The sequence below is a fragment of the Lissotriton helveticus genome, chromosome 1_1, assembly GCF_964261635.1.
Source record: "Lissotriton helveticus chromosome 1_1, aLisHel1.1, whole genome shotgun sequence".
Taxonomy (NCBI): Eukaryota; Metazoa; Chordata; class Amphibia; order Caudata; family Salamandridae; genus Lissotriton; species Lissotriton helveticus.
In genome coordinates this window covers 2,023,175,163-2,023,463,520 of record NC_136057.1, presented here as the reverse complement: position 1 = coordinate 2,023,463,520, position 288,358 = coordinate 2,023,175,163, and positions in this window count along the sequence as shown.

Genomic DNA, 288,358 nt, shown 5'->3' with positions numbered 1-288,358 from the left:
TTTTACAAGTAAGTTGGTGTTGTTTGTTTGGGGCATTGCAGTTGAGGCAACTCCAGTTTTAAAACGTTTTTCACAACTTTAATAAAATATATATTGTGGTGGGTAGCTAGCCACAGTATCCAGTAGGCCCAGGGTTAGTCATGGGTGCATGATACAACTGTTTATCTGATTTTCTTTTAACTTAATTCTCATTTATGTCATGGAATTTTAGCTCACTGTTATATGTTTTTTTTATTTTTGGGGTGCCTGTAAAGCCTCACTAGCCGGTAGGCCCAGGGGTAGTGAGTGGTGCATGGACCAAGTCTTTCTGTGGGGTGTCTTGAATTTAAACATCATTGAGGGCATGGATGGCATGAGATTGTGGTGATTTTTATGTGTTTTTCGATTTTTGGGGGTGTTGTTGGGGACTGGCCATGTGGGTGGGGGCCATTTTGAGTGCTGGTACAGGCAGGGCCTGGCCATGTGCTGGGGGGCAAGGGGCCATTTTGAAGGCAGGCAGTGTTCTCAGGCCTGCACCCATTTTGCCTAGCTTTCATCCATTATGCCCAGGGGTACTCAGTGGTGCATGGGCCTAGTCTTTTCTGTGGGTGTCTTGAATTTAAACATCATTGAGGGCATGGATGGCATGGGATTGTGGTGATTTTTATGTGTTTTTCGATTTTTGGGGGTGTTGTTGGGGACTGGCCATGTGGGTGGGGGCCATTTTGAGTGCAGGTACAGGCAGGGCCTGGCCATGTGCTGGGGGCAAGGGGCCATTTTGAAGGCAGGCAGTGTTCTCAGGCCTGCACCCATTTTGCGTAGCTTTCATCCATTATGCCCAGGGGTACTCAGTGGTGCATGGGCCTAGTCTTTTCTGTGGGGTGTCTTGAATTTAAACATCATTGAGGGCATGGATGGCATGGGATTGTGGTGATTTTTATGTGTTTTTGGACTTCTTAGGGTGTATAACTGATGTTCCTCTGTCTTCCATTGCTTTTAGGTGCACAAGAGAACCACCAGTGCCAGGACGAAGTCCTGCAGCGGTGTGTGCAGCACAACGTCACGCGACGTCACGTGTGGCCACAGACAAGACAACTCTGCAACTTGTGCAACTGCGGCCTGCTGTTCTGACATCTGAAGAAGATGGGCCCAAAGAAAGGTAGCCGTAGCGCCTCAGCGAAGAAAGTTGCCAGTGCCACTGCCAGTAGGAAGGAGCAGAAGAAGCAAGTGGCACCACTTACCAAGGAGACGGGTGTGCCCACCGACACCTTTTTTGGGAAAAAAAAAATACGCCTGCAGCAGCAGCGGTGTCTGCCGGGGACCAAGCTGGAAGCAGCACCTCCGCCTCATTGGGGTCAGTGCCACCACGCCAAGTTAGGTCCAAGACCATGAGTGCTGCTGCGGAAGCCACTTTGGTTGTTCAATCACCATCGACCAGTGATGTTGCCTCATCACAAGAAAGTACCATCCAATCAACGCCGGGTGTAACTCAGCTGGCGAGTGTTCAACAATCACAGCCGCAACGACAACCACAAGTGCAACTAGTACAAGCGCAAGTACATGGGCAAGGAGAGGCGCAAGTACATGGGCAAGGAGAGGCGCAAGTACATGGGCAAGGAGGGGCGCAAGTACATGGGCAAGGAGAGGCGCAAGTACATGGGCAAGGAGAGGCACAAGTACATGCACAAGGAGAGGCACAAGTAGAGGTGCATGGAGAGGTGCCACTAGAGGTTCATGGAGCGGCACAACTGCCTACAACGCTTGTTCCTCCAGAAGTAGGGGCACATCAGGAAATTGATATTCAAGTGGAAGAATCATCCGAGGAATCCACTCCTCCTGAGGATGATTTATTGCTTTCCGGATCCCCAGCAAGAAAAAGGTTAAGGAGGGCTGCTACTACTACAAGTTCTTCTTCAAGCCCCCTTCATTCTGATGACCTTGATCTTGATTGGAACCCACCAATGCAGTCTGACAGTGAGGCACGCCATGAGCCGACAAAGGTAGCTCAGCCTAAAAGGAAGGTTCCCGCAAGGCTTTGACTTATGGTTGCTGACGATGAACAAGAAGTGGTGCCTTCTGCTGCTGATGAAGAGTCTGACGATGACCCAGTCATCACAGACGTCACTCCAGCCACAGCGGGCATGCAGCAGAAAAACATTTTAACCCTAGCCCGAATGGCTTCTGAGTGGGATGTGGGGGGCGTGGCACTGGTACCACCACCAACGCAGTTATCTACAACACCAACACGACCTCCAGCTTCCATATTTTCTCGTCAGAAGGGCCGGCAGGGACCTCCATCCAGCTCGACCTCCATTACCTCAAGTAGTGGTGCTGTAAGTGAACATCAGAAGCAAATTCAGCCACGCCCATCCTCAACTTCATCTGGCATTGAAAGTCAAAGTAGCGCCTCCACCACCAGCAGACATCTCCAGTCCCCAGTTTGGTACTTCTTTACTGTTAGCAAAAAGGTGGAAAACATGGTCGTTTGTTCGATTTGTAAAACATGCGTTAGTCGGGGTAAGCTTGGTACCAACTATGGTACCGGAGGCCAGAGAGGTCATCTCAAGCAACACCACACTATCATTTGGGAAGCACACATGAGGAAGATCGAGGAAGCCAAAACAAAAACAAATCCAAATGTATCCCTTGAAATTGCATCTGATGATGATGACGAGAGGCTGATCGTGCAGGGGGGAAGTGAAGAAGCAACAGACATTTTTTATGGTACACCCAGTACCCCTGGCAACAGCACTGCAGTGGTAGCGCCCACACCCTCTACCCCTGCAACATGTATGAGGCACACTAAGAGTCTGGGACAGACACAAATCTAAAAAACGAAATCAATGAGCCTAACTGGTTTGAAGTCTGCATCATCATCATCATCATCACGTAAAACGGTCCAGCGCACCATTAGCAGCATGTTTTGGTCGGATGCGCCATTTGAACGCAACCACCCAACGGTGCGTCTGTATAACGCAAAGCTGGCTAAAATGCTAGCGCTGGACCTTCTCCCTTTCTCTTTCCTGGAAGGGGTGGGTTTTCGTGAATTGGTGGCAACAGTCTGCCCTAAATGGAAGGTTCCTAGCCGATCCTATTTTGCAAGGGTTGCTGTTCCAGCAGTACATAAAGATGTGCTGGAGGTGATTGGCGCAGCTATTCTGAAGAGTGCTGTTCACACTATCCACATGACAACAGACATGTGGACCAGTTGCCAAGCCCTTGATTACATGTGCCTCACTGCACACTGGATCTCTTTTGCAGGGGTCGAAAAACAGTTAAAACACAAAGATGTTGAAATCTCACACTGCACCTAACCTTTTGGAGGAGTTTAACAGGAAGGTCAATGAATGGCTGCATCCAAGAAACCGCACAGTTGGTTATGTTTCCATGGATAATGGCAGTAATATAGTTAAGGCCATGGACAACAGTGGCTATTTCAGAGTGCCGTGTTTGGCGCACAGTATTAACATCGTGGTGCAAGCCTTCTTGAAAACAGAAGAGCCAGTCGTCAAATTACTGACCATCTGCCGAAATATCTGCACACATTTCAACCATTCTTTTAAGGCCCAGAAGCAGCTGAGGAGCCTTCAATATGAACATAAACTGCCAGTCAAAGGACTAATCCAGGAGGTGGCAACACGTTGGAACTCAACCTTTTACATGCTTGAGCGTCTGTCTGAGCAGTGGGAGGTAATACATGAGTTTGTCTTTAAACTGGGTTCTACTCACAAAGACATGATGCTAGAGTTGGAGGAATGGAAGCTAATTGCAAGCCTGACAGACATGCTTCGTCCTTTTGAGCTCTTCACGCGTGAAGTCAGCAGGGAGGACTGTTCTTTGAGCAAAGCTATCCCATTGTTGCGCATGCTAGAGCACCAACTGAAGGAGGTGTCTTCAACGTTCCGAGATGATGGTGAATAGCGAGAAGCATATGGTTTGGTGGAGAAGTTATTATGGCGCCTACTTGACAATGAAAGGCTTAAAAAGATACACACAGACCAACATTACATTTGTGCCACTATTCTTGATCCACGATACAAAAAGGCACTGCCCACCAATACTTTCATTCCTTTTTCTGAGGCAGATGTTTCAAAGTACAAACATTGGCTAGCTGTGTCAGCCACTCGGTTCGAAAAAGACCGGCAGACCTTCAAGGAGGCAGCACAAGTACAACTGAATCAGCAGGCCATCCGGCGTCAAGTTCCACTTCTCAATCCGTGGCCGAAGGGAGTCCCTTTCCCTCACAGCCGTTAACGACACCAGCAACCATATCATCATCCTCACATGCACCAGGCCGCAAACAAATATTGTCGGAAGGGGATTGGCTAACTCAGCAAGGGTTAGCTCGGTCCACTGATGAAAAGGTCGCAAATGGTACGCAAAGTGGATCAACCCTGGAGATCCTTGCGTCGGTGGTGCAGGCCTATCTGGATGACCCAACAGAGGTCTGTCATAATGAGAACCCATTAGGATATTGGTATACGAAAAGCTCTGTATGGTGACTGATCACCAACCTGGCTCTAAATTATTTGTGTTTCCCACTCGCAAGCGTGTCTTCTGAACGTGTTTTCAGTGCTGCTGGTGTCGTTGTTACTTCAAAAAGGACCCTCCTTTTGCCCAAAAATGTGGAGAGGTTAACAATAATCAAGATGAATCAGCACTTCAAACCACCCGATTACAAAATATGCGAATGCACGCAGGAAGAAGAGGACACCGATTTCGGTGACGACGACGGAAGTTTTTCTCGGTCACCAGACCTACTCCCGTCTCAATTCATAGACTTGGAGGACGAGCTCTGCTTCCCTGACACCGAGGACTGAAAATTACTTCAATTTTTTCCGTACTTATTCACTTTTATTCCTGTGTGTCTTTCTTTGTTTTGCTACTTTTACCACAACAAAACTCTAATCACCTAATCACAATAAGTCCATCATCAGCACTGTCTTCATCTTATTTTCCTTATTGATTTGAAGGTGCCGCAGTCTGCATTCAGATGTTCACAAGTTCACAACTCAATCATGCTCCTCTATCCTCCTCCTCCAGACTCCCCCTATCCATTTCCCTCAAGGCAGATGGATGGATTATGGAGAAAAAACAAACTTTGTCTTCCTAGACGAGTCCCCTCAAGTGGAACTGAAATAACTGACTGACTACATGCTTGCTGATTGTTGACAGACCAACTTCTGAAATTTACAGGAGAGGCTGCCCTGTGGGCCCTCACTTTCCGAAGAAGATGTGGACATAAAGTAGAACAGGTAATGAATAATGAGAAGATGGCATGCAGTGGACAGCAATGGATGTCTGTCTCTGTTGAAGCCAATTGCTGTTTGTTTTTTGTGAAAAGAGCAATTTGCCATGTTTTGAATATACCAGTATTGCAGGTTTTTGGGGGTTTCTTTGGGGGTGTTCTAGATTTGCGGTGCTGGGTCGGGGGGTCTGGGAGCACTGCTGGCACAGTCTAATGTTGATTGCATTTGTTTTTCAGGAAATCCATGGTGGAAAAGAGGAGTTAGGGCCTAGCTGCACAGCGCATTTGGACTGAATTCCAGGTTGGCCCGAAATTTGCTAAGTCTCACTTTTTAAGGTTTTGATTTTTGGCTGTTTGGGGGTCTTCTACTTGTTTCCGCGTGGGTTGACGGGTCTGGGGGCATTGCTGGGAACGTCTAATACCGGATAAAAGTGTTTTGGAGAAAATCGGAGCTGAAATTTCTTTTCCTTTTTCAGGCATTTTGCTCACTTTCGTGTTTTTGGGGGCCTGTTTGGGGGGTTCCTGGTGTTTGGGGGTGGGATTTTGGGTCTTGGAGCAATGCTGGGTATGGATACTTTTGATTGCAAGAGGTTTGAAGCAAATCCATGGTGGCAAAGGGGAGTTAGGGCCTAGCTGCAGAGTGCACGCGGAGTGATTTTGGAAATGTGCCTGAAAATGTCTAAGTCCCCATTTTTGTATATTTGCTTTTTGCCTGTTTGGGGGTCTTCTGCTTGTTTCCGCCTGGGTTGACGGGTCTGGGGGCATCGCTGGGAAGGTCTAATACCGGATAAAAGTGTTTTGGAGAAAATCGGAGGTGAAAATGTGTTTGCGTTTTTGCTCACTTGCTTGTCTTTGGGGTGCTGTTTGGGGGGGTTCCTGGTGTTTGGGGGTGGGTTTTGGGGTCTGGGAGCACTGCTGGCACAGTCTAATTTTGATTGCATTTGATTTTCAGGAAATCCATGGTGGAAAACGGGAGTTATGGCCTAGCTGCACAGCGCGCTTAGAGTGATTTTGGAATGAGGCCTAAATATTTCTAAGTGTGAGCTTTTCCGGTTTTGCTTTTTGCCTGTTTGAGGGTGTTTTACTTTTTTGCGGGTGGGTTGGCAGGTCTTGGGGCATTGCTGGGAAGGTCTAATACCGGATAAAAGTGGTTTGGAGAAAATCCATGCTGAAAAGCGTTTTGGCACTTTTTTTTAACTTAGGGCTCGTTAGGGTTAGCAGCAGTATTGCATGTGTTTGAGAGTGTTCTAGATTTTTGCAACTGGGTTCTGGGGTCTTATCGCACTCGTGTGAATGTGTCATTTTGGTTGCAAGTGGTTTGAAGAAAATCCATGGTGGGAAAGGGGGGATTTGGCCTAGCTAAAGAAAGCGTTTGCCACTATTCTTAACTTAGGGCTCGTTGGGGTTAGCAGTATTGTATTGCATGTGTTTGGGCGGGGGTTCTAGATTTTTTCAACTGGGTGGGGTCTTGGAACACTTGTTGGAATGTCTAATTTTGATTGCAAGTGGTTTGAAGAAAATCCATGTTGGAAAAGGGGGGTTCTGGCCATACTTTCTGAGTGCGTTTTGGCACGATTTGAAATTAGGCCTCTGCGAGGTAGCAGCAGTATTCTGCACGTTTTTGGGAGGGTAATGTGGGGTGTTCTAGATTTTGGGGATTGTCATCTCTGAAAGTGACAGTATAATTTTTGCACTATACAGCGTGCCTTATATATTTTTTTCTTCGAGGTGTCTTTAACACTTACTGTTGTATTTTTTTCCATCATCAATTACAGGCAGGCTTTTACCCTGTGCCATCGATGTACCACTCAGGCTTACAATTAGCGATCCGCAAATCTGCATCAGGCAGGCAGTGGACAGTCAGTGTGTCTGGTCACCAAGATTGATCGACGGAGCATCCGATGGAATGAAGGAGTACCGCGAATAAGAGGAATGGCTGGATGCATGAACTTCACAAATTCAACGGGACACCTACAAAAAACAGTAACAGTATCAAAAATTCTCATTATCTTTTAAATGATATTCTTGTGAACTTGAACTTACTTCTACGAGTGTGACTCTGTGCGTTTGTTTGATCTCTGCTTCAAATTTATCCCTCCAGCTATTTGATACGTCTTTGCTATGTTTAACACTAATTTAATGTTCTAAGTGTTTATTCTCTGGGGGCAGAGAGGCAAGTGAAATTGCGTAATTTCGTAGTTAAGTTGCAGTAAGTAGTAGTACTACTTTTCAGTAAGCTAACCATCAATTTAGAAAACAACTTCTGGCATGCAGTAGTGTACTTCCTTTATGTCCCTTTAAAGGTTTATCAATATCTTCAAATTTTGAAGATTTGTTTCTCTTCATTTGTTGTTTGACTGTCCATGCTGTGTTTTTTTCCTCTCTACCAAACGTTCCCAAAAAACCCCATTCCCATCCAATTTTCAAACACTAACCCTCTTCCCCCGGGCTGTGTGGTATTTCATTGAGGTGTGACTGACAACAACAATAAATTCCACACACTTGCTGGGGAGGATAAGGTCAAAGCAACCAGAAGTTCATGTGCGCCATCGTGGATTGATAATAAGAACATCCTCCTCCTACACGACGTGAACAATCTAATGCTTAATGCTTACCTTATGTTGGCACTGCTTAGGCTACAATTTAGGGCACTGTTCTGTACCGTACTATCTATTGTACTGTTTCTAATGCTACGCTCAGGCCACTCAATGTTTAATTTCCTCTTTTTTTCATATGGTGATACTGCAAGTGTGTACCACTACTGCTACCAGCACAACAATGATATTGCATCCGTCGAGGATTCAGGTCAACAACCAACCATAATCACCATTTGCAATGCAGCCAGCCCTGGGGCTACCCCAATTCTCAAACATGAATCGCAGGTAAGATAAGCATTTTGGAGAGGTAGAATAATGGGCTAGGACTGGGAGGAGAGCAGAGATTGCCAGTACTACTAGTAAAGTACTAGTAGGGCTACTGAATTCACTAAATCGGTTACTGGCACTTTGGTACATTTCAGGACTAGATGTTTTATTCATGCTGGTAAGTTGGAAGAAACCAAACGTCCAGTAACCACCGCCCACCCCCACACAAAATAATATGAACGCGTATACTATGTATTGGTATTAAAAATAATTATTAAGAAATATATTGAGGTAGTCAAAAAATGAAATAAATTAACCCAACTCACCCCCCTACCTAACCCCAACCAATATCCAAAATTCCAAAAGTCCCCTTTCCCAAACACCCAATTCCCACCCCCCAACAGTCTTTAAAAAAGGGGCAAGGGACAGTCACTTCCTCCGGTGGCGTAATTTTGCAAGCTGTTGCTTCATGTCCCGCTGCTCTTTGTGAAGGTTCCAGAGCTGGCGCTGATGTTTTTCGGCCAACCGCTCCAGGTAGTCCACTCTTTTGCATAGTCAGCGCACACGAACGATTCAGGATCTGGGGGGGGGCGCTGATGTTGTTGTTGCTGTGCGGCGGCGGTGGGAGGCTGTCGGGCCACGGCTCAGTTTGGCTGGAGGCTTCTGGCTGGTGGACCCGGGGGGCAGTGGAGGAGGATATAGATGTTGATGTCTCCTTATGCTCCCGAGCCCACAACTGCCGATACTCGACACAAATAGCCTTCAGCTTACGGGCCCTGGCCCGGACAGCCATCTCCTTACGGGTGAGCTTTTGGGAGTAGCATCCATGAAGAAAGAAAGAAAAATACTGTAGCCAATACTCTTTAACATAAAGTCAAAATAATTCAACGGAAGGTTGAGACTCAGTAACACCAGCAAGTAGCAAACACAGTATAACATTTTGGCATGTATCTTTCCGCCGTCTTTGTAAGCCTGTGACACTGTGAGTTTCAGAAATTCCACTAGCAGCACTATAGGGTGACTCACTACTACATACATAGTCAGAGAGTACTAAAAAAAGGCCTTTTTTACTTTTTGTCTCTTGTTTTGCAAAATAAATTACTGGTACGTGAACTTGTGGTAGCCGCCATAATGGCAGCTCACTCAGCTTTCACCCAAGAGATACAGACACAGGCCATGATGATGCAGACCCGCAGTACTTTAAGCAGTACATGCAGGTGGGGATAGGAATGTCTTACTTTTCTATAGGGGTGGCACTGCCACTGGCCACACTTCATCCACTCAGCGTCTGATCTACTACATCATACACCTCTGCTATCGACGAGGAGGATAAAGAAGATAACACCCAGGCTTCCAAAGTACGTCTATGATTCTTCTTAATGTCTCAAATGTACCAAAATTTCTTTTTGTCAACAACCAACTAACACCCTTTTCATTATATTTTGGAAACCGCCGTCTTCTTTCTTATGTTGAATTGCATTCAACAAAACCATTCTTTATAGTCATAAATAAATATTAAGACTCGCTCGTCCTTCGTTTCACCCTTCTTTAACTTTTCGTTCTTCACATCCCTAAACTACATCTGATATGACTTGGCTTCACAATAAAAATTTGCCAGCTGAGTTGAAGAGAAATAGAGGGGGCCATTGGTTACCAGAGAAGTACCACCGCTAATGCTATTAAAAGTCAAGGTTGACTGTCTTCTCCGTGATAGCCCAAAAAGTAGTTCTAAATTAGTAAATGTTCTTGACAGTACAGTGTACTTATACTAGTGTACTGTGTACTACTGTACAGTACATCATACACTCCTTTACGAGCCTACTCAAAAACATTTCAATAAGTAATGAGTATAATAACTTACCACCATCCGCCGCCGCTGAGTCTTCCCCCCAGCTCCTCCTGTTGGCGCCGCCGCATCCAGAGTAGACCCCTCCGCACTGCTGGCCCCGGCACTGGTGGTCATTGTGCCGCATCAGATGTTGTGACGTCTAAGAAAAACATGTCATATTTTCAGATGCCATACACAACCCCCTATTTTGTCTCATAATGGAAGGAAATGTTACATAACACATTTTTTATTACTGGGATTGAAAAAAAGTAACGGTTTTGGGGAGGGTGTTAATCTTTTATATGCATATTCCATTAAATGCTACACTTCTTCTTATGACAACTGATGAATGCTTGCTTAACGTGCACCATTTTTCTCATTACAGAAAGAAGATTCCATTGCCCTTCTGCCAGACGATTCACCAACTACTACTGAGTCATCACCAGCAGTACTTTAAGTACTTTAAAGAAGGTGGGGGCTCACGCACAGTTATTCTAATAATTTCCATGTCTGTTAACTATTATTAAGTTTGAGTCATACTAATTTCATTCATGGGAATGTTGTTTAAACTTTAACTGCATCTTCATCCATCAGAATACTACGCTATTAAAAATAAAGAAATAATGTTTTCATTTCTTAATTGAAAATAAAACTTTTAAACTAACAAACACTGTGTGGTTTTTGTTCAAGAGTGAGTGAGCGGAAAGGTTTGAACTACTGCACTTGGCAGTCATGTTTCAGTGACTCAGATAGGCCGGGACTCGGAGGTAGTCTTCTTCTGTTCTTCTGGGTCGTAAAATCATTGGTCAGACATTCTAGATAGTCGGTCAGGGGAATGGGGGTTCAACTTCCGTTCGGACTGAGGTATGTCGAAAGTCGAACTGCACCTATCATCTACAATGTCCTAATTATCTTGTCCACACTTCTTTGTGTGCAGAATAGTCCCTGAAACACTAGCGGTATGGGATGTGCTCCTCTCAAATCAAAAAGGCAACTGCTACCTTTTACTTGGTGTAAACAATGACATTTTGTTGTTGGAAATTGTCAAAGCACTTACATTAAGAAGACTGGAATAGACAGCAAGGGCAACCCAGAGGACTGCACTCAGTGCCTAGAGCTATTGCTGTATCAGAGCTTTGTTTCACACCGTTTGCCGAATGGGCAAGCTTAGCTACCTACACAGACCGACTCATAATTGTAAATTGTAGTAGCACAGAGAGTGATGGTAGAGGCAGGATAAGAATGTAGAAAGTAGTCTATATTAGAAGAAGATCAAAGACTATTTTGTAAAACATAGAATTATTAGGAACCAGTTTGTAATGAAGAGGAGCTGTAAAAGTTAGGGAAGTATAATTATTAATATAACAATAGAACAACTTACTGGGGCCAGCAGAAGAGCCTGCAAGGGACTGAGCCTCTCCACCTTCTGCCACTGGAGTCTCTGTCGCTGCCACCGCCTTGCCCCTGGGAGGTCCTGGTGATCCTGAAATAATGAAACACAACATGGATGATTGTTTTTTGGGAAATATTTGATTTCTTTGTACTCAATCTAAAATTATGTCAGGGAAACAAATTAACATCAATTGCATCTGATCTGGTCAACTAGGAGGATAGTAGTACAGTATTGCAGGATTCGCAGACCATCTAATAGGAAAGTTATGTAATTCACTAACTACATCCACAACAAAAGGTTCTACTACGACTGCCATCACTCAGCAGCACAAGACGTCGCGTGACAGACACAGTCCGTCATCATGATCGCAGACCACTAACAAATGTCCTATAACAAGTAATAAATAATATACTCAATGTATCAATCCACCACTATCTCTTCAAAGTGGCAGCAGCAGGAGTACAAAGAAGGAATAGACTTGAGTCTACTGTCTCTAGCATTACGCAGTATTGCTCTCAAATGACTAAAAAGTTGCAAACAAGTAAGCATAGTAGCAACGCCAATAACCAGGCGAGCACCTGCAATGACAGAAGATATTTAAACATTAATTTACCTGCAATGTTATCGAATCAGCAGCATTCGTACTCTTCAGGAAAAAAATAGATTAGCAATATAACAGAGCAGAAGGAAAAAAAGTAGTTATTAAATAGCTAATTACCAAGGCCAGGGATCTCCACACCGAGCAGGTCGAGCATGTCATGCTCCCGGTCCAAGATGTCACTCCACCGGTGCGTCACTTGCTGGTAGGTGCGCCAGACCCCAGACTCCTTATACATGCGCCGGCACACCTTCTCCCACAGCTGGCGACGCTCCCAGAGGCCGTAACTGGAAGCAATCCGCCCACCTGCTGCCACGGTTTTAGGGAGGTGGACTTGCACAAACACCATCAAGGCGGCCACCTCCACCACGGAGAAGATCTCCCTGGCCTGGACTTCCTCCCACTCAAACGCCTGCAAGGGAGCTGGGTACGGGGTGCTGGGCCATTCCCCTTGCCCTTATCGCCTCTCTTAGCCATGGTCCTGGGCACAAGAAGAAGGAAAGAAGAATATGTGTGAAAAAAATAAGAGAGAGAGCGAAAGAAATAAAGTAGTTAATAAAGTAACAAAAAGTAAAAAAAAACACAAAATATAGATGTAGGATATTGAAGAGAGAGATAATAAGCAAAAAAAGACAAAAAAAGTTCAGAAAAACATAGGATTACAAAGATGTGAGATGGATAGAAAGGTAGCATGCCCAAAACCATAGCAGTGAATGAAAAACAAGATGGCCGTGCCCGTAGAGTACCGCGTGGGTAAGTTTGCGCGATATTTTCCCCGCGAGCACGCAAAAACGCCCATGAACACGTAATTGCGCGCCGCATACGACGCTAGCATGCAACAAGCGCCCGGAAACGGAAACAGGTCACGCAAACAAGATGGCCGCGCCCATACACGACCGCATGGGAAACCTCGGGGTCGGTGCGCTGCAAGCGGTCCGCGAATAAGCAAAAAAACGCGCAAACACGGAAAAAAAAGAAATCAGCAAATTCCCACAAATTTGCGGATTGCAAGTTCGATTTCGCATGAATTCGCGCCCCGCAAATCTCGCGAAATGGCAGAAAAACGAATTTTGGAAAACTGAAAGCACTTAGCAGGTGCAAAAGTTCAAGCTAATTTGTAACCATTCCCTGTAGTGCTTCCTGAGGGGCCCCTCCAGAGTTCAGTTGCCTACTTGCAACTATTCTCTGACCCTGCTCTGACCCTCAAAGCAGGGTCAGAGAATAGTTACAAGTATGGCACAATGCTCCTGTAAAAAAAAATAACTGCAACAGGAAGCACTTACAGCTAAGGAAGCAGGTGCCAGACTTGAAGCACAAATTCAGTGACACATTAACCAGCCCCAAATTAATTCATCTCAGTTGAGGCTGGGCAGGTGTGCTTTCCCCCCATAATCTACAGTGGTGAACAAGAGGGTGGTAGTAGTGAACCAGAGGGTGGCACTGGTGAACCAGAGGGTGATGTGATGAACCAGAGGGTGGCAGTGATGAACCAGAGGGGGACAGTGATGATCCAGAGTGTGGCAGGGGTGAACCAGAGGTGCTGTGATGAACCAGAGGGTGGCAGTGGTGAACCAGGGGGTGGCAAGGGTGAACCAGAGGGTGGCAGTGGTGAACCAGAGGGTGGCAGTGGTGAACCAGGGAGTGGCAGGGATGAACCAGAGGGTGGCAGTGGTGAACCAGAGGGTGGCAGGGGTGAACCAGAGGTGCTGTGATGAACCAGAGGGTGGCAGTTGTAAACCAGAGGGTGGCAGTGGTGAACCAGAGGGTGGCGGTGTGGAATCAGAGGGGTGGCAGGGGTGATCCAGAGGGTGGCAGTGGTGAACCAAAGGGTGGCAGGGGTGAACCAGAGGTGCTGTGATGAACCAGAGGGTGGCAGTCGTAAACCAGAGGGTGGCAGTGGTGAACCAGAGGGTGACAGTGCTGTACCAGAGGGTGGCAAGGTGAACCAGAGGGTGCTGTGATGAACCAGAGGGTGGCAGTGGTGAACCAGGGGGTGGCAGGGGTGAACCAGAGGGTGACAGTGGTGAACCAGAGGGTGGCATTGGTGAACCAGAGGGTGGCAGGGGTGAACCAGAGGTGCTGTGATGAACCAGAGGGTGGCAGTCATAAACCAGAGGGTGGCAGTGGTGAACCAGAGGGTGACAGTGCTGTACCAGAGGGTGGCAGGGTGAACCAGAGGGTGCTGTGATGAACTAGAGGGTGGCAGTGGTGAACCAGGGGTTGGCAGTGGTGAACCAGAGGTTGGCAGGGGTGAACCAGAGGGTGCTGTGATGAACCAGAGGGTGGCAGTGGTGAGTGCTGAACCAGAGGGTGGCAGCAGGGGTGAACCAGAGGGTGCTGTGATGAACCAGAGGGTGGCAGTGGTGAACCAGGAGGTGGCAGGGGTGAACCAGAGGGTGGCAGTGGTGAAACAGAGGGTGGCAGGGGTGAACCAGAGGTGCTGTGATGAACCAGAGGGTGGCATTCGTAAACCAGAGGGTGGCAGTGGTGAACCAGAGGGTGACAGTGCTGTACCAAAGGGTGGCAGGGTGAACCAGAGGGTGCTGTGATGAACCAGAGGGGGACAGTGATGATCCAGAGGGTGGCAGTGGTGAACCAGAGGGTGCTGTGATGAACCAGAGGGTGGCAGTGGTGAGTGCTGAACCAGAGGGTGGCAGCAGGGGTGAACCAGAGGGCACTGTGATGAACCAGAGGGTGGCAGTGGTGAGTGCTGAACCTGAGGGTGGCAGGGGTGAACCAGAGGGTGGCAGTGATGAACCAGAGGGTGGCAGTGGTGAACCAGAGGGTGGCAGTGATGAACCTGAGGGTGGCACTGGTGAACCAGAGGGTGCTGTGATGAACCAGAGGGTGGCAATAATGAACCAGAGGGTGGCAGTGATAATCCTGAGGGTGGCAGTGGCGAACCAGAGGGTGGCAGTAATGAACCACAGGGTGGCAGTGATGAACCAGAGGGTGGCAGTGGTGAACCAGAGGGTGCTGTGCCCATACACGACTGCATGGGTAACTTCAACCGTGCAAGCGGCTCGCGAACACGCAAAAAGCCCCGTGAACACGCAAAAAGCCCTGCGAACACGCAAAAAAACAAAATTTCGCATGAATTCGCAAATTATGCAGATTGCGAATTCGTATTTGCACGATTTTGCGGACCGCGATTTCGCTGATTTCGCCCATACTTATAAATAAATCAAGAATGAATTTAATGTTGTCTGTAGTGCTGATGCACTTCTGGTATCAAGTAGTGAACTCTGTTGATCGCAGTGTACATTTGAAGGCAGTTCTCAGTACAGTCTTTGAGGAATGTTTTTTGTCGCATCATTTAACAAAATTGTCTCTGCCTTACATAAATCAAGGATAACTTGAATGTTTTCCATAGTGGAGATGGAAAGCTGAATTCAAGTTGTGAACTTTGTTGTACGCAGTGTGGATTGAAGGCAGTAGTTGACACAGACATCTAGGAATGCTTTTTGTCACTTATTTAAACAAAATCTGAAGACATATAGTACATTTGTCTCTGCAAAATATGAGGTTGAGACTGAATTCAATGTTGTCTTTAGTGCTTCTGCACCACTGATATCAAGTTGTAAACTCTACTGACTGCACTGTAGATCAAAGGCATAGTCTTGTAGTCTCCTCATTTCCTCTCTAGCGAAGTTTCCTGGATGTCTTGTCTGAAGATGTCTCCTCATACTTGCTGTTCCACAAGACTATTTTTTTGTAGGGTCACCCCTGCACAGCACCGCCTTGCAGATTTTGAAAGTGACTTTGGTAGCATTAACCTTCTTCTGCCTCAGAGGAAATGTACAAATCTTCTAGAAAATTGATGTATACATCTCTGGAGGGGGACATTTTTCATTTCCATAGTGTTCTGAATCCGAAGATGCTTCATTAGTAGCCATTTCTCCAAGTTTGCCCGCACAATGTAGATCGAAGGCAATGATTTTTGTGACTTATGTTAAAAAAAATCTGAATACATACAGTAGAATTGTCTCTGTATTACATAAATCAAGGTTGAATTCCCTAGTGCCTGTAGTGTAGGTGGAAAGCTGAATTCAAGTTGGGAACCCTGCTGTCCGCAGAGTAGATTTAAGGCAGTTGTTGACACAGACATGGACGAATGCTTTTTGTCACTTATTTAAACAAAATCTGAAGAGATATGGTACAATTGTCTCTGCATTAAATAAATGAAGTCTGAATTTCCTACTGTTCATACTTTAACAAAATCTGAAGACATAGTACAAGTGTCTCTCCTTTAAATAAATCAAGACTGAATTCAATATTTTCTGTAGTGCTCATGCACAACTGGTATCAAGTTGTCAATTCTAGTGACCGCAGTGTAGATTGAAGGCACTACTCAGCACAGACACAGATGAAAAAGTTTGATCCAAAGTTGAATTCAAATTGTAAACCCTGCTGTCTGCAGTGTAAATCAAAGACAGTAGTCGATACAGATGTAAGTCTGCGGTGCTGTGTCGCTGAGTTCTCAATGGGCCTGTATCAAGGAGACACGTGGTCATGGCGGCAGCCACATGGCAGGGTGCGGACCTTTGCTGTGGGGCAGTCTCTTCTCTTTGCAGAAGTGAACCACGCCCAAGGCGTAGCCTAATTATTTATAGCCTTATGTTGACGTTGTGTACGTTGGACCAGCCCACTCCGGTTTCAAAAGGGGGGGTGAACACAGCTAAATGACAGAAATATTCACCAGTGTCTGAGATAATATGGTTGCGTCCACTATTCAATACACTATACATATCAACGGTATATCTACACACTGAAACGTTTTTGGTTTGTATGGTGAATCGTGTATAGTATTTCACCGGTAGTGGTAGCATTGTGTACATCATTGTTGATGTTCGAGTTCTTTCCCTTATACATACTTGGTTGCCACATCTCTGTACATTGAGCTAGTGTGCTGTTGAGGGGATATATTATTTTGCAAAGGTCCGTTGTCCTGTTTTGTGCTGCCTCTAAGGTAGTAGGGGGAAGGGATCCGTGGGGGTGGTTGTGGTGGTGGTGGCGCTGGGTATTGTGATTTTGTTGGGCGTTGGAAGTGTATAATTAGAACCTCTATCACATATTGCTCTTTAAATATGGGTGTGAGTTGGATGTAATTCACACAGTACATATTCGACGTTCTTACAGTAGTTGAATGTTGATGTTAATTCATTAGTGGTAAGTGGAACTACCTGCCTGCCTGATTTTTTAAGTAGCATTGCAGATTTGGTTTCTTGTTGAAAATATGGGAAAGTGGTCAACATTATGAGTAGGAATTGTCATTTAAAAACCTTTCAAATTCACTGAAAAAACATAGGTTTCAGGCTGGTTATAGTTAGGAATTATCATTTAAAAAACCTTTGATATTCACTGAAAAAAACATAGGTTTCAAGCAGGTTATAGTTAGGAATTATCATTTAAAAAACCTTAGAAATTCATTGAAAAAACCATAGGTTTCAGGGGTGTTATAGTTAGCTGGACATTTCACTCGTACAAAACCATTGAATTTCGTCCGTTATAGTTAGTTGTACTAACTGTAACTCTCGCGCCCGCAATCCTCTGGTGATGATGTCACATATTACAACATTCATGACATGGTCAGTGACATCACTGATGACATCACTGATGACATCTCAAATGACATAACTGATGACATCACTGATTACATCATCCAGTGAATGTGGTTTGGTTCCATATTTAAATATGTATTATATATATAGCAATCTGCATTGAAGAATGAGTGGATATATAAAAATCTGGATAGAGGATTTAATAGCTGTGTGATTGATTGTTTACTTGAGTAATTTATAGTGTCTCACTAAATAAATTGGATAGTGACTAAACTGTGTAAATATCCGTATTACTTGGTCAGGTGTTGTGTAAACTGCAGCACCTGTTGGTTACTAGCTATGTGATAGTCCATATTAGTTATTGATTAGTTAACTGATTATTTGCAATGGAGAGTGAATGTGTGTGTGCTTTGGTGGGGGATCTGTGACTGCCCAAAGATATGTGAATACTTAATTCAGTACGTATATGAAGTTAAGACTACGTATTATAATACTTGTTTGGGTGAGTGAATATCTTTTTGAGTGTGGTGATGATCAAAAATATTTCTCATTGGTACATGTCCAACAAAGTAGAAAAAAGTAAAAGACAGTGTATGTGACAGTTGTTGTATATAATTAAGTGTACATACAACTCGTTGATTGCATGAGTGACTGTATAAATAATTGTATACTTGTAATAGTGATTTCATAACACACTGAGTATGAGTTACTATTTATATGAATAAATGAAGTGATATTTGTATAAGTGTGTAGCTGAGTAAATATAAATAAGATACATTGTTTACAAAAGTGAGTAGGATGACTGCATAACTGAATAGGATGTATGCTAGTGTGAAATGTTAATATAAGTGTATAAGTATATTTGTTGTATTGATCATTGACAACATGTATGAGAGAATCTATAGATAAGTGAATAGATGTGTGTGTGGATCTAGGAATTACTGAGTGGGTTTTTAGATACTTATATTGCTGTGTCAATGGATTGAAATATGAAAATCTCTGTATTTTACAGTGAGTGATGAAAGGTGATAGTAGTGTATGATGAGGTGTATCTGATGTCACTGACCATGTCATGGATGTAATATGTGACATCAGCAGTACCCTTTACTTTAGTCTTTACTCACTGTGTATATATATATACGGTCGCCAGTAGGTAGTTATAGTTAGGACCTAGTTTCCATAGGAAATCTGCAACATTCTATTGGGAATAACTTTGGCGCCGGTGGATGAATCTTCGGGAATTTCTCAAAGAAGATAGCCCGCTCTGCTCCGCTCCTTCCCTGTAGTGATTCGTCAAGTTTGGGGCTGAGAAAAAAGGGGTGTCCCAAAACGTGTTTTCCCCATGTTATTTTCCATAGGACGATTAGATACGGCTACAGCCCGAACAGCTGAACGGAATTACAGGAAATTTGGCAAAATGTTAGAGTCTGATTCGCGGATCGCCCTTTTGTTTAAATGGTGTAAATCCCTCCAGTAGTTGTTGAGAAAATCTAATTTCAAAAAATGTATATATCTATAAGCGCGCACCGTGCGCACACCCGTGCGCGCACCATTGTGTGCGAGCAGAATTCTGATTTGCTGTTAGATGTCTGTCAACATTCGAATCGGTGGAAACCAGGAAGTGTTGGCCGCCATTGTGTGAGTGCGAGGCCAAAAAGACGGCAAAATAAAGGTGAAGAACATGAAAAGGGGGCAGTGTAGAGAGTCCCTGACCCCCAAGGCTTTCTCAGGGGGTCCCTGTAGGACCCCGAAGGCCCCAAAATGTTTTTTTTTTTAAATCGCGAGGTGCGCGCACTGTGCTCGCACCTCATGAGGCAAAACAGAGTGAAAATTAAAAGTGGAGAATGTGAAAAGGGGATAGGGTAGAGTCTCCCTGAACCTCTAGGCCTTCCCAGGGGTCCCTAAAGGACCACGAAGGGCAAAAAAACTTTTTTTTTTAAATCGCGAGGTGCACGCACGGTGCTCGCACCCTTTAGCTGCCATTTTGTGTATGAAGAGCAACAACAAAAATGCCAATACTGTCAAATCTTTCAAGAGGAGTAACTCAACACGAAGAGCTAAACTAAGTGCGATAAGAGACTGGTTTGTCAAGAGTAAATCTTCTTTATTGATCACACTTTTTGAGAACGATCTGTTGGTTATAATTCACCAAACATTTCACAATTTATCAAAAAGACGAACATTACAAAAACATTAAGCATAAAATTGACATTACAAAAATCAGTGCACAGTAGTGAAATAATGAAACAATTAGAAAACAACCATAGTTCATCAACAATCACATGCAAATCTCACTCTCTCTCACCAACCATACATACATACAGAAATATTTACAACTTTATAAAAATGAATTTTCATAAACACCAAGGACATATATTCGAGTGATTAGTATTTCAATCTATTATGGAGCGGCTATTTGATGAATAGCGTCCTTATGCTGTGCTTAGGCGGTCTACGCGTTTCGAACCCCTAATGGATGCGGGGGTTCTCATCAGGACCTCATAACTGTGGGGGGAAGAAATGAGATCGGGGTCACTATCATTGGAACATAACTTACACGGAAAGCTGCCACCTTTCAGAATGCCTCTTACCTATGGTATGCGTGTGCACCATTTAACCTTTGGGGAGCGGAGGGTGGAGCGCCGGACGATAGAACACTGTGGGACAAATTGACAACAAATTCAAGATCACAGATCTATTTAGAGTATTCTGGAGCAGACTCAAAAACTAGCCCAGTTGCAATGGAAGAAGGGAGAACTTACATGTGTTGAAACGTGATGTCAGGGATCAGTTTCTGCGGGGGAGAAACAACCCATTAGTGTGTGATCGTGATAGTATGTGTGCTCGTGCATTTTAGCGCGGGATCTGCAATCCCTACCTCAAATATATTGAATACTGGAGTAGGTATATAGATGACGTCTTTTTTGTATGGACAGGGCATGAAGACCAACTCAAAGCGTTCCACCTGTGGCTTAACCATCGGACACAAGAGATTCAATTTAGTTTGAACTTTTCAAAGCATAGGATGCCCTTCTTGGATGTGGAAGTATACCCAGCTAATGGAGGACTAGTCACCACCTTATTTAAGAAAGAGACAGATCGGAATAAATCCCTCCATTTCCAAAGTAATCATCCTAAAAGCATGAAAGACAACCTGCCTTATGGACAATATTTACGGATCCGCCGAAATTGCCATTTCAAAGAGGATTTCTTTGATAATGCAGCTAAACTGACAACTAATTTGCTGGAACGAGGGTACCCCAAAAAACTGCTGAAAAGATCACTAAAACGGGCATGGTGGACACCGCGGGAAAATCTACTAGAACGGAAAACAAAAAAAGAAACAGACAGGATTGTGTTTGTTTCCACTTACTGTCCCAACTCAAATCTATTGAAAAAAGTAGTGTCCAGTAACTGGCACCTAATTAAGAATATACATGCCACATTGAATGTTAAGCCACTATTTGCTTTCCGGAAAAATCGGACTGTAGGGAACCACCTAGTACGGGCGGATATGCCACAGAAAAAGACATTATCGTTGAGATCATATGTCGGCCTGCCTCCAGTGGTAGGACATAGGAAATGTGGAAACTGTGCGTGTTGTTCTTCCACAGTAGAGGGATCAATTTTCCAACATAAAAATGTATATTGGAGACACAACTCTTTCACCAACTGTAAATCACGGAATGTGATCAATGGGATCAAGTGCCCATGTGATCTCCTCTATATTGGGAAAACAAACCAGGAAGTACGAATGCGCATTACTCAGCATAAATCTCGCATAAGACTAAAGTCCTTGACAGCACCACTAGTCAACCATTGGCTCACTTCTGCCCATAAGGAAACTGATCTGAAATGGACTGTGCTCCTAAAAGTTGAAAATGATCCACGCGGCGGCGATCTTGATAAAAAACTGCTGCAACGTGAGGCAATGCTTATCCTAAAATTCAATGCAGCAACAGAAGGTCTGAATGAAATGTCCGAGTTATATCGGCTTATCTAGTAAATCTGTTCTGTATCTTGTTACAAGACTGTGACTTTTTTCTGTCATCCACAGCGCATTCCGAAATAACTATCAAGAACTACAGTTCCCAACAATATAGATAGTTGGAACTACAATTCCCAGAAACACTAGCACCAGGAAGTAGGCCGGCGTCCGAATAATACCAGTCTCGCCAGCGAGTCCCGCACTCGAGTCTCTTCAAAGCCGAGCCGACTAGATCTAGACTTTAACGGAGGACGAACACAATTGAGCGCAAGGTAAATAGACAACAAACCCATAGTAACTGGGTGCTAGCGTTAAACCGAGCAGATACATGCCCTGTCATCGGTGACAACTTGACTGCTTTACTTAGTGCACAGCATCTCTCATAGCCCGTCCTCTAAATTCCATCTCTCTCCCCCTACAGATTTTTCCGCGCTCCACCTGAAGTGCCATTAATTCAAACGCTCCCCCAAGTAAGTTTTGCTTTGCAGATCCCGCGCTAAAATGCACGAGCACACATACTATCACGATCACACACTAATGGGTTGTTTCTCCCCCGCAGAAACTGATCCCTGACATCACGTTTCAACACATGTAAGTTCTCCCTTCTTCCATTGCAACTGGGCTAGTTTTTGAGTCTGCTCCAGAATACTCTAAATAGATCTGTGATCTTGAATTTGTTGTCAATTTGTCCCACAGTGTTCTATCATCCGGCGCTCCACCCTCCGCTCCCCAAAGTTTAAATGGTGCACACGCATACCATAGGTAAGAGGCATTCTGAAAGGTGGCAGCTTTCCGTGTAAGTTATGTTCCAATGATAGTGACCCCGATCTCATTTCTTCCCCCCACAGTTATGAGGTCCTGATGAGAACCCCCGCATCCATTAGGGGTTCGAAACGCGTAGACCGCCTAAGCACACCATAAGGACGTTATTCATCAAATAGCAGCTCCATAATAGATTGAAATACTAATCACTCAAATATATGTCCTTGGTGTTTATGAAAATTCATTTTTATAAAGTTGTAAATATTTCTGTATGTATGTATGGTTGGTGAGAGAGAGTGAGATTTGCATGTGATTGTTGATGAACTATGGTTGTTTTCTAATTGTTTCATTATTTCACTACTCTGCACTGATTTTTGTAATGTCAATTTTATGCTTAATGTTTTTGTAATGTTCGTATTTTTGATAAATTGTGAAATGTTTGGTGAATTATAACCAACAGATCATTCTCAAAAAGTGTGATCAATAAAGAAGATTTACTCTTGACAAACCAGTCTCTTATCGCACTTAGTTTAGCTCTTCGTGTTGAGTTACTCCTCTTGAAAGAGTTGACAGTATTGGCATTTTTGTTGTTGCTCTACGTTTACGAGGCTTGGCCTTACTGTGGGAAGCCCACACCCAGTGTTGTTTTCTCACTGATTTTGTGTATGAGGCAGAAGAGAGTGAAAAACAAAAGTCGAGAACATGAAAAGGGGGCAGGGTAGAGTCTCCCTGACCCCCTAGGCCTTCTCAGGGGGTCCCTAAAGGACCCCGAAGGGCACAAAAAATTTTGTTTTTTTTTAATCGCGAGGTGTGCGCACGGTGCGCGCATGTCGACAAAAAAAAACCCAAAAAAGTACAGTTAAATAAAAAGTTTGAGTGTTTAGATGTTGGGTGGCTCTGCGTTCATTGAGTGTTTTTTGTACCTACAAGTAAGTACCAATGCAGAGTCTAAAGTTTAAAAGGAAGACTCTCTTCCCGTCATCTGTGAAATATACACCATCTCTCCTATAGATGCCTTGCATGTTGTAATGCAAGTTGTTGTGGTATATAGAACCCATACCATAGTCTCTGAGGAAAGCAGAAACAGACTTATTCACATGTTTCTATGCTTTCTCAATCTGCGGACAATATTGGTTGGACCAGTTCCATTTTTGCCTTTGGCATATATTAGAATATACCAAGGCAGTTTGTGGAAAAAGTGACATCAATTGCCCAAAGGTGTCCTTTAAAAGCATTTCCAGACCTACCCCAGTCAAAGTGCCTAGGTCATTTCCACCACAGTGCACAAATATGAGGTCAGGGTGTTGGAGATGCAAAAAGGATTTTACCAATAGCATCAATTGGTGACATCTTAATCCTCTCTGGCCAATCCACATAATATCCACATTTGGTAAATCAAGGTTGAGAAAGCATCTATTTCCTGCATACCTTTCACTCCAGAATATAAAACTGTGTCCTACAATCCACACTCTAAGCATCTTGAAGGCAGATCTGGTTGTACTCAGATGGGCTCTGGAAATGAAATGGCAGTTTGAAAACTTGGAGTTTAGAAAAAAACGTGGATGAGATTCAGTGCACTTGAAAAACAAAGAAATGATTGGTGGTTTCTGATAATTTAACATTGAAAACTAGGGGGCAAACTACTGTTTTGTAAAAGGAATAATACTATTGGTTTAGAAAAAGTAATTGAAAAGAACATTGCACAGGATAAGCTGGAAAATTGAGAAGTCAAACACACTTGCTGCTTTGGTTTGCAACATTGAGAGATTGGCTTTTCACCTTTTGAGTTCAGTTAGGTGTTCTATGGAGAGTTACCATGGTAACAGGCAGAGAGAGCAGTGGGGGAAGGTTGATAGTGTTGAAATGTACAACCAATTAAAATGTTAGTTTGGTTTTGAATTAGTGTGGGAAGTAATTTAATTGGTCATGTACAGAAATATGTGTGAAAAATGAGAGGGAATCAGGGCCATTTTGTGGTTGCAGTGTCTAAGGTAGATTTCAGAGATTCTGCTTAAGAAAATCTGGTGTGTGATTGACCCTGTTCTAAATCTTCAAAAGCATTTTTAAACGTGAGTTATTAATTTGTAAGGGGATATATGTTGTGCAGTGTAAGTTAATAATATAAATGTGTTCTAATGTGGAAGTTACTCACTTTCTCTCTCTTTCACTCTGTCTCACTGTCTTCCTTTCTCTCCACCACTGTTCTTTTTCCCTCCTCTCTTTTTCTATAAATCCTTCTGTTTCACTTACTCCTTTTTCCTTTTTCTTAATATGCTTTTTTTATCACTCTCCTTTCCTTACTCTCATATCTTTTTCTTCACTGTCATTATCCCTTTCCTTTACTCCTGTTTTCTAACTCCCTCTCTCCATGTGATTTACTTCCTTTTGTTTATTTTTTCCCTCTCATTGTCTCACTCTTTCTCCCTCATCCTTGCTCTCTTAATACAACACTACTAGCAAAACCCCCTCCTCCCCCCTTTCACTGTAGTAATCATTTGACTGAATTGAAGGATTTCTGTTATGTGTCTAAGTTCACAGTGTGAGTCTCATGTTTGGATGTAATTCTGGCAAAAAAGTAATGCTGTAAATTGGAAATGTATTTTGAAAATGACTCAAGTTTCTGCACTGTAATTTAGTCTCTTAAACGTTTTAGTGTGCCTTTTTCTATATTCTCCCCTGTCTCTCCTCACAGTCTACCTCTCTCTGCTTATACCGTCTTCTTTCTTCTGATATTGTGTCTCATGTTTGGATGTAATGCTGGCAAAAAAGTAATGCTGCAAATTGGAAATGTATTTTGAAAATGACTCAGGTTTCTGCACTGTATTGTAGTGCTGAAATAGATAGGCTGTGTTCTGTCTCTTAAACTTTTTCGTATGGTAAATGTGTTTTGGAAAAATGTTTGGTTTTAAACTTTTTGTCCAGGATCGCACTGATTGCCTGTGTAAAATAAAGAATTATATTTGCACCTTTTTCTATAATCTCCCCTGTCTGTTTTGATATTGTGTCTCATGTTTTGATTAAATGCTGGTATAGAGATAGTGCTGTAAATTGGAAATTTATTTTCTATCTGCACTATCACTCTCTCTCTCTGGGTGCATCTTCTGCCTGCACCCTCTCATGTACATCTGCAGAAGCTTATTATGATATGGTTGCTGGTGTGTATTACACAGAGCTACCATGTTAAATCTTTTCTTTCTCTGCCTGTAGTCTCACACCTTTTGCTTTTACCGTTTTATCTTTGTCTTCACTATCTCCCCCTTTGTGTGCTCAAACTAGCCTCTGCATGTAACTTTTCTATCACCAAAATAGAATTAATCATATCATAATAGGCCTTTGCAGATGCATATGAGAGGGTGCAGGCAGTGGGAGAGGGTTGGTGCAGACAGAAAATGAGATAATGCAGGCAGAGAGTAAACTGGTACAATCAGAGGATAGATGGTGCAGGGCTGAGGGCAGAGGGACAGATGGTGCAGTCAGTGAAAAGATGGTGCAGAGAGAGGGTGAAATAGTTCAAGCAGAGACACTGATAGTGCAAGCAGACACAGACATGGTGCGAGACTACAGGCAGAGAAGGAAAAGATTTAACATAGTAGCGCTGTGTAATACACACCAGCAGTCATATCATAATAGGACTCCGCAGATGCACATGAGAGGGTGCAGGCAGTAGGAGAGGGTTGGTGCAGACAGAAAATGAGATAATGGAGGCAGAGACTAAACTGGTACAATCAGAGGATAGATAGTGCAGGGCTGCAGGCAGAGGGACAGATGGTGCAGTCAGTGAAAAGAAGGTGCAGAGAGAGAGTGAAATGGTTGTAGCAGAGATATAGATAGTGCAAGCAGACTCAGACATGGTGCGAGACTACAGGCAGAGAAGGGAAAGATTTAACATGGTAGCGCTGTGTAATACACACCAGCAGTCATATCATAATAGGACTCCGCAGATGCACATGAGAGGGTGCAGGCAGTAGGAGAGGGTTGGTGCAGACAGAAAATGAGATAATGGAGGCAGAGACTAAACTGGTACAATCAGAGGATAGATAGTGCAGGGCTGCAGGCAGAGGGACAGATGGTGCAGTCAGTGAAAATATGGTGCAGAGAGAGGGTGAAATGGTTGAAGCAGAGACACAGATAGTGCAAGCAGACACAGACATGGTGCGAGACTACAGGCAGAGAAGGGAACGATTTAACATGGTAGCGCTGTGTAATACACACCAGCAGCCATATCTTAATAGGCCTCTGCAGATGCACATGAGAGGGTGCAGGCAGTGGGAGAGGGTTGGTGCAGACAGAAAATGAGATACTGCAGGCAGAGAGTAAACTGGTGCAATCAGAGGATAGATAGTGCAGGGCTGCAGGCAGATAGGCAGATGGTGCAGTCAGAGAAAAGATGGTGCAGAGAGAGGGTGAAATAGTTCAAGCAGAGACACAGATATTGTAAGCAGACACAGCCATGGTGCGAGACTACAGGCAGAGAAGGAAAAGATTTAACATGGTAGCGCTGGGTAATACACACCAGCAGCCATATCTTAATAGGCCTCTGCAGATGCACATGAGAGGGTGTAGGCAGTGGGAGAGGGTTGGTGCAGACATAAAATGAGACAATGCAGGCAGAGAGTAAACTGGTACAATTTAGGATAGATGGTGCAGGGTTGCAGGCAGAGGGACAGATGGTGCAGTTAGTGAAAAGATGGTGCAGAGAGAGGGTGAAATAGTTCAACCAGAGACACAGATAGTGCAAGCAGACACAGACATGGTGCGAGACTACAAGCAGAGAAGGAAAATATTTAACATGGTAGCGCTGTGTAATACACACCAGCAGCCATATCTTAATAGGCCTCTGCAGATGCACATGAGAGGGTGCAGGCAGTGGGAGAGGGTTGGTGCAGACAGAGAATGAGATAATGCAGGCAGAGACTAAACTGGTACAATCAGAGGATAGATGGTGCAGGGCCGTAGGCAGAGGGACAGATGGAGCAGTCATTGAAAAGATGGTGCAGAGAGATGGTGAAATGGTTGAAGCAGAGGCACAGATAGTGCAAGCAGACACAAACATGGTGCGAGACTACAGCCAGAGAAGGGAAAGATTTAACATGATAGCGCTCTGTAATACACACCAGCAGTCATATCTTAATAGGCCTCTGCAGATGCACAATTAGAGGATAGATGGTGCAGGGCTGCAGGCAGAGGGACAGATGGTGCAGTCAGAGAAAAGATGGTGCAGAGAGAGGGTGAAATAGTTCAAGCAGAGACACAGAGGTGATGCAGTTGTAGAAAGTCCTATGCAGTATGTGTTTCAGGCCTCTTAATTTTCAAATTGTGTTTATGCTGTGCAATTTAGATGTTTGGTGTGCTCTTGAAATGCAAAAGCAACTGTGTCTGTAGCAAGTAGTAATAATTTCAGTGAATTTCATCTGTACATTCTCAGTCCCACCCTGACTCACTACACTGCTTTAAGTTCACTTCATTGTCCTAAACCCTGAAACTCCATTCCTAGAAAAATATCCTAAACTCTTGCAACACAACTGCAGTGTTGTAAACCCTGAAAGAATATTCCCAGCAAGAGTCACTTTCATTGTAGTAATCATTTTACTGAATAGGAAGGGGTAGTGTTATGTGTCTAAGATGACAGTGTGAGTCCGTTTTCATTTCAGAAGAATGTGGCAGAAAAATGATATGATTAAGTGTTTATATTTTTTGCAAGGTGCAGCAAAATTATCATATTGCTCAAATGGACAGGATCAGGAGAACTTTGCTGCAAAATTTGACATCTCATATGAAGTAATAGAGGACTTAAATGGATCTTTTGGAGAGGATATTAATGAAGAAAATTCAGATTTCTTTCATAAAAGTTTGGATATTGAATTATTAGAAGCGGTGGAAGATATTGAATTTCAAGATGAAAATTTTGAAATTTAGGACAATGTTAATGAAATACCGGATGAAGTGATGTTGGAGGTTTTATTGGAGTATGAAATGTTTGATGAATAAATTTATAATTTATAATTAAAAATGATTCAAGTGAGTCTTGTAATAATTTGATTCGTTGATGTGTTTAAAAAATATGGGAATACATGTTCTGATAAAGTGAGTCAGGGTTTAGGATATGTAGTACTAGAAACTGCTATGCAGTACGTCTGTCAGGCCTCTTAATTTGCAAATAGTCTCCATGCTGTGTACTTATGATCCTGGCTGTGCTGTAGAAATACCATACCAACTCCTTCTGTAACATGTAGTAGTGTGAATTTCAAGGCCTATTTCTATCTTTTTTCATTTAGGATGCAAGTGAGTGTGTTTTTAAAAATTGTGTCAGAATCACTTGCTCGGTGTATGTGTTTTAAGACATGGAAATACTTGTACTCATGGAGTGAGTTAGACTTTAGGACATGCTGTGCTTTTTACTCGTAGCACTTGCTGGAGACCATACACTGCGTACACACAACTGTATTGCTCTAAAGTCAGAAATATCAATTCCACCATGACTCCCTACACTGTCTAAACACCACTGCACTGTTCTGAACCCTGAAACACCATTCTCAGCAAAATCCCCTATAATGTTGAAACAGCACTGCACTGCCATAAAGTCAGAAACAGCACTCACTGCATGATTTCCTACTCTGTTCAGACACTGTTGCTGTACCTTAAAATTACGTATGCAGTGAACCAGTGTTTACATCATATAGTTGTTCTAATTGCTATGTAGTATGTTAGTAGTGGTCTATAACATGTTTTTTTTCTTCACAATAGATTGTTATTATCTACAGAAAGATAAACAAACATGCCTACAAAGGATGCCAAAAGAATAAAATATAAACAGGCTTTCTTTTCCAAGAAATCACAATTACAAGATGTATTTAAACAACATTGTACAGAGAAAAAGAAGAATGCTCCTGGTAAGACAACAAAGGATTTTATAAGGAAATTAACCATAAGAAAAAAAAAGTGGACAATGTGGAAAAGATAAAAAAATTATCTGTAAGAACAAAGAAAAAGGAGTTAAAAAGAAAAATGTTGGAAAAGTGTTTGGCGATCAAATTCTCTATAGTAATAGACGTAAAAATCAGTTTGTTGAAATTTGCAAGAGAATGTTTTATAACAGAATTGTATTAAATTTATTGAAAAGTGGAAAGACTTCTAAAAGGAAAACAGCTTTTTATAGGCAAAACAAAATAGAATAGAAAGTATTGTTGATCAGGCGTTTGAAATAAAAAAAGAAATTGTTTATTTTAGTAATCAATAGACTTCGTACACTAGACAAGGCAATTAATCTTTTGGAAGCAAAAAGTAAGTGGAAAAGACTTATTAATAGAACTAATTTTTGTAATGTTTTTTCTGGAGAATGGAAGCATAGTTCAAGTTCTGAGCCATTTTTTAATGAAGAGACTTACTTTCAGACTAATGATTTGTTGCATGCAGTTGACACCAGTGGTCGAGCATATGAGGTGAAGGATGGTTGTCCCAAGAAATGCAGAAGAGGTGTTAGCTGATGAAGTTGTAGGAAGACGTCCTAAGGCTCCAGTGTACACTTGGAATTGTAGTAGTATTTGTAGTGTACGACAGGATTCAATAGATTTTTCCCGCAATTTCTTACGTAAGTATAGTAAGAAAAGTATTAAACAGAAGATTAAGATGTTGCAAGAATTAGACCCCTGCCGAGTGAGAGAAAAAACGAGTTTGCAAGGTCATTCTCTGGCTTGTCTTTCTAAAAAAGTATGCCAGAGTGTTTTTGACCATTTTAGGATGTTAGCAGTGCATCATACTGAAGTGAGGAAATTAGTGAGAAGGATGTTTTATGCAAAAAGTCCAGCACTTAAGCTAAAACAGTTAAACAGTGCTCTTTTACATGGATCTGTATTAGATGTAAAGAACATTTGTGAAGAAATTGAGGTTAGTTACTTTTGTGAAAAAGAGGACAGTGCAGAAACTGATACAGTAATAGAAGAAAAATGGTGGAAGAAAAAGTGCAAAATTTTAGTACAGAACATTTTTATCAAAAAATTACAAGGTTTAAGGTCATTTCAGGAGAAAGGCCCAAATTTTCTTGTGTTTGTTGTAGAAGAATTCATTATAAAAATCAGACCAGGTTAGTTGATCTATATTTAAAAAGTGAAAAGGAGAATAATAATGAGTGGAAGGAATTTGCAACTTATTTGTTGGCAGAGAATTGTTTTTATTTGGTTTCTGATCAACGTATTTGTAAATATTGTTATAACAAATTAAATGAAAACAAAATGCCAGCTAGAGCTGTACATAATAATCTTGAGTTGGTAAATATTCCTTCTGAACTGGTGGACTTAAATACTTATGAGTCTATTCTGATTCAATGTGTGCATCCATTTCAGGCTATTGTTCGTATGGAGCCTAAGACAGGGAAATTGCCTCCTTCTGATTTACAGAGAGGATTAAAGGGAAGAGTTGTATATTTGCCTCTAGATTTAAAGAAAAATATTGAAACAATTGGTGTTGAAAATGTGGAAGAGGAACCTCTAGTTATTCTAGTTAATGGCATTCCTACAAAGAGTAAGAAAATCTGGCAAGAATTAGTGGATGTTAGGAAAGTCAAAAAGGCAACGTTGTATTTGGTAAAAAACAATCAATACTACAAAAATGTAAATGTAGGAGAAGTGGGAACAACTGTAGAAGAAGACAGTGATTTGTCAGCTAGACAAATTGAAAAAGTGGATGTGTCCAGAAGTGAACAAATGTATGAACATTATAGTGTTCATCCACCTCATTCCAAAGTAATGGGGAATGCTATTGAGTTATTCCAAATGAAAGAAGCAAAAGGAAGTCCCATTAGTGTATGGGAAGAAAGCTTGGAAGCTCGTTGTTTTCCTCAGTTATTTCCAACAGGTCAAGGTGGATGATATGATGACCGACCTGTGCAGATACCAGCATCTGAATACCGGACATCAAGATTATATGCAGAAGATCCAAGGTTTCATCAATGTATTCCATATTTGTTTCATCTTCTGCTTGATAGTGACTTGTCTGGACTTTCTTATTCAGTGAACCACATTCTAAAAAGTGGAGTACATCTGCAGAATGTTTCAGCAAGGGACTTTATGAATAAAGTCCAACAGAAAGACTCTGTTTTGGAATCTCAGCTAATTAATCTCATGGCATGTCAGCGTGGTACTAACGAGTATTGGTACCGCCGTCATGGGGAATTGAAATGTATGCTAAGAAACTTAGGAACTCCTGCATGGTTCCTTACTCTAAGCTGTGCTGACTATGCTTGGGAAGATTTACTTCAATTTCTTTGAGAGGCAAATGCAAACATAGAAAATATAGAATAGAAGACACCTGGACAATTGTGCTCTTTTGATCCAGTTAATGTATGCAGGTATTTCAATCATAGATTTGAAGCTATGATGTCTTATATCACAAACAAAAAAAATCCTCCTCTTGGAGAGGTTCTGGATTTCTTTTGGAGAAAGGAGTATCAAGCAAGAGGTGCTCCTCACATACATATGCAAAAAAGGGGGTTGCCCGTAGGTCATCCAAGATTCACAAATCCTTCAATTTTCTAAATATTTTAACACAAAGCCTACAGATGCCCCAAATTTGGAACAGATTCGGATGACACAGTGATGGGTATTATTGAACAGTATTCTATATGTGCTGTTCCTAAAAACACAGAACAAAAGAATTTAAAACATCAAGTTTTGCGGTTTCAAACCCATCGTTGTGGAAAATACTGTCATCGAAAGTACAAATCAAAGGACAAGTTCTACACAAAATGTCATTTTGGATTTCCACGACCAGTAACATCAAAAGGAAGAGTGAATAATTTTATGTCATCTTTGCGACATACTGTGACACGAAAATCACCGAAAAATACCTATAACTTAAGAAGAAATGACGAGTCAAAGTACATAAATGACTATAACCCAGTCATTTTGTCCATGTGGAATGCAAACATGGATATTCAATATGTTGCAGACAACTCAATTGCTGTGGCTCGATATGTAACTTCTTACATTACGAAATCTGAAAAGACAGAACTAAAGGAAATGTGGGAAGAAATTTCTCATGAAAAGAGCCTAAGGAAGAAATTGTACAGCTACAGTTTGAAGATGTTGTCTCATCGAGAAATTGGAGCATATGAATGCTCAGATCGCTTATCATCTGCAAATCTATATGCCAAATCTAGAACAATCATTCGGGTGAGTTTAGGTCTTGCAAGAACACAAAACCGAGTTTTGAAATCTATACAAGAAATTGAGTATTTAGCAGAGAGAGAACCAAACAGTACAGATATGTTGAAGACAAATATGTTGGATACATGCTATCCAAATTGAAGTAATCATCTTGAGAACGTTTGTCTCTATGAAGTACTGCAAAGCTATACTTCTAAGAAGAACATTACAGAAGATATCAATAAAGGAGTATATGCTGTGATTGGATCTGAAGAATGTCTGGTGAAACAAAGAAAAGGACATTTAGTTAATCATCGAAAACTGAGTTGCAAAACTCCTGACAAAAGGGAATTTTACTATTTAGCTCTTTTGCAACTCTTTAAGCCATGGCATACAGAACAAGAACTACTTGGAGATTTTCTCAGTTATGAAGATTCATTCAATGCATCCAAAAATACTATAGAATGTCCTGTTTTTACTAATTATCTCCAAATGTTGAACGAGGAAATACAGCAAGAAGCTACAATTGCAGCAGAGATTGCTAGAGACAGTTCTCAAGACAGTCAAAGTTCTGCTTCGTTGAGTCAGGATCCACTAGGAGGACCAATTATCCAAAATGAAGCAGCCACTGCCATGGATGAGGTGGAAAGAGCAATGGAACAAGCTCGGGAGGATATAATAAACTTAGAAGAATTGGAAAAACAACTAAATGTTGAGCAAAAATAAATATACGATGAAGTGACAGAGCAGATTGAGCATGATTTATGTCATGAGAAAAAAGAGTGCTCATGTACATCATTTAAACCTGTCCGACTGTATGTGAGTGGAGAAGCAGGAACTGGAAAAAGTTTTCTAATTAAATCAATTACAACTTCTCTACGGAAAATAACTGAATTGTCACTCTCTTGTGTTGTTACCGCTCCAACTGGGTTGCCAAAAATATTTACAACAAGGGGTGGTGATGGACAGAGTCTCTGAATTAAGCAGAATACTCTCACCCAGTCAAGAGATCAGGGCTAGATCCAACACCGTTTTTTAGCTCATTGCACCATCCCAGTTTCAGAACCTGGCTGTATGCAAATTAGTCTGTCCCTGGCCCAGTGCATCATGGGAACAGGGCAGACCAGACTACAAAAGCCAATTCTTACACTGGGAAGGAAACAAGCTTCCGGGGACCGGTTTCTGGCATTTCAGCCGTCTTCGGCCCGGCTTGCTTGAATCCTGATGGTGCAATGAGCCCTGATCTTTGGACTGGGTAAGAGTGGTCTGCTTAATTCAGACACTCTGTTCATCACCACCCCCTTTTCTGAATCATTTTGTCCACCATAAGCGTGGAAGGGTATACTCAGACATGAGTCCCTTGCTCACTGCTCCATCAGGATTCAAGCAAGCCGGGCCGACGACGCCTGAAATGGCAGAAACCGGTCCCCGGAAGCTTGTCTGCTTTCTGGTGAAGAATTGGCTTGGTAGTTTGGTCTGCCCTGTTCCCATGATGCACTGGGCCAGGGGCAGACTAATTTGCATATAGCCAGGTTCTGAGCTGGGAAGGGGCAGTGAGCTAAATAACGGTGATGGATCAAGCCCTGATCTTTGGACTGGGTAAGAGTGGTCTGCTTAATTCAGACACTCTGTTCATCACCACCCCCTTTTCTGAATCATTTTGTCCACCATAAACGTGGAAGGGTATACTCAGACATGAGTCCCTTGCTCACTGCTCTATCAGGATTCAAGCAAGCCGGGCCGACGACGCCTGAAATGGCAGAAACCGGTCCCCGGAAGCTTGTCTCCTTTCTGGTGAAGAATTGGCTTGGTAGTTTGGTCTGCCCTGTTCCCATGATGCACTGGGCCAGGGACAGACTAATTTGCATATAGCCAGGTTCTGAGCTGGGATGGGGCAGTGAGCTAAATAACGGTGATGGATCAAGCCCTGATCTTTGGACTGGGTAAGAGTGGTCTGCTTAATTCAGACACTCTGTTCATCACCACCCCCTTTTCTGAACCAACTGGGTTGGCAGCACATAAGATTAAAGGGATTACTATACATTGTTTATTGATGCTGCCAGTAGAGCATGAAAATAAATTAGAATACCACAAGCTATCTGGAGAAGCTTGTTATGAAGTTTCCAGAGTCCTGAAAAAAATGAAACTTCTCATTATTGATAAGGTAAGCATGGTATCAAATGTAATGCTTGCCTTTGTGCATTTAAGAATGTAACAAATTCTTAAACCAGAGTATGATGTGTTATTTGGAGGCAAACACATCATTGTTTTTGGAGATCTACTACAGCTAAGTCCTGTGAAAGGACAACCAGTGTTTAAAACCATTGCACATGAAGATACCAGAAAGTGCCTGGGAAGCATTGGAAATGTTAATATATGGTTTTATTTCAAATATACAGAACTCACTAAAAATATGCGACAGGCAAAGGATGCTGATTATAAAAGTATTCTTGAAGATATAAGAATTGGAAAAGTGAGTGAACATGGCAAAGAAGCTTTACAGGCATGATTACTTTGAAATTTGTTTCCAAAGGAAAATGTTGGTGCTGACAATATATATAGAACAATTGCAGAAAATAAATCATTGATATGCTTAATGCCAACTCTGCAAGAATGTGCAATCTTCAATGAAAAAATGTTGAAGTTAGAAAATGAAGAAATTATAAAATTGGAAGCCCATTGATAGAATAGACCATGAAGGAGCTACTTTTATATTGTCAGAAAAGTTAAAGTCAAAATTGTATTCTCTAGACAAATCAATATCTAAAACGGCTGGTTTAGAAAAGAATCTATATGTATGTTTAAATTGTCGGATAATTTTATGATGTAATTTAGATGTGGAAAGAGGTTTAGTAAATGGAGCAATTTTGTGAATTACCCAAATAGAGATGATATTGAAATTATTAAAATCAAATTTGATGTTGTTGTATAGCTTTATTTCGAAATATTTCTCATTTCATAAAAGCATTTACAGTATAAAAACAGTTATAAAATATACATCAATTATGTATATGTGTATTAATACAAAAGGTGCAGATCGAGAACAAACAGTATAATGTGTACAATATTTGTGCAGATCAAACAGCTAAAATGCATTTATACAATGAACAATAACAAACCGTCCTTAAGAAAAAGCAAGGGGACACAACATCAAATGGCTAAAACCAGAGGAATCAGGATAGATAGCCTTACTGGAGGATCATTTTCCTCTCAGATCTTATCCTCCAAACCCATCCCAAGAATTTTGCCAATCCACAAGCAATAAAGGGGTGGGTGTCAGATCTTAGCATCTGTAAGGCCTCCGCATGTAACCGAGTACCCAGCTTCAGGCAAAGAGGTTTCAGCCATCTGCGGCGAGGGGCCGCGTATGCTGAACACTCAAACATTAAGTGGGCAACGGATTCGTCCCTGTTAGCACAGAAAGGGCAAGTTGCTATGGTTTGCCGGGGTGGTTTCCACTTCGCTGTCCATGTGCAAAGGGGCAAGACTCCAACCCTAAATTTAAAATACAGAGCCCTTTCCAAGGGGTTAGTGATCACATCCAAACAGGGTTCTCTAAAGAGGGAATCTTTAATGACCAAGAACTCAGCAGCAGATCTACACAGATTTGAGTGGCTCACTCTCTCATTTTCCACCCATAACCAAAATTATTTCTTAAGCTGTTGTTTGGGTGGTGAAGATCTATTGACCCAAGCGTTTCCCAAGCCCAGTTCGAAAAGGAGGCGCTTTACTTCCGTGAGCCAACCGATTTTGGACCACCCCGGGGTTGCGAGGAGTTCACAAAGTGCGTCTGCATAACTTGAAAGTTCGGGGACGTTCCAAATGCGGGCCCATAATAATAGAGGGCGTAACTTAGACTGCTCGGCTATGGAGCGTGTACCTGTGTCAAGTAAAAGGGGGAGAGTGGGAAAGCTATGAGGGAGCCTCATTAGATCTTTGAGGAATTTATTCTCGAGCTGGAACAGAGTATCAACTTTCTGCGTGCCCCACAGCTCTGCCCCATACAACGCCGCACTCACAGCTTTTGCCCTATAGATATCTAGTATCACCCCAATAGGTTTTAAGGGAGAGGCACGATGTTCTTTTAATAGCGCACCTGTGACCCTCCTATGCGTCAGAATAATTTTTTGATGATGCGCCTTCCAACTCATGGAGTCACAGAGTCGTATGCCTAAGTAATCGAATTCCCTTACCCTTTCTAGTGGGACTGAGTCAAGGGTTGGGGGGTGTACTGACTTCCTGGGGGGATTCAACACCAGGAACTTGGTTTTGCTGATGTTGATAGCCAAGCCCCTGGCGTCGCAGAAGCCCTGGAACCTTGATAGCAACGTTTGGAGGCCTAGCGGGGATTTCGAGATCAACAAGGTATCATCTGCGAACAGGAGAGTTGGTATCTTCCTGCCCGCCAGGGAAGGTGCATCTGCTGGTGATTTAAGGAGATGCTCCACCACTCCATTTAGATATAATGAAAACAGAGTGGGGGCTAGCACACACCCCTGGCGGACGCCCCTGTCCACAGAGATACGAGGAGTTTTTTGACCCTGCGTTCCCCATCTAACTTGAGCAAAATTGCTCTCATGGAACTTAATGATCAATGCGAGCAGGTATGAGGGCATGCCCAAGCCCTCAAGGACGGCCCACAATTGGTTACGTGGAACTAGGTCAAAGGCAGTCCGCAAATCTATAAAGGCGAGATACAGACTGCCTTTGCCCAGTTTGACCACTTTCCAATAAAGCATTAGGAATCGGAATGTCTGCTCAATCGTGCCGGTGCCTGTTCTGAAACCGGCCTGAAAGTCAGACAAGACCTGATTTTCCTCGGCCCACTGCAAAATCCTCCCCAAGACTACCTTCCCTGCTACCTTCTGGGTGGAATCAAGCAGACTTATAGGACGGTAGTTAGCAGGGTCGTCTCTGCAACCCTTTTTAAAAATAGGGACGACTTCCGCACCCCTCCAAGAATCTGGGAGTCCCCCACCCTTCACAGCCTCGTTCAAGAGTTGGGCAATGAGTAAACTCCACACCTCCAGGTTACTCCGGAGCAGGTCACCCGGGACGCCATCTGGGCCTGCCGCCTTGTTGGGCACAAGACACCTGATCGCTACTTCAACCTCCTTGGGTGTAAAGGAGGGGACTAGCTCTGTACTAGCTACAGGCATGCTATATCTGGGACCCTTGCTCAAGGCCATGGCCCCTAATGGGTTAGAATATAGTTTGGAAAAATGAGCCAACCAGGCCTCCCCTGTGATGTTACATGTCAGCAATGAGTCGACCGGCCTGTCCCTTCCTCTGAGCAAGGCCCAGAAGCCCCTTGAGTCCTTACTGGAGCAGGTGTCCATTAGGTCTCTCCAAAAGTTAGTTTCATGTAAATCCTTTGCCACTGCTATGGCTTTTTTATAATTTTTCGTAGCAAGTGAGGTCTGAGCGGCGTCTTTCCTTCCAACCGCTTGGATAAGTACACTTTTGGCTGCACGACAGGCGGGGGAGTACCATTGGTCTCTACCCCCAAGTACAGCTTTCCGAGTGGCCCTAGGCCTACCCTGAGGAATCAAAAACAGGTCGCTGAGTGAGGCGATGGTCTCCGTGAATGTCGTAAGAACGGCGGTATCGGGGTCCAGCGCACCCAAGAGACACTCAGCTTTTGTCATTATGGACCCAGCTTGGGCCATTCTCATTTCGTCCGCGGCAACCTTTGCCCATTTTAATCGCCTGCCGCAATTACTTGGAGCGACTTCGTGGGATGATTTCCAATTAGAACTGGGCGATGGTGAATGCCCTACTTCCCACGGGAGGGCAAGTGATAGGACCAAAGGGTTATGGTCACTATCCATTGTTTGCTGAACTTCCATGTCTTGAAAATACTGCCAAGAGTTATGGTTTAGCAGTATATAATCTATTCTCGAGGTGTAGCCAACCCTGTTAAAGGTGTGCGCACCCCTAGTATCTGATTTAGAACGGCCATTGGTGGCCCTTAGGTTATATTCTAAGCAGAGAGAATTGATATCAATGGCATTCTGGGTCCATTTTTTAATTGGGTCCAGGGCTAGCAAAGGGATGCCTCTTTTAGAATCATCTTCCCAAGTGTCCAAAATGTCTTCACTGGCCAGCGGTTCAAAACAGCAATTAAAATCCCCAGCCAGGACAATCAAGGAGTCAGTGTTGCAGCCACTGAGCTCCTCTTCAACTCCAGTTGAGGATAAAGGAGAAGAAGAATTTCCCCCACTCGGCCCCCTGAGATACAAATTAAGCACTTCAAGGTTCCTACCCCCCGGGCACTGTATGGTAAGTCTCATGAGGTCTGGAGATTGGGTGTTTATGTGTTTTATAGTAAGCCCCAGTGTGATACTGACCCAGATAAGAAGGCCACCAGAGGGGCGGCCTTTACTACCCTTAGGTTTAGATGCTGGTACTGAGTGCGTCGTAAAACCCACCCTGTGCATGGGCTCCAGGCACCAAGTTTCTTGGAGGAGGCAAATCTCATAGAGCTCCACAAAAGAAATCCAGTCAGGCTTATCGAAATTTCGTGCAAGCCCTGCCACATTCCAGCTTAAGATCTTAAGCTGGGAATTGCCTGCAGATCTATTGCAGGACGGGGGGGCAAGGGCTGATGGAATAGCATCGAAGCCGACGGGCCATGTAGACTGGCGAGGAGCTAAGGGTGGCGGCAATGCAACGTCTGACTCGCTCCCCATAACGAAGGTGCTGGTAATATAGTCAGGGTTGTGGTGGCCCTGTACAGGGGGAGCCTGGGTCCTGGTTTGGACTGGAAGGGCAGTACTAGTCACAGCCAGGGTAGACGACAAGGGACAGGTATCAGCTACCACCACGGTCCTGGGTTGGGCAGGAAGGGCAGTCCTAGACACGCCCAGGGTGGACAACAAGGGACAGGTATCAGCTACCTCCACAGTGGCCTTAGATCGGTAGAGCCACACTAGGAGACATTGGGAGTCAGTCAACATCCTCGAGACTCCCAAACCTATTTGAGGTTGAAATCCCGAACCAGCCTCTAGTTAAATTTTGCTCCCTGGAAGAGTGCCCCCAGCTAGGCTGTTGGGGCACCATGGACCAATTGCCCCCTTGTGGAAATGCAGCACGTGGGTGGATAAAAGAATGACAAAGGCCTCGGCACAATAGAGGAGCCCCCATCTTGGGTCGCCCAGGCACAGATGTGATTGGCCGTGAGAGGGTCATCAAACGTCACGACTATACAGTCGCCGGGGATGGATTTTCTTGTTGCTCCCACCTACGGAACTCTTCGTACCATACTAACTCTACTCCTCCTGCCATTGGGGATCGGCCTATACGTGTTAAGCCAGTGGGTGACCTTATTGTAAAGGGAATGCTGATATTCATGATGGCCATTCTCTGCCTGCGGCACACCCGTCAGAACCACCACATAATCGTTTGCTTCAGGAGGGAGATCAATATATCCCCCTCGAAAGTTGCTCTTAGTTTGAGGGCCCCCAAAAGAACGAGAGGAGGTTTTGTTTTGGAAGACCTGGGTAGAACGGAGACTAGAGCTATTAGGATTCTGTCTCCTCTGGCCAACAATATTAGAGCGGGTATGTGATTGTGGGGGAGGAACATTTGGAGTAATAGCCCTAGGCTGGGGTGCCGGATTAGAGGTAACGGCTCTCATAGTGCGTGGTTTGGGGATAGGCTGGGTGGGACAAGTCACAATAGGGATGAGTGTCGGGCCATGCGGCACTGAGGGAGAAGGGGTCGGAGCCTGGGGAGCAATGTTATTCTCTATCAAACCCTGGTGTTCGAGACCTTCAGCCCAAGAGTAGCCAGGGCTATGATGCTTTTCTCCATCTCTAAGAGATGGTTCTCGATTCGAGATAGTCTTAGGTCCAGGGGAGATAAGAGACTTTTCAGGGTATCCCAAACCACTCCTATAAATTCCCTATCCCTCCCTTCCTGGTCATTTGGGGCAAGGTTAGCTCTATCAGATAGTGGGAGACTATTAGAGTCAGCAGGAGCTATCCCCACATTATCGGTGCGCCATGAAGCCTGCGGGAGAGTATAGAACATTCCCTGACTACCGTCGGTTAGGGTGTTGCCGGCGTTAGAGACCCCCTGGATTTTCGTCTGTTTCTGTGGGGAGGTTGGGCTGGGGGAGCGTTTTCTTTTATGCGGATTGGCCGGAATACTCTCGAGTCCACCATAGGAAGTGGATGCAGCAGAAATGTCTGGAGAAAAAGAAGTGGAAATGGGGGGATGTTGGGGACTACCCTCGGGGATAGAAGAGTTTCCAGGCAAAGATGATAGACACGGGGGTGGCGAGGGGATAGGGGAAGCAGGAGTGTCGTGCACAACAGCCGTCGTAGATGCGCAGTGTGGATTGAGTGCGCGCTTTGGGGTGACGGCCGCTGCTATGTGCCCCAAGGAGGATTTCTTCGAATTAGCAAAATCGAGTGACAGCCTCCTTGCGGCTTCCAAATCGAGGGAGACTCTGGTTTGGAGTTTAGTAATTTCTTGGTCGATGGCGATATTTGTGCGTGTAATGAAATCGTCCATAGGGCCATTGTGGACTAACCCCCCCTTGGCCGCCCTGTTGCAAGTCACGCGAGTGCACATAGGGACTTCAACAAACTACCAGCCTAGACAGAAATAGTGACCAATGTCAGTAGGAAGAGGGGTAAGGCTGGGGCGAAAGAGCAGGGGCCCAGACCAGACCGCTCAGACCTCGAACGGCCTCAAACGGCCCGCTCTTAGCCCGGTCTTCGCCCCGAGCTGCGTCCCGCGCTGCGGGAAACCCGGACCAGGATATAGGCACCGTTTGTGGGCGGTGGGCGGGCCACGGGGAGAGCGGACCGGAAGGTCTTGCAGGTCACGCAGGGACTCCTGGGCAATGGAGTCCCTGCACACGCTCGCAGCCCCGCTGCGCCTCGCTCCCACGCCCTGCTCCTCACCACAGTCACGGAGCTGCCCCCAGCCAAATGGGGCGAGCAGTGGCCACAGGAACAACAGGCTGCAAGGATTCCAACAACAGCGCCTGGAACAGCGCTACAGCAGGCAAAGACGTCCCAAGGAGCTACTGGGTGAGAGGAGGTAAAGTACCCTCCTGAGGGCGGTGGGCGGGCCACGGGGAGAGCGGACCGGAAGGTCTTGCAGGTCACGCAGGGACTCCTGGGCAATGGAGTCCCTGCACACGCTCGCAGCCCCGCTGCGCCTCGCTCCCACGCCCTACTCCAAGCTCCTCACCACAGTCACGGAGCTGCCCCCAGCCAAATGGGGCGAAGCGGCACCCGCGGAGCGGGTGCGGCGAGCAGTGGCCACAGGAACAACAGGCTGCAAGGATTCCAACAACAGCGCCTGGAACAGGGCTACAGCAGGCAAAGACGTCCCAAGGAGCTACTGGGCGAGAGGAGGTAAAGTACCCTCCTGAGGGCGGTGAGCGGGCCACAGGGAGAGCGGACCGGAAGGTCTTGCAGGTCACGCAGGGACTCCTGGGCAATGGAGTCCCTGCACACGCTCGCAGCCCCGCTGCGCCTCGCTCCCACGCCCTACTCCAAGCTCCTCACCACAGTCACGGAGCTGCCCCCAGCCAAATGGGGCGAAGCGGCACCCGCGGAGCGGGTGCGGCGAGCAGTGGCCACAGGAACAACAGGCTGCAAGGATTCCAACAACAGCGCCTGGAACAGCGCTACAGCAGGCAAAGACGTCCCCAAATTTGATGAAATTGAAGAAGTACAACAATTGTGTTGTTGTTCAACTCGATTTTTGCTTGTAAAAGATGTATATGTCCGCCGAAAACAGTTTCCTGTTTGTTTGGCATATGCAGTGACTATTCATAAATCTCAAGGTTTAAGTGTAGATAGTGCTTTGGTGAATATTGGAAGTACTGTGTTCAAGGAGGGTATGGCATATGTTGCTTTATCTTGAGTCAGAACATTATCTGGAATATATTTGATTGATTTGGAAGAGACAAAGATTAGTGCAGATCTTAATTGTGTGAAAGAGTATAATAGGTTAAGAAGAGAATATGCTCCAAATTTACCTCAATATCCTTTATTTGAAAAGGTTGTGGTAGGTCGAAAAAGAAGATTTGAGAAAAAGTGTAGTGAGGTTGTAGAGAAAAGAAAAAACATAGATGATCCAGTAATTGCAAGCAAAAAGAAAAAGGATAGTATTGAAGAGGCTGTTGGATTTCAGTTTGAAAACAGTTCTGGTGTCAACTGCTATGCTAATGTAGTGGTTAATGTTGTTTTTTTTCTTCAAACTTTACAGCAACAGATTGTTGAAAATCAGGATCAAAGATTTTGTTGTTTGTTGAATTCTGTCTTTGAGAAATGTAGCAGTGATAAAACAAAAATAGAAAGTGTTTCTGATACTCAAAATGTTTGAGACATATGTTCTGGAGTAAATCAATTTTCGCAGAATATTCGGCAAGATTGTCAGGAATTTCTTATGTATATGCTTGTTGTATTGCAAGATGAAGGTATAGATATTGAAAATATATTTGGTGTTTCTTATAAATGGCAACATGACTGTGATAATTGTTCATTTTCAAGTAGTACTGAAATAGACACTGAAAGATTTATATATTTGACATTATCAGAAATCAGTGACTTTTAATAATCTAGTTAGAGAAGCAAATCAAAACATGGTCTGTACCCAATGTAACTCAGAAATGTTATCAACATTATTTATACAAAGATATGGACAGTATATAATTTTAATGCTTCAACGATGCAGACCTGATGGAACAAGATTGACAACTTTAATTAAAAAGTTTGTGGCTTCTCAAATATCAATTTCAGGAAGAACTTTTGTAACTGTAGCAATTATTTTCCATGATGGTTCTTCTACAAGATCAGGACATTATACAGCTTACTTAAAATGTGCAAAAGGCTGGATTCATTGTAATGACACTCAATCAACTTTTAAACAATGTTTGCCTTTTGACTTACCAAATTCTTACCTATTATTTTTACAACCCAAATTTTAGGGAAAACAATTGGCCTAGGAAGATTAGTGCTGTAAAAAAAGGTTAATGTGCTGTTGAGAATTACTTTGTAAGTGAGGGTTATCAAGATAAAAAAAAACTTGTACTTGTCATAGAGGTAGTGTAAGTGTATCACATAGTGAGTGATATGAGTATTACAGGAAATGTTGATCATGAGTGAGGCAGAGGTGTTTTAGATTTGTTGTACTTGTTGGAGATGTTGGTGATATTTTTTATTCCCTTGTAGAGGTTTCTTTTAACGGTATACAGCTCCTTGGTAAGATAAAGGATGAGTAGAGTGTGATCGGCATACCAGATGATGTTGAGGTTCTGATAGCATGCTATTTGTTTAAGGTTCTATGTTCATGATAAATAGCATCGAGTGGAGGTATAACCATTTGTTAGATGGTCCAAAAGATGTGGGTGCTTTTGTTTCAGAAGGTCGGGAAACGGACGCTTAAGAGAACTATTAAGTAACTTCCAAACTAAGAATTTCGCAGATACTATTTGGCCATGAGGAATAGTATCACAAACAAATGACTATTTTGGGTATATGTTATTAGTATATGTTTGGACATTACTTTATTTAGAGTGTATAAGAAAGAAGTAGCAATGTTTTGTAACTTTGTGATTGTTCCTCACATTCCGTACGTACATAAGAAATTCTTGTTTGAAAAAGATATTTAAGATATGTTTTTTTCTAATTGGTACATTGTTAATGAAAATGTTGAATGTTTTTTTTAAACACAATCTTTTTTGATTGTGTTTTTTTTTGCCCGCTGTCATATGATGAGTTGTATAGAACTCACTGTTTTTAGTGAAATTCAATATATTCTGTGAACAGCAAAATAAAACATATAACATATTGTACAAATTATTTAGTATTTTGTATGTGAAATATATATTATAACTCAATTGTTTATTCTCTTCTACAGATATTATATTTATAAGGTAAGTACTACAAACAAAAAATACATGTTCATCGCTTTCTTACTTCTCTTTCTTTCTATCCTTTCTTCACTCTCTCTCTCTTACTCCTTTACCTTTTGTCATCTTACTCCCCTTCATTCACCTTTACACTCCTTCTCTCACCATCAGTACTCTTCCTTCACCCTCACTCATCTTGTCCAACTCCCTCTTTCCCCTTTCTGTCCCTCACTTGTCTTTTCTATCTTCCTCCATCACTACCCTTGTCTTGCTGTATCAATCAGTCTCTTCTCACTGCCCCCTTACTCTCTTTCCTTCACATCATTCCTCAGTGACCTTCACTCACTTCAATTCTTTCACTTCGTCACTCCCTTTTGGTCACTCCCCTTTCTTCCATTCGTCTCTAAGTCTGTTCCTCGGTGTCAGTCAGTATAACTGATTACCTCCCTTACAGTCCGTCACTCTCCCTCTGTTTCTCTCTCTTTTACTATCTCCCTCTCTCTTCAACAGTCTTCCTTTTCTTTTCTCTCTCTTTCCATAAATCCTTCTCTCTCACTTACTTCGTTTTTCTTTCTCTTAATATGCTTCTTTTTCCCTCACCCTTATATCCCTTCACTCACTGTTACTACCCTTCATTCAATCTAAGTCCTCTTCCCCCACTTCATGTTCTCCTCGCTGTGCATCAGTCCTATTTCCTTTCTCTTGCTTCTATTCTCTCACTCACCCTCACTCTCTTTCACTTACTCCATCTGACAATATCCTTCCCTTATTCCCCATTCACTCAGTCTAACCACTTCACTCCCTGTTCATTATTCGTTCTCCCTCTCTTTCTCTCTTACTCTCTCCCTCTCTCTCTCTCCTTCACCCTTCCTTTCTTTCCCTTTCTGTTTCCTTCACTCCTACTTTCTTTTGTATTGGGAAATATATATTATAACTCAATTTTTTATTGTCTTCCACAGATAATATATATATATTTTTTAAAGTTTTAAAATCTTGTCATTATTTGTAAGGTAATTTTGACAAACAAAAATACCTTTTCATTACTCTATTATTTCTCTTTCTCTCATTCCCTTTCTTCACTCTCTCTCTTACTCACCTTCCTTTTCTTCATGTTACCCCCCTTCCCTCAGTCTCCTTACTCCCCTTCATTCACCTTTACACTCCTTCTCTCACCATCAGTACACTTCCTTCATCCTCACTCACCTTGTCCGACTCCCTCTTTCCCCTCTCTGTCCCTCACTTCTCTTTCCTATCTTCCTCCATCACTACCCTTGTGTTGCTGTATCGTGCAGTCTCTTCTAACTCTCCCCTTACTCTCTTTCTTTCACATCATCCCTCACTCTCTTTCACTCACTCCACTTGTCTCACTTCCCCTCACTCTTTTTCCCTCACTCCATCTGTCAGTCCCTTTCCCTTACTCCCTTTTCCGCATGCACTTTTGCTAACTCCCATTCCTTTAGTCCCACACTCCCCTTCACTCTATTTCTCTCTCCTTCTCTCCCGCTGTCTCACTCAGTCTAACCACCTCACTCCCTGTCAGTCACTTGCTCTCCCTCTCTTCCTCTCTCACTCTCTCTCTCTGTCTTTCCCTCACCCTTTCTGTCATTCTCTTTCTGATTCCTTCTCTCCTACTTTATCCCTCAGTCCCCTTTCCTCTCTCTTAATCTCCTTTCTTCTCTCATTCCCCTTTCGTCACTCTTATACTCATTCTCTCACTGTTAGTGCCTTCAACTAACCCTCAGTACTTTTCCCTCACTCCCCTTCCCTCACTCTCCTTCCTTTACTCCTCTTTTCTCACTCCCTCACTCAATCTCATTTACTCCCCTTCGTTTATTCCTTCCCTCACTTTTTTTTCTTCCATGTTTCACTCCCTGTCTCTTTTTCTCTCACTCATCCTAACTGCCTCACTCCTTCTCAGTTGCTTGCTCTCCCTTTCTCTCATTGTGTCTAACTGTCACTGTCCTTCATTCACCGTCACTCCCCTTCCCCAACTCCACTTCCTTCTGTCTGTAATTCTCACCCTTTCACTCCCCCTCGCTCTTCTTCTCCTTCTCTCACTCCCATTTTCTAACACCCTCCATCCCCTCACTCCACTTCTCTCTCCTTCACTCCACATCTCTCACTTTCTTTTACTCCCCTTTTCTCAAACTCATACCCTTCTCTCCCATTCCTTTAGTCTCTCACTTGTCTTCTGTATATTTTTCTCTCCCTCTCTCCCTGTGTCTCACTCAGTCTAACCGCTTCACTCCCTGTCAGTCACTGGTTCTACCTCTTTTTCTCTCTACTGTCTTCGTCTCTCTCGCTCTCACTCATTCTTCCTCTCTTTGCTTTTCTGTTTCCTTCACTCCTCCTTTATCTCTCAGTCCCTTTTCCACTCTGTAATTTAAATCTCTTTCTTTTTCTGTCATTTCACTTTCGTCACCCTCAAACCCTTTCTCTCACTGTTACTGCCTTTCACTATTCTTCACTCCCTCACTCCCCTTACATCACTCTCTTTCCTTCACTACATTTTTATGACTCCCTCACTCCATCTGACTTACTCTGTTTCGTTCACTCCTACTTTTCTCTCGCTTTTTTTCTGTATGTTTCTCTTCCTTTCTCCCTCTGTCTCATTTATTCTAACTGCCGTACTCCTTCTCAGTCCCTTGGTCTCCCTCTCTGTTACTCTTTCCCTCTCTCTTCTTTACTCTCCTTTCTTCTGTTTTTCTACCATTCCCCTACTCTCTCTCACTCACTTTCCTTCTCTCTTAGTTTTATTTTTTCTCCCTCATTCTCCTTCCCTCACCCTCATACCCCTTCTCTAACTGTCACTGCCCTTCACTCACCATCACTCCCCTTCCTCCAATACATTTCCTCCTGTCTGTATCTCACCCCTCTTGTCTTTTCCGATCTCTTTACCTCACTCTCCCTCACTCTCCTTCACTCATTTAAATCCTCAGTCCCCTTCCCTCACTACACTTTCCTAAGACCCTCCATTCCCTCACTCAATTTCTCTCTCCCTCACTCCCCAGTTCTCACTTTCACTTACCTCCCTTTTATCATCCTCATACCCCTTCCCTCACCATCACTCCACTTCTCTTACCTTCACTCACCTTACCCTGCTCAATTTCCCCCTCTCCGTCCCTTACTCCTCTTCCCTGTCTCCGCCCCCGCTCCACTTCTCTCACTCCCCCTACCTCACTCTCCTTTCCTTACTGCCCTTCCCTTTCTTTTTTACTCCCCTTAACTCACTCCCCTACCATTAGTCCCCTTCTTTCAGTCACTCTTTGACTCCCCTTTCCTCACTGACCATACTCCCCTTTCCTCACTCATTCCCTCAGCCCCTTCCTCCCCTTCACTAAGTCATTTCAGTAATTCATTTATACACTACACATTCATTCAAAAAATTAATGACACAGTGTGTAAAAAATACAGCTCTTTTTGGAGAAGTGTGTAAGTTCTGAAAATAACTATTTTTTTTGTTTTGTTGTTTTATATATTTTTTTTCTTGTTTGAAAGTTTTATATATTGTTTTTTCAAACAGGAACAAGAAACTGGAACGGCAAAACTGTTCAACAGGAACAAAGTAAAGGAAAAATAAAAAAGAATCATCTCCTCTGGGAGCATTGGTGGACTCGAATTCTACGTTCAATCAGATTGAGGGTCTGCTCCCCGTAGACGATTATTTCTTTGCACATGTTGCATCTCATGTGCACGGAACTCAGGAATGGCCTTATATCCAATTGTGAGGTGGATGGTGAGGCATATGGTGGTGCTGTCGATGTGCTGGCCACAGCAGGTGGAATCTGATTTTCTTGGTCATCTGATTCTGAAGAGAAATCTTGTCTTTGTGCCATATTTTCAAATCTCTGTGGAAAGCTGGAAAGATTCTTCTCCCAAGAGAGTGAAACAGATAGTGAGGGAAGTGGGTGGGGTTTTTGAAGATTCTAGAACAGACACTACTGTGAACCAATGAAAAGTGTTGTTTTGACGTGCGCGCTCGGGTGATGTCATTTGAGATGTCATCATTTATGTCATGAGTGATGTCACTGACCATGTCATGAGTAATGTAATATGTGACATCATCAGCAGTGGATTGCGGGCGCCCGACCTATAGTGAGTACAACTAACTATAACGGGGGAATTTCAATGGTTTAGTATGCTTAAAATGTCCAGCTAACTATAACTGGTGTGAAACCTATGGTTTTTTCAGTGAATTTCTAAGGTTTTTTAAATGTTAATTCCTAACTATAACGTGTGTGAAACCTATGGTTTTTTCAGTGAATATATATATATATATATATATATATATATATATATATATATATATATATATATATATATATATATATTACCTACTGGCGGTCGCCAGTAGGTATATATAGTTAGGATTTTTTCTCTATGGGTTTTTTTGAAAATTCTATGTCTAATAACTTTGGCGTTTGTGGACGGAATTGGCTGAAATTTTCCGGAAAATGGAACATTTTGTTTCTGAGCAGCCACTGAAAATTTGGGGGGGTTCGTCATGGGGGGGGCCGAGAAAAAAGGGGGGTCCTAAAACGCGTTTTTCCCATGTTAATTTCCATAGGGCGGTTGGCCTCACTTTTAGCCCGAACGGCTGAATGGATTTGCACAAAACTTGGCAAAATTGTAGGGACTGTTAGCCCGATGTGCCTTTGCTAGGTCTCAATATATGTGCTCCAGTGGATTTTGAGAAATTAACGTTCAAAAAAAGATATATATCTGTAACAGCTCTCCGGGTAGCGCTCCGGTTCGCGTACTTGACGCGTAACGGAACTTCGCGAAGCGAAGCTGATTGGCTCTCCGGTGTCTGTCAACATTCTAAACAGTCCGGAGCGGCCGCCATCTTGTCTCTCGGTAGGATCGAGAGACAAGAGGAGGCCAAAACAAAGGGGGAAATGACCATAAGGGGGCATAGTAGATCCTCCCTGACCCCCTAGGTTTGATGTGGAGGCTTTAAAAGGGCCCCGCGGGGCAAAAAAAAAAAATATATATCGTTTTTTTTCGTGGGGTGCGCCCGGTACGCGTAACGGAAAGCGGACTGGGGAGCATACTACAAGGAAACAAGAATGATTGACTTTTAACTTATTGTATGTTTCTAGACTTTTTTTTTTTCTGCTGAGTGACGTCTCGGCCTATCTCCACGGGATGCAGTCCCTACCATCTCGGCGTTTAAGCCCAGGGTGACCGGTAGTGTGGGAGAGATAACGTCTGTTAACGTTCGATTCGAAGGAAATCAGGAAGTGTTGAAAAACATTGTCTGCGCCATCTTGCCTTTTTTCAAATGCCACACTTTTGTCGTGCACGGCAGCCATTTTAGATGCCTTGACCAGACCCACTCTCTGCACGCTGTCGATCCTTAGCATGGCTCCCCACCCTCGCAAGCATCTCCCCCAGGCACTGGTCACCCCCGCTCTCTGTCTTATGCATGGGCAATAAACCTCCCCCCATCTGCGCTGCTCTTCCTTGAGAATCACACCCTGTGCCCGCCCGACACCTCCCTTTCGCCCTATTCACTACCGCACCCTCTGACACTCCTCTTCCTCTGTGTCCGATTGTCCAGGCCGGTCCCAGGCTATCACCTAGCCTTACAGATGTAGTTTATGGCCCCAGCTGTAAAGAATCACCCCTCTTCAAAGGAGTTACAGTAGATCAAGGCCCCCACCCGATGAGATCCGTCACACCACATGCGTTCCTACTATCTGAAAACCATCCTGTATTGTGATTGGGGAGGGGACCGAGCCTGAAGCGGAAGATTCCAGGGATGCCTCTTTGTACATCAAAGTTTTTACAATTATGTGTCACATTAAAAATATATAGCACTCCAACAAAGTAGTAGGATTAGAAAACTTTAATAACTTATAAATATTAAAAACAGTAAATACATTTAAACATTTTTTTGAAAAAAGAAGCAACAATGGTCAGTAGCTGTGTTTTGTGCGAATAGTCCCAAGGCAGCACAACGTGCTGAGTTCTGGACGGCACCCAGGTGATGTTACCTGGGTGCCGCACTGGTTTTTGGTATCCTACAATGCAGCTCCGAAAAACGGTGTGGGGCGTCCCGGGGGGTGCGGGGGGAGGCCTCGTCAGTAGCGGTCTGTTGTGCGAATAGTCCCAAGGCAACAGAACACGCTGAGATGTGGATGGCACCCAGGTGATGTCCAGTAAGTTGCCGCACTGGTTTTGGTATCCTACAATGCTGCTCCGAATAACGGCGTGGGGCGCCCCGGGGGGGGGGGGTGAGGCGGCGTGAACGGGCCTCCCCAGGTGGAGGCTCGTCTGCTGTAGTGGGGTGCCCCTTTACCGTTTCAGTTGCCATTCCGCCCGCTTTTGGTACACTGTGCCAAAATCCGCCATTCAGCTGAGTTGCGCCCACTCTTGCGGTGCAGCGATAGGCGGCTGCCACAGGACTCTCAAAATGGCGGCAGGCTCTTTCCTTTTTGGGCCTGGTCCACTGAAATGGCACTGGGACACCTTGGAACTCGGACGCTTGTCTGCTAGGTCTTGGACCCCATTCTCGAAAGCGTCCCCTCAGCCTTGAAGATTCTACAAAAGTCTTGGGGGCCCCCGACTCCTGCAGGCTTCCGGTGGGGAGCGGCTGCCATGATTGCTCGTGGAATGACCACGACGGAGCCACGAGATGGTGGTGCTTTGATGCTGACGCCAGCTTCAGTCTGAAACATCCAGAAACAAGGTGGGGCTTTCATCGTTTGGGAAAAAAAAATTTTTAATCCAATGAAAAGTGTTATTTTTAGGTCATATGATGAAGCCTTCCATCATTAGGAAACCAAAAGTAAAATGAACCAATGAAAAGTTTTATAAACAAGTCACATGACCTGTTATGCGGCATAGGGCTATAAAAAGCGTAGAAAATCTGTTGGCACGTGAGGCGGCGTCAGTAGCGGACCGATGTGCGAATAGGCCGAAGGCAGCACAACGCGCCAAGATCCGGATGGCACCGAGGTGGTGTCCAGCAAGTTGCTGCACTGGTGTGGCCATCCTACAATGCTGCGCCGAAAGTCGGCGTGGGGCGCCCCGTTGGCCTGTGAGTTCGCGTCAGTCAGTGGGGGCTGTTTGAGGATCTGACTGCATTGGAAAGCAATGTGATGCTGTGCGTCGCCCCCAAGATGGAGGTTCCTCGGCTGCAGTGGGGCGCCCCTTGGTGTTTCACTCGCTATGCAGCTGAGTTTCTTGCGCACTTGTGGCGAATAGGCCGAAGGCAGCACAACGCGCCGAGATCTGGATGGCACCGAGGTGGTGTCCAGCAAGTTGCCGCACTGGTGTGGCCATCCTACAATGCTGCGCCGAAAGTCGGCGTGGGGTGCCCCGTTGGCCTGTGAGGTGGCGTCAGTAGCGGACCGATGTGTGAATAGGCCGGAACCAGCACAAGGCGCCAAGATCCGGATGGCACCGAGGTGGTGTCATAGTTGAGAGTTCTCAGCAGCGCTTGTAACACTGTCTGAAGCTTATTTGCACCTGCTGCAGCTTCACTATTGCCCTGGTGTGGCCTAAGATCGCCCATGACATAGGCGGCCGCCTCCCGGGGTCCGGCGGAACTTTTTTCCTTTTCCTTTGTGCATCTTGTCCCACAATCCGTTTGACCTGAAGACACGACCAGGTCCCTGAATGTGTGCAGGGGGACGCTATTGATTGAATCAAAATGGCGGCTTAACACAAAGCTGACTCAAGCGTTGCTGCTGATGCTATACAGACAAAAACTGGTTTTCAGTTTGTACAATCTTCAGGATTTTTCCATCCAAGGCTGGTTGAGAGTTTGTAGAACAATGGCTTCAGATTTTCAACATACTACTCTTCAACATTCTTCCTAAATGTAACAATGTGAGACTCACTAGGAGAACGGTGTAGTGAGGGCCACAAACGGCTGTTTATCTTTCCTTTCAAAATGCTGCCAACAATATTTTCGGAATGGAAGACACCACAAGGCGCTGAGATTCGGTTGGCACCGAGGTGGTGTCCAGCAAGTTGCCGCACTGGTGTGGCCATCCTACAATGCTGCGCCGAAAGTCGGCGTGGGGTGCCCGAAGGGGGGGGGGAGGCGGCGCAAACGTGCCTCTCCCGCTTCTCCATGTGGAGGCACTTCATCTGCAGTGGGGCGCCGAGATCCGGATGGCACCGAGGTGGTGTCTAGCAAGTTGCCGCACTGGTGTGGCCATCCTACAATGCTGCGCCGAAAGACGGCGTGGGGTGCCCAAAGGGGGGGGGGTGGAGGCGGCGCAAACGAGCCTCTCCCGCCTCTCCAGGTTGAGGCACTTCATCTGCAGTGGAGCGCCGTCTAGCTGAGTTTCGCCCGCTCTTGCTGCTACAGCGACAGGCGGCTGCAACAGGACTCTCAAAATGGCGGCCTGTTCTTTGGATTTGGGCCTGATCCACTAAAATGGACCTGGGACACCTTAGAACTCGGACGCTTGATTTTTTTTTCCTTTCCTCTACATGCAAAAAAGGTAAATGCCCGGTACGTTACCTGCCACGATGTACTCTCCAGAAGAACCGAAAAAAAATATAGTTATGGTAATTATACCATGCATCGTCATATGGGGAGGTGGCACCGATTAATTATAGTGCTGCACAAAAGAGAGATTTGGAGGACAACCCCCGACCTGCCAGTACATTCACCAAAGAAGTGGCACTGACAGCATCAGAGGCAAGGGAAACGGTCCCAAATATTCAGAAGAACTTTGGAAAGATTAAAATGACATGTTTAGATTGTGGCAAATTAATTTCATGTGGACAGATGAGTGTTACTCTAATAAATACAGCATATGAACATCATCATAGTCGATGGTTGGTGGAGACATTTTGACTATATCCTGGACCTGCCCGTCCTCGCCCAAAATGGCGCCGGAATAAATGGGACTCGTAACTCCTTGTTGTGTACTGGTTGCACAACCTTGATATCACGAGATACGTATGCAGTTTTGAAGCACATGGCGGGCGGGGACGAGAATTGATTGAATATTTCGACATCCCTATTGATATTAAGTTCTGATGTGTTATTGATTACTGTACTATTGAAAGTTCGAATTAACGTCACCCATGGTACTTGCCCGCAAATGTATATCTAGATAATTTTATTGTAACTGGCCCTGTCGTATTTTAATTATAAAATGTACGTCCACCGATTCCGCAACTGTTAGACACCTTAGTTCTTGCAACCTAATGGCCCGCCCGTTACGTTCCTCTACAGTGTAAATGTCTCCTCATCATATACGATTACAGTTTGCTCCGTGGCCGGCCCACGTGGTTATAGGCCCGTATTTGTATACTGACATTTTCACAATAAAGGTTTTTAAAAGAAAACATGGTAGGAGTATTTACATTGGTAAAGTTTTTAATAATAGTCACTGTTTTCGAATCAGTAAAAGGAAAGTGAAATAAAGCAGTCCAATTACATGAAGGGTAAAAGGTATAATACGCAGGAACGCAGTAAAGATAAATGGTCAAGGGCTGTTGTGTTTTCTACTCCTGCAACATAAAGTGATCGATAAGAATCTGATATTCAGGCGTATCGGCGACTAAGACAGCAAGCCGAGCCTCTTTTGCTCAACGGCTCCGTCATGCGACGAAGAAACGCCCTTTTTCTCGAAAAAGGAATATATTTTACTTGCAGGACAGTTGTAAATTTTCCGGGAAAGTACATTAGCTTGGAAAATTATAACATATATGTTTAAGAAAAAATAATGTTCGAAAGTAATAAAAAGTGTAATTTTTAGGTCATATGACCAAGCATTTCATCATTAGAATAAGAAAAGTAAAATGAACCAATGAAAAGTTTTATTAACAAGTCACATGACCTGTTATGCTTACGTTACGCGCTGCGCGCCGCGCCCCGGATCGCTTCCGGGAAGCTGCGCTTCGCGCACCAGAGCACTTCCGGATGCGCTAACGCGGCGCGTCATATGACGCATTACGCGACAACGCAGGTCCAGAATATAGTCAAAATGTCTCCACCAACCAGCGGTCGGAACACAACCCCTTTCAGCAGGCTAAATAGTTCTGTTAAATGACAACAGAAGGGACAGGCAACAAGAACCATCAGTCAAAGAGGGGAGGGCAAGTTCTTCTCTACCGGGTCACGTTGGGGCGCTACCGGAACGGATCGAATTGGTAGTCTACAGTGTTTCTGGATGTTTCAGACTGAAGCTGGCATCAGCATGAGAGCACCACCATCTCGTAGCTCCGTCGTGGCCATTCCACGAGCAATCATGGCAGCCGCTCCCCACCAGAAGCCTGCGGGAGTCGGGGGCCCCCAAGACTTTTGTAGAATCTTCAATGCTGAGGGGACGCTTTCGAGAATGGAGCCCAAGCCCTAGCAGACAAGCGTCCGAGTTCCAAGGTGTCGCAGGGCCATTTTAGTGGACCACGCCCAAATCTGAAGAGCCGGCCTCCATTTTGAGAGTCCTGTGGCAGCCGCCTATCGCTGCACCGCAAGAGCGGGAGCAACTCAACTACATGGTGAGCGAGACGCTGTAGTCGCAAGAGCGGGCGGTAAACAGCTGAATAGCGGAAGAGGCACAGTGTAGCAAAAGCGGGCGGAATGGCAAGTGAAACGGTAAAGGGGCGCCCCACTACAGCGTGTCTTTAGGTCAAACGGATTGTGGGACAAGGTCAAGAATGGAAGAGTCACCAAAAGGCAAAAAGTTCCGCTTGACCCCGGGAGCCGGCCACCTATGTCGGGGGCGATCTCAGGCCACACCAGGGCAACACGACTTGGGGAGGGGGCCGGAGCCAAGCGCCCCTTCCGAGTCCGCGCCATCACACCGTCCCTCGGGGGCCTCCGTCAAGCGGTTCAGGGAGGCACCGCATCACATTGTTTTCAAATGCAGTCACGTCCTCAAACAGCCCCCACTTATATTGAGAATAGTGAAGCTGTAGCAGGTGCAAATAAGCTTCAGACAGTCTAACAAGCACTCCTCAAAACTTTGAACTATCAGAGTGCATGAGTTTCATGCTCGATCGATTGAGCTAGCCGGATCGGGCAACAAAAAGTATAAAATAGTTATGTAAATAGTTATTTAATTAAATGTTTTACCCTGTTACTTTGCTGGTGTGTTGTATATATTTGTAATATTTGCATAGAGTTTGTCGTTATTTTGGGCGGGGTGGGTGGCGAAGCTGAGCTGTCTTGCAGCCATCATGGTGTGGAGCTCAGTTCATCTCACTAGTTTCGTATTTCTCATGAGGGGTTGTTCCTAATGTTTCTATTTTAGCGAGGTCAAAAAGAGATCCCATTAGTGGCCTACTGATTTTGCTTGATTCCTTTTGTTTTTTTACACAATTTTTCACTATCTGCAAAGACTAAACAGAGTATTGCGACTCTGTGCTTGTTTGTAAATAGAGAATGAACCAAAGAGAACCAATTCTAAAACAGTAAATGCTTGGATAACAATCAATCAAATGGAGAGAGAAGCAGGCACGACGGATTACAACGGGGGCAAAGGCCTGCGTTAACTACCCTTCACTATCTGCAAAGAGAGAGTACTCCTAATAGAAATGAGGGGGAGGGGGGGCAGCATTCAAAGCAGATCAGTGTGCATAAACACAAAAATATTTTTACTTACCACGTACTTGACATTCGACAGCTTTTGATATTTGCTATTAAAAAACCATTGAAATTCACTGAAAAAACCATAGGTTAGAGACCATATATAGTTAGGAATTAGCATTTACAAAACCTTGAAAATTCACTGAAAAAACCATAGGTTATAGACCATATATAGTTAGGGATTAGCATTTACAAAACCTTATTTTACTCGCACAAAACCATTGAAATTCGCATATATAGTTAGTTGCGCTAACTATATATCGCGCACCCGCAATCCACTGCTGATGATGTCACATATTACATCATTCATGACATGGTCAGTGACATCACTGATGACATCACTGATGAAATCTCAAATGACATCACTGATGACATCTCATTTGACATCATTCTTGTGCTAATACGATGAACCTCTTCAGACTCTAATATAACCTTAGATACACTCAGTGTATACAGACACTCACACACTGTCACTCATCCATGGAGTTACTCACACACCTAGTCAGTCATGCAAAGAAACAATCTCACCTCCATTTCCTCAACTGTACAGTTATACACACCTTACTTATTCAAACATATACTAACACATATTTACTCTCTTATACAATCCCTGATACAAGTTCACAATGATCCATACAGCCACTCACACATTCAGTGGCTCTCATGCACAGTTATTTATATATGCCAACTCTCACATGTACTGTGTTTTACATATGTACTTACTATGACATGTAGCATTGAGATATCCATTCACTCATCAATACACTCATGCACACAGTCAACCGCCCATGTAGCTGTTTCCACATGCACTCTTGAACTCATACACCTAGTGAATCAACTGCTCACACATCTATGCACAGAGTCACACACCTCCCAGCCACCCCCACACAAACTCAATCTCCCATACAAATACTTGGGCAACCAATCAATAACACATATAGCCTCTCGTATAGCTAATGATCAACACATGCAGCAGTTTACATCACAACAGACATACTGATGCACACATTCAGACAGTTTAGTCACTAACCCATGCATTTAGTACAACACATTTATTCACTCACTCATACAGTCAGTCACGCACCTACTAAATCCTTCATCCAGACACTTATACATCCACTCATTCTTCAATATATCAAACATATTTAAACTTTACAGAAACACACAGTCACTGGATGATGTCATCAGTGATATCATCAGTGATGTCATCAGTGATGTCATTAGTGATGTCATTTGAGATGTCATCAGTGATGTCATCAGTGATGTCACTGACCATGTCATGAATGATGTAATATGTGACATCATCAGCAGTGGATTGCGGGTGCGCGATATATAGTTAGCGCAACTAACTATATATGCGAATTTCAATGGTTTTGTGCGAGTAAAATAAGGTTTTGTAAATGCTAATCCCTAACTATATATGGTCTATAACCTATGTTTTTTTCAGTGAATATATATATATATATGTATATTCACTGACAAAAACATAGGTTTCAGGGACATTAAAGTTAGTTGGACATTTCACTCATACAAAACGATAGAAATTCCCATGTTATAGGTTATAGTTAGTTCAGCTAACTATAACTTGCGCTCCCGCAATGCACTGCTGATGACGTCACATATTACATCATTCATGACACTCAAATGACATCACTGATGACATCATCCAGTGACTATGTGTTGCTTTAAAATGCAAATATGTTTTATATATATATATATATATTCACTGAAAAAAACATAGGTTTTACACCAGTTATAGTTAGGAATTAGCATTTAAAAAACCTATTAAATTCACTGAAAAAACCATGTCATGAGTGATGTAATATGTGACGTCATCAGCAGTGCATTGCACGCACAAGTTATAGTGAGTCCAACTAACTATAACGTGGGAATTTCAATGGTTTTATGCGCGTAAAACTTCCAGCTAACTATAACTGGTGTGAAAGCTATGGTTTTTTCAGTGAATTTCATAGGTTTTTTAAATGCTAATTCCTAACTATAACTGGTGTGAAACCTATGGTTTTTTCAGTGAATTTCAATGGTTTTTTAATAGCAAATCTCTATAGGTATAAAAAGTAAAAAATGTTATAATGAATTTTATATTTTATAATTATGTAATATATATATATATATATTTTTTTTGCCCTGGAGCGCTCCCGGGGCGCGTACCGGTGAACGCACGGGTAAGCACAATGTTGCGGCGCGCCCCCGGGGCGCGTAACGGTGAGCGTCCCGTTAGCGCTATTCTCGCGAACGAAAACAACATCGTGACGTTTCGCGTAAACGCGTGATGCATCATATGACGCACTGCGTAAGCGCACCCGGAAGCACGCGAGCGCATACGATCGCGCAACGTCCTGACGCGCTTATGCTACGCACCCCCGGGCGCGCCCCGGGGCGCGACTAGGGGCGCGCCCCGGGCGCGACTAGGGACGCGCCCTGGGGCGCGTAGCGTAAGCGCGTCGGGTCACCTGAAAATAAAACTTTTTATTGGTTCATTTTACTTTCGGTTTCCTAATGATGTAAGGCCAGGTAGACCTGCAGTTATTTCAGTAGAAAATGACTACATTAGCTGCAGCTGCTGGAGCTTCTGGACCACCACCACCACCGCCACCACCACCACAAGGACCACCACAACTTCACAGTGGTGGAGATGAAGAAGAGGAGGAAGATGAGGAGGAGGAGGAGAGGAGATTCGTCCGAGAGGACAATATTACATACAAACCTAAAGAGCACATCATCTGGCAGTTTTTTTCAATCCCCAAGGACAAGAAAAAAGTAAATGCGCCTAAGGCAACCTGCTTAATATGTCATCAGGAGCTGTCAAGGGGGAATCCCAACAAAAAATACTCCTTTGGCAACTACACGAAGATCAGGCATATGCGACGCAGGCATCCAAATAACTATGCAAGGGAAGAGCTCAGGGAACTGGCCAGAAACCCTGTCCAATCTTCTGCCAGCACCTCCCAAACTAATGTTCCCACCCCATCGGGACCGGAAGTTAGGGAGATATGCTCCACCCTACAACCAAAATTTTCCAATTTTAAAATGGTTTGTATTTTTTGTGGACAAACGATATGCTATGGAGAGCAAAGCATCACACTTATTAACCGTGCTTGGGATAACCACAAGTGCCCAAGAAAACATTAATTTTTTCCGCCTTTTTTTTGCTCCTGTTAAGCCCTTTAGAATTCCCTGTTTTTTGTTTCTCCCCTTAAAAAATACAAAAAAAATATAAAACTGTTCAGAAAAGTCAAACAAAGTAAAAAATGTTCAAAAAAACAATAAAAAAATATAAAACAACAAAAAGAATAAAACAACAGTTCTTTTTAGAACTACCTTTAATTTATAAAAATAAATCTATATTTTTGAAGAATCTCTCTCAATCTTTTTTTTCAAGGGTACGCGTACCGGTACGTGCACAGGGGCGCGCACCGGGGCGCACAACCCAAAAAAAAATAAAAAAAAATAAAGAAAGAGTGAGCATGAGGGAAGAACACAGAGACAGTAATGTTAATAGAAAAAGAGCTACAGGGAGCAACACAGAGGGATTGTTTATTACATAGTAAAAAACAGAGAAGATGTAATAGGGTGTAAGTCAGAAAAGGAAAATGAATAAGGGAGCGAAAGAAGGGAAGAGAGAAAAAGAAGACTAAAGTAGAGGTACTGGTAGAATGTGAGTGGGTGTTGAAAATAAAAGGAAGGACAGTAAAGAATGGGGAATGAGGGGTAGTGACGGAACCGGAATAAAGGAACAATGGTGAGGGAGGGTGAGAAAAGAGCAGTGAGTGTAAGTAAAGAGGAGTTAAAGAGGGTGGATAAAAGTGAATAAGGTTAAGACATGGGGAGTGACAGAGAGAAAAGAGAGATAGAGTAAAGGAAGGAGCGACTGAAAGAGTCTGAGTGAAACAGGAAAGAAAGGTAATTAAGGCAGTGTGGGTGACTTATAGGGAGTCAGTGGGTGTAGGTGGGGGTGTGGGTGTGTAAGGTGTGTGTGTGGGTGTGGGTGTGTGGGGTGTTTGGGTGTGGGTGGAGGTGTGGATGTGTGAGATATGTGTGGGGGGTGTGTGGGTGTGGGGGGTATGTGTGTGGAGTGTGCGTGTGTGTGGGATGTGTGAGTGTGTGTGTGTCAGGAGTGAAACAGGAAAGAAAGGTAATTAAGGCAGTGTGGGTGACTTATAGGGAGTCAGTGGGTGTAGGTGGGGGTGTGGGTGTGTAAGGTGTGTGTGTGGGTGTGTGGGGTGTTTGGGTGTGGGTGGAGGTGTGGATGTGTGAGATATGTGTGGGGGGTGTGTGGGTGTGGGGGGTATGTGTGTGGAGTGTGCGTGTGTGTGGGATGTGTGAGTGTGTGTGTGTCAGGAGTGTGTGTGTGTGTGTGTGTGTGTGTGAGGTGTGTGTGTGGTGTGTGTCTGGGGTGTATGTCAGAGATGTCAGAGATGTGTGTGTGTGTGTTGTGGGAGGAGGTGTGTGTGTAGGAGTGAAGTAAATGATTAAGGGAAAGAGAATGAGTGAGTGAGGGAGGTAACAGAGGGTAAAGGAAGTAAAGAATGAGGACTGAAAAAAATTGAATGTAGGAGGGGAAATAAGGAAAGGAGAGTAAACATGGAGAATATGAATAAGTGAGGGAAGCAGAGTAAAGACACAGGACTGAGGTACGTTGAGAAAATAGTAGTGAGGTTAAAGCAAAGGGTGATGACAAAGTACATTTTTTTAGTCACACTTACCATATAATAAATGTAACTTTAATTACATTTTTTTACTACATTTTGTATCTGTAAAGAGAGAAGAAAAAATTAGTTATAATTAGTAAAGTATGTATTTAAAATTAAAGATACAAATGAAGAGGTTAAAAATCACAACAGTGTATTTAGAAATAAAGTAAGGTAGAAGGACAAAAAGAGAGAAAAAGAAATAGAAGGAGAGCAAATTACTAAGAGTAAGCCATATAGACTCATTGACAGAAAGGAAGAGAAGAAGAGAAAAATGAACTGAAGGTAAGAAAGATACTAAAAGAATATGAGTTAGCAAAACTAAATCAGGAAACAGTAGTAAGTAAAAAGATAATGACTGATAGGGAAAGGAGTCTAATAAAGGATGCATTTAGAAGAATGAGGAATGGAAGATAACAGAGAGTAAGTGAAGAAGAGTCATAGAGTGAAGGGATGAAGGGAGAGAGGATAATATAGAAGGATTGAGAGAAAAGGAGTGAGGAAGTTACTAGACAGAGAGACTAAGGGAAGGACTGAGTGAAGTGGAGTACAATGAGTGAGGAAAGAAAAATGAGTAAGGGAGCAAAAGAAGGAAAGAGAGGAGAAGAGAGGAGAAGAGGACTAAAGCAGTGGTACTGAGAGAAAGTGATTCGGTGATGAAAGTAAAGAGAAGGACACTGAAACATAGGAAATGATGGGTAGTAATGAAACCGGACTAAAAGAAATAGGTTGATGAACGATGAGAGAGGAGCAGTGAAGTTGTTGTAAGAGAAATGATAGAAGGTAGATAAAGACAAGTGAACATAACACAAGGAGAGTGAGGGACTGAGGACATAGAGGTAGTGAACGGAAAATAGAGAGAAGAGGTCAAAAGAAAGGAGGAAACAAAGATAAGCGAGGGAGAGTGGATGATTTATAGTGATAGAGTGTGACAATACTGGTGAGTGAGTAAAGAGGAATTACTAAAAGAGCAAAGGAGGAAAACACAGAAAAGTAAAGTAAAGCAGACAGACTGAAAGCTGAATAGTTTTGCAAGGGAGAGAGGGGACGCAGACAGTTGAAATGAGAATGAGGGGTTGTGAAAGAAGTGGACTAAAAGAACGGGGTTGAAAGAGAGTGAAAGAAAGACATTATAAGTGAGTAAAAAGAGCTGGAAAAAGGAAAGTGAGTGTGAGACAATGGGAATATATTTTAACCACGTGCATGCTAATGACAAGGTGAACTCGTCATGAGGCACACTGGATCTGTGCTCATGACAAGGTCAACTCGTCATGTATAATGGGAAACATAAATCTCCAGCACAGGAGGGGAAAACCCCTTAGCAGCCAAGTGGTTGTATTACAGAATACAAACTATAGATTAAGTTGTGCAACATGTTAGATAGTTTATTTTTGCTGTTCTCAGAATATATTGAATTTCACTTAAAAAAGTGAGTTCAAACTACTCATCATATGACAGCGGGAAAAAAAACAACACAATCAAAAAGATTGTGTTTTAAAAAAAACATCTAAACTTCAAAATAACAAATGTACACTAATCTTTGATTCACTTACTTTTCCTTTAGGCCAAATAGTATATCATGAAGGTCCTTTTCGTTGGAAAGTACTCTGCTGTTCTCTAAAAATTCCATTTCTTTGACTTTCTAGAAGAAAACCTCGAAGAACATCTGAAATATTTTCATTATTTTCATATACTCCTTATGTTCAGTCATAACTCTTTGCTCATTCCTTTGCCATTCCTTAAGGCCAAATAGTGTCAGATGTATCAGTATATTTTCAAATTAATTAAAACAAACTCTAAAATTACCGTTTTTCCGACGTTCTGAAAGAAAGGCTCAAACAACATTTTCACAATATTTAAATTTTTGTAAATCCATCTCTGACTCACTCATGTTCATCATTTCCTATAATACTGATATCACTTACTATGAGATCCACTTACAGTACCTATATGACAACTCAATTTTTTATATTATCTTGATCACTTTTACTCAGAAAATAATTTTAGACAGCAAACTAACCTTTATTAACTGCTCCCGTCTACATAGGCCAATTACCTTTACTTAAATTTTGGTTCTAAAAACACTAGATTTGAATTTTTTAAGTCAAAAGGCAAACGTTGTTTGAAAGTCAAATGAGTGTCATTACAAAGGGTCCAACCTTTACAACTTTTTAATTAGCATGTGTAATGCCCTGATGTTGTTGAAGGACCGTCATGATAAATAATAGCTACAGTTGCAAAGGTTCTTCCTGAAATTGATAATTGAGAAGCCACAAAATTTTTAATAGCAGTTGTCAATTTACTTCCATCAGGTCTACATCGTTGGAACAATAAAATCACATATTTACCATAAGTTTGTAAAAATAATGTGGACAGCATTGCAGACTTACATTGGGTACACACCATATTGTGATCAGCTGCTTTAACTAGATTATTAAAAGGCACTGATTTGCAGTCTGGTAAACTCAAATATATAAATCTTTCAGTGTCTATTCTAGTACTACTTGATAAAGTACAGTTATCACAGTCATGCTGCCATTGAAAAGAAAGGCTAAAAAGATGTTTTATATCTACTCCTTCATCTTCCAATACATCAAACATATACATTAAAAATTCCTGACAATCCTGCTGAATATTCTGTGAAAATTGATTTTGACCAGAACATATGTCTAGAAGATTTCGAATTTCTGAAACACTTTCTATTTTTGCTCTATCACTGCTACATTTCTCAAACACAGAATTCAATAAAGAGCAGAATGTTTGATCCCGATTTTCAACAATCTGTTCTTGTAAAGTTTGAAGAAAAAAAACAACATTAACCACTACATTAGCATAGCAGTTGACACCAGAACTGTTTTCAAACTGAAATCCAACAACATCTTCAACAGAATCCTTTTTCTTTCTGCTTACAATTACAGTTTCATCTACTTTTTGTCTTTTTGCTACTACCTCACTGCAATTATTCTCATTTTTTCTTTTTCGGCCTACCACACGTTTTTCAAACAGAGGCTATTGAGGAAAATGTGGAGCATACTCTCTTCTTAACCTATTGTATTCTTTAACACAATCTAGATCAGCACAAATCTTTGTTTCATCACACTCAATCAAGTACAATCCTGATAAAGTTCTGACTCGTGATAATGCCACATATGCCATATCCTCTTTAAACACAGAACTTCCAATGTTCACCAAAGCACTATCTACACTTAAACCTTGAGATTTATGAATTGTCACTGCATATGCCAAACAAACAGGAAACTGTTTTCGGCGAATATATAAGTCTTTCACAAGCAAAAATCTAGCTGAACAACGACAAATTTGTTCTATTTCGTCAATGCCATCAAATTTAATTTTTAAAATTTCAAGTCCATCTCTATTTTTTGTAATTCACAAAACCAACAACATGACCCATTGCTCCATTTACCAGACCTCTTTCAACATTTAAATTCCTTCTCAAAATAATACGACAATTTAAACACACATTCAGAGTCTTTTCAAAACCAGCAGTCTTAGATATAGTCTTCTCTAATGGATCCAATTTTGATTTCAAATTTTCAGACAAAATAATTGTTGCTCCCATATGCTCTATTTTATCTATAGCTTCCAGTTTCACTATCTCTTCATTTTCTAACTTTAACATTTTGTTGTTGAACATGGAACATTCTTTCAGAGTTGGCATCAAACATATGCCAGATTTCTTCTCGTTAATTTTCTTAAAAATTTTCTCTGGAAGAATCTTTTCATTTGGGTACAAATTTGAAACTAATCGTCCATGTAAAGCTTCTTTCCCATGCTGACTTATTTTTCCAATTCTTACATCTTGTAGAATATTTTTATAATCTTCATCCTTTGCCTGCCGCATATTTTGCAGTAGTTCTGCATATTTGAAATGTAACCATATATTAACGTTTCCAATGCTTCCTAGGCACTTCCTGGTATCTTCATGCGTGACCATTTTAAACACTGGGTGTCCTTTCACTGGAGTCAACTGCAGTAGATCTCCAAAAACAATAATGTGTTTTCCTCCAAATAACACACCATACTCTGTTCTAAGAATTTCTTGCATTCTCAAATGTACAAAAGCAAGCATTAGATTTGAGACCATGCTTACTTCATCAATGATAAGAAGTTTCATTTTCTTCAGGACTCTGGAAACTGCGGAACACGCATCTCCAGATAGCTAGTTGTATTGCAATTTGTTATCATGCTCCACTGGCAGCATCAGTAAACGATGTGAAGTAATCCCTTTAATATTATGTGCTGCCAGCCCAGTTGGAGCGGTAACAACACAAGACAGCGGTGATTCAGTCCTTTTCTGCAGATAAGTTGCAATTGCTTTAATCAGAAAACTTTTTCCAGTTCCCGCTTCTCCACTCACGTACAGGTGGACAGGCTTACATGATGTACATGAGCACTCTTTCTTCTCATGACTGAATCCATGTTCAACCTGTTCTGTGACTTCGTCATATATCTGTTTCTGCTCAAGGTTTAATTGTTTCACCAAATCTTCTAAATTAATTACATCCTCTTGAGCTTGCTCCATAGCTCTTTCCACCTCATCCATGGCAGTTGCAGCTTCATTTTGGATAATTGGTCCTCCTAGTGGATCCTGACTCAATGAAGCAGAACTCTGACTGTCTTGAGAACTGTCTCTCGCAATCTCTGCAGCAATTGTTGCTTCTTGCTCTATTTCTTCATTCAACATTTGCAGATAATTTGCAAAAACAGGACATTCTATGGTATCCTTCGTTGCATTAAAAGAATCTTTGTAACAGAGAAAATCTCCAAGTAGTTCTTCTTCTGTACGCCATGGTTTAAAGAGTTGCAAAAGAGCCAAATAGTAAAATTCTCTTTTGTCTGGATTTTCACAACTCAATTTTCGGTGATTAATCAAATGACCTTTTCTCTGTTTCACTAGACATCCTTCACATCCAATGACAGCATATATTCCATTATTGATATCTTCTCTGATGTTCCTCTTATAAATATATCTTTGCAGAACTTCATAGAGACAAGTGTTCTCATGGTAAGGACTTCTATTTGGATAGTATGTATCCAACATGTTTGTCTTCAAATTATCTGTACTTTCTGGTTCTTTCTCCGCCAAATACTCTATTTCCTGTACAGATTTCAAAACTCGGTTTCGTGTTGCAGCAAGACCTAGACTCACCCAAATGATGGTTCTAGATTTTGCATATAGACTTGCTGATGACAATCGATCGGAACATTCATATGCTCCAATTTCTCGATGTGACAGCATCTTTAGACTCTTTTCATGTGAAATGTCTTCCCACATTTCCTTCAGTTCTGTCTTTTCTTTTTTTGTGATGTAAGACGTCACATATCGAGCCACAGCAATAGAGTTTACAGCAACGAACTGAATATCCATGTTAGCATTCCACATGGACAAAATCACTGGGTTGTAGTCGTTGATGTACTTGGACTCTTCGTTTCTTTTTAATTTGTATGTATTTTTGGGTGATTTCCTCGTAACAGTATGTCGCAGAGAAGACATCAAATTATTTACTCTTCCTTTAGAAATCACTGGTCGTGGAAATGCGAAACGACATTTTGTGTAGAACTTGTCCTTGTTTCTGAATTTTTGACGACAGTACTTTCCACAACGATGTGATTGAAAGCGTAAAACTTGTTGCCTTAAACTGTTTTCTTCTGTAGTTTTCGGAACAGCACATGTTGAATACTCTTCAATGAACCTCATCACTGTCTCATCCGAATCTGTTCCAAATTTGGGTGCATCTTTAATCCACAACAACATATGTATGTGACCTCTCGCTTGATACTCCTTTCTCCAAAAGAAATCCAAAACCTCTCCAAGGGGAGGATTTTTTTTGTTGGTAATAAAAGACATCATAGCTTCAAATCTATGATTGAAATATCTGCATGCATTCACTGGATCCAAAGAACACAGTTCTCCAGCAGTTTTGAATTCTATATTTTGTATATTTGCATTTGCCTCTCATAGAAATTGAAGTAAGTCGTCCCATGCATAGTCGGCACAGCTAAGAGTGAGGAACCATGTAGGAGTTCCTAAGTTTCTTAGCATACATTTCAATTCCCCATGACGACGGTACCAATACTCATTTGTACCACGCTGACATGCCATGAGATTGATTAGATGAGATTCCAAAATATTGTCTTGCAGATTGACTTTCTCCATGAAGTCCCTCGCCGAAACATTTTGCAGATGTGCTCCACTTTTCAGTATATGGTTCACTGCATAAGAAAGCCCAGACAAGTCACTTTCATACAGTAGATGAAACAAATATGGGATGCATTGACGAAACCTTGGATCTTCAGCATATAATCTTAAAGTCCGGTGTTCAGATGCTGGAATTTGAAGTGGTCGATCGTCATATCGTCCACCTCGACCTGTTGGAAATAGCTGTGGAAAACAACGAGCTTCCAAACTTTCTTCCCATACACTAATGGGACTTCCTTTTGCTGATTTCATTTGAAACAAGTCAATTGCATTCCCCATTACTTCTTTGGAATGCAAAGGATGAACAGTATAATGTTCATATATTTCTTCACTTCTAGACACATCAACTTTTTCAATTTGGCCAGCTGAACAATCACTGTCTTCATCTGCAGCTGTTTCCTCTGCTCCAACACATACATGTTTGTAGTACTCATTGTTTTTGACCAAATACAACGTTGCCTTTTTGACTTTCCTAACCTCCACTAAATCTTGCCAGATTTTCTTACTCTTTGTCGGAACCCCATTAACTAGAACAACCAGAGGTTCCTCTTCCACTTTCTCTACACCAATTGTATCAATATTTTTCTTGAAATCCAGAGGCAAATAAACAACTCTTCCCTTTAATCCTCTCTGTAAATCCAAAGGAGGCAATTTCCCTATCTTAGGCTCCATGCGAACAATTGCCTGAAAAGGATGGACACATTGAATCAGAATAGACTCATAGGTATTTAAATCCATCAATTCAGTAGGAATGTATACCAACTCCAGATTATTATGAACAGCTCTAGCAGGCATTCTGTTTTGATTTAATTTATCATAACAATACTTACAAATACGCTGATCAGAACTCAAATCAAAAGAATTCTCCACCCACAAATAAGTGGCAAAATCCTTCCACTCATAATTATTTATCTTTTCACTTTTTACGTATAAATCAACTAATCTAGTTTGATGCTTATAATGAGTTCGTCGACAACACACACAAGTAAAATTCGGCCTTTCACTTGATTTCACCTTAAACCTGGTAATTTCCTGGTCAAATTTCCTGTACTTGAAATCTGTACATTGTCTTCCACATTACCTTGAATTTCTATGTCAATTTCTACACTGTCCTCTTTTTCACCAAAATAACAAATCTCTATTTCTTCACAAATCTTCTTCACATCTAATTCAGTTCCATGCAAAAGAGCACTGTTTAATTGTTTAAGCTTAAGTGCTGGACTTTTTGCATAATACAACATGCTCACTAATTTCCTCATTTTGGTATGATGCACTGCTAACATCCTAAAATGATGAAAAACACTCTGACAGACTTTTCTAGAAAGACAAGCCAGTGACTGCCCTTGCAAACCTGTGTTTTCTCTCACTCTACAAGGATCTAAGTCTTGCAACATCTTCATTTTCTGTTTTAGAGTTTTCTTACTATATGTACGTAAGAAATTACAAAACAAATCGATTGATTCCTGTCGCACACTACAAATACTACTACACTTCCAAGGGTACACTGGACCCTTAGTACGTCTCCCTAAAACTTCATCAGCTAACACCTCTTCTGGTTCTCTAGGCACAAGTTTCTCTTTTTCAATCGGACAACCGTCTTTCACCTCATATGCTCGACCACTGGTGTCAACTGCATGCACTAAATCATTCTCCTGAAAGTAAATTTCCTCATTAAAAAATGGCTCACAACTTGAACTGTGCATCCATTCTCCAGAAAAAACTTTACAGAAATTTGTCAGATTAATTACTCTTTTCCATTTACTGTTTGATTTGAAAACATCAATTGTCTTGTTAAGTGTCCTAATTCTATTGATTATTAAAATGAATAATTTTTTCTTAACTTCAAAAGCCTGATCAACAATCTTCTCTACACTTTTCTTTTTCTTATAAAAAGCAGATCTCTGTTTACCTTTTTTAATATTTTTTAACAAATTTAAAACCACCCTATTGCGAAACATTTGTTTACGAATGTCCCTAAATTGATTTTGCCTTCTATTCCTATACATATTATTGTCTCCTGCTGCAGTAGTAACATTTTTTGGGAATCTCTCCTTCCTCTTCAAAATTGCTCTCTCCTTCTCTTTTTCTACATACTGTCCAACATTTTTTTGGATCTACATATGTTCCGTAAGAAAGACTTAGTTGTCTTACCAGGAGCTTTTTTCCTGTTTTTTGAAGTTTTTTGTTGAAGGAGACTGCTTTAATCCGTTGCTGTTTTTGATTTTTTCCGCTTACAATTTTTTCGTCTCCTTTCCCTTGAGGGCATTTTTTCTTATTTTTTAAATCTTGATTCAAATCTGTGGAAAACAAAAAAAATAAAAAATCATTATAGACCACTATTACCAAAGAACAAAACAATGACAATAAGCAAACAATATAAACACTATAATACATATGACCGTATCTCTGTTTTTTAAATATAATTCTTAAAAAATATTTCGGGCACATGAATTACTTTTACATTATTAACAAGGATTAGATAGTATCTGCATATTTAAAATAATATATTTGCACATTTCACAATCATATCACCTGTGTTTCCTCAGATAAGTAAGCAGATTGTACACAGATTGTACACATGAGGTAAGGACTGTCCTGGGGAACATAGGTGGTGAGGCCGGTGTCTAAGAGTCCACTGGACTGCACTTCATGAAGCCTATCACCTACTGCACTCTTACACACAGCCCTCACCTCCTTTCCACCTCTGGACAGACCTCTCTTCCACTACACTCGTCAACACAGGCATCACCTCCTATGCACCCATGGACAATCCTCACCTTATCTGCAACCCAGAATAGACCTCAACTCATCTGCACCATTAGACAGGCCTCAGTTCATTTACACCCCTGAACACACCTCATCTCATCTGCACCCTGTTACCATCAATTATACTCAATGTATTGAGGCCTGTCAAAGGGACACAGATTAGATAATTCTTGTCTAAATTTCAGAGGAGGTAAGTCCTTTCCATTGCACTCATGGACACAGGCCTCAACTCCTTTGCACCCCTGGACATGCCTCACCTCATCTGCATAATCCACTTCCTAATTTGAGGAAACACAGGTGATTAATTGTGAAAGGTTCAAATATTTTTATGTAATCATGCACACACTATTTATTCCTTCTCAAAAATGTAAAAGCCATTCATTTTCCCCAAAATCGTTTTTTGAATAACATTTTAGAAACAGAGCACAGGTCCTATGTACAAGCATTCAACTCACTACTGAAACCTCACTATTTCACAAAATAAAAATCCTCTATCTTGCAAATGTAGATACCAAGCATTATCAAAAAGCATGACACAAACCAACAGCAAAGAAGCTCAGAGCCTCATTTATAAGGCCCTGCGTCAGTTTTGCGCTGGTGATGCGTCACTTTTTGTGACGCATCGGCAGCATAAAACATGTGCCTTGTTGCGCCATATTTAAAAAATGACACATCTAGGTAGATGCGTCACTTTTTAAACCCCTGCGCCACATTATACCTGCGTCAGGGATAATGTATTCAGAGGTGGCGTTCCCCCGTAAAAACCTCGTAATAGTGACGCAGTGAAATCTATGAGATTTCACTGCGTCACTTTTAGGACGCTGTTATGTCAAAATCTTGCGCCTGCCTCACAGCAGGCGTAAGACTGACGCAAACCCTTTCACATGGGGCTTTCCCCATTTGAAAAGACGCATTGCCGGAGTTGCGTCACTTTTGTGACACACTCCAGCAATGCGTCACTTTTGCGCTTACAGATACGTCAGAAATACTCACTTATCTGTAACTCCTTGCGACATGATGCGTCATATATTAAATATGACGCATCATTGGTGTCGCAAGGAGTGCACAGTGAAAACTGACGCATCGCTGTTTTCATAAATAAGGCCCTCAGTGTGCTTCCTAATCTGAGGTAACACAAGTGACATGATTGTGAAAGGTTCAAATATTTTTATGTAATCATGCACACACTATTTATTCCTTCTCAAAAATGTAAAACCATTGATTTACCCCCAAATCGTTTTTTGAATAACATTTTAGAAACACAGCGCAGGTCCTATGTACAAGCATTCCATTTCAGTTCTCAAAACTCACTATTTTACAAAATACATTTCCTCTCTATTGCAAACAATCCTACCAGGCATTACCCAAAAAATAACACAAACCAACAGCAAAACCTCACTAATACACAAAATAAAAATCCTCTATCTTGCAAATGTAGATACCAAGCATTATCAAAAAGCATGACACAAACCAACAGCAAAGAAGCTCAGAGCCTCATTTATAAGGCCCTGCGTCAGTTTTGCGCTGGTGATGCATCACTTTTTGTGACGCATCGGCAACATAAAACATGTGCCTTGTTGCGCCATATTTAAAAAATGACACATCTAGGTAGATGCGTCACTTTTTAAACCCCTGCGCCACATTATACCTGCGTCAGGTCTAATGTATGCAGAGGTGGCGTTCCCCCGTAAAAAACCTCGTAATAGTGACGCAGTGAAATCTACGAGATTTCACTGCGTCACTTTTAGGACACTGTTATGTCAAAATCTTGCACCTGCCTCACAGCAGGCATAAGACTGACGCAAACCCTTTCACATGGGGCTTTCCCCATTTGAAAAGACGCATTGCTGGAGTTGCGTCACTTTTGTGACACACTCCAGCAATGCGTCACTTTTGCGCTTACAGATACATCAGAAATACTCACTTATCTGTAACTCCTTGCGACATGATGCGTCATATATTAAATATGACGCATCATTGGTGTCGCAAGGAGTGCACAGTGAAAACTGACGCATCGCTGTTTTCATAAATAAGGCCCTCAGTGTGCTTCCTAATCTGAGGTAACACAAGTGACATGATTGTGAAAGGTTCAAATATTTTTATGTAATCATGCACACACTATTTATTCCTTCTCAAAAATGTAAAACCATTGATTTACCCCCAAATCGTTTTTTGAATAACATTTTAGAAACACAGCGCAGGTCCTATGTACAAGCATTCCATTTCAGTTCTCAAAACTCACTATTTTACAAAATACATTTCCTCTCTATTGCAAACAATCCTACCAGGCATTACCCAAAAAATAACACAAACCAACAGCAAAACCTCACTAATACACAAAATAAAAATCCTCTATCTTGCAAATGTAGATACCAAGCATTATCAAAAAGCATGACACAAACCAACAGCAAAGAAGCTCAGAGCCTCATTTATAAGGCCCTGCGTCAGTTTTGCGCTGGTGATGCATCACTTTTTGTGACGCATCGGCAACATAAAACATGTGCCTTGTTGCGCCATATTTAAAAAATGACACATCTAGGTAGATGCGTCACTTTTTAAACCCCTGCGCCACATTATACCTGCGTCAGGTCTAATGTATGCAGAGGTGGCGTTCCCCCGTAAAAAACCTCGTAATAGTGACGCAGTGAAATCTACGAGATTTCACTGCGTCACTTTTAGGACACTGTTATGTCAAAATCTTGCACCTGCCTCACAGCAGGCATAAGACTGACGCAAACCCTTTCACATGGGGCTTTCCCCATTTGAAAAGACGCATTGCTGGAGTTGCGTCACTTTTGTGACACACTCCAGCAATGCGTCACTTTTGCGCTTACAGATACATCAGAAATACTCACTTATCTGTAACTCCTTGCGACATGATGCGTCATATATTAAATATGACGCATCATTGGTGTCGCAAGGAGTGCACAGTGAAAACTGACGCATCGCTGTTTTCATAAATAAGGCCCTCAGTGTGCTTCCTAATCTGAGGTAACACAGGTGACTTGATTGTGAAAGCTTCAAATATTTTTATGTAATCATGCACACACTATTTATTCCTTCTCAAAAATGTAAAACCATTGATTTACCCCCAAATCTTTTTTTTGGATAACATTTTAGAAACACAGCGCAGGTCCTATGTACAAGCATTCCATTTCAGTTCTGAAAACTCACTATTTTAAAAAATACATTTCCTCTCTATTGCAAACATTCCTACCAGGCATTACCAAAAAATTACACAAACCAACAGCAAAGAAGCTCATGCTGCTTCCTAATCTGAGGTAACACAAGTGACATGATTGTGAAAGGTTCAAATATTTTTATGTAATCATGCACACACTATTTATTCCTTCTCAAAAATGTAAAACCATTGATTTACCCCAAAATCGTTTTTTGAATAACATTTTAGAAACACAGCGCAGGTCCTATGTACAAGCATTCCATTTCAGTTCTGAAAACTCACTATTTTACCAAATACATTTCCTCTCTATTGCAAATATTGATACCATGCATTTTCAAAAAGCATCACACAAACCAAAAGCAAAGAAGCTCAATGTGCTTTTTAATCTGAACTCTCTATCTATATTGAATGAATCATAACTCACCTTTACAAATGCTTTGGGAGATTGAGAACAGTGTCAGATACACACACCAATATTTCTTTAGCAGAGCAAAAGGTATGTACTCCATGCACTGCAACCATGAATGGCACAGAAAACCTCTAATTCTACAAACATATTCCTCATGGTAACCAATCAAAACTCTTCCCTCTCTATTTTCAAATCAACACCCTTCCCCCCTCAGCCCTTTCCACCTGTTACCATAGCAACTCCCTCCTCACTGAGCTCTCAGGGTTAAAAGTTTATTCTACAATGTTCCAAATGAACTCAGCAAGGATGTTTGACCTATCAATAAACCAGCTTATCAGGTACAATCTTTCTTTTAATGACTTTTTCTTGACCATTCAAATTACTTCTTTCACAGAACACAACCATGCACCCTAACTTTCACTTTTCAACTATCTGAATCCACCAATCATTGCTTGTGATTCAAGAGCACTGAAACTCCACATTTTTTTTTGCAAACTCCTACTGTTCCAACTGCCATTTCATTCCTACACTTCATCTGACTACACCAGAACCTCCTCTCACCATGTACTCTGTCTGGATTATTGGACATAGCTACATTCACTGGGCTCAAAGGTATGCAGCTATCAGAAACTTTCACAACCTTGATTTACCAAATGTGCACATAAAATGGATTGGCTAAAGAGGATTGAGATGTCATCAATTGGTACAATTGGTGAAAACCTTTCACCATCTGCCACACCCTGACTGTATAATTTTGCACTGTGGTGGAAATGACCTAGGCACTTTGACTGGGGTAGGTCTGGAAATGGTTTTAAAGGACACCTTTGGGCAATTGATGACACTTCTTCCACAAACTGCCTTGGTATATTCCAATATATGTCAAAGACAGAAATGGAAGTGGTCCAACCAATTTTGTCCACAGATTGAGAAAGCAAGGAAACATGTGAATAAATCTGTTTCTGCTTACATGAGAGACTATGGAATCAATGGGTTCAATATACAACAACAACTTGCGTTACAACATGCAAGATATCTACATGGGAGATGGTGTGCACTTCTCAGATGAGGGGAATAGAATAGTCCTCCTGAATTTAAGATTGTGCATTTGAACCTACTTGTAGGTACCTAAATCACCCCAGAACCAAAAAGCTCTTTTCAGGGCTACCCTACATCTGATCACTCACAATGATTATTTTACTCTAACTTTTTTCACTAATTTTCACCAAGGTACGCTCCCCGGTGCGCGTACCGGGCGCTCCCCCCGCGAAAAAAATTTTTTTTTAAATTATTTTTTTGGTCTATATGGGCCTCCTAAGCTCCCCATAGAAAACATAGAGGGTCAGGGGGTGTCTACCGTGTCCCCTTTTACCCATTCCCAACGTTGTTTGTCCTCCATCTTGTGTCTCAAATCTACCGAAACACAAGATGGAGGACTCCCGTTGCGCTGCCGGTACGCGTACCGGGGCGCGCACCGGGAAGCGCTCCCCAAAAATGTTGAAAGTTAATTTACATAAAAACCACTGGAGAGACTTTCACCAAATATAGAATAGGTCCTACTACATACCAGTCCCTACCATTTTCCCAAATTTGGTAGAATTCCATTGAGCCATTTGCCCTGTAGCCCTGTCTAAATATCCTGAGGTAAATTACATGACAAAAACACATATGAACAGTTAGGATTTACAACCAATTAAAATGTTACTTTAATTTTCTACTTTTTTTTCCTCACATTTGATTGGTTATGTACATAAATATATATGAAAAATGAGAGGGAAACACGGCCATTTTGACTACACCTACCTGAGGTACATCTTGAAACAATTTTCTCCATTTATCTTCATCACCTTTCAATAAGGTAAGTTGTTAATTTGTAAGGGGCACTTTAAGTTAATTTGTAAAAACACTTTCTGATAGTTATTTACTGTCCCTCTGTTATAGTTATAGATTGAGATAGGCTCCTCTGTTATATTTATGGATTGACTTAGGCTTCTCTGTTATAATTATGAATTTACTTAGGCTTCTTCACAGGCACTTTTTTATATTTCTACTTCCTGCCTGATACCATACACTGCCCAAAGTTAACTTCACTGTTAAAAAATCTGAACTACCTGTCTGAACTTAAACCCAACAGTGCCCTAACTCTATTGATATAGTTATTTTGTATGCAATTTACAGCAAAAAAATGGAAGGGGAGCAAGAAAACATCAGTGTTTCTTTCGAGATTACATATGAGGAGATTCTTAATGAAGATTTTGTTGAAGACGATTTTATGGATCAGTCTTTGGATCAACAATTTATTGAATGTTTACAAGATATTGAAACATGCATTTTTGAGGAGATTCCAGATGATCTAATGCTGGAAGTTTCATTGAACTATGAAAATTCTAACCAATACATTTTTATTTAATAATTAAAAATTGTTTGAGACATTATTCATTTTTATATCTAATTCATGAAGTACTACCAAAATGATTATGTTTATAATATAGTATAAAGTGAAACTTACAGTATACTGTGCAATTTTAAAACATCATAAGGGAGCAGGGTAGACTACCCATGATCCCCTAGGTCTTCTCAGGGAGTACTTAAAGGATCTGTTTCTGCTTTCCTGACAGACTATGGTATGGATTCCATATACCACAATAACATCTATAACAACATGCAAGATATCTACAGAAAAAAATGAGTACATTGAATTTAAGACTCTGCATTGGTACCTACATGCTGGTACTTAATATCACCCACACAACACAACAACTCATTTCAGAGCTACCCTACCTCTAAGCACTTTAAATTATTATTTTACTGTTTCTCTGAGTTTTCCCCATGTGTGGGGGTGTGTGTGTGGGGTGTGTCTGTGAGGTGTGTGTGTGTGTGGGGGGGGGTGAGGTGTGTAGGTGTGTGTAGGTGTGTGGGGTGTGTGGGTGTGGGTGGGGGTGTGGGTGTGTAAGGTGTATGTGTGGGTGTGGGTGTGTGGGGTGTTTGAGTGTAGGAGGAGGTGTGGGTGTGTGAGGTGTGTGTGGGGGATGTGTGGGTGTGGGGGGTATGTGTGTAGGATGTGTGTGTATGTGTGTATGTGTGAGTGTGTCTGTGAGGTGTGTGTGTGTGTGGGGGGAAGGGGAGGTGTGTGTGTGGGATGTGTGGGGTGTGTCTGTGAGGTGTCTGTGTGTGTGTGTGTGGGGGGGGGTGAGGTGTGTGTGACTGTGGGTATGTGGGGTGTGTGGGTGTGCGTGTGGATGTGTAAGGTGTCGGTGTGGGGTGTTTGGGTGTGGGTGGAGGTGTGCGTGTGTGAGGTGTGTGTGAGGAGTGTGTGGGTGTGGGGTTGTGGGGTTGTGTGCGTGTGGGTGTGTGTGGGACGTACTTGTAGGTACCTAAATCAGCCACAGAACCCAAATGGCTCTTTTGAGCTACCATACCTCTAATCACTCAAAATGATTATTTTACTCTAACTTTTTTCACTAATTTTCACCAAAGTACGCTCCCCGGTACGCTCCCCGGTGCGCGTACCGGGCGCTCCCCCCGCGAAAATCGAAAAAACATTTTTTTTTTATTTGCCCCGCAGAGCCTTTTATGGCCCCCACATCAAACCTAGAGGGTCAGGGGGGGTCTACCCTGCCCCCTTTTGGTTATTTCCCCCTTTGTTTTTTGCCACCTCTTGTGTCTCGATCCTACCGAGACACAAGATAGCGGCCGTTCCGGACTGTTTGGAATGTTGACAGACACCCGAGAGCCAATCGGCTTTCCGTGCGCGAACTCGCGTTACTCGCGGTGCGCGCCCGGAGCGCTCCCCGGTGCGCGTACCGGGGCGCGGCTATAGATATATATATTTTTTTAAACCCAAATTACTCAAAATCCACCGGAGCACATATCTTCAGACATAGCAAAGGCACATCGGGCTACCAGTCCCTACAATTTTGCCAAGTTTGCTGAAAATGCATTCAGCCGTTCGAGCTAAAAGTGAGTCCAACCGCCCTATGGAAATTAACATGGGGAAAACACGTTTTGGGACCCCCCTTTTATCTCGGCCCCCGCTTAATGAATCCCCCCCAAACTTTCAGGGAAGGAATTTCAGGCAGATTCCTCAACCGGCGCCAAAGTTATTCCCAATAGAATGTTGCGATTTCCCTATGGAAAACAATCCTAACTATAACTACCTACTGGCGACCGCCAGTAGGTAATATATATATATAATTGCTCCTCCGTGCACCACAGAAAACCCGAGGCACTCGCAGGTGGGTGCTTCTGCGCGTGGGGGCCCGTGTCAATATCCAAGCTCCAAACTCCGTCAATTTCGTGTAACAAAGTAGAGCACTCGATGAATGTCAGGCAGAGATTTTATTCAGCCATCAGCAACCAGCAAAACAGACGCGTTTCGGACAAAGTCAGTGTTTACTATCGACGCTGCATGGAAGCTTTTTTAAAGTCAACGTCACCTGCTCAACAACAGTGATGACGGTACATAAGAATACCAATACACACTTTCTGAATAGCGGCCATCTTAGCACTGTTTTTCTTCGCTGAAAATAATATCAACATTGATTGTTTTATTTACACAATGGCATATTTTTGATCAAGAGCGCTATAGACAGTAAATTATTGTCGAAGATCTACATTCTTCAATTGTTTTCGCAACCAGAAATGATGCTGTGTATCGGCCTATGTACAGTGTACAGTTACGATGAAGCGATCAAGCCGTGTATCGGCTAATATCATCTATCCTGATTCAAATCAAAAAAGAGTATTGATTATACTAAGAAGACAGAAAAAACTTAATTTTCACATTAACATCATCCAATATTTGAGTTAATAATTATTAATTCATCAATACAGTTTCAGTAGATTCAAGCAAAGGATAACAAGAATAACTAAGCCCCTGATTTTTTCTTGATTAAGATTACAACATAAATGTAATCTTTTGGTCCAATTAATTTTAACAAGATTTTAACTTTTGCATTAACAATGTTTAATAAGTATTATTTGACCATTGTTTGTTCAAAAAGAAATTTATTGGACGTTTGTTTGCACATATTGCATTATGCACTTTATATATGACTGAGTCTGTTTTCCCTCTTTATGTGAAAGATGGGAGGATCTAAATTGTTTTATGGTATTTATGGGTGAAATTTTTCCTAAACACGTCATGTGATCAAGGCCGGGGAAACTCGTTTGAAACGCGTCATGTTGTGTGAAGGCTGGAATAAAATGCACTAAGAAAACTTCAAAAACCTTGTGGTGGTCCGTTCCTGGTATAGCAGTTTGCCGAAAAGGGAGTTTGCTTTCTTCCCAGGACTTGGTTCAAGCCTCAGAGGAAGGGCGTAGCCCGAAACGCGTCAGGCGCTGCTGACGCTGGATGCTCCTGTTTCTTGCCACAAAATTTAACGCGCTGTTGGGAGAGTGAGCCCCGCACCTTTGGGTAACTGTGAACTCTGTATTAATTACGGCCGACCCGGCCGGGGGGCGCACCGCTGTGGACTCAGACAGTTCCGTGGCCGATCTACGATCAGCGCTACAGATGCAACTGGCGTTTACCTACACGGGTGAGAACTGAACAGAAGCACCTGTGAATTAAAACGACATTTACTCAATATCTGCTAGCAGCCCACTGGGGTTTGATGTGAAGGACTACCAGTCCCAGAAAGCTTTGAGGTTATCATACTCACCTGAGTGCCAATATTTGAATAAATATGGGAGTATACCTGGAGTCCTTGTGTTGGCAGTTATTGAGCAAGCAGCAAGCCTCAGAGGAAGGGCGTAGCCCGAAACGCGTCAGGCGCTGCTGACGCTGGATGCTCCTGTTTCTTGCCACAAAATTGAACGCGCTGTTGGGAGAGTGAGCCCCGCACCTTTGGGTAACTGTGAACTCTGTATTAATTACGGCCGACCCGGCCGGGGGGCGCACCGCTGTGGACTCAGACAGTTCCGTGGCCGATCTACGATCAGCGCTACAGATGCAACTGGCGTTTACCTACACGGGTGAGAACTGAACAGAAGCACCTGTGAATTAAAACGACATTTACTCAATATCTGCTAGCAGCCCACTGGGGTTTGATGTGAAGGACTACCAGTCCCAGAAAGCTTTGAGGTTATCATACTCACCTGAGTGCCAATATTTGAATAAATATGGGAGTATACCTGGAGTCCTTGTGTTGGCAGTTATTGAGCAAGCAGCAAGCCTCAGAGGAAGGGCGTAGCCCGAAACGCGTCAGGCGCTGCTGACGCTGGATGCTCCTGTTTCTTGCCACAAAATTGAACGCGCTGTTGGGAGAGTGAGCCCCGCACCTTTGGGTAACTGTGAACTCTGTATTAATTACGGCCGACCCGGCCGGGGGGCGCACCGCTGTGGACTCAGACAGTTCCGTGGCCGATCTACGATCAGCGCTACAGATGCAACTGGCGTTTACCTACACGGGTGAGAACTGAACAGAAGCACCTGTGAATTAAAACGACATTTACTCAATATCTGCTAGCAGCCCACTGGGGTTTGATGTGAAGGACTACCAGTCCCAGAAAGCTTTGAGGTTATCATACTCACCTGAGTGCCAATATTTGAATAAATATGGGAGTATACCTGGAGTCCTTGTGTTGGCAGTTATTGAGCAAGCAGCAAGCCTCAGAGGAAGGGCGTAGCCCGAAACGCGTCAGGCGCTGCTGACGCTGGATGCTCCTGTTTCTTGCCACAAAATTGAACGCGCTGTTGGGAGAGTGAGCCCCGCACCTTTGGGTAACTGTGAACTCTGTATTAATTACGGCCGACCCGGCCGGGGGGCGCACCGCTGTGGACTCAGACAGTTCCGTGGCCGATCTACGATCAGCGCTACAGATGCAACTGGCGTTTACCTACACGGGTGAGAACTGAACAGAAGCACCTGTGAATTAAAACGACATTTACTCAATATCTGCTAGCAGCCCACTGGGGTTTGATGTGAAGGACTACCAGTCCCAGAAAGCTTTGAGGTTATCATACTCACCTGAGTGCCAATATTTGAATAAATATGGGAGTATACCTGGAGTCCTTGTGTTGGCAGTTATTGAGCAAGCAGCAAGCCTCAGAGGAAGGGCGTAGCCCGAAACGCGTCAGGCGCTGCTGACGCTGGATGCTCCTGTTTCTTGCCACAAAATTGAACGCGCTGTTGGGAGAGTGAGCCCCGCACCTTTGGGTAACTGTGAACTCTGTATTAATTACGGCCGACCCGGCCGGGGGGCGCACCGCTGTGGACTCAGACAGTTCCGTGGCCGATCTACGATCAGCGCTACAGATGCAACTGGCGTTTACCTACACGGGTGAGAACTGAACAGAAGCACCTGTGAATTAAAACGACATTTACTCAATATCTGCTAGCAGCCCACTGGGGTTTGATGTGAAGGACTACCAGTCCCAGAAAGCTTTGAGGTTATCATACTCACCTGAGTGCCAATATTTGAATAAATATGGGAGTATACCTGGAGTCCTTGTGTTGGCAGTTATTGAGCAAGCAGCAAGCCTCAGAGGAAGGGCGTAGCCCGAAACGCGTCAGGCGCTGCTGACGCTGGATGCTCCTGTTTCTTGCCACAAAATTGAACGCGCTGTTGGGAGAGTGAGCCCCGCACCTTTGGGTAACTGTGAACTCTGTATTAATTACGGCCGACCCGGCCGGGGGGCGCACCGCTGTGGACTCAGACAGTTCCGTGGCCGATCTACGATCAGCGCTACAGATGCAACTGGCGTTTACCTACACGGGTGAGAACTGAACAGAAGCACCTGTGAATTAAAACGACATTTACTCAATATCTGCTAGCAGCCCACTGGGGTTTGATGTGAAGGACTACCAGTCCCAGAAAGCTTTGAGGTTATCATACTCACCTGAGTGCCAATATTTGAATAAATATGGGAGTATACCTGGAGTCCTTGTGTTGGCAGTTATTGAGCAAGCAGCAAGCCTCAGAGGAAGGGCGTAGCCCGAAACGCGTCAGGCGCTGCTGACGCTGGATGCTCCTGTTTCTTGCCACAAAATTGAACGCGCTGTTGGGAGAGTGAGCCCCGCACCTTTGGGTAACTGTGAACTCTATATATATATATATATATATATATATATATATATATATATATATATATATATATATAATTGCTCCTCCGTGCACCACAGAAAACCCGAGGCACTTGCAGGTGGGTGCTTCTGCGTGTGGGTGCCCGTGTCAATATCCAAGCTCCAAACTCCGTCAATTTCGTGTAACAAAGTAGAGCACTCGATGAATGTCAGGCAGAGATTTTATTCAGCCATCAGCAACCAGCAAAACAGATGCGTTTCGGACAAAGTCCTTTGTTAGTGTTTACTATCGACGCTGCATGGAAGCTTTTTTAAAGTCACCGTCACCTGTTCAACAACAGTGATGACGGTACATAAGAATACCAATACACACTTTCTGAATGGCGGCCATCTTAGCACTGTTTTTCTTCGCTGAAAATAATATCAACATTGATTGTTTTATTTACACAATGGCATATTTTTGATCAACAGCGCTATAGACAGTAAATTATTGTCGAAGATCTACATTCTTCAATTGTTTTCGCAACCAGAAATGATGCTGTGTATCGGCCTATGTACAGTGTACAGTTACGATGAAGCGATCAAGCTGTGTATCGGCTAATATCATCTATCCTGATTCAAATCGAAAAAGAGTATTGATTATACTAAGAAGACAGAAAAAACTTAATTTTCACATTAACATCATCCAATATTTGAGTTAATAATTATTAATTCATCAATACAGTTTCAGTAGATTCAAGCAAAGGATAACAAGACTAACTAAGCAGGAAAGCAACAGAAATATAACATGTTCCTCTTAGGGAGATTATCTTCCTAAATGCACAGACATTTCTTCCCACTATTCAACCCTTGCGGGGCCTTGGTCTGCAAATCGATTTTATAGCGTGACTTAAGCCTGTGTAATCTTGCAATTCTATCCCCCCTCTTGGGTTTGAGGGTACATGGTCAATGCCAAAGTACTGGAGAAAGTTGCTCTGATGTTCCAAAGCAAAGTGTCTTGCTACAGGATAGTTTACATCCTTGTTTGTGATTGTCCGTTGATGTTCTAAGATTCGCATCTTCACACCATTTATAGTGCTCCCTATGTATTTTAGTCCACAGGGGCAAACCAGACAATACACTACAAAGGGGGTCAAGCATGTTATGAATTTATCGATTATTTTGGGTTTCTTCAGACGAGGGATTATATATGTCAGTATTCGTTTGCTGTGAACACAGGCTCTGCACTTCCCACAGGGATAAAAACCTTTCATGTGCCTAAGTGTTCCACTTCTCTGTGATGGAGTTGTTAAATGACTCTGGACCAATTTGTCCTTGAGTGATTTTAACTTTCAAAAAGTAATCAAAGGTCGTACAGGGACATCATTACCTATGACTGAGTCTGTCTGGAATATATGGCAGTTTTTTGTTAGCATTTTTCTTAGATAGTTAGCATCGTCTGAATAGGTCGTTATTAGACAAAACTGTTTTCCACATTTAGTTTTACCATCAATATTGTTTTTTTACTTTCAATAGATCTTTTTTTGGTATCTTTTGTACTTTGTCAAGAGTCTTATCAAGTAGCTCTTAATCATAACCTCTAGTTTTAAGTCTGGTTATGCACTCCTGAGCTGCGGTCTGGAAATCAATATCCCAGGAACAATTCCGTTTAAGACGGAGTAATTCCGCATACGCAATACTCCATATCAAATTAAGGGGATGACTGCTGCCGGCGTGCAAAATGCAGTTGCCGGCAGTGGGTTTTCTATTGAGCGCAGTTTCCAGTACCCCATCATTGATAAAAACTCTCAGGTCCAAATAATGTATTTCAGTTCTGCTGATCTCATACGTGAATTTTAAATTCAGATCATTATGATTGAGGTCTGCAATGTATTCCTCAGCCTGCATGAAAGAGCCCTTCCAAACTAGAAAGAGGTAGTCGATATATTGACGCCATACAACGACATATTCCGCCCATTTTGCCTTGCTCCCAGCGAGGGCCACCTGCTCCTCCCACTAGCCAGCGAAGCAGGTTCCCATCGCCGACCCTGAGATTTGTCTGTAAAACTCACTTTGGAACAGGAAGATATTGTGCAAGAGACAGAATTCCAAAAACTCAATCAACATCACACCATGCTCCATGAATGTTAAAGGTCTTTTGTTCAGGAAATATTTGATGGCATATAACCCTTGTGTATGTTTAATGCATGTATAAAGACTAGTAATGTCTAAGGTGATCAATACATACGTAGGATCCCATTGCATAGTGCTGACCTGAGTTATGAAGTACTTAGTGTCTTTTACGTATGAGGTTAGTTGTGTTACAAACTGCGCAAGAAAAGAATCAATATAGATAGACAGGTTCTCAGTCAATCCCCCTTTCGAGGAAACGATAGGTCTCCATGGTGGTTCATGGAGGTCCTTGTGTACCTTAGGCAATTGATAGAAGGTAGGTTTGACAGGTTCCTGATTTCTTAAAAATAAGAATTCATTAGTATTTAGCATAAGTTTATTTCACCACTTATTTAATAGATCAAGATACAATGAAAACCTGATCTGGTATTCCTCTTTATTTGATCTGGCATAGTATTTTTCATCCTTCAACTGTCGGAATAACTCACGTCAATATTCGTCTCTTGTAAGTAGCACAATGTTTCCCTCCTTGTCTGAGGGTTTGTATATTATTCCATCATTCTTGTTGAAATTTTGTGAGATGCTTCTTTGTTCTCTCGTGAGGTTCCTTTTCTGACTCCTCTTATGCTGCATGGTGATTCTGAATTTCATGAGATCTTGTATCACAGAGTCTGAGAATGCATCAATGGTATCATATGGCATCTGTGGGCAGAATTGTGATGGTGGTTTGAAATTAGTCAAGGGAGCTCCCGTTCAATATCCACTTTTCTAGTTCTTTTTGCCACATCATCACAAATCTCCCATTCTTCTTCAGAACGTATTTCCTCTAGCAATTCGAAGGTACTTAGATCTTGCACTGCTAGAATATCTGATTCTTTAGCTGATGCCTTTGATTTCAGTCTTCTCATTTCGGCAATGGATGGTTTAAGTTTAAAAAATGTGTGCAATTTTAATTTAAGGGCCAATTTGAACAGATCAATCCTGGTCTGAGTATATTCAAGTCTCTCATTTGGACAGAATGTAAGTCCAAGTTGCAAAGTCAATTCTTCGGCTGTAGTAGGTTCTTGTTTTGTCAGGTTGATAATCGTGAGATTCTGACTGGGATCTACCATCTGCTGCCCCTCTTGCTGTGGGTGGTCCAAGGCTTTATATATATATATAAATATACCGAGGTGTATTGATGAATGAATGAGTGCTTAAGAGTCAGGATGCATGATTAAGTATGTGTGTGACTGACTGTATAAGTGAGTGATTAATTGTGGCTTACTTAATTCATGTGTTAGCGATTGATACAGACATTCACACACTTTAGGTTGTCAGATGGTGTGTAAGTTGTTCCATGGTTTGGTTAGCAGCTAAATGAATGAATGAAAGAATATAACATTTTTAAAGCGCGGTCTTAGCCCAGGGGCATCAATCGTATATTCTCTCACTACCTCTCGCTATGAGAGCACTGGTAACCCTAGTCTACTTTCAGACATGTATCACAACTGGGTCCAGGACGCTGTCAACCGGTAGCCCCTACTAAAGCGGTGTTTCCCAATCGGGCCACTCCGTCTGCGCAATGGTTTACAGAGGACCTCAGACTCCAGAGGCAGCACTGTAGGAACCTTGAACGACACTGGCGCAAACACTATAATCTCTACGAGAAACAAACCTACAAAGCTGCGCTAGCTTCCTACAAGCGCTCCATCGTTATACATAAATGTTCCTACTTCCAATTACAAATTGAGTCTTCTAGCAACTCTGCAAAAAAGTTATTTCAAGTAGTTAACTCCCTCGCCAGCCCCCCGACCCGCTCCGACATTGAGCCAACCCAAGATCTTTGTAACTCCGTGGCCGATTTCTTCTCCTCCAAAGTTGTTAATATATACTCAGCCTTCGCCTCCCAACATTACCCGGAGGGCTTACATCCTGACCCTCTGACCATATCTCCGCGACTCATCTTGCCTAACTTTCTCAATGTTTCTACGGAACAGATTAGTCATCTTGTCTCTTCGATTAGGTCAGGCTCTCCTCTAGATCCTTGTCCTCCTACCATACTCAAACTCGTCACGGAGGTCATTACTCCACCCCTCACGGATATCTGTAATTCCATCTTCTCAGCAGGTACCTATCCTGACATTTGGAAAAAAGCAGTCATTAAACCGCTGTTAAAAAAACCCTCCTTGGACCCGTCAGGCCCTGCAAGCTATAGACCCATCGCTTGCCTCCCTTTCCCCTCCAAAATATTTGAATCTCTTATGAATCAGCAGCTTTCGGAAGTAATCGAGCATGAACAGCTTTTGGATGATACCCAATTTGGGTTTAGAAAGGGTCACGGCACAGAAACCGCCTTAATAAAGGCCTCTGATGAGATCAGGGCAATCCTGGATCAATGGGGGGGGGGGGGGGGGGGGCGGTGGCTCTTATTCTTTTAGATATATCCGCCGCCTTTGACACCTCGATCATTCCACTCTGATCGACCGTGTCTCAGCTCTGGGGATCAATCACTTGGCAAGGGATCGTATCGCATCTTTTCCGTCAAACCGCACGTATTCGGTGAAGCTGGGGGACTATTACTCGCCCATCTTCACTCTCCCATGTGGGGTGCCCCAGGGATCAGCGCTAAGTCCGACGCTATTTAATATATATGTGTCGGACTTGGTGAGGGTCATCAAGCAACATGGGTTGAGTCTAACCACCTATGCGGATGATATCCAATTGGTGGTGGCAGTGCATAAAGATGGGACAGATGTTGCTTTGAGATTCCAGGAGGGGATGCTTGCCATCGGGTCCTGGATGTTGAGCAATTGCTTAAAGTTAAACTCGGACAAGACCGAGGTTATGTCCTTTGTAAATCTCCTGCCGAGATGGTCCTCAGGCTGGTGGCCAAGTGAAATTGGCCCTCCACCGGCCCTAGTGGCCAAGGTCAGAAACCTCGGGGTCATGTTCGACGACAAGCTGATATTTAGACATCACGTGGATTCTGTGGTATCTGCCTCCTTTCATATGTTAAGGAAAATCAAGAAACTACTCCCTTATCTTCCCCCTTCTGCAGGAAAAACGCTAATTTCCACCCTCGTATTCTCTAAATTAGACTACGGCAACGCCCTTTTCCTTAATGCACAAGAACAGGTCCTTAACAAATTGCAATCAATTCAGAACGCGGCAGCTAGGGTTCTGCTTGGTATCCCCAAACGTCACCCAACATCAGCGGCCATACGTCAATTGCACTGGCTACGGGTCAGAAATAGGATCAAATTCAAGGCCCTTTGCATTGCCTATAAGGCAGTTCATAACGTAGAACCACGATTTCTGAGGAACGCATTCTACATCTATGCTCCTAGCAGACCATTGCGTTCATCCAGCTCCTGTCTCCTCTCAGTCCCCCGCACGAGAACTTCCACATGGGGAGACAGACGGTTCTTAGTGGCCGCCCCTAAGCTATGGAATTCACTCCCGTTGTCCATCAGATGCAGTCCCACTCTCACCAGCTTCCGAAAACTTCTTAAGACCTCGTTATTTGACCAATGATTCTTTCAGTGTGCTCTGTCCTGAGAAATACATGCGCCGAGGCACCTTCGGGTATTTGCGCGCAATACAAATCACAAAAAACATAAACATAAACATAAAGGCGCTGCGGACAGAGATCATGGTGTCAAAGGTTTATAAGCTGCAGAGCTAGAAGATTACAGCAGATGACCATAAGAACAGGAGAAAGGCCAGGTCTTCAAAGATTTAAGGAATGAAGAATGTATTTCCAAAGTTGAAAGTGGGAGAGGGAGCAGGTTCCACAGATTGGCTCCTATCACAGAGAATGCCCTCCCCCCACCTGATTTCCTAAACCTAGGAACTGTTACCTAATTCTTGTTAGCAGATATAAAATTGTTGCTAGGAACATACATATGGAACATTTTGTTAATGCCTTCAGAACCCCTATTGTGAATGGCCTGATGAACCAGACATAAGGCCTTAAACACAATTCTCCTTCCAAGCAGGAGCAAATGAAGGCTTCTAATGGTGACTGTGACCACGTGAAGTTTGAGAAGACCCTTTACCAGCCTGGCGGCTGTATTCTGCACCAATTGGAGCCGATGCAAAAGTCCCGTATTTAACCCTAGATAAAGGGCATTGCAGTAATCCAGCCTGGATACCACAAGGGAAACCACTGCCTGTTTCAGAGCTGAAAGGGAGAGAAAATGGAAAATCTTCCTAAGGGTCCGTATCATCCAAAAACAGGCCGAGACTGTTCTGTTTATATGTGATCTCAGGGACAGAGAGGAGTCTACAATAATGCCAAGATTTTTGGCACTGAGACAAGACACGGGCAGGACCCTAGAGAAGCAGGCCAGCAGGCCTCTGACCCTATGTCCAACTTGTCTCCAAAGATTAATACCTCCGTTTTATCCCATTGAGTCAAAGAAAGTTCTCAACCATCCATGCAGCCACCGCTTCATGCAGTTCTTGAAAGTTGCTGCTGAGGCTGAGACACTCTCTGTGATGAGGATCTATGGAATGAGGATCTATATGGGCTATTGATAGCTTGTCTGAGTATCTGTATGGGTGCCTGAGCATCTGCATGCGTGGGTGGGGGCTTAGACTCTGTGCATAAATGTGTGGGTGGATAATTCACTGCGTATATGTGTTCAAGACTGTATCTGTGAACAACTGTACGGCTTGGTGAGTTTGTGTATGGATGTCTTGGTGAGTGAATGGATGCTTCAGTGGTACATGTATGAGTAACTGCAAATGTCAAATACAATATATGTGAGTGTTGGACTGTATAAATGACTATATGTGAGAGTGAGTGATTGTGAGAGTGCCTGTATGGACCAGTGTGTGCTTGTATTAGTTATTGTATTAGAGTGAAAGTATGGGTTAGTATATGTTTGAATAAGTGAGGGGGTATGTGTATAACTGTACAGGTGAGTAAATAAGTGTGATTCATTATTTCCATTACTGACTAGGTGTGTGCATAACTGTATGAATGAGAGTCGGTGTCTGAGTGTCTGTACAGATGTGTGAGTGGATATGATAATGTTGTATTGATAGCTGACTGTATGTATGAGTGACTGTATGGGTGAATGAATTGATGTGTGTGTAGACATAGGAATTAGTCAGTGGATATGTACTAACTGGTATTGGTATGTTCAAGGTTTTGAAAATTATAGTCTGTATTTTACAGTGGGTGATCACGTCTTATATAAGAGTCTGATGAGGTGCATCAGATTGTCACGTGGATGATGTCATCAGTGATGTCATTTGAGATGCCATCAGTGAAGTCATAAGTGATGTCACTGACCATGTCATGAATGATGTAATATGTGATGTCATCAGCAGTGCATTGCGGGGTCACGAGTTATAGTTAGCTGAACTAACTATAACATGGCAATTTCTATCATTTTGTATGAGTGAAATGGCCAACTAACCATAATGTCCCTGAAACCTATGTTTTTTTCAGTGAATTTCTAAGGTTTTTTTAAATGCTGATTCCTAACTATAATGTCTATAAAACCTATGGTTTGTTCAGTGAATTTTGAAGGTTTTTTAAATGTTAATTTCATGTTTTAATATGTATAAAGCCTATAATTTTTGTAACTTTTTTACAATATTTTGCAACTCTATTATCCTTTTCTTCATTTTAAAAATTATGCAATATTTTATATCTTTTTGAGAGAAAACTAAAGTCCCGTACCGGTAGTCTACCAAGCTCCATCAGCACTCAAATCCTATCCACCATATTGAAATGATGCGCATTTCGTATACGACGGGTTTGTGGCACCGCGTCCCACGTAACAACATATACGTATGAGGTCACGCGAGCTGCTAGTTTGGTATGCGACGGGTATGCAGTACCAAACCATGCATTACGTCATGTACAAATGGGGTATAGTGTCGCCCTGGGTACGCCATTTCCTCATTTTTTTATGTTTCAAAAGTATATGTAAATAACTTTATAGTGTATATCAGACTAAGCAATAATCTAAAATATTTTAAACATGTATATATTTCTAACTGCAATAAACTTATATTATAGTAAATATATTGTCTCAAAATTGCATCGGGTGCAGTCGCCTTGCACGCTGAATGCGCGATTGTCATGTGACCTTAAAAAAAAGCATTTCATTACTTCATAACATTTCCCATTGTAGCAGTTGCAAAACGCCACCCATTTTAGTCATTCTCTCTACAGCATTTGATGAGACACACCTGTTCTACTTAGAGAGCTTTTTTGAAACTTTTTGCTATGTACACATATCGTACACTACACACAACATGCAACCACCATCTTCATCAATATTCATCGTCTGTAAAGTAGCCTTCCACCTTTGATAGCCATACACCGAAAAGTTACATAATCAAAGTTTTCCCCACTACCAGAGGTACCATGGTTGCATACGCTGTCCTCAGCACAATGTAATGTAGAACGGCCCAGGGGCAGTATCATGCATAGATAATGAACACACGGACACAGATAGATAGTGGAAGTGGGTACGGGCAGATGCGCTCAACACCTTTCATTAGCAGGGTCACATATCCAGTGACGTCTGTGGTGGATGAGTGTGGGGTGAGTAAAGCAGCTCTCAGGGAATGGTTGCTGCTACCATCAACTACAACAGTAATCATTGGATCACTCACATACATTCAATAATAAAAGAATAAATAGTTTGTGCTGCAGTAAGGTAGGGACAGTAGATCTGAAATAATGCAGAAAAATATTCTATCGTAAAAGAACCACAACTTGTGGTATACTGAGACACAAGGGCCCACAGCTACGTAAGGTGGACTTGAACTACACAGTTTGCCATACGAGAAGCAACAAAAAGCGTGTGTGGAGCCTGCGATGATGCCTATGTGTGGTGCGGACAGAGCACACTGCAGCATTGTCTTATAGGACTACCTCATCTACAATACCGACTCAATCTGAATTGAGAACACTGCTGTCTGTAGTGTTAATTGAAGGCAATACTCACACAGACATCCATGAATACTTTTTCTCACTGCCTCTTCACAAAATACAACAACATAAATTACAGAACACACTGCAATAAATAAATCAAAACTATTCGAATTCCGAAGCAAGATACATTTGGTCATTGTAGTAAACCTATAAGTCATCTAAAAAAATGTCTTCAAACAAGTATACTAAAAGGATAATGTGTTTATTTCAATAGACATTGTAGTTGCTTAACTACTGGATTCTGTAATTAAACAATCACCACTCGATTTGAATTGTGAGCGCTTCTGTCTGCAGTGTAGGCCAGAGAGAGCGGTCAACAAGGGTCCAAAGCTACGTAATGTGGACTTGACCTGCCCAGTTTGTTACAAGAGAAGCAAAAAAAGTGTGTGTAGAACCTGTAATGATACGTCTGCATGGTGCAGACAGAGCGCACTGGAGCAATATCTTTTCCTACAGGACTGCGTCATCTACAATAGCGACTCAATCTGAATTGTGAACACTACTGTCTGCAGTGTTAATTGAATGCAGTACTCACAGAAACAACCATGAATACTTTTTTTCACTTCCTCTACACAAAATACAATGACATAAATTACAGAAAACTCTGCAATAAATAAATCAAAACAAGTTGAATTCCGATTTCTGCTGTCCACAGTGTAGACTATTCAATGTTCCTTTGGACGTGCAAGATAAATTTGTTCATTGTAGTAAACCTATAAGTCATCTAAAAAAATATCTTCAAACAAGTATACTAAAAGGATATTGTGTATATTTCAATAAACATTCTAGTTACTGGACTACTGGATTCTGTAATTAAACAATCACCGCTCGATCTGAATTGTGAGCCCTGCTGAACGCAGTGTAGGCCAGAGGCACTATTCATTAACACCTCACAGCCACGTACCGTTGAATGCAAAAGCATGGAGTTGTTTGCTCCAGAACGGAGGGGGTACTCAGAATTAATCGCAGACTTGAACTTCTGACATCCTCAATCATAGAATCAAGACCCCATTTCACTGTTTTGACCTGCTGCACCACGGTGTACTCCACTGACTGGCGTCAGTCAACCAAGCACAATAATCAGGTGCAACAGTTAGCTATGCAAGCTCAGAGTCTGATGCACCTCAACAAAGGGAGTTCTATGAAAACCAAGCAACAAGTGATATGGGACATCTTCCATTGTGGAATCAAAACACCATTCCACTGGTAAGACCTAGTTGTTGGTTGCACCTGATTGGAGGTGGCACAAAGAAATAATCACAGACTTTAACTTCTGACATCCTCGATCATAGAATCAAGACCCTATTTCACTGTCTGGACCTGCTGTACCGTGGTGTACTCTACCAACTGGTGTCAAACAAGCACAATAATCATGTGCAACAGTTAGCTAAGCAAACACAGAGTCTGATGCACCTCAAAAGAGGGAGTTCTAAGAAAACCAAGCATCAGGTAATATCGGACATCGTCCATTGTGGAATCAAGACACCGTTCCACTGTTTGAACCTAGAGTAGGTTGCAACTGGTCGAAGGGAGTACCTTCATCTTCACTCTCAGATGCAGTTCTAACATAGTCCATTGTGGGATCAAGACACCATTTCACTGTTGGTACCTACACTTGGTTGCACCTGGTTGAAGAGAGTACCTTCATCTCCACTCTCAGATGCAGTTCTAACTTCGTCCCTTGTGCGATCAAGACACAGTTCCACTGTTGGGACCTACAGTTGGTTGCACCTGGTCAGAGGGGGTACACGGAAATGATCACAGACTTTAACTTCTGACATCCTCACTAATAAATCAAGACCCCGTTTCACTGTTCGGACCTGATATACTGCGGTGTAGTCCAGGGACTAGAGTCAATCAAGCCCAAAAATTATTGTGCAGCAGTTAGCTACAGAAGCAGAGTCTGATGCACCTCAATGGAAGGAGTTCTATGAAAAGGAAGCAGCAGGTAATTTCAGACATCGTTCATTGTGAGTTCAAGACACCGTTCCACTGTTGGGACCTAGAGTTGGTTGCACCTGGTTGAAGGGAGAACCTTCATCTCCACTCTCAGATGCAGTTCTAATATTGTCCATTGTGCGATCAAGACACCATTCCACTGTTGGTACCATTTGGACTACTGTGTTAGTAGTATACAGAGCACTCCACGGTGCTGGGCCTCAAGCTGGGCGCTGTGTGCCTGTGTCGTGGTAGCCAGCGTTGATCTCAGGAACCTTCCAACCTCGCAGACATCGGCCCAGGAGTTTCTGCTGGCACGTGGTGGGCCCTCTTTCACATAATGAGGTAGCGAAAGGTGAACTGTGGGGCATATGTGCGTCGCAACGGCCCTGACAGTTTCTGAGCACCAGCAGGCTGAGAGTATCATTCACGGAGCCACCTTCACTCACGGGATCAACCTCAAGGCAGTGTAAGCTGCGCAGACTTGGAAGACACGTTCGCCATTCCGTAAGAGAACCACACCCAGAGAAATGTGCCTTTTATTCATACCCCTACGCTAGCCTTGCATACGCCGAGCCTACTCACTACGCTAAAGATTTTGTGTAGAGGGGGCACGTACACGCTATGTTTTTGTAATATTCCCTACTGACTGTACTATCATGTTTGCATCCACTGTCTACTTCACTCAATAGACTATCAGTGTATGTTCACATGTACATGTCTGTGCTCTGCATACTCAAGCATTGTATAGTTTTATAATCAAGAATCACTTCCCACCTTTGCACATACTTTGCTCCCATGCCCCCACATTCTGCATTGTGTGGCAGAGGTGCCATGCCATGTTTGGTTTGTATACATGGCTAGCCACGAGCAGTGGTTTCTCCCATTTATATATCGCTGTCTTAAAGAGGTTATAGAACTTTTTCTCACAGGTGAAAGTGCGACCACAACGGCACTCATTCATTACTATCCAAGAATGTCCAACTGCACGATGCTTCTAAGCTTACAGCCCCCAATCTTGCGTGCTTTCTTAAAACCACGCCAACTTCCACAATCAGCCCAACATTCTAACAGCAGTTATCTGCTTCTCGATAACATGCATTCCTAATGAATATGAGCTGGCATACCGTCTGTCCTTACTGTTTCAAACTGAGTAACTTCCTGTGGCAATATCTATTCCCACCCACACAAAACAACTCCCAAACTTTAACTTGACCTTCAAAACCTACTTTGAAAACAGATTTCATTCAACTAACCAAACTGAAACAGCTTTTGTTCAGAACAGAAGTGTCCCTCACTTTTGCAAAAGAAATGTATTGACTGCAGATAACACTAACTTCAAGTAAAATACAGTCCTTTTTAAATAAACACCTCCCATGACACTTTGTGAATTTTCAACACATCTCACACTCAAGGTCTGGCACACTTTTTTAACACGATCTCCTCCGGCCTTCTCACACTCTTTCAAACTGTTTTTGGTATAATACCAGACTTAATTTATTCCATCATCTAAGGAATAACAGGAACAGTGCCCAAAATTCTCGCTCTCTTTGCGGCCAACGTACTACTAGTTTTACTTGGCTGTGTTCCCTGTGCTAACAACCATGTCCGACAGAATACGCCTCTACGCGAAGCTACATCAATACTGTCACAAAACAGAACAACTTTTTGGCTGCATGCCTCTATCTATTATCGGAGACAGCTGCAACATGACATTTATTTAAACATAAGCAATCTGCGTACAACAATCTTTTAATTGCAAAACTTGCCAATTAGACTGGCGTTTGGATCTATGCCTTGTGAACATCCCAACAATCGCTCCCGATATCCAGCAGGTAATGGAGTATCTTGAAAACCATTAACTTCATTGTTCAGGCAGTGGAGGAATAGCGGATGCAACGCATAAAGGTGTAGTGGCGGAATGGGATTTCTGCGCAGCCGCGAAAGATCTCCTGCAATGTGCGACCTTTGACAACATCGCCGATTGCCTCCCAATTCAAATTGCTGCTCCAACATTCGAGGAACATTTCTTTCCCTTCGAGGATATAAATTGGATCACTTCGCTTTTCTCACATGATGGCAGCAATGACCTCTTGGAATATTACGCATCTCAAGCCGCTGAGGAACTTCCGGACTGCAATCTCCAAGACTTGTAAGAAATCACGTTATTTTTGGATTGATTTTTTCCAACTTTTTTGACTTTTTCCTTTAAATTTTTTTAATGCACTTAAATTGAATTATTTTCATATAATCACTTTCTAAGTATGCACATGCATTTGAACTCTGTTTTCATGATTGCCCCTTATGTCTCCACGCTAACCAGGGATCGGTGATGTATGACCTATGCAAATACGCTAATTACTTGCTAAATCAGTCTAAACCCGGCATCCATTTTGAAACCATGTCTATTCTTTGTGCATACGTCTCTCTGCCTGCCCGTTATCCGCAAAGCCCTTTCACACAAATGTACTCTTCCTCAGCCTGTGCTCACAAGCTGGCAATCAAGATCAAAAAACACAACACTGTTTAGGAACTGGCTGGCACAGTGTGGTAATCATATCCCATCTTTATTTTCATTATACAATTTAGTCATTCATGTCTAATAGCTATTGTTCTTGTCACATGGAACTGTAACATGTAATGTGGAATTCACTGATGCAGGAGCTTCGGTTTGAATACAGCAGAAGCGGTTGGAGTTTGCCTCAGCTCGATGCCTTAGCTCTCTGCACAAGAATTTTTTTTTAAACAGCTGAAGAAAATAATGTATGGTTTGAAGGGTACCAAATGTGCTTCCCAGAAGCACAATGTTTGTATGCCTCCTCAAAGTTCTAATGTGGGTAGAACTATTACCAATACTGACACACACCAAATTGAATGTACTGTAAACAGATTCCTGACTGTTCTACTGTTGATAATTTTGTGTTACAAAAAAGCAGTACCAGGGTACCTAAAAAGTGTGATGATTACATTTTGCAAAGTCTTTTTTTGTTTGTTTTCGTAAAAGATACATGTGGTAATCGTATTCTACCTTTATTTTCCTTATAGAATTTAGAGTCATTCAAGTCTAATAGGTATTGTTTAAGTCACATGGTACTGTAACATGTAATGTGGAATTCACTGATACAGGAGCTTACGTTTGAATCCAGCCGAACAGCTTAAACTTTGCCTCAGCTGGATGCCTTAGCTATTGCACCAGTGGGTCCATATATGGCACTTAAATAAAGACCCTTTTTATGTAACTTTCAAATCATCACTTTATTACACACAGCCACTTTCTTAGACACACCTGATTTCACCATTTGTCTTCTGTGGCATTGCAATATTCTGCATTAGATTCTTCATGATTATTTATTTATTCCTGCTGGCTAAAACACTGCATTTAGGTCTTCAGACCGGTAGGAGTGAGTAGTTCGCTTTCCACTCCCTGTATAGCATAAACGCATACTAACACAACTTACACAGGTATGCTACAGTGGCCAGCATCCTACGGCACCCACAGCACATCACTTTACAACAATCAGCTCACGACTTAGACTCACAGTTTCATCCCTGAGTCTTCAAACCGGTACCAGTGAGCAGTTTGCTTCCCACTCCCGCTATAGTCTAAAAGCATACTACCACCACCTGCACAGCTATGCTACAGCGGCCAGTACGCTACAGCGCCCAGAGCACATCAGTTTACAGCACTCAGCTCACATTTTAGGCGCACAGTTTCATCCTGAGTTTACTGGTACCTCATCTCAGCACCATCTCACTCTAGGCAAAACAGTACTTTCACACCGGGAAGGGTAAATACCTCGCTTCGACCAGTATGCTACAGCGCCCACAGCACATCAGTTCACAGCACTCAGCTCATGGTTTAGGTGCACGCTTTCATCCCCGAGTTTACCGGCACCTCACCTCACCACCATCTCACTTTGGGCAAAACAACACTTTCAAACCGGTAAGGGTAAATACTTTGCTTCACACTCCCTCTATAGCACAACCTAAGCACCCTATAGAGTTCACAGCGCTCCTACCCTCCTCTTACCTACTCTTTTAACCCTTTTTCCCCCTCACTCACTTCAACAGAATCACAAAATGGCGGCCAACACTTCCTAGTTGCAACTGCTCGCACCTCTCGCAGCCAATAAGCAGCAAGCTCTTGCTCGTAACGCCTCAGACAATCAGATGATAGAATTCCCAAATATCGATATCTGTACATTTCGTTATTTCAAAAAAACTACTGAATGGATTTACACCAAATAAACAAAAGTGTGCTTTCTAAACCAAGACCCTTCACCCTGCCAAATTTGGGGTAATTCCATTCACCCATTCGACCTGTAGCCTTACCTAGTGTTTCATATGGAAATTAACATGGAGAAAACATGTTTTGGGACCCACTTTTTTCTCGGTCCCCCCTTGACAAATCACCCCCAAACTTTTAACATAGGAGCTGATATGAACAAAGAATTAGTTTAGAACATTTCATGAAGATTCATCAAACGACGCCAAAGTAATAAGCAAAACAATAATTGTTCTTCCTATGGAAACTTGGTCCTCGTTTATTCAGTGTTATATACTGACTATGTAGTTAGGTAAGAGAGAGTATACTTTTCTTGCTGGAAGCAGCTAATAAAAGATGAAGATAACATCAAGCACCCGATACTTGTACTCTTTCATGAATGTTCTTATCTTTGTTATGTGTTAACGTTCTTTAAAGGACTGCAGTTGGAAAGCGACAATAAAAGCCTTTGCATAATGGTAGCCTCCGGTCTTGTAATGAAATCAGAAAAACAGAAGGATCATTGGTGTTAGTTATAAACAGCATGTTTTTTGCTCACCTCCTACCTGTCCCTGAGACATAATTGAAGATAACAGTCACAATCAAAGCGTTAAAATTAAATGGTTTTATCTCTTCCATGGACTCTAGTCAAACATACAGAATATAATACACATATATAATTTTTTTCAGCCTAGCATGTGATCGTCTCTGGCTGACCTGGCTTCTCAAAGGGTAGTTTGTTTATCTGGTGCTGACCCAGAGGTAACAGCATTTTAGCAAATGGACAAAGTGGTTGCCCAGAAGGTACTATAGGTGTGATATGGAATAGATTTATGTCAATGCATGCAAGTTGTACTGTAAAACTACATGTAGATAACGAGTTAATGCTGCAGGTATTGATTATCATCGAAAGTGCAGTTTTTGTGAACAGGATTAAGCATTTATTTTGATAACCTTTGTCATAGGGAGGTATTTGATCAGTGAAGGATGAGCAATTATAAAGCCAGGACCAGAGTATAAGATTAACACAGACCTGGTCGGACTGTCTCTCTATAAATTATAGAGCACCGAAAAGCAGAGATAAGGCGTTTAAAACAAACTTTGTTTATTGTATTTAGAATACTGCTCTGAGAGTGTTGAAAGGACTAGGTCTTCACGTTTCCATAAGGGGTGGGTGGAATTGGTGGAGTTTAATTTTCCAGAATTACATCAACTATCACAAGATTTTGAGGAATTCTCAAGAGGAGGAGTGGGCATTTGGTGCTGTTTTCCTAGCACAAAATGCACAAAATGCACCCACGCATCCAAAAATGGATGTGGGTATGCATTTTGCGCTAAGAAATAGCAGAGCTACATACCAAATTCCTTCCAGTGCATACCCCATGGTACCCTTACGTATTCTGCAGTGATTACTGAAGAGAATGTAAGGGAGCCAACCGGTATGCATTGCTGCACAGTAGTTTCTAAACAGGTCCGGAAGAGGGAGCAGTTTCCTCTACCTTTAAAATGCACTGCTACCTCTTTCCACCCTGTTTAAAAATCACAGCAGTTCTTACTCCTTTGTGCCCTTACATACCCTGCTGCAGTACTCACTGCAGTGTGCGTAAGGGTGCCAAGGGGTATGCACTGCAGTACAGTCAGCGGTTTCTAAACAAACCCGGAAGAGAGAGCAGTCCCTCTATGTTTAAAATCACTGCAGACTAAACTTTCATCTGAAGATGTTTTTAAACAAAGAGGCAGTGACTGCTCCCTCTTTCAGCCCTGTTTACAAATAAACCACTGCAGATAAATTCTGCCAGTGGATAGGCAGAATTTAACAGTCATTATTTTACAAAAGTAGCGTGTAATTACCAAATACCTCTGAGTCTGCCAGTGGAATTAAAGATTTTGCCCGGGCGTCATTTACACGCACCTTCCATGGATGTCAATTCACCAAAATTCCAGGGTAGAGGAAATCACATCACACAAACTCTGATCCGAATTTCTTCACAGGGAAGGACATTATTTGAACTTTGTGCTGATGTCATCCTAGAAGTGATGTTTTTGAATTTAGCAATCATACATTAATTGCAGTTCCTTTTTTTCATAACACTTACATATTACGTAGGATGGCTTCAAGATAGGAAAGAGTCATATATATCGCCTTCTGAGTTACAGCCATCAGACGCAAAAGGTGTCCATGCAATTACAGCCGAAAATGACCTGCCATATCTATATACTGCTCGGGCATTCATCAACATTGCTCTCCTCTTCTTCATTTGGATAGAATGCCTTACAACCATCATACTGTGTTATTTTTGACTATTTATTTGCTAGAAAAAATGACTTCTCTACTTGTCAATGTCTGTCTCTTTTATTACTCTCCTCTCATTTCAAATCTCTGTCTCCCTTGTCAAACTCCTGTGTTGCATATTTCTCTGCACTGTTCTGCCTTCACATATCTCTTGTCCTGTTCAGTCTTTGTCCTCTCCCTTGCGTCATCTCTCATGTCAACTCTCTGCTTGGCCCTCTCTTTCTCTTTACTGACATATTTCTACCTATTCTTGTTTTTCCATGTTGTCGTCCCGCAACTGTTTTTATTTCTTTTTGCCATTTCACCTGTTTTGCCTTGTCTTTATCTCAGCTGTCGCTTTCCCAGTCCATTTTTCTCTTTCTCTTTTTTCAACTGTCTCACCAACAGATATCTGTTTTTTCACTATTGGGTCTCACAGAAATGAACCCACTACTCATTGGTTCTCCGAGAAACTTAAGCTTGAATGGCAAAAATGCCGTAGGCCAGAGCAAGAAGTGGTACTTGACATGCGGTCAGCAAGAGAAAATGAAGCATAGATCTTTAATTCAAAAGTATAAAAGTGCTATTTTTAAGGCAAAATTGGAAAGGTATTCCTCTAAAAATGAGACCACCTTTGACTTTTTCTGAGAATCTTTTTATTAATGTAAAATTGCTTTATTGCTCTATTAATCCAATTAATTCAGATATCTCACAATCCTTCTGCAACAGCTTGGAAGTTTTTTCTCAAACTAAGATTTTGAAGATTTTTTGAAGATGTTTTCTGAATTTTTCTGTCCCTCTGATCAGGTTCAGCCGGTCCCTGTGGCTTGCAATGATCCTCCGTCTACTACTGCTGCTCTTTCCTGTTTCTCCATTTTTTTGGCAGTTCACGTTAAAAAGTTTCTTCTGGGAATTAAGATCCCCTCCTATCAGATGCACTAACCTGAAATATCCAGAACCCAGCGAGAGTGATGTTTGTGCTTGTTTTACGATACACCTCACTGCGATGCAGAAGGCATTTCTGCCAGGTCCTGTCACAATGAAGTGAATAGGATAATGGGACAAATAATAAAGAAACAAGATCTGGTGCATTGGCTCACTGTACCTCCTCAACTGTGGCATCACCCTTGACGTAATATATAGGTAGTTCATACTTTATTAATGTTAGACACAGTCTTTAAAACATGCACTTTAAACCCAGATAACATTTTTTATGCATATACGACCATATTAATACCAGTTCATCATTATTCAAACTAAAATCTCCATAACCCTACCACCTAAACACATTGGGACACTAATAAAAACATATTTTTAAAGATTTTGCCAGTGCGCAAGCCACATCAAAGCATTCGATTTATGTTATACTTTGTAAAAAGAGATGTTAAAATCAAGCAACGAAGCCTTAAAAATTACAACAATCTATAAAAACATGAACATTGAAGTTTTGACATGCACATTCAATGCTACCCGGAATTTTATTAGTGCTAATTGTAACCAGGTATCTGGAAATGCAGATAAATACAGAAATGTAGTTATATTTTTACATGAGTCCACCAGATACTTCAAATCAGCCAACCTGGATTGTTTTCAACAAGCTTTTTTTTTAATTCTGCTTTAGAAAGTTGTGGGGCCCCAGCTATTTTTAATTCAAATTTTAGGGTTCCTGCAATGGCTTCTAATCTTTTCTTTACCTTTTTCACCCACTGTATTTCACTCTTTCCTATTTCAATGGCACAGAGGGCTGATATCTTCTATCCCAACATTGCAAAGTTGGTTTATAGGTTAGGAAGTTCAAGGCCTGCAAAGTTCCTTCTAATCTTATCGCCTTGGACATTCCACCTTTGGGAAGAGCCAACAATTTTTTTAAACATTTACTTTCGCACCTCTCCGAACATCCTCCATACTTATGGCTAGTAGCTCAGCCCTGTAGAGGCATTGCGTTGGGACTATTGCATTGAAAGCTGTTAAAAGGGGAGTTCAAGAGGGATCATCTTAAGTCTTTTTAAAGCAAACAAGTCCCCCTGGCATAGCTAGTTCCCTCGTCTCCACCAATTCCTTATGCAAGGTCCATCTCAGCTGACCCAGATCCTTATAGGAGGACAGAACCTCTGCCCTACTATTGCCTAACTGCCACTTATACGGTTTACTTTTTTTCCCAAACATGATTATTTTAGTTTTTTCCATGTTAACTTTCAATTTATTAGCCTCGCAATAATGATTAAATGTAATCAACTTTCGCTGCAGGACTACTGAGTTACGTCCAGAATTGCCAAATCATCTGCATAGAGTAGGTAGGCATGACACATGTCTAACCCCCATTTTCGGGAAAAACAAATGAGTCGCTGACATCTCTCCCAGGAGGTCAGCTAACAACAAGGAAAATAATGTGGGTGCTAATGTGGGAGCCAATACACAACCCTGCCTTAACCCATTTCCCAAGAGGATTCTCGCGGAGAGGGCCCCATCTAGATCAAGCTCCACTTGGGCCCAGTTCCCGGTATGCAATTCCTGCAGAATTGCTATTAAGCCACTTGGAATACCCTGAAGTGTTAATTTATCCCAAAGTATACTACAATCAACCAGGTCAAACGCTGAGATAAAATCAACAAAACAACAAAATAAATTCCCAGTTGTTTATTTTGCCTTCTGCCCCAAAGTCCATAAACTGAAACAATGGTCTATTGTTGAGTGCCCGGCTTTAAAGCCTCTGTGCTTCATGGGCATAATTCTACTTCCCTCTCTCCAGTTCTTTAAAACCCTTAATATTACTTTAGAGTACAGTTTTGCACCTACATGCAACATGCTTTTCAGCCAATAATTGCCTAGGTCGTTCATGGTTCCTTTTTTGTGCATAGGTTTAATTATAGAGCCCTTCCAACTCAGAGGGATTATCCCAGTCTTGGTTATGCGTTTAAAAGCTCTGGAGAATAATCCTGCCTACCACAATGGTTTTGACTTCATTACAATTGCTGGCAAGTTATCTCGTTCAGCTACCTTAGTTAAATTTATGGAAGTTATTAACTTGGCAATAGATTGGATTGAAAATGACTCCAAAACTTCCTCCCCCAGAATTGGCAAGCCTACTCACCACCGACTGCCTTGGCTTATAAATATTAGAGTATTAGTTAAATAAGCCATCTAATATGATTCTGACACCAAGCATTTTGCCAGTGGGGCAGCAATACAGCTGGACCAAACCTTCAGAACTTCCTCATGCCCTTTTTCTGAAATATCCTAATCATAAGATCCCAGTTCAACTGAAATAAAGCCTGCTTCTTTCTTATCACCAAAGCTTCATACTCTCTTTTCTTATTGCGGTAGATATCAATTGTCTTTACATGCCTGTCTGATCACCTTGCCCTTCTTATTTTCCTGAGCTCCTTCCTAGTACACACTCCTTATTGAACCACTGCTGGTTAGAAAATTGGCACAGCAAATCCTGTTTGGTTTTCTTATTGCATACCTTTCCTACTGGTATCAATGGCTTTGCTACCTCTGCAATGGTCTTTGCATACCATACTTCATTAAGCTCTCCTACGGCCCTATCCTAGACCATCTCATGAATTAATTGATACTCCATTAACTGTTCAATATACTTCTTGTTGTTAAACATTTAGGGAAATCTAGTGCCATTCGAATAGCTTGATCCCTAAATATTGGAGCTACCTCTAGGTCTAATTGTATCCCCCAATGATCACTTCTCTTTAGTCTTTGCACCTTAAATTCTATACAGAGATCATAAAACCATGCCTACATACACTTATAACCAATGGGGCACTGCTGTTTCTCATATAAAAACGTTTGGCCTGCTGGGTCATCCTCTTTAAAACGTCCATTTAGGCATGCAAACCCTAATTCTGCCAGAAAGCTCACCATATTCCTATCACACTTGGACTGATCACATTTTGGAAAATTTGCAATAGGGATACCATTACAATCTAGCATATCTAAGACCAAAGAATCAGCCTTCCTTGGATCTAAGCGTAGTGTAAAGTCCTCTAAATGGAGAATCGAATATTCCCCCTGGTGCTCTGTTAGTTCTACCAGATCCCACTGAAACACTTCCCATGACTCTTTCCAAAAGTCCTCCTGATTCATGTAAACATTCACAACTATCAGCTTTTTTGTTTCAGACAGCCCTCATACAGTTCCACGGAACAGGCTAAAACCCAATAGCTACTTGTTTCAATTATTCTTGCCACCTTACTACGTTTGGTACATACCAGTGTCATTAATCTGCGTTTCACCAACCCTGAGCCCGATTTGGTTCCATTTTTCATAAAACGCATGAAAGCGTTTTGGTGAAAATTCTCACCCACTAGCCATGTCTCTTGGAAGCAAATTATCTAATTCCCGTCCCATATGTGTGTGTGTGAAAGCTCTAGTTCTTGTTAGATTCTTTAAGATGTGTACATTCCAAGACACAATCCCGAAGCCGGCGGGTGCGTCGATTCTCTAATCTAACTGCCCCTCCCATGAAAAAGTAGTCTCCCCATCAACGCTTAGATACGCAAACAGTGTGTTGGGGGCGGCTTCCCTCTCCTGCTCTTACCTGCTGTCTTGGGGGCAGCAATCACCCCCCCTCTATACGACAGCCATTGCAGGGCGGCAATCTCTCTTCCCTCTTCAATGCGCTCACCGCTGGGCGGCAAATGCAAGGACCACCACAGGAGGCCATATAGCTAGCTGCACCACTGTGCGCAAACGTCCTGCGTACAGGGATCAGGTCTGTAAAACACTCCCTTTCCTGGGATGGAATAGTAACCTTTAGGGTTCTGAAATTCATCCCCACCAGCCAGCGTGGATTATTTTCTCTCCCAAACACCAAGTTTAGCTGTGCTTGGCTTAGGCTTGCATGATTTGACAACATGGGTAGCTTTCAGCGGGAAGTTTCCACCTCAGCTACCTGCACTATTATTAGTCCTAATTTATTGAGCTCGTTACTTGCTTCTAATACCAAATTAACAAACACTGGAGAGGTAAAGCAGACTTTCATATGCCTCTCTATCTGCTTGGACTGTATGAAGGCTATGTATTCGATGTCTCTTGATACAACCTTCTCCAGTACCTTGCAGTTTGAGAATAATGCCAGGTTACTTGACCTGTTTAGGGGCTTCCACTTGTTTACTTTTCCACATCCGGGTCACTTCCAGATACGCATATTTTACTTGCTATGATCAATGCATAATATATACTTGGTCTGGAGTTGCCACTGTTCTTATAATCCTTGGGACCTCAGGGTTCTCTGTTCTCCCAACTCAGTGCCTCATTTCCTTGGGATTTCTGTTGCGGTATCCACTCCTCGTTAGCCTAGTGCCCTCCTGTAAGTTGGCATGACCAGCTAGACCCTCACCTTTGCTCACTTTTAAAAACCCATTCTTTTCAGACCCTACCCCTCTTAAACCTTGATGCCTCGTTATAGTGGTAGGTGAAGGTGGTACAGCTAGCACACAAGCTTGATTCTGCCTGTGTTGTGGGCTAAAGACCTTACTTTTAAGCTCTGACTTAATGTATCAAAACACCAGCACATTGCCAACTCACTGCTCCTTCTCCTCACAACATTGGTCTTTTTGACATAGAAACCGATGTATGTTTGGGTACCTCTTGAACTAATGACCTCTTATTAGACGCTGGCTGAGCAATCACTGGTTTTACTAATGAGAGCATATAAGCATTAATTTCCTTCAGTTCCAACAAAATGTCCTTTAAAAATCCGGCCTCCATTCTCAATTTGTCACTTGTTGCTAGAGATGTTTCAAATAACCCATGTAATTGAACATCCAAAATCAGGGTTGGACCTTACAGCAAAGAGTCTAGATTTTCCCAGAGATCCCCAAAGTCCCTTGATTGCCACCACAGGAACAACCTTCAGTTGTCTTGGAGCCTCCTGGAAGTTGCCTCCTCAAGTGACATTCTGATGTAAAACCTTCTATGAGGCCCTCCTCTCCTGCCCCTGACTCCTCTCCAGAGAATGCAAAACTCAGCTCTTAAGGCCAAAACAAGCAGGGCGAAGAGGAGAGCCTCCGATGGATCACTCCTAAGGTCCCAAATAATTCCTGAGACTCTTCCTCACAAGTGCCTAATGCCTCCAGAGGGCTATCCCCAATGCAGCTGCTTGACTTAATACCAGGTGGGCATTGAGGATGTAGTGCACAGTATGATATAAACATACACAGAATTACCAACATATCATCACACCTATAGCAAGCACTCCTCTGTGCATTGCAAAACACTCCCTTCAGTATCTGTATTACCTTTTCACGTAACCAGATCAGTAGGTAGCTTAGGATTTTGGATCAGGAGGACAGCAGGCTGCTGCCTTCAGTTACATTACTGATTAACCTCCTGAAGTAATGGAGGCCTTCTCTAGTCCGAAAGCACTCTAAGTCACCTTCCACACATGCTCCACAATAATAAACTGTCCAGACCTGAACCAAGTAAAGCTTTGGGTAACTTCACCCTCCAACTAACCCTGACTGCTATATCTAAACATTGCAGAAAGCTGGGCATGAGATGTTGAGTGCACTGTCATATGTGCTAGCAGTTGTAGTCGTGTATTTACTGACTTGTTACCTTTACAGAGAGCTGCTGTGGCAAGATGCTGTGGGAGCACCTGCCCAATGCTGTAAACACAGTCTTTGTGCATCAAGTTCAGGAGCAAATCAATGCTCACTAAAGGGCATGCACACATTCCATAAGCAATTTAATGTTCTAAGTGCCAAGAGGTTTCTGCAGTCAATGAGCGGGAGAACAACCATGCACAGGTACTGGCACAAGATGCCCATGGTCTATCCTGTCACCGGGCCTTCGTTAAAGATGACTGCCGTCATCGCCCCAGCAAAAATTAGGAAGGCCGCTGAGTTAGTGACTCATTTCCTGGCTGTATACTCACCAGGCTCGTACTAATACATGTTCTGGGTGATTCATTTCCGGAACTCAGGAAATGACCTACCTATTTTGGGTGGGTCATTTTCTGATTGTATGATCATCAGGCCCAGAACATAATGTAATGGTGTCAAATACAGAAACGATATGGGGTGAGAGCACATACAATCAGATACACACATGGAAAGCACAAAAATACACCACTTGATGCACATGGGTTAAAATGGGGGTTTATGAAGAGCGAACCCTAAAAGACAGCATAGCACCTGTCCAGTGATGCACATCACAAAAAGCGTCATATATGGTGGTGTATTTTTCCATGAGACTTGCCTCCTAGAATTTTTGATTATTTCAAGATTTAGGGCCAGATGTAGGTAGGCTTTTACCGGTCAGTAACGGCCGAAATCGGCCGTTACCGACCGGTAAAAGCCTTTTCCTATGTAGGAGGCTATTTTACCGATTCGGTACATAACGAATCGGTATTTACCGAATCATCATTTACCGATTCGGTATTTACCGAATCGGTAAATGAGATGTAGGAAGCACTGTAAACAGTGCTTCCGGGCTTTAAGAATTCGTTATTTACCACCAACTATTAGTTGGTGGTAAATAAGGAATTCCTATGTAAATGCATAAATGTGCATTTACACCTGTGGCATGTATGTATGCCACACCCTTAGGGCATGTATGTATGCCACATGTGCACACCAGCACTAATTAGGGGTGCAACAGGGTGTCAAAGTGACACCCTGCCACCATTGACTTTTTCAGAATTTTACAGAATCGGTAATTATCGATTCAGTAATTGACATTCATTCCTATGGGCCTTCAGGCTCATAGGAATGAATGGCAAATACTGAATCGGTAAATACCGATTCGGTAAATACCGAATCTTACAGATTTGGTATTTTTTACCGAATTATTATCTACATTGCAATTACCGATTCGAAAATACCGAATCGGTAAAATTCGGTATTTTCGAATCGGTAATTTAAAATTACCTACATCTAGCCCTTAGTGTCTAATCATCTTACTCTTATGCTTCCCTCTATAATAGAGGTGAGTTCATTTGCAAGAACCTGGAAAGAAGTGACAGTTATTCTGTTCTTAAAGAAGCCCAATCTTTATCCTAAAGAATTAAAAAAGTAATGCCCCATAGCATTGCTGCTGAGCCTGAAGATATTGTAAAAAATGTTAGTCAGCAATTGATGTCCTTTATTGATATAAGCAAGTGCTTGGAAGCATCTTAGTCAGGTTTAAGAAGTGAGCACAGAACGGAACCAGCTTTGGTAGCTGTGTTAGACAGGGTGAGATCAGTGGTTGATGGTGAGGAGGCTGTGGCACTTACTATGCCAGATCTGTCAGCAGCCTTCAACACAGTCTCACACAACTATTGACATCTTGTATTTCTCAGTTGAAGATCAAAGGTTAAGCACTCGCCCTACTGGAATCCTTTCTGGTAGATAGGTCTCAGACTGTTAGAATTCCCCAGAGCTCTTCTTTAAGCCCTATGCTGATTAACTTGCATGTTTCTGGTCAAGGAACAGCCACAATTTCTTCCAGAGTGAATCACAAAACGTCACTAAATTAACCAGTCCTTAACTCTGGCTAGCTTGGCACAAAAATCAGTCAGTCTTAACTCAAAGGCAATGTGTAAAGTATTTATCTAGCAGAGGAATATTAATAAATATACAACACAAGAAGATACAGGAGACCTCGTTTACATCACATGCGATACATCGCATGCAATTACAATGTGGCGGTTACAACAACTGCGTTGTTACATCACAAACCAATACAACACAAGTTGTTGCAACAACTTGCTGTAGGGGGCAGAAGGTTTTGGATTTAAAATGCAACACTTTCCCTACTGTTGCACAGACTGGAGTTGGAATAGTAAATTATACTATTCCAACATCTAGCACCCCCAATAGCAAGTCGGTGTAATGACTGCGTTGTAATGGTATCCGATGTAACAACACACTTGTTGTAACGACTGCATTATAGTGCCATGCGATGTATTGCATGTGTTGTAACATAGCATATGCAAAAAATACACAATCAATATGGAAAAATATAGTACATTTTGACACATTGATACCAAAATGACAAAAACCCAATCAGTTGAATGGGAGTTATGAATTTTTAAAGTTGCTTTTAACAAAAGTTTGCATCTAAGATATCAAAAAGCTGAGAACGCTCTGGGTTGGTCTTTCTAATTTGATTCTGGTCAATATACCTTTTTTAGTAGCCTAAGAGGGAAAGGGGTTACAAACAATTTAAATCTTAAAGTACAGTGCAATCAAGAGGACCACACAATAAAGCTCTGCATTGTAACTTGAAGTTAACAGTTTGTTACAAATTCAAAGCCAGACTGAAATATTGTCGTGAGGGTTCAGGGGTGCCAGGGGACGTTGCTAAGTTAGCATGAGTTTGTGCTTTGCATCAACACCATCTTGCCGCTTATGCACACGTCACTACATGCTTTTATTCCCGTCAACACTTTTGCTATTGCTGCTTCGCATGGCAACAGTCTGCCTTTTACTATTTCTGCTGTGCTCTGAGTTCTCGTCTGCACATCGTGTTCAAGGCCAGAAAAACAACTTCACTGGTTTATCGGTTTTGGTCCGTCCAACACACATATAGACATAACAAGGAACACAGCTGCGCTACTGACTTTTCAGGTGCTTTTGATATGGCACAGGATGCAAGTTAGAGACACCTTGAGAAAACCTTTCCAGAGAAAGAGCTGTGCTTGTCCTGAGATGTAAATCCTATCATATAAGACTTGAGGTAGGAGATTCTGCCATCCAAGCCAAGAGGCCTTCCACTTATATAATAAACTTAGGGGTTGATTAGGATGGCGCTGCCATCCTGTTGTAGGAAGGGACCATTCGCCACAGGGGCGGAGGTCCCGTGTGCCGAATTAGGATGCACCCGCCACAGTGGGGGGTGCATCCCGCATTTTTAACATTGCAGCGGCAATGCTGAAAATGCATGTTGTGCGTTTCAAAGCACAACATGACAGGCGCGTGGTGCCTGCCATGTTGTACTTTGAAACTCAGGGGTGTACCATAGGTACCCCCATGTGCACCCCCCACCCCCCTTCACCCTGGGGGCCCGCAACGGCCCCCAAAGCAAAGACCGTATGCCTTTCCACAGCGGCAATGCCGCCATGGAAAGGCATATTACCGCCGGCATCGTAATATGGTTGGCGGTGTCTCGCAGACACCGCCACCATATGTAAGCACTTTTTCCGCCGGTCACCTTTGTGACCGGCGGTCTTGCCGTCCGCCGCGGACCCCCCGCCATCCTAATGTGGCGGGGGGTCTTTTCTGTGAGGTTGGCGGACAGATTGCCCCCGCCAGGCCGGCGGTGGCTACTGCCGGCCCGGCAGGGGCAATCCGTCTGCCATCCTAATCGACCCCTTAGTTTGTAGCAAGGGGAGGGTGGTAAAGCACTATAAGGCTTCATCCACTGTCATTATAATATGCTGTCCCCGTTCTTATTATATGGAATTGTAACTATTGCTGATTGTATTGTTTTTATGCATTTCTTTGCTAATCTTATGACGTGTACTGCATCATAGAGCATGTTAGTTGAAATAAACATTTTAAACTATACAGTGTCTATAGTTACTCGCATTGTGAACAGGTATGAGCGTCTAAGCGAAAGAGTGTCTTGTTCCCTCAAATTCTGAGAGGCCCTGAGTCGCTTGTTCTAGGATATCCAATCATTGGTAGTTCCGCTGTAGTACGGAGTGTGAATGGGAAACTATAGCTAGCCTGAAGGGGTTCTGGGCACTGAGGAGTGTTTTTGGTACACCACAATACACCGAAGGCCTGTGTTCCTGTGCATAGTTCTGTATATGTGCAGAATCGCTGCAACAATATATAGAGCCCAAAAGCATAGTATATAAGTATAAGATAACCAAAGGGAGACAAAAGTGTCTAACAAATTTGCTCCTCAACAGCAAAGAACATATAAGAATCTCAGAAGAAGCAATACAGAATAAAAGTAAAAGGATTTGATAACTAGACAAATCGTTATGATCCTTCTCACCATACAGGGATACAATTTGTAGCATCTACTAAACCCTACACTACCCTAAGGATAGGGGAAACCCTATTAAATCAAGGAAGCAAGAACGGTGTCAGCTTCGAGCCTCTGTAGTAGTTCGATAAGTAAAGAGTCATGTATAGGTTGCAGACACACAATCAGAGTCAAGAGAGGGTTGTGCCTCACCAAGTCTAAAAGGGAATCTGACTTGCCCAAGGTGGGTTCACTAATTAAAATGCACAAAGAACATTTGAGAAATATAACCTCATATGCATCACAGTACTTTTCCAGTTCCCAAGAAGGAACCTGGTGCCTTGAACACTGCTCCCATTTGCCAGTCTCCACTTTGGAAGCGCCCTTAGATTCCTCCCTTAATCTGAAAGTACTAACTGATAACACTCTCTTTGTTCTTTAAAATTATTCATCCTTGTCAATTCTTCCTTGTCTCACTATGTCTGAAATATAATGTGCTTTTCACTAACTAATGAATGCCTTTGGTCTGCACCTGCAGAGAAGAAACACATGTAAAAAACAACTTTCAAATTAGCATTAAATGTCTCAACTGTAAGCTTAAGGCCCACAATTACACTAACTGATCACGTTTCTTTAAATGCATTTCTACAACATGCATATAAATGATACTGTACTCTTATATGTGGCACAATAAACTATCTCATGTACTGTTCAACAGGAATGACAACTGGTCACAATTCATTAAAAACACGTATGATTCATTCTCAATTATCCCTGGTCAATGCACTGCATTTAATGCATTTAATGCATGTTAGCGCACCATCTTACAATCTAAACATTTAGAAGATTAGTATCAGAGATCAAGATGTCTCTGAAAAGGAAAAACATTAATATGCACACACATATATCAAAACACAAAATAGATGCACTTTCTATACCTTTAGTGCACCTTGCCTCTTTAGTATTATTGTGTCACACGAGTACATAAGGCCAAATGTAAATATATATGTGGCCTAACCAAATGTAAAAGGATAGAGCCAAAATGATGCTTCTCCAATGCCAATCATTGACATCTAGTCACGCCAGACCAGGTCAAAATCGAAAAATATGGCAGATAGAGATGTAGTGAGGTTCAGCATTAAAAAGTGGATTTGTGCCGGTCTATGCGTATCTTCAAACGTGGAAGAAATTCGGTGAAAAAGTGTCTGAGAAGGAAAATTTCAATGGGACAAGGCTGTAGGAGGTGTCCTAGGAGGGAGTTTCACCGCAGGACAGCTTTGGGTTAAAACCGAGGTGAAGATTTCTACATTCGGGGTTTGTCGCTGAAAGGAAAGTTGAACATCTCTAGTGGGATGAGGCAGAGGGCTATAGCCGAAGATAGTTCCACAAGGCCGATTACACCTTTGGTCAGAGATTGCTGAAAAGGATTTACTGTTGTGGAACAAAAGGGAGGTGGAGAAACCACAAAGTAATCTGACCGATAGTGCACCTCTTGTAGATAGGCAAGCAGGTTGGTTCCAGTATCCTCCTGGTTCTCATGGCCAAAGATTTCCCCACTTTTGGATTTTGGTTATCTAGGCACCTTTAGCACTACTTCCAAGGGTCCAGGACTAGAGGGGCACCACTTGGAGAGTCAAGACTCACTCAGGCTGGCTCCAGGTATGGGTTCAAAATGGAAGAAGCCTTTCGTGTCCCTTTGGCTCTGAAAAGGAAGCCAGCAAACTAGCCCTTGAGAGTCACTCTGGAGGTCCTGGGACAGTTGAAGATGCAGCCCTTGTATCCAGATACAAGGTAGCAGAGCAGCAGGCCAACAAGCTAGCAATCCAACAGTGTAGCAGTGCAGCTGAGTGGCAGTCCTTCCAGCAGCACAGCAGTCCTTCTTCCAGGCAGAGTATCCACAGGTCCAAAACTGTACGGAAGAGTTGATAACTGAAATCCCCTTTTTATACTTATAGTGCCAGGTTCCAGAAAGCGGGAGGAGCATCTAATCAGTGGCTTTGAAGTGCATGGAATTTCCTGCCTCTCCTGCCCTGGATCCAAGTTGGCTGCAATGTCAATGTGGGGTCGCTAGTCCCTTTATGTAAAAGCATAGCACAGGCTATTCTGTTGCAAGTGCGGCTATGATTAGATCCACCACCCCATCCTGCCAGAAGATGACCCATTCAGACACACCTAATCTCTCTATTGTGTTAACCTATTGTGTGAATGAGAGGAATTCACAAAGTCTAACTGTCAGTTACACCTATACATGTGACCCAAGGCAGGCTACAGGCACGAAAGAGCTAACTGCAGGGAAATGTAAACTTTCTAAAAGTCATTTTCAAAAATGCAATGAAAAATCAGACTTCACAGTTAAAGAGTGTTTATCATTTCAATTTCATAGACACCAAACGTGAGATAGTTACCTGCTCTCATTTGGAAATTAAAGCTTATTACATGTAATAAGTGGTCTCCAATGTCATCCTATGCGTTGGGAAGGCCTCACATTAGTCAAAATTAATTTAGGAGTTTTTCATTACCAGTACATGTCCAACCTTTTAATTACACAGCAGCCTGCACTATGGGCTGACTGGGGCCTAGAGTAGGGGTGACATATCTATTAAAAGGGGAGTTTAAGGCTTGGTATAGGGGATTAAATGTCAAGCCAGTATGATAGATTAGCACTGTATTCATGCTGCAATGGTAGGCTTGTTTCAAATGGCTACTTAAGTGGGTGGCACAATATGTGCTGCAGGACCACTAGTAGGATTTAATTTGGGGGTCCTGGGTATATTGTATACTCCTCTACAAGGAACTTGCAGGTAAATAAAATATCTCAGTGGGATTAACAATGTAACCATGTTTTAGGGGCATGAGTAGAAGCACTTTAGCACTGATTGAAAGTGCTCATGTGCAAGGGGTTCTAAGGCCAACAAAAATGAAGTCAGCAAAAACTGGAAGAAAAAGGCAAAAGGTTTGAGGTTGACCCTACAAAGAGGGCCACGTCCAACACCGACAGCACTCAGATTATTCTCCCTATTACCAATCCAATCCAAAGACTTTATTTGGATAGCACTGTATCTATAAAAGTAGAGCATATACAAGAATTTAAATCACAATCGAACAATTTGAATGGCATGATCACAAATTCATAATATAGCAGGCAAGAAACAGATAGGCTACATAGTAAAACAATTGCAGTGGCATAATCAAGAAATACATGGTATTAAGAACAAAGTGAAAAAGTGCTTCACGGGTTACCCATTGATTTATGAGCCCCTGTGGCTATTCGCAAAAAAGTGCCAGCACGCAGAATCAATTAATCATTTTCCGATTAAAGTATGCTACTAAGGGTGTCAGTTCAATGGATGGGTGACAATTAAAAAAAGAACAGAATTAACAGCCATTGTGCATATTTTTTGTAATACTAACAGAAGAGCAAAAAATGTAAGGCCGTTTGTCCGCTCTGTCCATCGCAAGGGCATGGCAGGGAATTACGTTTTGCATTATACCCAATAGGAAAAGAGAGCAAATATTTTACAGTCCCAGCTCTTAAACGAAAAATAAGTCCTCTCTCCCAATGCAACAGCGCCATTGAAATATAACTAGGCAAGCAATCTTCAATTCGCTCAATAGGTAGCAACTTAGCAATGGATTGTTTCTTTGATTCCCTCTCTAATCTTTCTGCGCTATAAAGTGCGTACAGTGGTGACCTGAGAACTTTTTTATCTACAGTGTCGGCTGTATTTGGGTTTAAAAACAATCCTTCAAAATTGACACTTTTCATGCTCTTACTAACCCCAGCAAGCCATGAGATATCCATTCCTTTCCCACAACTAATACAGTCATCTATTATCTCCCTAGTGAGAGACGCTGTGGGGTATTTCATTATGGCTGGCCAAAACAATGCTGGGCGTGCCCTCATAAAATCTTTAATATAGCTTAGCTTTAATTCACCATGGCATATATACTGAGGAGTGGAGATTGGTGCACCCAAAAGCTTTCCTCTAATTAAACACTGTAGCTTTTAGCTATGCCCCATACCTTAGCCCCATAGGTTGCTATTGGTATGCACTGTGATTCGAAAATCTTTAAGATTGCTAAAATTGCCCTGATCTTTTTGGGCGAGGAAGACTGAGGATGGAATTTTTGGCCTTTGAGAACTTATTATTACACAACACCATATGAGCAGACCTGGTGCCGTTTGCAGCAAAGACCATCACCAGGTATGGAAAAGTGACAGTGCATGTTAGTTTTTGGTCTCCTATGGAAGCCTAGGGGATATTTCCTTAGCCCACGTGACATTGTAAATGATTTCCTAAAGTTGGTACATAGGTCTTTTAGTGTAATCAGTGATTTATGGAAGTTATTAATATAAATGATAAAAAGGAGGTGGTGCAAGGATGTACTCTTGCCTTACCCCTGTATCAACATTAATATCATTGGACACCTCACACCCGCCACAAATCTTAACCAGCGCATTTTGGTCCGTATGTAGGTAGGCCAAGAAGTGACAAAGGGCCTCATCCTAGCCATGTGCTAGGAGGATGGACCATAAACGAGACCTATTAACGAAATTGAAGGCGGAGGTCAGGTCAATAAAAGCTAAATAAAGTGCCAAGTGCTGTGCTATGGTGTACTTCCCGATAATCAAATTAAGGTTTAAACACTGCTCATTTCTACCTACTTTGCTCCAGAAGCCTAGTTGGCATTGTTCTAAAATGTAATTATCCTCATCCCAAGTTAAAATTATATTATATAAAACTCTGCCTAAAATTTTGAAGGTGTTGTGTTTTAGGGAGTTCAGCCTGTAGCAGCTTGGTTGCGAGCGATCGCCCTTTTTAAAAATTGGACCAATGAAACTAGTGGACCATGTGTTTGGCAGTGGAGGGTTAGTTAAGTTATTGAAAATATTTAGCAGCAGTGGGGCCCAAAAGTCTGGTTTATATTTGATGAGGTCAATTGGTAACCCATCGGGCCTGGGGCTTTCCCATGTTGCACTTGTTATGTTGCAGCTTATGGGGGTTAGTGGCTGCCCCATTGTCCTTAAGTCTTTGGGAGTACTCCAAAATATATTCACATTTTTTGAGCTAGCAGCATTAACAAGCGCGTCCCAATGATCACTTAATAGTGTGTGGGCGGGATGGGCGGAAATAGAAACTAGGAGGCTTTAGTAGGTTATCAATTGTGGGATTTATTTCAGAACAGCACTATCCAGGGAATGTTACAGGTAGCATTCAAAGTTCTTGTCATCTTCTTTGGAGCCGATGGTATTCTGGTACGTCCTTCAACCCCCAGGATGCTCGGAAGAAAAGAGAACAAAGAGGACGGTAAGTGTTTTGGTCTCCTGGATAGGTTCTACTCTTTAGAAAGGGGAAACCACCACCACAACCGGTGTAGCAGAGCGGTGTAGGACATTAGGGTGACTAAGGGAATAGAATATAAATCGACAGTAGTGCTCGGGTTCCTATGATATAGTCAGGTGGTAGTGCTAGGGTTCCTATTCCAAAGGTCGTGCTCAGGGACCTAGTCAATACTTTTAAAGTCCTGCTCTGGTTACTATTCAATACTTTCAAGAACGTTTAGAGGATATTCAGGTGGGGAGAGTGTGACCGTTGACAGGCAAGAGGGGTCGTGCTTTCAGAGGGGATTTCACGGTGTGGCGCTTAGGGCAGTGACTCACTCCTCTCCTGGCCTCCCCGCTCCCACTCAGTCCTCCCGCCTCTCCAGACTAATCGGTTCTAACCCGTGTGCAAGGCCACTCACTGTCCGGGCCGTAACTCTCCTGAGTTACGGCGGCAGTTGCGCCCTCCTGGGGGAAGGATGGTATCCACCACTCCTCGGACCACTCCTCAGCTTTTCCGTTTTTGTCTGTGAAGGCCTCAGGTTCCGCGTCTCGCTCTGGTGCTTCTTCGGCTCCCGTCTCCTCGCGTCCTCGCGCTGCTCCTCCTTCCTCTTCTCTTCCGGTTCTCTCGACGACGCGTTTGACGTCCTGCTCTGCCTTTTTCTCTTCCGGGTTGTCTCTGGATTGGTCGCGTCCCTTGACCCGCCTCCGGCTTCCTGTAATAGCGACCCGGACCAAGAGTTACCCGGGTGTTTGGATGGTGACTGTCTCTCCCAGGTGATTCCCTCTGGGTAAGGCAGTAGGGGTCCCGGGTTTGCCTCACGTTTGCTTGGTCCCTTCCGACATCGTTCTTCCTTCCTTTTGGCAATGGCCAGCTTATACGTCTGCTTTGACAATTAAGCCAGTGGGTTACTCCTTGGGCTATGCAACAGGGCCTTGCGTAACTGCCTGTTGGCCTCTGAGCACGCATGGTCAAACCATCTGGGATCACGTTGCACTGTATTGATGGATTTGGACAGCAAGGATTTAATCCCTCCGCAAAGTTTAGTGAGGGAAATAATTACCTCCGGTGTGGATCTTGAGCCTCCAAACAAAAGTTAATGAGGCTCAGGTTTTCCTTGCCATGCCAATCTCATATTATCTGTAGACGGTGATAAATTCCTGGCACCGCATTCTATATTAGGAATTGGGCCAGAAGATAATCTTAGTATATTTCGATTGGATTGCGGTCCCCAAACTTGTATCAATAGTTTCTGCTTTCAGCAGACTGGCCTCTAAAACAGGGGAAATAAAAACATAATCAATTGTGGATAAACAGCCCCTCCCTCTAAATGTTGGCTCCGGGAGAACGTTATCTTTTATTATGGCAGCGATCTCCATGACATTAGTTAAGTTGTGATTATTCAAATGGCCCACTAGTTCTGTGCCCCTATGGCATTTTTGTTCACTACAATATGGCTGTTTGTTTAGCCACAGTTGCGGTAATTTGGCATTAAAATCACCACCTAGGCAAATTCTGATTGACTTAAAACAGTCTTTGGATTTTTGAATGGATGCAATGAAATTAAATAAATGTATAAAAATCCCATTTGGTTTGGAATGAAAGTCATTATTATAAAAATTAATTAAGAAAAAATGAACCCCTTCTATTAAACAATATGGCTTGAAAATTATTATTAGTGCAAATAGTTTTGATACTGCCGCCTGCCGCAATGTTAATCCAAATCGATAGTCCCGGGGGCGCGGCTACGGCGCGTTGCGAGATGTCTGCCTGCTAAGGGAGCTCCACAGGCCAGGCCGCAACATCCGGCAAATACCATCCTGAAAATACATCCTGTCGCGAGGAAAAAGTCTGCCCTACTTGCTAGACCCTGTCCGATGTAGTGGCCGCACTCTGTGAGCATGAAACAGGTGCTAAGCTTCTAAACTGAGGGGTGGCGAGGAGTGACGGAGTTGTTGAGAAACTGGCCGCCGTCTACTGAACTAAAATTACGGGGTGGACGCTTTCCGATAGCCGCGTGGATGCTTTGAACTTACCGGCTGTTTTTGGCGGCACACTGTGGGGCAGGGGCCGCATTGCGAAGCAGAGTGTGGAAGTCTGCGGATCGGAACGTGCTGTGCTTCGAGAGTGACGCCTGTCGTCGGCTGGAGGCTGGCGGAGCGGACTGCAAGGGATCCGCGAGTGATGCTGGGGCGTTGTTGAATTGGATTTCGGAGCTGTGAGTCTTCTCCTCACAGAAGTCAGTCGCCTGTAAGGTAGGAGCGGCAGGGCCCCTATTCGGCCGACGCTGGACTGAGCAGTGCTGACCGGCCCGGGCCTGCCCTGTCGCTGAGGAGCTTCGGGGTTTGTGGCTGGTGTCACACTAGTGAAGGCTCGAGCTGGAGCTGTGGGTCAAGCCTGCCCCCTACATGTAAGGTGCTCCCTCCCTGCATTGCGGCTGGGGGTTGGGCATGGGTTTCGGTGAGCTGCGGGCATCACTCAACTCCCCCTGCAGGACTCACAGGGATCTGTTCTGGTGGTGTGCGGGCTGCACGGTCCCGGTCTCCCCTCGCCTGGTGTGCGGGCTGGGGATTCTCTGCTGCAGCATGTAATATTTATTGCCCGGTGCCTTGAATCGCGAGTGGCCTTAAAGGGTGGTGCTGCTCAGCTGACTCTGCCCTCTCCTGTGTAACGTTGTTGGCTGACCACAGATGGGCCTGGACACTGCGTTGTGAATGCTGGGGAATGATAGATGTGACCGGGGTCGGACCGGAAGAGCCTGATTGCTGATCTTGCTGTTGAGCGCAAACCTAACTGAGCTGGCCCCATTTGTCACTGCTGCATTTTGTCTAGACTGTCACTATGCTGCCACTGTTGTCTGTCACTCCACTGTGAAGTACACTTTGAAATACAGCCTATTCAATGTCTGGCTGTTGGGGTGCGGGTTGGATGTGGCTGGTTGTGGGCTACCTGGCATATGGGAGACAACATCCCGGTCTCACTGCTCAGGGCACAATTATTGTGTTGCCCATCTATACCTTTGCCGCACTTTGATTAGGTGGACATTCCGCTATAACCAGGCACTGCCGCTCCACTGTGTCATATATTGCAAACTGTGGCCAGTTGCGGCGCTGGTACTCTGTGGCCATGGGGGAAACAGACCCCATACAACCCAAACTCCCATTTGAGAGCAAGAGACACACACGCACAGCATACACACCGATGGAGACAGGCGATGCTCAGGGGGCGTCGGAGACTGTTGATGACCCGGAGGAGGATTTGAGATCCATATTGCTCGAGGTCCGCACTGGCCTGAAAACCATTGAAAGCAAGGTAGATGCCCTTACAACCAACCTTGATGCAGTTAAAAGAAAGATGGATGCGCATGAAACTAGACTGGATGTCCTGGAAAACTGACTGTCGGATATGCTGCTGAAACGACGACACAGGTCCTGAACATGGAGAAGGTGCTGGAGGTCATAAAGTTGAAGAACGAAGATTTGGAGGCGCGATCATGCCAGAATAACATACGTAATCTTGGCCTTTCGGAATCGACGGCAATTTAAAAAATGGAGACCTACATTGACATCCTCCTCCGCGAGCTCTTCGGTCCATCGCTGTCTCTGGTTATGATTATGGAGAGGGCACACCGATCACTTGGTCCCCGCCCGGTCCCTCGGGCACCGCCAAGCCCGATAATAGCACACCTTCTCAACTATGCAGACAGAGATGCAATACTTCGGGAAGCGAGGGCAAAAAGTCCTGTCATCCATCAAGGCAACACCCTATATTTTTTTCTGGATTACACCCTGTCAGTGTAGGCTGCTCAAAGGGATTTTCAGCCAGTTAAAAAACTCTTGCGGTCGGCCTTCGTTCCCTATGCCATGCTGTATCCAGACAAATTGAAGATCACCCTGAAGATCAAGCTAATTTCTTCACAGAATCTAAGTCGGCACTGAAATTTGCAAAAATACATCTGCCCCGGGAAGCCTGATAAAACTGCTCCCACACACTTGACCTCGTTGTCATCCCACAGTGATGCAGACTGATTGCCTACTCGTATTGATTCTCATTAGGGATGTAATGATATCTGTTGGCTCTGGTTGCCATTGTTTGTCTTGCCATTAGTCTGGAATGTAAGGAGTGGTCTGGGGATACGACCATCGTGCAGGGTGGCGGTCTCAGCGCCCATAGTGGTGTTTCTTTGAGCAACATTAAAGGGATGCTCCATTGCTCATTATCTCTTCAGGGTTCCTCGAGAGGGATGGTCATACCGTCAATGCGGTCTGGCCACCCTGCCGACCGGCGGGAGTTCGTGGCTGTTCCTCGCCTCCGGAAGGTGAAGCCGTACTTGGTTGTACTTTTTGATATAGTTCGTGGTAATTATGGGACTGGGGAGTTTTTTTTATCTTGACCTGATTGGGAGGTTGGAGTGGGAGGGGGGTGGCAAAGGGGATGTTGTGGGTTTGAAAACAGCCATCACACCTGTAAGACCCTAACACAGAAAATTGTTTGGGAATATATTGACACCATGCTTGTATATTGCACTGTTTATTTGCAACACTATGGCATTCAGATGATTAATGTGTTTGTAGACTGTAATACCACAAGGTTCTGCAGGTGAGATCTACAAACTACTGACGTGGAACATCAGAGGGCTAAACTCCCCGAAGAAATCCCACCCAGCAGGTGAATCGTCAAGGTACCCAAATCGCATTTTTACCAGAAAGACACTTGACCAGGGCCTCAGCTGCACACTTTGCACGTAACTGGGCAGGGTTCAGGTTAGCATCCTGATATTCGTCTTATGCCAGGGGGGTCAGCATACTTATCAAGAAAGGCGTTCCATTTACACCTCACCTAACTTACACTGATGAGGAAGGCAGATGCGCGATGGTATAGGGCAAACTAGGGGAACACCTTAATTACTTTCATAACAATATATTGCCCCATAGTGGATGAACGGGAGGTATTTCACTGCATGTACAGTACACTCTGACAGTGGCCTGAGACAGCTATAGTGTCGGGGGACCTCAACAATACCTGGATCCCGCACTGGACAAGTCCAACCCACAGAGCAACCGCACCCCTAGAGTTGCTTGTAGTGTTATCAGGCTCTGTTGGAATTTGGACTGGTGGATATCTGGAGGATGTGCAATGCCACAAGAAGGGAGGGCACACCCGCCACACCTGCGTATAATAGCTGGTCCAGATTAGACTATTGGTTACTAAGTGAGAATGTAGCGGGATGGGGACGCAGATTATCAATCACCCATGGATGGTTTCGGACCACAATCCCGTGCAGCTCACTCTGCGCATCCCCACTCTAACCCATCACCCGTTCACATGGCGTTTCCGATCAGAGGCGCTCCTTCACCCAGTATACAATGACACTGTTCGCAAAGCAATAGAAAATTACTTCTTACAGAACAAGGGTACTATTGACAGCGGCGCCACAATGTAGGTAGCGTTCAAAGTAACTGTCCGGGGAGTTTGCATGAGCACTGCCACTGGCATATTGCGGGACGTGAGAGCGCAACTTACCAAGATAGAAACCACTCTAATAGACCTTGAGAGAGCCTATACTGTTAACCCCTCCCTCGATATGTTATCACGCATCCAAACTCTGATACATGAGTATGACACGCCTGCGGAAGCAGAAATATGATATGATAATCATAGACATACGGCCAGGCGATATGGGGAGTGCGAGAGACCGGGCCGCACATTGGCTGGAAAGATTAAAGCACGCGAAGATCATTAACATATTGATAAAATCGTTGATGCACACAGTGGGGAGCACTACACTCCTTAGCGTATACTGGAACAGTTTAGATAATATTACGCTGGTATGTATGTATCTCGCGGGACAGGACCGGACTCCGCATCTAACGAGTAACTGGAAAATATTGCTTGCGCGTGGTTGACTGATGGTCACAGAGAGTTCTTAAGTCAACTGATAGACATACTGGACATCAAGGCCTCGAAATGCGATCTACCGAACGCAAAGGTTCTGGGTCCAGATGGTATGCCAGCGGAGTTTTGCAAATCCTATGCGGATCTTCTGGCTACATATTACTGGAAATGTACGCCGAGGCCCATGAGGTTGGTGAGCTAACTCCATCCCTCCAGCAGGCTCTTATCATTACCCTCTTGAAGAAAGATAAGGCTCTGGAGGCTTGTGAATCTTATCCGCCGCTGTCTTTGATTAACATAGATGCAAAGATACTAGCTAAGATCCTTGCCTAGAGGCTTCAGCCATTAATGCCGGGCTTGGTCCTGCTAGACCAATCAGGTTTTTATTCCGGAACATTCCACGACTCACAATTTGCGAACCATTTTTGCTATGAATGAATATTTTGCATGTTCCTAACCCTAACCAGCGCGCTGAGGCGGTTACGTTTGACGCAGCCAAGGCGTTTGACTCTATAGAATGGAAATATATGTTTTGCATCCTACAATATATGGGCTTTCCACCAGTGTTTTTGGGGTGGATTAGGATTCTGTATGCGGAATTCGTGTTGGAGAATTAACATATGAGGTGTTTCCTATCGAGAGAGGTACCCGTCAGGGCTGTCCCTTGTCGCAACTGCTCTTTGCCATTGCCATCGAGCCATTGGCGTGCAGAATATGACAGAGACACAGAAAGACCACCCTAAATTTCAACCACTGTCCGTTTGGCATCTCACTTTATGCCGATGATAGGGTCTTGTTTTTGAGAGACCCTGAGCGTTAAATGGCACAGGTACTTCTGGAGTATACTAGAATCGTGCTGATCTCAGGCCTTACAATCAATTGGGATAAGTCATTCATTATTCCTAGGACTGCAGTCACATCAGCACTTCCTCTGGAGTACACGTTGATATGGAATGCAGATGCAGTTAAGTACCTGGGGTTCTGGGTCCACCAGGACCCTGAAACAGTGGTTAGTGGGAACTATGGGTGGGCTTGAACCGCACTGGATCATCAAAAAGTAACATGGATAATATTGCCATTGTCCCTTGCGGATCATATTGCTATCATTAAAACGGTGGTGCTTCCCCGCTTTCTGTATCTTTTCTCCAACATCCAAATACATTTGGCCTAAGGTTTTTCACTACGCTACGCACCTCTATACTCTGGCTGATATGGGGAGGTAAGCAGGCCTGGGTTGCCTCGGACATAATCACGCTTGATTATGCTAAAGGGGGCTTCAGTGTGCCAGATCCGTATATATACTATCTCAGTGTGCAGGCGCAATATGCGTACTACTGAATAACCACACACAACTTCATACCCCATGTGGCAGTTGAGGACGGGGATGCATCACCGGTTCCTCTCCGCAGTATCCTCACTCACAAGCAACACCCCAAGAACGGAAATAAATACAATAGACACTACGATAGCGGCTTGGCATACTATTGAGCGGCTGGCGAACAAATTACCACTTTACGCCCCTGCGATGCCAATAGACTTTCAGGCTGCGATCTCGGTGATGCAAGAAACCGGCCCTATGCTCTTGCTCAGTGAGGCGGAAGTGACTAAGTTTAAGTTTAAGTTCATTAGCATAGTTAATTAAAACCATTGTAAAAATAGCACTGCAAAAATTCATTATAACATGGTTAAAATTGTTTAAAAAAATTTAAATAGAAAATACAATGTAATAAAACACGATTGGATTACGGTATTTGGAACAGTCAATGGATCACAGGGTACTATAATCAATTTCAATCAATTTTTTTATTGTATAAAATTATTAAAAATTATTACAAAATGCATTTAGATCATCATAGGACATAAAACACGTGTTAAAATATTGGCAAATAGAACTGTTTGTCAAATGACAAAGTAAATGTCATATATTTCAGTTTGGTGGTGTGATTCCATGTTCAGCTTGCTGCAAGAGAGATTGAGCTTTCATCATATATTTGACCCCCCTTTAGGCCAACATAGGACTTGATCCATCTAGCCATCGAATTACAGCTTGCCTACAAGTCCGAATGTTCAATTTGTTAAAAATGTTTTTTAAAAGCCGTCTCCTCAAATCCTTAAGCGCCGGGCAAACACATAGTAAGTGCGTTAATGTTTCATTTTGGTATCCACATAAACGACAATGGGGGTCAGTGTGACAATTTTTCCAGGATGGTAACAAATCCTTTGAAAACTGTAGTCCTAGTCAATGTTTTATGTATATTTGTTTTAGGGAACTATTAAAGTGGCTTTCCAGGTAGGTCTGTGGTTTTATCACGGAATATGAATTTATCACAGTCCACCCGTGTCGTCTTTTTGCGGTATTTATTTTGTCTTCCAGGTAGGATTCCCATTTGACCGCGTTGTTTGCAATTTTGTCAAAAGTATGTCTATCTGGCCTCGTGTCCCAAGTTTCTTCAATTCCTATACAGTTCAGGGATTGAGACAGATAGCCTCCCCAACTGTTTGGAACGTGCTGTTTCTGCTGGGTGTCGATTTCTTTCCAGCACAGGTTGTCCAATGAATTGTCTTCCGACATGCGTATTTTATGGCAGAGTTTCACAAAGGTTCCCATACTGAAAAATTTCTGATTTAGAAGGCCAAATTCTAGACGAACCTGCGCCGGTGCCGACGATTTTGGGAGGTTTAAAACTGCCTTGTATACTTTTGTTTGTAGGCTGTTTAACAGCCCTGCTTCTTTGCCACACCAGGTGCCAGTGCGTATGACAAGGACGGTAGGGTTTGTGCTTTTATCACTTTCAGCAGGTGTGTATAATTTGGAGAACTTAGTTTTTTTTGTAATTGCCGGTATGCGTAGATCAGAGACTGTGCTTTAGCTTTTAGATCGATTTTATGTTCTTTATTCGTCGGCCCTCGCCCCAATTTCAAACCTAAGTACTTGTATGAGGTTTCCTCCTTTATTGGGGAACTATTTGCATACCATTTGAATGTTGGCTTTTTTGGATCCACAATGCGGACAACTTTAGTTTTGTCTTTATTCAGTTCCAAACATTCGTGTTCCAAATAAGTTGTCAAATTGTTGATCGATCTTTGCAGGCCTATTGGTGTTTGACTCAGAACAACAATGTCATCTGCATACTGCAGGAAAGGGATAGGGATTTTTGACATGTGGGGTGGGTGGCATTCCCCGACCTCCATGTGGCTAACAATATCTGCCATGTACAGGTTGAATAAACTTGGGGCCAGTACACAGCCTTGTTTTAAGCCCTGTTGTGTTCTTATTTCAGCCGTTACGCTGCTACCGTCTCCCAGTTTTACTCGAGCCCAGGTGTTGCTGTACAAGACTATAATAGCCTCCAATAGCTTCTTCGGAATACCCCATGATCTTAGTTTTTCCCATAGCCGGGTTCTGTTCACTTTGTCAAAGGCTGCTCGCAGGTCTATAAAGCAAGAATACAGTCTTGTCTTCCTTTTTTCAGCTTTTTCTTTCAAGAGCGCCAGGGTTATCAAGTTTGTTAGTGTACCCGTCCTTGGCCGGAAAACAGTTTGGAACATTTGTATTATGTTCGTATCTTCCATCCAGTCCTGAAGAAGTGATAGTAGGCATGATCCGTATAATTTTGCCTCGACATCCATTAGCGATATCAGCCTGTAGTTCCCCGGCTTGTTGTGATCACCTTGTTTGAAAATGGGTTGAATTATGCTCCCATTCCAGGATCTTGGCAGTTTGGTCTGATTGTAAATTGAATTAAAGAGTGGTGTTAAGTATTCTGCCCAGAATTCAGGTGAATATTTAAAGATAGAGTTTGGAAGCCCATTTCGACCCGCTGCACCCTCTTTTTTCAGGAGATTTATTATGGTTTTAAGCTGGTCTGTTGTTACTAGGGTGCTGGGCACGGCGTTCACTAGTTTTTCGGATTTGCTAGACAGTGTGTTTTCAGGTTTGTTCTCATTTCCACTACCCAAAGATTGCTTCAGCTTTTCTTCTGGTGGATTATCTTCTTTTCCTAGGATAGTTTCTGCATGTTCAGAGTTTCTAGTGCATACATTGCACTCCGGTTTACAGTGCCTTTTTTCACCATCCATCTGTCGATAAACATGTTTTCAACATGCTGGGTCCATGTACTTTCTCCGATACCTGCCTTCTGTCTTAGGGTGTTCCCCCTTGTCAGTTTGTTGATAATACCCCAAAATACAGGGTACTATAACTTTTGTTTGATTCGGAAATCTGGGCAGTGGCCATGCATGCTCGGATATCCTAGCGAGATTATCTCTGCTTGTTACAATTAAGTTCCCGCCGCTGCTCCTTTTCCACTTCCAATGGCTGTTTCACACAATTGGGCTTTGAGAGCAATAATTAGCATCATTTTTTTGTTCGGCCGTCCTCAGAAATTTTACCAGTCTGCAGTTTCATTGAATGTTTGGCGGGTTTAAACAGGCCAGCACTGCTTGCCTTCTGGTGCGGATACCTATCTGTTTAAATGGATCTTTTAGAAGTTGTGTCCGTGCTTGGTGCAGTTCTTCACATAGGCAAATCAAGTGCAGAATATCACCGTTCTTGTTGTTACACAGCCTGCAAGCATCTTGGCCTTTGATCCTCAACCATGGTGGTAGATGTTGGGTACATGGAAGGATCCTCAGTCTATACCTTAGGAAACTCATTTTTATCACCCTAGGGTAGGCCTGGTTTAATCATGGTTGTGGGGTGAGCGATTTATAAAAGCTGAGGGTCATCCAGGCGTGTGATCTTTCGAGAAGGCTGCCTTGTCCTCCAATAGGGAGGATAGTTTTATGTTTTTCCAGACCAATTTTTTTAAATTAAGTTGGCCGAGTTGCGCCTTCCATAGTCCAGACAATTTGGTGGATTCTAAGGCTAGTTTGAGGTAGTTTCTTGCTTGGGAAAACTCCCTATGTTGTACGTCTTGCCACAACAGATAGTTAAGCATGTCTGAATTGGCCTTACTTATCTTATGCCAACATATAATATGAGCACCATATCTAGCCAAGACTTGTTGTTGAAGGCCAAACTCCAGCCTTATTTGTGCTGCTGACGTGTAAGACGGAAGACAAAACATAGTTCTGTAGGCTTTAACCAACCTCCTAACCAGCTCATTAGCATCTCTTCCAAGCATTGCCGCGCTGCAATAAGTTATCGAGGGGAGATGTGTAGCCTGAACTACCTTCAATAGGGGAATCAATGTGGGTCCCATCAGTTTGTTTGCAAGATTTTTCATCGTTAAGGCAGTTAACAGACCTTTTATTTTTATTTCCTCTTTTTGGCGCCCGAAGGAACCTTCTTTGTCAAATACAACTCCTAGATACTTATACTCCCTGGCAAGGTCGATTTTAGTGCCGCCAAGGAACCAATGTTTCTGTATGCTCTTTTTGCTGTTGATTGACATTGTCTTTGTTTTGGACAAGTTTATTTTTAAGGTTTTTTCTTTTGCGTAGTTCTGCATTTCAATTAGTAGGTGTTGCAGGCCAACATAGGTATGGCTTAGCAGAACTACGTCATCTGCGTACATGAGATTGGTTAGAGTTTTCCCACCCAACCTGGGAGCATGGGAGTTGCAGGCATCCAGCCGATTAGGAAGGTCAGCCATAAATAAATTAAACAGGGTTGGGGCAAGCACACAGCCTTTCTTCAATCCTTTTGTAGTTGGTACTTTCGAGGAGAGATGAGTCCCTCCACCTAGTTTCACCTGTACCCAGGTGTCCGTATGTAGGAGCATCAGCATGTTTAAAATACACTGGGGAATACCCCATCGTGCCAATTTCTCCCATAGTCTGCCTCTCTCGATGTTATCAAAAGCAGCACTAAAATCAATATAACATAGGTATAATGGTAAGTTGGAAGTTTTTGCTGCATCCATTATTAGAGAAAGTGTGAGGATATTTGTAGCTGTGCTGGTCGCTTTACGGAAACCGGTCTAATTCAATGATATCATATGATTCGTCTCTGCCCAAAGTGTGAGCTCCTCTAAAATAATCCCTGCAAAATACTTTGCTTTGTTGTCAATTAGCGCAACTAGGCGGTAGTTATTGGGCTCGGCCTTGTCACCTTTTTTGTGGATTGGGACTATTGTTGAGCCCTTCCAGGCTTCTGGTATTCTAATTTGCAGTCTGATTTCCAAAAACAGAGGTTGTAGAATATCTGCCCATTCTTTGCGCTTCGCTCCAAACAGGGCTGGTGGTATGCCATTTGGTCCCGGGACTGACTACAATGCAAGACCTCTACACGGGTGGCTCTTTTCTGACTACTGTAGATTTACAATATTTTATCAATCCCACACTGCACTTTCGATTTGGGATCAGGTGTGTAGTCTCACTGGTAAACTCTTCCCCAATGGGAACCTCCGCATCATACACTTTAAAAACTTACACCAGACATATCACACGCCACTGTGTCTATACAAATTTGGTCTGAGAGACGATAGCAAGTGCAAACGTTGTGGGCAGAAAAAAGCTGACTTTATGCACCTCCCTTGGGAGTGCAGGAGGGTGGCTGGCTACTGGGAGCGAGTGGTGCAACACATAAAAGAAATGTCTGGTTCGAATGTCCAGTGTACGCCTTTAGTGTGTCTTCTGAGCTACGTCCCTCATGTAAATGGAGTTCTGGGGATACGTGTAGGTATTGTCCTGCTCATGGCTAAGAGGAGAATTTCCATAACATGGGGCAGTAGGCAAGCACCAAATGTCGAGAACTGGATCAGAGACATGATTTACTGTAAGGAGACACTGGAACTCTATGCTGAGGAAATGCAGCTTTCTTCTAAGCCCAGGGACATTTGGGAGCCTTTATGTATTCATTTGCAAAGACCATCCAGTGAAGACACACTGAGTGCAGCGGACTAAACTTGGGGTGTATAAGGACTGTAGAAATCTGAATTGTCATATTTTTTCAATGTGGTATTGTTTGATTCTGTGTCATATCGGGCTTTTTGAGGCAAAAAGAACAGTTTGTAATGAAGTCTTGGTGTTAAATATTTTGGAAATGCAAATGAAAAGATAACATTTTTGGGGGGATAATCCCCCAAATGGTCGACCATACTTAGGGAGTATTGCAAGAATGTTATGGCACTCAATCCCATCAATAAATAAATCTTGAGCTGCCCAAATTTCTTGGAACAGGAGAATAGCCTGATCTCTTGTAACTTTTAACCAATCGGATTGGTGCAACTTAGAATGCAGCCCACAGCATTCCAACTTAAAATGCAAAGTTCAGGATTGGCTAAAAAATGTGTTGGTGTATGTGGTCAGGTAAAGTCAATTACAAGGGGAAGATGTGCTAATCCTTCAACTGGGTTTGGGGGTTCCACAGAAGCCAATAATCAATCTTGCATGTCCTAACCAGACAGGGCCAAAACCCTAATGGAGGTGGAAGGCTGGGGGATCTCATTAAAGCAGGGACCGTGGTTTTACTTATAAAAGTAGCCTAAAGGTAATATGCATATACTAGTATTATAGACTGTTGTGGGCTCACATGATCATAGTAAATGTTTCACCAATGTTGATCTGTGAAAATTGATTACAATGCAGTCCCCTTCAATGTTCTTTGTGGATGAGCCTACCCACCCGACTCTACATACCATAATAATGTCATCCATGTCTGATGGGTGAAACCTCCTTCTCTTTGATAGCCAGTCCGTGCATTTGTTACGTAATTTGGCCCATGACTCATGCTGATCCCTCTCTAGGGTTGGTACACCTGCCAATCCCAGCACATAAGGGCAGGCGGCAGGTGGCAAACTCAAGACATCTTGATTTCTATATGTTCCAATCTGGGGGTACAGCTGGTAGGAGCTAAGGCATTAGTACTCAATTTACCAGGCAGTACATTCTGGTCTGCTCCATTAGATCTACTTTGTCTATTATTGCTTCCCCAGGTGGGACTGGGGTGTGAAGTGGTATCCACTTCAACAGTAGATGTGATGTGATTCCTATTAGAGAGCGGTTGTGGGCAGCCCCTGGTTTGTCCGCATGTGGTTCACAAAATACTTGCTGGGGCTGGGACTCTAGCACTAGGGGTATGGCTGTTATTAATTGGGATGCTCATTATTGCAGGAGGCCCTCCCTTCTCCTTCAAACTGCATCTACTGCAATTTGTGCATTCCCTGCTGGTTGACCAGATCCCCCTATAAGTAAAGCTAAATTGTCTAGGCGGTCCTGTAATAAAGCACATTTTGTATCTAACAAATTGGTAATTTGTTTGGTCACCATTGCAGCGGCAATATTAGCAATAGTGTCCCCAATGTTCTCAAGGTCCAATATCGCCTCGGTCTATGTGCCGAATAAGCAACTCGGTTTCATATTGGATGCTATTGTAGAGGGGTCAGAAATAGCAGAAATGCCAGTGCTTTTGGGGGACTGTATTTAAGCGGAGAAACAGGGAAATAGGTTTCCCGTTCTTCCTCTTTCGTTTGACAGCTGGGATTCCCACAGGTATAACAATGTTTATATCAGGCTGTGTCACAATTGCCTCAAGCCCGCTTATGTTCCCACTTGCAATTGGTGATTTGTAGATTCCAGTTCCCTTGGGCCGTGATGGGGCGAGTCTTGTGTATGTTCACACGCTACGGGAGTGCTGAGACGGTGTTAGCGGCACCGGGAGTGTGACGTCTCCTCCCACGTTGTGCTGGAAGAGGGGCATGCTGGGGGACCAAGTCCCACCCCAGCAATGTGCTAGGCTCCCTTGTGTTGCTGCCTGGTTGCTGCCTGGGCCCCCTGGGACCACTGGGTGTTTCAGTGTGCGCAATGAAATTTGCTTTATTCATTTATTTGTTTACATTACTCCGGTCGGCTGTGAGATGGAGTTTACTACCCCCACCCTGCCCCCTCCGCTGCCCTGCCACACCGCCCTGCGCCACTACCCCCACGGGCCGCTACTGCAAACTTCAAGTGGTCCAAAATGCACCTACTAGACTCATTTTGGATATCTCTAAATATCAGTCTGAATCTCAGGACCTGAAGAACTTACATTGGCTTCCTGTTAGGAAAATAATCATCTGAAAATTCCTATGCATTTAACAAAACGTACTGCATAATCTTGGACCTCGATTGCTTAGACCCAAGTTTCACTGTCACTCATCCAGAATAGGGTTGTGCTCAGCCAATAATGGGTTAGGGGTAGTGCCTAGAATTCACTGTGCTAGACGTGCCAGCAGATCATAGAAATCAAGGATAGTCCACTGTTGAGAAGAAATCTCAAGGCATGGCTCTTCTCTCTTTAAGGATTTTCCTAGGGCTTTCCTGATCATTATTTTTGTGCATCTTTAGTGCTGCAACACCTTAGCGTATTTGTGTGCTTCATAAATATATTTTCGTTTCATTTCACCTTTCTGTCTCTTTATCAACTCTGACATTTCTCGTCTGCTCTCACCTAAATGATTCACCTATATCTTTCTTTTTACTCTCACCTGTTTCCCACCTATCTCACTTTTTGATTTCTCACCACATCTTTATCTTTAATTTCTCCTCTCCACCTGCATTTCTCATCTCTCTCCATACCCTGTTCGCTTCTGTTTATAACCTCTGTCTCCCACCTCTTTATCCATCTCTGTCTCCTTTTTCCACTGTCTCTTGTCTGTGAGCCTCTTTAGATCCTCTCTCGCAAATGTCTCTACCTCTCAGAAGTCTATAATCTGTTTCCAACTGTCTACCCTCCCCAACTCTCACAGATCTCTCTTTGTAGTCTTTCTCTTTTTCATTGGTCTCTTTCTCTCTGCTGTCAACTTCTCTCCCTCTGAGCTCTCTCACCAGCCTGCTTCTTTTCCACCCCCTCTCACTGGGCTCCATCACCTCTCACCCATTTCACCCTCTACCTTGCTGTTCCCACCTATTTTCCTTTATTCTTCCAGCATGTTTCTCTGTCTCAACCCCTTTCTGTCACGCATATCTCTCACATCCTTTTTTCTGTCTCAGTATTTGCTTTCTCTCTCAGACACATGCGCACACGCCTTCTTTGTCTTTTTCCCTTCATCTATTGTTTTGAAGTGTCCTTTTTCTCTCTTATGTTCTTTCAGCTTTTACTGGTGCTCGCTCTCTGGCCTTTCCCTTCAAATACCCAGGGACAACCTGAGATATGGAGGCACCTTTTTGCAAGTGTGTCCTTTTTGTTTTTATGTTTTTTGTGCCTTCATGCACGGCTGGAAAGTAATCAGAGGAGCCATCAGGTCCCAAATGGTTTACTTGGCAACCTTTTATTTAAGTACATGTATTACAGTCACATTATTTTACAAAATGTAGAAATGTCCCCGTTCTCATCAGGCTACGGAAAGTGAACAAAGGTCAGAGAGCCCTATTGCATTTCTGTTCCTTGCACTGGCTTTGCTACCTTTGATGCCATGGGTTCCGAAGGGAGTGTCAGGGGTCGCAAGGGACAAGCCAGAGGCTGCAGCTGCTACCATTAATGAACCCCTAAATAATAGAAACATCATTTGCTTCCTGTGCAAACGAGAATGGTGTTCAGAGATACATGCTGGATGCACGGTACTTTTTCTGATCCATGCACCCATTTTGCATGTAGCAAACACCCGAAATGTAACCAGAGGTAGACCTTCCATCGTTCTCCAATATGAATTATCGAAATTCAAATGCAAAACAATCAAATGAGAGTTTTTAATTTAATGGAGTCACAGCTGTGGAACTCAAAACCTATGATGGTTTGAGCTAAAACTTTCCTTAAATTTCGTAAAAAGCTGAAAACTTCGCTTTTTACAGTCGTCTTTATTTACTATCTGCTTGCTGCCAATTTTTGTGATCTCAACCTAGAAATATGTATCTTTTACAGCGCCAAAAGACTGCTTATGAGCGAATGCTGCACTAAACATACCACAAGTCGCTAATAATAAAATGTTTCCATGTCATAAAAGCTTGTTCACATCCTGAGAAGCTGATCTGTTTTTTGCAAGGGATTGAAAATAAAGTGTGATAGCTAAATTAAGACATCGAATTTCTATCTATATTTATTTTCAGAACTGACAGTGAGCTCGCATAGTTTTTCAGTATCAACCTTAAATAGCACTTATGGTACATTGTAATATACCTTGTTTTGATGGATTATATTGATGACGAAATTGTGGACATAGTTGAAAAGAAATGGAACGTGCACAGACTTGTGAAAGAACAGTGGGCCATATTATCAAGAAAGGGCGATACATTATCGCTGCTTTTATAGGCAGGAAACTGCCGCTAAAGCGGCGATAATTGGCTTGATAATATTCCCTTGTGAATTCACATAGAAGCCCAGGTTAACACCAGAACCAGGGCTTCTATGGGAATTCACAAGGGCATATTATCAAGCTCATTATCGCCGCTTTAGCGGCAGTTTCCTGCCGATAAAAGCAGCGATAATGTATTGCCCTTTCTTGATAATATGGCCCGATATGAAGGGAAACTTGTAAGGAACCATGGGGCATATTAGCAAGACCCTCGTTAAAATTATCACAGTTTCAGCAACACGAAACTGCCGCTAAAACGACGACAATGGGATTGCTAATATGCGTTATAGAATTCCAATAGAAAGCCAGGGTAGATGTCCTTTACATTTAACCTGGGCTTCTATTGGAATTATATAACCCATATTAACAAGCCCATTATCGCCGTTTAAGCGACAGTTTCCTGCCGCTAAAACAGCGATAATTTTAACGAGGTTCTTGCTAATATGCCCCCATGTTTGTATATTGTAAGTCTTACAACACAATTTGCAAAATTGCATATTAAATTACTTCACACAATAAAAAACACCCTTACCGGCAAACATCTTCCTATAGACAGTACACATTATTATAATAAGCACAACAAATAAATACACTAAAATCATGTGAATCACTAATCCAAAACTAGGGATCCAAGGGCCATATGTATCATGCATTTAACGGGTCGCAAACAGCCCACATCGGAGAATTGGGCCGTTTGTGATCCGCAAAATGCATTTTGGTATTAGTGAATTCCAGTTTGCAATTTGGTGACATGTTACCAAATTGTAATTTGGAATTGCGAGCACGTAGCGATTCGGTATTAGGAAGGGGTCATGTTTAGAGCGTCCCTATTTAATTCTGAATCGCAGCGGTATGTAAGAATGTTTTGAGACCGAAATGCAGTTACAAAATATTCACATTTTGCCATCTACTTCAAGTACGTGGTAATCCATTCGCAAAGGGGAAAGGTCCCCAAGGGCCACCTTCACCTTTGAGAATCCTAGCGAAAACGTGTTTTTTAGAGCAGGCAGTGGTCCCATGGGACAATAGCCTGCTCTTAAAAAAATGAACAGAAAACTTTTCAATTTTGTTTTTTAAATGCAACCTGTTCCTTTAAAGGAAAATGGGCAGCATTTTAAAAACATTATTGCTTTTTTTAAAAGCAATCATGGACATTTTGGTCTGCTGACCCCAGCAGGCCACCATTATGTACTTTTAGCACTTCTTCAAGGGTCACAATTTGCTAACCTTTAAGAATCGCTAAATGAAACTTATGGAGTTTCATACACTACGAATAGCAATTACCAAATTGCAATTTATGATAAATTAAGGTTTTTGCATATGCAAGTTCACCTCGATTTTATAAAAACTGCTAAATCAAATTGCTCTAGTCCATGCAGCATAAACATAGGCGTTACAGAGTGTGCACATGCCAAGTCTATTCATACCAATTCAAAAACTATAAAAATAATTTAGTCATTAACAGCACTTAAAAATACAAGCGAATGCAGTGTTCATTTTGTTTAATAAACTTTATATTCCCAACATTTCTCAAAATGTATCTATAACCTTAAAAAGTTTCCTAAATAATGAGGGATTTCTGCTTTGATTATCTAACTGCTAGTAGCGAGAAGACTGTTTCCTGCCATCAAATATATGAATTATGTTTTGCCTTTTATTCCAACTTGGACGATAACATCTGTATTTGTATTCCCTATTGGTCCATGATGGTCTCCTTAGTTCTGATATTGGCATCAGCAATAGTTTAATTAGTAAAATTCTATTGCCAGCACACTTCTCCAAGGAAACCATAAAATACAATTGACGTTTCAAAGATGCATAGGGCTCGACTGATTATTTTTCAAATTGTACAAATAGCTCAAGACATGCTTAAATAGGTTTCAATAAATCTATTTTTAAGCTCAGTTTTAAACTGTGGATAAGTTGAGGGCTGTTCCAACAGGAATGCAGTGGATAATCAACATAAGTGTTTCCATTTGTTCATGCCCTCTTAACATTGAAGTTTTCTGTTCGGGAAATTCAGCCTACCTGATGTCACAGCTGGCATGCTGAATTATATTTTACTTAAATTAAATCTTCCTCTAACTGTACAATCGAAAGCTGAAACTCAAGATGAAGTCAGGCGTGCCAAATAGTATTGGATGGTCTACAAATAGTCCTGAAGCATTGCACTTAACCTTTTTTAAACTAACCCCTAAATTTAAAAGCGAGTTGCAAAAGCAATGGAGGGCACTATTTGGGCTTGACAGCCTTCAATAATGGTTTGAAAGACTTGACGTTTAATAAATTCAATAATACTCTCTGCTCTTGCCATTTTGTCAGGATTCACCCTAAATAATAGTACAATCCCACTTTTTCAATAGCAGCTCCTCCCATCTTTCAATTAAGGTGGCACTTCTTTTTGTTCCAAAAACCATTATATGGCACCATTTGGATTTTTATCACCAGGTTATTTGCACTATACTAATGGATTCAAATATATAAGGATCGCCGTAAACCTATAGTAGTTATTTTCTCATAAGAAAGCATTCTTCAACATCAATGTAACGTGTATCCCGAGATTTGGTAAAGAAATGTAGGGGTCTTGTTAAGGTGGCAACAATACGGCTACTATGGGCCTGATTACAAGTTTGGCGGTTCACGGGCGGACCACCACGCCGGTGGTTGGCTCCCACACTGCCAAGCCCAAAGTCGCACTGCCTGCCAGTTACGAGCTTCCTCAGGTCTGGCAGGCTGTTTTTGGAGGTCCCACGGTGGTGTCTCTGAAATTGGGCACCACAATGGGAACTCCAAAAACATTTCCTGCACTGCATGGCCTGTAAAGCCCATGCCGGTCAGGCACTGAGGTTTATGCACACAGAAGGGCACATGTTGTGTCCCTCTGCATGCATATGGGCAACAAGTGAGCCTTTTCATTGAAGCAAGACGTCAATGACACCACTGGCGGCCCTGAAACTGGTAGTATGCACGGCGGTGCGGCAACGGCACTACCAGCATATTATTGAGGCCCTGACCACCGCGCCACAGCAAGGGACCGGCAGTTCCTTGGTAGCTGTGGTGGTGCAATGGCAATCCGACTGCCTGGCAGTTGTCGACTGCCACACTCATAATTAGGCACTAACGGGCACATGCATCATCGGTACATTTTGCGATTCTTTATATGCAAAATTTAGGGAATCGCAAATAAGGAATCGCAAGATGGAATGCATCATTTGTTTCGTAATTTTTATGCGAATCGGTAAAAATTGCGATTTTTACCGATTCGCATAAAAATTGCGAATTCTTATTTGCGAATTCGCAAACAGCGAGATCGCACACATGCTGCATCTCAATACAATTACTGCCAGGAAGGTAGGGAAGCAATCAAATGCACCTGATTCAGCATTTGAACTGCAGGAGAGACTTCTGGCAGTTGGAGCTGTGCCTGTTGGTAGTGGAGGAGCCTGTGTTTACTTCTGCAGTAATGGATCCAGAAGATTTGTCTGAAGAGCAGCATGCAAGGAAAAGAAAAGTGAAATTTAGTGACCAGGAGTTAGAGATTTTAATAGAAGAGGTCACAGCGAGACAGGAGCAGTTGTTTGGCAAACAGTCCATTAAGGTGCCTGAAGGGGTGAAAAGGAAACTTTGGCTGGCAATACAAGCCAAAGTTAATGCAGTAGGCGTAGCACACAGAGACATCACCAACCTGCAAAAAAGATGGTATGATCTGCGCAGTCGCGCAAAAGAAAAAATTGCGACCCGCATTAAGACTGCCAGAAGGACTGGTGGAGGACCTCCCAAAGACAAGCCAACTACACCCCTTGAGGACCTTGTTGAAGGAACCCTTTCCACAGAAGCGGTGATTGGATTAATAGACATTGACACATCAGAGCTACCAGGAACTTCTCAAGGTAAAGATGCTTTTTGTGTTTTTAGGTGTAATGTTTGTCTCTGCTGGCCATTCCAAACTACATCATAAGTGATGATGGTTTGTTTCACCATCTGCTTCAATGTGTTACCTGTGGATGTGTGTGCAATACTATTTTTCATAATAGTTGCAATGCATCATGGTACTTGTAGTTTCTTTTTGACATATGCAGAAAACATTAGTTAATTGTGTTTTTTAAAAACCCCAAAAAATAAATTTAGTAATAGGCAAACAAAGTAGGCTTTAAACATGTACTGAATATACAAATGAAGTACTTTATTTAATGCAACATAAAGTACATTTCACACATAGTAACCACATTTGTGCACTCTTTTAACCATAGATGCAGACCTGGACACACATTTCATAGACTTTGCTGAGTCATTTACTGAGGATTTGCTTAATTCTGTTGAAAATCCTTCTGAAGCATCCTCACCAACAGTCCAGAGAAGAAATCCACGTCACAGAGTACGTCAACTTCCAGAGTCAGACAGCGATGTACCACAAAATGATAATGTGCAAGTCCAAAATACTCCACAAAACCCTGCTCCTCCACAAAGACAGCTTGGCAGACGTCATAGACTGCAGCAATTTTTTAGGCGCAGGACACGTCATGGGCAGCGCAGATCAAATAATGATGATGACACCAGTGCCAGTGTGGTAGAATTGAAACTTTTAAAAATTCAACGGCTGCAAGGAAAAGACATTAGGGATATTAAGAGAAAAATGAGTAACATGACTGTTGATTTTACTGCCATTAGTAGAAGTTTATCACAAATATCTGCAGTCATTGAAAATGCACATATGTTGTCCTCTCAAAAACTGGACCGAATAGTAGCTTCCATGGATTCCGTGTGTGCAACAATGCAGGCACAATATTTATTACAGTCAAAAAGGTCAAACCGGTCATCCATCTCTATGCAATCATGTAGTAGGGCAATGAATAGAATGTGCATGAGCACAGCACAGCTTATCAAGAATGCAGTTGCCATGCAGAAGGGCCTGACAAAGTGCTGTAATGATGTTTCCAGAGGAATGTCCTCACTCATGACTTTAACAAATAACATGCAGGTTGTGAGAAATAATGAAATGCCTGTGGAAGGGGAGGTAAATTATGGTGGGGCAGATATAGCAGAGCAAGGGAGTAGTAGTCAAGTTGTGGAACGCCGCAGCAATAGGAAAAGTGGCAAAGAAACCAGCATGACCAAGGGCACCGCCAATGTCACAAGTAAAGCCTTAGGGGTGAGAGGCAGAAGGAAATAGCATGTCTCCAAATGTGACATGATTGCGACGACGGCTGAAATGCCAGAAACCGGTCCCCGGAAGCTTGTTTCCTTCCCAGTGGACAGGAACAGACTAATTTGCATTTAGCCAGGTTCTGAACTGGGATGGTGCAGTGAGCTAAAAAACGGTGTTGGATCTAGCCCTGATCTCTTGACTGGGTGAGAGTATTCTGCTTAATTCAGAAACTCTGTCCATCACCACACCTTGTTGTTAAATATTTTGTCCACCCTAAGCGTGGAAGGGTATACTCAGATGTGAGTCCCTTGCTCATTGCACCATCAGGATTCAAGCAAGCCGGGCCGACGACGGCTGAAATGCCAGAAACCGGTCCCCGGAAGCTTGTTTCCTTCCCAGTGTAGGAATTGGCTTGGTAGTTTGGTTTGCCCTGTTCCCATCATGCACTGGGACAGGAACGGACTAATTTGCATATAGCCAGGTTCTGAACTGGGATGGTGCAGTGAGCTAAAAAACGGTGTTGGATCTAGCCCTGATCTCTTGACTGGGTGAGAGTATTCTGCTTAATTCAGAAACTCTGTCCATCACCACCCCTTGTTGTTAAATATTTTGTCCACCCTAAGCGTGGAAGGGTATACTCAGATGTGAGTCCCTTGCTCATTGCACCATCAGGATTCAAGCAAGCCGGGCCGACGACGGCTGAAATGCCAGAAACCGGTCCCCGGAAGCTTGTTTCCTTCCCAGTGTAGGAATTGGCTTGGTAGTTTGGTTTGCCCTGTTCCCATCATGCACTGGGACAGGAACAGACTAATTTGCATATAGCCAGGTTCTGAACTGGGATGGTGCAGTGAGCTAAAAAACGGTGTTGGATCTAGCCCTGATCTCTTGACTGGGTGAGAGTATTCTGCTTAATTCAGAAACTCTGTCCATCACCACCCCTTGTTGTTAAATATTTTGTCCACCCTAAGCGTGGAAGGGTATACTCAGATGTGAGTCCCTTGCTCATTGCACCATCAGGATTCAAGCAAGCCGGGCCGACGACGGATGAAATTCCAGAAACCGGTCCCCGGAAGCTTGTTTCCTTCCCAGTGTAGGAATTGGCTTGGTAGTTTGGTTTGCCCTGTTCCCATCATGCACTGGGACAGGAACAGACTAATTTGCATATAGCCAGGTTCTGAACTGGGATGGTGCAGTGAGCTAAAAAACGATGTTGGATCTAGCCCTGATCTCTTGACTGGGTGAGAGTATTCTGCTTAATTCAGAAACTCTGTCCATCACCACCCCTTGTTGTTAAATGATTCATTTGTCATCATAAGATTTAGGCTTATCAAAAGTTTACAATAACGCAATACATGTAACTTTACTTTATCCAAGAGCCATTATGATGTCTAAAATTTTTTTTCAATTCATTTCAAATTAACCTTAATAAACAGAACATGTCACCAACATATAAGAATTGCAAGTGTCATACCTGTGTTAAAAGTAATGTTGTGTGATCTCTGCCCTCCTTCTCCTTCCCTCTGCAGCGTCTGGTCCATGTATTCTGGCTTGGGGTTGTTGGGGTTTTTTGTCATTGTTTTGCAAGACGTCCTCACAATCCAATTCAAGTCCTTAGTTGCTACGTTGTGCAGCATGGCACATGTTGCAACAATCTTACAGCAAACTTCAGGGCGATATTGTAAGGCACCTCCTGTTTTATAGTATGCGAAATCTAGATTTCATAATTCCAAAAGTTCTTTCAATGACATTGCGTGTTGAAATATGGGCATGGTTGTACTGTTGCTCTTTGCGAGTAGTAGGAGTCAGATAGGGTGTGAGTATGAATGATCTGACACCATAAGCACTATCACCTACAGTACATGAAAAGGAGAAATACAAGCTATTACTGTTAATGGAAATTATTATTTCACTACTTAAATTTATTTCCATTAAAATCACTTACCAAGCAAATAACCATCACCAAATTCTCCAGCCAGCAGTCTACCATGAATAGCACTGTGTCTAAAAATGTAGGAATCATGGGCACTTCCTGGGAAGCTAGCAACTAGATCAGTGATAATAGTTTTGGAGTTACATATAGCTTAAATGTTGAGAGAATGGTAACATTTCCGATTGCGGAAAATGTATTCATTGTCAGAAGTAGGACAAATAGGAATATGTGTGCCATCTATGCAGCCTATGACATGTGGGAAATGTGCCAAGTTGTAGAAGTCTAACTTGGTTTGAAGCAAATCCTGCGCAGTTGTAGGGAAAGTAATGTAATGCCTTATCCTTTGCAACATAGCATCTAGAAAATTATTAAAAAACCTAGACAGTGAACTCTGGGAGATCCCACCAGCAATGGCTATGACACCCTGGAAAGACCCTGAGGCAAGAAGGTGGAGCGAACAAAGTACCTGAACATGAGTAGGAATGGCTTGGGTACTACGTGTCTGCTTCTGCAAAATTGGGTCCAAATCTGCAATCAACTCTAAAATAGAATCACCATTGAGCCTATACTTATCATATATCTCTGGCTCTGTCTGCCCTAATAAAGTTATGCCCAATCTAAAAATTCTTTCACTAATCATCCTTCTCCTCCTAGCAGCAGCTCTCAACCTCATCCTATGTGCAACTACAACGACTGCAGCCATAGTGAATATATGTAAAATGCATTGGTGTTCCCCTTAAATGCCTTTCAACTCACTTTCACCTGATTCACTGTTTAAAAAAAAAAATACCACCAGCTCAGACCTCTTCTAAAAATAAGAATGAGAATTTGTCTAGCCTTGGTGCTGGTAAGTTCCAATTCTATTAAGGACTAGGAGGCGAGGATTATGCCTTTCTTCCTTCGCTTTATTGCACAAACAGCAGCAAGAAAAACTACAAACATCTACGTTTCCTGTTTATTACCGTCATTCCCTGCAAAATACGCAGTGTCAGACACCGAGCAGCTACTAACAAGTGTAAAACGCATGTCAAAGAACATTACAAGTACTATCAATCATAGCCAGTAGCAAAAATTGTATAATCGCATTACTTACATTTCTTACGGGGAGTGTCCACTTCCCTGAAGTCATTGGGGGGGATAATCCTCGACTCCGAGTCCTTAATAGAATTGGAACTTACCAGCACCAAGGCTAGGCAAATTCTCATTCTATGGCAGGACCGGAGGCTTCGGATTATGCCAGTTCAAAGCTTGTCGACCACTAGCCGGGCAACCTCTAACAGTGGCTTAAAATAGAACCTCTTGAAAGTGGAGTCTGAGGACCAATCTGCCGCCCTCATCAGATCCTCCAACCGAGCTCCAAGGGCAAAAGCTTTAGATGTCATCACCCCTCTCGCTGAATGAGCACCAAACTGTTTGGTATCAATCCCCGCCTCCTGCATCACCCAACACACCCATCTGGCTATAGTTGGGGAAGAAACTGCCTTGTACGGTTTACGTAGGGCAATAAGCAATTGTCTCTCGCCCGGAGGATGAGTGTCTTCAGTCAAACCTTCATAGGCACGGAGGCACTGCACCACACACAGCTTAGGGGAATCCTGAAAGGCTGGGTACGAGATCACTCTCGAAAGGGACTTAGTCCGCCTACTCACCGTAAAGACACCCCGTCAGGGGAGAAAACTCTAGCAGTGATGTCCAATGCTCGCACATCCGAAACCCGCCTGCAAGAAACCAGGCACAACAGCATAGCTAATTTAGCCGTGAGTTCTTTGCGAGACAAAAAACGATTTGGCTGCCATGATAAAAAGAAATTCAGAACCCTGTTCACATACCAAAGGACGGAATACCGTGGCTCAGGCGGCAAAGAGAGGCGAATCCCTCTCAATAGCTGACACACCAAAGGATGCTCCCCAACCGGGGAACCATGCACCAGGTCGTGCCCGGCTGAGATAGCTGAACGGAAAGTGTTAACTGACCGGTAGGCAAGGCCATCCTCCGCTAACCCAGCCAAGAAGTTCAGAACCTGCACTACGTCTGCCCCCCCGGGATCAAGACCCCGTCGCACACACCAGCGACGCCATCTATGCCAAGCTGACCGGTATCTCCTGGTCGTGCTATCGGCCCATGACTTGGAGAGTAGGTCTTCTGCTTTTCCCGAAAGGCCTGGGAGCGTCCAGCGACGCCGGAGATCCGCCAAGCCATCAGACAAAGAGACCCCTCCTGGACTAACCGGTGGGGAAGCCCCTCCGGATTGAGCAGAATGTGAGGAGAGTGGGGGAGTAGGATTGGAGAATCCCAGGAAAGTTCCAGAAGAACTGGAAACCAAACTTGAGACCTCCACCATGGGGTGATCAGAACCACCTCCGCCAACTGACGGCGGACAAACGCCGATACTCGCGTTATCATTGAAAACGGGGGAAACGCATACCCCTGCTCGCCCGACCAGTCCTGGAGGAAAGCATCCGTCGCCTCCGCCAACGGGTCCGGTCTCCAACTGTAGAATCTCGGAAGCTGATAATCCAGGCGCGACACGAACAGGTCCACCGAGAAGGGGCCCCATCTAGCCGCTAACCAGGAGAACACCAGAGGGTCCAACTTCCATACACTGGCGTCCAGCAGGTGCCGGGAGTGCCAATCGGCCACATAGTTCTGGCGACCCGGCAGGTACTCCGCCATGACCGACACCTGCCGATCCAGGCAAAAGTGCCAAAAATCCTTGGCAAGGTCTGCTAGCATTTTGGACCTGGTTCCTCCCAGGTGGTTGATATAGTGGACCGCCGACACATTGTCCATCCGGAGGAGGACACAAGACTAAACCCTGTCCTTCATCCAACACTGGACCGCAAAGGAGCCTGCTAGCAACTCCAAACAGTTGATATGCAAGGACTGCTCGAGCACTGACCAGGCGCCCCCCGTGGAAAAATCTCCGCACCTGGCCCCCCAACCAGAGCGACTGGCGTCGGACTCGATAATGACATCCGGCTCGGAGCCGAAAATCGCCCGGCCATTCCAGGCCTCCATGTGCGTTAGCCACCACCGCATCTCGTCTCTCACCTCCTCCGACAGCAGGATCATCTGGGAGTAAGTCAGACCCTTCCGGAGGTGATACGCCTTCAGGCGCTGCATGGCATGATAATGAACGGGGCCTGGGAAGATGGCCTGAATCGAAGAGGACAGGAGACACACTAACCGCGCCAAATGGCGCAACGACGTGTGAGACTTCGCCAGCGTCTGACGCAACTCGTGCCGGATCTTCGCCATCTTCCGAGCAGGAAGGCTCAATGTGGCTGACACCGAGTCGGCGGTGAACCCTAAAAAGGTGGCACACTTAGTGGGGACCAGAAGAGACTTCTTCTCATTGATAACAAAACCCAGTTCCTGTAGTAGGTTGACTGCCACCTGAAGCTGGGACAAAAGCCGCTTTGGACACTGGTCCATGAAGAGCATGTTGTCCAGGTAAACGATCATCCGGATACCTCGAGCCCGCATAGCCTTCACGACCGGGTGGAACACCTTTGTGAAACACCACGGTGCCGAGGATAGCCCGAAAGGTAGCGTGGTGAACTGGTAGACCTGACCGTCCCATGCAAACTGAAGGAAACGACAGTGAAGGGGAAAAATGGATACCGCCAAGTAGGCGTCTTTCAAGTCGAGCCTTACCATCCAATCGTACGGGCGCAAAACATCCCTCAGGAGGTGGATCCCCTCCATCTTGAAATGGCGGTACACCAGCCATTTGTTGAATTGCCACAAGTTGATGACTGGACGACGTCCCCCATCGACCTTGTCGACCAAAAACAGATTGCTGAGAAAGCCCCCGGGGTGCTACTGTGTGGAACAAATCGCCCCTTTTTGGAGGAGGGCGGACACCTCGTCGCGCACTAGATCTGCGTCGCGCTGCGAAAAGGTAATAGGACGGGGACGTTGAAGCTGACACGGACGGCCATGAAACTCCAGCTGGAAGCCCTGGACCGTCTGCAGCACCCAAGCATCGTTGGTCAGGGAAGCCCATGCTGGGAGAAACTGCGCCAAGCGCTCCCCAACCCGCAAACTCGCTGAAGGCAGCACACTCACCTCTTCCAACACCTTGCTGTTGTCTTCTCTGGCCGCCACGGCCCCGGAACTGCTGACCCCGGGTGGGTAGAAGTTGTTGAAACGGGCACCGTCCTGGGCCTGGGCCCGCCCGCGGCCGGAGCCTTGTCCCCTATCAGAGGGGTTGCCACGGCCGAACGAACGGCCCCTGCCACGTCCGGCCCCCTCAAAAACCCGAGGGGCAAAAACTTTCTTGATATTGGACTGAGCCGTGTCCAAGGAAGTAAAGGTGGCCACGAACTTCCCAAGGTCCTTAATGAACGGGTCCCCGAACAGACCCCCCTGAGCCACAGCGCCGGCCTCCGAAGAGGTGAGGTCACCCAATTTAGGGTCAATTTTAATCAACAGTGACCTCCTCCTCTCTGTAGAGAGTGCACAATTCGCATTCCGAGGAAGACAATGGCCCGCTGGGCCCAGTTGGACAGGACCTCCGGGGACATCTGATCTCCCGTGACCTTGGCCTCCTCGGCCACGTCTAGGATTTTGGTCAGAGGACCTACCGCGTCTAACAGCTTGTCCTGGCAAGTGCGCCAGGACCTATCAATCCCCTTACGGGGATCCCTGACGAACTTTGCCAGGAACGTCGCCATTTTAGGGTCGATGTCAGGCGTCATAGCCACCTTACCCTCCAAGGTGGGTCGAGGGCACTCCGACCTAAGGCGGTTGCGTGCGTCCTTCTCTACGGGCTTGCGCAAACGACAGGCCACGTACCAGGCCACCTTGTCACCCGGGACCCAGTCTGAGGACTGGGGGTGGACGATATCGTCCGGGTCCAGCATGTCCGAAGCACCCTCAGAGGAAGCGGTCTGAGACGGGAGCCAAGATCTTGAGGAACAGGCTTCCTCGTTCGAATCCGAGGAATCCTCTTCGTCCATGGGAACGGGGGACATAGTACGCGGGGTCGGGGGAGGAACCTCCGCAGGTACGGGGGCAGGCTGGGACCCCTCAAGTGCCCTGAAGGCGTTCTTAACAGGAGGGAAAACTTCTGCGTCAACCCCTTCTGCACAGGGCTTTTTGGGTGGAGGGGGAGAGGGCGAGGACGCAGGATCCGGGGTTGGGGCCGGCGCGGGAATCAGAGCTGCCAACTTGGAGTAAGCCTCATCCAATCGTGCCATGAGGCGCTGCTCCAGGGGCACCATGGCCTGGTCAACCGCCCTATAAATGGAATCATCCATGGCTTGATAAAAGTCATCATCCCAAGGTGCATAGCTGAGGGGGTCACCCTCTGGATACTGCTCGTGATCCCCCTGCACTATGAGAGAAATGAGGCTCTGGCAAGAAGGGATTTGCAGCACAGCTAGTAAATACAGGCCCTAACAGGCACCAAATGTAAGCTGGGAGGGAGCCCAGGCAATGAGGGGGGCACTAAGGCACACAATTCACAGGTCAGAGCCCAGGGAACGCTGCAGCCCTCTAGATCACAGGGCGCCAACCCGGCAAAGCGTCCCCAGCACCAGCAGGCCGGTGCTAATTACGACCCCGCAGGGTGTCAAGAAACAAACAGGTACAACCCAAATGGGCGTTCAAATACGCGACAACCCTACAATTACGACCCCGCAGGGTGTCAAGCCGGGAGGCAGGGGCACCGCAACAGCCTGGAGGCAAACGCGCCGAAAACGCTTTTTAAAAACGTCCCTCTGGCGCGCTAGGCCCAGAAGAGACTCGCCCCCTAGCGGTGGAAAGCGCACACCGCACCCAACACTGGGACCAGGTCGCATGAGGAGCGCTGCAAAGCATCCCGCGATCCACAGACTCTGTAGGAATGAAAAAAAAGGTCAGCGCTTGTCAAAAACCCAAAACGCTACCCACACAGTCCCAAACACGACAGAGAAAAGCCAAAACCCACTTAAGTTGCTGCTGAGCAGCGAAGAAAGAGGAAGAGGAAGCAGCTGCAAGGCATGATGGGAGCTGCCGGAGTGCGGAGAGCGACGAAGGACTATCATTGTGACTTTTTCTTTCCCTGCTGCTCATGGGAAATGTAGTTGTTTGTAGTTTTTCTTGCTGCTGTTTGTGCAATAAAGCGAAGGAAGAAAGGCATAATCCGAAGCCTCCGGTCCAGCCATAGAATTGCAATTTGCGATTTCTACAAAAATCGCAAATTGCGATTTTTCATGCTTGCAATTTTTTATCTTGAAATTGCGATTCCTTATTTTTTGCGATTTAATTTAGAAATCGCAAACAATATTGCGATTCCTAAATTTGCGATTTGGACTTTAACATTGATGCATCCCAAAATTCAATTTTGCATTCGCAAACGGCCGATTTCTGCGAATCGCACCGTTTGCGAATGCAAAAACGAATGATGCATGTGCCCGTAAATATGCAAAATATAGATTAAGCTCAATGGTGATAGAAGCTGCCCTGAGTTTAGTTTAGTGAAACCCTTGTCAAATATACCCTATTTTCACCCAAAATAAAAATAATGTGTTGAATTGCCTTAACGAGTGTATAATAAATTACCCACATTGCTAGCTTTTTCTGAAGAGTATTTCAATTTGCTTTGCCAAAAACACTTGAATGGTTAATACAGACACAGGGGCTCCTCCTGGAAATAGAATTTGTATAAAGCAATATCAGAAACACTTACACTTCTTCGACCTGTGAATGTTCATATTCAATGTGAATAAAAATGTCATAAACACAATGTAACTATAGTAAACCTAAGCTCAGTACATCCCACAAACACAGCAAATAGTCAAGCCTTAAAACTACAGCAGCATTCTAATGTCATGGATAATACATGCTACCCTCTTGGCTTGCTCAACATCAAATTACTTACAAATCCTAAATACAGCTGTGTTTCATTTCTGTAAACCCCTTCTCATCCCACCTGTAAGTTGATTCACAAATGCTAGCATAAACACAGAGTTCCCAACATGAAACTGACATGTATGGTGTAATTTTTCTATATACAGAATTCAATGATCTACTACTGGTGATCTCAATTATGGACATAAAAAACAATCATACTCTGCCCAGGAACTCTGCCAATGTGTGATATCATTGAGGACATTTTAACCTGTCTGCTTTTTAGTATACATCTAATCTCTTTTTAGCTGCAAGGGGACTTCTTTTGTTTTTGCAATTTCCTGTGACATCTGTGCTCGGCGTGGTTTCGGCACCTCCCCAGTCCACTGCAGCCATTAGGAGGCTGATTGTTATGGAGGGAGTACTGCAGTGATCCAGATGGCGGAATTCCACTTACGGTTTGCCGCCTCCGGCCGCCATTTTCTTAGGGGAGGCAGTCTAGTCTTCCACCTCCTCTGCTTTGGGAACCGCTATGTAGCCTGCCACTGGCGCGGGAGAGCCCTTGAGGAGATAGCAGGTGCGAAGGAATTGCGTTTGGCTACTCTGCTTACGCGCTGCCTATTTGGCTGCTTTTTAACCTATCTGCTTTTTAATATAAATATTATCTCTTTTTAGCTTCAAGGGTACGTCTTTTGTTTTTGCACTTACCTGTGAAATCTGTGCTCGGCGTGGTCTCTGCACCTCCCCGGTCCACTGCAGCCGTTAAGAGGCTGATTGTTGTGGAGGGAGTACTGCAGTTATCCAGGAGGCGGAATTCCACTTCCGGACATTTTTTTAGGGGAGGCAGTCTAGTCTTCCACCTCCTCTGCTTTGGGAACCACTATTTAGGCTGCCAATGGTGCGGTAGAGCAGTGGACTAGCGCAGCGGGCGCGCCGGCGCAGTGCCAAAGGCTAGCCCGTCTGCACCCGTCCGCGCTTGGATGTCAACAGATGCCAGAAATGCTGGCGGTTTTGAGGTAGGTAGGCTTACTTATGCTAGATAAGCTTTGCTGCCTATCAGCCAGCTGCTACGTCATGCAGACAAGTTCTGGTGGATGATGTGGAAGGGCCTTTTTGGTGTTGCAATTGTGGCTTTGATTCCAATCCCGCAATGCCCCCCTGTCCTCCTGTGCTGCTACAGAGGCCCTCTGCAAAATTTTTATACCTTAATGTCCGTTCTCTGCCTAAACATTACATTGAGATTTATGACTTACTAGAAGATGAATCTCCGGATGTGTTTTTCCTGACCGAATCCTGGTTGACAGATGCTATGGTGGTGAACCAGGCTTAGCACTTCCACCAGGTTTCAGCATCTTGACGATTAACCGGGAGTCTAGAGGTGGGGGCATAGCAGTTGTTTTTAAGTCCCGCCAATGGTGTTTATTTGTTAAGGAGGATGTGGCTGTGTGTGAATGAGCTTGTTTCACTATCTCTTTTAATGCTCACACTACTATGACAGGATTACTAGTCTACTGACCCCCGGGGCCGGCTTTAGTAAATTCTGCCTTTATTGAGGCCACGTTTCCTTGGCACTGACTGCCACCAATTTTAGTATTATTGGTGATCTAAATCTACATTTTGAGCATTCTGCTGATCCTGAAATCAGCAGCTTTCTCGCTGACTTTGCGGCCTGCCAACTTAAACAGCTTGTGGAGGGCACTACCCATAGCACCGGACACTTACTTGATCCTTTTTTTTCGAACATTCCCTCTCTTTTGGTCAATACACATATCCTGGTGTGTTGGTCTGACCATTTCTTGGTCTCTATTTCTCTCCCGCTCCCTGAGTCTATGTCCAGAGTTGTTCCTAAGGCCTCCTTTAGGCGATGATGGCATAAACCTAAATTGGAAGACCTGAATGTCATTTTTTCATCTTGCCCCCCTATTCCTATTGATGATCCAGATCTGGTGTACAAATTACTCGGTGACTGGATCCCCCATGCCTTGGATACCCTTATCCCTGCTAAGTGGTCCAGGGGTCGTTGCTCTAACTCCAATCCTTGGTATAATGATTCTTTGGCCGCTATGCAAAGTACCTGCAAAAAACTAGAACGGGTTTGGAGAAGGGACTACAAACTGGGGGCTAAAAAGTCATATCAGGATGCTATTAAGGGTTATCAGAGGGCCATTCATGTGGCTCGTGCAGCTTACCTAAGCAATGAGATCAAATCTTGCAAGAAGTATTTTTAAATTACTTAAATATCTTAAAAACAGCAAAGATCCGTCTACTCCGGTGATCACGTCTGGGCAATGCGAGGACCTGCCCACCTTCTTTATTAAGAAGGTGGAAACCATTTATAAATCCTTTCCTACATCCTTTACAGTTTCTGCTGCCACTCCGGCTCCCTACCCCAGCCTCAATCTGAAAGCCATTCCTCCTATTTCCCAGGAGGAGTTCCTCACGCTGAGCCTGAAAGTTAAGTCTGGCTCCCCTATGGACCCCCTGAGACCTACCCAATTCAGGGACTCTTTGCCTGCGCTCCTTACACCCCTGTGTCAGGTAATTCTTCCTTTACCACTGCTGTTGTGCCTTTGGTATGGAAGCAAGCCCGGGTAGTCCCCTTGTTGAAGAAACCCTCACTGGACCCTACCAAACCAGAAAACATTTGCCCCATATCACTACTCCCTTGGGCAGCCAAAGTCGCTGAGGCTCACACCAGTAACGTCCTCTCAAGCTTTAACACTAGCATCTTGGACCGTTACCAGAATGGTGTCCGCCCTTTCCACAGCACTGAGACTGCGCTCTTGGCAGTGACCGAACATCTGCGGACCATTCTGAATGAAGGACAGACTGCGGCCCTGATACTGCTTGACCTAAGCGCCGCTTTTGATAGGTCTCTCACCGGATCCTCCTACATCGCTTAGAGGAGGCCAGGGGGGTGGGTTTGGCCCTGGATTGGTTTCGATCTTTTCTGTCTGACAGAAAATTCCAGCTCACTGCCCCGCTCTTTCTTTCCCGGGTCCATTCCATCAAGCAGGGGGTCCCTCATGGCTCATCCTTGAGCCCTGTACTTTTCAATCTGTATGTGTAACCCCTGGCTGCGGTGGCAAGAGGTAATGGTTTGACCATGGTTTGTATGTCGATGATACGCAGCAGGTGGTGGCCCTCTCTGCTGATCCCACGTGTGGCGCTACCAAATTTAGGAACGGTCTTTCAGCATTTGCACATTGGATGACCACCAACTGCCTTCTACTTAATGCTAATAAGTCTGAAGTGCTGTTAGTGGGGAGAGATAAGGGGATTTGGAGCACGCAATGGTGGCCAGTGACCCTGGGCAGTGCTCCCACCCCGAAGTCAGCAGTGAAAAATCTTGGGGTATGGCTCGATCCCACTCTTGGATTTCAGGAGTATACCAAGAGGGAGGCAGGCACCTCTTTTGGTCTTCTTCGGGCACTGAGGCCTATGCTGGGTTTCTTCGATCCATCCACTCGCCAAGTAATAGTCCAAGCGAATATCCTATCTAGGCTTGATTATTGTAATTCACTCATGCTAGGCGCCAATAAGGCAGAAGTGACTCGTCTTCAGTGAGTCCATAATGCAGCTGCCTGAGTTCTGTTGAGGATACCCAGAATGTGTTCTGCTATTGGGTGCAATATACCACCTGCATTGGCTGCCTATAGCCAAAAGGATCACATTCAAAATGCTATGCTTGGCCTTCAAAATATTAAAGCTTTCTTCTCCTGTGATCCTGTCCAATCTCCTGGCCCCATATGTTCCCACCCATCAGCTAGGCTCTGCAGGGCAACACCTGGCTTTTGTCCCTCATGTGAAGCGCCTTAGAGCGGGTGGCCGGTCTTTCCGGTATCTTGCAGCGAAACTCTGGAACTCCCTCCCTGTTCAGATCCGTCATATGGATTGTTTACTGTCCTTCCATAAGGCCACCAAAACTAACCCGTTCTCTTTGGCTGAACCACTGCTCCTCCTCTGACACTGCTATCAGCGCCGGGACGCCTCTTCTCTGAGGCAGCTGGGCGCTATATAAGAATATTTATCATTGCATAACATAACATAGAAAGGATACATGCTAATCTTTATAGTTTCTCTATATTATTCAATGATCCACACCTGTGGGCTTAAGTAACACACTGTTGCTTCTGCCAGGAGCTATGGACTAATTTATTCCACATAGTAAATATTTCTGAAGGGAACTACTGTTGAATTCTGTATCATTCGAACTTAGTTGTGTATTATTCAGACTTCAGTTTACGTAGAAAAGCCACTATACATATCATGGAAAGAGTACAGCAAGCACCTTCCTCTCAGCCAGTTGTGCTTACTTAGTCTCAGAGAGATACACAGAACAATCAATGGTGACATTTTCAATAAGCATTTATTGAACCAGCGTCATTCTAGTATATAACATGTTTGCTGCAACAACTATTAGTCAGAAACAGATGTATAAGATTACAAGCACCAACAGAGTAAATAAAAGGTAGAATTCTACCATGGTGATAAAACAGTGAATATATGCCGGCATACAGACATGACAGTAATCAAGTGTACTCCTACGATGTTGACTCTACATAAGTGTACCTAAGTATACCTAGCATGTATGTAGAAGCAAAGTCAAGAATCCCCTAGGAAAGAGTCAACCCGATTACCTGATGGGAAAGAATGAAGGACCCAGTCTTGGTCTTGATTTGGACACAACGAATGGAATGCCAGAGCACTGCTTGCTGGAGCTTCTGCGTGCAGGGACCTCAACTTCTTCTGTCAGCATGGAAGCGTCTCCTCTGTCTATCTAGTGTAGGTATAGTTCTTTTAGACCATAAAGATAGCCTTAGGGTTCCTAGCATATTTGATATGTTGTGTATATGATTTTGCAAATGAGCTTAAAGCAATACCTGCAATTAGGCAAAGAAGTTCTTTTGCACTAGGATGAAGATGACAATGACTTTTATACAGAGTATGTTACTCCTGTTATGTATGTCATGTGCAGGAGACCTTTCTCAGAATCCTCATGCAAATAATGAGGCTAGTTTCAAGGAAACCGATCGACATTTATTCAGCACATAACTGGGTAAAAGGTCAGTGTTAGAACCGTTATGCAGAGCAAGGTTGGACAAATGTAGGTGAAAGGTAATTTAGCTATTTACGTCTAGATTGGGGTACATGACAACAGGTGACACTCTCATACTAGTCTCTTTACATTGACAACAGGTGACACTCCCATACTAGTCTCTTTACATTGAGTGTATAGATCTGTATCAAACAGATTTTTTTTGTGTAACAACACTATCTCTAAACATTCTAGGTTTAATGGGACTGTATTTTCCTATAGGAATCACTCACATGGTTTCTGTAGCTTTTCTTTGAGAGTGTACAAAGTCTCTATATCTAGATAGACCAAGCACGTCTTTTCCACATTGAAACCAATATTTTCCACTTTTTTATTCACCTGTGTAATATCTCTGAAGGACAATGGGAGACTAGTGACTAGAGTTTTGGAGAAATGCATCCATATATTGAGACAACAACTCAGTATCTGAATACATGCTTGGAACAATAAAGGGGGATTGTTAACATTTTTGGGAGTTTTCAGTACTCCATGTAGGACTGATATCATTCAGTCCTGACAATGAAGAAAACATACTCTTGTTGACAAATACTATAACTAGTCAAGACTATGATGTATATTTTTCCAACTGCTCATTTGTTAAGGTCTTGGTACAGCTAACAGAGTCAGAATATTTTACTTATACTAATGAATACCCATAATCACAATGCCTACTCCTTTATAAAGATGAATAATAGATATTTTGCACTCTGACTGTAATTGAAAACGTCTGTCAAATCCTTCATTGCTGAGGTACCTTAGGGATGAATTTCAAGATCCATGCAAAGTCTGTAAAGTCAGTAATCACAACAATGCTTTTCAAGACTAAGTCTCTCCAAACAGGGGGCGAAGAGTACCGTTTTTTAAGTCCTTAGTTATTTTCATAAGTCTGTTCCAGTTAAGGCCCATTTGAAAAGATTAGATGTGTTTTTCAAACAAAATTACTAAAAGAATTTATACAACTCAAATCATTTAACTTCCTGCGTGGGGACACATTATAGCCATTTAACCAACAGGCTGATACAATCATAATTGATATGGGCAGAAAATAGATTGGATTTAAAAATATTATTACTCCTACACACAATCCCAAATATTGCTGTCTTCTGGTCCTTAGGAAATATTGATTGTTGGTCTGAAAATGACTTCTCCCCTGATTGGGGCCTCTGCCTAACAAAAAGGGGAATCATTGTTAAAATTCTCTCTGTAGTCAAAAAATGTTCCATCATGTTCACCAGTTTGTTCTGACAAACCTATCCCTTCAGAGTCAGAGGAATATGTATCAGAGAATGTGACTACTTTCCTTGATCTAAAATCCTTACTTGGATATGTTGTTTCTGCAGTTGCTGCAGGATGAGTCTGATGGCAGAAGTCCTCAGGAATGGATAAAATTACTCAGTAAAGAACAATTTTCGGGCTTTGTCTTAGCTTATCAGTTTTCTTCATGATTAAACAACCTTTAAATATGTCTATTTTCAGATTATGTCAGACAGCTTTTTTCCTGCATATTCTGTAGGAAATTGGAGGTTTTTAGATTTTCTTCTACCTCTCCTATTCCATATTTATGATAAATACTTTTCCCAGAATTTTCTCATTTCAGAGAACAAATCTGGAATATTCCAAACTCTCAACCCATACAGGCGTATGCTCATAAAGACCTGCTCATAAATGTACAAGTTTAAAATATGCATTTGTCTCAGTTCTTTCTTTCTTTAAATTCAGAAATTCTAACCACGCTTCATTATTGACATTTGAGACAAAAGCAATTTGTCTGATGTAGATGTGCTGCAAATTTACTAAATTTGTCATCAGAAAATCCAAATGTTTTCAACAAATCCATATCTAATAATCTCAACAAATAAGGGTAATTGAATCACCAACAAATCACAAATGACGCAAAGAAAAGGACACAGATGAGACAATACACAATAAATCAGTCAGTGTTTACTTCAAGTCTGTAAGGCAACCAATTCTATCCCAAGATTAATCTAAACAGTAGGCCGGTGGGCAAAAGGCCATTAATACGCAATGATAAAACCACAAGCTACAATGAGCTGAGCAAAGACAGACTATATAACACAAAACTAGTTTTTCATTGAAATCACAAGAATTCATATTTGTTTAATTTAATTTCTTTAAATAATTTCAAATCTTATGGCAATCAATCACATCAAAATTGCATTAAATCATATACACCCCTCATCGCCCATCCTTTCAGGGCACACCCATTAACCCACAAGCTAAAAGCTAACCCTGGCTAAAATATGTTTACAGTCCACTGTAGTCATAGAAAATGATTCCAAAGAAATATGTAGGCGCATGCTTTGGAAAACCATACCAACAATTAATGTGCCATCTTCACCAGGACTGAAACATGTATCCATCTATAGAATCAGTGCAAAGGCTTCAATTTTCACAGGGTATATATTTTTTACTGATGCAACTAGACAATATACAAATAAATTACCAGTGTAACAAAGTCTCATATTTAAATCCATTATTTTCAAACTAACATTCAAATATATCTCTATAACTGTTACTAAACAGTGTTTATTGTATATTATCCCTTTCATTAAATACACAATATAAATAGATCTATAGGGTGAATTAGTCATTAAGTGTGAGAAAGTGGATTATTAATTGGAATGGGTGGGAGTTCACCACAAGAAATAAGGGAATAAACTGGTTAAGGTAAAACATTGTTTCAATAATTTACACCAGGGCTTAACCCCCTGGTAGCTATGGCACATAGCAGACAGGCATAACTTAGAGAAAATGTAGTAGTATTTAGTAGTAACAAAACAATTAAAAAGTCAAAACACAAAATAATTAAATACTGCAAACAATTTCGAAAAAAGGAACAATCGTACTTAGTAAAATGACACTAAAATACAAAAATATCAAAAATATAAAAGGGGAACGAACCTGAGATTAGATTTTTTAAGGCAAAAAAACTCAAGGAGAAAGTAAATGGCAATCAGTATTAACTGTTGGCCGGACCTAGCCGCAATTAAATGCTGACTGCAATGAAAAGCTAAAATGCTATGAAATTTGTCACTGGTTAAAGATTTACCTTTTTACTTTGGGCCTGTTTTAGAGTGTGGAGGATGGGTTACTCTTTCACAAACATGACAGCTTTCCCATCTGCCTCATTATAGCATGTAAGTGGGTTAGAGACTAAGGCAAACAGGGTACATAGGTATCTGTCAGGTTTGTGACTGAGTACCCATCCGCCAATCTTTAAATGAGACCATTTGTCTCTGAAACAGAAGTCTAAGAAAATTAGTAGACCAAGGTTGCAGACTGTATCTGCTGAAGTTGACTCCAAGACAGATAGACGCTGGATGCATCCCACTGAAGTCATTGGTTTTCGTGGGAAAGGCTCAGAGCAAGAGATGTTCAAATTTCATGGCTGACAAATCTCCTTGCATCTGCTGGATACGTTTGGCCTTCAAATGGCTAGGATTTCCATCTTTTGGCCTAGATCCTGATTACAATGTTGTCAGTATATGAACAAAGGAAATGCATACATCACTTACCATATGATGTGAATTTTGAAGCATTAAAGATCAAAATCTGTGAGAGCCCACAAGATTTCAGACGCCACATGTAACCTCTGCCATTGTGACTGGGACGAGTATACACAAGGCCAATGCTTGGCTTCTGTTACAGATCAAAACAGTAGGACTTCCCACTTGCTGTACTGGATTTAATTACCTGGAGCATCCTTTTGATCACAGCACATCTGGTGACACCTTGTAGAAGGCGCCTTGGATCCTTGTTGGAGTCTAGGTTTTGATAATGAGGTACCTAAAAGAAAGAAAAGAGAAAATAATGGATTAGTAAACTTCATTCAGTTGGAAAGTTGGTGCACTAAACCTAGGGACATTAGAGAATATTGTTCTTGAGTTGCAAAACAAACATTCTTAGTGTGAACAGAAGTTTCAAAAGCAGTTCCACAATGAGGGTGAGAGTTGACAGTTTATTTGGTAAATAGGTTCCAGCATCGAGCGCCAGCATCCAGTTACTGTTACTTGTGCTGAGAGTTATTCTAGGGGGAATTGGGCGAGCATTCTTCACTCCTGTAGTGATCGGGATAGCACAGGTGAGCGGCTTAGTGTAAATGAAGCCTGCTTGAGCAATGGATGCCAATCACATTGATACTATAAGCCTGACACAGGCCTTGGCAGATGGTTCCTCGACAGTGTCTGCTTTGGCCAGAATGCAAGCCGCACTTTGGGAAGAGGTTCACACCCTAACATAAGAGAATAGTAATCTGAAGGATGAATTGGAATGACACAAACCACAAGCGAGCCCATGGACTGGGGAAGAAGGTGCAGTGGCACAACAGCCCCATTCCTTGTACAGTTGCCAAAGTTGAATGACTCTTTCACTGTATCTTCTCCACAACATTTCCAAGTGTCCACCTGTTGGACCTGGTACCATTGGTGTGAGTCTCCCTCCATTTTTTGCTGTTGTGTATCCTCTGTTTTTGATATGTTTGCCTGTATTGCAGAGCCTGTGTGTGGTCTAGTACTGCCATGTCGATTTGGTAAGTGCACCCACTTGCCAGTCTCTAAATGTTCCCTTTACTACATGTTTGCCACCCGTAAGGTAGGCCCAAGGGCAGGTTGCATTGTAAGTAAAAGGTAGGACTTGCCCTTGTGTGTATGGCATGTCCTGATAGTGAATTACAACCAATTTCGTTTTTCACTATTGCAAGGCTTCCTGTCCCCAAAGGCCAGAATGGGCACTTTGATTATAACATCTTATAATCCTAACTAATCCAGGGAACATGGTACAAAACAAATTTAGCATGCCTGAACAAAGAATGTTAAAATACATATTTTAGTGAAGGTGATTTTTACATTCTGATTTCGAAAATAACCCTTTTAGAAAGTAAGTATTTTCTTACCTAACAATCCAGCCAGCCTCTGCTAGGTTGTGTAGTGCATGTCTGGTTTGTGAGTGACAGGTGGGCTTGGGCTCCAGCAGTGTGATGAGTCAGGGCTGGGCTGAATAGGACCTTGGCTGAATAAAGAGGGGGGGGCGGAGATTTCCTTTCACTCCCATTTGCCCTCATAGAATAGAGAGTAGGTGGAAGAGATTTGTTGCAGGTACCTGTGCCAGGTCTGATTTCAACAATGCTCTCTCCACCTCCTGCCAGGAAGCTGCACAGACCTGGTTTTGGCTGGGCACAGGCACCCTCTGCCTTCAGAGGACAAAGGCGTTACTGGTATAAATATTGGGGCCTAGACCCCAAGACTTTAGATCACTTCTGGGAATCAAGACAACTGTATACCAAGGAGAGGAACTAAAGAAGCTGAATGATCTGACTGCCCCTGTTCCACTGTGCTATTGTGGTTGGCCTGCAGTGATTGCTTATTTGCCAAGGAACATTTATTGAACTTTCATCATCTTGACGAAGAATCTCCAAGGGCTTGAATTGTGCTTGCCTCCTTCTGAAGTCTCAGGGATACAAGACTTCACCACTAGCTTCCCCTGAATTTCCTTAGTTGGAATTCTGTCTGCAGACGCCTGAGTATTGTTGGGAGCTGAAAGAGCGATGCAATGAGAAGCGTGTCGCATTACCGGAGAAGCATGTCGCCACCGTATGGGTCGTTGTCGCATCACCGGAGAAGTGCGTTGCATGGCCTGTCGTGGCTCAGAAGTTCCCGAGTTCACCATCTTGTCGCATCGCACCAGATTGTCGCATCTCATCGAGGCGCCATCTTGTCACATCGCAACCGGAACGCCATAGGAGAACGACGCATCACCTCCTCTCCGGTAAGGAACAAATGCATCGCCTACTTTGCTCAAGCACTGAGGAACAGTTGCATCACCTTCCCCAAAGAAAGAAACCAATGTATTGTCCTCCCCGCAAACCTTTTGTTTATCTTTCAATACGCATCCAAAAGTACTTTGTGAGAAACGTGTCACATTTACCATCAACTTTGAACTAAGCTATTTTTACCATTTAAATGTATTTTTTATAATACTGTATTGTGGATTTTTCTCTTTTGGGTCTTGTGTTAAGTCTATATAAAGAATATTTATTTTTATAAAACCTGTGTGGTGTCCGTCTGTAGTGTTTTCACTCTATTATTGTATGTGTTCACAAATGCTTTACACACTGCCTCTGAGATAAGCCTTCCTGCTCATGCCAATCTACCACAGCGTTGAGCAGGGATTATTTTAGGAGTGTACCCTCCTTACCCTGACTAGAAGCAAGGGTCCCTATTTGGACAAAGGTGAAACCATTGCCAACTAGAGACCCTAGTTCAAACAGCACCCATTGAATGTTAACATCACCACACATGCACCATTAGCACTGCCAGAGAACTTGTTTGGGGATGCTCACAAATATAACGGTTTCATGAACCACCGGAAATTATTTTCCAAACCAGTGGCGTCTCTTAATGATGCAGCGAAGGTGGCCTTCATCATCTCATAATTTGCTTGAAATGCATCTGATTGGTTCATTCATCTAGTGGAAAATAGTGATCCAGTTTTATACAACCTATTTCAGTTTAAAGAAGCCATGCAGAAGTTGTTTGCTATGCATGTATTTGCCCAGGTTATTGATAATGAGTTTCTGAACTCATGACAAAGTACCAAAGACCTCACTTATGTTATTACATTTAACCAGTTAGTAGCAGAGACAAAATGGCCAGAGGAGAAGAGGACTTCTCTCCATTATGGAGGGTTAAGGGATGACCTAAAGGATGTGGTATCCCAAATTGTGGACCCCCAGAGGAAGGCTCTGACTTTGTCCTCTGGTGGTAAACTCTGATCATCGACTGGGAGAGAGAAAATGAGAATGCCCCATGGGGACCCTAAAATTCTGTAGAAAGTCAGTACATCTTGCAAAAGATTATCTAGTAAAGTCAAAGGCACAAAATTCATCACTGAAATGGTGGAACTTGAGCATACTGTGATAGAAAACTAAGGGGCTGTTCGCGGGAAGAGATCAACTTAAAAGAACGTTCACAGTACATGATCTCACAGTACTCAACAAATACCATAGATGTGGTTCCCAAACACTTGACCTTAAGCATGACTCTTTTTATAAGTGCTTAGAATGAGAACACTTCCCAGTATTACTTGACTTTGGTGCTACGAGCAACCTGTTGGATCTCACTTTGGCTGCAAAATGGTCATTTCCCCCCCAAAATTACTTGAACCCATAAACGTGGTCAGTCCTCTCATCAGGAAATATCATGTTTCAAACTGAGCCATTCCCCATTTTTTGTGCTAACAGGCACACTGAGAGCATTTTCTTTGATCTGATTGACCATCCAGTTTTTGGAGGAATACTTGGGGGTCCTTGGTTACAGTAGCATAGCTGCCAAATAAACTTTTTAGTTTTAGGAAAGGTTACTCTTGACTCAAGCTACAGTCATCAAAGCTGTTATCAAGAGGCTCCTTTACTCTGTAATGGACCCATGCTAGCATAAGATCTGCCCCACCCAATTGCCACTCAGATTTTGAGGAGGTATTTTCCGATTAGGAAGTGTTACATTTACCACCCATAGGCGTGCAACTGTCACCTAGAACTGATTCATGGGGCCACTCTGCATAGTAGTTGGATTTATGCCCTGTCAGAAACAGAGAGCCAACACCTCTGTCAATATTCAAATGACTTTCCAGTCAGTGGTTTCATTTGACAGTCTACTTCACCTGCATCCTCTCTACTATTCTTTGTTCCCCCCAAAAAATGGCGAATTTGCAGACTTGCAATAACTACAGAGTGCTGAACAGAGCAACCATAAAAAACAAGTACCTGCTTTCTCTACTCCCAGGACTTTTAGATCAAGTAAGTCAGATCAACTTTATATACAAAGTTAGGCCTTCATCGGCATACTTTCAATGGTGGCTACACATTCCTCTGAGCTTGCTCGAAAATTACAAGGGTCCATCTCCAGGCACCACCAAGTCTGAGTGTCACAATGATGCTGACTATTGAAGTGGCCATGCAAGGGAAAGGGTTTGAGGGAAGGGACTGCATGGAGAGATTCCTGTAAAATATGGACAAGAGTTTGAAAGTAGTTCATATATAACACTAAACAAGATCCATGGGTCTACGAGGTCCAGAGAGCCTCACACAAAACAGATGCCTACTATGGATTATCTCATAAACTAATGATTAGCAAGGAACTAAGATATTGTAAAAATCCAAGGGAAATCCTTAAAGGAGGATGGATTACCATCACTCACCAAGGTGGCATGGTTCATCACCTGGGATCTCCTCCTTGTCAGATACTAGTTCTAATTTTGAATGTGTGTATCAAGGGTTATATTACGCTGAGAGGAGGTCTTTTTCACAAGGACGATGTCATCAGTGATGTCATTTGAGATGTCATCAGTGATGTCATGAGTGATGTCACTGAGCATGTCATGAGTGATCTAGTATGTGACATCATCAGCAGTGCATTGCCGGCGAACTAAGTATAACGGAGGAATTTCAAGGGTTTTATATGAGAGAAATGTTTAGCTAACTATAACGTGTGAAACCTATGGTTTTTTCAATGAATTTGCAAGGTTTTTTAAAAGCTAATTCCTAACTATAACGTGTGTGGAACCTAATTTTTTTTTTGTGAATTTCAAAGGTTTTGTAAATGTTAATTTATAAATTTATCAATTATTATGTCTTTCTTTTTATACTAATTTCTTATATTTTTTATATAAATATTTATATTTATTTTATTTTTTAGATTATATTTCATATTCTTATTATAAAATAATAACAAAACTAAATTGCAAAGGAATTTTTGGATAAATAATTGCTTGACATTGATTGCAAGTATAACACAGCTCCACCAATGCTCTTGGGGCCCTATGCTCACAATGCTGTATCAATCCTTACACCTCCTTCAAGCATGTGCAAGGTATTGACGCAGCATTAGCTCAAAAGTGACTGAATGAAATGTTATACATTTCACTCAGTCACTTTTAGGAGGCGTTGCGGCACCCCCTTCTGCACAAGAAAGCCTCTTCTGGCACAGCACTTTACAATGTAATACACCCTCCAGATGCGTCACATTGTTAATAGCACACACCATGGCACATCTTTTGCACCACCGCTGTGTCAGAAAAGAGACGCAACGGCTGTGTAAAAGAGGCACAAGGGTATTGTAAATCCGCCCCTAACACATACACATTCACCCAGGCAGTTTCACCAGCAGTACAAATTAAAGCATAGACTTGTAACATATTTATGTACATATGTTACATTCAAGTGCTTCGGACATACTACAGTATACTATAGATAAATACCTTATAGATTTATGCTGTAGCACTTCCTTATAGTTCTGCACTTTCACATTCTCCATACACTAGTAAGATATTCATTCATTCATTTATGAACTACACATTCATTCTGACAAACGTTTACACACTAACATAGAAATATAGTTCATTTTTTGACCAAAGAAGGTAGTTCTAAAAAAACTGTTTTTTTGTGTGTTTTTTTTGTGTTTTCTTAACAAATTCCAAGTGGAACAAAAGAATGAAAAAAAAAAAACTAATGTCGAGGACAGCAATGATCCTGCATCCTGCGTTTCATCAGGTCTATAGACTGTTCCCCATAACACAAAAGTTTATCGCAATAAATGCATCGAATTTTAACTTTAGCAAAGTCAGAATCAATTTGTGGGTGTGGACTGCTTTCTGAAAATGCTGCTGCCGCAGTTGATGTGCTTGGTGTAGTAGCAGGTGGATTCTCGTGCAACCTCCGTCTTGCAGCTCGAGCAAAGTTCTTGGGGTGCAAGTTTTTCACGTGTCGCACCATATTTGCTGTGCCAAAGGAGTATTTTTTAGATGGATCACCCCATGAAGAGTTGTTTGGCAAATTTTACAGGTTACTTTTGGAGCATTAACCTTTTTTTGTCCTTCTGGAAAAGTAAAAAACTTCCAAATTAGAGCTTCTTTCCTCTTCTTTGGACGTTCTTCAGGAATGAAATCTCACTCTGAAGAACTGCTGGAAGATGACTCCATTGCTCTTATTATGGTGATCGTCCTTCTATTTGAGAAGATTCTCAGAAGAAATACTTCTTCTTAGAAACTCAAAGTCAAATAATTATAATGGGACGGAACTTTCAACAGTCGCAGTAGCAAAAGTTATGAACCAATCAAATCTCAACTTTTAAAGTTACATGCCTTTGCGTACGCTTATGATGCGCCTACGCAGCTATTTCGATACCAGAACACATGATGTTCTACCGCCATTTGTGTAATTGTTTTTAAAAGTAATAGATGCTTATTACAAGTATTAAAAAAAAAATTGTTATCCCACATGTCTGCCCTTAGTATGTACATTAAATACTTAAATAAATATTTTAAACCAAGTAGAACCATTGCCCCCTTTCACATACAGAACGCCGCACATGACGTCAAAGCATATTCATACCGTATGCGTGGGTACACGCTGAGTATGATAAGCAGTACAAACTATGGTGCGATCACCCTCTCAGTGACAAATCAGAGCTCAGGGCACGCTAAGGAGAATGATTAGAAGTGTTCACTCATTGCAGATCCGATTCTGGGCCTGCCTCTGCGTACATTATAACGCCGCCCCCATCTCTCTCTGTTGTTAATTGTTAGTGCACACACTCATACTTGCACATGCACGGTGCACGCCCGCCCACACTACCCACATGCTACCACCTAGCATGCTTGCTATCACTAAGCCTGAAAACCAATACATTACCCAATGGGATGTCCCCCAGGGCCGTCATTCTTGCAGACCGCAAAAACGCTACCAATAACGACCCTGAGCTTGGTTTGGTCAGCCCTCGTTGTTCCCATATAATGCGGGCACTGACGTGAGCACGCTCTCTTTTGCCTGCCTGTGCTGCGGTGACAGACAGACACTCGAAAACACCCCAGACTCAGCGAAACCGCAGCCTTTGAAGACACGACAAAAGATGACAGAAGCAAAGGTAAGAGAAGACGTCACAACATCAGCCTCCACTGTAAATTGTATATGCATAATGCTATTTTTTTCTCCTTCATATGGCTTTCCTACCCCTCAATGGTTTTAAATTGTGCTTACATAATTGAAATATTTCTTTATAAGTAACAAGGTCCTATATACCTCTAATTTAAAAAATTGTGCGTGCATACATTTCTGTGTCGTATTTCTGTACTACGCCACGTTCTTAGGCCTCTATTATTATTAATTGTGCGTCCATGATAGTATTTATTTTTTTGCGTCACGAGGCCTTCCCAGGTCTGTATTAAGTTATTGATCTTCCTTTGTTTGCTGAAGCTGCAACAGTCTACCTACGCAATATTAAGAACCCACATTAAAATTCACTTTTGATAGTAGTTAAGCAACTCATTTTACGATGACTAATCAAAATGTCCTTTTGTTTCCTTCAGCAAACATCCTTCAGAAGCAACCACGGGCTATCGAGCAACAGCAATGGAATTGTCTCCAACGGATTGAATATACTTTGACGTATAGAAGCAGAGTTCAAGTCGAGTGGTGAACTCCGGTGGCCGCACTGTGTAAGCACAGCAGCCTAGATCTACAAGGCCTTCATAGCAATACATTAGAAATAAGTCGGCATAACGGGCGTCAGTAACGCAGTAGTCACTTCCATATAGACACCACTTGAACACGGCACTATAACAAGTGAAATGTACCAGGTACACTACACTCGCAAAACTGTAGTGTGACCTTTATTTGTGAAAGCAGAGAGAGGGCCATATTATCAAGCCTTGGCAACAAAATTATCACCACTTTATCGGCAGCAAAATGCCGCTAAACTGGCGAAAATGAATTTGATAATATGCTCTATGGAATTCCAATCTAAATTTCTTGATTAGCTCATGTTAGATGTGAAGGACATCTAACATGAGCTTCGATTGGAATTCCATAGAGCATATTATCAAACCCATTATCGCCAATTTAGCGACACTTTCCTACCGATCAAGTGGCGATAATTTTGTTGCCCAGGCTGGATATTATGGCCCGGACTGCGTAGTGTACAGCAGCTTCTCTGTAAAATCTATAATTACCTAAGAGCAATGACAACAGATAGGATACAACAGTCTGACAAACAGATCCACAACCTTATTACGCTACTTTTGAGAACATGGGTAAAGTGATGCAAGGAGCTAGTAAATCTACATCTAACTTTTCAAGAAAAAATATCAACTCCAGACTCTGCGACTCAGTTTTAATGTTGTTTTCTCTCTCTTTGTCTCTCTCACTCTCTGTGACAACATTTATCTTTCTCTCTTAAACTTATAGAAACTGCTGTCAGCTTGGACGTGTAGAAGAATTGTTCAAAAGAAGTTGTGAACTCTACTTTCTTATGTGTTTGGCCGCAAGGTTTATACAACGGTAAGCACAGAGGCCTAGATCTACAAAGCCTTCATAGCAAGGCATTAGAAATAAGTTGGCATAACGGGCGTCAGTAACGCAGTAGGCAATTCCATATAGACACCACTTGAATGCAGCACTATAACAAGTGAAATGTACCAGGTACACTACTCTCGCAAAACTGTAGTGTAACCTTTATTTCTGAAAAGTGAGAGGGCCATATTATCAAGCCTTGGCAACAAAATTATCGCCACTTTATCAGCAGCAAAGTGCCGCTAAAGTGGCGATAATGGGTTGATAATATGCTCTATGGAATTCCAATCGAAGCTCATGTTAGATGTGAAGGACATCTATCATGAGCTTCGATTGGAATTCCATAGAGCATATTATCAAACCTATTATCGCCACTTTAGCGACACTTTCCTTCCAATAAAGTGGCGATAATTTTGTCGCCCAGGCTTGATAATATGGCCCAGAGTGCGTAGTGTACAGCAGCTTCTCTGTAAAATCTATAATTACCTCCGAGCAGTGACAATAGATAGGTTACAACAGTCTGACAAACAGATCCACAACCTTATTACGCCTCTTTTGAGTCACTTTTAACATGGGTAAAGTGATGCAAGGAGCTAGTAAATCTACGTCCAACTTTTCAAGAAAAAAATCTCAACTCCAGACTCTGCGACACAGTTTTAATGTTGTTTTCTCTCTCTCTCTCTCTCTCTCTCGCTCTCTGTGACATCATTTCTCTTTCTCTTTTAAACTTAGACACTGTTGTCTGCTAGGACGTGTATAAGAATTGTTGAAAACAAGTTGTGACACCAACTGCCTAAAATGTTTAGCCGCAAGGTTTATACAACGGTAAGCACAGAGGCCTAGATCTACAAAGACTTCATAGCAATGCATTAGAAATAAGTCGGCATAACGGGCGTCAGTAACGGAATAGGCACTTCCATATAGACACCGCTTGAACGCGGCACTCTAACAGAACTTGAATGTACAAGTCACACTGCACATGTAAAACCGTAGAGTTACCAAAACTTGTGCGGGCATATTATCAAGAATGGCGATAAACTTATCGCCGTTTCAGCGGCAGGAAACTGCCGCTAAAGCGGCTATAATTTGCTTGATAATATGCCCTTGTGAATTCCCATAGTAGCCCAGGTTAACAACAGAACCTGGGCTGCTATGGGAATTCACAAGAGCATATTATCAAGCCCATTATTGCCGCTTTACCTGCAGTTTCCTACCGCTAAAACGGCGATCATTTTATCGCCGTTCTTGATCATATGCCCGTAATGCTTCAGCTCATTTACTCACATCTACATAATTCTAAACTCTAATTTTCTTTTTTCTTTTGCAGATTACCAATCGGACACCTTTTGGAATCCATTTCACAATTTGTTTATAACATTGTTTGTTAAAGTTATTTTTCTAGCTCTAATATAGTTGTAATTGAGTTTTGTTTATATTTATTGTTTAATAAAAGTTAATAAAAAAACTACATACTTCTTTTTTTTGTGGGGGAGGGGTATGACGGTCCACAATAAAAATAATGTTGAACTACTATAGTAAGATATTCAAGACTAGGATTGGAAACTACTGAGTTCTAACTAACCGATATAATAAAAACAACAGTGAAAAACTACTAAAATGGCGGTGGACTGAGTACGTAATCAACGTTGGGCGCCTCGGCACTACCTTTCAAGTAAATATAGAAAAAATATGATTATTAATACTGTGCAAAAGTACAGCAGCGGATGACACACACGAACCGGGAAAAGAAAGCAACAGATTTACTACCTGAAATAAAGAAAGGTTTGCTTGTTGAACTTGAAGAAAAAGAAAAGATAAGCTTCGAAACGACGCTGCGCATGCGTAGAGAGTACAACTGCTACACAAAAAAAGGAAAGCCTTACATACTATCATAAAAATGAAGAAGCATATTATCAATAAAAGGCGATACATTATCGCCGCTTTTATCGACAGAAAACTGCAGATAAAGCGGTGATAATGTGCTTGATAATAGGCCCTTGTAACTTCCCATACAAGCCCAGGTTCTGGTGTTAACCTGGGCTGCTATGGTTATTCACAAAGGCATATTATCAAGCCCATTATCGCCGCTTTATCGCCAGTTTCCTGCCGATAAAAGAGATAATAATGAATCGCCTTTTGTTGATAATATGGCCCATTGCTCTTTTTTTACCAGTAAACTTAGGTGCATATTATCAAGAACCGGTGTTAAAATTATTGCCGTTTTATTGGCCGGAAACTGCCGATAAAACAGCAATAATGAGCTTGATAATACGGCCTTTGGTATTTACCATAGAAGCCCATGTTTACATCAGAACATAGGGTTCTATGGGAATTAACAAGGACGTATTATCAAGCCCACCCTCCCAACATTAATAAAAAACTCCAGACAATGCACGTACCCAGAGCTGGAAGGTCATTTTACAAATCACTACCCCAGAAAGGTGCCGTTCCCCGTGACGTGTACGGGGAGAGAGAGACAGAGCTCAAAGCATATATTTTTTTAAAAAACACCCGAGGGGTGCCGCTCACCGATACTGCGGGGAGTAGGACCATAACCCCCCGCATACTAAAAAATAAAACCAGAGGAGTGCCGTTCCCCAGTGCTCGGGGTACCTTACAAGCCCCCATTATGAAAACAAATTGCCCCCGTAATTTTGCCTCCCCCGCGAAACATAATGAATAAAACGAACTACTAGTTTTTTTTCCACCTTTACCACCGTGTACAGGTACTGCACGAGTACCCCGCCATTTTTTATTTTAAAAAAAATAAAAATTGAGCCTAAAGATCCATGTACCACCCCCTGACCAAGACTATAGGGTCAGAATGTTTGTACCCTGCCCCCTTTCCTTATTCCTCAACTTTGTTTTACTGTTTTCTAGTGACTCTGCTCTCCCGACAAACAAGATGGCTGCCAACACGTCCTGGTTTGGAGTATTGACAGCCAATCAGCATGCAGCTCTTGCTCATAATTGTACGTATTTCCATACGCGTACGCCGCAATTTTCCTTTAAAAAAATAAAAATAAAAAATAGAGCCTAAACATCCATGTACGCCCCCCTGAGCAAGCCTAAAGGGTCAGAATCTTTCTAGCCTACCCCCTTGCCTTATTCCGCAACTTTGTTTTACTGTTTTCTTGTGACTCGGTTCTAGCGAGGCACAAGATGGCCGCCACCACGTTTTGGGACCCCCATTTTTTCTCGGCCCCCACTTGACGAATCACCCCCCAAACTTTCAGGGAAGGGGCGGAACCAAGCAGGCCATTTTCTTGGAGAAATTCACGAAGATTCGTCCACCGGCGCCAAAGTTATTCCAAATAGAATGTTGTGGATTTCCTATGGAAACGAGGTCCTAACTATAACTACCTACTGGCGACCGACAGTAGGTAATGTATATATATATATAGATATATATATATATCTATATATATATTCACTGAAAAAACCATAGGTTATAGACCATATATAGTTAGGAATTTGCATTTACAAAACCTTGAAAATTCACTGAAAAAACCATAGGTTAGAGACCATATATAGTTAGCTGGACATTTTATTGACATAAAACCAATGAAATTCCATATATAGTTAGTTGCACTAACTATATATCGCGCACCCGCAATCCACTGCTGATGATGTCACATATTACATCATTCATGACATGGTCAGTGACATCACTGATGACATCACTGATGACATCTCAAATGACATCACTGATGACATCACTGATGACATCTCAAATGACATCACTGATGACATCATCTAGTGTCTGTGTGTTTTTGTAAAGTTTAAATATGTTTTACATATTGAAGAATGAGTGGATGTATGGAAGACTGAGTGTGTGTGTGGCTGGCTGGGAGGTGTGTGACTCTGTGCATATCAATGTGTACTTGTATCAGTGATTGTATAAGAGAGTAAGTATGTGTTAGTATATGTGTGAAAAAGTATGGTGTTCTGTGTTTAACTGTATAGATGAGGAAATCGAAGTGTGATTGATTCTTCACAGGACTGACTAGGTGTATGAGTGCATATGATAGAGTTGTAATAATGAGTGACTGTATGTATGAGTGATTGTATGGGTGAATGAGTGAATGTGTGTGTAGACGTAGGAATCAGTGAGTGCGTATGTAGTAACTGGTATTGGTGTGTCATGATGTCATCAGTGATGTCATTTGAGATGTCATCAGTGATGTCATTTGAGATGTCATCAGTGATGTCATCAGTGATGTCACTGAAGTATGGTGTTCTGTGTTTAACTGTATAGATGAGGAAATGGAAGTGTGATTGATTCTTTACAGGACTGACTAGGTGTGTGAGTAACTCCATGGATGAGTGGCAGTGTGTGAGTGTCTGCATAGGTGTATGAGTGCATATGATAGTGTTGTAATAATGAGTGACTGTATGTATGAGTGATTGTATGGGTGAATGAGTGAATGTGTGTGTAGACGTAGGAATCAGTGAGTGCGTATGTAGTAACTGGTATTGGTGTGTCATGATGTCATCAGTGATGTCATTTGAGATGTCATCAGTGATGTCATTTGAGATGTCATCAGTGATGTCATCAGTGATGTCACTGACCATGTCATGAATGATGTAATATGTGACATCATCAGCAGTGGATTGCGGGTGCGCGATATATAGTTAGTGCAACTAACTATATATGGAATTTCATTGGTTTTATGTCAATACAATGTCCAGCTAACTATATATGGTCTCTAACCTATGGTTTTTTCAGTGAATTTTCAAGGTTTTGTAAATGCAAATTCCTAACTATATATGGTCTATAACCTATGGTTTTTTCAGTGAATTTCATTGGTTTTTTAAAAGCTAATATCTATAGCTGTAAAATATATTCTTTATTACGTGACGTATCACGTAGCCACGTGAGACGCCTCATGACGCGTCGCATAACCATGACGTATCGGCTCAGCAGCGCAAACAAAACCCGTAACGTAAGCATGCCGGAGCACGCTTACAGATATATATATTTTTTTTAACCTTAATTATACAAAATCCACACGTGCACATATCTTGAGGCCTTGCAAAGGCACATCAAACAAACAATCCCTACAATTTTGGCAAGTTTGCTGGAAATCTATTCCCTTCATTTTTTTTTACTGTTTCTCTTGGTTTTCCCCTTGTTACGCTTACCGGGACGCTACCCGGTACATGAACCGGACGCTCCAAAAACACAAGATGGCAGACTCCCGTTACGCTGCCGGTTAGCTGCCCGGTTCACGTACCGGGAAGCGCCTCTACCGCGAAAAATCGCGGGGGACTTTAATATCCCCCTCATCAATCCTAGGGGGTCAGGAGGGGTTTACCTTGCCCCCTTTCCTTCATTTCCCCCTTCTTTTTTCACCACATCTTGTCTCTCGAACCTACCGAGAGACAAGATGGCGGCCGCTCCGCACTGTTTACAATGTTGACAGCTACGCTGCCGGTTAGCTGCCCGGTTAGCTGCCCGGTGAGCTGCCCGGTGAGCGTACCGGGACGCGCCTCTACGGCGTAAAATCGCCCAAAAAAATGTGTTTTTATTTTTTGCCCCGCGGGGCACTTTAATATCCCCCTCATCAATCCTAGGGGGTCAGGAGGGGTCTACCTTGCCCCCTTTCCTTCATTTCCCCCTTCGTTTTTCACCACATCTTGTCTCTCGATCCTACCGAGAGACAAGATGGCAGCCACTCCGGACTGTTTAGAATGTTGACAGACACCGGAGAGCCAATCAGCTTCGCTTCGCGAAGTTCCGTTACGCGTCAGGTACGCGAACCGGGGCGCTAACCGGAGCGCTGTCACAGATATATATATTTTTTTAAACGTTAATTTCTCAAAATCCACTGGAGCACATATATTGAGACATAGCAAAGGCACGTCGGGCAAATCATATCTACAATTTTGCCAAGTTTCATGTAAATCTATTCAGCCGTTCGAGCTAAAAGTGAGTCCAACCGCCCTATGGAAAAATGAATGTGAAAAACGCGTTTTGGGACCCCCCTTTTTTCTCGGCCCCCCCTTGACGAAACCCCCCCAAATTTTTAGGGGCTGCTCAGAAACAAAATGTGCCATTTTCCTGAAATTTTCAGCCAATTCCGTTCACAAACGCCAAAGTTATTAGACATAGAATTTTCAGAAATCCTAACTATATATACCCATTGGCTATCGCCAGTAGGTAATATACATATATAAACATATATAATCTGCATATCTGTATAAATATAAATGCATGCATACATATACATATATGCATACATATGCATGTTATTTACATGAAAGTTTTAAAAACACTAATAAAAGCAAAGCTAAAAAGCCATCTCATTAAAAACAGAATGGCTTTAACTTAAACGAGGGCGAGATCTATTGCATTTTCAATGCTTGTTTACTTTGGTTCTATCAAGAAGGCATTCAGATGTGTCACACATTTGCCATAAATTCTGAATGTTAGCACTCTAGTTGCTCATTAGATCACTGTAGTAAAGCTAGTGCTCACCAGGGAAGTCTGCTGCTAATCATGGTTTGCAGCCATTTTCCCGCATTTTTTATCCCGCAGACTTTCAGTCCGCATACCATTATCCCGCAAGCTCATTGACCTCGCATACCATTATCCCGCATTTTTTCAAAACGCATATGCATTTATCGCGCATGCCTTTACAAAGAATTACGTTTTAAAGGCATGTATGGTAAATGCATTTGCGTTGTGAAAACCACGATGACGAGAGAGGTAAGTGGGTTTGTGTTAATTTTTTCGTGGGTTAGTGATTGTGTAGTGTAGTGTTGTGTAGTGTAGTGTTGTGTTAGTGTAGTGTAGAGTTGTGGTGGTTGTTTAGTGTAGGGTCATGCTGGGGGTAGTGTTTTAGGGTTTAGGGTTGTGTTGTAGTGTTTGCGTAGTGTAGGGTCATGCTGGGGCTAGTGTTTTAGGGTTTAGGGTAGTGTTGTAGTGTTTGCGTAGTGTAGGGTCATGCTGGGGGTAGTGTTTTAGGGTGTAGGGTAGTGTTGTAGTGTTTGCGTAGTGTAGGGTCATGCTGGGGGTAGTGTTTTAGGGTTTTGGGTAGTGTTGTAGTGTTTGCGTAGTGTAGGGTCATGCTGGGGGTAGTGTTTTAGGGTTTAGGGTAGTGTTGTAGTGTTTGCGTAGTGTAGGGTCATGCTGGGGGGTAGTGTTTTAGGGTTTAGGGTAGTGTTGTAGTGTTTGGGTAGTGTAGGGTCATGCTGGGTGTAGTGTTTTAGGGTTTAGGGTAGTGTTGTAGTGTTTGCGTAGTGTAGGGTCATGCTGGGGGTAGTGTTTTAGGGTTTAGGGTAGTGTTGTAGTGTTTGCGTAGTGTAGGGTCATGCTGGGGTGTAGTGTTTTAGGGTTTAGGGTAGTGTTGTAGTGTTTGCGTAGTGTAGGGTCATGCTGGGGGTAGTGTTTTAGGGTTTAGGGCAGTGTTGTAGTGTTTGCCTAGTGTAGGGTCATGCTGGGGGTAGTGTTTTAGGGTTTAGGGTAGTGTTGTAGTGTTTGCGTAGTGTAGGGTCATGCTGGGGGTTGTGTTTTAGGGTTTAGGGTAGTGTTGTAGTGTTTGCGTAATGTAGGGTCATGCTGGGGGTAGTGTTTTAGGGTTTAGGGTAGTGTTGTAGTGTTTGCGTAGTGTAGGGTCATGCTGGGGGTAGTGTTTTAGGGTTTAGGGTAGTGTTGTAGTGTTTGCGTAGTGTAGGGTCATGCTGGGGTGTAGTGTTTTAGGGTTTTGGGTAGTGTTGTAGTGTTTGCGTAGTGTAGGGTCATGCTGGGGGTAGTGTTTTAGGGTTTAGGGTAGTGTTGTAGTGTTTGCGTAGTGTAGGGTCATGCTGGGGGTAGTGTTTTAGGGTTTAGGGTAGTGTTGTAGTGTTTGCGTAGTGTAGGGTCATGCTGGGGGTAGTGTTTTAGGGTTTAGGGTAGTGTTGTAGTGTTTGCGTAGTGTAGGGTCATGCTGGGGTGTAGTGTTTTAGGGTGTTGGGTAGTGTTGTAGTGTTTGCGTAGTGTAGGGTCATGCTGGGGGTAGTGTTTTAGGGTTTAGGGTAGTGTTGTAATGTTTGCGTAGTGTAGGGTCATGCTGGGGGTAGTGTTTTAGGGTTTAGGGTAGTGTTGTAGTGTTTGCGTAGTGTAGGGTCATGCTGGGGTGTAGTGTTTTAGGGTTTTGGGTAGTGTTGTAGTGTTTGCGTAGTGTAGGGTCATGCTGGGGGTAGTGTTTTAGGGTTTAGGGTAGTGTTGTAGTGTTTGCGTAGTGTAGGGTCATGCTGGGGGTAGTGTTTTAGGGTTTAGGGTAGTGTTGTAGTGTTTGTGTAGTGTAGGGTCATGCTGGGGGTAGTGTTTTAGGGTTTAGGGTAGTGTTGTAGTGTTTGTGTAGTGTAGGGTCATGCTGGGGTGTAGTGTTTTAGGGTTTTGCATAGTGTTGTAGTGTTTGCGTAGTGTAGGGTCATGCTGGGGGTAGTGTTTTAGGGTTTAGGGTAGTGTTGTAGTGTTTGCGTTGTGTAGGGTCATGCTGGGGTGTAGTGTTTTAGGGTTTAGGGTTGTGTTGTAGTGTTTGTGTAGTGTAGGGTCATGCTGGGGGTAGTGTTTTAGGGTTTAGGGTAGTGTTGTAGTGTTTGTGTAGTGTAGGGTCATGCTGGGGGTAGTGTTTTAGGGTTTAGGGTTGTGTTGTAGTGTTTGTGTTGTGTAGGGTCATGCTGGGGGTAGTGTTTTAGGGTTTAGGGTAGTGTTGTAGTGTTTGCGTAGTGTAGGGTCATGCTGGGGTGTAGTGTTTTAGGGTTTTGGGTAGTGTTGTAGTGTTTGCGTAGTGTAGGGTCATGCTGGGGGTAGTGTTTTAGGGTTTAGGGTAGTGTTGTAGTGTTTGTGTAGTGTAGGGTCATGCTGGGGGTAGTGTTTTAGGGTTTAGGGTAGTGTTGTACTGTTTGTGTAGTGTAGGGTCATGCTGGGGGTAGTGTTTTAGGGTTTAGGGTAGTTTAGTTGTTTAGTGTATGCTAAAGGTATATTCGTTCTAAAAGTTTTCGTTATTTTAATTTGCGGCCTAATAGTACATGCAGGATTTTTTTTGCGGACTGATGGTATGCGGGATTTCGTCATATATTCGCTAATCATACTTTCTATGGCAAAATGAACCCCCTCATTTTGTTCCTTTTTAAATTAAATGTTTTAAGAGTTACCACTTTATTCCAATCAAGATGGCTTCAGGTGTGCCATACCTTTGTAATAAGTAGGACTGTTAGCACTCTAGTTGTTCTTTAGAACACTCTGGGACATTCTGTCATTGGGCTATAGTTGGGCTACATCTGGCTGATATTTGGGCTACATTTGTTTTTTTTTGTCTCTGGTGGCCATCTTTGGGCTACATTGGGCTACATTGGGCTACATTGGGCTACATTGGGCTACATTTGGGCTCCAACATATATATAGCCCAATGTAGCCCAATATATATATATATATATTTTTTTTTTAAACCTTTATTGTACAAAGAGTGCTCACAAATACGGGCCTACAACCCAACGGGCTGGCCACCACATAGCAAAAGCCTAATTAACAATACAAACGTGTCCACAGGATATGACAAAAAGAACACAGGAGACATATCAAAAGCCTTAGAGCAATCAGCAGGGACAGGATACATGAAGGTTGATTTTCTTTTATGGGAACGGGGAGTACAGGATCATGACGGGCAGTGAGTTAAGCAACAAGGGAGGGGCCGTGGTGAGCCGCGATTCGGCGATCATAGAAATTACAGGATAAATCCAACACGAACCAAACATATCGATAAATAAAATCCCAACTGAGGTACCACAAGGAGAGGATATGGCGTTCGCCGGCCGGCGCCCACCCACCACAGCAACAACCCGACCCAACAAACATGAGTAAAAATGATCCCATCGTAGAAAGCAATACGGTACACACCCCAATAAAAGGAAGGAAATCCCCCACGAAAGAGGAAGGGGAAGGAAGAAAAAGGAAACAGGAAGGGACTCCTCCCCAACCACGCGCACCCCGGCGACAAAACAGGAAAACATAAACCGGCACACGGCATCCATTAAAGATCGATGACGGAATACGTAGTGAGCCATAATCACTATACTACCGGAAGGTCAATGCATCAGAAACACCCCAGGGGGACACATGACGAGAAGGAGTCCCGAAAAAGAGAATACACAAGAGCCATAGAACAAAAAAGGGAGGAAAAAAGGGGGGAAAAAGACCCCCCAAGGTGACAGACCCCCCCACCCACCCCTCAAGCCCACCCTGCACCCCTGCAGAAGGCTATGGCCTACCCCCCAGCAGCGTGCCTGTCACCCTAATTAGAACCCGAAATATAGAAGAGCAAAGGCAAGACGGAAACAGAAGACAAAAAAGAGGGAGTGGAAGGGAAAAGGGAGAAAACACACGGGAGAGGGCCTGGGAACAGAATTGTTTGCACCGACCCACCCGCCTGCGAAAAAAAGGGGAAGAGCCCTCGGGAAGTCAAAAAATATCAGGATACACTCCAGGAGCACCGTAAAATCACACATAATCATACCGTTACATGCCGATCATCCAACCAGTACAAGACTACCGCACACAGAGGCAAGTTTGTATCAGCCCTGTCCTTGTTTGTCCAAAGTCGTAGCCGTCCGATTCACTAAGAACCAGACCGCGAAGAACAGAAGGCAAAGAGCAGGGAGATCAGACGGCAGTCCAGATAAGACACGTGGAGTAAAACCTGGAAGATCCAGGAAAGTCATAGAACATCGCACACAATGCAGGCACAATTTCAGGGACAGTTCGAGAAAGGCCGACCCAGCTGGGTTGGCACAGGAGACACGGCCGGTCAGCCGAGGCAAAAAAAGGCAGGAAGAGTCACCGAGTCCAGTCCAGACGGGATCCGGCTCCCGGACCAGCGGCAGAGGAGACAGCACAGGACGATGAAGGGCAACGGAACTCCGCACCCCAACAGACGCGGCAGTCGCCGGGCCCATGTTTCCTAGGATAGGGCCAGTCGCACCCTGCAACAGTGAAGCCGCACCCATTTTCGGGGGCCCGAACGGCCCGAAGAGAGGATCCACCTCCAGGGTGACGACGGGTGCGGCCAACGAAGCTCGCCAGGAGTGTAGGGCATCCAGGATATCCTTAAGTGTAGGAAAACCTTTACAGTACCCGGCACCCGGGTCATGCGGCGGGCCTCCAGCGCTCGTCCAGGCCCGGCTGAGACATTCAGGGTCAGCCGCCATCTTGGAAGCCCGGCGGGGCCGCGGCGGCCGTCAACCTCCGTCCGGGCAGCAGCGAGGCAAATGAAGACCAGCCGACCGGCAGCAGGGCACTCCAGGGCAGGAAGGGGGGCCACCAGAAGATGGGGAATCGCCGGCTCCCCAGTGCCGCCGGCCCCGTTCCCCGGGTCCGGGCGGAGGAAATCAAAATGGCCGGACCGGAGAAGAAAGGGGGAGCAAGCCGGATGTACGGTTAGCCCCGTCAACAGGAGGCAGCGCCTCCACCCAAGGCCGCCGGCCCACCGGAGCCGGCCAGCAAGCCACAGCCGGCCTATACGCACAACGGCCTCTACGACCACGTCCACTGCGCCATCAAGGGCCGATCATCCTGCTCCGCCCCGTCCGGGCGCCGCCAAGAAGGTACAGGCCAGCCCGCTCCGGAGGCCCCGAAGCGAGCGGGAGCGCCGTACAGGATCCACGGCACCCGAAGACCACCGGAGCAAAAGGTGAGTGCCTGCAAGGGGTCTTAGCACTACAGCACAACAAAGAGGGCTTTCCGGGGCAGGATAACAGCAGGATAGACGATAAAAACAGGCAGGCGAGCGGAGCCGAGCTAAAACGCGGCCATCTCGGACGCGAGCTTGAAAATATATATTTTTCAAAGTTAATTTTCGTAAAAACCACTGGAGCCTATATCTTGAGACATAGCAAAGGCACATCGGGTTACCAGTCCCTACAATTTTGCCAAGTTTGGTGTAAATCCATTCAGCCGTTCGGGCTAAAAGTGAGGCCAACCGCCCTATGGAAAATTGCATGGGAAAAACACGTTTTGGGACCCCCTTTTTTCTCGGCCCCCCCTTGACGAAACCCCCCCAAATTTTCAGGGGCTGCTCAGAAACAAAATGTTCCATTTTCCTGAAAATTTCAGCCAATTCTGTCCTCAAACGCCAAAGTTATTCGACATAGAATTTTCAAAAATCCCATAGGAAAAAAATCCTAACTATATATACCTACTGGCTATCGCCAGTAGGTAATATATATATATTTATATAGATTGATGCTCGTGCTTGGCTTCCAGTTGCTTGAAATGCACTGGGACTCCAATGCGGGGTTCCAAGCTTGCCCCATTAAAACGGTATGAGAGACGCCAGCCAGCTGCCCTTTCACAGTCAGTACCACATTGCCCGACGCGTTTTGAAATCAATTCTTCTTCAGGGGCGTGTAGTTCAGTCAAGCACACTCCCGGGACCGTCTCCTTATTTATGCTAATTAGCGTGCCCTCGATGGGCCGCTCTATATGAGTCTACGCTGTGCATTCTGGGAGATGCAGTACCCAGGAATTTCCATATTCCGTGAATCTTTTCTGTTGGTCTGTTTAGAGCGCTGGATGAGCTCAGGACGACGGGCGTCCCCCTAAATCCTGCATTGATGCCCCACTATAGATACACACACATATATATAATATATATAATATATGTATATATGTGTGTATATATATATATATATTCACTGAAAAAACCATAGGTTTTACACACGTTATAGTTAGGAAGTAGCATTTACAAAACCTATGAAATTCACTGAAAAAACCATAGGTTTGACACCAGTTACAGTTAGCTGGAAATTTTACTGATATAAAACCAATGAAATTCCACGTTATAGTTAGTTGGACTCACTATAACTTGCGCGTGTAATGCACTGCTGATGACGTCACATATTACATCACTCATGACACAAAAAGTTCTTTTCAGAACTAACTCATTCTACCAAAAGAGCTCCAGGAGCATATTATAAAGGGGGTTTATCTCCGCTTTTTTGGCTTTTGTTCGTACGCGACCGTGTGCGCGCACCCACCTATATATTTCGTGAAAACTTTGCAATCTGAACTTATTAAATTTCTTCATAGACCCATCAAAGAACTTATACTACATCAAAGACACTAAACCTAGGCTTCTTTTTTATTATTATGAAAATTTACATTAAATGGAGCCGAATGTCTTTTTAAACTTTCGTGCGTGACCGAATGTACACACCTTGCTATTTTAAAAAAAAATATATAAACGGTTTTATACTTTAACAATTGTATGCTTGAATCGAGCTCAGAAGATATATTAAATCCGGATGTGTTTGGATTTACTCCTTTACACGTTTTGAAACTTAGCTGAATTAGACCGCTACTTCCAAATGGCGTACGTGACCAGATACTGTCACCGCCTACACGTTCCGAGACGCGCATGTGAAGTCATGTGACTCGAAAACAACACTTCCAATTGGTTCTTAGTAGTTTCTATTCTGCAATTTACACGGAGGACTCCACCCACTCCTCTCACTATCTTTTCTACTCTCAAAAGAGAACGACGTTCAACACCCTTCGGAAGACTTTGCTGAAATGGCTGCCGCCCTGCAGTCATCTTCCGAATCTGAAGGAAATGAGCGACTACCTTTAAAAAGAAAAAAGGAATCTTTTATTTGGCAATTTTTCACTTATCCTGAAGAACAAAAGAAAGTGAATGCGTCAAAAGTTACCTGCACGATATGCAATTCGGTTCTCTCAAGAGGAAATCCAAGAAAAAAATATTCCTTTTCCATACATACCATGGTGCGGCATGTCAAACAAGTGCACCCTGTGGAATTTCCACAGGCATCGACAAGAGCCCTGGCCACGCTATTACCATCAGAGGTGGTCCCTGAGATTCTTAGATGTCACTGCCTTCCACAAATGGCATAAGTCCTGGATGTTGAGTGCCATACTTGAGGGTTTGACCTAAAGACACGTCCTGCGGTGCCCTGGTCCAAAATCAAACAACATAACACTTGTTTTAAAAAAAAAAAAGTTCTTTTCAGAACTAACTCATTGTACCAAAAACAGCTCCAGGAGCATATTATAAAGGGAGTTTATCTCCGCTTTTTTGGTTTTCGTTCGTGCGCGACCGTGTGCGCGCACCCGCCTATATATTTCGGGAAAACTTTGCAATCTGAACTTATTAAATTTCTTCATAGACCCATCAAAGAACTTATACTACGTCAAAGACAATAAACCTAGGCTTCTTTTTTATTATTATGAAAATTTACATTAAATGGAGCCGAATGTCTTTTTAAACTTTCGTGCGTGACCGAATGTACACACCTTGCTATTTAAAAAAAAAAATATAAAAGGTTTTATACTTTAACAATTGTGTGCTTGAATCGATCTCAGAAGATATATTAAATCCGGATGTGTTTGGATTTACTCCTTTACACGTTTTGAAACTTAGCTGAATTAGACCGCTACTTCCAAATGGCGTACGTGACCAGATACTGTCACCGCCTACACGTCCCGAGACGCGCATGTGAAGTCATGTGACTCGAAAACAACACTTCCAATTGGTTCTGAGTAGTTTCGATTCTGCAATTTACACGGAGGACTCCACCCACTTCCCTCACATCTCTACCCTGTTATCTGCAATTGTGAACATCAAAAGGAGCTGCGCTACGCCCCTGTAACAGGCCTCACTCCCACTGCTGCAACGGCTTGGCAGTCCTCCAGATGCACAGGAACAGCCCCTCTGATCCATTGAAGTTCTCTGTCGTGAGAGGCCTCAATCCCACTGCTGCAACGGCTTGGCAGTCCTCCAGATGCACAGGAACAGCCCCTCCGATCCATTGAAGTTCTGTGTCGGTCTCAATACCACTTACGAAATGAAAATAGGCACTGACGAATATTTATGCTGTAGCAGGAGGTGTACTACATGCTTGCAGAATGCATTCTATTACCTATAAAAAAGTGAAACACCCACGCTACAATCATATAGAATACTTCCTCTAAAGAAGCCTGTGAATAACTTTCGAACATCAGGTTAACCTTTTTTTACTCTGTCATCATTGTTAAAGATAAGTATTTACAATACTATATTAAACAATGCCATGATTTTTCCTTTTTAATTTTAAAAATCTTGCAATCTTTCACAAACCCAATACTCATGGCTTCTTTTTCGTGACAAAAATCTTGCAATATTACATACCTACATAGAATAACAGAAAAAACATAAAACTACAAAGGCCAAACAGTCTACTAAACGCGGATTTGTAACCTATGGGGCAGATTCATGTTAACTACTTCATACCCAGATATGCACCAGTTAATGTGCACCACAGTATGCTAGTGCTCCGTTACCCATGGTGTGCCACATTTGAAATGTGGCGCACCATGGTACAAAAACACCATACATGCGTAACACATCTGTGCTCAAAAACTAATACATTGCTAGAGTTGCATCGCAACTGTGATGCAGCTCCAGCAAGGCTCACCAATGCACTATATTCACAATGATACGTCAATACCTACGCCTGCTTCAAGCACATGCACAGTTTTGAAACAGCATGGGCCTGAAAGTCACTGAGTGAAATATCATACATTACAGTCAGCCACTTTCAAGACGCATTCCTTCAGAGGAACACTTACCGGTTATTAGAGGTAGATCGTCCGACTCCACCGGAGGAGACCCCTAATAAAAAAGACATATATAAAATGCGGACTAGCCACTGTATCGTGCTAGCAAACTTTAACTTAAAAATCGTTAGAAAAACAAAAGGAATCAAGCAAAATTAGTAGGCCACTGATAAGATCTCTTTTTCACCTCCCTAAAATAGAAACATTAGGAACAACCCTTCATGAGAAATATGAAACTAGTGAGAGAAACCGAGCTCGACGCCATGATGACTGCAAGATAGCTCGGCTCCACCGCCCACCCCGCCCAAAATAACGACAAACCCTATACAAATATTATAAATAAATACAACACACCAGCAAAGTAACAGGGTAAAACGTTTTATTAAATAACTATTTACATGGCAGCCTGCTGCAACATCGATCCAAATGCATGACACTGTTCCTGTCAAGGTAGCATAGCTGGCGGCCTAGGGGTGGAGGACCGTTGTGCAAATACCCCGGGGAAGACTCTGCATATGCTTGGTCCCTGAGATTCTTCGATGTCACTGCCTTCCATAAATGTCATAAGTCCTGGGTGTTGGGTGCCATAGTTCAGGGTTTCACCTAAAGACACGTCCTGCGGTGCCCTGGTCCAACCATCACATATACCTGCGCCAGGAGACGGCGTGGGGTGCACTGGAAGGGAGAGGCGGCGCGAACGAGCCTCCCCCACCTCCCCAGGTGGAGGTTTCTCAGCTTCACCCCTAAAGACATGTCCTGCGGTGCCCTGGTCCAACCATCACATATACCTGCGCCAGGAGACGGCGTGGGGTGCACTGGAAGGGAGAGGCGGCGCGAACGAGCCTCCCCCACCTCCCCAGGTGGAGGTTTCTCCGCTGCACCCCAGCACTTCACACGACATAGGCGGCCGGCTCCCAGGGTCCGGCGGAACTTTTAGCCTTTTGGTGACTCTTCCATTCTGGACCTTGTCCCACAATCCGTTTGACCTGAAGACACGTCCTGCGGTGCCCTGGTCCAACCATCACATATACCTGCGCCAGGAGACGGCGTGGGGTGCACTGGAAGGGAGAGGCAGCGCGAACGAGCCTCCCCCACCTCCCCAGGTGGAGGTTTCTCAGCTACACCCCTAAAGACACGTCCTGCGGTGCCCTGGTCCAACCATCACATATACCTGCGCCAGGAGACGGCGTGGGGTGCACTGGAAGGGAGAGGCGGCGCGAACGAGCCTCCCCCACCTCCCCAGGTGGAGGTTTCTCAGCTGCACCCCAGCACTTCACTCGACATAGGCGGCCGGCTCCCAGGGTCCGGCGGAACTTTTAGCCTTTTGGTGACTCTTCCATTCTGGACCTTGTCCCACAATCCGTTTGACCTGAAGACACGTCCTGCGGTGCCCTGGTCCAACCATCACATATACCTGCGCCAGGAGACGGCGTGGGGTGCACTGGAAGGGAGAGGCGGCGCGAACGAGCCTCCCCCACCTCCCCAGGTGGAGGTTTCTCAGCTGCACCCCAGCGCTTCACTCGACAAGATGAGTTGCGCCCGCTCCTAGCTGAGAAACCTCCACCTCGCTCGGCCAGCTGAATTACACCTGCTCTTGCTATTACAGCGTCTCACCCGCCATCCGGCTGAATTGCACCCACTCTTCCGGTACAGCGACAGGCGGCTGCCACCGAGCTCAGGAAATGGCGGTCGGCTCCACAGACTTGGGCCTGGCCTGCAAGGATGGCTCTGGACAACCCTGGAACTCGGACGCTTGACTGCTACGGCATCGGCCCCAGTCCCAAAAGCGTCCCCTCAGCCTTGAAGATACTACAAGAGTCACCGGGGCCCCCGACTCCCGCAGACTTCCGGTGGGCAGCTTCTGCCATGATTGCTCGCAGAATGGCCACGACGTAGCCATGGGGTGCTCTCATGCTGACGCCAGCTTCAGTCTGAAACATCCAGAAACACTGTAGTATCGCGTTGTCGCGTAATGCGTCATATGACGCACCGCGTTAGAGCATCCGGTGTGCGAAGCGCAGCTTCCTGGAAGCGATCCGGGGCGCGGCGCGAAGCGCGTAACATAAGCATAACAGGTCATGTGACTTTTTAATAAAACTTTTCATTGGTTCATTTCACTTTTGGATTCCTAATGATGTAAGGCTAGGTTAATATGACTAATAGGTAACTGTTTACCATTGAGCGCACAGCTAAGTAAAAGGTGATTGTGCAAAGTAACAGCGGTGCTCCAAAATGATAGCTAATCGGTTACCACGACTAGATCAATAAGCTCAGAAGGGCTCAACAGAGATACTATAATCATCGAGCACTCAAAACAGTCCAATATTAGTGTTCCATTTATTGCTTTCTTGATTCTTGTCACAATTATATCTTCATTGAAACAGTCCTCGTATTATTTTCAACAGAACAGCAGCCAACGTACGTTTCGTCTGGTCTGATCAGACCTACGACTTCCTCAGGGCTGCAACCCAAACAAATTATAATAATAATAAGTAGACTAATTCATGTCTGAATATGACATATTTACATACATCTTAATAAAATTTAAATAACTATTATAGTTGTGTCTAGAAAGAATTATTAATATAGAATTGTTTACTCACCACCAAGTTTATAGGCTGAAAGCACCACGTGTGTCTAATTTTAAACAGATAAATGGAGGATTCTTAATTCTCTAGTTTAAAATGAAAAGTAAAAGAAAAGGAACATGAAATTGTAGTGACACTTCCAGTTTGGTGTCGTGGCTAGTCCGCGGAGCTACATACCTATGCCTTCCCTCATCGGTAGCATCAGTTAATCCACTTCTTCAGTATAGTGTAATCATTAATATTGATGTATCTGAAAATTCAGTACATACGTGTTCAGTCTCATATAATTCAGTATTTGTTACCATACTGTACTCAACTCATAAAGATCAGGGCTATCTTACCTTGTCCTATAGAGTAACGTCCACAATAATAAAACGGTATATTATGTGGCTCAGGTTTCCATGTGTCAGTATCGTTATATGTTATTACAGTTCTTATTCCTTATTCAGTAATAGTATCTGTAAAATAATTATTTACAGACCGTTATTATTTATTTCTGGTAGACATTAACAAAAATAATGCGTTTAGATTGTCTACAATTTTTTAATGGGAGCAATCCTACCTCTGAAAGTCTAGAGGTGATCCTCAAGTTCTCGCCGGAAATAAATCATTGCCAGTATCTCAAGTATCTGTAAACAAATAGATATATATGTAACGAGTTGTCTAATGTCAGCTCAGTAGAAGTAATAGCTAATAGTCTCGTTCTAAATTTACATGCATCTGTAAGCTACTAGTGCACTCACCGGTTACAGAATCACTCGGCACCTCAGATCGCGTCTCATCGTGTCAGCGTCCTACTCAGGCGCCATGTTGGTAAATCTCCTTTATAGTATAAAGGAAGTATTTCGAGCGCCATATTAGTAAAGTTTTAGCGCATCTTTTACTGCGCTTAGAACTGCAATGTTAACCTACTTATGACGATATTATATACTATATATATCATAATTCACTCGTGTTGCAAATATTGATCTCACTTTAAAGTGTTAGCGTAAATTTTTTCAAATAGATATTCGGCGAGAAAATAGTAATTCTTCCCTAAGTATATGCTGTATTAACCTGTTTATACAGTTATAAAGGAGTGTGTAATATATTGCCCTATTTATTCTGTATACGACGAAACTTCTAATTACTCCTCAAATTTAGTGGTGTTAACAGTCGCCATCTTGGAACGGTCTCGATTTCAGGTCACACAGTTATGGACTCGAGTTACAACGTATATGTAGTTGTCCGTTTTATAATGCATCTTTACTCTACAATAAATCCAAAATTATTCGATTCTAACTCCTACTTAAATTATCATTTATATTATTCGTCACCATCTTTAAGTAATCTCAGATTCATCTGTTAGTTATCCTGACTCGAGTTGAGTATATTGCAAACCCTATTCGTTCTTTTAATTTTCCGTAGCACTCACTATCAGCATAAAATCCTGGTCCTAATATTATTTCTGTCTACCAGTGAGTGGTGGCATCAGCATTTCACTCCGCAGTCCCACCATAACGCCCTCCTGGTAATAGTAGTAAGAGGAGACCAGAAATAAGCATTGGAGGAAAAGGTAAAAAGTTGCAAAGAAACAGTACTAATTTCCAACATGTACAGTGTAAATATATGACGGCTTGGATATGTGTTCAAAATATCAAATCACAGTACAAGATAAATTCAGAAGGAATAACATTGCATCCCAATACAGATATTAAGTCATTTCTCACTAATTCTGGATTTACAATCAGACCAATGTCTTGCACCAAATAGTATACCAATTATTTACAAATCAAAACAAATTTACAATAATGCTCTTCTTCACTTGGAGCCATACAATTAGTATAGTGCATTATTATTCAGTTCAGATTCATGATCGCTAAGGTACACACATCTAGACTACTGTAACATATCATATTGAGAACAAAATATTAAAACATATGCAGGCCAGTCTTAGTATACTGAATGTCTTGAGTTACCGTGCTATATCAGGCTAATGTGATTCACTTCCCCAAAAAATATTATTCATATTCATGATCCACATTTAACCCCATTTCTACAGCTTTAAGTTTAATAAGCCAAGTAACTTCCAACCTTCTGAGTCTCAGTATTCTATTGCCCCCTCTCGGGTCTGTATCTAGGTGGTCTATACCATGATAGGTAAATGTATGTTTCTTCCTATCTTGGTTTTGCCTGATTAAGTGTGCTGCGGTTGGGTACCTGGTGTCACCTTGTACAATGGCTCTAAAATGTTCTGCCATTCTATCCCTGAGTCTTCTCTTAGTGCTACCGATGTAGATCTTACCACAGCTACACACAATCGCATAAACCACAAAAGTTGTGTCACAATTAATGAAAGTCTCAATGGTGTACTCCCCTGTGTCATTGTAGTTGAATCTCAATACTTTTTTCTTAGCCCATCTACATGAAGAGCATCTGCCACATTTGTGGAAACCTTTGAATTTTGACAACCAGTCCTTGTTGACAGGTTTGGTCGGGTAGCTAGGGCTAAGTAAGTTGGAGAGAGTTAGACCTTTCCTAAAAGTAAGTGAGGGGTAATGAGTGACAAAAGGGGAAATGTCTTGATCTAGTTTAAGTAAGTTCCAATGTCTACTTAGAATAGAGTACAGTCTGTTACTTTCTGTACTGTAATTGGTAATCATTCTGATCTTAGTATCACTTTCTTTCTCCATCTTCTTAGGTTTGTCCTTAAGGGTATTTGTACGTCTTAGTTTCTTTGCTCTATTAAGAGCTGTGTCTATAGTTTTCTTATCATATCCTCTCTTTTCAAATCTCATGGATATATCTGATATATTCTCACGAAAGTCCTCATTTAGGGAACAGTTTCGCCTGGCTCTCACCATCTCTCCATACGGAATAGATTTAATCTGATTCATTGGGTGACAGCTTTTAGCATGCAATACTGAGTTACAGCTTGTCGGTTTCCTATACATTCTGCTGTTAAGTTTGCCTGCTTGCACAAATAGCTCAACATCTAAAAATGTAATTTTGTTATAATCATACTGCGTTGTAAACCGTAGATTATATGTGTTGTCATTTAAGTAGTCGAAAAAACCATGTAACTGTTCAACTGATCCTGTCCAAATAAGCAGACAGTCGTCGATGAAACGACCCCAGTAGTGGATATACTGAATCCATTCCTTGTTACTGGGTCCCCAAATTCGCTCCGCCTCGTACCAGCCCATGAAAAGGTTGGCAAATGACGGAGCAAATTTGGCTCCCATCGCTGTACCAAGTTCTTGGCGGTACCACACACCATCAAACAAAAACACATTATTTTTTAATACAAGATCTGTCATTTGTAACAACATTTGTGAATGGTCATAGAACTCAGCAGCTCGTTTGCTTAGAAAAAAATCCAGAGCCATTATTCCTAGAGTATGGTCTATGTTGGAATAAAGGGAAACTACATCAAGTGTAGCTAAAATCATCCCTTCTTCCCAAGTGATGTCATTCAATATATTGAGTATATATTTCGTATCCAAAACAAAGGATGGTAAGTTCTGTACAAAATCCCTAAGAAAGGTATCAATGTATTCGGACAGGTGTTCAGTTGGTCCACCTATGCCCGAGACTATCGGTCTACCTGGGGGCTTGTCTCGGCACTTATGGACCTTTGGCAAGGTATACAGACACGGTGATCTCGGAAATGTGATTTGTAAGTATAGATATTCATCATGGTTGATCAGAGATAGATCATACCATTCCCTCACTCTAGTGTTTACAGTTTCTACTAAAGTCTTCATTGGATTAGACTCTAATCTTGTATAATAGCGTTTATCATTTAATTGTGATAAGACTTCACTTTTATAATCTATGACGTTCTGTAATACCAGATTGCCTCCTTTGTCTGCTCTTCGGATTATTATATCCTTATTATTCAAAAGTTCATTAAGAGCTTTCCTTTCTCTTGGTGTTAAATTATCCTCTCTAGGGTGCAAGTAACTAGAACGTTTATGTTCAAGTTCACGATCAATGTCCTGACTGACAGCCTTAAAGAATACATCAATAACATTTCCTTGTGTTAACCTTGGAGTCCATTTGGAGCTAGTTTTAAGGCCACTGCTTTCTGTCATGTAACGTTCCACTTCTAAATCCTCCAAAATTCTAGCCAATGTAGCAGGGTCCTCATCAGTTTCTGTTAAAGATAGCAAAAGCTGCGTCTCTTCGAGTTCTTGTATGGTAAGATTACTCATATTTTTAATGGTAGGTATTTCTTTTTCAGGTGTATTACAAAAGAATTTTTTTAATTTAAGCCTCCTAGTGAATTTAAACAGATCTATCTTGGTCATCACCCAGTCTTGCCTCCTTGCTGGACAGAACCCTAGACCTTTTTTAAGAACACTAATCATATCAGGGGACAGTAGTTGATCGGATAAATTGATAATTTCAATGTCACTTACTTCTGTTGTATCATTTAGGGCTGTGGCTTCCATGACCTCAGGCTCCTCTTTATCCTTGTCCCTTGATTTGCCTCTTCCTCGCCTACCTCTTCTGGTCCTCTTGTATTTGTATTTTGATTCCTGCCTGTTTCCCGATTCCCCCTCCGTAGCCGGTGAACCTCCTCTAAAAAATTAGATTCAGGAGTGGGGGTAGTAGTTGTTGCAACTGGTACTTCTTCACTGTCATCACTAGAAAAATTACTAGAGGATGCTTCAGTTTCACTCAGTGGTGTGATGTTGCCAACCCGTTTCTTACTCAGTGTAGTTTTCATTAGATAGTCAAACCTCTTGGCATATGTATATATCCTCCCTGAACGGTAGTCTTGCTCATCCCTCTTGATTTTATGTGCTTTCCTCCTTTTTATGTCAAGCTGTATGTCATGCAGAATCTCATCCATTATAGTGTAGTTTTTAATGGTTGCCTCTGGTAGGTTTAATGCTTTGATCTCATCTTCTACCTTTTGTATTTCAATAAGAAGGCTAGGTCATGTGACCTAAAAGTAACACTTTTCATTGGTTTAGAACTAAACCACACCTCCTCAGGTGGTGGTTGAGCAAGAGGTGCCCCCCCTCCCCACCTTCATGTTGCCTCATTCGGCCAGCTCAATCGATCAAGCATGAGACTCTGTTGTGATCTAAAGAACAGCTGCCTGCGGTGCCTCACAGAACCGCTTAATGAAGGCCCCCGAGGGGCGGTGTGGTGGCGCGGACTGGGAGGGACTGCTTATCTCCTACCCCGTCCCCAAGTCTTGCTTGGCCAGCTGAGTTCCGATCACTCTTGCGGCCTACGACTTGGAGAGGCCGAGGCATTGACTAGGCGGGACCTCCGACCGCAACCACAGCGCCAACGATCGCTGCTGACGGAGGGGAGCCTTGCCGGTGAGAGCCAGTGATCTGAAGAACCGCTGCCTGCGGTGCCCCCTTGAGCCGCTAGACAGAGGCCCACAAGGGGCGGTGTGGTGTGGTGGCGCGGACTGACAAGGGTCGCTTGGCTCCTGCACCCTCCCCAAGTCTCGCTCGGCCAGCTGAGTTTCGCCCACTCTTGCGACCTACGACATGGAGAGGCCGGGGCGTTGACTAGGCGGAGCCTCCGGCCACAACCACAGCACCAACGATCGCTGCTGACGGAGGGGAGCCTTGCCGGTGAGAGCCACTGATCTAAAGAACCGCTGCCTGCGATGCCTCCCTGAACAGCTTAACGGAGGCCCCCGAGGGACGGTGTGGTAGCGCGGACTGGGATGGGGCGCTTGGCTCCTGCGCCCTCCCCAAGTCTCGCTCGGCCAGCTGAGTTTCGCCCACTCTTGCGGCCTACGACATGGAGAGGCCGGGGCGTTATGGATCAGTATGAGCAAATTGATCTCAGTCTTGTTGCCCTGGTGTGGCCTGAGATCGCCCCGACATAAGCGGCCGGCTCCCGGGGTCCGGCGGAACTTTTAGCCTTTGGGTGACTCTTGTCTTCTGGACCTTGTCCCACAATCCGTTTGACCTGAACACACGTCCTGCGGTGCCCTCGCAATGCGGCCTGGTCCCTGAATGTGTGCAGGGGGACGGTATTGATTGGATCAAGATGGCGGCTTCACACAAAGCTGACTCAAGTGTTGCTGCTGATGCTATGCAGACAAAAACTGGTTTTCAGTTTGTACATTCTTCAGGCTATTTCTTCATAAATGTAACAATATGAGACTCACTAGGAGAACGGCCGTTTATCTTTCCTTTCAAAATGCTGCCAACAATATTTTCTGAATGGAAGACACCATCTGAGATCGCCCCCGACATAGGCGGCCGGCCCCCGGGGTCCGGCGGGACTTTTAGCCTTTTGGTGACTCTTGTCTTCTGGACCTTGTCCCACAATCCGTTTGACCTGAAGACACGTCCTGCGGTGCCCTCGCAATGCGGCCTGGTCCCTGAATGTGTGCAGGGGGACGGTATTGATTGGATCAAGATGGCGGCTTCACACAAAGCTGACTCAAGTGTTGCTGCTGATGCTATGCAGACAGTGGTTTTCAGTTTGTACATTCTTCAGGCTTTTTCTTCATAAATGTAACAATATGAGACTCACTAGGAGAACGGCCGTTTATCTTTCCTTTCAAAATGCTGCCAACAATATTTTCTGAATGGAAGACACCATCTTGTAGCATAAAGGGCTGCGTCAAGAGTGGTATTGCCCAGAATCTCTTGTTTTCTAGTGCTCGTAATGACGAAGCCAGAACTGCCGAAAGGGATTCTGGTCCTGCCGCTACTTATTGGACACATTGAACTATACTCTGGTCCTGCCTGACCTCGACCAAAATGGCGCCAGTATGGGAGCGAATTGCAACTCCTTATGACGTTCTAGTTACTTAGCCTTGACGTTATGGGGGATGTATGCGGTCTTTATGCACATTGCGGGCGGGGAAGGGTACTGACTAGGAATATGTTATGTTATGTTATGTTATGTTAAGCATTTTGTAAAGCGCAACAGCTGCCCAAGCAACAGGGCGTCCCGGCGCTAGAACCAACATAACCAACTAGGAGGAAGAAGAAGACCTACAGGGGGGGGAAAAGATGAGTTTTGATAGCTTTGCGGAAAGCTAGGAGGTTGTCGATGCAGCGGATGTGGGGGGGGAGGGAATTCCATAACTTGGCTCCTAGCAGTCTGAAGGAACGACCTCCTATGCGACAGAACTTGGTATAGGGGACCTCGACTAAACCTTGCCCTTTAGAGCGAAGGTTGCGTTGGGGGTTGTAGGGTGTGAGCAGCGGGCGCAGGGGCTCTGGTCCTTCAAAATTCAGAATTTTAAAAGCAAAAATGAGGGCCTTGAATTGGATGCGAGCTTCCATAGGCAGCCAATGCAGTTTATGGATGGTAGCTTTTACGGAGCACTTTCTGGGTAGGCCAACTATTGCCCTGGCGGCGGAATTCTGAATCCGTTGGAATCTCTTAATTTCAGCTTTATTGGCTCCTAATAGCAGCACACTGGCATAGTCCAGCCTGGCTAGGATGGGCGATTGAACAATCAATTGCCTCGTTTTTGAGTCGAAGAAGCCTAAGATGGGATTAAGGCTTCTCAATAATCCAGTGCAAGTTGCGGCGACTTTCATAGTATGAGCCTGGAACTTGAGTGTCGAGTCCATCCATACTCCTAGATTTTTTACCAAAGTTTTAGGGAGGGGGGCCGGACCCAATGAGCTGGGCCACCAGAGGTCACTCCAGTTGTTGGTGTTTTTACCCATGAGCAGCACCTCAGTTTTTCCTCCATTAAGTTGGAGGCAATTCGCGGTCATCCAATTGGCCACTGCTGTCAGTCCATCCCTAAATCTAGTGGCATCGGGGGACGGGGCTTCGTTAAGGCTGATGACCAACTGAGTGTCATCAGCATACGATGTCATTGTGAGGTCCCATTTTTTGGCAACTTCCGCCAGAGGTTGCATATACAAGTTAAAAAGTGATGGGCTAAGGGCCGAGCCTTGTGGCACCCCTTGTCCTATGTCTTGGGGTTGGGAAATGAATGGGGGGGCAGATACCTGGAAGGATCTGTTCGAGAGAAACGACCGGAACCATTCTAGTGCCGAATCTGTGATTCCGATGTTTTCCAGGCGTAGAAGTAGGATATCATGGGATACCGTATCAAAGGCCGCGCTGAGGTCGAGCAATATCAGCGCGGCACTTTTACCGGCATCCATGATTTTCCGCAGGTGTTCTGTAGAGGTAAGAAGGGCTGACTCCGTACTGTGACCCGGTCTGAACCCGTGTTGGGAAGGGTCCAGGATGTTGTTTGCCGCCATGTGGTTATTAAGCACTTTGTTTGCATGGGCCTCCGCTAGTTTCGCTACCCATGGTAGCAATGATACCGGCCGGTAATTCTCCGGTTTGGAGGGGTCTAGGGTGGGTTTCTTTATAATCGGAGTAATCCAAGCCTGCTTCCAGCAGATGGGTACCGTGGCCGTGGCAAAAGAGAGATTAAGGAGTGAGGTTAAATAAGGGAGGAAAAATTCCAGTTCTCTCTGAAAGTATACTGGCCTCATAGGATCTGCGGGGGCGCCTGATTTTACTTTCCTGCATATTTTAGTTAGATCCTCGCAAAAGATAGCTGGTATGCAGGAGAGCCTAGAGCCGTCTAGAATTACCTTGGGAACATTAATGTCCTCTGGAAGGTTGTAGTTGAAGGAATTATGTTATGTTATGTTATGTGCCCACTCTTTTATAGCGCACGGCTACCCAAGCGGGTGTCCCGGCGCTTTAGCAAAGAGATCAGAGACCAGTCAATCCAGCCCGCAGCTCAGAAAGTCGTGATGATCATGCAGAAAAGAGCCACGTCTTTAGTTCTTTTCTAAACGTCAGGAGACTGTTGGCTTTCCGCAAAGAGATCGGAAGCCCATTCCAATGGAGGGCCGCTAGATAGCGGAAGGACCGACCACCCATCCGAGCGCGTTTAAAAGAAGGGACCACAATCGTGGCAGATGAAGCTGAACGCAACACCCTCTTTGGGACATAAAAGGCCAGTCTCTTCCTAATGTACAAAGGGCCTACAGAATGCAGGGCTTTAAATGCCAGAGTCAAAGTTTTAAAAATGACTCTTTTGGAAATCGGTAGCCAATGTAACTCTTTAAGTAAACCAGAGGCTCTAGCTCTGCGTGGAAGGCCAAAAATTGCCCTTGCAGCAGAATTTTGGACTATCTGCAATCTTGCCACCAAATACTTCGGCAGGCCCGCATAGAGTGCATTAGCATAGTCGAAACGTGATCCAACTAATGCCTGCACCACAATTTTCTTATATTGCAGTGACAGCAGCGGCAAAAATTTCCTAAGCATCCGCAGAATGCTAAAACATTTCCCTGATAATACATTGATCTGGGATCTAAATGACAGATCAACGTCACAGATCACACCCAGATTTTTGGCCTGCGTTGACACCGCGTCTGGAGGAAACATGTCTCGAGGCCACCAAGATTTCCAACATGGATCCGGAGCACAGCCAAAAAAGAGCAACTCAGACTTATAAATTTTCTTTACTTTTTCCGTGAAAAAGGTGGCTAGCTCTTCACATTGTTGAGTAGAAGTGATGTGAGAAGCGGGTTTGTCTCCATTCTGTAATTTTTTTACTATTTTAAAGATAGTTTTTGTAGGATTGGGGCTTATTTTGATCTCATTCGCGAAAAAGTCTGCGCGGGCTGTGCGTATGGCTTTATGATACGATTTGAGCTGGTCTAAATAAGCATTTTTGTCCTCCAAAGTGTAATCCTTCCTCCATTGACGTTCCGCCCTCTTACATGCTTTCCTCAGATTTTTCAGATTGTCATCGTACCAAGGGTTGGAGGGAGTGTTACGTCCTTTCGTCCACTTAGCCGGTATGATCGCGTCCAGTCCCTTGATGAGCCAGTCCTGGAAGGCTGCATACGACGTTTCAATGTCGTTACTGCCCTCCAAGTTAAGCTCACCAAGGCTGTCCGCAAGGTTGAGGTGTTGGAGTTTGTGCCAGGGCCGCTTCATGCATGAGGTGGAAGTCATTTTAACTGGACGGGAGACGTTAGGAATATGGACCGTGACTAGAGAGTGGTCTGTCCAGACCATGGGTTTGGGTTCATCAGCTCTGGCTTCTGAGATGTTAGTAAACACCGGGTCAAGTAGGTGACCAGCTATATGTGTAGGAGTTTGAACGAGTGGGGTCAGTTGCAGGGCTGCTAGGTCCGCTAAAAAGTTGCTGATGTTGATATCCGTGGTATTGTCTAGATGGAGATTAAGGTCCCCTAAAATGGTAAAATTCGCTGAACCAATAATTAGAGCATGAGATGTCTCAAGGAGTTCTTCCATAAATCTCGAGGAAGGCCCCGGGGGTCTATAGATAAACAGGCCCGAGAAAGAGTACTGCGGGCTCGTGGTTATTTTAAAACGTGCGCATTCACTGTCCGCTATGCTTTCTTTGTGAAAGGAGCAGGTAAAGGAAGATCTATAGATGGCAGCAATGCCACCTCCTCTCGAGTCCCTATTGATATTTGTCATGGAGTATCCATCCGGTAATGCTAAATTGGGGATGGTAGTTAGATCGTCTCTCAACCAGGTTTCACTCAGAAACAGAATATCAGGATTGTCGTCTATTAAAAGCGTTCTTACCTCCGCATGGTGTTTGACCAGGGATCTAACATTGAGCTGAGAGATGGTAAGTGAAGCTTGGCTTCTTCCGGTCGTTTTGTGGCTGATTGGACGTGGCTCAGGTGCAACCCACTTGCAGTTTTTACATTGAAGCGCAGTATGTCCGATGCGTCCTTCTACATTATAACATCTAGGGCCTGGGTTAAGTGCGCCGAGTAAGTTCCTATCGTACACGAACAATTTTTGAGCAGGGGGTCTGGCGAAAGGCGAGGTCTTGGCGAGGACGGGCGAAGACGGGCTTGCCTTAGGCGCGCCTGTGGCGCGCCAACGGCGCGCCCGCTGCGCCCGTCCGCTGCGCGTACGATGGATGCACATAATTTAAGCCAAAAAAAGTGGGAGGGGGGTGTGGCCTCGGAGTGGGCGTGGCCTCTTTCCTCGCCGGCAATGGCGATTGAAAATTAATGTGGTGCCTGGGCTCCGCTGACAGCGCTAAGATCCGCTGTGCGGTGCGCTCGAGTGCACACAGAGATTCTATCAACTGCCAGGGAGCAGCGTGAGTTTTAAAAAAGGTACAGAGTTATTCGTGACACAAGTGAAGTCATTTTTAAAAACAAGGATCAGGTGCTCCCGGCTTCCGCCTCAGGAGTATAGCAGGTTCCAATGTAAACACTCGTTGTTCAGTGTTTTATACTGGTTAGGTCGGGGGGCGTGGCCTCGGAGTGGGCGTGGCCTCTTTCCTCGCCGGCAATGGCGATTGAAAATGAATGTGGTGCCTGGGCTCCGCTGACAGCGCTAAGATCCGCTGTGCGGTGCGCTCGAGTGCACACAGAGATTCTATCAACTGCCAGGGAGCAGCGTGAGTTTTAAAAAAAGGTACAGAGTTATTCGTGACACAAGTGAAGTAATTTTTAAAAACAAGGATCAGGTGCTCCCGGCTTCCGCCTCAGGAGTATAGCAGGTTCCAATGTAAACACTCGTTGTTCAGTGTTTTATACTGGTTAGGTCGGGGGGCGTGGCCTCGGAGTGGGCGTGGCCTCTTTCCTCGCCGGCAATGGCGATTGAAAATGAATGTGGTGCCTGGGCTCCGCTGACAGCGCTAAGATCCGCTGTGCGGTGCGCTCGAGTGCACACAGAGATTCTATCAACTGCCAGGGAGCAGCGTGAGTTTTAAAAAAAGGTACAGAGTTATTCGTGACACAAGTGAAGTAATTTTTTAAAACAAGGATCAGGTGCTCCCGGCTTCCGCCTCAGGAGTATAGCAGGTTCCAATGTAAACACTCGTTGTTCAGTGTTTTATACTGGTTAGGTCGGGGGGCGTGGCCTCGGAGTGGGCGTGGCCTCTTTCCTCGCCGGCAATGGCGATTGAAAATGAATGTGGTGCCTGGGCTCCGCTGACAGCGCTAAGATCCGCTGTGCGGTGCGCTCGAGTGCACACAGAGATTCTATCAACTGCCAGGGAGCAGTGTGAGTTTTAAAAAAAGGTACAGAGTTATTCGTGACACAAGTGAAGTAATTTTTAAAAACAAGGATCAGGTGCTCCCGGCTTCCGCCTCAGGAGTATAGCAGGTTCCAATGTAAACACTCGTTGTTCAGTGTTTTATACTGGTTAGGTCGGGGGCGTGGCCTCGGAGTGGGCGTGGCCTCTTTCCTCGCCGGCAATGGCGATTGAAAATGAATGTGGTGCCTGGGCTCTGCTGACAGCGCTAAGATCCGCTGTGCGGTGCGCTCGAGTGCACACAGAGATTCTATCAACTGCCAGGGAGCAGCGTGAGTTTTAAAAAAAGGTACAGAGTTATTCGTGACACAAGTGAAGTAATTTTTAAAAACAAGGATCAGGTGCTCCCGGCTTCCGCCACAGGAGTATAGCAGGTTCCAATGTAAACACTCGTTGTTCAGTGTTTTATACTGGTTAGGTCGGGGGGCGTGGCCTCGGAGCAGGCGTGGCCTGCTCCGAATACGGACAACCCTATTGATGTCGATTTTTCATTATTGATTATTGTATTATTAAAGCTTTGAAATAATGTTACCCATGATACTCGCCCATGGTATGCGTATTGACGATTTTCTTGTAACTGATCCTGTTATACTTTCAATTAAAAAATCAACCTTCACTGATCCTGCAACCGTTTGTCACGTTTAGTTTTTTCAATTAAATGGCTCGCTTGTTACATACTCCTATACCCCTGGCTTTTGAAAGACACCATCTTGTAGAATAAAAGGCTACATCAAGGATGGTATTGCCCAGAATGTCTTGTTTTCTAGTGCTCGTAATAACGAAGCCAGAACTGCCTTGGTATATTCCAATATATGCCAAAGACAGAAATGGAATTAGTCCAATCAACATTGTGCACAAATTGAGAAAGCAAGGAGACATGTTAATAAATCTGTTTCTGCTTTCCTCAGAGATTATAGCATGGGTTCTATTTACCACAACAACTTGCGTTACCACATGCAAGACATCTATAGGACAGATGGTGTTCATTTCACGGATGAGGGAAACAGAATCTTCCTCTGCAACATCAGACTCTGCATCGGTACTTACTTATAAATGCAGAAAAAACTCAATTAACACAAGGGCTCTTTTCAGAGCCACCTTATATCAAAGCACTCAAACTTCTGATTTATCTCCATTTTCACACTTGTAAATAGGTGTGCGCGCCCGGGTGCGTGCACCCCGCAACTTTAAAAAAAAAAATATATATATATTTTCGCGTTTAAGGGCCTTACTGCACACCCTGAGAGAACCTATGCAGCAAAACAATCTCTACCTTCTCCCCTTTCCATGTTTCAACCCTTTGAAATGACAATATATTTACTCGCAGTGACAAAATGGCGGTCAACACTTCCTGATTTCCTTCGAATCGAACGTTAACAGACGTCACGCAGCAAAAAAAAAATTCCGCTCGCGCACAGCCGCTTGAGTACGCGCACCCGTCCGCGCTTACAGATATATAATTGACTTTAACTTTAATTTTCTCATCAACTACTGAACGGATTTACACCATTCCAAAAAAAGCGTAATCTGCGAGCCGGACTCTACAGTTTTGCCAAATTTCTTATAAATCCATTCAGCCGTTCGACCTGTAGCCGTGTCTAAACGTCCTATGGAAAATAACATGGAGAAAACACGTTTTGGGACCCCCCTTTTATCTCAGCCCCCACTTCACCAATCCCCCCCAAACTTTCAGGGAAGGAGCGCAGCGGACCGAGCCATCTTCTTTGAGAAATTCGCAAAGATTCATCCACCAGGGCCAAAGTTAATCCAAATAGAATGTTGAGGATTTCCTATGGAAACTAGGTCCTAACTATAACTACCTACTGGCGACCGCCAGTAGGAAAAAAATATATATATATATATATATATATATATATATATATATATATATATATATATATATATATATATATATATATGTACATATAATGGCATTTGCAACACGCCAGCATTCCTCAGCGCGACAAGAACAGGTAAGGACCAGGGGCTCAGTTGAAGTTTCTCAGTGCTTTATTAATTCAATAGATGGCATCAAGTCAGTCCTGGCCAGTGTCCCAGCATGAGGCGTTTCAACAGACAAGGTCTGTCTTGATCACATGACACGCCACAAACCTCGTGATCCTTAAATAGTGCAACTATAGATGTAATGGGCCAATACATTGCACCTAAGTTACATTTTGAATTGCAATGACATGATCATAGACAATGAAAACATACTGTTCATGTTAGTACAATGATGTTTCACAGATAAGCTTCACACAATCGGAGTTGGAATTTAAATACATAAATAGGTAAATAAATATTGTAGATAAAAGCAATAAATATTAACTCCCACATATATTTTAAGAACACAAAAGGACATCATAATAAATATTGAAAGTTAAAAAAGATTATACTATAGTGTCAAATGACACTTGATAAATCCTCATGTTCGAATATGTGCAAACAAAGCAAAATATCTGTCTGTAAACATATGTGCAAAAAGTATATTCAAAGATCCAAAATAGATCAAACTCGTGTGAAAAATGTGCCCAGAATAAAAAAGTGCTAAGGCGCTATCTTATAAAAAAGTGCAAAATGTGCAATACAAATATCTGTTCTGGTCACAGACAAATATAGGGATTAGTAGCAGTGGTAAATGTCTCCCAGAGCCCCAGGAGCCTAACCTTATTACATTAACAATGAGTGATTCAATAGCAGCAGTAACCCAATCATGAGTAGAGAAAACCATCATTAAAAAATAGAGAATGAAAATCAATTCAAGTTAAGTTAAGTAGTATCGGGCCAGTGCCCACATACTAAAATCAGTCACCACATGTGAGTCATAATGATGGAACTGGACAATAAGGAGATTGGGGAAAAATCTTTAAACGTTTAAAAAAACTAAAGGGAATCAGCGATAAGCAAAAAATCACAGATGTTATATATTTGCAGAGAAATATGTACATGTATACAACAGTCAAGGGGAAGACAAATGGACTGTTATTATAGAAAGTTGTGTAGGTCCTCCCCATATTGAGCCCATTCGGCATTTTTGTATCGAGCTCTAGGATGTACCTACTTTCCAATTGTTTGAGTTGGCGCTCGTGGTTTCCTCCTCTAATGCTTTTAGGAACTGCCCCTATTACTAAATAGTCCAGGTCTTTTAAATTGTTGTTGTGGGTTCATTTAAGATTCCTGGCAACAGGATAACTTGGATCCGAATTGACTACGACCCTGAGGTGTTGGAGTATGCGGTTATAAACTTGCAATATAGTGTTGCCAACATATCTTTAATAGCAAGTGCAGCATAATACATAAACTGCATAATCAGTGCAACATGTGTAAAATCCATCAATTCTAGTTGTAATGTCGCAAAAGCGAGTCAAATATTCAGTAGTACTGGTTCCAAATTTACAGGCCCTGCATGTATTGCATTTCACAAAGCCATTCTTGTGTGTCAGCCAAGATCTTGAAATCTTAACTTCAGGACTGGTTCTTACCAGACTGTCTCACATGGCCAATGACTTTCTAAAAGTTAATACAGGTGCATTGGGTAATAACTGAGAAAGTGTTAAATCCGTCCGTATAATGGGCCAATTTTTCTGCATTTTTCATCTAATCTGTTTATGTTGTTTAGAATAAGTCATAATAAGCCTTACAGATTGTGTTTGTGTGTTGGTTGAATTACTAGTTTCAGTGGATGTCTCAGTGCATGGACTTATATTATCTGAATTACTTTCGTAAACCGAGGCATTGGCTTTATCACGTGCCTGAATGAGGTCTTTTTTATTATAGCCTCTACTCTGAATTCTTGCCAATGCCTCATCTTGACAAACTGCAAGATCGGAGTCATTGCTGCAAATGCGGCGAATCCACAGAAATTCCCCATAGAGGATACTGCGGATCAAATGTCTAGGATGGGAACTGGTTGCATGAAGAACCGAGTTCCCAGCCATTTCCTTGCGATGTAATTTTGTGTGCAATGTTCCCTAATCAACGTACACTGTGACATCTAAAAATTCAACCTGTCTCGCACTTATGGTGGCAGTAAATTTTAAATTCAAATTATTAGTATTGATGATGTTGACAAAGTTCAAAGCAGATGCATTGGAACCTTTCCATATAAAACAAACAACATCAATATAACGCCACCAATGGCAAACATATTTATCAAACAAACTTCTGTGCTCGCCCATGAGGACGTGATTCTCCCACCAGCCTACATGCAAACATGCATAGCTGGGGGAAAACACGCCCCCATGGCTACACCATGAAGCTGCTGATTTTTTGTTGAATAAAAAAAGTTATTAGTAATGCAAATCTTAATCATGCCTAACAACATTTTGTTGTGTTCTATTTTTTCAATGCCACGTTGGCCCACACAATATGAAACAGCATTCATTCCGTCATCGTGATTTATGCTAGTGTATAAGGACGTGATATCCATAACTACAAGCAATTAGTCACTATTCCATTGAACAGTTTTCAATGATTTGAGATAATCCCCAGTATCCTTTAAAAACGATGGTAAATTACACATGTGTTCCTGTAAGAAGTAATCAAGAAATTTAGATATGGATTCCAACAAACTGTTCTGAGCAGAAATTGTTGGTCTGCAAGGAATGGGAACAGTCTGTTTGTGGACCTTGGGAAAAAAGTACATGGTTGGTGTGATAGGGAGATCTTTTTTCAAATACAGAAACTCATGTTTGCTAATGAGGGCTTGTCTTTCCCATTCGAACAGTTCCTTATGTATCATGTCTTTGGTTTTGTTCAAGTCTGTAAATGAATCCTCCTTGTAACATACAGAGTCATTCAGATGCACCATCGCCTCAGTCATAAATAGATCTTGTGGCCAGATGACAATGTTTCGACCTTTATCTGCCTTATTTATGATCAGATCTATGTACTTTTTCAATTTTTGCATGAGATTGTAGTATTGTAGCTCTGTATGTTTCATTTTGTAACGTTTGTTTCTGATAGACTTGTTAAGTTATTTCAAGTCTTCTATCACCATATCACTGAAATTGTCTTTGTCTTTCAGCCACTGAGCTTACCATCTTGAAACTACCTGAGGAAGGCGGAAGCTGAAACGTTGTAGTGGAAATATATTTTTGTTCTTTGGTGAATCTATCTGTTTGAGTCACTTCTTTCTTGGATATATATATATATATATATACATATATATATATATATATATATTACCTACTGGCGGTCGCCAGTAGGTATATATAGTTAGGATTTTTTCTCTATGGGTTTTTTGAAAATTCTATGTCTAATAACTTTGGCGTTTGTGGACGGAATTGGCTGAAATTTTCAGGAAAATGGCACATTTTGTTTCTGAGCAGCCCTTGAAAATTTGGGGGGGGTTCGTCCAGTGGGGGCCGAGAAAAAAGGGGGGTCCCAAAACGTGTTTTTAACATTGAGTTTTCCATAGGGCGGTTGGCCTCACTTTTAGCCCGAACGGCTGAATGGATTTGCACGAAACTTGGCAAAATTGTAGGGACTGGTAGCCCGATGTGCCTTTTGTAGGTCTCAATATATGTGCTCCAGTGGATTTTGAGAAATTAACGTTTAAAAAAAGATATATATCTGTAACAGCGGACCGGGCAGCGTCCCAGGACGCGTACTTTTCGCGCAACGGAGCTTTGTGAAGCGAAGCTGATTGGTTCTCCGGCGTCTGTCAACATTCCAAACAGTCCGTAGCGGCCGCCATCTTGTCTCTCGGTAGGATCGAGAGACAAGAGGAGGCGAAAGCGAAGGGGCAAATGACCATAAGGGGGAATAGTAGATCCTCGCTGACCCCCTAGGTTTGATGTGGAGGTTTTAAAAGGGCCCCGCGGGGCAAAAAAAAATAATAATAATAATAATCGAACGGCTGAATGGATTTGCACGAAACTTGGTAAAATATTAGGGACTGGTAGCCCGATGTGCCTTTGCTAGGTCTCAATATATGTGCTCCAGTGGATTTTGAGAAATTAACGTTCAAAAAAAGATATATATCTGTAACAGCGCTCCGCTTCGCGTACTTTTCGCGTTACGGAGCTTTGCGAAGCTGATTGGTTCTCCGGCGTCTGTCAACATTCCAAACAGTCCGTAGCGGCCGCCATCTTGTCTCTCGGTAGGATTGAGAGACAAGAGGAGGCCAAAGCGAAGGGGGAAATGACCATAAGGGGGCATAGTAGATCCTTCCTGACCTCTTAGGTTTGATGTACCATTTTGCCAAGTTTGGTGTAATTCCGTTCAGCCATTCAGGCTGTAGACGTATGTAAATGTCCTATGGAAAATTGCATGGGGAAAACACATTTGAAAGTGTTGAAATTTAGAACCAATTAAAATGTTACTTTGGTTTTGTATTTGTGTGTGATGAAAGTTAATTGGTTATGTATATATGTCAAATGAGAGGAAACCACAGCCATTTTGCGATACTACTGTCTGAGGTACATTTGTGAGGAATTTTTGGTGGTGAATTTCTGGTGTTTGATTTACACAGTACTAACACTTCTGCTACTTTTAAAAAGGTGAGTTGTTAATTTGTAAGGGGAACTATGTTGTACACTTGAAGATAATTTGAAAAATGTTTTCTGTTATTTATTTGCAGTCCTTCTGTTATACTAAATACTTGATGAAGTTAGTTTTATATTATGTATTACTAAAAACGATAAATGAAAGTGATTATTTTTTTCTGCAATTTACAGCAAGCAATTTCAAAATAAAATGGCTCACAATGAAGAGACCGTGGCAATTTCTTTTGAATTGTCCACTACATTGATTGAAATTGAGAGCACCAATAATGAAATATTGTCACAAGGAGGACATGACTTGTATGATTCCATTAGATTGATTGAAATGGACAGCACCAAGAATGAAATATTGTCACAAGGAGATGACTTGAATGATTCCACTACATTGATTGAAATTGAGAGCACCAATAATGAAATATTGTCACAAGGAGGAGATGGCTTGTATGATTCCATTAGATTGATTGAAATGGACAGCACCAATAATGAAATATTGTCACAAGGAGGAGATGACTTGAATGATTCCACTACATTGATTGAAATTGAGAGCACCAATAATGAAATATTGTCACGAGGAGATGACTTGAATGATTCCACTACATTGATTGAAATGGACAGCACCAATAATGAAATATTGTCAGAAGGAGGAGATGACTTGAATGATTTTTTTGATCAATCTCTTGATGGCGAATTTATCGAGTGTTTGGAGACCATAGAGTTACAAGAATCATCATTGCAGACTTTTAATGAGGAGATTCCAGATGAGATGATTGAAGAGGAAATTACTGATGAGGACATGTTACTAGTTGTTTCAAATTTAGAAAATTCTGAAGAATAAATTTATATTTAGAAATCAAAAATTGTTTGAGACATTATTTATTTTTATTTTTAATTTATGAGGTTGTAGCGAAGTGATTGTAGTATAAAATGAGACTTATAGTATAGAGTGCAACATTTTTATGTTACATGGTAAGTTTACTCATATTTACTTCCCTTCTGCCACTATATTATCTCCAATGTGTATTTGACATGTCTTCTTCATCTCCGGCCTCCTTTCTCTCACTGTGTGTCTCCGATGCATCTTATCGCTGGTATTTTGTGTAATTACAGAAGAGAGTAAAATAAAATAGTTCGGAACGTGAAAAGGGGGCAAAGTAGAGTACTCCTCACCCCCTAGGCCTTTTTAGGCGGTCCCAAAAGGATCAGTTTCTGCTTTCCTGAGAGATTATGGTATGAGTTCCATATACCACAATAACTTGCATTACAACATGCAAGATATCTATCTCCTATTACCAACTTTTGGAGATATTCGCGCTAAGCGCGAATATCTCCAAAAAGTAACACCTGCCCTGAGCAGTTCTTAGCCATGTTATCCAATGGGAGGTGGATAACATGGCTAAGAGTATTAGCTCGGTAATGCATGAATATCGCTGAGTTTTTAGCGATATTCATGCATTGCGGCCGTTTATTATCGCATTTGCGATAAACCTTGATAATAGTAAGGTTTATCTTCGATAATTTCTGACGATGCTTAGTGGTAAAAAATTGGTTGGTAAGCATCGTTAGCGATAAATATCGCTTAACTTTGGTAATATGCCCCAACGTCTGTTAACGTTCGATTCGAAGGAAATGAGGAAGTGTTGAAAAACATTGTCTGCGCCATCTTGCCTTTTTTGAAATGCCACACTTTTGTCGTGCACGGCAGCCATTTTAGATGTCTTGACCAGACCCACTCTCTGCACGCTGTCGATTCGTAGCATGGCTCCTCACCCTCGCAAGCATCTTCCCCAGGCACTGGTCACCCCCGCTCTCTGTCTTATGCATGGGCAATAAACCTCCCCCCATCTGCGCTGCTCTTCCCTGAGAATCACACTGTGCCCGCCCGACACCTCCCTTTCGCCCTATTCACTACCGCACCCTGTGACACTCCTCTTCCTCTGTGTCCGATTGTCCAGGCTATCAGCTAGCCCTGCAGATGTAGTTTATGGCCCCAGCTGTAAAGAATCACCCCTCTTCAAAGGAGTTATAGTAGATCAAGGCCCACACCCGATGAGATCCGTCACACCACACGTGTTCCTACTATCTGAAAACTATCCTGTATTGTGATTGGGGAGGGGACCGAGCCTGAAGCGGAAGATTCCAGGAATGACTCTTTGTACATCAAAGTTTTTACAATTATGTGTCACATAAAAAATATATAGCACTCCAACAAAGTAGTAGGAATATAAAACTTTAATAACATATAAATATATACAACAAAACAAAAACAGTAAAAACATTTAAACAACGAAGAGACCGTGGCAATTTCTTTTGAATTATCCAATAGATTTATTGAAATTGACAGCACCAATAATGAAATATTCTTGTCAGTAGCGGTCTGTTGTGCGAATAGTTCCAAGGCAGCAGAACGCGCTGAAATCTGGATGTCACGAAGGTGATGTCTAGCAAGTTGCCGCCCAGCAAATAACGGCGTGGGGCGCCGCGGGGGTGAGTGAGTCCAGTAGGCACCACAGCTATTCTTACCGGCATTGCAGAATTACTGCTGGGGACAATGCCTGTGCTGGAGCAGGGTCACAGCAGAAACAAAAAGGATTCTGTTGAAGATGTTGTTGGTTTTCAATTTGAAAACAGTTCTGGTGTCAACTGCTATGCTAATGTAGTGGTTAATGTTTTGTTTTCTCTAGAAAATGTAAAAGAGGGGGAGGCAGTCCAAAGTTCCGTTAAAAGGGCAAAGGAAAGGATCGGTGGTTTGAACTATCAGTCAAAAAGGGGAGGGGGTGCAACAATTTTTCCTACCGGGTCACACTGTGCTTTCACCGGAAGTGAGGTCTGCAGGATTCTAGTAATTCAAAGTGAGGCTGGCGCCGACGTCCCGCGGATACAGTTTCGTCACTCCACGGGTGATCATGGCAGTCATTCCCCATCGGGGGTCGGAGACTCCCGCGGCTCCTCTAGAATCTTCAAGGTCGTGGAGGACTACGGTGGTGGAGTCAACCAGTGACCGGGCCATTTCTTTATGCTGGGCCCGCTCTTGCCAGGTCGACCGCCATTTTGAGAGTTCGGTAGCTACTGGCGATCGCGGGGTCAAATGAGCGGACGGGCTCCACCCTGCCGGGCGAGACGTTGCAGCATGGCCACAGTGGAAGAACTCTTTTCCGGGCGCCTGGACCGCTGAGGGTGCAGCTGGGAAGCCTCCACTGGGGAGGCGGGAGAGGCCTGTTCGCACCGTCTCTCCCTCCCAGTGCACCCCACGGCGTCTCGCTTGAGATTTGTTATGGCCGGACCAGGCGATGAGGACGAGGGGGGGGGGTCGGAGGCATGTGCAAGACATCCCCCCCCAGGGTTGTTGCAGCAATTATACAAGAAAGAAGAAGTGTCCCGTCCGTCTTCGGGCCGGGCTTCCGGTAGATGTCGGCCGGACGCCCCTGGCTCTGGCCCCATGAACGGGTTTCTTGGTTTATCGGCTGCAGCCGGATTCCGTCGGTCTCGGCCCCCCGACCGTTGGTGGCCGGACCGGAAGAGCATGTGGCGGGACTACCTGCAACTCTCAAGGGCCACCGCGGCCGGACTGGGAGAGAGAGGGGAGGGTCGAGGAGACATTCCCCCCCCCTGCAACTGTTCAGCGTTGTAAAGGCAATTCCCTGGCCGGGTCCCGTTGGTCTCGGCCTCTCCTCCGGCTACACCCTACGTTAGGATCTCCGAGGCGTGGCAGCAGGACCTGCCTTATATGGGCTGCTCCCAGCTGGGCGTAGCCGGAACCCTGCCCCACCTTGGAAGTTTCCAGAGTGGGGGCGGATGTTCTACTGACTTGCATTTTCCCTAGTCTATCGATTTTTTTGGCGTGGCAGGCGGTGGGACAGCGAGGGGTGATTTGGTTTCTCTTACTGTTTTTCTGGTCTCTCACCACTGGCATATTTTAACGTTTTCTTGTTTCTAGGACATTAATAGGTTTTATCATTACGTTATGTTATCGTTTCTTTGTTCGTTGTTTAATAAAAGTTCATGTTCATCAGTGGCCTACTGATTTTCGTTTTCCTATTCTTTTCTTTCCAGGTTGTTTCATGCTAAAGTTTCTGTTAACAGGATACAGTGATCACTTCGTTATTATTGCATATGTCCTTTTCACTAGGGGTGCTCTCTGGTCGGGCCAGATGACGTATGTCTAGTAAATGGTCCGGGTGAAACAGGTGCATCAATCAGTGGGGAGTAGATAGGCATGACAGATTACAACGGGGGAGAAAGGTCCGCATTACGTACCCTTTCACTACTTGCAAAGATTTTCCTACGTTTATTTGCAAACAGGGAATACCTCCAAAAAGAACTAATTCCCAAACAGTCAATGTTCGGACAATCAATCAATCAATGAGGAATGAAATAGGTACGACGTGTTAAAGGCTTGCGTTACCTACCCTTCACTATCTGCAAAGGGAGAGAGAATATTCCTATTCTTCCTCGTTTGCAGGTAGAGAAGATCCTTAAGAGAATTAACATCGAACAATTCAATGCTCGATTGAAACAATCAACAAGGGGTACTGTGAACACAAATGAACGCCGCTTATGTACATACGCATTGCTATTTTCAACAGGTTGTTCCTAATGTTTCTATTTTAGCGAGGTCAAAAAGAGATCCCATTAGTGGCCTACTGATTTTGCTCGATTCCTTTTGTTTTTTTACACGATTTTTCGCTATCTGCAAAGACTAAACAGAGTATTGCGACTCTGTGCTTGTTTGTAAATAGAGAATGAACCAAAGAGAACAATCAATCAAATGGAGAGAGAAGCAGGCACGACGGATTACAAAGGGGGCAAAGGGCTGCGTTAACTACCCTTCACTATCTGCAAAGAGAGAGTACTCCTAATAGAAATGAGGGGTGGGGGGCAGCATTCAAAGCAGATCAGTGTGCATAAACACGAAAATGTTTTTACTTACCACGTACTTGACATTCGACAGCTTATGATATTTGCTATTAAAAAACCATTGAAATTCACTGAAAAAACCATAGGTTATAGACCATATATAGTTAGGAATTAGCATTTACAAAACCTTGAAAATTCACTGAAAAAACCATAGGTTATAGACCATATATAGTTAGGAATTAGCATTTAAAAAACCTTATTTTACTCACACAAAACCATTGAAATTCCATATATAGTTAGTTGCACTAACTATATATGGCGCACCCGCAATCCACTGCTGATCATGTCACATATTACATCATTCATGACATGGTCAGTGACATCACTGATGACATCACTGATGACATCTCAAATGACATCACTGATGACATCACTGATGACATCTCATTTGACATCATTCTTGTGCTAATACGATAAACCTCTTCAGACTCTAATATAACCTTAGATACACTCAGTGTATACAGACACTCACACACTGCCACTCATCCATGGAGTTACTCACACACCCAGTCAGTCATGCAAAGAAACAATCTCACCTCCATTTCTTCAACTATACAGTTAAACACACCTTACTTATTGAAACATATACTAACACATATTTACTCTCTTATACAATCCCTGATACAAGTTCACAATGATCGATACAACCACTCACTCATTCAGTGGCTCTCATGCACAGTTATTTATATATGCCAACTCTCACATGTACTGTGTTTTACATATGTACTTACTATGACATGTAGCATTGAGATATCCATTCACTCATCAATACACTCATGCACACAGTCAACTGCCCATGTAGCTGTTTCCACATGCACTCTTGAACTCATACACCTAGTGAATAAACTGCTCACACATCTATGCATAGAGTCTCACACCTTCCAGCCACCCCCACACAAACTCAATCTCCCATAGAAATACTTGGGCAACCAATTAATAACACATATAGCCTCTCGTATAGCTAATGATCAACACATGCAGCAGTTTACAGAACAACAGACATAATGATGCACAAATTAAGACAGTTTAGTCACTAACCCATGCATTCAGTGAGACACATTTAATCACTCACTCATACAGTCAGTCATGCACCTACTAAATCCTTCATCCAGACACTTATACATCCACTCAAGACATATTTTAACTTTACAGAAAAATACAGTCACTGGATGTTGTCATCAGTGATGTCATCAGTGATGTCATTTGAGATGTCATCAGTGATGTCATCAGTGATGTCACTGACCATGTCATGAATGATGTAATATGTGACATGATCAGCAGTGGATTGCGGGTGCGCCATATATAGTTAGTGCAACTAACTATATATGGAATTTCAATGGTTTTGTGTGAGTAAAATAAGGTTTTTTAAATGCTAATTCCTAACTATATATGGTCTATAACCTATGGTTTTTTCAGTGAATTTTCAAGGTTTTGTAAATGCTAATTCCTAACTATATATGGTCTATAACCTATGGTTTTTTCAGTGAATATATATATATATATATATATATATATATATATATATATATATATATATATATATATATATTCACTGAAAAAACCATAGGTTTCACACCGGTTATAGTTAGGAATTAGCATTTAAAAAACCTATGAAATTCACAAAAAAAAACATAGGTTTCACACCAGTTATAGTTTGCTGGAAATTTTACTCGCATAAAACCATTGAAATTCCCACGTTATAGTTAGTTGGACTCACTATAACTTGCGCGTGCAATGCACTGCTGATGACGTCACATATTACATCACTCTTGACATGGTCAGTGACATCACTCATGACATCACTGATGACACCATCCAGTGAATGTGTCTTTCCGAAAAACGAAATATGTGTTATATATGTATATGTAAAAGTTGATGGAAGAATAAATGTTTAAATAAGTGTTTATATGGATGTTTTTTTTTTTTTAAATTGATTGGTTAACTGGTTTATTAAGTGTATCTTAGTGAAAACATATATTAGAGAGTAATGTTTAAATATGTAAATATATGTATTATTGTTTCACTTTGTGTATAAGTGGTTTCATGGGTTGGTGAGTAGCTACATGTGTATGTATATGGGTTATTAGATGTTTTTCTTAGTGTCAGTATGAGTGTTTGTATGGTTTGGTGGGGGTATTACTTAGCACATACATGCATGAATGACTGACTCTCTCTTTGTATGTGTTTTGAAGACAGCATATGTGCAGGACTGTATGGGTAGATGAGTGTGTATATGTGTGTGTTAGTGAGTGAATGACTGTCTCACTAGTGTCTTTATCAGTAACTACATATGTTTTAATCTAGTATATGTGAATATTGGTGTATATAAGTGAGTATATGTGAGAGTGAGGGATTGTAAGAGTTCCTGTTTAAATGAGTATGTGTTTCTATAAGTGATTGTTTAAGAGAGTAAGTATGTGTAAGTTTCCTTAGAAGTAAAGATGTTCAATAGTTTATTTACATGTGTGAGTATGTGTGAGAGTATCTTTTGGATGACTGTCGGTGTGTAAGAGGATGTATAGGTGTATCACTACATATGATGAGTGAGTATATGTATGAGTGACTATATAGAACTGTTGGTGAATGAGTGGATGTGTATATAGATGATGGAATTATTGAATTGGTTGTTGTAACTGGTATGGGTATCTACATTTTTTTGAAAATTTTAGTTTCTATTTTTGAATATGTGTTTCAAGGGTTACATTACAGTGAAAGGAGGTCTGTCACTCTGTCACAAGGATGGTGTCATCAGTGATGTCATGAGTGATGTCACTGACCATGTCATGAGTGATGTAATATGTGACGTCATCAGCAGTGCATTGCACGCGCAAGTTATAGTGAGTCCAACTAACTATAACATGGGAATTTCAATGTTTTTATGCGAGTAAAATTTCCAGCATACTATAACTGGTGTGAAACCTATGGTTTTTTCAGTGAATTTCATAGGTTTTTTAAATGCTAATTCCTAACTATAACTGGTGTGAAACCTATGGTTTTTTGAGTGAATTTCATAGTTTTTTAATAGCTAATTTCTATTTTATAATGAATCCTATATTGTATATTTATGTAATACTATTTTTTATATATTTTTTATTTAAATTTTTTTGCCCTGGAGCGCTCCCGGTGCGCGTACCGGTGCGCTCAGCGGTAAGCACAGTCTCGCGGCGCGCCCTGGTATGCGTACCGGTGAGCATCCCGTTAGCGCTATTGCCACGAACAAAAACATCATTGTGACGTATCGCGTAGCCGCGAGATGCGTCTTATGACGCACAGCGTAAGCGCACCCGGAAGCGCCCGAGCGCTTACGATTGCGCAACGTAAGTGCCGCCGGGCATGCCCCGGGGCGCACACCCGGGCGCGCACCGGGGCGCGCAGCGTAAGCGCGTTGGGTCATGTGACCTGAACATAACACTTTTCATTGGTTGCTAATGAAATCCCCACCCATTTCCTTCACTTCTTCTTTCACTTTTGTGACTGCAAGACCTGCCTTGTTGCTGTCGGATCTTTGTGGAAATAAAATCTTGGATTATCATGGCTGCCAGACCATTCTGCAGTGAAGATGACTCCAATGAATTTCTTGATGAAGAGGCTCCTCAGCCGAAAGTAAAACAACACTTTATTTGGAAGTTTTTTTCTAATCCTGATGACAAGAAGAAAGCAAATGCTCCAAAAGTGGAGTGCAGGATTTGTCACACTGTCCTGTCACGGGGTGACCCCACTAAGAAATATTCATTTGGTAACTCCACAATGATTCGCCATGTGGAGAGGAGGCACCCCCAGAATTTTGCCCGGGAAAATGTCAGGGCTCTGGCACGAGAGGCTCCCAGGGATGGGGCCTCTACTTCAACCGGAGGACAAACTGCATCAGGGAGGGAGCAATCACAAGAGCAGATTCCCAACATCCAGCCTGCTTTTAATAAAGGCGTTATTAAATGCAGATATTGCGATAAGTTACTTTGCTATGGGGAACAAAGTGTTCTGCTCATGGTTCGAGCATTGGATAACCATCGCTGCCGTTTCCAGCCCTAATTTTGTTTTGTTTTTTTGCTCCTGTTGAGCAGTTTCCCATTCCCTGTTTTTGTTTTTGTTGTAAAAAAAGAAAAAAAGAAGACAAAAAAAGTTCTTTTCAGAACTACCTCCAATTCTCATCAAAGAGCTGTGGTCTTAAAACATATATTTATTTAATCATGCAGACCCATGGTACGCTCCCCGGTATGCTCTCTGGTGCGCGTACAGGGCGCTCCCCCCGCGAAAATTGAAAACATTTTTTTTTGTTCCCCCGCGGGGCCCTTTTATAGCCCCCACATCAAACCTAGGGGGTCAGGGGGGTCTACCCTGCCCCCTTATGGTCATTTCCCCCTTTGTTTTTGCCACCTCTTGTGTCTCGATCCTACCGAGACACAAGATGGCGGCCGCTCCGGATTGTTTGGAATGTTGACAGACACCCGAGAGCCAATCAGCTTTCCGCTCGCGTAGCGCGCCGGGTGCGCGCCCCGGTGCGTGTACCGGGGCGCGCATATAGATATATATATTTTTTTTAACCTAAATTACTCAAAATCCTCTGGAGCACATATCTTGAGACCTAGCAAAGGCACATCGGGCTACCAGTCCCTACATTTTTGCCAAGTTTGGTGGGAATCAATTTAGCCGTTCGGGCTAAAAGTGAGTCCAACCGCCCTATGGAAATTAACATGGGGAAAACACGTTTTGGGACCCCCCTTTTATCTCGGCCCCCGCTTGACGAATCCCCCCCAAACTTTCAGGGAAGGAGCAGAGCGGAGCAGAGTGTCGGAAAGACACACATTCACTGGATGGTGTCATCAGTGATGTCATGAGTGATGTCACTGACCATGTCATGAGTGATGTAATATGTGACGTCATCAGCAGTGCATTGCATGCGCAAGTTATAGTGAGTCCAACTAACTATAACATGGGAATTTCAATGGTTTTATGCGAGTAAAATTTCCAGCATACTATAACTGGTGTGAAACCTATGGTTTTTTCAGTGAATTTCATAGGTTTTTTAAATGCTAATTCCTAACTATAACTGGTGTGAAACCTATGTTTTTTTCAGTGAATTTCATAGGTTTTTTAATAGCTAATTTCTATTTTATAATGAATCCTATATTGTATATTTATGTAATACTATTTTTTATACATTTTTTATTTAAATTGTTTTGCCCTGGAGCGCTCCCGGTGCGCGTACCGGTGCGCTCACCGGTTAGCGCAATCTCGCGGCGCGCCCTGGTATGAAAACCGGTGAGCATCCCGTTAGCGCTATTGCCGCAAACAAAAACATCATCGTGACGTATCGCGTAGCCGCGAGATGCGTCTTATGACGCACAGCGTAAGCGCACCCGGAAGCGCCCGAGCGCTTACGATCGCGCAACGTAAGCGCTGCCGGGCACGCCCCGGGGCGCAAACCCGGGCGCGCACCGGGGCACGCAGCGTAAGCGCGACGGGTCATGTGACCTGAACATAACACTTTTCATTGGTTGCTAACATTTTTTTTTTACAAAGAATGAAATCCCTACCCATTTCCTTCACTTCTTCTTTTACTTTTGTGACTGCAAGACCTGCCTTTTTGCTGTTGGATCTTTGTGGGAATAAAATCTTGGATTATCATGGCTGCCAGACCATCCAGCACTGAAGATGACTCCAATGAATTTCTTGATGAAGAGGCTCCTCAGCCGAAAGTAAAAGAACACTTTATTTGGAAGTTTTTTTCTAATCCTGATGACAAGAAGAAAGTAAATGCTCCAAAAGTGGAGTGCAGGATTTGTCACACTATCCTGTCACGGGGTGACCCCACTAAGAAATATTCATTTGGTAACTCCACAATGATTCACCATGTGGAGAGGAGGCACCCCCAGAATTTTGCCCGGGAAAGTGTCAGGGCTCTGGCACGAGAGGCTCCCAGTGATGGGGCCTCTACTTCAACCGGAGGACAAACTGCATCAGGGAGGGAGCAATCACAAGAGCAGATTCCCAACATCCAGCCTGCTTTTAATAAAGGCGTTATTAAATGCAGATATTGTGATAAGTTACTTTGCTATTGGGAACAAAGTGTTCTGCTCATGGTTCGAGCATTGGATAACCATCGCTGCCGTTTCCAGCCCTAATTTTGTTTTGTTTTTTTGCTCCTGTTGAGCAGTTTCCCATTCCCTGTTTTTGTTTTTGTTGTAAAAAAAGAAAAAAAGAAGAAACAAAAAGTTATTTTCAGAACTACCTCCAATTCTCATCAAAGAGCTGTGTTCTTAAAAAATATATTTATTTAATCATGCAGACCCATGGTACGCTCCCCGGTATGCTCCCCGGTGTGCGTACCAGGCGCTCCACCCGCGAAAATCGTTTTTTTTATTTTTTTTACCCCACGGAGCCCTTTTATAGCCCCCACATCAAACCTAGGTGGTGAGGGGGGGTCTACCCTGCCCCCTTATGGTCACTTCCCCCTTTGTTTTTGCCACCTCTTGTGTCTCGATCCTACCGAGACACAAGATGGCGGCCGCTCCGGACTGTTTGGAATTTTGACAGACACCCGAGAGCCAATCAGCTTTCCGCTCGCGTACTCGCGTAGCACGCTGGGTGCGCGCCCCGGTGCGCGTACCGGGGCGCGCATATATAGATATTTTTTGGAACCTAAATTACTCAAAATCCTCTGGAGCACATATCTTGAGACATAGCAAAGGCACATCGGGCTACCAGTCCCTACAATTTTGCCAAGTTTGGTGGGAATCCATTCAGCCGTTCGGGCTAAAAGTGAGTCCAACCGCCCTATGGAAATTAACGTGGGGAAAACACGTTTTGGGACCCCCCTTTTATCTCGGCCCCCGCTTGACGAATCCCCCCCAAACTTTCAGAGAAGGAGCAGAGAGGAGCGGGCCATCTTCTTTAAAAAATTCGCGAAGATTCGTCCACCGGCGCCAAAGTTATTCCCAATAGAATGTTGCGGATTTCCTATGGAAAACAATCCTAACTATAACTACCTACTGGCGACCGCCAGTAGGTAATATATATTAATTACCTACTGGTGGTCGCCAGTCGGTAGTTATAGTTAGAACCTAGTTTCCATAGGAACATTTTTTTTTATTTGCTAATAACTATGGCATCATTTGACAAATCTTTGTGAAATTCTCAAAAAACAAAGTCTATCCAGGTCAGCTCCCATCCTGAAAGCTTGGGGGGGATTCGTCCAGAGAAGGCTGAGAAAAAAGGGGGACCCACAACGCATTTTCCCCAAGTTAATTTCCATAGGAAATTTTGAGACAGGCTGCAAATGACTCCAGATTTGGAAAATGGTAGTGATTGGTTCAGAAAGCAACCATTTTTTCAAAGGGTGTATATCCGTTCAGTAGTTGCTGAGAAATGAAAAAAATAATAGTAAAAAAATCTATTTCCGATAGGAAACTTTAGGCAAGGCTACAGCCGAAACGGATGAACGGAACTAACCCAAATTTGGCAAAAAGTTAGTCCTTTGTTTAGAAAGTGACCTTTTTTTTAAAATGGTGTAAATCCATTAAGTAGTTGCTGAGACATTCAAAAATAAAAGTTTCGATGTCTATGGCCATGGTAGAGTCGCGACCCCTCCTGACCACGAGCTTTATTCTAATTGGCTGCCAACACTCTACACCAGGAAGTGTTGGCAGCCATCTAGCGACTCGGTAGAACCGAATCAGAAGAAAACAGTAAAAAAAGGTGAAACAAAGAAAAGGGGGCAAGATAGAAACAATCTGACCCCCTAAGCCTGCTCAGGGAGTCCCACAAAGACCCTCAGGGCCCAAAAAAGCATTTTTTTTAAATCGCCGAATTCGCACTGGATGCGCAAATCCAGCCTAAATAAATAAAGAGCGGGCTCCCGCGCTACATTTAAATGACGCCCCGGGTGCATTGCTAAGAAATATATGCGGGCCTCCGCAGCCCTGGGGACCACCACCGCCACCCCCTGAGGCTTGCTTCAAATGATGTGCCGAGGGCACTCGGCCCTCCTGCAGCCCCTGGGTCGGCCACCCCACAGGGCTTCTTTTTTAATGTGTGGGGGCCTCGAAGGCCCCCCTAAGCCCCGGGGACCGCCACCCCCTGGGGCTTTTATAAATCATTTGCCGGGGAAATACCACCCCCCCACTGCTCTGGGGAACGCCACCCCTAGGGCTTCTCTTTTAATGTGTGAGGGGGCCTCCAAGGCCCCTCAAGCCCTGGGGACCGCCACCCCGGGACTTTTATTAATTATTAACCGGGGCACATCATGGCCCCCACCCCCGGGGACTGCCATCTCCCTGGGGCACATTATGTAGAGATATGGGGGTCCGTAATGGACCCCTGGGCTCGGGGATCACCACCTCCCTGGGGGATTGAAATGATGAGGGGGGGGCATGCAGCCCCTCTCCTGGAGCCCTGAAGGCCCTGGGGACCACCACCCCCCAGGGCTGGCTCCTGCAGTGTCCCAGGGTGCCCACCCCTGGACACTGCTGTTTGCAATGGCAGGGTGGGAGCCTTGTGACTCCTGCCCTGTCATTGCAAACTCTGCTTTGCTTCATTGAAGCAAGAGCAGGGAAACCTGCTCTCACTTCAATGAAGCAATGCACAATCGCTTTTTCATAAGTGGAGCTGCATGTCAGCAGCTCCCTGTGTGGAAAAGCAATGCCGGCTTCCACATGAGGCGGGGAGCCAGCGGGACTGTGGGGGAATAGGGTCCCCCGCCAACGGATAGGGCCGGCCCCGGGGGATGAGGTCCCTAGGGCCAGAAGTAGAAGGGAGGAGGGCACGCGGCCCCCTCACCTAAAAAATAATTTCAAAAATAAATTAAAAAAGGAAAGGTTGGCCCGGGGATGGGGTCGCTGGGGCCATAAATGGCCTAAGGAGGGGGCCATGTGGCCCCCCCTCCAAATATATAAAAAATAAATGAATACTGGCCATGCACCTAGGGATGGTGTCCCGGGGCCGAAAATGGCCTCGTGAGTGGGGCCACGCGGCCCCCCACCTTCCTGGTGCGAAAAGACCATGACTAAGAGAGCACCAATGTACTCTTATGAGGTGGCCTGCCCAACTTCCTGTATCTCTACAAGGTGTTTGGCAAAGTCCAAGGCTGACTGGATGCTGCTTAACTTTCCTTTGCCAGTACATTCAGGCAGCTTCAAGATTCTTTCCCCAGCACAGCATGGCATTTGGAGAGTCCTACGGCAACCAATGTAGGTGTTATTGGAAGAATAGCAATCAAGCGGGTGAGGGCAGTGCTCCATTTATAGTACTGAGCCCAACCCAATATAGCTGCCACTCAGACCCTGCTGGGACATTTAGTCTCCATGATGCTCTAGTGCCAGTTATGGTACAGCAAAGCTCAAAACCTGTAAAAGAAGGAATAATCAAGCAAAAAGGGAATTTCCAAAACAATGGTAGCAATGTGTGCTAGGCCCAGGAGTGAATACCATCTTAGGTACAGTTAGTAATGCTGGGATAATGCAGAATAACAGAGCAGCCATGGGGTTGCTCCTGGCATACAGTCTATTGATTTTTCCACAAGAGCTCCCACATATGTTACTTGCTGACAAAGCATCCAGTTCCAGAGGGCCACCAGCTGTGGCCTTGACATGTACTCCCCATCAAAGTTCATGATGGCGATGACTGGAAGACTGCACTTGAAACCAACTTCGGTCTGTTCAAATACACCGTCATATCCTAAGGAATCTGCAATGCCCCAGCTGTGTTTCAATTCTTCAGACAAAAAAGTCCTTCAGAACCTTCTTGATGTCATGATAATCATCTATAACAACAATATTCTCATCTATTCTCAAGACCCCAGTGAACATATACTCCGTTTGAAATTTTCCCTACAATGGCTATGGGAACACAAATTGTACACAAAGTTGGAAAAGGTACTAGGGTACTTTTTGTTTTCGGAAGGCATCACAATGGATACAAAAAGGTTCAACAATATAAGACTGGCCATCCCCAACCTATGTCAAAGAGGTATAGGCACTTGATTTCACGTCTCAGAAATAGTTGCACCCATAATCAAGATATTGAGAAAAAACACACCTTTCAATTGGCCTGAGGAAGCACAAAAAGCCTTCAACTCACTAAAAGAAAAAATGTTGTCTTTCCCTGTACTATGACACCCATATATCTCAACCATTCTTTGTTGTCTTAGGAAGAATCCAGGTCATCTACGTCTCATCGCCTTCTTGTCAAAAAAACTCATCAAAGCAAAAGTATACAATCACAGACAGGGAACTGATGGCCATAAAGGTAGCCTTCCTACAATGGAGACAGTATCTTTTGGGGGCCAGGCATACCATTATAATCTACACTGGCCTCAAGAACTTGCAGTTCTTTCACTCTGCTATGATGTTAATACCAAAACAAATGTGTTGGCTGTTGTCCTTTGGCAAATTTTATTCCGTGACGACTTACAGACCAGGCACGAAACAATTGAAATCTGACACCATTTCCTGAATAGAGAATCTTTGTCTTTCCAAAGCAAATAAGACACTTCCACAAATATTTCCTGGAAAGCAAACTTTTAGCCACATGCTCATTGAAAGTGTTCCAACAAAAGCTAGAAACCATTTAAAAGGAATGTAACTAACAAAAACGTTTAGCAGATAAAGCTAACAAAAACTATTTGTTTGCACCTAAGGGCTGATTCTGGAGTTTGTGAACTGAGGACATGGTAGTACTCTGGTAAGGCACCCAGGAGGAGACAAAGCCATACCTGATAGTAAATGTTGGTTTTGTTGGCCAACCCTGCCCAAGTAAGACCCATGTACTGTCCTTTTCCACTTGTATCAGTAGTAAAACCAAAGGACAAGCCTGCATAGGATTATTACATCCTCTGCTTATCCCTCTAAATCCATGGCATACCAATAGCACAAACCTTGTCACCGACCTACCCAATCCAATGGTTTCACATGTATCTGGATGATGATGGACTTACTAAGCAAAATGGCACATTCCATACCTATTAAAAAGATCCTATCTTTTAAAGACTTAGCAGAACTTTTTCTACAACATTTTTGGGGCTCCATGGTGTACCTACCACAATAATTTCAGATCAAAACACACAATTGGTATAATAGATCTGGCAATATCTGTGTGCTTCTTTGGACATGAAACTCAGTTTGCCCTCTGCCTACCATCCACAAACAGATGGGCAAACAGAGCATGTCAGCCAGTCAATGGTATGGATTGTGCACTGTCTTTTGGCCTCATTGACTTGCGAATGGTATAAAGCTATTCCCTTGGCTGAACTTGTATATAACAATAGTGCACATGCGGGGACTAGCTATTTACCGTTCTTCTATCTCCTGGGATACCATCCTAGAACTGTGCCTCTAGAAATTATTTGCCTATACCTTCTACTCCCCCAGTCCAAGAACATCATTTACAACTGACACAGACTTTAAAGGACCTGAAAAAAACCTTCTCAGTACCAAGAATGCAAGAAACATCAAGTGGATAAACATTGGAATTTACAGCCAAACTCAAAGGTGGGGATTTTTGAATTGGCTATCCACAAAAATCCTAAAGTTGGAAAGTTTCAATCAAGATATACCAGCTCTTCCCAATTTCTCGAGTGATTAACACATCAACTGTGAAACTCTCTCTACCTGAGGATTACAAAATACACCCAGTATTCCATATACCCATCCTAAAACCAGATGTGAGTAGCCTCCACCTTCTATTAAGGTCCTGAATCAATGGGAATTCAAGGTACAATAAATCTTGGATGCCAAACCTATATGGTCCCTATATATCCCTTTTGTGCGCATAAATAATGTGTCAGTTCAGGGAGCGCAGCGGACGGGCGCAGCGGGCGCGCCGTCAGCGCGCCGAAGGCGCGCCAAAGGCGCGCCAAAGGCAAGCCCGTCTGGGCCCGTCCGGGCCCAGACGGACCCAGGCCTAGGGACTCTGCCAAACAGCCCTCATGACCGTGTGGTGTACTCTGGAGAGGCGCTCCGCGCGCTCCAACCTCACAAAGATCTCGCTTGCTACTACACACACATTGAGGGCACCCCCTTTTCCAACTGTGCGCACTGCAATCCGACCCCCCGGAGCTCCACTAAATCCGAACTGAAACTTGGACTCCTAAATTGCCGCTCCCTTCCCAAACATGCCCTTGAAACCAACCTGCTAATACAAGATCTGGATCTTGATCTACTTTTTTTAACGGAGACATGGCTATCAGATAGCTCCGATTCAGACATCGTATCGGCCCTCCCCACTGGGTACCTCTGCCAAGCCTTACATAGACCAAAAGGGAGGGGAGGGGGGTAGCCATAATCTTCAGAGACAAATATACCTGTAGAACTTCCAATGCCCACATTGAGGACTGCGAGAGTTGTCAGTTCTCCATCCAAACCTCCCCAGCTCACTCTCTGTCAGGGCTCTTAATCTATCACCCCCCAGGTCCCCCCGGCAATTTCATCAACGCCGTCGTTGAGTCAGTGTCACAACTAGCATCTGCCACCTCCAACTTTCTCATGTTAGGTGACCTAAACCTCCACTTCATGGATCCTACGGACCGGATAGCCTCTGACCTTCGGCTAGACCTAATGTCACTCGATATCCGATTGGTCAACAACGAGCCTACCCATGAGAAGGGACACCTACTGGATCCCATTCTGACAAATGTAGCAACTATCACCACTAAACCACCCGTGCCCCTTCCATGGACGGACCATTTTCTGGTCCCTATCGCCTGGGTAATCTCTACCATGAACCCCCCAACCACTAAAATTCAGGTAACCGACAGACGGTGGCATAAACTTACACCTGGGGAATGGGCCGCCGTCCTTGCAGAATCCACCCCCAAGCTCTCCACCGACCTTATTACGGCCGATAAGCAGTTTGAGGAGTGGATTACCTGTTCCTTAGATACACTTCTCCCTAAAACGGCGACCTTCAAACATCCCAAAAGAATAACATCGGCTCCATGGTACACTCCAGAACTTAAAGCTCTGCGCCAAGAGTGTAAGAGAACAGAACGCTCTTGGAGAAAAAACAAATCAAAGAGTGACAAAGATAGCTACTCGACCTCCCTTCTAACCTACAAAACCGCTATTCGAAAAACTAAAAGCGCGTTTTTCAAGGAAAGAATAGAGAAAGCGGGATGCTCTAGTAAGGAATCCTATGCCATCCTCAAAGAGCTTTTGAAAACCCCAGAACAGGGACCAAGACACCCCACAGATCCCAAAGCCGATCAGGAAAAATGCCAACAACTGGCTAACTTCTTCCATGATAAAATCAAAACAATTCTCGATTCAATCCCCCTTACGAATCTGTGTGATGAAAACGATCCCCCATACCCCTCAATACCTACCTGTCTCTCCTCTTGGGGACAAGTCACAACTGAGGAGGTAGGAAACACGTTGAATGCCATAAAGAGTGGATCTCCTAGGGACCCCGCCCCTTTCCGGATTCTCAAGGAAGTAGCTCCCACGATCACCCCCCCCTGACACATCTGATCAATGCCTCACTCCAACAGGGAGTTGTACCCCCGAGCTGGAAGAAGGCCGTCGTAAAAGCCTTACTCAAGAAACCTTCCCTCGACCCCGAAAATTTGGCCAACTACAGGCCTATTTCCCTACTCCCGGGAGTAAGCAAGATCGCTGAAAAGTTGGTTAACAGGAAACTCTCCCAGTTTCTGGAGAGTAACAACAAATTAAAGAGCTCACAGACGGGCTTTCGTCCAGGGCAGGGCACTGACATCGCCCTCCTGGCCGCGGTTGACGAAGCCAGAACACTGCTTGACGAGGGAGGATCAGTGGCAGTGATCCTCCTCGACCTCAGCGCGGCATTCGATACCGTCAACCACCAACTTCTCATCAAAAGACTCAAGAGAGTAGGTGTGGAAGGCTCAGCCCTTTCCTGGATCTCATCCTTCCTAGATCAACGGACCTATCAGATCTGGGAAAAGAACGCCCGCTCCTCCGAAATTCCCCTCCAATGTGGTGTGCCTCAGGGCTCCTCCCTGAGCCCCACTCTATTCAATATCTATATGTCCACATTGGAGGAGGTTATCACCCCATTCGGAGTTAGCGTCGTCAGCTACGCCGACGACACACAACTAGTGGTGTCTCTATCTCACCCCAGACAACAATCAGCAGACCTATTTAACTGCCTTTCACAGGTCCATCTCTGGATGAACAACTCAGCCCTAAAATTAAATGGGACAAAAACCGAAGTTTTGCTCCTCGGTCCAAAAGGGCTTACACTCTCCCCGAACATCTGGCCAGCCTGTATGGGCCCCCCCCTGACCCAAAAGTAGAGGTAAAAAGTCTAGGGGTATGGCTCGACTCGGACCTCTCATTCACTGTGCAGGCAAACAAAGTAGCCGGGACTTGTTTCGGGCTCCTGAAATCACTGAGGAAAGTCCTGCCCCTCTTGCCCTTCAACTCTCAAAATTTGCTTATCCAAGGCTTGATACTCTCAAGGCTTGACTATAGTAATGTGATCTACCTAGGCGCCCCTGAAGCGACCCTCACCAAGCTTCAAAGAATCCAGAATACTGCGGCCCGGATTATCACAAACACCCATGCCAGAACCTCCGCCAAACCTGCCCTCAAACTCCTCCACTGGCTTCCCATAAGGGAGCGGGTCAAATTCAAGGCCTTGTGCCTAGCCCACAAACTACTTCAAAAGCAAGGCCCCCCCGCTCTCAGTAAACTTATCACACCCTATAGACCCACGAGATCTCTCCGATCGGACACAGAAAATCTCATCACCACCCCCAGATTTAAGAAAACCCGCTCAGGCGGAAGACGTTTCTCAGTCCAAACTGCACGACTTTGGAACTCGCTCCCCCGCGACCTGAGACTAGAAACACGGTACCTTCACTTCAGGAAGAGGCTCAAAACTCATCTTTTTCCCCAATGATTTACGCCCACTCGAAACATTGATCCCCGGTCCCCCCCTTTCCCTCTTCAACCGTCCTCGAACCGGCTCAAACTAAAGAGATAGGGTGCCTAGCGCTGGGATACCCTAGGGTGACTATGCGCTCTACAAAATAAAATAATAATAATAATAATAATATGGGGTGTATAATATTATGTGATCATCTGGAAAGGGTGCAGTCTGGAGGAACAATCCTCCCCAAATTTGATTTGAACTTTCCAGTTGAACACCTGAATGAACCACACCCCCTTCTTTGGCCTCTGGGCGAGGCAACTGTTACATCCTCCTGTACCCTTTGTGTGTTAAGTCTTCACTCACCTGAAATCCAGGAGGTTCAACTTGAGAAATGAGATGACAATTCTCTATGCCCCTAGAAACCTATACCAGCCTAAACTGTTAGCGAATCACAGTTTGGCAAGAATAGATCCAAGGGAAGGGGGACAATGGGACAAAATAAAAAAAGAAGCAAAACAAACACTCCACTGCTTGCAGTCCAAGTCGTTCCAACTCTCTCTGCTTAAGATACTTTCCTACTACTTCTGTAAGGATGTCCTCTTGTAGTAGCTAGACATCTATGTTCCGAAAACCATAAATAAATAACACAATATTAATTTGTTTTACTATACTCTTTTCTTTGTCTAATTATGTGGTTTGCATAACACCAAAGAAATACCTTTTATGTTAACCACGTCTTTGTTTTTTCAAACATTAGACTTCTCGCTCGCTTTTTCTGACTGAAGTTAACAACTATTTTTTCTTAAACTGCATGCTGTAGAAAGAAAAATGTAGTTATTCAAAACTATATCACATCACCAAGAAATTCTCATAACTCTCTCTTAATTGTTCAGTTCACTTACTAAATACTGTCTTAATAGAGTCCTATAACAATGGCTCCAATAAACAAGCTTAAAATTTTTAAGTATGTCTTTTCTGTAAAAGGTTCTTTCTTTTGAAAGTCTGTTGTCTTTTCTTACATTCTGTGTTTGCGGAAAAAGTTCCTGTTCTTTGGAAACATTATCTCCTGTGCTCAGTTAGGGATTTACAAAAATAAATAATCTTCTTTGCTCTTTTCAGTAATTCCGAAAATAAATAATATTTTCTTCAACCTTAAACAGTTTCCTAATATCTGTTTTTATATGTGCGCTTTTTTTTCTTGCCAATTGGAGAGATCTTACTTGGTTAATCTTGTTGTTCCTTCTTTTATAGCAGGTCAGGAGATCTGTAGCAGGTCGGAAGATTTACAGCGCCGGTACTGGGAGCAGGAAGAATGCAGCGTCGAAGAGTTGTCAAGGTAACAGAGGATGTGTCCTTAAACTGAAGCGAAGGCCAAAGACGAGCTTCTCTCTGAAGGTGCGCCATCGGGAACTCGGAGCCCCGCAGAGAGCTTCGCTGGAGATCAGGTAAGGAAGCTGCATAACGAGTGCAAGCGCGTCTCGTTGTGCGTATGTGCTCCGGACCACCTCCCAGGCCTTCAAAATGGACCTCAAAGTTCTCCTCCTCCAAAGACACCTCCAAATCTAATTCACACCCTCTATCATCTGAAGGAAGACCTCCCAGTATTGAAAATTCTATTGTCCATGACTATGGAAGTGCCTTCCCAGTGTGTTGTGGCAGTTTGAGTGTTTACCATTTATTGCAGTATTAGCCTTATACCTGTGTTTGGTACCCTTTTGTAACTTGCACACGTCACTTTTCTCTTGTAACACACTGTATGCTACCTCTCACATTTTGTTTGCTTTAGATACTTGCACAAGTGCCACCATTGCCTAAGTAACGTTTGTTCTTGTACTGGAGTGTCTGCCATTTATTGCAGCATTATACCTCTACTTGTACTTTGTACGCTTTTGTAACCTGCACACATATCACTTTTTCCTCCTGTAATGTACCGATTGCTACCTCATGTATTTTGGTTGCTCACTATTGTCACTTTTGATTCATGTAACTTAACGTTTGCTTTTGTAATTTGTTCACTTGTAATTTTGTCCTCCTGTATCATTACTGCTCCTATTGTGAAGCGCTCTGACACCTTCGGGTAAAGTCAGCGCTATATAAAATTGCATAAATAAATGTGTCTTTTATAGGCTTGCAAATGGGTGGGGTTACTCCGGTAGGGTGGGGGAGAAAACACGTGCCACAAATGAATCTGCACTAATGTCGGTAACGTGCTGGCTATGTAAATGAGTTTCTGTAGACAAACACATGCAAACTGCCCAATGTGCTCTTTACTCTTTGCACTATATACAATCTGATTATGAATCAGCTTAATATATAAAAAGAAATTAAAAGGAAACAAAGCATATTTCTTTTTTGCCTATAAACAATATTTCTTATGCAATAAAAAGGACAGAAAGCCTCACAGTGAAAGCATAAACTAAACCACTAATACACAGTGTGGGGCTGGGCTATATCCATGGTACATATCCTAACATTGTGCCCTTCGTCATGTCAGTCTACTGAATCATGATTTCAGAGGTTGAAGTACCCCTTATAGGCCCATACTGGTGGTCATTTGGAAAGGGCTCCATTTCAGTCCACAGAAGAACATAATCACAAATGATTCTCCATGAAGATATCATGATTCTTGTTCGTCCCAGCACCATCAGCCTATTCAACATGAGCTTCAAACAACTGATTGAAATCCTGCGTGCTTTGGCGAGAACTCGCAAGACCTCAGATGAGTCAAATGACCTGTGGCCATTTTGACTGGGATGGATAAATAAACCACACCAGCCACAAGGCTGATGCTTGGCTTCAGTTGCAGCTCAAAGCTGGAAGACTTGCCGTTTGCTATGCTGGATTAACTTACTTAGAAGATCATGTTGACCGCAGCACATTTTCTGACAACTTGTAGATCACGCCTTGCATCCTCCTCAGTATCTAGGACTCTCGATCCTGATTTTACGGTACCGCAAGGGAAGAAAAAAGAGAAAAGAATGGATTAGTACAGTCAATTTAGAAAAAAGTTTAGTGCAATAAACATAGAGCAATTAAAAGACATTTTGTTTGGGTTGTGAAACAAACAGTTGTCATGAGAACAGAACTTTCGAAGGTGGTTCCACAGTGTGGGTTCCAGTAGATCATCTGTTTGGTTGGAGGGATGTTGAGTGAAACAACCAATTTCAGTATTTATGCTTGATCCAGCAATACTACAGTGAGAGCACGCTGATGTAGTAGATTTTATTACATATAATATCGGTTAAAATGTATTGTTGGCAGAATAAGTGTTTTACCTGCAGTGATCTCAGCTATGTTTACATTACCCCCCAAAAACAAAGAAACAGAGCACAACCCAAGAATGTAAGATCGTGCCCAAAGGGACATGCTGTGATGTATCCTCTAACAGCTTCAACCACTGAGAAGACCAAGACACCAAACCTGCCTCCCTAACCCGATTTCCCTTCACCCTTTCCACCATTGGATAGCTGTCAGCATTCAGTTACTGTGACTCTTGCTGAAAGTTATTCTGGGGGATTAGGTGAGTGGCACAGTGTAACACCCAACTGCCATGCCTGAGCTGATATCTCTCAGATACCTCACAACTAGGTTTTCCTGTTAAAATAGCTAATCCTTTGGTCCTACTCTGGAAGCAGTTTTTACATCTCATTAAGGGAAAGCATTTGCAAATACATCAAAAATATAAACATATTATAAACAACTATATATTTGTAATCCATATTACTGACTTCTTTATTTAAAGACATTTATATTACCTTAAAATCTATAATATAGAAAATATTCTTCCTGACAATATTTCCATGTTACAATATGTTTGCCTGAGTATTTGTGCGAGTCGATATTTCCAAACTCAATATTTTGTCTCAACACTCTTATTGTTCTAAAAATGTTATACATAGCAAAACTTGAAGCCTTCATATGGATTCTATGGATGAATATGTATTTTATTCCTGAAAAGGTGGCGGAATAATTGGTGATGTGGTCCACCGAAACACGTTGACTTGCTTTTTAGTATTATTGATTATACCCACCACCTCTTTAAGACTGACAATACATTTGCTGATGGATTTTGTCAAGGGTGGCTTTTACTTTGTGATACAATTGTTTGATGTATGAGAAATTATGTGGTTTGAGGTAACGGTTTGCATAGTACTAACTATATTACCAATACAGTGGATCATATTAAGATTTTTGAGAACTAAAAGAAATTAAATGTAACAAACTGAGAAAATTTGTGATGCTAATACAAAAAACTAATTGTCATAAAAAGTATTTTGTGTCATAAAGTACATATACATCCAAAGAATCATTGTTATGGGTTAATGGGGTTGTCAGTTCAATGTTATAAACAAGTTTTACTCCAAAATCTCTATGTTTGAACTTTCAACAGATATTACCATTGCTGTGAATACATTTCCAGAGAAACATTTTTTGGGCTTTACCTTTTATACATCACAACTTTAAAAACTCAACATTGTGGTGTAAGATCACTCTCTGGCTGTCAAAGGGCACACATTCATGAAAGAAGGAACATTCACAAACATATACCATATTGAAATATTGCTTCAATTAAGATAAGTGTCAAATGTAGAAGCATAGCTGAGAGAACTCTACCAAATGATGACCTTAAGTCAGAATTGTGAAGTTTCATTAGAAAATCAAGTCTTAGTTTGACTTTATTTAAAAATGATTGCATCCATATTTGGCATAATCCAAAATATATCACATGCCAACAGTATTATTACTTTACTACTAGCAAACTGGCATGCAAGTCTCCACTATATACTATTGCAGGTTTAAAATGGATAGAAAACAATTACCGTACAAACTTTATTAAGGTTTGCCAAGCTTCTCTTTCAGTTCTTTTTGATGCTGGTATATCCATTATTTCAGAATAATTTATGTATTCCTAATAAACACTTTGATAGTATTAGTTCCACCATCTGTATGTAAAAAAACGCTGTGGCTTGGGCTACCACAATGAAGACTGATTGATTTCGATTTTTGACTGATCTGATCCAAGTGAACTGACCAAACAAACTGCAAACCTTGCTGAAATGTATGAAACTTCTAAGGGCCCAGGCTCCAGTAGAAGAATATTGTTCTTACTTTTGAATAAGCTGTTGCAGGTTTAGGGCTAATTTTTGAAGATAATATATAGTCATGTCTGAAAAATTCTGAAGTAATTAATGTTTTGCTGAATTGCAGCAGACAAGAAGTAGAATTTGTTTTTGCTTGAAATCTGACTCTGAAGAAAATATGGTGTCTAATTCAACAAACAAATGTAGAGTGATAGAAACGGTAAACGCAGTAGTGTTCTTCATGATTGGCCTATTAGTGAGTGTAAGAAGTCATGGTTATTGATTGAGGGGGGATACCCCATTAATGCAACAACCACAATCCTTGTCAGGGTGATTCATATAAGTGACTGATTTTAGAGGCACTGGCTTATGTATTAATGGACCACACAAACAGTAATATTGTGACATCGGCCCAATACACCCTTGGGCAATTGTGGGCTTTAAAAATACAAATCAAATCAAAATACAACAGAAGAAGAGTAAAATATAATGAATAAATTGAAACCATAATGCCAAAAATCAAGCCTGTAGAACGGGAGATAAAAAAATCTCAAAGTCTGAGGTTAAAGTATCTCCAAGAAGTGCAAAGTGCCAACTGGGATTATGTCATCATGCCAATCGGGACAAAGTCTCAAGTTGAAGCCCACTGCAATGAAACGCGGTTGAGTACAAACCCAGTTCGGCCCACTGGGCAATGTACCTGGACATACTTGTACTGAGTTGCAAGATCCGGTATCACTCTGTGTCGAGTTGCATCACACTGCGTTGGTTGTGATGAGATCACCATTCAGGAAATTCAAGGTGCTGAGATGCCAGGGCCTGTGTCTAGATGCTGTGCACTCTGTTGGCTCTGAGGAAGACACATTTGGGCCAGGTGGAATATACTCCAATACCAGTTTAGGATCCAGGACCTGGAGAGTATCTCTTGGGGATCAGGGCAAATGCAGGGCAGCTCTCCGGAGTTTATTATGTCCCTGTAGCCTAGAAGAGGAGGCCAGTTGGCTAGCCCTTGGAGTTATTCTGGTTTTCCTAGGTTCAAGGAGAAAGTCTAGTCTTCCTCCCCCAGGCAACAGTGCAGCTCTTCCACCAGTAGGGCAGGAAAGTAGTACTTCTTTTGAGTCTTCCACAGGTCCAGAAGTGATCTGAAGAGTGGGTCCGAGGGTCAAAGATTTATACCTCATGCCAGATTTGAAGTAGGAGAAGCTTCCAGGCTTCCCCTCAATTTTGGTTCTGGAGTTTCTTTCTTGACTCTCCTAGTCCCACGAAATCTGAAGTAACAAAAGGCTAGTGTGAACTTGTTAGTATGTGAGTTCAAGAAGCTCCTTTGAAGTGCAAGTTAAGTATATGATAACTCCTCCCATTCCATCAGGTTTTGATGGACCTTTCTGTCAACATCCTGCTTCCCCATGTCATACTGCCTGAGAGGAATACACAAAGGCCACCTGCCAAATACACCTAGTCACGTGACCCAGAATACAGGCTGCAGGCACCAAATGATTAGTGAACAAAAATGCTAACTTTTGAAGGTAGCAATTTCAGAATTGTGGCCTAGAAACTGACTTTACCATTAAAGATAGACTTAAATTGCAATTCATGAGAAACCAAACATGATATTTCTATCTCTTTCTAAACAAAAGTTATCACTTATTAAATACAATAAAGTAACCCAATCTAATCACATGGAAGAGGTAGCTCTTGCAGTAGTAAAAACGGAATTTAGCAGTTTTCCACTACCTGGACAAATAAAAACCTCAATTTACATGTTGAACCTTTTACATACTATTTACTCTCCACTGGGGGCTGTTTAAGCCTATCCTAGGGGAGATATTCGTGTATTAAAATGGAAGGTTTGGCATGCCAAAGCTTTATTTTGCTAGGTCAAAATGGCAGGTCAAAGATGTTCTACATGCTGCAGTGGCAGGCCCGAGACACGTTTAAAAGGTTACTGTAGTGGGTGGCACAGTGATTGCTGCAGGCCCACTATTAGCATTTGGATTACAGGCCCTTGGTACAAGCACTACCACTTTACTAGGGACTTACAAGTAAATTCAATGTGCCAATGGTTTAAGCCAATTGTTCCATGTTTTATAGAGCTTGCATAAAGATAGCAGTGGTAAAATCAGTCCTGAAGCTAACAAAAACAAATTCAGCAAAACTAGAGAGTGAAAGCAAATTGTTTGGGGGTGACTATGCAGAGCTTCCTACTTCCTATTTCCCACTATACTTCCTACTCCTCTATAAGATTTGTTTTTTGGCTTGACTCTATGACTTTTTTTCTTAAACGCTGGTATGCTGAAAGTTGGGAGCCATCAATAGAAGTGGGACAGGATGCCATAGATTGTGATATATTCTAATTTGAATATTTTGGGCCGTAATTGAGGCTTATCATATTGGCAAGTAGATTTGAAGTTTACATGTGAAATTTGTCAGTGGTGTACAACTTTGAAAATGGTCTTTGTTCGAGAATTAATTATATTTTCACTGGGTAATTGATAAATGTAGGAAGCCTACCAAGAGTATGATTCTGTAATCTGATTTGCTAATCTACATGTCATCAATAATGTATTTTATGATGTGATATGGATGCCATGTGCGTGATCAGTTAAGTTTCAGTTATGCCTGGAAGGGGAGTAGTCTGTCAATGCACATCCAGAGGCACAGCATAAATGACATATAGCTAACATATTCAATTTCACAAAAACTGTACTGACAACATTTTAACTTCTACCTTTGTCAGGAAGTGTGAATGCAAGAGTGAGTGAGTGTAATGTTGAAAGAATGAGAAAAGGAGTAAGAACATTGAATCGGAGACTACGTGAGGATGTATTCAAGCAAAAGTTGGATTGCTGTAATAAATGCGGTTAGTATTTTCTAAGGTCTTCTAAGTTGTTGCTGTTCTACATATTTTCCTTTTTGAACATTGCTAATATGACATAGATTTAGCAAGTCGTGACAAGATCAATGATGCTAATGATATTGCCACCAGTAACATTACATGCAATGATATAGTTTTTAGGTCGAGCCTGAGTCAGCACGCATGAGCTGCTCTGCAAGATTTGCTGTTGCGAAGTATGGAAGAAAAGCCTCCCCACTCTCTGCCCATATTTTTCATTGGCTTGTGTCTTTGTCATTCGTAAATGCTGGCTTCTAATTCAGTAACTGTCTTGTTAGTCCCTCCTTGGTACGGCCTTGTCTTCATTTGTAACCTCCCATGGCTACTGGCCCTTTTAATTCGATTGTTACATGGTACGTCTTTTTAAGTTTGTAAGCACTACTTTCTTTGATTAGTTTTTACTACAGCAGGCACAATATCTAGGCACGGTACAGAACTCCATCCATTGCCAGCTTGCTACTCTCGGAATCTGCACTCAAACAGTCTAGGCACTGTGTAGAACTCCATCCATTGCCAGCTTGCGGCTCTCCAGATCTGCTCTTAGAGAGTCTAGGTGCTGTACAGAATCCCATCCGTTACCAGATCTTTGCTCCCAGGATTTGCGCTCGGCGTCTAGGTGCTGTGCATATATCCACTCTTTGTTCAGTGCCATGCATTGCCACATTGCTTTTTGTGCTTTAAAAGTGTTACTGTCACAAAGATGTGAATTTCATTGCTGAATTTAAGCTGAGATTATGACTAGTCTTGATGTGTTCTTTACTATGACTTCTGTGGCAGAACAACAAAGCAGCACAAGCTGCTTTTGAGACAACGTCTGATGGATTCATTCGGTAAATCGCCCATTGGTGAACGCTGCACATTTTCTTTAGTAGATGTCAAGGTTTTTTTATAGGATCCGTAGGTGTTATAGGGTGAGTTCACTTTTAAACACCCGCATCTGCTTCTTAATAAAACGTCTAAACTGGAGACGATATTCCCTGTCCTTGAGGATAGGGAATATCATCTTTAGGGTCTAATTGCCCACCTACCACGACCACCTTGAAAGGTATTGAGCCAAAAGTGCACATGCATGTACAGTGTGCAAAAGGCTGAGCTTGGAGGTTATTGGTGTTGAAGGTTCAATGGAACAGAGGCAATGTTCTGGCAGGTGGGGAGAAAACATAGCACTAGTCACCATTGGCAGGTTAGGTAATTGTGTGTTTTTCCATGCTTTTGAAAGCACCTGTACAAGTCCGCAGGATGAAGGACCCAGTCATTTATTGCCCACCCTTTACAAACACAAATTCTCTCTTCCTGCCATAATCAATGCTGGATAGAAACCACTGGAAGAAGGATAAAGCAGCGTCCCGGGTAGGGTCCAGGTGAGAGTCGGTGTGGCTATGACTGAGGAGTGGGCTTGTGACTGAGGGAACAAAGTAAGAGGCTGCCAGGGTACAGAGTAGAGCAGCCTCCTGGGCGGGGCCCAGGTGGGAGGAGTGGGCATGGCTATGACTCAGGAGTGGGATTGTGACTGAGGGAATAAAGTTAGGGAACAGTTGCATATTGGGAGGGAGGCTAATGGGAAGAGTCCCCTGTCTACCTCAGTATTTCGTACAGTTACCATGCCAATACAAATACACCATGAGGAGCCCATTTTAGGTTTAAATAATTTTTATTGGTGCAGCAAAAAGAACCAAAACATACAGTGCGTAGATGAAATGGAATTGCAAAGGGCGGGGGCCCTCGTACGGCGCAGAGGCCCTCCTGGCGACAGGAGAGCCTGTCCTGTACCTGCCCAAAATACCTCCGTCTCCTACGGCTTACTACACCTCATGGAGAGAACGCATGCACGAATCCCACATAGGAGGAGCCCACTTTAAACTTCAACTTACATCATACCATAGGCTAGTATGGCTATCTAAATGAGCCTACAAAAGCACCCCTGGTGCAATGAAGTGTACCAGAATTTGACAATAGATGGCAGTTTGACCAGTAGAGGACATCTGTATCATACAGACATGGCAAGAGCATAACCTCTAGTATGCAACAGACACGAGATTACAATAATTATGCTGATGGTTTGTAGGATAGCGCACATACAAGGAGACAATGGATGGAGCACTGAAACTTTTCAGATGCTCACCCCAATCCCCCATCTGTGTTGACTTCATCATTGTACTTTAGCTCACTTTGCCACCCCATTTCAAACCCAGCCATAAGTGAAATAAAGAACGATGATGGATTCAACCCAGATCGGTCACTGGGGGTGAGTGTCTGAAAAGTTTCAGCACTCTGTCAATCATCTCCTTGTGTTTGGGTAAAGATAGCACACCAAGATTTTTTATTAGAAAATACCCCCTAATGATAATTAATGTACGTTGAGGGTTGTTCTGTTTCTATAAGAGATGACAATACATGAGATATGGTAGGACCTTCTGGCAAGAGAGAGTCCAGGCAATATATTTATATATAAAAAATGACATACATTTTGATATTTTGTTACTAGAAAAGGTATGTGTCTTGGATTTTCATTTTTAGAGTGCGACTGAAGGGCAACGTTCTCACTCTGTCCCTTGGTTTGTAGAACTATTATTGAAACTCGGGTAAGGAGAGTAACTTTTTCTTTATGTTTATTATAAATATGAGTGTATAATTTTTTTCACTGTGTGTGGGGTGTCATGTGGTCAAAGAGTCACAATGTGAATTATGTTGATATCTTTGAAGGGGTATTCCTGAAGAATCAAAGATAAATCATTAATAATAGGATATGTTTTATCTTTGTAGGTATGCCTCTGAGTATGTCTGCTATGGGCATGTATTACCACATGTTTTATCCCTACCATAGAATTACTTACTAGGAAGGATGGTAATTTAAGGTATCTGTATACGGAAGAAGGCCATTGACCGGGTAGGGCAGTTGAAATTGGCTGAAACATGTTGATATAAACAGAGGATATAAATAAATAGGGTAAGAGAGACATTACCGCTCTAATAAACTAGATTATTTCCAATTTCGTTTTTTGTTCTGTTTGTTTCTGTTTTGTGTTTTTACTGAAGTCAGATAGCCCTGAAGACGTGTTAGACTCCTTGACAAAACATGTTAGCTGTTCCTTGACATTCTTCATACTGAATTGAATTCAACTGAATAAAAAAATTAACTTTTCTGATTTTGTACAATTAAATTGTTTTACCAAAGTGTGTGCAATACATAAAAGATGATTGATTTAATTATTTTAACTAAATAATTTTGGAAACATAAAATGATTGTTACATTTCTATAAAAAGGCAATGATATTGTGATTGTAAGATAAATTACCCACACATATCCTATCTTTTCTATCTATCCAGTCCTATCTTTTTATATGTGGAGTCTCTGCGGTCGTAAAGATACTACTAGTAAAATAATATTGTGAATAGCAAACAATCGTATACTTACACAACATTGTAAGTTTACTTCATGAATCAGGCCCAGAGATTGCAGTTTGCTACCACTGGAGCGGTCTGCTGTTTGCTGTTAACCACTGCCATCTTGATTACAGTATGACATTTTTTGTCAAATTAGTTGGTATTTTATGTAGTCCGCTCAAAGTCATTTCATGGTAACATGTGCAATGGGCCATTTAATAACCTTCATGAACCCTTTCTTGCTAAGATGCTGTTTATACAAAGACAGTGGGATCATTGCTCTAGTCCCCTCACTTACCTCTTGATACCTGGGTGAGAAATCAAAGAGTTCATCAAAAGGTATGGCACAAGAGAAAAAGAAGTTCAAAAGCTGATCAAGATTGATAAGGAACCTCCCTTCATCCTTTTACGTTGGCCATATTAGACCTCCTTTACTGTTTTTCCATCTCCTAAACCCTTTTCTTCATATGGGTTTAATGATATTCTGTACTTTCAAGAAGTCAGAGTTGGTGGTGCCTAAAGGTGGCACTATTCAAGCATTATTCCATCCTGCGGACAATGGAGGACTTGGCATGGGATTGGCCAACTCTTGCACAAGCCACCTGTGTGACTATTCTACATATATGGTCACATTAAAGTGGGCCTATACTACATAATGTAAACAGACTTCTCTATGCCCTCCTTACCCTCATTTTTATCCTGCATTTAGGCCTTCATGTCATTACATGCCTCCGTCCTTATGATGATTCCTGAGTCAGGGCAGAGAACTTCAAATATAAAAAGATAGGCATCTCCTATCTTATTATGTGTGGATATCTAAAAAGATAAATAATGGTCAATAGGATTCCAAAATAAATGATAAGAGTTAAATTTGTGAGTAATATCAATCAAAAATAAATGGCACCTCTTCTAGTAAAAAATAATCCATGACCAAAGTTCCCTCTAATTCTTTTCCTCTGTGTGCGGTATTGTAAGGTCTTTGTGTGCTGCAACCAAGGCTATGTACACCAGTAACTACACTGCGTGTGTGGGTGCAGCGCCAAATATCACTCCAAACTTTTGCTTAAAAAAGTCAAAAGACAGTGCATTTCCTCACATAGAGATCCACGTGAACGGTGTTAAGGCATGTTTGAAACCGTCCCACATAGCAATTTGAAACCTTGGTAGCTATGTTGCTGCATTTCTTTTCTTGATAGAGCTGGGCTGGGGGTGATTGTGTGCATTTGTTCAAGTTTTCATGTTAATTGCAGCTCATGATGAGCACTGGGATTAACTTGAAAACTTTAACAAATGCAGGAAAAATACAATTATAATAAAGTTGCTATTATAATTTTACTTTTTGCAATTTCAGGGCTTGGTTAGTTTAGGGCTGCATTAGGCTTTCAACTAACGCATTTTAATGCTAGTTTCCACATCACCGTATTAAAATGCATTAGTCACGTGTTCTAGCACCCCTCTGACAACACTGCAATTGAGGCACACTGCTAATGATGCAGCACAAGCAAGCTAACATTTACTAACATATATGAGCATGCAACTGTGCCTTTTCAAATTTGAAATGCTATGCATCAGAAATAGAACATTCAAGAACAGCGCTAAGCAGGCAGGCCAGAATGTAACAGATCAAATATCCGTGCCCCAATCTGCCTTCCTGCGAGTCTACTCTGAGGGTACCAGCCATCACATGGGTGATCCATGGAGCGGGTCTTGTCTGCTGTTTTCCCACAACCACACTACCCTTTTGGTGACCATAAGCACACACATGCTTCGAAGATTGGACACAACGCTGGGTGGTAGCTTGTTTTTTCCTTCCTGCACACTCCAGCAGAGAAGTCACATTACCTGAGCCTCTTGCGCAGCATGGTATAGTTTACAGCCTGCTGGGCCCATTCCCGTCTAAGCCCCCGTATCAGCCTGGACAGAGATTGTTGACAAAACAGTCAACTTCTGAGCCCCTGTCGTGCCCTCTGAACATGTGTGCTTTCATGAACCGAAGGCACAGTATTTGTCTTGTCACTTGATCCCGGGACTTGATTGACATCAGAGCGGCACACAAGTGTTTAAGTGCGAGCTGCAGAGGTAGGAGGCGCTTTTAAAAACCAGCTTATAATCCATATTTTCAGACATTCTGTTTGTATGATCTGGGTTTAAATCAATAATAGCGTATATACTTCAAAACACTTTGTTTTGGAAATAATCTGCTATGCCACGCTTTTCGAATCATTGTCTTTTAACTAGTCTCACCTTCAATGAACCTTGCTTTACCTCTCAAAAAGACAAACTGTTCTTTTGGAAAATGGACTTTGGGAGATTCAGATCATTACCCAACACTTACCTCAGCTACCACCTTCTCCACAAGGATGGGTGCACTGCAGTTTTACTCCTTTGTCACGCAGTAGCTGCTGCTAAGGGCACATCATTACAGGGGTCAAGAATTAGGTTGTCAGGGAAAGGGAATGGGATTGGTAATTCCAAGTGTACGTGATTCAGGACCCCAAGAGTAAAAAGTAGAGCTTTCATTAAAATACTCTGCTAGCTGCACAGAGAAGGGAATTAAACATCTTTCAGCAATAGAATGAAAATGCAGCTCAGCAGGGGTTTTCTCCCCTCACTGCCAAACAACTATGTCCATCCTATTCCCTTTCTTTTCCGACTCAAAGCACAAACTTTTTTTGTAGTGTCTCTGTCCATTCATGTTTATTCACCTCATGCACTCTAGCTCAGCCATTCCAGTAGCAAGATGATCATTAACCCTTGAAGTAGTCTTCTTGATTCCTAAAAGCACCACACATGCAGTGGTCAAAGTGGGCAGGATTGTCAGGGCACATCTGCCCCTACTTCTTCAATTTGATAGATTCCTTTCCCCAGCTTTTTTATTTTAAACATGGATGGCAGAAATAACCAAGGCCCACAGGATTAGTGGGCCTTGGCTATTTCTGGCTCGGCGTTTGTGGCAGTTCGGGAAGGGCGGGTAGAGAAGGAAACGGACTCTGTCACTTCCTTCTTGCCCAGAGAAGACAAGGACAGTGTCCACTTCTGCTGTGCCACTGAGAAAAGCACTCACTGATTTCTGAATAATTAATGTGAAAGCGTTAAAGTAACCATGTTTTCCTACTTACATTTCACATGCTTTACTTAAACTTGCATTTCCTATGAATGTTTGTTTTGTGCATGAGTTTGTTACTTTTTTTCTTAGGCAGCATATTCCTCTTGTCTAATGCGTAAATGAATTGTGTCACATCCAGGAGTTTATAATGGGGCACAAGTGAGTTGTAGCCGAAGGCAGCACAAAGGTCTCTCAATGGGGCAGTATGGTGTTCAGTGGGGGAGATGATGTGGCACTGTGGTCAAAGCTGCCACATTTGGAACTGGGAAACCAGTTTCAGCCTTCATGACCAGTCCACTCGACCACTCCCCTAAGGGAGCACATTCCCTTGCTAGAACTTAGAAGCCCTGGTGTTTTAGCATGTGGACCCTAACGGTGGCAAATGTGGGTTAACCTTAAAGGCCTATCAACCACAATCCATACTGAAGTTCACTGCCAGTCTTGCGGGCAGGCCTATGAAGCAGCACATCCTAGCGCGACTGTCACAGAGGTCACAGGACCCTTGAGCAAGGTGGCTCTAGGACAGTGCGATCGCACAGGGCGCTGACTTCGGGTGGGGTGACATGCTTGCAAGTATATTATGTTTCTAAAAGCACTAGCTGCCTTCTTCCTGGCCTCCAGCAATTTTAGGCAACAATAAAAATGTCATGATAACTCCGATGAATAATGTCGTAGAGAGAGATGGAGTTTTGTCAAGTGGAAGTTTTGACTCATGGAAAGGCGTGAAATTGTGGGGTGTACCGTGGGCTTGTGTAGTGGAATTATGTGGCTAATAATTATGTGGTATTGAGTGTATTGAAATTATGTGGAGTGGGATTGTGTGTTGTTGAGAGGCATGTAGTGGAGTTTAATTATGTGGTGTGCTGCAGATTTTTGTGACATGATGTGGAATTTTGTGTATGTGCTGTGTTGTGTAATTGTGTTGTTGAGTTGAATTATGTGATTTGATGTTTTTGTCCATTGGTAAATGTATTGTTTTGCCAGTGATTAATACTTTTTTGGTTGTAATTTGTGTTTGGCGAGCAGTTGTTCCATATACACTTTGTGTGCCAATAACCAAAGTAAATGAACATTAAAATGCAGGATAGAGTTGGCGCAGGGAGATCTATAGGTTTGACTTCAATCAATCAAATGCTCTTTACCTCTTAGTATGTTGCCCACACAGGAGGCAATCAGAATACGTCCATCAGTCATTTATTTCTTATAGCTCGTTTGCTGTGCCACCGGATGCCAACAGCATCCATTGATAATGTGTGACATGACCCTTGTTATTGTCATTGCCTTACCACATACTAGTAGTAACCAAATAAATAGCTTTAGGTACAAAGTCCCGAAAATTCAAAGGCATGTAGATTGTAATGCCATAAGCATTAAAGTCTCAAGTTGATCTCTACTACAGCAGAAAAAAATGTCATTGGCCCTTTCCCAGGGTATCAATTTTAATCACTTGATATAACCAGGGACCCAGTACTGAGACACGTGAAATTGAGGCCTCGGTGGATGCTGGAGTTCACTTTAACATTTTTGCAAATATTTCTTGTGGAAAATGTGTTGCCATATGAAAATTGATCATGTTAGAGATACAGTGCAGATGCATAACAGCTGCTTGAAGATGCAGAGTGTGCTACTTTGGCAGCATTTTTTAATTTTTGAGAAATTAAATTAAATGGTTGTAGTAGACGCCTATACTGGTTATGACCAAGAATATGGCAAATGTCTTTGGGATTCCAATTGCAGATTAAGTTTTCAAACTGTTAAAGTATGTGTTTTCTTTTTTTATCTGAGAGGGACAATGAACGTAGTTAAATTGTGTAAAGCTGCTAACGGATTGTGTATGGGACATAATTTGGAATATATGTCTTCTACAAAGCTTTATTTTAGTTAGACATCACTCCTGATGAACACATCCCTTTTGAACATGATTAGATAGCTCGAGAGTGAGCGGCTGCATCAGACCTCATTAATAGTCACCGGTCCCAGTCCAACTTTTATAAATGTTAATCTGAGATGCACAGAATAAACGAATAATAACAACTTTTATTTTAAAGCAAAAGGCATCTTTCGATTTGTGGTCTGTGCAACAGACGCCAAGTAGAAGGCTTAGTGGGTTGAGCACCCACTGACCAAATGGGTGTAGAACCTGATGCTAACAGGTTCAACCCCAAGCAGGGCCTGCTCAGTCTTTCATCTTTGTGAGGTATGAAAAAAAGCACCAATGTCATCATTAATTGAGGAAGAACCCTAATTATACTCAGAGCAGTAGACAAATTAGTTTGTGATGTGTATTTTATAAACGGTTAATTAGAAATATCTCTATTAATTTTGAAAATTCTACCCTCTCTCCCTCCCCAGATGGGCAGTTTATTTTTAGGGTGATATTTGGTGTATGCTTTTTCCCGTTGGTCTTTCAAGATATATGTAAGAGAAAGAGAAAAGGGGGAGAAGAAAAGTGCAGTGTGGTGAGGGCTTCATCTGCGCCTGTGTGACAAGTTGCAACTTAGCCCTCAGAGTGGGGGCTTACTTGCATCATTTTCTGCTCTTCTACGTCATTTCAAATGTTCTCTGCAAATCTGGAAATCTGCCAACATGTGTAATATATACTACTTTGCACTGACAGAGCTAACTTTGTCTGAACAGGACAGCACAAAAACACAGGAATAAATCTGTGCGACCAGCTGGGGCTGCGACAACAGCTTACAAAACAAGATAAATGCACACGCTAAAGGCACCTACAAATGCTGCGTTTGTAGGCTTGCTGCATTTCTTCTCTTAATAGAGCGCAGCTGTGGGATGATTGTGCGCCTTTGTTAATGTTTTCATGCTAATGGCAGCACCCTTCATGAGCTGCAATTAACATGAAAACTTTAAAAAAGGCACACAATCACCCGGCAACCCTGCTCTATAAAGAGAAGAAATGCAGCAAGTCTAGAAACACAGTGTGGACTTTTTGGTGATTCTAAAAGCACACGCTGTGTTTGGTGCTGCATTTCTTTCATTTTCTAGCGTGTTGCTGAGGCAGATAGTGTGCTTTTGTTTAAAGTATTCGTCTTAATTGCAGCTCCTGAGGGGCTCTGCAATTAACACAAATACTTAAACAAAAGCAAACAATGAGCCCCACAGTCGCAATCTAGAAAACAAAAGAAATTTAGCAAGGGCTTCTTCCTTCAGAGGGAGCACTTGCTAAATTCCTCTTCCTCTGCAAGTTTGAAATGTTGCAGCGGCTGCGCCAATGCTCTTGGGGATGTGTTTGCGCGCCACACAGACAGCACTGCACGCTTGGGTGCACTGATGTGCGCGCGCACTCAGGCGCGCAGCTTCGAGGGAACACTGTCCATGACCACCAAACATGAACAGATAATAATGAAACATCTTTCCAACATTCTGTAATGAATTTTACAGCAGCTGATAACAGAAAGTTAAAAAGCTTACATTCTAAGTCAGACAATTCATTGGTAAGAGCAACAGATTTACAAATCAACAATTTAAATGAGAGATCCTCTTGGATATTAAGAATTTTTTCTATAACATACCAAACTTCATTCCAAAATTTAAAAACAGATGTACAATCAAAAAGCATATGTGTTAATGAACCAACATGTGAGTTACAATGCCAACAATTTGAATTTGGAAGAAGTTTAGCATGAAATAATCTTAAGGGAGACCATAAGCATTTTGATAGAATATAAGAATGTGTTTGATAAAGTGATACAGGTAACCAACCTGAGATATTATTCAGCCAAATTGTTTTCGATGTATCATATGAGAAAGAGGTTGAAACTTCATTATTCCAAAATGTTGAAATTGTATCAATATTGTGACCTTGAAATGCATTCATTTTCTTATACATTCATTAAACAGCATGAGACGAAGAGGATACAGTTTAAATTTAAATTATTAAATCTGACTTAGTATTTGAGGTAATATTATGAGGAAAGGAATCTAATATAGAGTTACACAAACGTTCATATTTGAGAAAATCAGAAAATGGTAAATGACATATTTTTCTGTAAAACATCAAATGGTATAAAAGTATTGTTATTGTAGACATCTTTGAGGTAAAACATACTTGCCTTAATACATGATTGCTATAATCTAACAGTTAGGGAAAGTTTTAGGCATTGATTATACCATAATGACATATCTACAGTGTTAGACATGGGTGATTTAAAAAAGAGTTGAAATTGTTTATTCTTAGTTTTATGGATTTTAAAATAATCGATTTATGGAAAAATATTGATTTATTAGACATGGATAACAAGGTAGACAATGGAAACAGAGTTATCAGCCTCTTTCTATAAAAATCCATGTAGGAGGATTAATCAGGTGAGAATGATTAAACCAAAGGGAGCTTTGTTTTAAAATGAATGCTTTATGATAATTAAAAAAGTCTGGTAAACCAAATCCTCCATTACATTTAGCCATTTTGAGTTTTTTATAACCAAAACGAGGTACTTTATTGTTCCAAGGAAACTTAAAAAGTTGATAAACAACTTTATAAAACTTCATAGGACATTCACTAGGGATCATGGCTAGAGAATAACGTTTTTTTGGTGCTATAATCATTTTTGTTGAGTCCATTTTTCCCCACCATGAAAGAGAAAGCAAGGACCATTTAGATATTTTATCCTTAATGTAATTTAAAATAGATTCACAATTTAATGATATTGTTGTTTTTATGGATGAGGAGAACAAAATGCCATGGTACTTGAATTTATCTCTTTGCCAAATTATTTCCTTAATAGGTAACATATCTGGGGCACAATGAATATTTAAAGGAAAAAATTCAGTTTTATTGGTGTTTAACTTTTAACCAGAAATTTCGGAATATGATGAAATAATCTTTAATAAAGGAGGGAGTAAAGATTCAGGGTTGCTAATAAATAAAAGTATATCATGTGCATATGCTAATGGTTTAATAATAACCTCATTAATATTGATACCAGCAATATCATTACATTTCCTAATGGAAACAAGCAGATGTTCAATAACAAGAAGGAATATTAATGCGGAAAGTGGATAACCTTGTCTGGTACCTCTAAAAAGAAAACATTGATTTGAGATTTGACCATTTATAAATAAGCAAGCAATAGAAGTAGAGTAAACAGCAGATATCAGATTGATAATAAATCACCAAAATTAAATGCAGTTAAAGTACAAAATATTAATTGCCAGTGAACTTTGTCAAAACCTTTTTCAGCATCCAATCCAACAACTCCAGATGGTAGGGATAAAGTGGATCGCTGTTCTATAGCAAGTAGTAGAGCTCTAGTGTTATTGACAGAGTATCTATTTTTCATGAATCCAGACTGATCAGGATGGATAAGAGAATCTAAAATATGTGTTAGTCTAGTTCTAAGTATTTTGGCATACATTTTACAACCCTGATTTATTAAGGGCGATAATTTGATACAAGTGGAGGGTCTTTATTAGGTTTAGGTAACACAACAATCAGAGCCTCAGTAAAATAACCTGAAGTTTATCCTGTAGAACTAAAAAATGTAAAGACTTTCAACAAATGAGAAATAAGTTACAAATGAAATTCCTTAAAAAATTCAGCTGGAATGTCTGTCCCTTCGGATAGAATGGTAGATAACTTTGTAACATCTTGCAAGTATAACTTCCCATTGGCATGAGATAGAAAAATGTAGCTTAGTTTGCCTGGACTAAGAATATAAAAATGCATCTTTTAGTAAAGATGATTTTTATGGTCTATGTTTAAAAATACCACTTTTAGAAAGGAGGTATTTTTCTTGCATAGCCATCCTGTGTGCCTCTGCTGGGTTGTGGATTGCCTGTCTAGCTTTGGAGTGACATGGGCTAGGGATGTACATTCACTGTAGAAAGCCACTGAAGGGTTGAGGTGTGCCCTGCCTTTCCAGGATGAGTCAGGCTTGGGCTCAAGAGACCTGAGCTGCATTCAGAGTAGTGGGAGGAGATTTCCTTGCACCTGAATGAGCCTGGTCTGCCTTACACATTGCTGTCTCCACCTCCAGCTGGGAAGCTGGGTCTGAGAGGACATAACTGGTTTGGTCTGTGTACAGAGCCTCTTTGATTGTGAGAAAAAAGAAAAATTGGTATAATTTTTGGGCCCAACCTCCAGAACTTTAGAACTCTTTTGGACCATGAAGACTGCAAAGAAGAAGAACTGGAGAAGCTGTGAGGAGGGACTACCATTTCGCTGAGTGATTTGCTGTGTTGGCCTCCAGTGGCTGGTTCTGTCTTGGGCAGTGAAAGGATTGGACTGAATTTTCTGTAAATCTTTCTGTGAGTTTCACCAAAGGTTTGAGGTAGAGCTTGGCCCCTGTTCAAGAAGTCTCAGGAACAACAAAGACTGCAAGTTCATCTGCTACCAGCACAGGGAACTGATTGTGTTGTGCTACAACAGAAGAAAAAGCAACCCAATGCTGTCTCCGTGTCTTGAAGGCACATTAAAGGGCACAGCGGATCTTCGTGCCACAACCCTGGTCTCACCGACAATGCCGCTCGATGCCGCCACCAAGAAGCTGCTTGCATAGCGACCTGTTGGCACCACACTTCACACCGCCTAGCTTCACTCTGACCCACTGGTATCTATGATGATGAAGCTCCATGCTGACATCAACTCCGTTGCTTGCACCGTGCTTTGATGGCACCATTCGTAAGTTACAAGACGCACCATCCTCATCCCACACTGCACTGCAGCCTAGGCCTATTCACGCTGGCACCATCAACTCCAGCTCCTCAGCCAATGACAGCGCTTCAGGACGATGACGCTGCTGCTTGCAAGTTGACCTGCCAGCACTGCATCACTTCACACTGTAGCCCTGGTCCCACCGACGCCGCTGGATGACCGTCACAGAGCCACTGCACTCCACGCCCGGACACATGCCGACTCCGGCGCTCCCAACTGTAACCACGAGGAGTTTGTTTTGCAATGCGTGTGACTTCAAGGGCCAAATGACTCCCGCACTGATATCTGGAACTGATGTCGGCTTTTCAGCTTAACAAGAGGTCACCGTCGCCCAGTATTTCTAAAGGTACTGTTTTGCGGGTCTTCCCAACAGCATAGTTTGCCTATGATGGCACGGTCAGCCAGAACTGTTTGAATTTGCTATCAACTTCTAGGAATGGTATTTTAAGCCTATTTTTGAGTATTGAGATTCACGAGAACTATGTTGTGGATTTTTATCATTTTTGGTTGTTTGCAAAGATAAAATATTGGGTATTTTTCTAAAACTGATGTGGTGTCCTTTTGTAGTATCTTCACTGTATTACTGTTGGTTATGTGAAAGCCTAACTGCCCGTGCCACACTACCAAGGGGGTAATTAGGGGTTATATCAGTAGTGCATCCCCCTTATCCTGACTAGAAAGAACGGAGCCTACTTGGACTTGGACAAGGGTGCAACCCATTGCCAACTAGAGACCCCCATTTCTAGCACATTGTATAAAGGTGTTTTGTATATAGTGTATGACAGCTGTTATTTTTTTCACATGAACATTTTTCCTTTTTTAAATTGCTTGTACATATATATATATATTACACCACAAGTTCAGAATTACCAAGGAGGGACGACGCCATGTGGTGATCCGCTTTGTCGTTTGCTCTACGCGTTTCGCTTGTACCAGCGGGCGAATAAAGTTTTCAATATGATCCACCATTTTTAAATCTTGTGCAAGTGACACAAGTCATGTGAAACTACACAATACATGAAAATGATAGACAGACTTGCAGTTTTACATCTGTCTATAACTTTGGCGTCATTTGACTAATCTTCGTGAAATTTTCAAAACTAGTGGGGTGCTACAGTCAGCTCCTGTCTTGAAAGTTTTGGGGTGTTTCGTGAAGTGGGGCCAAGAAAAAAGGGGGTCCCAAATGTGTTTTCCCCATGTTTATTTCCATGGGAAACTTTAGACAAAGCTACAGCCCGAACTGCTGAACAGAATTACACCAAATGTGGCAAAAAGGAAGGTCTTGCTCCAAAAAGAAACCTTTTTTAAATGGTGGTAGTTCCTGAGAAATTAAAAAAAGAATGGGTTCAATAACTGTCCTCCATTGGAAACTTTAAACAAAGCTACAGCTCGAACTGCTGAACGGAATTACAATAAATTTGGCAAAAAGGTAGCCCTTGGTTCAGAAAGGGACATTTTTTAAATAGTGTAAATCCATTCAGTAGTTCCTGAGAAATTAGAAAAAGAAAGTTTAAATATCTGGGGCAGCAGTGGGTTCGCGAACCCTCCTGACCACAAGCTTCACTCTGATTGGCTGCCAACACTCCAAGCCAGGAAGTGTTGGCAGCTGGCATTGCACCGGAGGATACACCCCCTCCATGCAGCACTCAGCAAATGTGCCCCCTGGTGCGTTGTAAGTTGGGGAATTAATTCAACTTGAATATTGAGGCTCCCTGGGGCCCAACTAGCCCACCAGGTACCTCCAGTATCTGCCACAGAGCTGCATTGCAGGGAGGTGTTCCGAGTACATGCCCCTTTTTACACCTCTCTGCAACAAGGGGCGTGGCCTTGAACCACCTCTCTGAAAAGCAGCTCTGTGCCGCTCACTGGAGGTACCTGGTGAGCTAGTTGGCCCCCAGGGTACTTTAAGATTCAAGGGGACTAAATCCCAACGTACATCGTGCTAGGGGGCACGTTTGCACAGTGGTGCAGGAAGGGGATTGGGCTTGATATAAGAAGTTAGCAATTCTTCTGTGTGGGACTTACTGGTGGTAATACAAGGGATAGTTGGCCCCCTAAGGTTTTTTAAATGCTAATTTCTAACTATAACGTGCCTGAAACCTATGTTTTTTTTCTGTGAATAAATAATGATATATCTATATATATATATATATTCACTGAAAAAACCATAGTTATAGACCATATATAGTTAGGAATTAGCATTTACAAAACCTTGAAAATTCACTGAAAAAACCATAGGTTATAGACCATATATAGTTAGGAATTAGCATTTACAAAACCTTATTTTACTCACACAAAACCATTGAAATTCCATATATAGTTAGTTGCACTAACTATATATCGCGCACCCGCAATCCACTGCTGATGATGTCACATATTACATCATTCATGACATGGTCAGTGACATCACTGATGACATCACTGATGACATCTCAAATGACATCACTGATGACATCACTGATGACAACATCCAGTGACTGTATGTTTCTGTAAAGTTAAAATATGTCTTACATATTGAAGAATGAGTGGAAGTATAAGTGTCTGGACGAAGGATTTAGTAGGTGCATGACTGAATGTATGAGTGAGTGATTAAATGTGTCTCACTGAGTGCATGGGTTAGTGACTAAACTGTCTTAATTTGTGCATCATAATGTCTGTTGTTCTGTAAACTGCTGCATGTGTTGATCAGTAGCTATATGATTAACTATATGGGTTATTGATTGATTGTCCAAGTATTTGTATGGGAGACTGAGTGTGTGTGTGGCTGGCTGGGAGGTGTGTGACTCTGTGCAGATCAATGTGTACTTGTATCAATGATTGTATAAGAGAGTAAGTATGTGTTAGTATATGTTTGAAAATGTAAGGTGCTCTATGTTTAACTGTATAGATTAGAAAATGGAAGTGTGATTGATTCTTTACAGGACTGACTAGGTGTGTGAGTAACTCCATGGATGAGTGGCAGAGTGTGAGTGTCTGTATAGGTGTATGAGTGCATATGATAGTGTTGTAAAGATGAGTGATTGTATGTATGAATGATTGTATGGGTGAATGAGTGAATGTGTGTAGACGTAAGAATCAGTGAGTGCGTATGTAGTAACTAGTATTGGTGTGTCAATGGTTTAAAAAATTATATTCTGTATTTAACACTGGGTGTAACGGAGGTTATATTAAAGTGTGAGGAGATGCATTGTATTGTCACATTAATGATATCATCATTGATGTGACCATTGATGTCAAATGAGATATCATCAGTGATGTCATCAGTGATGTCATTTGAGATGTCATCAGTGATGTCATCAGTGATGTCACTGACCATGTCATGAATGATGTAATATGTGACATCATCAGCAGTGGATTGCGGGTGCGCGATATATAGTTAGTGCAACTAACTATATATGGAATTTCAATGGTTTTGTGTGAGTAAAATAAGGTTTTGTAAATGCTAATTCCTAACTATATATGGTCTATAACCTATGGTTTTTTGAGTGAATTTTCAAGGTTTTGTAAATGCTAATTCCTAACTATATATGGTCTATAACCTATGGTTTTTTCAGTTAATTTCAATGTTTTTTTAATAGCAAATATCAAAAGCTTTAAAATGTATTCTTCTTTAAATCGAAAAATATATTTTATATGTTTTTAATACAATTTTTTTATGTATTTTTTTTTAATAATTTTTTTTGATTCGCTCCCGGTCCGCGAACCGGGCAGCTTCCCGTTAGCTCAATTTGGTGCCGCGACCCGGTCCGCGAACCGGTAAACGTTCCGTTTGCGCAACTGCCGCGTTAGAAAACAACATCGTGACGTGTCGCGTAAGCGCGACGTATCGCGTTGTCGTGTAATGCGTCATATGACGCGCCGCGTTAGCGCACCCAGAAGTGCTCCGGTGCGCGAAGCGAGGCGCGAAGCGCAGCTTCCCGGAAGCGATCCGGGACGCGGCGCGGATCGCGTAACGTAAGCGTAACAGGTCATGTGACCTGTAAATAACACTTTTCATTGGTTCATTTCACTTTCAGTTTCCTATTGATGTAAGGCTAGGTCATGTGACCTAAAAATAACACTTTTCATTGGTTTAGAACAATTTTTTTTCCCAAATGATGAAAACCCATCCTTGTTTCCTCACTCTGACTTTCATCTTTGTGAGAGGAAGACCTTTTTTCATCACTTAGCGATGGCAAGTGTTGTAGCTTCAGCTGGTGCACCCCCACCACCACCACCACCTTTTAGGAAGAGAGGACCACCTCCTCAGGTTATGGTTGAGCAAGAGGAGGAAGAAGAGGAACAAGAGGAAGAGGAAGAAGAGGGACATTTTTTGCCAGAAGAGCCTAGGAGGTCCCGAGTGAAAGAGAATTTTATTTGGCAATATCCCCGAGGCCCAAAAAAAGTGAATACCCGGTACGTAACTTGCCTTATATGTAAAGATAATCTGTCCAGAGGGACAGATAAAAAATATAGTTATGGCAATTATATGATGCATCGCCATATGGAGAGGTGGCACCCTAACAACTACAGTGCTGCACAAGTACGTGACCTGCTCGATAACCCCCGTCCTGTGGCCAGTACATCACATCAACAGGCACTGACGGGACCAGAGGCGAGGGAGACGGTCCCAAATATTCAGCTGAAGTTTGGGGAAGTGAAATTTGTATGCATTTATTGCGAAAAATTGATTTGCTACAGAGAGAGTAGCGTAAATTTAATAAATGCTGCAATTGACAATCACAACTGTCCAAAACGCCCCAGACAATAAATTATCTTTTTTTTTTTTGCTCCTGTTGAGCCCTTTATAATGAATCATTTTTGTTCCCCCCCAAAAAAAACAAAAAAAATATAAAATCGTTCAAAAAATACAAAAAAAGTAAAAAAAAATTCAGAAAAATAATAAAAAAAATATAAAACAACAAACACAATAAAAAAAAGTTCTTTTCAGAACTACCTCCCCTTTATAAAAAAATTGCTAGAATGTTTAGCACTCTGGCAACCTCTATTTCTTTTGGTTAGCTTCCCGGTTCGCTCGCCGGTACGCGAACCGGAAGCGAACCAAAAAAAATTATTAAAAAAAAGAAGAGTAAGTATAAGGGAAGGAAACAGAGAGTAATGTTAAAAGAAAGACAGCTATAGGGAGTAAACCAGAGATACTGTTTAATAGATCTATTTACTGAAGAAAAGATGGAAGAGGGTATAATTGTGAAAAACAAAATAGATAAGGAAGTGAAAGAAAAAAAGGAGAGTAGAAGAATAATAAACAAGAGTTTCTAAGAGAATGTGAGTGCATGTTCAAAATAAGATTAAAACATGTGGAATAACAGAGAGAAAAAACAGAAAGCAGAAAAGAAGAAGTAACAGAAAAGGAATGATTGAAACAGCAAAGAAATGTAAATAACATAGGGGCATATTATCAACATAGGCGATAAAATTATCGCTGCTTTTATCGGCAGAAATCTGCCGCTAAAGCCGCTTTTGCGGCAGAAAACTGCCGCTAAAGCTGCTTTTGCAGCAGTTTTCTGCCGATAAAAGCAGCGATAATTTTATTGCCTGTGTTGATAATATGCCCCTTAGTGTGCTTGAGCTACAGGGAGAAAGCATAATGAACAAGTAGTGAAAGAGTGATCAGTCAGAGACAGTGAGAGTAATAGAGACGGAGTGAGTGAAGAAGAGTGAGGAACTATGAGAACAGAGGGACTGAGAAAAGGAGTGGAGGGAGTAGAGTAAGTAAGTAATAGAGAAAGGAATGAGGGAAGTAGCAAAGGCAGGAAACTGAGGGTTAAAGAAATAAAGCAGTGGAACTAATAGAAGTTAAATGTGATAGAAATGTAATGAAAAGAGTAAAAAACATTTACCTTATAATTGTCGTTAACTTAGTCACTCGTTATTTTTATACTTTCAATCTGTGAAAGAAAGAACAAAAATTTGAAAAATATTAAAACATGTATTTAAAAATTAGAAAAGACAAGGGAAAAGATTGAAGGACAAACAGTTTTTCAACAACTTTGACACTTACAGACGCCTCTGCTTCTCCATGCCCCCTACACAGTCCTAAATATATACATTTTAAACTAACAGTATCTTGTTGCAGATGAAGTGAGGCCTATCTTGCAACATGGTGCATCTTTTGCATCACTGCTGCATCACATAAGTGACGCAACAGCGGCACAAAAGAGGCGCATGGCCATCATAAATCTGCCCCTAACATTTTAAATGATTAATTGAGGATGCCGATAAGGTGTGGCCTATCCAGGGGTTTGTTTGAGGTGAGGCCTACTCAGGGTTACAGATGAAATTTAGGCTTGTTGAAGAGTACAGAGGAGATAATACATGTCCATGCCTACCAATGAAGTGAGTCATGTCCACTGCACTCTTTAACAAAGGCCAGACCTCCTCTGTCTCCCTGGACAGGCCTAAACCTGATCTGCACAATGTGATTCGTAATGTTAGGAAACACAGGTGATGTAATTGAAAAAAGTGCAATTTCTTTTGCTCATTTCACAATCACATCACTTGTGTTTCCTTTGCTTAGGTATCTCATTGTGCAGATGTAGTCCAGCATATGAAAGAGTACGCAGAAGTGCAGCACTGCATGCAACAACTTTGACACTTACTGAAGCCTCAGCTTCTGCATGCCCCCTACACAGTCCTAATTATATACATTTTAAACTGACAGTATCTTGTTGGAGATGAAGTGACGCCTATCTTGCAACATGGTGCATCTTTTACACTGCTGCTGCGTCACAAAAGTGACGGAACAGCGGCGCAAAAGAGGCGCACGGCCATCATAAATCTGCCCTTAACATTTTAAATGATTGTATCTAGATGCTGATAAGGTGTGGCCTATCCTTAGATTTGTTTCAGATGAGTCCTACTCAGGGTTGCAGATGAAATTTAGGCTTGTTGAAGAGTACAGAGAAGATAATACATGTGCAGGCCTACCAACGAAGTGAGTCATGTCCACTGCACTCTTGAACAAATGTCAGACCTCCTCTGTCTCCTAGAACAGGCCTAAACCTCATCTACACAATGTGATGCGTAATGTTAGGAAACACAGGTAATGTAATTGAAAAACGTGCAATTGTTTTTGCTCATTCCACAATCACATCACCTGTGTTTCCTTTGCTTAGGTATCTCATTGTGCAGATGTAGTCTATCATATGAAAGACTACGCAGAATGTGAGCACTGTATGCAACAACTTTGACACTTACAGAAGCCTCAGCTTCTCCATGGCTCCGACACAGTTCTAAATGTATATCATAAATGCAAAAAGTACAGAATTAATTATACATGTTAAATGGTTTATTTTTGCTGTTCTCAGAATTTATCAAATTTCACTAAAAACAGTGACTTGAAGGTATTCATCATATAACAGCGGGGAAAAAAAAACACAATCAAAATGATTGTGTTTAAAAAACCCATATAACATAACCAATCAGAAATCAGAACTCCTGAAAAGTAACTTACTTTCCATGACGTCGAAGGATATCCTATGAACAGCTTACACTCTGTTGTGCTGTTATTATTTTCAGCCCGCCACTTTCTGAAAGAAAAGCTCCATCGTTTTGACAAATATGTTACATACAATAAATGACTTCTCGCTCTCTACCGCACTTTTCCACAAGGCCAAATCGTGTAAGAGCCATTTATAACTCTTGTAATTCTTCTAAGCAAATCCCGTCATTTTGTATTTCCGCAACTTTCAGAAAGAAAACGTTCAAGATCACTTTCACAATCCTGTACTAGTAATATCTCACCCTTCTTGCTCACTCATGTTCCACATTTCCTATGACACTGATACTGCTTACTATGAGGCACATTACACTACCTCTATGACTACTACAATTATTTAATTCTCTTGATCACAGTGGATGTTGTCAAAGGACCATCATGTCATATAATAGCTGCAGTTAGAAATGTTCTTCCTAAAATCAACAACTGTGTAGCCACAACATTTGTAATTAAAGTTGAAAACTTATTTTCATCAGGTTTATATAGTTGGAATTTTTAAATGACATTATAACCAAAAGTTTGTTCAAAATATGTCGACAGCATTGCAGACTTACATTACCTCTACTCCATGTTTTGATTGGCTGCTTGAATTAGCTTATTAAAAGAAACAGTTTTTCTGAACTCATTCAAAGTGCAGTTATTTTTCCATGACATCAAGTGTTATGGTAAGAACACCGTTTGCTTTGGGAAATACTCTGTTGTCCTTTAACTAATCCGTGCCCACCACTTTCTGTAAGAAAACCTTTTTTTTTTCAGTAACTACTTAAAACTCAAAAATACATTTTGACTCTGTACTACACTTATCCTCAAGGCCAAATAGTGTAGGAGCCATTAGAACCTCTTGAAATTCCTCAGAGAAAATCCCGAGATTCTTTCCCTAAAATTTTGGTTGTAAAAACACCAGGTAAGAATTTTTAAGGTCAAAAGGCAATTTTTTTTTTAAAGTTAAAACAGAATCATTGCAGAATGACCAGCCGTTTCTAGACTTCAAATAAGCTGTGTAATGTCCTGATGTTGTTGAAGGACCGTCATGATATATAATTGCTGCAGTTACAAAAGTCCTTCCTGATATTGACAACTGCGAAGCCACAACATTTTTAATTAAAGTTGTCAATTTTGTTCCATCAGGCCTACATCGTTGGAACATTAAAATGACATACTGGCCATGTGTTCGTATAAATAATGTGGACAACATTTCAGACTTACATTGGCTACACTCCATGTTGTGATCAGCTGCTTTTACTAGTTTATTAAAGGACACTGATTTACTGTCTGGCAAAGTTAAATATATAAATCTTTCTGAGTCTACACTACTAGTACTTGATACCCTACAGTTCTCGCAGTCATGCTGCCATTGATAAGAAAGCCCAAACAGGTGATCTACATCTACACCTTCATCTTGCAATACATCAAGCATATACATTAAAAACTCCTGACAATCTTGCTGAATATTTTGAGAGAATTGCGTTTGACCTGAACACTTGTCTAACAGATTTCGAATTTCAGACACACTTTCTATTTTTGTTCTATCAGTGCTACATTTCTCTAACACAAAATTCAGCAAGCAGCAAAAACTTTGATCCGAATTGATCACAATCTGTTGTTTTAAAGTTTCTAGAGAAAAGACAACATTAACCACTACATTAGCATAGCAGTTGACACCAGAACTATTTTCAAATTGAAAACCAACAACATCTTCAACAGAATCCTTTTTCTTTCCGCTTATAATTTCAGGTTCATCGACTTTTCGTCTTTTTGCTACAACCTCCCTACTATTGGTCACATTTCTTCGTTTACGGTCTACCACACGTTTCTCAAACATAGGATATTGAGGCAAATGTGGCGCATACTCTCTTCTTAACCTATTGTATTCCTTAACACAATCTAGATCCGCACAAATGTTTGTGACATCACACTCAATCAAGTACAATCCCGATAAAGTTCTGACTCGTGACAATGCCACATATGCCATACCCTCCTTGAACACAGAACTGCCAATATTCACCAATGCACTGTCTACACTTAAACCTTGCGATTTATGGATTGTCACCGCATATGCCAAGCAAACATGAAACTGCTTACGGCGAACATATAAGTCTTTTACAAGCAAAAACCTAGCAGAGCAACAACCAATTAGCTGTACTTCCTCAATGCCATCAAATTTAATTTTTAAAAATTCAATTCCATCTCTATTTCTGTATTTGACAAAATCAACAACATTACCCATTGATCCATTTACCAGACCTCTTTCAACATGTAAATTCCTTCTTAAAATTATACGGCAATTTAAGCACACATTCAGCGTCTTTTCAAAACCTGCAGTTTTAGATATAGTCTTCTCTAATGAATCCAATTTTGATTTCAAATTCTCAGACAAAATAATTGTTGATCCCATATGCTCTACTCTGTCAATAGCTTCCAGTTTCACAATCTCTTGGTTTTCTAAATGCAACATTTTGTTGTTGAAGATGGCACATTCTGCAAGAGTTGGCATCAAACATATTCCAGATTTCTTCTCAGTAATTTTCTGAAAAATATTCTCAGGCACAACGTCTTGTTCTGGATACAAATTTGACAGTAATCGTGCATGTAAAGCTTCTTTCCCATGCTCGGACACTTTTCCGATTCTAACATCTTGTAGAATATTCTTGTAATCTTCATCCTTCGCCTGACGCATATTTTCAAGCAGTTCAGCATAATTGAAGTTTAACCATATATTGACGTTGCCAATGCTCCCTAGGCACTTCCTGGTATCTTCATGCGTGAGCATTTTGAACACAGGTTGTCCTTTCACTGGTGTCAGCTGCAGAAGATCACCGAAAACAATGATGTGTTTGCCACCAAATAACACATCATACTCTGTTTTGAGAACCTCTTGCATTCTCAAATGCACAAAGGCAAGCATGACATTGGAAACCATGCTTACTTCGTCAATGATAAGAAGTTTCATTTTCCTCAAGACTCTTGAAACTTCACAACAAGCATCTCCAGATAACTTGTGGTATTGTAATTTGTTATCATGCTCCACTGGCAGCATCAGTAGACGATGCAAAGTAATACCTTTAATGTTATGTGCTGCCAGTCCAGTTGGAGCGGTGACAACACAAGACAGCGATGACTCAGTCCTTTTCTGCAAATAACATGAAATTGCTTTAATGAGGAAACTTTTTCCAGTTCCCGCTTCTCCACTCACGTACAGTCGGACAGGCTTCAACGACGTACATGAGCACTCTTTCTTCTCATGACTTAATCCATGATCAATTTGGTTGGTAACTTCGTCATATATTTTCCTCTGCTCAACGTTGAGTTGTCTTTCCAAGTCTTCTAAGTTAACCGCATCCTCCTGAGCATGTGCCATGGCTCTTTCCACTTCAATCATGGCAGTGGCAGCTTCATTTTCGATAACTGGTCCTCCTAGTGGATCCTGACTCAATGAAACAGAACTCTGACTGTCCTGAGAACTGTCTCTAGCAATCTCGGCTGCAATTGTTACTTCCTGCTCGATTTCCGCATTCAACATTTCTAGATATTTGGGAAAAACAGGACATTCTATTGTCTCCTTGGCGGCATTGAAAGAGTCTTCGTAACAGAGGAAATCTCCAAGCAGTTCCTCTTCTGCACGCCAAGGCTTGAAAAGTTGCAAAAGTGCTAAATAGAAAAACTCTTTTTTTTCAGGAGATTCGCCACTCAATTTTCGATAGTTTACCAAGTGGCATTTTCTTTGCTTGACCAGACATCCCTCACTTCCAATTACAGCATACACTCCTTTATCAATATCTTCTTTGATGTTCCTCTTGAATATGTAATTTTGTAGAACCTCATACAGACAAACATTCTCGAGGTGACTGCTTCTATTTGGATAATATATATCCAACATGTTGGTCTTCAAAATATCGGTACTGTTTGGCTCCTTTTCCGCCAAATACTCAATTTCCCGCACAGGTTTCAGAACTCGATTACGCGTTGCAGCAAGACCAAGACTCGCCCAAACGATACTCCTGGATTTGGCATAGAGACTTGCTGAAGACAACCGGTCAGAACATTCGTAAGCTCCGATTTCTCGATGTGACAACATCTTCAGACTGAAACTGTACAACTTCTTACTGAGGCTCTTTTCATGGGAAATGTCTTCCCACATATCCTTCAATTCTGTCTTTTCTTTTTTGGTGATGTAAGATGTCATATACCGAGCCACAGCCATACAGTTATCAGCCACAAACTGTATATCCATGTTAGCATTCCACATGGACAAAATCACTGGGTTGTAGTCGTTGATGTACTTGGACTCTTCGTTCCTTTTTTAAATTGTATGTATTTTTAGGTGATTTCTTCATCACATTATGTCGCAGCGAAGACATCAAACTGTTCACTCTTCCTTTAGAAATCACCGGTCGTGGAAAGGCGAAACGACATTTGGTGTAGAACTTGTCCTTGTTTCTGAATTTACGACGACAGTACTTTCCACAACGATGGCTTTGGAAGCGTAAAATTTGTTCTCTTAGGCTTCTGTCTTCCTTTGCGTTTGGAACAGCACATGTAGAATACTGTTCTATGAAACTCATCACTAAGTCTTCTGGATCTGTTCCAAATTTAGGTGCATCCTTGATCCACAGCAGCATATGTATATGAGGAGCACCTCTTGCTTGGTACTCCTTTCTCCAGAAGAAATCCAACACCTCTCCAAGAGGTGGATTTTTCTTGTTCATGATGAAAGACATCATAGCTTCAAATCTATGATTGAAGTACCTGCATACATTCACTGGATCCAAAGAGCACAGTTCTCCGGGTGTATTGAATTCGATATTTTCAATGTTTCCATTTGCCTCTCGTAGAAATTCAAGTAAGTCTTCCCAGCCATACTCGGCACAGCTGAGAGTGAGGAACCATGTGGGAGTTCTTAAGTTCCTCAGCATACATTTTAAATCACCATGACGACGGTACCAGTACTCATTAGTACCACGCTGACACGCCATGAGATTAATCAGGTGAGAATCCAAAATACTGTCTTGCACATTGACTTTATCCATAAAGTCACTTGCCGAGATGTTTTGCATCTGTATACCACTTTTCAAGATGTGGTTCACTGCATATGACAGTCCAGACAGATCGCTTTCAAACAGGAGATGAAACAAATAGGGAATGCATTGTCGAAACCTAGGATCTTCTGCATACAATCGTAAAGTCCGGTATTCAGAAGCAGGAATTTGATGAGGTCGCTCATCATATCTTCCTCCTTGACCTGTTGGAAATAGCTGTGGGAAACACCGAGCTTCCAAACTTTCCTCCCAAACACTAATGGGACTCCCTTTGGCTTGTTTCATTTGAAACAACTCAATAGCATTCCCCATGACTTCCTTGGAATGCAAAGGATGAACACTATAATGTTCATATATTTCTTCACTTTTAGAGGGTTCTACTTTCTCAATTTGACCAGCACACAAATCGCTATCTTCTTCTTCACTTACTTACTCTTTTACAACATATACATTCTTATAGTACTTATTGGTTTTTTTCAAATACAATGTTGCCTTTTTGACTTTCCTAACATCCACTAAATCTTGCCATATTTTCTTACTCTTTGTCGGAACCACATTAACTAAGATAACCAGAGGTTCCTCTTCCACTTTTTCTACTCCAATTGTATTAATGTTTTTCTTCAAATCTAGAGGCAAATAAACAACTCTTCCCTTTAATCCTCTCTGTAAATCTGATGGAGGCAATTTCCCTGTCTTTGGCTCCATTCTTACAATAGCCTGAAAGGGATGGATACTTTGAATCAAAATATATTCATAAGTATTTAAATCCTTCAATTCAGAAGGAATCTCAACCAATTCCAGATTATTATGAACCGCTCTAGCAGGCATCCGGTTTTGATTTAATTTGTTACAACAATAAGTACACACACGTTGATCCAATCCCAAATTAAAACAATTTTCTACCATCAAGTATGTTGCGAAATCCTTCCATTCACTATTATTTTCCCTTTCACTTTTCGCATATAAATCCACTAACTTAGTCTGATTCTTATAATAAGTGTGTCCACAAAACACACAAGTGAAATTAGGCCTCTCACTTGATTTCACCTGAAACGTGGCAATTTCCTTCTGAAAATTATCTGTACTGGAAACCTGTACACTATCTTCCACATTACCCTCTTCTTCTGGGTCAATTTCAACATTCTCCTCTTTACTTGCAAAGTGACAAAACTCAATTTCTTCACAAATATTCTTCACATCTATTTCAGAACCATGCAAAAGAGCAGTGCATAATTGTTTAAGCATAATTGCTGGACTCTTAGCATAATACAACATTCTAACTAATTTCCTCACTTTATTATGATGCACTGCTAGCATCCTGAAATGATGAAAAACACTCTGGCATACTCTCCTGGAAAGACAAGCCAGTGAATGACCATGCAAACCTGTCACTTCTCTCACTCTGCAAGGATCTAATTCTTGCAACAACTTCATTTTCTGTTTTAAACTTTTCTTATTAAATGTCCGTACAAAATCACAAAGCAAATTGATGGAATCCTGTCGCACACTGCAAATACTACTACACTTCCAGATATACACTGGTCCCTTAGGACGTCTTCCTAAAACCTCATTACCTAACACCTCTTCTGCCTCTGTTGTCACAAGTTTTTCTTTTTCAACTGGACAACCATCTTTCACCTCATAAGCTCGACCACTGGTGTCAACTGCATGCACCAAATCATTATCCTGGAAATAACTCTCCTCCTTAAAAAATGCCTCACAACTTGAACTATGCATCCATTCTCCTGAAAAAACTTCACAAAAATTACTACGATTAACTGTTCTCTTCCATCTACTATTTCTTTTGAAATCATAAATTGCCTTGTTCAGCTTCCTAATTCTATTGATTATCAAAATAAATAACTTTCGCTTAATTTCAAATGCCTGATCAATAACTTTCTCAACTTTTTTTTTCTCTTATAAAAAACCACTTTCTGTTGACCTTTCTTAATTATTGTTTAACAAATTGCCAATTATCCTGTTGCGGAACATTCGTCTACGAATGTCCCTAAACTGATTTTTCCTTCTACTACCATGCACAGAGTTATCTCCTGCTCTAGCAGTAACATTTTTGATTGGCCTTTCCTTTCCGTTTAAATTGGTTCTCTTTTTCTGGACTAAAACATTTTCTGTAGTACTACTTTTTTTTCTACAAATGTTTCTTATGAATGATTTCGTTGTCTTACCCGGAGCTTTCTTGGTGACTTGACGAGTTTTTATTGTAGAGGACTGCTGCAAGAATTTATTAAGCTGCTGTCTTTGACGTTTTGTAGCCTTTCGGTTTCGTTCTTTAGATGGAATTATGTCCTTTTGAAATGATCTGCAGTTGAATCTGTGGCAAAATATAATTAAAAATGTTATTAACCACTATTAGCAAACAGTAAATCAGTAACAGTCGTCAAAAATTTAACACACTACTTGTCATTTTTACATAGAATAATTTTTAGTGCATTGGAAAATTTAGTAGTCACAAATAGTAGCAAAGAAATGGAATGCTTCTACATTTGACCTGTGCTGTTTTATACGTGAATCTGAACTAATTTTATGAGCATATTTGACTATTTTATTAAAGACACTACACACAACCTGTTTTTGAAGTTGTGTTTAATTTTAAATGAAACGGTTTACATGTTTACTTTTCATTTCCAGTAACTTTTAAAAATAAATGTTTATAGTTCCATAGGCTCAAGCAGGTCAGCTTCCCACCCTATGTCTTTTCATGGGAAATGTCCTCCCACATATCCTTCAATTCTGTCTTTTCTTTTTTGGTGATGTAATATGTCACATACCGAGCCACAGCCATACAGTTATCAGCCACAAACTGTATATCCATGTTAGCATTCCACATGGACAAAATCACTGGGTTGTAGTCGTTGATGTACTTGGACTCTTCGTTCCTTTTCAAATTGTATGTGTTTTTAGGTGATTTCTTCATCACATTATGTCGCAGCGAAGACATCAAACTGTTCACTCTTCCTTTAGAAATCACCGGTCGTGGAAAGGCGAAACGACATTTGGTGTAGAACTTGTCCTTGTTTCTGAATTTACGACGACAGTACTTTCCACAACGATGGCTTTGGAAGCGTAAAATTTGTTCTCTTAGGCTTTTGTCTTCCTTTGCGTTTGGAACAGCACATGTAGAATACTGTTCTATGAAACTCATCACTAAGTCTTCTGGATCTGTTCCAAATTTAGGTGCATCCTTGATCCACAGCAGCATATGTATATGAGGAGCACCTCTTGCTTGGTACTCCTTTCTCCAGAAGAAATCCAACACCTCTCCAAGAGGTGGATTTTTCTTGTTCATGATGAAAGACATCATAGCTTCAAATCTATGATTGAAGTACCTGCATACATTCACTGGATCCAAAGAGCACAGTTCTCCGGGTGTCTTGAATTCGATATTTTCAATGTTTCCATTTGCCTCTCGTAGAAATTAAAGTAAGTCTTCCCAGCCATACTCGGCACAGCTGAGAGTGAGGAACCATGTGGGAGTTCCTAAGTTCTACAGCATACATTTTAAATCACCATGACGACGGTACCAGTACTCATTAGTACCACGCTGACACGCCATGAGATTAATCAGGTGAGAATCCAAAATACTGTCTTGCACATTGACTTTATCCATAAAGTCACTTGCCGAGATGTTTTGCATCTGTATACCACTTTTCAAGATGTGGTTCACTGCATATGACAGTCCAGACAGATCGCTTTCAAACAGGAGATGAAACAAATAGGGAATGCATTGTCGAAACCTAGGATCTTCTGCATACAATCGTAAAGTCCGGTATTCAGAAGCAGGAATTTGATGAGGTCGCTCATCATATCTTCCTCCTTGACCTGTTGGAAATAGCTGTGGGAAACACCGAGCTTCCAAACTTTCCTCCCAAACACTAATGGGACTCCCTTTGGCTTGTTTCATTTGAAACAACTCAATAGCATTCCCCATGACTTCCTTGGAATGCAAAGGATGAACACTATAATGTTCATATATTTCTTCACCCTTAGAGGGTTCTACTTTCTCAATTTGACCAGCACACAAATCGCTATCCTCTTCTTCACTTACTTCCTCTTTTGCAACATATACATTCTTATAGTACTTATTGTTTTTTTTCAAATACAATGTTGCCTTTTTGACTTTCCTAACATCCACTAAATCTTGCCATATTTTCTTACTCTTTGTCGGAACCCCATTAACTAAGATAACCAGAGGTTCCTCTTCCACTTTTTCTACTCCAATTGTATTAATGTTTTTCTTAAAATCTAGAGGCAAATAAACAACTCTTCCCTTTAATCCTCTCTGTAAATCTGATGGAGGCAATTTCCCTGTCTTTGGCTCCATTCTTACAATAGCCTGAAAGTGATGGATACTTTGAATCAAAATAGATTCATAAGTATTTAAATCCTTCAATTCAGAAGGAATCTCAACCAATTCCAGATTATTATGAACCGCTCTAGCAGGCATCTGGTTTTGATTTAATTTGTTACAACAATAAGTACACACACGTTGATCCAATCCCAAATCAAAACAATTTTCTACCATCAAGTATGTTGCGAAATCCTTCCATTCACTATTATTTTCCCTTTCACTTTTCGCATATAAATCCACTAACTTAGTCTGATTCTTATAATAAGTGTGTCCACAAAACACACAAGTGAAATTAGGCCTCTCACTTGATTTCACCTGAAACGTGGCAATTTCCTTCTGAAAATTATCTGTACTGGAAACCTGTACACTATCTTCCACATTACCCTCTTCTTCTGGGTCAATTTCAACATTCTCCTCTTTACTTGCAAAGTGACAAAACTCAATTTCTTCACAAATATTCTTCACATCTATTTCAGAACCATGCAAAAGAGCAGTGCATAATTGTTTAAGCATAATTGCTGGACTCTTAGCATAATACAACATTCTAACTAATTTCCTCACTTTATTATGATGCACTGCTAGCATCCTGAAATGATGAAAAACACTCTGGCATACTCTCCTGGAAAGACAAGCCAGTGAATGACCATGCAAACCTGTCACTTCTCTCACTCTGCAAGGATCTAATTCTTGCAACAACTTCATTTTCTGTTTTAAACTTTTCTTATTAAATGTCCGTACAAAATCACAAAGCAAATTGATGGAATCCTGTCACACACTGCAAATACTACTACACTTCCATATATACACTGGTCCCTTAGGACGTCTTCCTAAAACCTCATTACCTAACACCTCTTCTGCCTCTGTTGTCACAAGTTTTTCTTTTTTAACTGGACAACCATCTTTCACCTCATAAGCTCGACCACTGGTGTCAACTGCATGCACCAAATCATTATCCTGGAAATAACTCTCCTCATTAAAAAATGCCTCACAACTTGAACTATGCATCCATTCTCCTGAAAAAACTTCACAAAAATTACTACGATTAACTGTTCTCTTCCATCTACTATTTCTTTTGAAATCATAAATTGCCTTGTTTAGCTTCCTAATTCTATTGATTATCAAAATAAATAACTTTCGCTTAATTTCAAATGCCTGATCAATAACTTTCTCAACTTTTTTTTCTCTTATAAAAAACCACTTTCTGTTGACCTTTCTTAATTATTGTTTAACAAATTGCCAATTATCCTGTTGCGGAACATTCGTCTACGAATGTCCCTAAACTGATTTTTCCTTCTACTACCATGCACAGAGTTATCTCCTGCTCTAGCAGTAACATTTTTGATTGGTCTTTCCTTTCCATTTAAATTGGTTCTCTTTTTCTGGACTAAAACATTTTCTGTAGTACTACTTTTTTTTCTACAAATGTTTCTTATGAATGATTTCGTTGTCTTACCCGGAGCTTTCTTGGTGACTTGACGAGTTTTTATTGTAGAGGACTGCTGCAAGAATTTATTAAGCTGCTGTCTTTGACGTTTTGTAGCCTTTCGGTTTCGTTCTTTAGATGGAATTATGTCCTTTTGAAATGATCTGCAGTTGAATCTGTGGTAAAATATAATGTTATTAACCACTATTAGCAAACAGTAAATCAATAACAGTCGTCAAAAATTTAACACACTACTTGTCATTTTTACATAGAATAATTTTTAGTGCATTGGCAAATTTAGTAGTCACAAAAAGTAGCAAAGAAATGGAATGCTTCTACATTTGACCTGTGCTGTTTTATACGTGAATCTGAACTAATTTTATGAGCATATTTGACTATTTTATTAAAGACACTACACACAACCTGTTTTTGAAGTTGTGTTTAATTTTAAATGAAACGGTTTACATGTTTACTTTTCATTTCCAGTAACTTTTAAAAATAAATGTTTATAGTTCCATAGGCTCAAGCAGGTCAGCTTCCCACCCTATGTCTTTTCATGGGAAATGTCCTCCCACCTATCCTTCAATTCTGTCTTTTCTTTTTTGGTGATGTAAGATGTCACATACCGAGCCACAGCCATACAGTTGTCAGCCACAAACTGTATATCCATGTTAGCATTCCACATGGACAAAATCACTGGGTTGTAGTCGTTGATGTACTTGGACTCTTCGTTCCTTTTCAAATTGTATGTGTTTTTAGGTGATTTCTTCATCACATTATGTCGCAGCGAAGACATCAAACTGTTCACTCTTCCTTTAGAAATCACCGGTCGTGGAAAGGCGAAACGACATTTGGTGTAGAACTTGTCCTTGTTTCTGAATTTACGACGACAGTACTTTCCACAACGATGGCTTTGGAAGCATAAAATTTGTTCTCTTAGACTTTTGTCTTCCTTTGCGTTTGGAACAGCACATGTAGAATACTGTTCTATGAAACTCATCACTAAGTCTTCTGGATCTGTTCCAAATTTAGGTGCATCCTTGATCCACAGCAGCATATGTATATGAGGAGCACCTCTTGCTTGGTACTCCTTTCTCCAGAAGAAATCCAACACCTCTCCAAGAGGTGGATTTTTCTTGTTCATGATGAAAGACATCATAGCTTCAAATCTATGATTGAAGTACCTGCATACATTCACTGGATCCAAAGAGCACAGTTCTCTGGGTGTCTTGAATTCAATATTTTCAATGTTTCCATTTGCCTCTCGTAGAAATTCAAGTAAGTCTTCCCAGCCATACTCGGCACAGCTGAGAGTGAGGAACCATGTGGGAATTCCTAAGTTCCTCAGCATACATTTTAAATCACCATGACGACGGTACCAGTACTCATTAGTACCACGCTGACACGCCATGAGATTAATCAGGTGAGAATCCAAAATACTGTCTTGCACATTGACTTTATCCATAAAGTCACTTGCCGAGATGTTTTGCATCTGTATACCACTTTTTAAGATGTGGTTCACTGCATATGACAGTCCAGACAGATCGCTTTCAAACAGGAGATGAAACAAATAGGGAATGCATTGTCGAAACCTAGGATCTTCTGCATACAATCGTAAAGTCCGGTATTCAGAAGCAGGAATTTGATGAGGTCGCTCATCATATCTTCCTCCTTGACCTGTTGGAAATAGCTGTGGGAAACACCGAGCTTCCAAACTTTCCTCCCAAACACTAATGGGACTCCCTTTGGCTTGTTTCATTTGAAACAACTCAATAGCATTCCCCATGACTTCCTTGGAATGCAAAGGATGAACACTATAATGTTCATATATTTCTTCACCCTTAGAGGGTTCTACTTTCTCAATTTGACCAGCACACAAATCGCTATCCTCTTCTTCACTTACTTCCTCTTTTGCAACATATACATTCTTATAGTACTTCTTGTTTTTTTTCAAATACAATGTTGCCTTTTTGACTTTCCTAACATCCACTAAATCTTGCCATATTTTCTTACTCTTTGTCGGAACCCCATTAACTAAGATAACCAGAGGTTCCTCTTCCACTTTTTCTACTCCAATTGTATTAATGTTTTTCTTCAAATCTAGAGGCAAATAAACAACTCTTCCCTTTAATCCTCTCTGTAAATCTGATGGAGGCAATTTCCCTGTCTTTGGCTCCATTCTTACAATAGCCTGAAAGTGATGGATACTTTGAATCAAAATAGATTCATAAGTATTTAAATCCTTCAATTCAGAAGGAATCTCAACCAATTCCAGATTATTATGAACCGCTCTAGCAGGCATCTGGTTTTGATTTAATTTGTTACAACAATAAGTACACACACGTTGATCCAATCCCAAATCAAAACAATTTTCTACCATCAAGTATGTTGCGAAATCCTTCCATTCACTATTATTTTCCCTTTCACTTTTCGCATATAAATCCACTAACTTAGTCTGATTCTTATAATAAGTGTGTCCACAAAACACACAAGTGAAATTAGGCCTCTCACTTGATTTCACCTGAAACGCGGCAATTTCCTTCTGAAAATAATCTGTACTGGAAACCTGTACACTATCTTCCACATTACCCTCTTCTTCTGGGTCAATTTCAACATTCTCCTCTTTACTTGCAAAGTGACAAAACTCAATTTCTTCACAAATATTCTTCACATCTATTTCAGAACCATGCAAAAGAGCAGTGCATAATTGTTTAAGCATAATTGCTGGACTCTTAGCATAATACAACATTCTAACTAATTTCCTCACTTTATTACGATGCACTGCTAGCCTCCTGAAATGATGAAAAACACTCTGGCATACTCTCCTGGAAAGACAAGCCAGTGAATGACCATGCAAACCTGTCACTTCTCTCACTCTGCAAGGATCTAATTCTTGCAACAACTTCATTTTCTGTTTTAAACTTTTCTTATTAAATGTCCGTACAAAATCACAAAGCAAATTGATGGAATCCTGTCGCACACTGCAAATACTACTACACTTCCATATATACACTGGTCCCTTAGGATGTCTTCCTAAAACCTCATTACCTAACACCTCTTCTGCCTCTGTTGTCACAAGTTTTTCTTTTTTAACTGGACAACCATCTTTCACCTCATAAGCTCGACCACTGGTGTCAACTGCATGCACCAAATCATTATCCTGGAAATAACTCTCCTCATTAAAAAATGCCTCACAACTTGAACTATGCATCCATTCTCCTGAAAAAACTTCACAAAAATTACTACGATTAACTGTTCTCTTCCATCTACTATTTCTTTTGAAATCATAAATTGCCTTGTTTAGCTTCCTAATTCTATTGATTATCAAAATAAATAACTTTCGCTTAATTTCAAATGCCTGATCAATAACTTTCTCAACTTTTTTTTCTCTTATAAAAAACCACTTTCTGTTGACCTTTCTTAATTATTGTTTAACAAATTGCCAATTATCCTGTTGCGGAACATTCGTCTACGAATGTCCCTAAACTGATTTTTCCTTCTACTACCATGCACAGAGTTATCTCCTGCTCTAGCAGTAACATTTTTGATTGGCCTTTCCTTTCCGTTTAAATTGGTTCTCTTTTTTTTCTGGACTAAAACATTTTCTGTAGTACTACTTTTTTTTCTACAAATGTTTCTTATGAATGATTTCGTTGTCTTACCCGGAGCTTTCTTGGTGACTTGACGAGTTTTTATTGTAGAGGACTGCTGCAAGAATTTATTAAGCTGCTGTCTTTGACGTTTTGTAGCCTTTCGGTTTCGTTCTTTAGATGGAATTATGTCCTTTTGAAATGATCTGCAGTTGAATCTGTGGTAAAATATAATGTTATTAACCACTATTAGCAAACAGTAAATCAATAACAGTCGTCAAAAATTTAACACACTACTTGTCATTTTTACATAGAATAATTTTTAGTGCATTGGCAAATTTAGTAGTCACAAAAAGTAGCAAAGAAATGGAATGCTTCTACATTTGACCTGTGCTGTTTTATACGTGAATCTGAACTAATTTTATGAGCATATTTGACTATTTTATTAAAGACACTACACACAACCTGTTTTTGAAGTTGTGTTTAATTTTAAATGAAACGGTTTACATGTTTACTTTTCATTTCCAGTAACTTTTAAAAATAAATGTTTATAGTTCCATAGGCTCAAGCAGGTCAGCTTCCCACCCTATGTCTTTTCATGGGAAATGTCCTCCCACATATCCTTCAATTCTGTCTTTTCTTTTTTGGTGATGTAAGATGTCACATACCGAGCCACAGCCATACAGTTGTCAGCCACAAACTGTATATCCATGTTAGCATTCCACATGGACAAAATCACTGGGTTGTAGTCGTTGATGTACTTGGACTCTTCGTTCCTTTTCAAAGTGTATGTGTTTTTAGGTGATTTCTTCATCACATTATGTCGCAGCGAAGACATCAAACTGTTCACTCTTCCTTTAGAAATCACCGGTCGTGGAAAGGCGAAACGACATTTGGTGTAGAACTTGTCCTTGTTTCTGAATTTACGACGACAGTACTTTCCACAACGATGGCTTTGGAAGCATAAAATTTGTTCTCTTAGACTTTTGTCTTCCTTTGCGTTTGGAACAGCACATGTAGAATACTGTTCTATGAAACTCATCACTAAGTCTTCTGGATCTGTTCCAAATTTAGGTGCATCCTTGATCCACAGCAGCATATGTATATGAGGAGTACCTCTTGCTTGGTACTCCTTTCTCCAGAAGAAATCCAACACCTCTCCAAGAGGTGGATTTTTCTTGTTCATGATGAAAGACATCATAGCTTCAAATCTATGATTGAAGTACCTGCATACATTCACTGGATCCAAAGAGCACAGTTCTCCGGGTGTCTTGAATTCAATATTTTCAATGTTTCCATTTGCCTCTCGTAGAAATTCAAGTAAGTCTTCCCAGCCATACTCGGCACAGCTGAGAGTGAGGAACCATGTGGGAGTTCCTAAGTTCCTCAGCATACATTTTAAATCACCATGACGACGGTACCAGTACTCATTAGTACCACGCTGACACGCCATGAGATTAATCAGGTGAGAATCCAAAATACTGTCTTGCACATTGACTTTATCCATAAAGTCACTTGCCGAGATGTTTTGCATCTGTATACCACTTTTCAAGATGTGGTTCACTGCATATGACAGTCCAGACAGATCGCTTTCAAACAGGAGATGAAACAAATAGGGAATGCATTGTTGAAACCTAGGATCTTCTGCATACAATCGTAAAGTCCGGTATTCAGAAGCAGGAATTTGATGAGGTCGCTCATCATATCTTCCTCCTTGACCTGTTGGAAATAGCTGTGGGAAACACCGAGCTTCCAAACTTTCCTCCCAAACACTAATGGGACTCCCTTTGGCTTGTTTCATTTGAAACAACTCAATAGCATTCCCCATGACTTCCTTGGAATGCAAAGGATGAACACTATAATGTTCATATATTTCTTCACCCTTAGAGGGTTCTACTTTCTCAATTTGACCAGCACACAAATCGCTATCCTCTTCTTCACTTACTTCCTCTTTTGCAACATATACATTCTTATAGTACTTATTGTTTTTTTTCAAATACAATGTTGCCTTTTTGACTTTCCTAACATCCACTAAATCTTGCCATATTTTCTTACTCTTTGTCGGAACCCCATTAACTAAGATAACCAGAGGTTCCTCTTCCACTTTTTCTACTCCAATTGTATTAATGTTTTTCTTCAAATCTAGAGGCAAATAAACAACTCTTCCCTTTAATCCTCTCTGTAAATCTGATGGAGGCAATTTCCCTGTCTTTGGCTCCATTCTTACAATAGCCTGAAAGGGATGGATACTTTGAATCAAAATAGATTCATAAGTATTTAAATCCTTCAATTCAGAAGGAATCTCAACCAATTCCAGATTATTATGAACCGCTCTAGCAGGCATCCGGTTTTGATTTAATTTGTTACAACAATAAGTACACACACGTTGATCCAATCCCAAATCAAAACAATTTTCTACCATCAAGTATGTTGCGAAATCCTTCCATTCACTATTATTTTCCCTTTCACTTTTCGCATATAAATCCACTAACTTAGTCTGATTCTTATAATAAGTGTGTCCACAAAACACACAAGTGAAATTAGGCCTCTCACTTGATTTCACCTGAAACGTGGCAATTTCCTTCTGAAAATCATCTGTACTGGAAACCTGTACACTATCTTCCACATTACCCTCTTCTTCTGGGTCAATTTCAACATTCTCCTCTTTACTTGCAAAGTGACAAAACTCAATTTCTTCACAAATATTCTTCACATCTATTTCAGAACCATGCAAAAGAGCAGTGCATAATTGTTTAAGCATAATTGCTGGACTCTTAGCATAATACAACATTCTAACTAATTTCCTCACTTTATTATGATGCACTGCTAGCATCCTGAAATGATGAAAAACACTCTGGCATACTCTCCTGGAAAGACAAGCCAGTGAATGACCATGCAAACCTGTCACTTCTCTCACTCTGCAAGGATCTAATTCTTGCAACAACTTCATTTTCTGTTTTAAACTTTTCTTATTAAATGTCCGTACAAAATCACAAAGCAAATTGATGGAATCCTGTCGCACACTGCAAATACTACTACACTTCCAGATATACACTGGTCCCTTAGGACGTCTTCCTAAAACCTCATTACCTAACACCTCTTCTGCCTCTGTTGTCACAAGTTTTTCTTTTTCAACTGGACAACCATCGTTCACCTCATAAGCTCGACCACTGGTGTCAACTGCATGCACCAAATCATTATCCTGGAAATAACTCTCCTCATTAAAAAATGCCTCACAACTTGAACTATGCATCCATTCTCCTGAAAAAACTTCACAAAAATTACTACGATTAACTGTTCTCTTCCATCTACTATTTCTTTTGAAATCATAAATTGCCTTGTTTAGCTTCCTAGTTCTATTGATTATCAAAATAAATAACATTCGCTTAATTTCAAATGCCTGATCAATAACTTTCTCAACTTTTTTTTTTCTCTTATAAGAAACCACTTTCTGTTGACCTTTCTTAATATTTTTTAACACATTGCCAATTATCCTGTTGCGGAACATTCGTCTACGAATGTCCCTAAACTGATTTTTCCTTCTACTACCATGCACAGAGTTATCTCCTGCTCTAGCAGTAACATTTTTGATTGGCCTTTCCTTTCCGTTTAAATTGGTTCTCTTTTTCTGGACTAAAACATTTTCTGTAGTACTACTTTTTTTTCTACAAATGTTTCTTATGAATGATTTCGTTGTCTTACCCGGAGCTTTCTTGGTGACTTGACGAGTTTTTATTGTAGAGGACTGATGCAAGAATTTATTAAGCTGCTGTCTTTGACGTTTTGTAGCCTTTCGGTTTCGTTCTTTAGATGGCATTATGTCCTTTTGAAATGATCTGCAGTTGAATCTGTGGTAAAATATAATTAAAAATGTTATTAACCACTATTAGCAAACAGTAAATCAATAACAGTCGTCAAAAATTTAACACACTACTTGTCATTTTTACATAGAATAATTTTTAGTGCATTGGCAAATTTAGTAGTCACAAATAGTAGCAAAGAAATGGAATGCTTCTACATTTGACCTGTGCTGTTTTATACGTGAATCTGAACTAATTTTATGAGCATATTTGACTATTTTATTAAAGACACTACACACAACCTGTTTTTGAAGTTGTGTTTAATTTTAAATGAAACGGTTTACATGTTTACTTTTCATTTCCAGTAACTTTTAAAAATAAATGTTTATAGTTCCATAGGCTCAAGCAGGTCAGCTTCCCACCCTATGTCATACAATTCTGACAAATCGGCATCCTCATCATGTTCTTCTTCATCCTCAGGATTTAAAACATCCAAGGGATCTACTTCCACTGATGTTTCAATCACAATTTCAATGATAATATCGAGATCAACGGATTGCTCATTATCACTCATGCTTGATGTTGTCGTTATCTTTAAAGAAAGAGAACAACAATGAGATGTTGCAGAGTAAGAGACAAATCTCAGACACTATAATAGTAAAATTGTTTAACAAGAGTAACATTTTGCAGCTATTAATTAGCCATGTCCAGCGATGCTGATGAGGTGAGGCCTATGTCCAAGTTTTCAGTGAACAGGACTCATCTCTTCTTAACCTTGGATAAGCCTCACCGACTCTGTGTCCCCTGCTCATACTTAAATGTAAAGGGGCAGATTTATGTTAACTGGCGCATCCCCAGGGATGCACCAGTTAACGTGCACCGCTGCTCTGCCACCCATGGTATGCCGCATTTACAATGTGGAGCACCATTGAGCAAAAACAGCACAGATGCGTCACGCATCGGTGCCGCAAAAGCAGCACATTGCAGGAATCACGTCGTAAGCGCGACATGTCTACTGCAATGCACAGGAGAAAGCCACACATTGCATGGTGCATCACTCCTTATGCCTGTTTCAAACAGGCGTAAGGATTTGATTCAGCAATGCCATAAAGCTGACTCAGTGAAATCTTCTAAATTTCACTGTGTTAGTTTTACAGGGCTTTCATGCAAATGAATGCCCACCCTGCAACAAAACACCTATATGAAACCTGACGCAGGTTTCATGTGGCACAGGACTTTACAGCATGACACATCTGCCTAGATGCATCAAGTTGTAAACATGTCGCAACATAGCGCATCTTTTGCGCCGCCGCTGCGTCACAAAAGTGACGCACAGCGGCGCAAAAGAGGCACACGCCTATCATAAATCTGTCCCTAACATTTTAAATGATTGATTCAGGATGACGATAAGGTGTGGCCTATATAGAGGTTTATTTGAGGTGAGGCCTACTCAGGGTTGCAGATGAAATTTAGGCTTGTTGAAGGATACAGAGGAGATAATACATGTGCAGGGCTACCAATGAAGTGAGTCATGTCCACTTCACTCTTGAACAAAGGCTAGACCTCTTCTGTGTCCGTGGACAGGCCTAAACCTCATCTGCACAATGTCATTCGTAAAGTTAGGAAACACATGTGATGTAATTGAAAAATGTGGAATTTCTTTTCCTCATTTCACAATCACATCACCTGTGTTTCCTTTGCTTAGGTATCTCATTGTGCAGATGGAGTCTAGCATATCAAAGAGTACACAGAAGTTGAGCACTGTATACAACAATTTTGACATTTACAGAAGATTCAGCTTCTCCATGCCCCCTACACAGTCCTAAATGTTTACAGTTTAAACTGACGGTATCTTGTTGGAGATGAAGTGAGGCTTGTCTTGCAACATGGTGCATCTTTTGCATCACTGCTGCATCGGTTTCATGTGGCACAGGACTTTACAGGATGACACATCTGCCTAGATGCATCAAGTTGTAAATATGTCGCCACATAGCAAATCTTTTGCACCGCCGCTGCGTCACAAAAGTGACGCACAGTGGCGCAAAAGAGGCACACGGCTATCATAAATCTGTCCCTAACATTTTAAATGATTGATTCAGGATGACAATAAGGTGTGGCCTATTCAGAGGTTTGTTTGAGGTGAGGCCTACTCAGGGTTGCAGATGAAATTTAAGCTTGTTGAAGAGTACAGAGGAGATAATACATGTGCAGGCCAACCAATGAAGTTAGTCATGTCCACTTCACTCTTGAACAAAGGCCAGACCTCTTCTGTGTCCGTGGACAGGCCTAAACCTCATCTGCACAATGTGATTCGTAAAGTTAGGAAACACAGGTGATGTAATTGAAAAATGTGGAATTTCTTTTGCTCATTTCACAATCACATCACCTGTGTTTCCTTTGCTTAGATATCTCATTGTGCAGATGGAGTCTAGCATATCAAAGACTACGCAGAAGGTGAGCACTGTATGGAACATGGCTATGTAACTCAAAGAATCAAAATCTAAATTTGCCAAGCACAGATGGGGACGTATTTACAAGGACCTTGCACCACGGGGAAATGTCTTAAATAAATTAAAATGGGAAAAATAACATCAAAGGGACTCAAAGGCCTTGTAAATATGCCCCAAGCAACCTATGAAACTCTAGCAGTACATATCAAGAAACCTAATTGATTTCAAAAAACGTTTTTAAACAGATCATGTACATCAATTATATACCTACATTCAAGGGGAAATGACTTAAAATGCTCTAAGACACATGAAAGCGTTTTTTTTTAAGGCCCTTGCACCATTTTTGCGTCACTTTTAACATGGCTATGTAACTCAAATAATCAAAATCTAAATTTGCAAAGCACAGATGGGGGCGTATTTACAAGGACCTTGCACCACGGGGAAATGTCTTAAATTAAAATGGGAAAAATAACATCAGAGAGACTCAAAGGCCTTATAAATATGCCCCAAGCAACCTATGAAACTCTAGCAGTACATATCAAGAAACCTAATTGATTTCAAAAAACGTTTTTAAACACATCATGTACATCAATTATATACCTACATTCAAGGGGAAATGACTTAAAATGCCCTAAGACACATGAAAGCGTTTTTTTTAAGGCCCTTGCACCATTTTTGCGTCACTTTTAACATGGCTATGTAACTCAAATAATCAAAATCTAAATTTGCCAAGCACAGATGGGGGCGTATTTACAAGGACCTTGCACCACGGGGAAATGTCTTAAATTAAAATGGGGAAAATAACATCAGAGAGACTCAAAGGCCTTATAAATATGCCCCAAGCAACCTATGAAACTCTAGCAGTACATATCAAGAAACCTAATTGATTTCAAAAAACGTTTTTAAACACATCATGTACATCAATTATATACCTACATTCAAGGGGAAATGACTTAAAATGCCCTAAGACACATGAAAGCGTTTTTTTAAGGCCCTTGCACCATTTTTGCGTCACTTTTAACATGGCTATGTAACTCAAAGAAACAAAATCTATTTGTAAAACACTTGACACAAAGCAACATTTTAAATACACAACTTTCTTCATAATTTTCTCCCTAAAGCATACTATTCTCTATATAAATTAAATGAATCTTTTCTCACCTTAGCAAATACTTTATGAGTTTCAAAACAGTCTCAGACACACACCAATTTGTCTTCAGAAGAGCAAAGGGTATGCACTCCAGAGATTGCAACCAACAATGGCACACAAATGCTGTAATTCATCACACATATCTCTAATGTCACCCAATCAAAACTCTTCCCTCACTTTTTTCAAATCAACACCCTTCCCCCCTCTGCCCTTTCTGCCTTTTTTGCATAGCAACCACCTCCTGAAAGACCTCTCATGTTTGCAACTTCACACAACAATGTTTCAATTGAACTCTGAACTCTCAGTACACCTGCGTATCCAGTGCAATCTTTCATAAAATGATTTTTTCTTGACCATTCAAATTACATCTTTCAAAGAACTCATCCATGCACCTTAACTTTCTGTTTCCAGCAATCAAAATCCACCAATCACTGCTACTGATTCATTAGCACAGAAACTCCACAGTTTTTTTCATTATAAACTCTTATTTTTTCAACTGCCATTTCATTGCCACACTTCATCTGACTGCAGCAGAACCTTCTCTCACCATCTTTTCTGTCTGGATTGTTGGACATAGTTATATCCTCTGGGCTCAAAGGTTTGTTAATAACAGAAATTTACACAACCTCAATTTACAAAATGTGGAAATCAAGTGGATTGGCCACAGAGGATTAAAATGTCACCAATTGATACCATTGGTGAAAATCTTTTTGCATTTGCCAAAACCTGACCTGTTAATTGTGCACTGTGGAGGAAATGACTTGGGCACTTTGACTGGGGTAGGTCTGGAAATGCTTTTAAAGGACACCTTTGACCAATTGATGGCACTTTTCCCTCAAACTGCCTTGGTATATTCAAATATATGCCAAAGACAGAAATGGAGGTGGTCGAACCAATTTTGTCCACAAATTGAGAAATCGAGGAAGCATGTAAATAAGTCTGTTTCAGCTTACATGAGAGACCATGGAATGGGCTCCATGTACAACAATAACTTGCGTTACTACATGCAAGATATCTACAGAGCAGATGGAGTTCACTTCTCAGATGAGGGTAACAGAATTTTCATCCTGAATTTAAGACTGTGCATTGGTACCTACTTGTAGGTACCTAAATCAGCCACAGGACCCAAAAGCTCTTTTCAGAGCTACCCTACATCTGATCACTCACAATTATTATTTTACTCTAACTTTTTTCACTAATTTACACCAAAGTACGCTCCCCGGAGCGCTACCCGGTACGCGCACCGGACGCTAACCACGCGAAAATTTTAAAAATAATGTTTTTTTTCCGCACATATGGGCCTCCTCAACCACCCTCAGAAAACCTAGGGGGTCAGGATACGTGTACCTTGCCCCCTTCTACCCATTCTGATCAATATTTGCCCTCCATCTTGTATCTCAATTATACCGAAACACAAAATGGAGGACTCCCGTAACGCTGCCGGTTCGCGTACCGGGGCGCGCACCGGGATGCGCTCGCTCAAAAAAGGTGGGAAAGTAATATACAGAAAAACCACTGGAGACACTTTCACCAAATATAGATTAGCTCATACTACATACCAATCCCTACCATTTTCACAAATTTGGTTGGAATTCCATTTAACCATTTAGCTTGTAGACCTCTCTAAATACCCTGAGGTAAATTACTTCACAAAACACATCTGAAGTGTTGGAATTGACAACCAATTAAAATGTTACTTTCATTTTCTACTTTTTTTACCTGACATTTGATTGGTTATGTACCTGAATATATATATGAAAAAGAGAGAGAAACACAGCCATTTTGACTACTACTTCCTGAACTACATTGCAAGATCATTTTCACTCACAACTTAAACTTGTTTTTAAAAGGTAAGATATTATTTTATAAATTTGATAACATTTTCAGATAGTTATATACTATCCCTCTGTAAGAGTTAGAAGTGTTGGAATTGACAACCAATTAAAATGTTACTTTCATTTTCTACTTTTTTTACCTGACATTTGATTGGTTATGTACCTGAATATATATATAAAAAAGAGAGAGAAACACAGCCATTTTGACTACTACTTCCTGAACTACATTGCAAGATCATTTTCACTCACAACTTAAACTTGTTTTTAAAAGGTAAGATATTATTTTATAAATTTGATAACATTTTCAGATAGTTATATACTATCCCTCTGTAAGAGTTAGACATTGAGAAAGGTGTGTTTATTATAATTATGGATTGATTTAGGTTTCTGTGGTATAAATATGAATTTACTTAGGCTTTTTCACAGGCACTTTTTAATAGTACTACTTCACGCCTCAAAAGTACCTGTCTGAACTTAAACCCAACAGTGCCCTATCTCTACTGATATATTTATTTTTTATTCAAATTTCAGCACAAAAATGCAAGGAGAACAGAACGTTTCCTTTGAAATTGTCCTAGACATGAACAATGAGGAAATCATTGAACGCATTGACTTGGAATTCATGGATGAATCACGAGACCATGAACTTCTACAATGTGTAGAATCTGTGGATTTCTTACTTCAATATGAGGACGGTCAAATGTGGGAAGTTATGTTCAGTCAAAAAGAAGACATATCGGACAGTCAAATGTTAGACGTTCTATTAAATTTTGAAATAGAATCAGAAAAATAAAATTATATTTAATATTAAAAAATTGTTTGAGTCTTTAATCATTTTTATATGTAATTCATAAACTAGTACCAAATTGATTATAATGTAAAGTCAGACTTATAGTATACTGTGCACAATCCCAAAAATAAATTTATGTTTAATAATCATAAATACTGCTACTTAAATAAAAAAAAAAAAAAGAACAATCAATAAACATACAATATTTCAAAATATCATAGTCTATCATTCTTTTTTCCTTATAGTACGCTCCCCAGACCGCTTCCCGGTGCGCGTACCGGGCGCTCCCCACGCAAAAAAAAAAAAAAAGTTATTTTTTTTTGCCCCGCGGGGCCCTTTTAAAGCCTCCACATCAAACCTAGGGGGTCAGGGAGGATCTACTATGCCCCCTTATGGTCATTTCCCCCTTTGTTTTGGCCTCCTCTTGTCTCTCGATCCTACCGAGAGACAAGATGGCGGCCGCTCCGGACTGTTTAGAATGTTGACAGACACCGGAGAGCCAATCAGCTTCGCTTCGCGAAGTTCCGTTACGCGTCAGGTACGCTAACCGGGGCGCTGCCCGGAGCGCGCTTACAGATATATATTTTTTTTTTAACGTTAATTTTTCAAAATCCACTGGAGCACATATATTGAGAACTAGCAAAGGCACATCGGACTAACAGTCCCTACAATTTTGCCAAGTTTCGTGCAAATCCATTCAGCCGTTCGGGCTAAAAGTGAGGCCAACCGCCCCATGGAAATTAACATGGGAAAAACGCGTTTTGGGACCCCCCTTTTTTCTCGGCCCCCCCTTGACGAACCCCCCCAAATTTTCAGGGGCTGCTCAGAAACAAAATGTTCCATTTTCCTGAAAATTTCAGCCAATTCCGTCCACAAACGCCAAAGTTATTAGACATAGAATTTTCAAAAATCCCATAGAGAAAAAATCCTAACTATATATACCTACTGGCGACCGCCAGTAGGTAATATATGTAAATATATATATATATATACATATATTACCTACTGGCCAGTAGGTAATATATGTAAATATATATATATATATACATATATTACCTACTGGCGGTCGCCAGTAGGTATATATAGTTTGGATTTTTTCTCTATGGGATTTTTGAAAATTCTATGTCTAATAACTTTGGCGTTTGTGGACGGAATTGGCTGAAATTTTCAGGAAAATGGCACATTTTGTTTCTGAGCAGCCCCTGAAAATTTTGGGGGGGTTTCTCAAGGGGGGGCCGAGAAAAAAGGGGGGTCCCAAAACGCGTTTTTCCCATGTTAATTTCCATAGGGCGGTTGGCCTCACTTTTAGCCCGAACGGCTGAATGGATTTGCACGAAACTTGGCAAAATTGTAGGGACTGGTAGCCCGATGTGCCTTTTGTAGGTCTCAATATATGTGCTCCAGTGGATTTTGAGAAATTAACGTTTAAAAAAAGATATATATCTGTAACAGCGGACCGGGCAGCGCTCCAGTACACGTACTTATTGCGCAACGGAGCTTTGTGAAGCGAAGCTGATTGGTTCTCCGGCGTCTGTAAACATTCCAAACAGTCTGTAGCGGCCGCCATCTTGTCTCTCGGTAGGATCGAGAGACAAGAGGAGGCCAAAGCGAAGGGGCAAATGATCATAAGGGGGCATAGTAGATTGTCGCTGACCCCCTAGGTTTGATGTGGAGGTTTTAAAAGGGCCCCGCGGGGCAAAAAAAAAAAAAAATAATAATAATCGAACGGCTGAATGGATTTGCAAGAAACTTGGCAAAATTGTATGGACTGGTAGCCCGATGTGCCTTTGCAAGGTCTCAATATATGTGCTCCAGTGGATTTTGAGAAATTAACGTTCAAAAAAAGATATATATCTGTAACAGCGCTCCGCTTCGCGTACTTTTCGCGTTACGGAGGTTTGCGAAGCTGATTGGTTCTTCGGCGTCTGTAAACATTCCAAACAGTCCGTAGCGGCCGCCATCTTGTCTCTCGGTAGGATCGAGAGACAAGAGGAGGCCAAAGCGAAGGGGCAAATGACCATAAGGGGGCATAGTAGATCGTCCCTGACCCCCTAGGTTTGATATGGAGGCTTTGAAAGGGTCTCGCAGGGCAAAAAAAAAATATACCGTTTTTTTAGTTTTTTTGCGTGAAGTGCGCCCGGTTCGCGAACCGGGAAGCGTTCTGGGGAGCGTACTTTCTTGAAAATTAGTGAAAAAAGTTAGAGTAAAATAATAATTGTGAGTGATCAGATGTAGGGTAGCTCTGAGAAGAGCTTTTGGGTTTATGGTACATTTAGGTACTTATAAGTAGGTACCAATGCACAGTCTTAAATTCAAAATGAAAACTCTGTTGCCCTCATCTGAGAAGTGAACTCCATCTCCTCTGTAGATATCTTGAATGTAGTAACGCAAGTTATTGTTGTACAGGGAGCCCATTCCATGGTCTCTCATGTAAGCTGAAACAGATTTGTTTACATGCTTCCTCGATTTCTCAATTTGTGGACAAAATTGGTTCGACCACCTCCATTTCTGTCTTTGGCATATATTTGAATATACCAAGGCAGTCTGAGGAAAAAGTGCCATCAATTGCTCAAAGGTGTCCTTTAAAAGCATTTCCAGACCTACCCCAGTCAAAGTGCCCAAATCATTACCTCCACAGTGCACAATTAACAGGTCAGGTTTTGGCAAATGCATAAAGGTTTTCACCAATGGTATCAATTGGTGACATTTTAATCCTCTGTGGCCAAACCACTTAATTTCCACATCTTGTAAATTGAGGTTAGGTAAATTCCTGTTTTCAGCGTACCTTTGAGCCCAATAGATATAACTATGTCCAACAATCCAGACAGAAAACATGGCGAGAGAAGGTTCTCCTGCAGTCAGATGAAGTGTGGCAATGAAATGGCAGTTGAAAAAATGAGAGTGTAAAATGAAAAAAACTGAGGAGTTTCTGTGTTAATGACGCAGTAAGAGTGATTGGTGGATTTTGATTGCTGAAAACAGAAAGTTAGTGTGCATGGATGAGTTCGTTGAAAGATGTATTTTGAGTGGCGAAGAAAAAATCATTAAATGAAAGAATGCTCTGGATATGCAGGTGCACTGAGAGTTCAGAGTTCAATTGCAACATTGTTGTGTGAACTTGCAAACACCAGAGGTCTTGCAAGAGGTGGTTGCTATGCAGAAAAGGCATGAAATGGCAGAGGGGGAAGGGTTTTCATTTGAAAAAAAGTGAGGGAAGAGTTTTGATTGGGTGACATGAGAGATATGTGTGAGGAATTACAGCATTTCTGTGCTTTTGATAGCTGCAGACTCTGGAGTGCATACCTTTTGCTCTGCTGAAGACAAATTGGTGTGTTTCTGAGACTGTTTTGAAACTCAAAGTATTTGCTAAGGTGAGAAAAGATTTCTTTAATTTAGATAGAAAATACTGTGCTTTAAGGAGAAAATTATGAAGAAAGTTGTGTTTTTCAAATGTTGCTTTGTCTCAAGTGTTTTACAAATAGATTTTGTTTCTTTGAGAAATTGTAATTGGAGAAAATGTGAAGTATTAGTACTGACAGGGCTTTTATGTGCATAGGAGCTGTGGAGTGTTTTCAAATTATGACTTGTAAATCGTTTTTGAGAAAAAGCAATGGTTTTAATATTGATGAGAAGGACATAATGGTGTCTGCTTCTTTATAAGGTAATTGAGAGTCTCTGATGTTATTTTTCCCATTTCAATGTAAGAAGTTTGTCTGTGGAGCAAATTGCTTGTAAATATGCTCCCACCTGTGCATGGCAAATTTACATTTTGAATGTTTGCGTTACATAGGCATGTTAAAGGTGACTGAAACATGCTGCAAAGGCAATCAAAAAACGCTTTTATGTGTCTTAAGGACATTTTAAGTCATTTCCCCATGTGCAGTGTTTTCAAATTATGAGTTGAAAATCGTTTTTGAGGTAAAGGAATGTTTTCAAAATTTATGTGCGCCATATGCCCCCAAATTTCTTTTTCAGGGGTGCAGCAGGGTGTTCTTGAGACACCCCTGCACCCTCGGAAAAATTCGTAATTTGCGATGAGGTAATTGCTAATCGCAAATTGCACCTTCATTCCTATGGGCCTCCTGCTGCATGGAAATGAATGGGTAATTTGTAATTAGCAAATAGGTCATCGCAAACTAGGAATGGTAAAGAATCGCTATTTATTCCTTAAAGTTCGCTATTTAGGAAATGCAAAAAACTTTGATGATACATATGGCGGTTCATTTCTAACAAGATAAGAAGCATAGGGATAGATTTATGATGACTGGCGCATCACCAGGGATGTGTTAGTCATTCTGTGACGCTGTTCCGTCACCTATGGTGTGCTGCATTTACAATGCGGCGCATCATGGGGCAAAAACAGCACAGATGCGTGACGTATCTGTGCCGTAAAGGTGGCGCATTGCTGGAGTTGTATCGCAAGTGTGATGAAGCTCCAGCAAGGCTCAGGGGTGTCCCTGTCGCAGGGTTTCTGTTCTCAGACAGAACTGTGGACAGAGGATTGGAACCTCGGCGAATTAGGGTGTCCCAAAACTCACCTTAGTAATCAAAACCCCTTAGCAAGCTAGGTACATTGTCACATTGGATATAACAAACTCTCAATGTTTAGACAATCCAGAATATGAACTTATAGTACCTCAGGATACGTGGAACTCATGAACAGTCGGTCGTTATATATTTCTTAGAAACCAGAACATGGAGTTAAGAAGAACACATGTGTATTTGAAATGTTTATTTACTAATGCCGTCTTCTCAGGCGTAGTATCTTAGATTATACAAGTACACATATTATCAGTAGCAAAATTACCAGCATAGTTAGTAGTACATAAAAAGCGAATGGTGACAGTATGTTAACATGCTGTAAATGAATAAGAGTTAGCAACACTTATAAGCAGCCGCGGGCCGTGGAGGGAGTTACGGTGGGGCAGGGAGGCGGGGAGGGGGAGGGGCAGGGTGGAGAGGGCTCCACCCTGCCCCTCCCCCTCCCCGCCTCCCTGCCCCACCGTAACTCCCTCCACGGCCCGCGGCTGCTTATATCTCACCCTCCCTAATACACATAATATATTATTTGCTAAGAAGGTCTCTTTGTGTTGGTTTAGGGCGTGCCGATACTTTAGTGTCTTAGATTTGAAGGAATCACATCAGCATACACCAGCTCTCTCTTCATGTGAACTGCATCAAGTGTTGTGTATGTGTGTTCGGCAAAGCAATATAAAACCCGCCTCATGCCCAGAATTGGCAGAAGCTGCACTTATGTTATGAGTATGAAGTCGTGGAGATCAGACCTCATAACAATTCTGTATCGTGTTGTTCTTGAAACTTCAGCACTCGCTGTACAGATATAGTTTAACAAGTAAAGCAGATAGTAGAGCAATAACATATTATTGTCATGTAAATCACGATGAACTATTAGGTTGAAAGCTAAAGCAACAACTAAGTGTCGTGTGCAGAAGTTGCAAAAAAGGAAAAAATGGCGTTTAAACCGGTAATGAGTCCATGCTAACTTAACACGGTGTAAAGATATCCAGGACCTAGATGACACCTCCCCATGATCCGGAAACGAACTGAATAAGATAATAGAAGTGCCATCTCATGAGAGCAGATTGCAAGTTTATATGTGGACGGTCCGCAAGGTAAAACATTAAAAACTAGGAAAATGTAATGCTATAGAAAAATAAAACAGCCAAGTACTTTATCGAGTCTTAAGCCAATAGGCAAGCTAAATAATAAAAACTTGACAAATAAGTGAATGAATTGTCAATGAAATGCTAGTACTCAGCATATCAAACATGAAAAAGGTCTATGACATAACTGTGTATGCAAAATAAGCTGCAACAGCCTCCAATAGGAAGTCACCGTCTTCATCCGAAAAGAGTTCAGCCATCCAATTTAAAAGCGGAAAATAACATACGTGCTCTCCCAGCACCGGATCCTCTATCAACATCAGAGGACAGCTCGGTGGGTTTTCAAGAAAGCTCTGTTCCAAGAAAGACTGTGTTGCCGCCAGTAAATTCCAGGGACCAATTAGTCCATGCATCAATGCCACAGCCATAATCCTTTCGCCAGGACAAACCAACTCGTGAGTAATGATAGGAGTCATCAGCTGATTAAAGTCGACGTCAGGAGAAACCGGTCCGCAGAGACACAAATCAATGGCCCAATGGAAATCACAGGTCAGGCAGTGAAATACAGGCTGGACACAGGTGAAGTAGGAGAATCGAAAAGATAATCCATATGCCGTGCTTAATATCGCCAACGGCATTGTGCCATAATATTCTAGCATGCGATTGCGGAACAGTGTCAGCAGCTGCAGGGCGGGAGCTTGCACAGGAGGGACATCCATATTTAAAAATGTAAAAAAGCACAAGAGCGTCCGCTGGTAATGCAAGTAAAATGGGAATCCACGAAGCAGAGTGGAAAAAATAGAATGAAAGAAAGTAGGGATGACTCCAAAGATTTTCTCAAATGAAGTCACGAGACCACTGGTAACAACTTTAAAAAAGTGCGCCAGGCCCTTTGTGGAGGACGCGTTAGAGATAGTCCGAACCATCTTGCTGAAATGGAAAGGCGAATCTGTATTTAAAAGGGTCTGCAACTCTGTACGGGTGTTCGCTATGTGAAGCACGAAAGTTTCACGGGCCGAAGTCAAGGCCACCTCTCTCTGAGACAAAAGAGCTCTTATTCTTGTCATGCCGTTGAAATGTGCTCCCAAGGTTGGTATCTGTGGCCAGATTGAAAACTCCGTATGTTCATGTGTGGGAGGAAATAGAACATTTCTGCAGCAAATAACCCGTTCATTTACTGTTACGATAAAATGAATACTTTTAATTAACCCAGAACAATCTTCATTATTGAGCATCAAATAACTACCATTTTCCAAGAACTTGAACGTGGGGATGATAGCAGGAACTGGTGTGCCTTGCAACACGCAAGCCATATTTGGTCGGTGTTTGTTGCATGAACCGTGTAACTGTATGTGCCTACACATTAGTGAATGATCTGGCGTCTCAGTGCATTCCTCTCCATTCAGATAAACTTCTTGATCATCTTTGAAAATCTGTATGTGTATGGAAGCGACCAGACCTCATGAAGAAAACCACTACCTAAAGGTTAATAACGACCTATTGGTATATATTTCATACAATTTGAAAACTTATATAAAGCAAAAGGCAGCGTTATTAAACCGTGGATAAGGCACGTTGCCAAAGCAGTCAACCTTTTGGATTTATACTGGAAATGTTAAAGGAAGAATTACGGAGTAGGGCCTGTAAATCTTTAATGGACAACGAGTAAAATTACTCCAACTATCATATTCCTCTAACTCCGGGATAGTAGGGGTGTTTAATTTTTTAGAAGTAGCCAATCCAAAGCATTTGGTCTGGGAAATTGTTTCATTCACAAACAACATATGATTTGGGATGAGACATGCACGGTGGAAAGCCTTAGAGCCTTGTACCTGCCAGGTTCGTGAACCCCAAACTGATGTAGATCCTGGATATTTTTACTCTGTGTTAAGTTAGCATGGGCTCATTACTGGTTTAAACGCCATTTTTCCTTTTTTGTAACTTCTGCACACGACACTTAGTTGTTGCTTTAGCTTTCAGCCTACCTGCGTCAAGATCTATGCCTGCTTCAAGCAGGCGCAGGGTTTTGATGTAGCTTTGTCCTATCTGATTGTAAATGCGGCACACCGTGGGTGGCAGAGCAGCGGTGCACGTTAACTGGTGCATCCCTGGGGATGTGCTAGTTAATATAAATCTGCCCCTTTACATTTAATTATGTGCAGGGGACACAGAGTAGGTGAGGTTTATCCAAGGTTAAGAAGAGATGAGTCCTGTTCAGTGAAAAATTGGAGATAGGCTTCAGTATATTATATACTTAAGTAGTGTGTTAAGTTTTTGATGACTGTTATTAATTTACTGTTGGGTAATAGTGGTTAATAACATTTTTTATTATATTTTACCACAGATTCAACTGCAGATTATTTCAAGATTTTAGGATGCCAAGCAAAGAAAGAGTGAGAAAGGCTGCAAAACGTCAAAGACAGCAGGACCATGGAATAATGCAGCAGTCCTCTAACAAAAAGATTTGTCAAGTCACCAAGAAAGCACCGGGTAAGAGTCCAAAAACAGTCATAAGAAATATGTCTAGTAAAAAAAATATTACTACAGAAAATGTTTCAGTCCAGAAAAGGAGAAACAATTCAAATGGTAAGGAAAGGCCAATGAGAAATGTTACTGCTAGAGTAAGAGATAACTCTATGCATGAAAGTAGAAGGAAACAACAGTTTAGGGACATTCGTAAACGAATGTTCCGCAACAGGATAATTGGGAATTTGTTAAAAAATATTAAGAAAGGTCAACAGAAAGTGGTTTTTATAAGAGAAAAAAAATAGTTGAGAAAGTTATTGATCAGGCATTTGAAATTAAACGTAAGTTATTTATTTTGACAATCAATAGAATTAGGAAGCTAAACAAGGCAATTTATGATTTCAAAAGAAATAGTAGATGGAAGAGAATAGTTAATCGTAGTAATTTTTGTGAAGTTTTTTCTGGAGAATGGATGCATAGTTCAAGCTCTGAGGCATTTTTTAATGAGGAGAGTTATTTCCAGGATAATGATTTGGTGCATGCAGTTGACACCAGTGGTCGAGCTTATGAAGTGAAAGATGGTTGTCCAGTTGAAAAAGAAAAACTTGTGAGAACAGAGATAGAAGAGGTGTTAGGTAAGGAGGTTTTAGGGAGACGTCCTAAGGGTCCTGTGTACACCTGGAAGTGTAGTAGTATTTGCAGTGTACGACAGGATTCCATCAATTTGCTTTGTGATTTTATACGGTCATTTAATAAGAAAAGTTTGAAGCAGAAAATGAAGTTGTTGCAAGAATTAGATCCTTGCAGAGTGAGAGAAGTGATAGGTTTGCATGGTCATTCACTGGCTTGTCTTTCCAGGAGAGTATGCCAGAGTGTTTTTCATCATTTCAGGATGCTAGCAGTGCATCATAATAAAGTGAGGAAATTAGTTAGAATGTTGTATTATGCTAAGAGTCCAGCAATTATGCTTAAACAATTATGCGCTGCTCTTTTGCATGGTTCTGAAATAGATGTGAAGAATATATGTGAAGAAATTGAGTTTTGTTACTTTGGAAGTAAAGAGGAGAATGTTGAAATTGACCAAGAAGAAGAGAGTAATGTGGAAGATAGTGTACAGGTTTCCAGTACAGATAATTTCCAGAGGGAAATTGCGACGTTTGAGGTGAAATCAAGTGAGAGGCCAAATTTCACTTGTGTGTGTTGTCGACGCACTTATTATAAGAATCAGACTAAGTTAGTGGATTTATATGGAAAAAGTGAAAGGGAAAATAATAGTGAATGGAAGGTTTTTTGCAACATACTTGATGGTAGAAAATTGTTTTGATTTGGGATTGGATCAACGTGTGTGTACTTATTGTTGTAACAAATTAAATCAAAACCAGATGCCTGCTAGAGCAGTTCATAATAATCTGGAATTGGTTGAGATTCCTTCTGAATTGAAGGATTTAAATACTTATGAATCTATTTTGATTCAAAGTATCCATCCCTTTCAGGCTATTGTAAGAATGGAGCCAAAGACAGGGAAATTGCCTCCATCAGATTTACAGAGAGGATTAAAGGGAAGAGTTGTTTATTTGCCTCTAGATTTGAAGAAAAACATTAACACAATTGGAGTAGAAAAAGTGGAAGAGGAACCTCTTGTTATCTTAGTTAATGGGGTTCCGACAAAGAATAAGAAAATATGGCAAGATTTAGTAGATGTTAGGAAAGTCAAAAGGGCAACATTGTATTTGAAAAAAAATAATAAATACTATAAAAATGTATATGTTGCAGAAGAGGAAGTAAGTGAGAAGAGGATAGCGATTTGTGTGCTGGTCAAATTGAGAAAGTAGAACCCTGTACTAGTGAAGAAATATATGAACATTATAGTGTTCATCCTTTGCATTCCAAGGAAGTCATGGGGAATGCTATTGAGTTGTTTCAAATGAAACAAGCGAAAGGGAGTCCCATTAGTGTTTGGGAGGAAAGTTTGGAAGCTCGGTGTTTCCCACAGCTTTTTCCAACAGGTCAGGGAGGAAGATATGATGAGCGACCTCATCAAATTCCTGCTTCTGAATACCGGACTTTGCGATTGTATGCAGGAGATCCTAGGTTTCGACAATGCATTCCTTATTTGTTTCATCTCCTGTTTGAAAGCGATCTGTCTGGACTGTCATATGCAGTGAACCACATCTTGAAAAGTGGTATACACATGCAAAACATCTCGGCAAGTGACTTTATGGATAAAGTCAATGTCCAAGACAGTATTTTGGATTCTCACCTGATTAATCTCATGGCGTGTCAGCGTGGTACTAATGAGTACTGGTACCGTCGTCATGGTGATTTAAAATGTATGCTGAGGAACTTAGGAACTCCCACATGGTTCCTCACTTTGAGCTGTGCTGAGTATGGCTGGGAAGACTTACTTGAATTTCTACGAGAGGCAAATGCTAACGTAGAAAACATCGAATTCAAGACACCCGGAGAACTGTGCTCTTTGGATCCAGTCAATGTATGTAGGTACTTCAATCATAGATTTGAAGGTATGATGTCTTTCATCATGAATAAGAAGAATCCACCTCTTGGAGAGGTGTTGGATTTCTTCTGGAGGAAGGAGTACCAAGCAAGAGGTGCTCCTCATATACATATGTTGCTGTGGATCAAGGATGCACCTAAATTTGGAACAGATGCAGAAGACTCAGTGATGAGTTTCATAGAACAGTATTCTACGTGTGCTGTTCCAAACGCAAAGGAGTAAAAAAGCCTAAGAGAAAAAGTTCTACGTTTCCAAAGCCATCGATGTGGAAAGTACTGTCGTCGTAAATTCCGGAACAAAGACAAGTTCTACACCAAATGTCGTTTCGGCTTTCCACGATCGGTGATTTCTAAAGGAAGAGTGAACAGTTTGATGTCTTGGCTGCGACATAATGTGATGAAGAAATCACCTAAAAACACATACAATTTGAAGAGGAACGAAGAGTCTAAGTACATCAACGACTACAACCCGGTGATTTTGTCCATGTGGAATGCTAACATGGATATACAGTTTGTGGCTGATAACTGTATGGCTGTGGCTCGGTATGTGACATCTTACATCACCAAAAAAGAGAAGACAGAATTGAAGGATATGTGGGAGGACATTTCCCATGAAAAGAGCCTCAGCAAGAAGTTGTACAGTTTCAGTCTGAAGATGTTGTCGCATCGAGAAATCGGAGCTTACGAATGTTCTGACCGGTTGTCTTCAGCAAGTGTCTATGCCAAGTCCAGGAGTATCGTTTGGGCGAGTGTTGGTCTTGCTGCAACGCGTAATCGAGTTCTGAAACCTGTGCGGGAAATTGAGTATTTGGCGGAAAAGGAGCCAAACAGTACCGACATTTTGAAGAGCAACATGTTGGATACATATTATCCAAATCGAAGCAGTCACCTCGAGAATGTTTGTCTGTATGAGGTTCTGCAAAATTACATATTCAAGAGGAACATCAAAGAAGATACTGAGAAAGGAGTGTATGCTGTAATAGGAAGTGAGGGATGTCTGGTCAAGCAAAGAAAATGCCAATTGATAAACCATCGAAAATTGAGTGGCGAATCTCCTGAAAAAAAGGAGTTTTTCTATTTAGCACTTTTGCAACTTTTTAAGCCTTGGCGTGCAGAAGAGGAACTGCTTGGAGATTTCCTTTGTTACGAAGACTCATTCAATGCTGCCAAGGAGACCATAGAATGTCCTGCTTTTCCCAAATATGTAGAAATGTTGAATGTGGAAATTGAGCAGGAAGCAACGATTGCAGCCGAGATTGCCAGAGACAGTTCTCAGGACAGTCAGAGTTCTGCTTCATTGAGTCAGGATCCACTAGGAGGACCTCTTATCGAAAATGAAGCTGCCACTGCTATGAATGAAGTGGAAAGAGCCATGGCACATGCTCAGGAGGATGCGGTTAACTTAGAAGAGTTGGAAAGACAACTCAACGTTGAGCAGAGGAAAATATATGACGAACTTACCATGCAAATTGATCATGGATTAAGTCATGACAAGAAAGAGTGCTCATGTACGTCGTTGAAGCCTGTCCGACTGTACGTGAGTGGAGAAGCGGGAACTGGAAAAAGTTTCCTTATTAAAGCAATTTCATGTTATTTGCAGGAAAGGACAGAGTCATCGCTGTCTTGTGTTGTCACCGCTCCAACTGGACTGGCAGCACATAACATTAAAGGGATTACTTTACATCGTTTACTGATGCTGCCAGTGGAGCATGACAACAAATTAGAATATCACAAGCTATCTGGAGATGCTTGTTTTGAAGTTTCAAGAGTCTTGAGGAAAATGAAACTTCTTATCATTGACGAAGTAAGCATGGTTTCCAATGTCATGCTTGCCTTTGTGCATTTGAGAATGCAAGAAGTTCTCAAAACAGAGTATGATGTGTTATTTGGTGGCAAACACATCATTGTTTTCGGAGATCTTCTGCAGCTGACACCAGTGAAAGGGCAACCTGTGTTCAAAATGCTCACGCATGAAGATACCAGGAAGTGCTTAGGGAGCATTGGCAACGTCAATATATGGTTAAACTTCAATTATGCTGAACTGCATGAAAATATGCGTCAGGCAAAGGATGAAGTTTACAAGACTATTCTACAAGATGTTAGAATTGGAAAAGTGACCGAGCATGGGAAAGAAGCTTTACATGCACGATTACTGACAAATTTATATCCAGACGAAGATGTTGTGCCTGAGAATATTTTTCAGAAAGTTACTGAGAAAAAATCTGGAATATGTTTGATGCCAACTCTTGCAGAATGTGCCAAATTCAACAACAAAATGTTGCATTTAGAAAAGCAAGAGATTGTGAAACTGGAAGCTATTGACAGAGTAGAGCATATGGGATCAACAATTATTTTGTCTGAGAATCTGAAAACAAAATTGGATTCATTAGAGAAGAGTATATCTAAAACTGCGGGTTTTGAAAAGACTCTGAATGTGTGCTTGAACTGCCGTATAATTTTAAGAAGGAATTTACATGTTGAAAGAGGTCTGGTAAATGGATCAATGGGTAATGTTGTTGATTTTGTGAAATACAGAAATAGAGATGGAATTGAATTTTTAAAAATTAAATTTGATGGCATTGAGGAAGTACAGCTAATTGCTCGTTGTTCTGCTAGATTTTTGCTTGTAAAAGACTTATATGTTCGTCGTAAGCAGTTTCCTGTTTGCTTGGCATATGCGGTGACAATCCATAAATCGCAAGGTTTAAGTGTAGACTGTGCATTGGTGAATATTGGCAGTTCTGTGTTCAAGGAGGGTATGGCATATGTGGCATTGTCACGAGTTAGGACGTTATCGGGATTGTACTTGATTGAGTGTGATGTCACAAACATTTGTGCGGATCTAGATTGTGTTAAGGAATACAATAGGTTGAGAAGAGAGTATGCGCCACATTTGTCTCAGTATCCTTTGTTTGAGAAACGTGTGGTAGGCCGGAAACGAAGAAATGTGACCAATACTGGGGAGGTTGTAGCAAAAAGACGAAAAGTCGATGAACCTGAAATTATAAGCAGAAACAAAAAGGATTCTGTTGAAGATGTTGTTGATTTTCAATTTGAAAACAGTTCTGGTGTCAACTGCTATGCTAATGTAGTGGTTAATGTTTTGTTTTCTCTAGAAAATGTAAAAGAAGAGATTGTGGTCAATTCTGATCAAAGATTTTGCAGTTTGTTAAATTCTGTGTTAGAGAAATGTAGCACTGATAGAACAAACATAGAAAGTGTGTCTGAAATTCGAAATCTGTTAGACAGATGTTCAGGCCAAACACAATTCTCTCAAAATAGTCAGCAAGATTGTCAGGAGTTTTTAATGTATATGCTTGATGTATTGCATGATGAAGGTGTAGATGTAGATCACCTGTTTGGGCTTTCTTATCAATGGCAGCATGACTGCGAGAACTGTAGGGTATCAAGTACTACTAGTGTAGACTCAGAAAGATTTATATATTTAACTTTGCCAGACAGTAAATCAGTCTCTTTTAATAAGCTAGTAAAAGCAGCTGATCACAACATGGAGTGTAGCCAATGTAAATCTGAAATGATGTCCACATTATTTATAAGAACATATGGCCAGTATGTCATTTTAATGTTCCAACGATTTAGGCCTGATGGAACAAAATTGACAACTTTAATTAAAAATTTTGTGGCTTCACAGTTGTCAATATCAGGAAGGACATATGTAACTGTAGCAATTATATATCATGATGGTCCTTCAATAACATCAGGACATTATACAGCTTATTTAAAGTGTAGAAATGGCTGGTCATTCTGCAATGATTCTGTTTTAATTTTCAAAAAAAAATTGCCATATGACCTTAAAAACTCTTACCTGGTGTTTTTAAAACCAAAATTTTAGGGAAAGAATCTCGGGATGTGCTCTGAGGAATTTCAAGAAGTTCTCATGGCTCCTACACTATTTGGCCTTGAGGATAAGTGTAGTACAGAGACATAACTTTTTACCATAACACTGGACGTCATTGAGAAATACGTGCACTTTGAATGAGTTCAGAAAAACTATTTCTTTTTATAAGCTAATTGAAGCAGCCAATCAAAACATGGAGTAGAGGGAATGTAAGTCTGCAATGCTGTCTACTGTTTTACATTGCTTTGTGATTAAAAGTGATGTAGAGAATTAAATAATTGTACTAGTCATAAAGGTAGTGTAAGTCTGCTTCATAGTAAGCAGTATCAGTGTGATAGGAAATGTAGAACATGATTGAGCAAGAAGGGGAAGATATTACTAGTCCAGGATTGTGTAAATGATCTTCAACATTTTAATTCTGAAAGTTGCGGAAATGCGAAAAGACAGGATTGGCTTACAAGAAATCCAAGAGTTATAAATGGGTCTGACAAGATTTGGCCTTGTGGAAACTTGTGGTAGAGAGCAAGAAGTCATTTATTGTATGTAACATGTTTTTGAAAACGATGGAGGTTTTCTTTCAGAAAGTGGCGGGTTGAAAGTAATAACAGCACAACAGAGTGTAAGCTGTTCATAGGACATCCTTGCCCGTCATGGAAAGTAAGTTAACTTTAAGGAGTTCTGAATTCTGATTTGTTATGTTGTATGGGTTTTTTAAACACAATCATTTTGATTGTGTTTTTTTTCCCCGCTGTTATATGATGAATACCTTCAAGTCACTGTTTTTAGTGAAATTTGATACATTCTGAGAACAGCAAAAATAAACCATTTAACATGTATAATTAATTCTGTTCTGTTTGCATTTATGATGTACATGTAGAACTGTGTAGGAGGCATGGAGAAGGTGAGGCTTCTGTAAGTGTCAAAGTTGTTGCATACAGTGAACACATTCACACATCGGTCCACTCTTCCTTGGATGTGGTGGAGGTGGTGGGGAAGCACCAGC